This window comes from Cyprinus carpio, chromosome B14, assembly GCF_018340385.1.
Source record: "Cyprinus carpio isolate SPL01 chromosome B14, ASM1834038v1, whole genome shotgun sequence".
In the NCBI taxonomy this organism is placed as follows: Eukaryota; Metazoa; Chordata; class Actinopteri; order Cypriniformes; family Cyprinidae; genus Cyprinus; species Cyprinus carpio.
In genome coordinates, this window is record NC_056610.1 from 10,280,813 (window position 1) to 10,545,394 (window position 264,582).

General features: G+C 36.0%; 15 protein-coding genes, 1 long non-coding RNA gene and 1 pseudogene across 27 annotated transcripts in view; 8 read left to right on the forward strand and 9 right to left on the reverse strand.

The window, feature by feature from the left end:
* Window positions 1-38,719: 38,719 nt before the first annotated feature.
* Window positions 38,720-48,107, forward strand: bscl2l (BSCL2 lipid droplet biogenesis associated, seipin, like). 3 transcript variants are annotated; one of them, XM_042738013.1, is made up of 8 exons: window positions 38,720-39,852; window positions 44,484-44,568; window positions 45,347-45,490; window positions 45,973-46,074; window positions 46,215-46,312; window positions 46,470-46,599; window positions 47,001-47,082; window positions 47,519-48,107. In XM_042738013.1, the coding sequence occupies exons 1-8, from the start codon at window positions 39,593-39,595 to the stop codon at window positions 47,764-47,766; spliced, it is 1,149 nt and encodes a 382-aa protein (XP_042593947.1). In that variant the 5' UTR covers window positions 38,720-39,592; the 3' UTR covers window positions 47,767-48,107. The 3 variants fall into 3 exon arrangements, with proteins under 3 accessions (XP_042593947.1, XP_042593946.1, XP_018928640.1); XM_042738012.1 differs by having other exon boundaries at window positions 38,723-39,852; window positions 45,940-46,074; XM_019073095.2 differs by having other exon boundaries at window positions 38,726-39,852; window positions 44,487-44,568; window positions 45,940-46,074.
* LOC122139614 lies at window positions 47,502-56,195 on the reverse strand. The gene is made up of 3 exons (XR_006156422.1): window positions 56,077-56,195; window positions 55,723-55,822; window positions 47,502-47,638 (listed from the first exon to the last, which is right to left on the reverse strand). It is a non-coding gene; the product is annotated as an uncharacterized LOC122139614 (long non-coding RNA).
* LOC109066258 (inositol-trisphosphate 3-kinase B-like) lies at window positions 49,246-55,105 on the forward strand. 2 transcript variants are annotated; one of them, XM_019083261.2, is made up of 8 exons: window positions 49,246-49,373; window positions 49,676-50,559; window positions 51,069-51,153; window positions 51,307-51,520; window positions 52,092-52,296; window positions 53,609-53,710; window positions 54,364-54,435; window positions 54,719-55,105. In XM_019083261.2, exons 2-8 carry the CDS (start codon window positions 49,750-49,752, stop codon window positions 54,935-54,937), a joined length of 1,707 nt encoding a protein of 568 aa, XP_018938806.2. In that variant the 5' UTR covers window positions 49,246-49,373; window positions 49,676-49,749; the 3' UTR covers window positions 54,938-55,105. The 2 variants fall into 2 exon arrangements, with proteins under 2 accessions (XP_018938806.2, XP_042593945.1); XM_042738011.1 differs by lacking the exon at window positions 49,246-49,373 and having other exon boundaries at window positions 49,672-50,559.
* A 36-nt stretch (window positions 56,196-56,231) lies between the features above and the next one.
* nxf1a (nuclear RNA export factor 1a) lies at window positions 56,232-76,798 on the forward strand. Its single transcript, XM_042738016.1, is given in 22 exon segments — window positions 56,232-56,313; window positions 57,440-57,496; window positions 58,156-58,351; window positions 58,452-58,575; window positions 60,707-60,790; window positions 61,387-61,491; window positions 61,582-61,662; window positions 61,753-61,822; window positions 61,982-62,070; window positions 65,310-65,417; window positions 65,574-65,683; window positions 70,991-71,027; window positions 72,911-72,979; window positions 73,066-73,121; window positions 73,225-73,335; window positions 73,991-74,043; window positions 74,137-74,252; window positions 74,334-74,376; window positions 74,469-74,541; window positions 74,943-75,122; window positions 75,571-75,631; window positions 76,452-76,798. Coding segments are annotated over 22 exon segments (1,944 nt in total). The 3' UTR covers window positions 76,491-76,798.
* Window positions 76,799-77,210: 412 nt separating this feature from the next.
* On the forward strand, window positions 77,211-99,530 carry atg2a (autophagy related 2A). Its single transcript, XM_042738015.1, has 42 exons — window positions 77,211-77,736; window positions 78,310-78,472; window positions 78,576-78,725; window positions 78,830-78,932; window positions 79,963-80,101; window positions 80,370-80,573; window positions 80,756-80,858; window positions 82,282-82,461; window positions 83,871-84,013; window positions 84,362-84,437; window positions 84,555-84,807; window positions 84,891-85,032; window positions 86,722-86,820; window positions 86,896-87,063; window positions 87,191-87,455; window positions 87,992-88,079; window positions 88,201-88,369; window positions 88,442-88,584; window positions 88,777-88,931; window positions 89,319-89,473; window positions 89,597-89,747; window positions 89,875-90,059; window positions 90,162-90,242; window positions 91,546-91,652; window positions 91,735-91,827; window positions 91,910-91,980; window positions 92,072-92,148; window positions 92,552-92,722; window positions 92,806-92,926; window positions 93,488-93,714; window positions 93,888-94,117; window positions 94,324-94,459; window positions 94,532-94,744; window positions 94,824-94,925; window positions 95,017-95,099; window positions 95,433-95,588; window positions 95,679-95,748; window positions 95,920-96,002; window positions 96,082-96,203; window positions 96,406-96,560; window positions 97,399-97,551; window positions 97,684-99,530. The coding sequence occupies exons 1-42, from the start codon at window positions 77,566-77,568 to the stop codon at window positions 97,918-97,920; spliced, it is 6,093 nt and encodes a 2,030-aa protein (XP_042593949.1). The 5' UTR covers window positions 77,211-77,565; the 3' UTR covers window positions 97,921-99,530.
* Window positions 99,531-100,236: 706 nt separating this feature from the next.
* On the forward strand, window positions 100,237-101,745 carry trmt112 (tRNA methyltransferase activator subunit 11-2). The gene is made up of 4 exons (XM_019115046.2): window positions 100,237-100,445; window positions 100,752-100,853; window positions 100,979-101,071; window positions 101,396-101,745. Exons 1-4 carry the CDS (start codon window positions 100,371-100,373, stop codon window positions 101,492-101,494), a joined length of 369 nt encoding a protein of 122 aa, XP_018970591.1. The 5' UTR covers window positions 100,237-100,370; the 3' UTR covers window positions 101,495-101,745.
* Window positions 101,746-104,007: 2,262 nt separating this feature from the next.
* Window positions 104,008-111,072, forward strand: tgfb5 (transforming growth factor, beta 5). The gene is made up of 7 exons (XM_042738017.1): window positions 104,008-105,626; window positions 106,892-107,055; window positions 107,253-107,385; window positions 107,496-107,606; window positions 108,463-108,640; window positions 109,673-109,823; window positions 110,291-111,072. Exons 1-7 carry the CDS (start codon window positions 105,278-105,280, stop codon window positions 110,447-110,449), a joined length of 1,245 nt encoding a protein of 414 aa, XP_042593951.1. The 5' UTR covers window positions 104,008-105,277; the 3' UTR covers window positions 110,450-111,072.
* A 6,930-nt stretch (window positions 111,073-118,002) lies between these two features.
* LOC109064251 (potassium channel subfamily K member 4-like) lies at window positions 118,003-127,646 on the reverse strand. Of its 2 annotated transcripts, none has more exons than XM_042738020.1 (8): window positions 125,490-127,646; window positions 124,436-124,559; window positions 123,763-123,963; window positions 122,921-123,035; window positions 122,688-122,848; window positions 121,311-121,497; window positions 119,873-120,015; window positions 118,003-119,213 (listed from the first exon to the last, which is right to left on the reverse strand). In XM_042738020.1, exons 3-8 carry the CDS (start codon window positions 123,949-123,951, stop codon window positions 118,395-118,397), a joined length of 1,614 nt encoding a protein of 537 aa, XP_042593954.1. In that variant the 5' UTR covers window positions 123,952-123,963; window positions 124,436-124,559; window positions 125,490-127,646; the 3' UTR covers window positions 118,003-118,394. The 2 variants fall into 2 exon arrangements, with proteins under 2 accessions (XP_042593954.1, XP_018936792.1); XM_019081247.2 differs by having other exon boundaries at window positions 123,763-124,005.
* A 115-nt stretch (window positions 127,647-127,761) lies between these two features.
* si:dkeyp-115e12.6 (centromere protein F) lies at window positions 127,762-148,513 on the reverse strand. Of its 4 annotated transcripts, none has more exons than XM_019081238.2 (17): window positions 148,302-148,513; window positions 146,574-146,792; window positions 145,030-145,226; window positions 143,961-144,064; window positions 143,659-143,702; window positions 143,298-143,556; window positions 140,565-140,746; window positions 140,353-140,478; window positions 139,979-140,107; window positions 136,638-136,760; window positions 134,671-134,806; window positions 131,821-134,177; window positions 130,937-131,124; window positions 130,564-130,708; window positions 129,133-129,979; window positions 128,577-128,736; window positions 127,762-128,464 (listed from the first exon to the last, which is right to left on the reverse strand). In XM_019081238.2, the coding sequence occupies exons 2-16, from the start codon at window positions 146,733-146,735 to the stop codon at window positions 128,606-128,608; spliced, it is 5,130 nt and encodes a 1,709-aa protein (XP_018936783.2). In that variant the 5' UTR covers window positions 146,736-146,792; window positions 148,302-148,513; the 3' UTR covers window positions 127,762-128,464; window positions 128,577-128,605. The 4 variants fall into 4 exon arrangements, with proteins under 4 accessions (XP_018936783.2, XP_042593952.1, XP_018936784.2 ...); XM_042738018.1 differs by having other exon boundaries at window positions 128,581-128,736; window positions 143,298-143,562; XM_019081239.2 differs by having other exon boundaries at window positions 143,298-143,562.
* Window positions 148,514-151,621: 3,108 nt separating this feature from the next.
* LOC109062109 (protein RD3-like) lies at window positions 151,622-153,793 on the forward strand. Its single transcript, XM_042738021.1, has 3 exons — window positions 151,622-151,754; window positions 152,613-152,914; window positions 153,295-153,793. Exons 2-3 carry the CDS (start codon window positions 152,613-152,615, stop codon window positions 153,656-153,658), a joined length of 666 nt encoding a protein of 221 aa, XP_042593955.1. The 5' UTR covers window positions 151,622-151,754; the 3' UTR covers window positions 153,659-153,793.
* A 493-nt stretch (window positions 153,794-154,286) lies between these two features.
* On the reverse strand, window positions 154,287-161,399 carry stx5a (syntaxin 5A). The gene is made up of 11 exons (XM_042738022.1): window positions 161,244-161,399; window positions 160,095-160,352; window positions 159,247-159,314; window positions 159,076-159,131; window positions 158,815-158,885; window positions 158,513-158,629; window positions 158,263-158,319; window positions 157,909-157,990; window positions 156,851-156,957; window positions 156,599-156,720; window positions 154,287-156,392 (listed from the first exon to the last, which is right to left on the reverse strand). The coding sequence occupies exons 2-11, from the start codon at window positions 160,161-160,163 to the stop codon at window positions 156,233-156,235; spliced, it is 909 nt and encodes a 302-aa protein (XP_042593956.1). The 5' UTR covers window positions 160,164-160,352; window positions 161,244-161,399; the 3' UTR covers window positions 154,287-156,232.
* A 3,646-nt stretch (window positions 161,400-165,045) lies between these two features.
* Window positions 165,046-186,428, reverse strand: vegfba (vascular endothelial growth factor Ba). Its single transcript, XM_042738023.1, has 8 exons — window positions 185,424-186,428; window positions 180,126-180,168; window positions 178,445-178,641; window positions 177,307-177,380; window positions 172,218-172,251; window positions 170,533-170,612; window positions 168,730-168,933; window positions 165,046-167,978 (listed from the first exon to the last, which is right to left on the reverse strand). Exons 1-8 carry the CDS (start codon window positions 185,505-185,507, stop codon window positions 167,957-167,959), a joined length of 738 nt encoding a protein of 245 aa, XP_042593957.1. The 5' UTR covers window positions 185,508-186,428; the 3' UTR covers window positions 165,046-167,956.
* Window positions 186,429-189,427: 2,999 nt separating this feature from the next.
* Window positions 189,428-195,872, reverse strand: dnajc4 (DnaJ (Hsp40) homolog, subfamily C, member 4). 2 transcript variants are annotated; one of them, XM_019086972.2, is made up of 7 exons: window positions 195,843-195,872; window positions 195,344-195,474; window positions 194,483-194,573; window positions 193,258-193,433; window positions 192,568-192,735; window positions 191,926-192,012; window positions 189,428-190,386 (listed from the first exon to the last, which is right to left on the reverse strand). In XM_019086972.2, the coding sequence occupies exons 2-7, from the start codon at window positions 195,433-195,435 to the stop codon at window positions 190,290-190,292; spliced, it is 711 nt and encodes a 236-aa protein (XP_018942517.2). In that variant the 5' UTR covers window positions 195,436-195,474; window positions 195,843-195,872; the 3' UTR covers window positions 189,428-190,289. The 2 variants fall into 2 exon arrangements, with proteins under 2 accessions (XP_018942517.2, XP_018942518.2); XM_019086973.2 differs by having other exon boundaries at window positions 195,344-195,455; window positions 195,843-195,866.
* Window positions 195,873-197,305: 1,433 nt separating this feature from the next.
* Window positions 197,306-203,478, reverse strand: tmco6 (transmembrane and coiled-coil domains 6). Its single transcript, XM_042738025.1, has 13 exons — window positions 203,230-203,478; window positions 203,015-203,133; window positions 202,767-202,876; window positions 201,862-202,045; window positions 201,670-201,774; window positions 200,617-200,708; window positions 200,327-200,443; window positions 200,039-200,153; window positions 199,336-199,504; window positions 199,092-199,186; window positions 198,051-198,218; window positions 197,571-197,696; window positions 197,306-197,472 (listed from the first exon to the last, which is right to left on the reverse strand). Exons 1-13 carry the CDS (start codon window positions 203,318-203,320, stop codon window positions 197,452-197,454), a joined length of 1,512 nt encoding a protein of 503 aa, XP_042593959.1. The 5' UTR covers window positions 203,321-203,478; the 3' UTR covers window positions 197,306-197,451.
* A 219-nt stretch (window positions 203,479-203,697) lies between these two features.
* LOC109070404 lies at window positions 203,698-205,556 on the forward strand (annotated as a pseudogene).
* A 269-nt stretch (window positions 205,557-205,825) lies between these two features.
* LOC109070406 (N-acetyllactosaminide beta-1,3-N-acetylglucosaminyltransferase 2-like) lies at window positions 205,826-208,942 on the reverse strand. Of its 2 annotated transcripts, none has more exons than XM_019086971.2 (2): window positions 208,670-208,942; window positions 205,826-207,777 (listed from the first exon to the last, which is right to left on the reverse strand). In XM_019086971.2, exon 2 carries the CDS (start codon window positions 207,772-207,774, stop codon window positions 206,416-206,418), a length of 1,359 nt encoding a protein of 452 aa, XP_018942516.1. In that variant the 5' UTR covers window positions 207,775-207,777; window positions 208,670-208,942; the 3' UTR covers window positions 205,826-206,415. The 2 variants fall into 2 exon arrangements, with proteins under 2 accessions (XP_018942516.1, XP_042593960.1); XM_042738026.1 differs by lacking the exon at window positions 208,670-208,942 and adding an exon at window positions 208,048-208,067.
* Window positions 208,943-211,753: 2,811 nt separating this feature from the next.
* LOC109070412 (pro-neuregulin-2, membrane-bound isoform-like) overlaps window positions 211,754-264,582 on the reverse strand; it is a 69,603-nt gene continuing 16,774 nt past the window's right edge. The window contains exons 1-11 of one of the 3 annotated variants that reach the window (XM_042738029.1): window positions 261,598-262,175; window positions 250,322-250,484; window positions 246,883-247,001; window positions 232,275-232,395; window positions 227,831-227,889; window positions 225,655-225,678; window positions 216,682-216,784; window positions 216,356-216,479; window positions 215,826-215,959; window positions 214,559-214,768; window positions 211,754-213,300 (exon numbers count right to left, since the gene is read on the reverse strand). In XM_042738029.1, the coding sequence (XP_042593963.1) occupies window positions 212,658-213,300; window positions 214,559-214,768; window positions 215,826-215,959; window positions 216,356-216,479; window positions 216,682-216,784; window positions 225,655-225,678; window positions 227,831-227,889; window positions 232,275-232,395; window positions 246,883-247,001; window positions 250,322-250,484; window positions 261,598-261,706 (1,809 nt within the window). In that variant the 5' untranslated portion in view covers window positions 261,707-262,175 and the 3' untranslated portion in view covers window positions 211,754-212,657. Of the gene's footprint in view, window positions 213,301-214,558; window positions 214,769-215,825; window positions 215,960-216,355; window positions 216,480-216,681; window positions 216,785-225,654; window positions 225,679-227,830; window positions 227,890-232,274; window positions 232,396-246,882; window positions 247,002-250,321; window positions 250,485-261,597; window positions 262,176-264,582 lie in introns of those variants that run through there. The other 2 variants (XM_042738027.1, XM_042738028.1) reach the window with 2 other exon arrangements.

Genomic DNA, 264,582 nt, shown 5'->3' on the forward strand with positions numbered 1-264,582 from the left:
CATCTTTTTGAAGCAGAAACATGAGCATTATGGTTGCAGTGATGCAGAGATGTGCGATGCGCCCACACCTGGACCACAGCATCCTCTTCACTTGATTAGTGCTGCTGATGGTGGGATTGGTGTGAAAAGAATCATTGTGCCATTTTGCATCCATTGAACTGATGTGTGAAAATACGCCCCTACAAATGTGAACATTTGGTTATCACAGTGATCCCCCACACTGATGTGCATTCTGCCACCAGAAAAGAGAAAGAGGTTCGTTAGGCCTGTTTCACACGTACTGTGTCCACAGGGCCGCAAGCATAACAGCGCAAATAGTTCCTGTTTTAATATATTTTAAAACATAATATATGACCCTGGACCACAAAACCAGTCTTAAGTTGCTCGTGTATATTTGTAGCAATAGCCAAAAGTACATATGGGTCAAAATCATTAGTGTATTAAGTAACGATCATGTTCCATGAAGATATTTAGTACATTTCCTTCTGTAAATATATCAAAAAGTCTGTACTGTTATTTCTGGTCAATTCAATGCATCCTTGCTTTAAAGTAGGAAATTTATAAATAATATACTTGGTAATTGCAAGTCAGGTAAAGCTAAGGTAATTGCAACTTTTTATCTCATAATTCAGACTTATTTCTTAATTCTGACATTACTTTTTATCTCAGAATTGCAATGTTATATCATAATTCAGACTTCTCAGAATTGCAAATTGTGAGATATAAACTAACATTTGTAAGTCAGAATTCAATCCTGAGGGAAAAAAAAACATAATTACAAACAAAAAGTCAGAATTGAGAGTGTGAAAAAAAGTCACAATAGAAAGTTTTTTTTTAAATTCCATGACAGAAAAAGACTATCGTTATACACGTAAATATTGGATAAATTCTTTTTAAATTAAATGTAGGGATGTAATGATAACTCATGATGCAATACAATTCACAATACTGATTTCACAATACGAGTTTTTAACAAAATGAGAATTTACACAAATTATAAGTGAAAAGGTATCCTATTATTATGTCTTTTAGACAAAATGCTGCCCATTTCTTTGTGAAATTGAAATATGTCTAATAACAAAGCAAAATTTAAATTTGAAAACAAATCAAAATCAAATATATAAATAAAACAAATAAAAGAAATCTCTTCATATAAACAAAACACCTCTAAATGAAACAAAAACAGCAGAAGAGCTGAACAAAAATGCACATTCACTCTCTGACAGCAGATGGCGCTTATGGAACAGCAGCAATAGAACGTTTCCTTGGTTACCGCTGTTAACAAAGCAGTGCTGCCACGTATAATTACTATTTGAATACACATTATACGGAGGCAAGATAAGAAAGAAAATACCATTTAAACATCTGAAGACAGTCAGTTCCCCTCAGAGATACACTCATATAAATTCCTATCCCTAATTGTATTGTGACTCGTTGAACATCTCAACTGACAAGAACTGTAACGTATATTTATCAATTTTTAATCGACTCAAGGTGAATTGTTACATCCCTAATTAAATGCATTATAAAGTAATTAGATGTTTTTTACTCCATGGATAAAAGAAAGCCATACAGAAATTTTGGAACAAAAGGATGAGTAAAAAATGCTGAACTTTTATATTTTAAGTGAACTGTTCCTTTAAATTATTCTTATTTTTGGAAATAATCAGTGTAAAGCTGGTATTTATTTTTGGCATAAACATACTGGGTATATGACGTCAGCATTACCCATGACACCCTGCTTGTAATACTATTTCAGTGAAGAAAGATGACAAGATATTAGGCCCATCTATACTGCAGGTAAACAACAACATGACATAAACACTAATAGAGAAGATCATAAATCATGAGACATGAGTATTTTCAGGTCATTCACTGCAGTGGTTTGAAAACAGCATGACATGATGGATGCTTTTCAGTTATTGCCTCAAGCACACAAGCACACAAACCCCCACACACAGCTTCCTATTCCCTCCCCATTTCACTTCCTCTGTTTTATATCAGTCTACATTATTTCTTTACGCCTTGTGCCTTGAGAAAATCCCTCGCATGCAAACTGCAGAACATCCACCATGTGGAATGGCATCCAGAGACACAGCGAGAGTCAAACATCTGCTGTAGCGTTCAGCTTCTCTTCTCAGTGTGAGCCTGTGGCGTCTTGAGTAATGACTGTACTGCTATCGTTGTCTGACAGAGCGACGTATACCCTCAAACTGCTTCCCCTGCTTCTGCAGAAGAGATACAGAAACATACCTAACACACAAACAGGTGTGTGAGTCCTTCATTTACATTCCACAACTGATTTGTATTAACACGTGTTTTTGTTAATATACACACAAACAAGACAAATACAGTAAAAACATCACAATGTTTTAGGAAACATTGGTGAGGAATACAGGTGTGTCTTAAGTAACGACTTAAAACTTCCAACAGTCTGAGCAGTTCTTATGTGAACAGGTAAACTATTCCACAAAGTAGGTGCCACCACTGAAAAAGCTCGGTCACCTTTATTTTTTAACCTGGCTCTTGGAACATCGAGGAGCACCTGATTGGACGACCTCAATGCCTTATCAGGAGTGTGGACATGTAAAAGCTCTGATAAATTAGCAGGCGCCAACCCATTTAAAATCTTAAAAACAGAACAGAAAATCTTGAATTCAACCCTGAAGCGGATAGGAAGCCAGCCAGTGTAGTGAAGCTAAGACCGGGGTAATGTGCTCATACTTTTTAGTCCCAGTTAAAAGCCGAGCTGCTGCATTATGGACTAACTGTAAGCGTTAAAGAGATGACTTATCCAAACCAACTTACAGAGCTACAGTAGTCTAGTCTAGATGTTATAAAAGCATGAATTACGCTTTCAAACTCCTTACATGGCAGGTAGGGCTTGACTCTAGCCAACAGTCTCAGTTGAAAGAAACTGGCTTTTACAACAGAACTTATCTGTTTTTCAAATTTAAAAGCACTGTCAAAAATCACACAGAGATTCTTGGTAAATGGATGAACATACAAACCTAAATTACTAAGTGCATCTGCACAAGCACTCAAATCCCCAGGCTGACCAAACACAACAATCTCAGTCTTATTTTTATTAAGATGATGAAAGTTCTGATCCAGCCATATTTTTAAATCTCTCAGGCAATTAAGTAATGACAGAAATGAAGCTTTGTAATTTGTTTTGACAGGCAAATAAATTTGCATATCATCTGCATAACAGTGGAAGGGGATATTATGTTTTCTAAAAATATACCCCAAGGGCAGCATATACAAAGAAAACAATATAGGGCCCAATACTGACCCTTGGGGGATAACATAAAAAGAGAGGCAGCATATGAAGAAAGTTAACCAAGGTGAACAGAAAAACTTCTGTCCGTCAAATACGATATGTGATGTGATGTGATACAATAATGTGATTTATTCTTGTGACCCCAAAGCTGAATTCTCAGCATCATTACTCTTCACGTATCACATGATCCTTCAGAAATCATTCTAATATGCTGATTTGCTGCTCAAGAAACATTTCTTATTATTATCAATATTGAAAAGAGCTGTTACTTAATATTTTGTGAAATACAGTTTTTTTTTTTTTGTTTGTTTTTTTTGCAATATTATACATTTATTTTACTGTTACTTTTGATCAATTTTATGCATCCTTGCTGAGTGTAAGTATTATTTTAAATGAATGACTGAACAAATGGTTTGGGGAAAAAGTATCATTTTCTACCAAACTGTTTTCAACATTATTCCCATACATGTATTTTTTTAAATAATTATTTGAAGTTGTACTCCCCTACATTAGTATATATGTATATATATATATATATATATATATATATATATATATATATATATATATATATATATATATATATATATATATATATATATATTTTTTTTTTTTTTTATATTATATAAAAATTATATATTAATTTTATAGTATTTTAGCAGTGATTTTATAGTATTCCTTTTATAGTAAATTTATATCGTATATACAAATAATGTTATATATTATATTTTTTAATACATTTTGCTTATAGAAAAGGTACCACATAAATGCAGACCATGTTTTTGTGAATTCAGCTGTCAGTCCAGCCCCTACAGCTAAAGGAAACATGTTTTATCAAACCACCAAGAGCAGACGGAGCCGTTCACACATGATGTGTTCATGGATTCAAAAAAAGAAATAAATAAATAAAGAAATTCTGGACAGAATGCAACAGACTGGAACCGAAAGCAAGATGCATTCTTCAGAGTTGAACAACTTATAGCTTGACATGGCATCTTACAAACACGCCGTTTATGATGCAAGAAGCTAAATAAACAGCCAAGCGTGACGCAACAACCAAAGATGTCCATCTGGTGCATGTGCACAAAGGCAAACTATTATAAAAATAGCCCAGACAGAAAGCAAGAACAAGTGCTGTGTGAATAGCCCATAAATCTGCTTTGGACAGACTGACAAATGTGATTGTAAATAGACTTTCAAGTGTGCTTTTTCTTTGAATATCAGTGATTGCTTGTGGCCAAATCACAGCCATATATATTCAGTCAGTGCAACGTGATATTTTAATAGCTTTATTTAAATCTCAGTTTGTTTTCTTCTATTTGTGTTTGCTTGTTTGTTTGTTTGTGTGTTTGCTAGAATTCCACACACTGCCATCCTGTCTTCTGTGATCGTATGAGCTGAATCATAAATATGTCTAACAAGTTAAATTACATTCCCTAAGCGGCTCAGGTGAGAGACTGAAGCTTTTTTGACTCACTGCTACAGAACATTGGATGAAACCACAGTTTGTTTGTTTGTTTGTTTTTTTCACAAAATAAGCTGCTTAGCTTTTTATTTGAAAATATTTCTCAAGGAGAATCATTGGATTAGTGTGTGATTTGTATGTATTGATTATAGTGATCAGGCTCACACTAGAACAACAAAAAACATTTTAAGAAACAAATGCCTTTTTAAGAATGCACTTGATTTGGAACAGGCAATTTTAATACTTTTGGCAGCTTGCTCAAGAGTGTGATTATTAAGCTTGTGCTACAAACTATATAGCCTATACGAAAAATGAAAAAGACCATTAAAATTTTTATAGAACAGCTATTATTGCAGTAAAATTGTACACTGCCCTTTCTATTTTTTTAATCACTATATGTAAAAAAATAAAAAACAAAATATCTTTTGACCATTTATTGCTTTTTTAGTAAATGAGCACAAAATTGAAAATCATATTTAGCCTACTTAAAAATGAATATAGAAATATTACAAATATTATACAAAAAAAAAAAAACTATACAAAGCTGTCTAAAGCTATGGTTATTGCTACATATTTTTTTACAGTTACACATTGTTATTTACAATGAAAGAATCTGCAACTGTGTATTAAATGAAAGCTTGTGTGCTTTAGGACGTGCCACTAACAAACACAATGTTAAACATGTTGTACTTTAAAAAAAAAAACAACACTTTGTAAACTAAAACCAACGCTGTTAAACATGTTGTACTTTAAAAAGTAAATTAACATGTTGTAAATTAAAGCCTGTGAAGCTCTTAATAGAGGCTCACACAAATACACACCACGCGGGAGAGTTTGAAAGCTGCACCTGTCGGCTGACATAGTGAGACGTCAGTGAAAATGGCTGGCCTTACTTTTTTTAAACTAAATTTAGGATGACCACATTATTTCTAGGTTTGGAATGCATTCGTTTTTAAGTACTCTGGATTACGTCAAGCAGAAACTCCTGACGCATAGTGTTTCTAATAGCACTTTGGGGTTTAGCCAAAACACTGACTCCATTAGTCATGAGCATCATTGACTGGATTTATTAACCAGAGCTTAGACTTAGCTTATGGCACGCTGAGTTTTGAAGAGAGAATCTCTGTTTAGCAATGCTGAAGAACCAAAGCTTTGAAGGCAAAGTCTCACTGAAGGGCAAAGAGTCGGTATAGATCTGTTGTTTCTGACGCCTGGGAGTTTGAAGTCTCTCACAATAATTGGTTAATGATCTCTTAAATAAAGTGAGCATGAAGAATTTTAATCATTTTTTGGGCAATTAAGGCTCAAATGATTTATTGATCTATATTGTGTCAATACTTTGAGACAACAAACAAATGAGATGACACCTTAATGCCATGTGGCTAATGCCTTGTTCACACATACAGCACCCCTAGCGATTAAATATTCATTCTGGAAGGCATTTTTATAAAAATAAAAAAAAAACTGCAGCAGCAGATAATATATCAGGAACAAGATGATTGATTTTCAATGCATGAATCAAACTCATTTGTTTTCCATGCATCATTGTCAGACATTATGTCCCTGTAGGCTATGCATTATTTAGAACAGTAGAATCCCTCACAGTAACTTCTCCATCACAAGACAGATCACATGTTATAAAGTGTCTTCACTACCTTTGGTAGTGGCAGTAATGATGCCATTCATTTGCATAAAAATAATCCTTTATTAAGTTTTTCGTATTGGACATATCATTGGACATTGGCTTATGTCAACAGAAATTGCACAGAATCAACAAACCCAGCTTTATTTCATGTATAGACGTATTTCCTATTAAAACAGCAAATCTGAAATGAAATATTTTTCAAAGCAATACCTTGCTTCTTGTTAGTCATTGCAGGTATGAGGGGGCAGATCATTCTTATTCTAAAGAGCATGATTGGACAAAATCTGTCAAAGTCATTGTTCTGTTTCCTGCAAGACAACGTCTGTAAAAAGTAATTTTAAATGTTTTTCTCTGTTTAAAATTGATTTTGTCAACATTTAGGAGTACTACTGTTGAAATTATTTTTAAAGCGTTTGAAAGAGGATTCTTATGCTCACTATGGCTACATATACTTGAACAAAAGTAATTTTGTCAAATATTATTACAATTTAAAGTGGCTGTTTTCTGTTTGAGTGTATTTTCAAATGTAATTTATTCCTGCGATGCAAAGCTGAATTTTCAGCATCATTACTCCAGTCTTCAGTGTCACATGATCCTTCAGAAATCATTCTAATATGCTGATATGAATATAATGCTTAATATATTTCTGGAAGCTCACTTTCTTTGATTAGTAGATTTATTTGAAATAGAAATCTTTTGTACCATTATAAATGTCTTTACTGACACTTTTGATCAATTTAATGCATCCTTGCTGAATAGAAGCATTAATTTTGTTCAAAACAAATCTTACTGACCTCAAACTTTTCAATGCTTGTGTATAAATGAATGTCTTTAAGAAAGATTATATGAATGTTGGCTCAGCAAAACTGATTAGTATCAAATTAACATCAGTTCTGCGATAGGGTTCATATACAGTTCAAAGATATGAAAAGTTAATTAGCTACACATTCAAGCAGAAATGATCCCATCACTGCCTTCAATCAACCCAAAAACCCTAACCGCAATTCACTTTGAAAAAACACACACCATGACCTGTAATTTACAAAGATTGTTAACGTCAACAGAGCTCTTCATTTCTAAACTATCATATAGAGGAGGCTCTTCTAAAGTCTTGCTCAAACTCTCTGAATTTTAAGCATTCATCTTTACATGGCAGTGCATTTCATTTTGACTTTCTCACAGGATGCTCAGACGCGGATGCTCTTGTGTTCTCCAGTGCTTGGACGGCATGCTGAAATCCTGCAAAGTATTAGTGTCACATGGGCTGCTCAGGATGCAGAGCGTGTTGGCATAATCTGACGGTGAGTAGTGTTCTCTCTCTGGAGACAAGCACACTCATCCCACTGAACCACACAAGCAAACAGCAAGAGTTTCACCTGCATTAATCACGTCCTCTTTTAAACCCACACGTGTTTGTGTTTGATGACAAACAGTGAGAAGTGATGAGGTCCAAAATACTCAATTCACTTCATTATCTGTAAAATCCCTGCAGTACAGTGATCCATGGCAACACCATATTAGAATGATTGATTAACAAATTAATATACTGTATGTATATATGCTATTTACACATTTTTATGTGTGACCCAGGTGACAAATGTTTTTAAATGTTACTAAAACATTCAAATGTCCAATTTTTCGTATTGCAATCCGAACATTATTTAAATGTTACTAAAACGTTTTTTTTTTTTTTTTTACAAAATATGTTTTTAAAACATTTATTGGTAATCTTCTAATAACATTAAAATGTCCAGTTTTCTAATGTAATTAGAATGTCATTTAAAGGTGCCTAAAACGTTACTTACATTTCTTATTTTCATATAAAATATTACATTTAAATGTATTTTTTAACATTATAACAATGTTTTCAGACTTATAGACTTATTGTTTTTACCCAGTGGGGAAAAGATACTGTTGGAAGTCAGCAAAATGGCTAAATGGCTTACAACACTTTTAAAGTCTTTCTCTCACTTACTCAAATTTTGCATCTCTCGCAAAAGTTCATGATTAGCAGATGATTCATTGCTTTCATTGACCCTTCACCAAACTCAGCCAACATGACTGAAGGGAGAACAAATGAAAAGTTTATCGTCACTAGCCAGTCATCCCTCCTTCCAAACAAGACCTCAAGAACATTTTTGAGAAAACGTCTCACTGAGTCAGTCAGTCCTTAGCCTGATGTAGACTGGACCTTCAGAACTGAAATTTAAGATTTTAGATTTAAAGGGATAGTCCACCCAAAATTTTTCTGAGAAACACGTCAGATCGACACGGAAGAGAAGAAATGAAAATAAAGTCATCATTTTTGTTTTCCTCATAGCTTCATGAACCACTGTAGGTCACATGGACTGTTTTAGTGATGACTACCTTTCTGTCTAGTTTTTGTTGCTGTCTATGCAGGGTCAGAAAGCTTTTGGATTTCATCAAAAATGTTAATTTTAAGGATTTATGGGTACTGTATATAAATCTGAGAACACATTGGAAATATACATATAATTTTTTGTTTTGTTTAAACCTATTTTTGTTTACATCCTATTATAGTATTTATCAATATTTTGTGTTAGCTTTTATTTTTTTATTTTCAGTAATTTATTATTTTTATATTATTCAGTTATTTTAATTTTAGTTAAAATTTTTGTAATTTTGTGCTCTTGTGATTTTATTTTTTAAATGTTTCTATATAACTCTAATTTTTTTAATAGTTCTATATCTTTATAACTAATTTCATTTCAGTTTCAGTCATTTTAGTGCTTCTACTTATTTATTACACCTCTAATTTTCTAAGCTTTTTAAAAGTTTGTTTTCATGTTTTATTGTAATTTATGTATACTTTATTTCATTTGCAAAAACAAAATTTAATAGTTTTAGTTTATAACAACACTTGTTTTAAACTGTAGGGAACACATAAAAATTTTAAATAAATTATTAAATCATATTAAAATGAATAATAAATATTCAACATTCTGCACTATAATCATAGGTCACTATTTAAACAAAAGAAAATTAAAAAAAACTTATCAAAATAAAACGCTACTCTCACAAAACAAAAAATTTTCAATTTGAATGCTTGAACAAAAAACAAAAGCAAATCCTAAAACAAAAAATCATCAGCCTTTCACATAAGCATTTCACTAAAAATAATACAATTTCAATTCAAGATGAACAAATATTAAATGCAAATCTGTCATCTATTTAATACAATGTAAAATGCTAACGTAATAGGATTTACGTCATCTATTTACATTTTTGGTTCAAAATCATAATAATGTCTAAGAAACAAGCCTTTTAAACCAAGAATGGGTTTAAGTGCTTTTATACAATTTTATGCTTTACATTTCTGCATAATACTCCAAGAATGGCCCCCATTTACTTTCATTGTAAGTGTGTCACTGTGACCTTGATTTTTGCAGGTATTATTTAATAAACTGAATAACGAGTCAAAATTATCTTTACCTAGTATTCGACAGTATGCCACAAATGCTGTTGACTGAGCATCGAATGTAGCATTTGTTTTATTTATCTTAATATAAAGGAATTTTCTGTATGGTTTTTTTAAAGTTCAATAGCCTCTCTGTGCATAAGGATAAATAACAAATAACAAAAACACCAAAAATAGAGATTCAATAGCCTCTCTGTGCATAAGGATAAATAACAAATAACAAATCCTCCAAAAGTTTCCTTTAATGCTAATCGGAAACTGGCTGAACAAGAACCGGCTGAAGAAGACCTTTAACATTTAGCATACAAACAAAATTAAGTTAGCTACACAAAGTAGTCAGAGAACAATTGCTGAGAGAACTCAGTGCATGGTGTTGCATGTGATATTTTACGTTTTCACAATTTTGGACAGTGTCAGGTTGCTGTCCCCTTCCTCCACATAGCATAACGCACCACATCCATCATTAGTATTCTTTTCAGACCCAGAACAAGGTGAGACAACTTGCCATTATTATGAACCTTTTTAACACATTTTGGCAGGCTGCTCTTGGCAAATGTGTGTTGAATTACAAATAGTCCTAATTATGCACATCACAAGTTTACAAGCCACTACACACGCGCTCATTTAAACAGATAAGCACTCTGTGGCTATATAATCACTTTAATTATATTACAGCTATTTTTTTTTCTCCATTGTTATCAGTAATCTGGGCACAGATATATCTCAGACCAGGCCAGTAATACTATAATAGGTTTCACCATGCTTTATGTAACAGGAGCCAGTGATTAAATATTTGATATGGCTGCTGTGCTAACATCCATATCCCCATCTTCACCACAGGGGAACAAGACGACTCTGGGAATCAGTACTTCTGAAGGGCATGACGGGAATTAGTCACGAAACACCTGCTCTGCCTTGATAACACTTTACCTTTGTCTGTCAGAATAACATCCTGGAACACGTTGTGATGTCACAATTGAACACCAAATGTTCCTCACCAACACAAATGTATAATTAGAATGAGCAGAAGGGGCATATCGCACGGTTATGACTTTATTTACTGTAGATACTGTATGTCACTGTAAATGCATTTAAGTACCAGTTGTGGTCTAAAGGGTCTAAAGTGTGCTGTGTGTAAGACTTAGCTACATGAAGGACGATCGACACAGGCTCACAAATGTGTGGCTTTTGCAAAACTAACCCTATGGCAAAAAAAAATTTATTTTCTATATATATAAGCATTTAAAAAGATATTTTTCTTTTCATATTTTTCAGTCTAAGAAAATACATTCACGTGTCACATATGAATAAAAGCAAAGAGCAGGCTGCTTCAAGATTGACAATTTCTTTTCCCTCTGAAATATATATTGAAATATTTTTTGGTTTACGAAGGTTAAAAGTATATTTGCAGTTACAGTATATATATATATATATATATATATATATATATATATATATATATATATATATATATATATATATATATATATATAATTGACCTTCACTGACTGAAACATATTTAGCATTTATTTAATATATATTTTAGCTGTAAAAAATATATATATATTTTTGGGTAGTGGCAGTAAAACATTTTTTACACAAATGATGATATAGATTAATAAATACTTATTTATACACTGTTTCTTGCACATACTGTACTTTATGACATCAAAACACTTTTACCAGTGTATGATTTATAAATGAATACATTTTAACATTTGCATCGCATAATCTGCTACATATAGGGCTTTTCTAAGATAGTAAACTTGCTTGGTAGCTCATCTGACAGTGTGTTGCACTTACTTACAATGTGGAGTGCTCTGGTATGAGTTTTGTAACGCACAAGTCACATGTCAATCAATAAAAGAGCTCAAATTAATGTAGCAAGAAAAAATGGCATGTTGCTTCAACAAATGTGTTTTTATCTCAAGTTTGCTTTGTTAACATTTCATTTCTGAACTGCCATGATGAGTAAAACATTGCCTTAACTGTTTCAGAGAAAACTGAACATGCCATTTAGTGTCAGAAACTGGATATTTTGCTTTGAAACCGCCTTGAAACATGCCACAATAATCAATATGCCAAGGCAGGGTGTTGCTATGTGAAATTTCTGACTAGCAATACTTCTGCAATGCAATAAAATGTTATAACATTTTGGACATTAATGAAGTTCTTGAAGACGTCACCTTACAAACTAGTAATTTTGTACGTAGCTTATTAAAGTTTATGCATGTTGTGATAATAAAGAACAGGCTAGTCTGGCATTTGTGTCAAACTGCTGTGCTAATTGTTTCCTCTTTACCAAACTCATTTATATTGATAAAGCCCCTTGAAAGAGCATTGCTGTGTTCACGCTCAAATTACTTTGCTACATTTGGAAATGTTCAGAATTAACAGACGTTCCAATATTCAGAAGTTGTCAGGGTTATTATAGTTAATTGAAACTGCAATAAACCATTTTTGTTAAATTAAAAAATTCAATAAAATACAAAAAGCTCCTTTTATTTCAGTTAGTCACCAACATTTCTCCTTTCATTTAGTTTAGCTTGATGTGCTAAAATGACTAAAACTGAAATCAAATTTAATAAAAAACAACAACAACCACTTGACAGAAACATCAAAATATTAAAATATTAACTAAAATTAAAATTGAAATGCAAAATATAAAAATCAAAACTAATTCAAAATATTAATAAAAAATATATTAGTATTTCAGTGATTCTAAATTCCTCATAAATGCCTGAAGCAGCCTGAAAAGTTACAGTATATACATGATAATACAGTTTAGATGAAGAATGTTAATGTTCAAAGTTAAAAGCAAATCAAGCCTAAAAAAAAAATGGAACAAACCTTAGTGATAGATAAAATAGACTGAACATTATATCCAATATTAGTCAATATTGATCAATTAATCAATTAGTCAATATTGATCAATGTCATTTTGTGGACATAAGCAAAAGTGGTTTTGTTTTGTTTTGTTTTGTTTTGTTTTTAACAGTCCAAAATGATTTTGATGGAAAATGACAGGTCACAGTGTTTGTTATTAATTTCACATTCTTTTGTTTGTGACATCATAATTGAGCTGTGAACCCATTCAGGTATAAATAGAGCGCATGGAGTGAAAAATTATCTTTTTTTTCCTGATGACACGTTTCAGTAGTTGAACTGAACCCTATGGAGAGGCTTTGAGCACTCAATGTTGTCAGCAGTGCAGATTGAGATAGTGTTGAGATCTTATCTGAAGCTCTGGAGACACACTTGAGACTCTGATTGCTGTCTAATTATTCCTATATTACAGTCATTCATATTGTGATATTTATTGTGACAAACTGTCCTCCAAGTAATTGTAGGTTTTGTTGTTTTTGGGTTTGTGATCTAGAAAGTTTATATTACTTTCATTTCATGTTACTAGTTTTAATGTTTTCCGTTTGACAATCAAATCAAGAATATTATAGTTAAATGTACAAATTGTCATATTGTCGTATGCTTGACTACCTAAGAAATTTTTAAAACCTTCTGAACTTTTAACCTTGTCACATACTAAAACACTTATCTTGCTCTTCTCAAAACTCTCACTCTCTCCCGACTCTCTTTCTCAGGGAGTTTTGACCCAGCAAGGGGTGAGTAAGTACATGTATTCCCAAAGTGATTTCACAGGCCTGTGGTCCAAAGAGAGCTCAGTCTGTGCTCGGGATTAGGAATTCATGATTGACAGCGGCTTGAGTGCTGGACTACACGATTGGCAAGAAAGTGAGGATATCTCAGAATGTGCCAAGACTTTCTTATTTTTTACTCTTTCTCCTACTTCCTCTTCCTTTCATCTCATTTACTGGTTCTTTGCTTTTGCCTTTTATCCTTCCTTCATAAAGATTCAAGTTTTCTCTTTTTAATAGCTTTTTAAATTTTAAATGTTATAATTTTACTAGAAAAAGGTGAAAATTTCAGACTATATATTTTTACTATTTAATTGTGTAAAATTATATTTTTTAGAAAAAAATATAAAGTATCATATCATTTATGACGGAAATCTATAATACATTCAACAAGGCAAAACGTACTATAAAACAGTCACATTTTATTAAAACAAAATTAAAATTAAAATGAGTCAATTTTGATTTTCAGACTATCCCGTATTGGTTGATTATCATCTCTATTCTTCATGGAACCATCAATGCCAATAAAGAGCCTTTATTTTTAAGAGTGTATTGTCTGTAAATACAACTTTATTTTTTACAGTGTATATTTCTTCTTTCCCTCTTTGTTGACTGGACAGACTGTTGCATTATTTTCTCTGAAATCTATAATTTTTTTCCAGAGAGTCGGTTTTTCCTGTACTTGATGCTCATGTTGCAGATAATTCATTTATAGCTCAGTGTGTGACTGCTGCATTAAAGCAAAATTATATCTGAGTCTAAAACAAACTTTACTGCAAAAAATGGCCATATTTTACCACACTACCACACAAGTTGTGACAGTTACAGACTGTTACAATATGTTGAGAAAACTGTGCAGAAAATAAAAAATAGATCTTCTGCACTCAGCAGCCTGACTATTCTTGCTTCACAAAGACAACTAGATGCTTTCTGCCATCTATAACTCTATTTTCTCTCTCTCTTCTTTTTTTGTTCTATCTCTCCTGAGTCTCATTGATCAATGTGCAAACAGAGCAATTTCTCACCATCCATCATTTTATGGTCAATAACAGCAGAACACAAGGCGGCGAAATGGAAAATGGTGTCTCAAAATCACTTCTACTGCATGACCCGATGCATACTGTAATAACTCAGTCAATCATTAACTCCTCATAAACATAACACACGCTGACACACATGCACATACACGTCACTGGTTGGCCCTGTATCAGCATCGCAGCGCTCAACCATCATACACATTTGTGCTTTAAATAATATGAGACGCCCACTCTTCTGCACTGGTTTCCTGTCACTCCGTGTTTCATTCAGTTCTGTCATGGCCCCTGGGAGAGCTTAAATCTTTGTTTTTGTTTAATTAATTTTGTTTAAAAAGCATATAAAAGGAATATTAAACAATTATTGTTTTCTTTTACTAGTATCGCTACTGGTGAAGATGAGTAAATGATCAAAGAAGGTGGGACACAGTTAAACTGACTTCGGCCACACCAAAACATTTTTTCTAACAACAGTTGTATGTATATTGTGGAAAAAACAAATGAGTGTGAAATAAAGTTTAAAAGTTATTTTAAATAATAAAAATATTTGACAATATTACAGTTCAGGTTTTACTGTATTTTTCATCAAATAAATGTAAATAAATAAATAAAAAAATTTTTTTTCCTTATTAACTTTTGACCTGTAGTGTGTGTGTGCATGCGTGCGTGTGTGTGTGTGTATTGTAATTTATTTCTTTATTATTTTGGTGTACCATGAACAAGTACCTTTATATTTACTTTTATGGTATGTACTTGGTAATTCATTTGTTTTACTTCCAGAAACCATCATTTTATATAACAGTATTTATTAATATGTATATTTCATTTTATTATTTTTATAAGTATTTTATTTTATTAATATTACTTATATTTCTGGTTGAAGATGCATTCAGTATCAGCTTGCTCCCTCAGTTTAAATGAATGTGAATCGGCTTTTGGTTTTAATATGTTTAAATGCGGAAACAATTATGATACATTGCAGATTACGCTTAACATGTTCACAAATGAGAACTTAGATCTCTTTCTGAACTTCTCCTGTTAGGGCTAACATCTCAGTCTTTCATCTTGAGAGCAGAGAGATACGGACACAGCTTCATTTCCAATACAGGCACGCTGCCATTCCTGCTCTGGCCTGACTCCAGCGCAAGAGCGAGTGAGTAAGGGAGGACACTGCTGAGTGTTCAAGGGCACTAGCAGAGATGCGCTTCTTTCACCTGTATATATAGATACCTCAGCTCAGCTAAAAAATAAGGTATAATAAAGGTTCATGACTTTAGCTTTGTACTAAAGCCAAGTGATCTGCTTTGCTGCCTATGGACACCATAGGCTGCTGCATTCTGTGACAACATGATAAATGTTTAAGAACCCTTTTCAAATATTCAGATTAAATTTTTTTATTTTTTTTTTACATTCAGTTTCTTTCTTTTCAGTATTGAATGAATTTTAAGTATATTTTGAATGTCTCTTACATTGTCTGCTTGTTGCACTGCATTATGGGAGTCAAAAAAGGCATCTTAATTAAAGCAGCATAATTAAAGGTGCTGTATGTAGGTTTGACACCGAGTGGTTGAACTAGGTATTGCAGTCCAAATTCAAAATATTGGAGAGGGCTTTTTCACCCGGCCCCTCCTCCTCAGACTTGAGCACATGCAGGTTGCCAGCTTGATGACACAAACAGGAACGAGCACACTTGACGATGAATGAAATGAAATACGCTGTGTTTTCCGCCAACTGGCAACTACCGAAATACAACCGAGTAAACTGGCAGTGGGTGGGTTTAACAAACCAAAACAAGACAGACATCCCAGCCTGAACACATATTTTCAAATTTCTTTTTAAGGAGAATAACTGACTGTAGCATTGTTTTTCAGATAAACAAGTATGTTAGCATGTTTCTTAAATATCTGCAAACATATTATGGTATTTTTATGCTTTAGTAGAGTCAAAAAGTTACATACAGCACCTTTAAGTGGGATGCTTTAAAGGAACAGTTCACCCAAAAATGAAAATTTGCTTAAGATTAACTCACCCATAGACCATCCAAGATGTAGATAAGTTTGTTATTCATCTGAAGAGGTTTGGAGAAATCCTCTGCAGTAAATGGGTGCTGTCAAAATGAGAGTTCAAACAGCTGATACATGTGTCACAATAATCCACAAGACTCCTTTAAACTGTTGCTTTAAAATAAAATTCATAATTCATAATAATGCTTTCTCCAGTGAAAATGTCCATCCACTGTTGTCCTCTCACATGAAAATCCACAAACATATTTGTTTAGAATTGTTCTGGACCTAAATTCAATTCCGGTCCTTTGCCACTCCTGCTCCTATCTCTCTCCATTTGATACTTTCCTCTGTTGTTCTATCCCATAAAGCATAAAGCCCATATAAAAATACATATAAAAAGGACTACTTTGGCTTATAAATGGTGCTTGATCTGTCCATATTTCTCTCCTGATTCAGACATTTTCAATTAAAAAAAGCAATATTACAGAGGACTTGTAGAGGACAGAGACGATCATTTGAAGTTAAAAAATGATGGATTTGTTTATAACAAACACACAGCTTTTCACCTCACAAGACATTAATTGATGAACTGGATTCATGTGGATTACTTATGGATTATTGTGATGTTTTTATCAGCTGTTTTTTGTTTTTGTTTTTTTTTTGACTCTCATCCTGACGGCACCCATTCACTGCGGAGGATCCACTGGTGAGCTAAATCTGTTCTGATGAAGAAACAACTTGGATGGCCTGAGGATGAATAGATTTTCAGGAAATTTTCATTTTGGGTTAACCTTTTCCTTTTATATCTGCCTACAGTGTGTGTGTGTGTGTGTGAGTATGTGTGAACTGTGTTTCCCTAACCTTGAAGTCAACAATAGGCCCACATCAAATTTTACACCGTAAGCAAACATGGAATCAATTAACGGCACGGTTTGCATGTTTCACCCTGTTCTTTTGAGGTGTTGTGTCTCGGAGCGACATGCCAGCAGAGGCTTTTCCATTCATCCCGGGCTCTGAAAGAGTAAATAAACATGCACACGGGCCTTTCACCGTCTGCCGTCTCTGTAATCTCTGCTCCCCAAACTCTCTGCCCTTTAACATTTTTACAGTGCTTAGAGGGGCTGCACACTGTGCGTGAAAATGTTAAGTATCGACTGGTGGGGGGACTACAAAGGGCCCGGCAGCTGGGATAGCAGGATGCTTGAAAACCCTTCCTAATGAAGCTGGCATTTGGAGTCTACAGCAGGACACATGGGCCGCCCGGCCAGCGTTTGTCATTCTGTTTAGAGCCCCCTCAGGCTTTTTGGATGGAAAATGTGTGACAAATGCAGAAAGTAACCTTTTAGCATCGTAGGTGGAGATAAACTGTCTCTGATAAGTTATTAGCAGTGCTTCCTGACTAAATAGTCACTATTGATGCAGAATGTAACTATGTTGCTCTTCAGAGTCCAAAGACACAGATTCAGTTCTTATATACTGTGGGATTCATTCCATGTTTAGGAAGATGAATTTCATAAACATTGAAATAAATGAATTCAGCTTAAATGAATTTTAGGCTTTTGAATTCCCCTAAATGTTGTCAAATATGTTGTGCCTGTTCGTGCTCATCACAGACCACAAACACAGGTAGAAATCTTCTCATATAAATCTAACTCTGAGACAGTAGAGTGATTGAGCAAGATGAATATGAACATGCTCGGAGTGCTATAATTGCACACTCTTGAGTTGATTGTGACCTGTGATTACAGGAACTGAGCGAGTGCCTTCTTTTCTGATTTGGGGGCCGTTTCATGGTCATTAAGGAGCATTCAGCTAATTAGCAGGATGTTTCTGCACTTGCCTGGAGAATCAGCTGAAGAGTATTTGCATCAGATTGGGACATGAGTGGGTCCACCCTGTCTGACTTGTGCTTTATAACAGTCTCTTTTAGTGTCATAAACTGCTAAACAAACAATCCAAACAGTGCAGGAAAAAAATAAATAAAAAATAACTTAAGTTCCAGTTCTTAAGCTTAAATGATTGCAGTTTATGAACACTAACATTTATACTGCTCTTTTTCCATCTGTAAATATTTCTGGATGATTACAGATGTTTTAAAAACAACTTTCATACAGTTAGACTAAGGAAGAGCTTTTGACAACTTTCTAGATAATGTGTCTTGTGGTGCTGTCATATGCTGCCATTTCTGGGTGCAAAAATGTGTTGGTGGGGAAAAAGTTTATTACAAATCTCAATTTCAAAATTGTTCTATTATATACTGTTTATAGTTTCATACAAACAATTCATTCTTAAAAATTCATGCTTAATTCTTGTCTCTATTTCTCCATAGAGAAACAGATTTTTAATATTAAACTTTCCTGACAGACCTCTGATCTGAGCTTAATATATGATATGGACCACAAAACCAGCCATAAGGGTAAATTTTTTGAAATTGAGATTTAGAAATAATCATTTTCATTAATGTGGTTTCTTTGGATAGGTCAATATTTGGCTGAGATATAACTATTTGAAAATCTGAGGGTGCAAAAAAAAAATCTGAATATTGAGAAAATCATCTTTAAAGTCCAAATTAAGTCCTTAGCAATGCATATTATTAATCAAAAATCTTTACTTAATATCCTAATGATTTTTTGGCATAAAAAGAAAAATCAATAATTTTGACCCATACAATGAATTGTTGGCTATTGCTTCAAATATACCTGTGCAGCTTATGACTGGTTTTGTGGTCTAGCTAGGGTCACATATGCTTCTATAGAAACCACAAGTAAATGTGAATTCAGCTTCATTTCCAAAATCAGCACAGTAGTTGTTACAATGGAAATGAGAGCTGCACCAGAAAAGCTCCAATGGCAGCTGTCCACAAGTAGCATTGTGAATGATGTATGTAATTTACTACTCTGAAACTATTATTTATTTATAATTTTAAATTTAAATATGTTGCATTACATTTATGAATGATTGTGAATTAATAGTTTTATAATGTACCATGATTTTTGATGTGATTATTGTATCATGAGTAAAAGTGAACGTATACAGTCTTTTTTGTTCTTTTCTACTGAAACACGTTTGTAAACTTGTGATTCATCTCAGAGCTGGTTGGTTTTGTTCTTATAATTCTTTATTGAAGAATATTTTGAAATCACTATGAAGAAAATGAATGGAGAAAAATACTTCCGGAACCAAGACCAGGCGCTCAGTGTTGCACTCTATTTGCAGTCGTCTTTTTGAAGATAAAACTCAGTGTGACAGACTCTCTAATGTGTTTCTTATGGGTAGGTAATGTCTGGGTAAATGTTTTTCCACTTCCATTCAAATGAACACATTGTACTGCAGATATAGTAATGCCGACACAATGAGCTGACTATGGTTAATCTGATTAGGAGAACCAATTTTCCACACTTCAATGCTGTTCCTGAAAAAAAAAATCATAAAAGAGGGAACTCAATTATGTACATTTTAATATTCCACGCTGTAATTAATTAAAATAGAAAGAGAGACTGGGAAAGAGAGAGAGAGAGAGAGAACAAATAGTTAGAGATTAATCTAAAATAATTCTGTTTCCATTCACAGATTGTTTTTTCTGGGGAAAATATAATAAATATAATATTTAGTGCAATAAAAGTGCAACTGTTCTGTCATATTTTTTCATAGTATTACACTGCAAATGAATATTACAGATTTTTTTTTAACCTTGATGGCAGTTTTTATACTCATATTTACTTTTGTCAGCATGAGAGTAAAAAATCATTACCAAACAGAACTTCTCTTAGAATTGATATTCTTGCAGTTTTCTGTGGAGTTTTCTGTTGAGTAAAGAGAATCACAGAGATTGGATCTTTTAAAATACAAAAGTAAGATGATGAAATATTCTGAGACATACTGACATATTTTATCTGATATTTAAGATGTGAGGCTTTCTTGCTCACTTTAACATATTCATGAATGATGGCAGATCTTTTGAAGTTGTGGTCACACTGAACATCATTAAGAAAAACTTTCTATAGGTCACAGATCCCAAAGGTCACAAATACATCCAGAATAGCAGCATGAATATTAAGCTGTATCTGATTAAAGGAATAGTAAACCCCAAAATAAAAATTTGCTGTAAATGTAGTCACCTTCAGACGATCCAAGATGATGGTTAATTTGTTTTTCATTAGAACAGTGGGTCCTCTGCAGTGAATGGGTGCCATCAGAATGAGAGTCCAAACAGCTGATAAAAACATAATAATCCAAAAGTAATCCACACGACTCTAGTCCATCAAGCAAAAAGCTGTGTTTGTATAATAAACAAATCCATAGAGACTGTTGCTTCCAGTAAAATATGAGTCCTCTATAATATTTCATATAAAGTCTTGTCTGAATCAGGAGAGAAATCTGCACCGATCAAGCACCGTTTCATAAGTGAAAATAGCTAAAACAGTTATTTTTAAAAACAAGGATTTTTTTACACAACTGGGGATGGACTTTTCCACCGTTATTATGGATTACCAGACTCTTATTTTTGGTAAGAAGCAAAGATTTTAAGTTGGACTGGAGTCTTGTGAATTATTGTGGTGTTTTTATCAGCTGTTTGGACTCTCATTCTGACGGCACCCATTCACTGCAGAGGATCCATTGCTGAGCAAGTGATGTAATGCTAAATTTCTCCAAATCTGTTCTGAAGAAGAAACAAACTCATCTACATCTCGAATGTCCTGATGACTAAACATTTTTGGGTGAACTATTCCTTTAATGTCTTTTGTGCCTATGGATCTCCATAGAATCGTTTTAAGAAGCTGTCGGTGATTTGTGATTTCTCCTTGCTTCCTGACAGCATGAGAAAAAAACCCTGGATTCTACATGTATGTATGCATGCACATGCTTTCTCCTTCCTGCTTTCCATCAGGCACCTTCACAGAACACAAATACACCCAAGTAGTCTTATATCTGTACAGAAACACTCACACATAGTCTTATCTCCTTCTAGACAGACCTCCTCATTTCCTAGTGGATAGTGCAAGACCTCCACTGCTGAGGATTAGATCTTTTAAGAGTGTTGCGTTCTGATGCAGTTCCTGTCTTAGGTTAGCCATCCTCTGGGATACGGGAACACTTTCACGCTGTGCTCACAGTTGCACCATTGCGAGGTTAAAATGTTAAGAGAGCATCTGCTGTTGAGGGGAATCTTTGGCATTAAGCCCATGGGACCACTGTGAAGATGGACAGCAGATAAAGATGGATCAATCTAATCTCACCTGTTATGTCACTCTTCTTCTTCTGGAAATGGATCCTTGGAACAATTGGGCTTGAACATTTTCTGAGAAATTTGTAGAGGTTCACAGTCTTTTAAAAATGTCCTTTTAGATCCTGCAGGAAATGAATGGTTATGATGGGATGCCCCACAAGATAATCTTGTCCAATTGCGAAGGAGTGCAGCTGAACGATTTAATTACTTGCCAGTGCTTATCAGCACAGTCCATCTTTTATCACTCCTTTGTTCATTTCAGCTACCTCATTTCATTTATTGGAGTATCTTGTATAAATTGGAACTCCAATTATTCAGACCAATTGTGTGATTACTTAAAAGAAATGTGAGGTTTTATTAGAAGATATGGGGAGTAAAAACTAAATTAAGACTTGAATAATCTCAATCTCATATTTTTCCTCAGTACAGACCAGGATGGTCAAAATTGTTAGAAAATTAACATTGATGAAGTGTTACATGACGGGACAAACAATACTGATACGATCCATCCATCACAATAAAGGTTTAAAGCTTCTGGAACTCATTACTTAGCTAATATACATAAAAGTAATGTTTACTAATGTATATAATGTACTGTATTCAAATTAAATGTATTTATTTATGATATTAGAAATTTGACAGAAAACAAATACAATTAGGCGTGTTACATCCAGCATATGGCGACAATAGACAACTCTTCATGGGTGAGTCATTTATTCAATAGATTCGTTCAGAATGAGAATCATGTTAACTGTTTTGATGTCATTGAATCATTTATTCAACTGATTTGCTCACCAATACTGATTTATTTAGGACCAAAACACCTACTGTGAGGAGTTACAAGCCTTGATCCTGCTTTGACTTCGTTTGGAGTTTTTGTTGCTGGTTGAGCAAAAAAGCTAAATAACTTGCTATATAGTGTCTTAAATGTAAGTTACTCAATATTAGCTTCTTTTTTATTGAACTGTTGGGTAAAAACAAGCATTCACAATCGTGCCATTGATTACATATGTTTGTGTGATATTGCTTTATGAGAAACAGATTTAAATTACTTAAAAATGACATTAATGTAAAGCCACTGATTGAATTGTGCTATATAACAATAATAATACATAAACAATAATATCAGAAAAAAAATTGTCTGTATGTTTGTACATTTTTCTGGAGTGAAATGGACATTTTAGAATTCATTACACGCACAGAAGTTATAAGAATGTTTTTTTAATGTATTAGATTTTAATTCTGCTTGCTTAAAACCAATTTATTAAATAAAAATGACATAGAGGCTAACTCTTGATTGCATTTTAAGTTGCTTTGGATGAAAGCATCTGTTAAATGCATAAACATAAATGCGTCCTTTTGGATACTTCAGATCAAATTCAAGAACTGAAATTGAATTGGATTTAAATTTAATTAGCATTTGGTTCAATTCTCAATGGCCTAGAACATACACATCATACAAAACATACACATCTACTTCCTATTTGACGGGACTAAAATGAAGACTTTCTCCTGTGACTGAGAGAAGGTTACAAATTATGATTGATCAACCTCAAAGCCCTCCATTTTCTAACCTATTGAGGTTGATTTGCATCGCCCAGCTTTCATTCACAGCTGTGACCTATGTGGAAATGAGGGGATCAGCGATTAGCCAAGCGTCCACGGGATGTGTCCAGCAGGCAACGCAGAGAGGATGCTACGGGTAAGCTTTTTGGGTTTGTTCAATGCATTGCCATTCATCACCTCTCATTACAGAGCCTAGCGACTGGTGACCCGGCGATTCAGTGCCACAGATACAGAACTCTTCATCCACCCCCATCTGTTCCAGTCCATTAGCTTGGGAGATGGGCCTGAGTCTGTGGTAAATGCTTTCCAGAACATTCTAATTCCACTCATCTCTGTGTCTCTCGTTGCAACGTACCAGCTACACCACAGAGATCCATTCCATCCCCATGACAACAGTGACAACATCCCCACTTCCCGGTTCCAGATTCGGGTCTGTTTGCACATACTGTCATGAATGGGGTGTTTAAAAAGATGTGAAAATGGTAACTTGAAAGCTGCGCACAAAATAGCACTAATTCATAATTATTCTGAAAAAGAGCATGACACGATAAGTGACACTGTAGCTAAATCACTGCAGACTAATAAGTGGGATTTTCTAAGGGGTGCATTGCTATTTCTGTTGCTCATACTTATGTTAGGGGTCTAAGTATTACAATTTGGCAAATAATTCATCCTGCACCATTTTTTTGCAACAGACTTAAAAAGGTATTAGCAACTATAAAAAAATATTGTAATAATTTATAGTGCTGTCAAATGATTAATCGAGATTAATTGCATCCAATATAAAAGTTTTTGTTTACATAATATGTGTATACTGTGTACATTAATTATGTTTATATAAATACAAACACATCCATGTATATATTTAAGAAAAATTTAAGGTTTATATATTAAATATATTTATATATAATATAAAATTTAAGAATCTAAATATATAAATGTATATACATGTAAATATTTTCAAAATAAATACTGTATGTATTTATGTATACAAAATAAATACACACAGTACACATACATACAGTATGTAAACAAAAACTTTTATTTTGGATGTGATTAATCACGATTAATCATTTGACAGCACTAATAATTTAACACAATATTAAAAAAAATCTATTCATAATTTAAAACCAATATATTTTAATTTAGGTTTTTTTTAAATATAACAATGATATAAGACATTGTCCAAAGAATTATACATTGTCTAATACTATAAGAAATCTATTAATAATTGAACACCATATAATAATTACTTTTAAATTCAAATATTTAATTAGATTTTTAATATAAAAAATGACATTCCCAAAGAGTTGTATGCTGTAATAAATGTATAAAAGAAAATAAATTAAAAAAATACAGAATATTTTTCAATAAAACAATAGAATACAAATAAATATATTATATTATATATTATGACTTAAATAAATGATGTTGTATATACTGTGAAGATAATTATTGTATATTAATTGTTCAGTTATTTAGTCAATAACTATTTAAGATGAACAAGTACATTTTACAGCTGGGATTAGGCATTGTTTTATATTTGTTTTATCTTTAATTTTGTCTGGCTCTGTCCTCAGTTGCCTCTGTACGGATACATTTTGTCGTCCTCTGAGGAACATCCTGATGATTCATCTCCCCTCATGTAAGGCAAAACTCCTCAAATACATTCACACGCTTTTATCTATTAACAGAGAGCAGGTTTGGCATTTTCAATAGGCTGTGGCCGTTAATCACACCATTAAGACAGCAAATCTGCTCAGCCCACACTAATTTATTCATGAGCACACCAGGAACTCATCCTTTGAAATGTGCAATTGACCTTTCCACTGGCTTTTAGTACTAAAACAGCCGTTGTTCGACCATGGTCAGGCTTATTACATGTTTTAACACATTGGCTGCTGTTGTTTGGTAAGTGTTCATTCATTATGTGACTGAACCCTCACCAGGACCATGACTAGCTTGGGAAGGGAGTGGAAAAGAATATTATCTGACTGCAGGCTTACAGATGAACTTTTTGAACAATGAACAGATGAACAAAGCAGCATCTGCCCTAATGATGTTTTTAGATTGTGTTTGTCACCAGAATACTTCCACTCAGCTGCCCTCTCTCTTCCTGTTTAATCAGGGAGCCAATTGAGGTGTGCACTTCCCTTTTAAATCTGCTTTCTACCCCAGATAACTCATTTGACTCTCTGCAGACCTTGTGTAGTTTTAGTATGAGCACTGAGAGTAGATTGAGCCCAGCTGGGTAAATGTGTTTTGGCTTCTGTTTAAATAGTGTATTGATCATTTAGAGGCAGCTTCCCTTCCCTTTTTTTTAATCTAGGCACTGTTTTAAATCACTCTTCCAAAAGTAATTAGAAAAATATGGAAAAATGTTAATGTTAAAACATAATAACTTTAGAGTTATTAGAGTTAATTTAAAACATAATAACTTTAGAGTACATTTAGGTAGTGTGTAATGGTGCATTGCATTTGTTTAAGATTATAGTTGTAGTTTATATCACTAAATATAGATAACAGTGACTGCTTCATTTTATGCTCAGTTTATTCAGGTCAATGTGAGTGTGTACAATGTACGCATTGTTTTAAAGTAAAAAAACCTTAGAAGGGAAGGTTTATTAAAGAAAACATGAAATCTGTATTGATCCCATTTACTTTCTAAATGCATGTGTCTTGTCTTATTCCAAAGAAAAATAAACTGTGTGTCATTGGTGGTTTTTAAAGGAATAGTTCACTGACAAATGAAAATTTGCTGAAAATGTACCCTCAGGCTATCTAAGATGTAGATGAGTTTAAGCATTACATCACTTGCTCACCAATGGATCCTCTGCAGTGAATGGGTGCCATCAGAATGAGAGACCAAACAGCTGATAAAAAAATCACAATAATCCACAAGTAATCCACACAACTCCAGTGCATCTGTTAATGTTTTGTGAAGTGAAAAGCTATGTTTATAAGAAACTGATTTATCAGATACATCTAAAGATCATTTAAACTGTTGCGTCTGGCCATAATCTATAATAACGTTTTCTCCAGTAAAAAAGAAAGTCCATCCCCTATTCTCTTACATCAAAATCCTCAGACATATTTGTTAAAACTCTTTTTGATGATTTATGCTTGTAAGTGTTGCATATTTCTCTGCATATTGATCTGTGCATAGTTCTCTCCTGATTCAGGCAAAATGACTTTTTCACTGGAGGAAAAAGTATTTTGGATAGAGGCTTGTATTTAAACTGAAAGCAACTGTTTGAGGTTAAAACATCCCAATCTATTTGTGATCTAATGTTAAATTTCTCCAAAATTATTTTTGAAATTAATGATGAGAAACAAACTCATCTTGGATGGCCTGAGGGTGATTACATTTTCAGGACATTTGCTTTTTTGGGTGATTTATTGCTTTTATCAAAAACGTCTTACTTCCTCTAAAATGACTTTCCTTATAGTCCAATAGTCCAAAATGTTTCAGGCACTCCTCTCCAGCCACCTGTCTGCTACACGGAGCATTGACCGCCACATGGAGGTATAAATATCTGATAATTAAACATTATAGAGGTATAATTATCAGAGAGGTTTCAGTTGTGTGTGAGGTATTTTGAATGACAAAAAATCAAATAAAACAACTTAAACAGCACAATCCACATCTTAATGATAATCCAAATAGGAACATCTTATTGTGCATGATTCACTGGTGCATGATATTCCAAAAAGGAAAACTGTATCATTTTCATCTTTTTTCAAAATACAATAACAATATAAAAACTTGCTCTTAAAAGATATATGCCATAGGATTTTTATGTTGGATTTTACATTGACATTATATTTTTACATTTTTAAACATAGACTATAAACAATATATGTGCAATGCATATGCACATTTTTATTGTAAATTTAAAATATCTCATTAAAGATCTTTTTTAAAAAACACAAGCTATTGTGAAAGGTGTTTATTTGAATTTTTGAAAAAATACACCACAGCGGTCAACACAGTTTATAATCAATATTGTATAATTTCAGCAAAAACATTTTCTGTCATAATTCATTTTTAAAGCTCTGCCTTTTCTCTATCAATCAAAATTTCACCATATTAGACAGTGTAATCAAGCAACAAATTTCATATTAGAAATTATACTGAATTCCATTTGTGTGAAGAGAGCAAAAGGGATTAGCATGTGCTAATGAGAGTTTGATGAGCCAAACAGGAAGAATTCAGGCCAAATTATTTGTGCTTGGCATTGGACACGGGCGCCAAGCACTAAAACCCACATGCATATCATTTTAAAACAAGTACAAATGGCCAGTTAGGCTATCAGAACTCCTAAAGAGAGCAGAAGAGACAGACTCAGAGGACCCTATAAAATAATAAGTGCTACATCAGTACAGTACATGCCGCTAAATAATATCAGCATCTCCTCTTCAAGGTTGTAATGCTACTTTGAAGGAGCCCAAATCACTCACTCGCTCAGACTGCAACATCAGCTCGTCTATAGGACGACTTCTGAAGGATCAGATGAGAGACAGTCCTTCAGGGTTTGAATGAAGAGAGCGAGAGAGAGTGCAATCTGCCCCACCGCTGGTATCAAATGACCTTCACTTTGCAAACATATCCATCTGTTGTGTCTGCAAAGACGATGACAGACAGCCAAATAGTGCCTTATAATTAAGTAAAAATGAAGCCGACATCAAACTTAACGATCCATCTCCATTAATGTCTGTGCAGGCATTTACAGGATTTTATTAGCAAAAGCTCCTGAAGGACAGACACCCAGCCAAACATCTATGAAGATTAATAATGTATTGATTGTTTTTTAAATCTAGGCAACGTACAGTGTTATGTTTATAATGATATATTTGCCATATTTACTATCACAAATTATGAATACAGTAATTATTTAACGTTTCAGCTGGCACTCATAAGAGACTCTTTTTGAATAAAAGAGTTTGACAGACAATTTCTGTAAACAGAAATTCAACCGAATTACAATTTCTCAGTTCAGCAGAGCTGTCCATCAAAGTTTAATACAAAGTGAATTGTCTTGGCAAGCTTGAAAAGTCTTTTTTGCTTTCACTAATTAGCCAAAAAATATTTTTGCGACGTGCTTTTGCTGATTGAAGTATTTTGATGCTTTTACACAATGATAAAATCACCGAAGAACAAGAACAATTGGCAGTAATTGCCAGGAAAATGAAAGCCATGCTCATCTAAATGCGGTCTTGAAAGGTTTCGCTGTCATTAGGCGGACATGATGGACACTCCAGTCAAAGTTGGCAGGGCATTTTATGAAACATGACATATGACCTTTAAACTGGAGCTTGTATTAATCAGAGGCTGAATGAATGCATGTAAGTTCATTAACAACATTTGGCATTAGCTACATATCTGATCCCTAAGCATTTTTCTACCAGCCTACAGGTAGAAACTCAAATCTGCTAAACCTGTAGTAAGAACGTTAAGGAGATGGACTGTTGAAGCAGAGCGGGATTTACAGGCCTGCTTTGAACTTACTGATTGGAGTGTTTTTGGGGCTGTGGCTACTGATCTGGATGAGCTTGCTAACACTGTGACGTCCTCCATCAGTTTCTGTGAGGACATGTGTGTTCCCACCAGGACTTATTTAACATTTAACAACAACAAACCTTGGTTTAATGCAAAACTCAAACAGCTTCGCCAGGCCAAAGGGGACGCCTACAGGAGTGGGAGGACCTCACAGACCCCTCTCACCCTGGATACAACCTGTTTGCACTTCTCCACTCAGGAAGACGATACAGATCTCTGTGCACTAGAACATCTAGGCATAAAAACAGTTTTTTCCCCATGCTATCTCCAGCTTAAACAGCTAACATATGAATCATCACATGTGTTCTGGAATTCATTTCTGTGATTCCTTCTCTATCTTTAATTATTTCCTCTTTCTCAAATATTATGTAAACGCATATGCATATCTCTTTATTTGTATCTCTGTATATAGTGTAAATAATGCACAAATCTGTACATAAATCTACTGTTTCAGATTCATACACATTATTATTATTTATTGTAAAGTCTTACTATTTAAATGTTTTTCTGTTCTCACGTCAGATATGTATGTATGTACTAGAAGCACCTTAAAAAAAACACAACAAATTCCTTGTGTGTTTGCGCACACCTGGCGAATAAAGCTAATTCTGATTCTGATTCTGATTTTTCTCATATCCATAGGGGTGACTAAAACATTAGAAGAATAAATTTGTATAGTTAATACAAATGCAAGAACAGATTTTAAAGTAAATTAAAGAGTGCAAAACTGCATGATTCTAGAATGGTTTTTCTGTTGCTAAGGTTTTCTGAGTTTTATTCCTAAGTGGTTGCTAGGGTGTTTGCCTATAAAATTAAAAGAGCCCACCCATGTCTCAATGTTATTCTGACTCTTGGGTCAATTTAAGTCTATGGCTCAGGGGCCCTCAACAAACTTCGAGGGGGGGGGCTTTTATTTAAAGAGAACGCTCACCCAAAAATGAAAATTACCCCATGATTTACTCACCCTCAAACCATCCTATGTGTATATGTTTTTTTTTTTTCGTTCAGACAAATACAACATAGTTATTTCAGACAAAGTTATTTAAAAAATGTCCTTGTTCTTCCAAGCTACAGTATATACTATAATTGCAGTGAATGGGTGTTGAGATTTTAAAGTCCAATAAAGCGCATCCATCCATCATGAAAAGTACTCCACACAGTTCTGGGGGGATAATAAAGGACTCCTGAAGTGAATCGATGCATTTGTGTAAGAAACACATCTGTATATAACTGTAATCTCATCCGCTGAAACGCCACTCTCTCGTGAATGCGCATACGACAGTTTGCAGAAGCTAGAGATTACCATTTAAACAGTAAATATGGATATTTTTCTTACACAAACGCATCATAAGGCCTTCAGAAGGCCTTTATTAAACCACCAGAGCTATGTGGAGCATTTTTATGATGGATAGATGCACTTTATTGGACTTCAGAATCTCAACACCCATTCACTGCCATTACAAGGCTTGGAAGAACCAGGACATGTAATGTAACTCAGATTGTATTTGTCTGAAAGAAAAAAGTCATATGCACCTAGGATGGCTTGAGGGTGAGTAAATCATGGGGTAATTTTCATTTTTGAATGAACTATCCCTTTAAGAACCAACACCTGGTTAATTCAAGAGGTCATTTAAAGTGTATTTTTTAGACCTGGAGTCAAGTTAACTTTAATGATTGTAACTTTTTTTCTAGTTACATCAAGCTAACCGCACTATTTGAGCTACAGTATCATTCAGTTTGAGATATGGATTCCAAACAACAATGAACCCTATTCACTTTCATTGTATGGACAAAAAAATCCACTGAGATACTGTTTTTAAAACTATATTCTTTTGTCTTTTCACCTTCTTTTGTAACAGAAGGATGTCATATGGGTTTGGAACAAAATGAGGGTGAGTAAATGGTGAATTTTCAGTTCTGAGTCAATTATCACTTTAATATTGTGACCACTTATAAATCAGTCCTGCTATTATTAGATCAGATCAAATCTGGCAGCCCGTAATTTAGTAGGTAAAACTACAGGTTGATTTTTCATACCTGGAATGTTCTTCCTCATGCTTTGCACGAGATGTATTTGGTTTTAATGTAGACTGAGCTGCTGGGCTCAACACTGATCCAGAATGATTGACAGGAATATTAGCACTGCCCACACGTCATTTACATTTATTCACTCCCATTATGCATGCCTGTCACTATGCATCAGGCTACAATCAATGCTGTGTGTGTGTGTGTGTGTGTGTGTGTGTGTTTGCATGCAGTGTGTGTGTGTGTGTGTGTGTGTGTTTGTGAGTGAGATTATTTTGTGCAAGCATGCATGCATGCATTTGTGTGTGTGTTTGTGAGTGTGTGCACACATAGACACTACTTTATCATCGCACAAAAGAGCAACAGATGACTACTTCATTCAGTGGGAATGACCCAAGACTCAGTATGATGTCATCCACCTGCAGGTGGGCGGCATTGCATCGTTTTTGAGAGCTGTAGATTCACGTCTTCTCCTATTATTGTCATTAATCCAGCACTGTGCACCGAGCCAAGCTTGCAAAGGCAGAAAACGTGTGTGTGTCTTTGTCTGAACGTGTGAGTCAGAGCATGTGAGTGTATGGACACCATTCTAGCCGGCAGATGGCCACCCGGAAGGGCTTCATCTCTGGTCTCACTGGCTGCTCACATCACAGGCGTGCTGGGATATAAACACACCTAAGCCAAGTTTCTCTCCTCCTGACTGCAGTGAGAACAATTGTTGTTCTGCAAACTACGTTTTATATGTCAGTATTAGTATTTCTAATGCATGTGCTTTGTAGAATAACAACAAATAAACCCAGTAATCCAGTTAGATTTCTCGTCTGAGGTCCATGTGCGTAATAAACTCTAATTACAGATCAGTAGGATAAATAAAAAACCTAGAAATACCCAGGCATATGGTGTTTGCCCCATCTTTATTAGACTGGATCTGCTTGCCTATAATTCTCCTGGAGTTTACAGCACCTTGTTTTGCCTCCCAGACTTATTGTTGAGTACGGAAATCCTGGTGACACCTGGTCTGGGTGTTTGCTTGCTGGGGCAGAAATAATCAGCATGTTGTCAAGCTGAAGCAGGACTCAGCAGAAAGATCAACATCTTTGGTGTCAGACGGGCGACGAGACACATGCTGTTCCCTTTAATTTCCTTTGTCTAGGGATCTTCTGGGTCTGAAAACCCCACTAAAAAGGATAAATTAATCATATTTAATATTTTAAATTGTAATTTATTTATTTATTTAGGGACAGTACACATTAATAATACATAACAAAATGTAAAATATGTCAGCTTAAGCCAAATTGGCTAATTTTCATGTTTTTCTGTCTATATACATTTAATATATTTACATTTTTTTGTTTGGTTAGCACATTAATTCTGGTTGGATGCTGCTAAATTAATTAATGTACAATTAATTTGTAGTCTCATACAGTATATGTATTTATTTAAAGGAAAATAAACATTATTAGACAGTGTATCTCAGAAATACATAAATTAATTTTGTGCACTACTGTGTTTTATAATGTTTTTGAGAGAAGTGTCTTATGATTTATTTAATCAAAATGCAGTAAAATAAAGTAATATTGTGAAATAGCATTGCAATGGTTAGTATTTGATTCTGTTTTAAAATGTAATTCATTCCTATAATGCAAAGCTGAATTATTAGCATCATTACTCCAGTGTCACATGATCCTTCGGAAATCATTATAATATGCTGATTTGCTGCTCAAGAAACATGTTGAAAACAGTTGTGCTGCCTAATATATTTTTGTGCAAACGAATCATTTTTTGATTCTTTAATAAATAAAAGGTTCAAAAGAACAGCATTTATTTGAAATTTTTTACTGTAACTTTTGATCAATTTAATGCGTTCTCGCGGAATAAAAGTGTATTGGCACCACAACTGTAAAGAGTAGTGTGCCTTAAATTATTTTAATTTTTTAGTAAATTAAGAGTTAACCCTAAATAATCTAAGCTTTAGGTTTCCATTTAATTCTTTATGAATTAAATGCCCTGGTGAACCTGTTCTGCGTGAATAGAACTTAAATACGTAGTAGTAAATATGATTTTAATTGCACTTTTAAAGTGTCCAAACAAACCTGCTAATGGTGTGAGTTTTGGGGCGGGAATGTTTGTTTGGCTGACCAACAGCAGACTGGAGTGAGTGTTGAAATCATTATTTTTGGAAATCCATTTGGAGCCACTAATGGCAGAAACACTAAACACACTTCATCTTTACAGAAGACTCCTGTTGAAAGTCCTACGGTAACGAGAGCAACTGAAGGTTTTGAAAGCCCAGGTAAGGTCTTATGTAAATGACCTAGCAAGAAATTGCCACCTTGATTCAAATTGATCCGAAATGGCAAAATTATCTCTTTAGGCCCGAAACATACTCTATGCAAGTATGTGAGCGCAAATGCTTCTAGCTATGCAAGCTCAATTTCATGCACCATTGAGTTCTGTAATGTGTCAGAATGCAGTTTATAATGCAACACAAGTACACTTGCATTCACAGCTTTGCCTCAAAGGGTGCTACTGTGGCGTTTAGCATTTGCGTAAACCGTCTCGGTCAGATTTTTTCTTTCAAGAACAAACATAAAGTACGTACACTGGATCTGCGAGCTGGTAATACTTTGGTCATGCAATCACGTCTATGTATGCTTGAGTGCTTCCTTGTATTTGTGAGCCTTCAGATAGCGTTCCCTTCATACAGTGTCCTTCAAGTGCAAAAATTGACAAAGATACTGGGATTTTGAAATGCAGTGCATTCAGAACTGTATTTGAGCAGATAAAATGACAAAATAACAATGTTACCCATTTTCCCTAGTGTCACAATAGTGCAACTGTCAGACAAGGGCTGGTTAATATAGAGCAAGGACAGGAGAGAGAGGCGGATAGAGAGAGATTATGAGGCGTGGTAAAGAGAGTAGAGGTCACTGATGGCTTTATTACTGTAGTGTAATAAGAAATCATCCGGATGGAAAGAGGACACCTGCCATGGTCTCGTATAAAACCTTCATACAAGCTCCCAAAATAAAATAGTGGATTAAGCCCATCTAGATCCAATACAATGTTTCTGGAAAGAACTTTTGAAAACATTATTTACTTTTTGGCCATTGAAAATGGAGTTTATCTGCACTTGACTCTATACTATAACCTTAAATTAAATAAATTCGTCTTAAAATTCAATTAAAATTTATATAACAAGTTTCCAAAAAACTTCACTATAAATAAATTGTCAATCACTTAGTTAGCTCCTTAAATTATATACGAATGCCATGCAATTTTATTTTTACATGAAAATTACTTTAATGAAGTTTGTGGATCTTTTGGGGGAAACAAGATTTCAATCACTGAAATTCACGGCAATTCGTATATTTTACGAGGTGGCTAATTCGTACGAATTCGTACGACCACACTCGTACAAATTCATACGATTTTTGTAAAATCGTACGTATTTTACGAGTTGGACATTCGTATTAATTTGTACGAATGACCTACACCAAACCCCGCCCCTAAACCTACCCGTTAGGGGTCTAGCCAAATCGTACGAAATTACGAGTGAGGTCGTACAAATTCGTCGAATTAGCCACCTCGTAAAATTACGAATTGGTTCACATACTTCACTTTTTAGCTCCTTAAATTATATACTGTCATATTCATAATTACATTCTTCAATCACATACTTCACTTTATCTGCTTCCAGTTTTTTTTAGCACAAACTCAACATCTCACAATCCATTCAACATTCATGCAAAGAACCATGGCTTTTTCGATAAACCATTCACATATACGGAAGAAAAGATCTGTCGCTACTTATATTTTATTGTGACTTTGAGAATATTTAAATGTATCTTGTTAAATTTTTATTTCAAATTTACATTCTTTTTCTTGCAGAAAGAAGACAAATAACACTGCATTTGTCATTACCTGTGTTTTTTAAAATTTCACTGAAATTATTGGGTGTAACAGTGATCTCTACAGGTCAAAAGAAGTACAACACATCTGCTCAGTTTTAATGACTTTCAAATGAATAGAGACTGATGCCTATTTTTAACATCTGAGTGCATCAAGGGTGAGATCAAACAGGAGGTACGTTTTGGGTCAAAAGAGTTAGCTAAGACCGATAACGGTGCAGACACCTGTCAATCAAAGGGTCAGATCCACATGTGCAGAGAATACCTCTCCAAAACCTAGTGAGCTGCCTTGCTAAGGCTTATAGACAACTTAGACCCCTTAATCGCCTACGTCACTGTGACGTCACCGCTCTAGCTGGAGGCAAAATATAAGGAAGAACTCATAGCAGGCGCGCTAAAAGTTTGAGGTTTTGACTTTAAATGTCTCCTTGTTGTGTTTTTGGCTGCCAGAATAGAAGGAACAGCACTTTTGGTTCAAAACTAAAGTTTCACCGGATCCCGGCCGACATTCCTTCACAGAAATCAAGAAGACAATTGTGGTTGAATGCAATACGGCGTACAGACTAGACAGAGACGATCATAAATAATGCTCGTGTTTGGCAGTGCACACTTCATATTAGGTAAAATAATCTATGCATATGTACTGGTGGTGTTGGTTTTATCTAGTACAAATCAGCAAGTTTATGTTTTATAGGTGAAAAGTCGCCAACCTTCAGCGCACTAGCTAGCTTAAATGTTAAACAAGCATACAGCGATAGATGTGTGTGCCATCCTTTGAATGGTCTCTTAAAATAATCCACATTGCTAATCATAGTTAACCCAGCGATAGGTTACATTAGACAATAAGCCTTGACAAAATTCCTCAAACCACCCGAAAGTAATTCATATGTTGTCTAGGAAATATCCAAAACCTGGTTAAAATGTTTCCAATGAGAACAAGATACAAGAACTAGACCAGGCTTAGCTAAAAATACCTACTGTAATGTTATCCACTCGTCATTATATTTTGGTCAGATAACCAGTTTGTCAGTGAACTGAGTGATCAAACTGAATTAATTGATAAATGTATGCTAACTCCCACTTTTCTTATTATATATTTTTTTTGTCACGGTCCCGCAGAGTCAGTGACTGTACTATTCGGACAGTTCCGAACCTTCTTCTGCATCCATGTTTAATAAATCCCTCCTAAAACGTGCTAGTTTACGCTTGTCACGTCCGCGCCTCCTTTTTGCCTCCAAAGGCTTATAGACAACTACTTTATAAGACAGCATCCTGAACAGCATGGTTTTAACATTCCAAAACCTAGTGAGCTGCCTTGCTAAGGCTTATAGACAACTACTTTATAAGACAGCATCCTGAACAGCATGGTTTTAACATGTTGCTAAGATAACAATGCACTCTAATAGACATTTTTAAAGTCAAAATGAAATTGAAAATGCAGTAACCTCTCAATCACTATCATTGGGATTATCGAACTTCTCAAACGAGAAAAAATGTAAGACAGGACTTGGTTCAAACTGTAGAAAGGTAATATGAAAATGTAATTACTTTACTTAATTTTTACTGATAACAAAGTATTGACTGAACTAGTTGTAATAGAGGTTTCTCTCTTTATTTATTTTTTATTATGATGATTTCTCCTATTTTTTTCACCAAGCTTGTTGCATTGTATAATGGGATTGGCTTTTCCATAAAAGATACATGCAGGGCTACCTTAAAATTTGTCTAAATGGCTTCTGGAACAGCCTGTGCATTAAAAGCTTGCTTATGATGCCTTAAAATGGTGCCTATGAAGACAGCTCACTGTGTTTTGGAGGACTGTGTTTTTCTTCCTTTGAGAGTCTGTTTTATGTGATACTAAGAGAACGTTTTGGATCAGAAATATGCTGTGAGATTCCATCAATTTTCCATCAGTGGGAAGGTTTTTGACATTTTACTGTTACTTTGGCATTTGAGATCTTTGTTCACCCCCAAGACCTTTTTTTTTTCACTGTTCTTTCATATAAACGCTTTTCACTTCACAAGATGTTAATTGATGGACTGGAGTCGTGTGGAATATTTGTAATTCTGTCATGACTACTCTCGGAGGGATTGGCATGATAATGTACATGACAATGTTAATGTATTTGGTCTTGGCGGAATAGATCAGCTACAATGCTGCTGCTGCTTTGGCAAAGCAAGTACCGAGACTTGCTACTACCAATACATCCACAACATGCTGCTGTGAGCATGTAGGAATACTGCTGCTGCACATATAACACATATGAATAACCCCTATAGCATACATGAATCACCTTGTAGCAGTTCTATACAGGTGGAGCTGGGGATAGTGGAGGGTTTCTGAAATGTGCTGCAGACTGCTACAGCAAACAAAAGCCAGGAATTTGAATACTGAGCAGTGAGCTCATTGGCTACTGATACAGGAGAAAACCAATCAGCTGTGCCAAGTGATAATGATGTCATTAGGTCAGATTGAGTTAGACTTATCAGACTGTGCCATCTAGAGTTTCATTCCAGTACTCTGTATTTATTTTTTTTTTTTTATAAGCTGTTTGTCTCTCATTCTGGAGGCACCCATTCACTGAAGAGGATCCACTGGTGAGTAAGTGATGTGAAAGCAAGTGAAATCTGTTCCTTTGAAGAAACAAAATCATCTACATCTTTGATAACCTAAGAATTTTCAGTGAATGTTTATATTTGGGTGAACTATTCCTTTAAGGAAGTCATTCAACCAGCTTTGTCCTTTTTGAAGCTTTTTTGTACAAATACAAGTGACCTTATATTATATTGTAAAGTGCAGCATGAACAATCTTTCTGGCATCTTCTGTTGTGGTGTAATTCACATTTAAAATTTAATATTTATGATGCAGTGACTGACCAATCAGAATCAAGTAAGAATGATAGAAAGATAGTGATAGAACAAAGTAATAGAACAACATATTTCTGTGGTGTTGACAGCCACAGTGCAGCTGCATACTATAGCTTTACATAGCTTTAGCACAGAGTATGATTTGCAAATGAGTCATACCAGCATGAGGGGAGGAGGAGGGGAAGAAGAAGAACTCTCATCTGCAGTCCGGTTCAGCTACACCTCTCTTCATTTTTACAAATTTAATTCCGTCTCCATTTTAGTTTCATGGAGTCATGCTTTAAATTTTCACTTTATCTCCGTTTATCATTCAATCAGAACAAAAGCACTATTCCACTTGGTGAAACAATTTGATTCAACTGCAAGATCCTTTTTTAAATATGTATGTAGGCCAGCAGTCTCTCTTTGGCAGGTCATTTGAAATCATCCACAAAATTCCTATCATCTCTCGCTCTTTCTCTGGCATGTGAAAAATCAATCCAAACGTGGCACCTTTTCAAGTGCTGCTCATTTTAGAGAAAAATACTTGCTTTAGGGGAAAAAAATAAAGGAATACATTCAGACATTTGATACCGGTGTTCATGTTACTGATGATTATGTAAACTACTAGATTTTTGTGTTTTCTAAAGGAAATGTAAGTGCCCTTTGCCATGCAAAACTCACTGCCACAATGCTAGAATGTTGTGAGAGGTTGCTATGGCATTGTGTTGCAGTCTCTAAGGTGTCTTGCTTTGTTGCTAGGTAGTTATTTACTGTTCCCAAGTCAAAAAAAATAGGTCTCAATGATACAGCTTGAGTCCTTCCTTCAAAAGCAAACATCACTAACGTATTGCATTTGCCATGATAGCAACAGCATTTTTACTAATACAAAAAATACACGCTAATTTAAATAATCATTTACAATAAAATATTTCACCATAATCTCTTAATGAACCTGCTTTACTGTATTACAGTTTGAGTTTGCTCACAAATGCTACTGAAAGGGTGTGTATTGCCATCTAGTGGAAAGAGATTCACATTACAAAAACATTTAATGGCGACACAATACTAAACACACAAGAGGGCTGTAAACAAAATCTCCTTTATACTTTGTGTGCAAAGCTTGTTACATTCATGTAGGAGTATTTATGTGGGATATGTTCAACCGAGCTGGAGACTCCAGTGTCATAATAACAGGGTGCACGTGTGTCCTCAAACAGCTAATTGCCTGTAATTTGAGCATTTATTGAAACCTTGCATTGACCTGAGCTACTGTGCTTTTCTGCTGTAAAGTCGCATGTGTCTTGTGTGCATCCAATGGATTTGTGATTGCATGGTAAACTTGAAATGGTTATTGCATATCTGGCCTTTCAAACCAGTTACATGCATGTGATTCTCACAAAATGATAAATGTTTCTTCTTGGTTTAATAGCTGTTACTAATTGTGTTTAAGGTCATCCAGATTGAAGATAGAAGGATTTGCCTTGGATATTTCATACCGTTTGTATTTCCTAACAGCATTCCTTGTCCTGTTGCCTCACATGCTGGTCATGAGTCCCAGCGTTGTCCCACTGGGATCCAGCTGTTCTTCGGACTGTCCGTTTTTTTCCAGGAACTGACAGTGTCACAGTCCATTACTGCAGGAACATTCATTAAAAAGGGCTTGTTCATTGATTCAGAACATTTTAGATGAATCAAAGTCAGACGTCAGAGCTTCAAGGGCAGAGGAAGAATCTCACAGGAACTCAAAAACGGAAACATGAGGTGGTGAGAAATTGGCGTTTTCATGAGGAATAAGGCAGGTTTGAGCCTTTGGTATATAAACCAAAGACGCCATCAAGAGCTGAAATCGAAAGAGTAGAGGAAGTCGTGAAGGACTTTTCTGAGATAGCAGCACAACAACACTGGACTGTAATAAATCTCAGTAAACATGCAGCCCACTATGGAGGAGTTCGACTCGGAGGATTCTGGTGTTCAAGATGTGGGACCTCAAATAAACGTGCTGGTGGTCCAGATCCTGGAGACGATGTCAGTGCTGCTGTTGCGGATCAGACAGAAGCTTCTGGAAATTTCTATTCTGATCTGTGTGATTCTGCTGGTGTTCTGGGTGGCTTTATTCCTCTATGGCAGTTTCTATTATTCCTTTATGCCCACAGCCAATTTCATCACACCTGTCTACTTCTTCTACAGGTGAGGTCTTTACAGGTACCCAGCAGAGTAAACTACTTTAAATAATTTTCCTAATCAGGTTTTCATCTCGTTTTTCAGTGAACAAGCTTTCTTGAAAAGCACATTTTTAAGCTTATGCCTAAATTATTAAATATCTTCTTAAAAGAAGAAAACGTTTACATTTTTCTTGTCCCATTCACAAAATCATTATTCATGATTTAAGCATTAACCTCACAAAAATGCATTAAACATACAAAAATATATCGTTTTAAAGCAGGTCTTTTGTGAGTCACTTTATATAAAAGTGTCTGCTAAATGAATAAATGTTAATGTTATAATTTATGAAATTATGTTTCAAAAAAGACAATGTATCGAACTGTGCTCAGCTAAGATGCCCATATCTGTAAGACCAGTTCATCTGAACTATGCTATCTACATTTTATAATTTAACAGGTTTATATTCTCAACAATTGTCTCAACAATTATCTTATGTGTGTCTTATTTTTATTGCTATTTTTATTTGAAGGTGCAGTAGGAGATTAACTTTAGCCTGATAGCACTGAAAACGAACCAAGCAGCAACCTTCTGGTCTCTCACTTGAAACCAACATGGAAGTGACTTAAACTGCAATTCATCGACTGGCCGCTAGTCCCATAGACTCCCCATGTTAAAATGGCCAACTTTACAGCAGAAAAAAATGTTTTTACAGCCTGGTAAAAAAAAAGTGGTTTTGGTCTATATAGCTAATTTTGCTCTTTATGACAACTGTGTGAGGAGTGAATTTTTTTGTGAGGGTTTGAATTTTAAACTCATCCGTTTAAATTATATCAAGCCTTAAAGTTCTGCATAGGTAAGGGCATGGCCACTTGAGTGACAGGTGGATTGCTGCTGCTGTCACCACCGTTGTGCAAGGCAGGCGTGGTTTCAGCAACCAGCTCCACCCACGTCCTGTCTTTTTGACTATTTTCGATTATCCGGGAGTGACGTGCAGCCAAGATGGCGATGGCCATCTCAATGAACTTTGAGCTTCAAAAATGCTCTTCAGAAACACTAGTTTACTTGCGTAACCCCGGTTCTCTGATAGCATTAAGTGAGGTGTCTCACTATGGGATGTCTCCCTTCCGTGTTTTCCTCAGAAGCCCAATTCCATTACGCCAGCCTCAATTGGCTGGCAGACATGACATTGTGTCAGGGAGTGGCTCCCTCCCCTCGGTATAAAAGGAGCGATGCGATGTCATTACGACATTCAAAACAAGCACACCTCTTCCTCGCTTCACATAGCAGGGAAGGTGTTCTGGTGAGACACCTCACTAAATGCTATCAGAGAACCGGGGTTATGCAAGTAACCTATTGTTCTCTTTCAAGCATATGTTTCGGTGTCTCACTATGGGATATCCTATCTCCCTTATTGCCAGATACCCTGTCTCAAAGTCTCCTACGAACCAAAGAAACTATTATAGGGCTGGTAAAGTCAACACTCAAGATCCAGCGCTCAATATGGCATGTGGAAATGTTTGAGTTGTAACATCCAGTTTATAGAACCTTGCAAATGTGTGTGGTGAGGACCAACTTGCCGCTTGACAGATATCTTGTATCGTGACCCCTTTAAAGAGAGCCCATGACGTAGACATTCCTCTCGTTGACTGAACAGGAGGCATAAGACCCTTACTGGAATATGCAAGAGAAATTACCTCCACTATCCAGTGGGATAAACTATGTATAGTAATTGGCTTCCCCGTACATGGCTTCGCTCAAGACACAAACAGCTGATCACTCTCTCTGAACCCTTTAGTTCTCTCCATATAAATACGTAAAGCACGTACCGGACGTAACATATTCAGCCTTTGCTGTTCTGCTGAAACAAAAGGCGGTGGGTTAAAGGCTCTTAACTCGAAAGGAATAATATAATCGACCACCTTGGGCATAAAAGCAGGATTAGGTTTCAAAAGTACCCCTGTGTCCACTGGCATAAATTGCATACATGCTGAATGCACAGAGAGTGTGTGAATTTTACTTACGCGCTTCACTGAAACCAAAGCTAACAGCAGCGCCATCTGAAACCTTGAAACCTTGAGCCTTGTCCAGTGGCTTAAATGGAGTCACAGAAAGTGCATCAAGCACCAGAAACAGATCTCATGAGGGAGAAATCGGTTTTGAGACTGGTAAAGCATGACACGCACCCTTCATAAACCGGCATAAGAAAGGATGCTGCCCAACAGTTTTGTTATCAAAACCTACATGACAGGCAGATATTGTGGCCAGAAACACATTTATGGTTGAGAACGCTTTAACCTGATCTATCAGATCCTGCAGAAAAGATAGAATAACTGCCACGAACACTGAAAGGGGATTACGTGTCTAGCCGCGCACCGACATTTAAACACCCCATTTACATTCATAGAGTGACCGAGTGGACAGGGCCCTAGAATTCTGTATAGTTCTGATAACACAGTCTGGCAGACCAGCCACATTCATATTTAGCCACGTATTTTAGCCCACAGTGCCAGGCGTTCTGGATGAGGATGAAAAATCTCCCCCCTGCCTGTGACAGCAGATCTCTGTGCAGCGGCGGGGACCATGGCTCTGCGTACAGCATATGATTTCCACCAGCCAATATTTCCCAATATTTCGCTTTCTGCTGAATGCTGAACAACTGAGAGTTGGGGACTAGCGAACGGGAGGGCTGTGAGTCCCCTTCCCTCAATAAGACCACCTCAAACGGCCTTTTTCTTCCTCCTCATCACCTGGGTAGGATGAGGAGCTGGCTGGTCAGTCTAAACTGTCACGGGTGGATAATTTTTCCTGGGCCAGGTGAGTTTCTGCTCTGGTGCACCACTCTGACCTGCTGCTGCATTCACACTTGGTCTCTGTCGTCTAAGAATGCAAAAGCTGGGGGGTGGGCAAGCTGTAGCCTGTGCAAAGGTCTGCCGAGGAGGTGGAGGGAGTGCAGTCTGCGTCTTCCTTGGCATGCTGAGCTGCAAGGCCTCATCATCCCTTTTTTTCTCTTAGCATCTCTTCTGCATATGTATCAGTGCTGAGCCGAACATGCCTTCTGCGACGACTGGTGCATCTAAAATGGCTTTTCTCTGATGGAGAGATTAGCCAAATTAAGCCAGCGTCATCTATCTTGAATGACCATTGTGGCCATGGCCTTGTTTGCAGCCTGAACGGCACTTCTGAAGACGGAACGAGAGATCTGTGATGACATAGATTTCTTCCCACTGTGTCTGACTTGGCATGAAGGAAGGAACACTGAGTTGTTGATGTTTGTCTGCCATTCTTGCTCTGTCTGCACGGTGTACGTGAATGTGCTGATGACGTATCCTATCTGCACGAACAGGGCATGCAGAGGTATGCTAATGCATACATTGACAGGCAGGTAGGATAGCCAATTAAAACGCTTGGACCGAGCATTTTGATTGGACGAACATTTCTTGGTCCTACGCCTTCCACAGAATATATAAATACAGGTAAATACATTTAGACTGTGTGGGATGTGAAGAGACTTTCAACCAGCATAAAAAATGTTTCTGAAGACAATCACCTATTGCACCTTTAAACCTGTAAATCTGACATATAAAATAATAGTCAGAAAAAATATATTTTTAATGGATTAGTTTATTTAACGTTTAGACAAAATAAAAAAGTTTGCATATGTTTTTTTGTTGAGTATTTATTTTAAACATAAGAATTTTTTGGCTCATATAGTGTGGTGTAGTATAATATGGAGCTTATACTCGAGGAGGATAAAAAACACCTCAGTTTTATTCAGAGGCCTAACTGTGCCCAAAATATGAATATTAGTTGAGTTGCTGATATTTATATGGCCAAAAAGTAAGAGCTTGGTTTAATAGTTGTTATACTAATTGTGTTGCATTCTGTTTGATGTAGTCCAGACTGAAGATAGGAGTTGTCTTGGATGTTTCCTTGGATTTCCTAACAGCATTCATTCTCATAGCTTGTAATGTAAATCAATGAGATCTTTATAACAGTGAAGCAGACTACTTACATAGATATCATTTGTAACTCTATATCTCAACAATGTCTCATTAAGATGCTTAGTTTTATGATCAAAGCTCTGTAGTTTTTAATGTGGGGAAAACATATAATGTAATGCAACATAACGATGATTGAAAAAATTAACAAAAAATATCCACAAAAGCCTGATGGATCATATTTGATAAACACATTTGATTTAAATTTTAACATGACCTTTCTTTAAAAATATATATATATATGTTTGGATAATTAAGTAAAGAAGTTGCTTTAGTCTAGTAAGTGTTCATCTTGAAATATTGCTAATAATATAAATGTTGTTCTTATGTAACTTTAGAAATATCAGTAAAGATTTCATAGCAAAAAGCATTTATACTAAAAGGCATTTTACTTGATAAAAATGTATAAACTATCAACTACAGAAGGCATGTAGTAGATTGTGTACAATAGTTTTTCAGCAATGTTTTAATCATGATGATAATTCAGATATCGAAATGAGAATAATTTTTTAAAAGACACCACCTTGTCAGATGGTAACAGGCTGTAGAATATTTGGACTAATTTCACGGAATCAGCCTAAATTCATCAGAGGCTTGACTGTGGTAGTTCTTGATGGTTGTCATCTGCTTGTTCATGTCAAATGTGTTTCTGATCAGCAGGACTGATTGTCCATCTCCTCATCACTCTGTGTGTTCTTTCCCTGTGGCTAATGTCTCTTTACTGAAAAATGGAAAACATCAGGTAATCATCCTTGATCTCATCCTTGCATAGTTTCTTAATTTTAACCAAACTTTATTTTAAAGTTCTTTTTCTTTTTTGATTATCTTTTATTGCTAAGTTTAGTCAAAGACTATAGAAGGGACTTTGAACTGTGTATAGTATGCGATAAATGTATCAAATACTAGCATGCTACATTGTTGTCAAATGTTGCCACTATGGCATATTATTTCCATTTACGTTCAGTTATGTTAGTGATAAATACATATTTATTTTGCATCTATCCACTTTTTTGCAAAAATTACTTTTTGGCAGTCTGATCAAATAAATCAGGGGGAAAATTTTGTTAAAAATAAAGGTTGACATCACTTTACTTAGTATTATGAACTGAGCTCAGGTTGCATGCTGCACATATTGTGCAGTCAGAATATTTGTGGAGAAAGAATATTTGCATACTATGCACAGTGGACATATTTAAAAAAAATGTTTTAGTAGTATATTATCCTAGTGGAATATACATACACTAAAAACACTTATTTCATCTTAAGTCAACTATATGCATGTTCTTAATAAAAATACCCTGCAATTGAACTTTTAGTATCTTAAACTGGTATACTTAATGTTTTGCACAAGTAGTTCTCCAAATAAAGTTTAATTATAATTATTATATCAGCAAGTCTTGAGCAAAATGTCAGTAAATATGTTACTAGATTTGAACTATACTTAGTATGAAATAAATGTATTTATACTACTTTTTTACTAGGAATTGCAATGCTGTTTTTCTCTTTCCTGCCTACTACAGGTAATGACATACGGTCAGCCTTATCGCATCACACTAGAGCTGGAAATGCCTGAGTCTCCAGCCAATCAGGAGCTGGGAATGTTCCTAGTAAAAATGACTCCCTATTCTAAAGCTGGTCACATTGTTGACATATCTGCACGTTCTGTAAGTATGCAAACGAGGAGACATGTACACACACACACAAAAAAAGCATTTTAAGTTTAAAGTGTACATCAAATATTTGCTTCTTTATAGATTACACTCAGTATCCAAAATGTAAATTATTCAACCAGTCAAATTCATTTAATGCTTAAAAGGAATTGTTCACCCAAAAATGACATTTCTATAAGCATTCACTCACCTGTACTCACATTTTTCATGTCAAATGGCTTCAAGAGACTTCAAATATAGCACACAAGTCATTTTATGGTGCTTTTCCATAACAGAATTGTAATTTTCACATGACATTTCCTATTAAGTAACTGTTGCAAAATGTAGGTTCACCAGGCCGAGTCTTGTTATCTTTCTGAACCCGTTTAGAACATTTTGTTTTCACAATGCATCTATGGTATCTTGTCAGATCGACTCCCATTCTCTCTCTCTCTGTGTCTCAGGCAATGCTCCATTATCGCTCCTCTCTTCTTCAGGCTCTGGGCACAGTGGTCTTCTCCCCCATGCTGCTAACAGGAGCGTCGGAGCAGAAGCAGTCAGTCATAGTGGAGCTGTATTCTGAATTCAAAGATAATTCCGTGAGTCATGGAGTCATAGCAACAACATAGAAACTCTACAAAAAAAACTTAGAACACCTTTAGCAGCTTATCTATATGAGAAGTGGAACTAAATTTTAGAGCTCATTTAGTATATTTGTCTCTTTCTTTTCTCTGTTCAGTACAACCCCACTGTTGGAGCCATCATTGAGATCCATTCCCAGCATATTCAGATCTACAGAGCTCATCTCTACATCTTCGCTCACTTTACAGGCATCAGGTTTGTATATTCCTGTCTTTTTGCTGGGTTGCTTAAAAAGTCCTCACATTTTTCCATATTTTGTTACTTTATATAATGTGCTCTGTGTTTGAAATAATCAGCCCAACATTCATCAAACAGATGATGAGGTCTTTATGAATCTCTCTGATCTGCACAGGTACCTGCTGTATCACTTCCCCCTGATATCAGCGCTGATCGGGGTGATGAGTAACTTTACTTTCCTCAGTTTGATCATCGTTCTCAGCTTCCTGCAGTTTAATCTGGGTGGTCGCAGGACTCGTGGAAAGGTACGCTTCTCTAAAATTGAGCATTTAATGTTCAATATACAAGACACCGGCCAAGGGCATACGCTACAAAAGTATGCAAATGCAGATATGAATGCTTGTAAATATGTGACGTGTTAATCATTAATGAGGCTTTTCAAACCATACTCACACAAGAAAAAACTGACCATTACATTCTAATGGCGCACTGATCAACACTGATGAAATGTAACACGCATTTACTTAGTCTTACGAATAACACTTCAACACATTTTTGGATTGCAGTGTGTGGTGTGAAATCTAGCTTGCATACTTGATTTCACATACTTGTATACAGTATGCAATGGGCAGTCTTGAAATAGTGACTTTGTGTTCCTTCTGCGAACGTCTGTTAACATTTTCATACAGTGTTTTCGTTGCTTCAGGCTGTTATGCAACAAGAGGAAAATAATGAGCCAGATGACCTGAATGATCAGTCTGAACCCCAGGATGAAGGAAAGGCAGCAGGTAAAGTCTGGTTTATTCATTGAAATTTTAAAACCAATTGCATCCCATGTAGCAATTAAAAGTAATGAAAATTTACTTCACACTGGAAGTAATATACAGAAATGTTAAATTAATAGTGAAAATGATCAGATTAAAATCAAGAAAAAAAAAATGCCTGTATGACTTTGTTTCTTCTGTAGAGCACAAAAGAAGATATTCTGACCCCACTGACTTTATTGTATGAATAAATGGAAACATTTTTCAAAATACAGTATCTTGTTTTGTGTTCCACAAACAAGATGGGGAGAAAATTAAAGAATTTTAAAATTAAAGAATTATCCCTTAACTTATTTGCTAAACTAGCTTTTCCTATCTTGTTGCTTTTTTGATGTGCATTGATCATATTTCTTAATACAGCCACTACAACACATTTGTTGGATTTCCCCCATTATTATAGAAAGTTTCGATGACAGAGGGTACAATTCAGTGGAGGTGGAAGAATCCATTCCAGATGTAGGGGTGGAGGAGAGTGACGATGACTCCAGAGAACTCGCTGAAGATGAACCCACCTGTGAGGCTGGGGATGGAGAAATGATTTTGAGGCACAGGAATTTGTCACAGAACATGTTACAGTCATCTCAAGCGTTAACAGACACCACAGATAAAACTTATCAAAACAGTTTTGGTGTCTGTTCAAGCTGCTAGAGAGCAAATGGAGCGGTCTACTAAATGAGGATAAAGGTTATGAAAAGCAAAGGCCAAAGGATTTCATAGATTTGGTAACAATGCCCTTGTTTTTAAAAATGTGGACTTGATGCTAGCCCTAATCACTTGTATCATTGTAAAAAAAATTATCAAGACAACCACGAATATTCAGTATAGTAACCACTTATTGTCTACCAAATATTGACATAACTGGTACTGTATATCCAAAACTGACCTTTCTAGACATATCCTTTGTTGTTGTTGTTCTTATTATTATTATATTCCACAACACTGAAAACAGTGAGACTGTGCCAATAAATACCCAAAGAGGGAGAATGTCATTTGTTTGTGTTTTTTGTCTGGAAAATAACAGTATTAATTTGCATTCATTTACATATATTCCACTTTTAAAAATGCAGAGACAATTACAGAAATATATAACTAAAGGATATTACTTTACTGAAATGTATTTATGGACATTTATAATCATAATTTTGTGGACATTTATAATAACATGATAAAAAAATTAATTTGAAAATGAACATAAAGTTGTAAAATATAGGCTACGTCATAATATTGGCTGTACTGTTTTTATACTGATTTTATAAATAAAAATACTGCATAGTTGCAGAGGGAATCTAATTAGACTCGAAATTAAATGACAATTTGTGGCAAGATGTATATCCACCAAGAAACAATTTATTTATTTATATATACATATATATATATATATATATATATATATATATATATATATATATATATATATATATATATTTATATATACACATACATACATACACACACACACACACACACACACATATATATACACATACATATATAGCCCCTCAGAGGACCTCAGATGATGCTAACCCAGAGACAACATACAGAAACACCACATTTTGCTATAAGTTTGATTGCATAATTGCTGTTAATAGTGTTAGTCATCTGTTTGTTTACATCTTTAATTGATTTTTCTGAACATTTCTGCCGTATGCACATAAACTGACAGTCACCACTGATGAGCTACTCCTAAATGTTGTAGAAACTTCATTTTCTGTAAAGTTGCTTTGCAATGATTTGTATCGTAAAAAGCGCTATACAAATAAACTTGAATTGAATATATTATATATATATACACAAACACACACACACACACACACACACACACACCCACATACATATTATATATAGACACACATATACACACACGTTATTATAATTTTTTTTATTTTTATCTAAATCTATAGTTTACTGTAAATGGCATCGCAAGTCACTAGGTTTAATTCCTGGGAAATCTGCATGCTGTGCTGATAAAATTAATTCATCACAGCCGAAACCATCTACCACATGGAAACACAAACTGTATATGACGCGTTTGCCGGAGTCTGCTGAGCAGCTCTCACATTAGAGATAGCGTGCACCAGCCCAACCTCAAAAGAGCTCATTGTCAGATATGTAGTGGAAAACCATGATGTCACATTATGCAAAGCACTGCTGGAAAACGCTGACAGCAAGACTTTAAACTGGTGTCAAGTCGTTGGCGCTGAACTACTGGTGGGTTCAGTTTAACACACAGGAGTGATGAAAGATTGGCAACTCAGGTATGTGGGAGTATGTGCTTTTTCCCCCTACAATATAAACGTTGTGCCACTTAGCATATGTGGGCTATTTCCTGGACAAAATAATGCTTATTTTTATCTATTTCTATAGGAAACCACAAGTGACGGCAATATTTTTTAAACCGAGGCTTTGTATATGTCCAGGAAATTCCATACATAATGTGCCGTCTTTTAATAACAATATTATTAAGATATTGAATATTGTATTATGTTGTTAATATGTCATCTATCTATTCATCTGTCATCTTTAGGTATGGTTTATCAAATTTTGTTTATCCTATCAGATTCTCTTCTAGAGCTCAAAATAACAAAACAGGAGTTTTGTCCATTTCTGGAAAATTTCCCTCCAAGCGGCTTCATGAAAGACTTGGATTCTCCTCCAGGAAGAATGAGCACATTGTCAGAAAAGAGGAACAATGGAAGTGATGGGGAGAGCATGAGAGATGCCATAGAAGAAAGGATTTTTGATTTCTCCCCATCCTCAATCAATCAAAGTAATCATATCAAGAAGACTGGCTTCAGAGCCAGACCTAAACTGGCTTCTGCTCATGCAGTCCTTTCATCCAAGCTAGAAGATCCAGTAAATATGCAGACAAATGCATATGAGGAAGCAGAGGATATGAAACCAGAACCTCTGGAGCACTTTTGCATGGATCCTCTACCAATACCTGCAGGAGAAACGACCAAGGACAAAGACATAGAAGAGCAGAAAGTGAAAGAGAGGGTGACGGCAAGTGAAAATCTTGTTGAAGAGGGTTCAAAAGTGGTGTTGAATGCCGCAACTAGGAAAAGTCTGTGGAGAAGCAAGATCGAACTGAGGGAAAGACTGAAGGAAGGGATGCGGGGAAGGCTGGAAGCAAGTCTGGAGAGTATTGATGAGGGTAACGAGGGAGATTTCAGCAACAAACGACTGCACAGGAAGAAGAGTTGGGGTTCAAGACAGAGAAACACACAACCGCTTGGGTCATCACGGGATGGAGAACATTATGTGGAGGAAAGTATGGAGAAAGATGGTGAGGAAGAATTAGTTCCACACCCTGTTCTCTCTCGGGTTCTCTTTCACTCCTCAACTTCGTCCTCTTCTTCCTTCAACAACTCCTCAGCAGAAAGCGATGAGGTTTTCAGTGAAAATGAGGACACTGTTGCCAGGAGGCAGACCATGAGAAAGGTGAGTGGAATTTTGGGAAGGCTTGGAAAGCACAAAGCAGTTTATCTAGGTTCTGCAGAATCTCCCAGGAACAGTGAACTGGTGTCAGGTTCAGTCTGACCTGTGGACTAACTGAAATGTTCTGTATTTTTTCAGTGCACTGAAATGTATCAGACAATTTGCATGATTATGAAAGTGTACCCATAACCTTGCGTATTTGAATAAGCCATTTGCATAGTACTGTAGACTGAGACAGGGCTAAAGTAGCATGTCACACTGTCACATTTGCAATATTCCCAAAACAAATTAAACTTATCTTCAAATATCATGCTTGATAAACATGCAATATACCCCATAATGGACAAGCAGTGGGCAATGTCTATGGGTCTGAACAGTTTCACAATGGGTAGAGTATAACTGTAAAGCATGCTATTTTATGAACAAATTTGGAAAATGAAACCCAAAAAATTGTTTTTAAGGTAGGCTACTGTTAGCTCTCTGTCACTAAATGACTCCCATTTCTTTCCCAGTGTCGATCTTGGAGAACGTTTTTGACCATGATGCAGTGGTCCAAATGTACACCAAGCTCATGGATCCAGCTAGCAGGACACCAAGGTATTCAGGATTTTGACCCTGACCATACCTTCACTTTCTATCAAAATCCATCAGGTTATAGATGTAAAATAGATTTGTGCATTTATTTTGTATCTGCCTTGTCCATGACCAGTATTTTGAAGACAGAAAACGAGTTTTATATGTTCTGTCTAGGTAACGTGAGGCTGAGTGAGGGCGGCGAGGTGCTGAAGAGGTTTTGTGAGGTGGAGGCCATCTGTCTACAGGCCCTCATGTCTGATGCGCTCTGTCAGTTTGTGCCTCATTATTTCGGGCACATCAGTCAGGACGGAGAGAGATACATCCGACTAAAAGATCTGCTTAGCGGGCTCAAAAATCCTGTCATCATGGACTGCAAAATGGGTGTCCGGTAGGAAGGAAGGAACCCAACAGCTTACTTCAAATGCTGATTAATTTTTTTACTTAATATATTTAGTTTAGACTATATTTGTTCTCTTAAGCCACAATGTTTAGCTGAGTACCACAAAGTGAGAGACAATACTTTAAAGGAATTTGTGGGTATGCTTTATAAAATCATGATACATTTGCCTGCAAGATAGAATATTTGTGTTGCACAAATTTTCTAATAATTGATACAGTACACAAGAATTTTGGGAACTGAATTTTTTTTTTTTTTTGGCTTTGGTCAAAATAATTTTGTAGGGCCAAAATCATTGACAGTTACTTTTCAATTAGTGCTTCTCCAATTATGCATTTTGACCATGTGAGTGACTATTTTGTGCACTCAACATTTTTGTTTTTCGTCTAAATTAAAACTTCAAAACTTCAGTGTTTCTGTAAAAATTCATTTCAGTGCATTTCTAGTTATGATCACCTCCAAATACCATTTTAGTTTGCTACTCTATGCTTCATTGATCTTATAAATGCACAAGATTTGAACAATAATGCAAAACCATCTGAACCTATTGCATTACTTGCAGGACATACCAAGAGGAAGAGATCATTAAGGCCAGGAGCAATGCCAGTATACGCTCTGATATGTATCAAAAGATGGTGAAGGTAGATCCGGCAGCTCCCACTGCAGAAGAACATGCACAAAAAGGAGTGACGAAGCTGCGTTACCTGCAATGGAGGGATGACAGCAGTTCCACCTCCTCACTGGGATTCCGCATAGAAGGCATAGTGGTACGAAACAAGAGGCTAAAGGCCTGGTCACATGATAACTATAACAAGGGTGCATTTTGTGGGTGGGGGGGGGGGGGGTGTTTGGGGGTTGTGGGGGATGGGGGATAAAAACCCCGCGAACCTGCTCTGATTGACGTCCCGATCTGAATCAAATGATTTGAGATACGTGCTTTGAAGTCCCGATCTGAATCAAATGAATCGCGATATGTGATCCATTTGGTACGGTAGCCCGTTTCCACCACTAAATAAAAAATAAAACAAGGTAATTGGGACTTTTCATCTCACAATTGGGACTTTTTAACTCACAATTCTGAAAAAAACAAAACAAAAAAAAAACAATTGCGAGATATAAACTCAATTGTGAGAAAAAAAAGTCAGAATTGCGAGATATAGGGTGCTTTCACACTTGGTTCAATGGCCTGGTCTGAACCCGAGTTCGATTACCCCTCAAAATTGCATGTTATAAAATCAGAATTGCAAGATATGAACTCGCAATTCGGAGAAAAAACAAGTCAGAATTGTGAGATAAAGTGTCACAATTACCTTGTTTTATTTTTTATTCAGTGGCGAAAATAGGCTTCAATAGATTGGAGCGCTTCGAAACAGTGAATTATATTGATTGGAACGCTTCAAAACATTTAATTTAAAAGTGACTTTGTGCTTTTTTGGGATGGCACAATCAAGCAACGTTCACTTGCAGAACTCTAGCTTCTAGAGGGCATATAACGTGAATCATTTTGCAACACAATGGTTTAACTGATTCGGAGTTTCAAAAAGCTCTGTTGTGTTCTTTGCTTGCTTTCTCTATACAATTTATTCGTTGTTTGAATAACCGTGGAAATTAAATCATTACAATTAATAGGTACAATGTTTTTACTAAACTGTGATCACGTTAAAAAAAAAAATGTTTCCGTAGAATTAAAAACATTTCATAAAACGTTTTCAAAAGCATAAAAGCATCCCCCCTCTGTTTTTTTTTTTTCTTCACAAATCGCACCCTGACTATAACGATAATATGAGCATGTGCTGTAGTTCTGTTGTCCGCCGCTTTAAATGCTCAAGATCTTTAAAGCAGGATGAATTCTGATTGGCTGCCAATGCTTTGCCAATGTCATTCATCGGTTGGGAAAAAAATGTTGTGAAAGTGATTCCAGCGATTTTTCTCCTCCATGCTATTATCATTATTGGTGTGTTGTGGACTATTCTTTTAAAACTATATCATAGTCACTGTCTTTGGTGTGAATGGACCTTGAAAGACTAACTGGCCATTTATATTGATTTTTAACCTTTTTCTCAATTTTTTTTTTTCTAGATGGGGAACGGTAAAGTATTACGAGAATTTTACAAGACACGCACAGAAGCTCAAGTAACAGAAACACTGTTAAACTTCACCAGGAGGCAGGTTCACATTCTAGTGAGTGCACACCATTTCATACTTAAAGGCCCGGTTTCACAAATGGGGCTTAGCTTAAACCAGGACTAGACCCTAGTTAAATTAGGATATTTAAGCTTTTACAAAAATGCCTTAGAAGAAAACATTGCAGGTGTGCATCCTGACACAGAACAATTACACTGACATATTTTAAGATATGTCAGAGCAAGATATTTTCAGTTGAGACAGTTCAAACATGCATTTTAGTCTGGGACTAGCTTGAGCCTTGTCTGTGAAACCGGGGAAAAGTTTACTAATTATTTTAGTCTCAAACACTCACACAGATATAAATAAATAAATAAATAAAATCATCTGGCGATTCAGTTAGTTCCTAGTTGATAAAATTAAACCCACTCAGCCCATGTTTGCATATGTTACATATTTGCATATATTTGTTGAAGTAAATTGGGTCATGAATGGGGATTCTTGTTGACTTTAAACAGTATATTTTTAGCATGCTATTATTCTACACAAAATATGCCTGGTTGACAATATAATTGGAAGACAGTAGTCAACATTTGAAGTGGATCAAAAAAAGTTTTGATCCACTTCAAATGTTGACTACTATATATCAAAATTGCAGTTCATCTCAAATAGATCAAAATAACCTAAATTTATCACTTTGTGTATCTCAGGAGGCCTACGAATCCAGATTACAGGCACTGAATGAAGCACTCAAGGAGTCAAGCTTTTTCAACAGACATGAGGTTAGTGTGAAACTTTAAACTTGTCACCATTATCTGATGTTTTCGTTTTTCTTCTATACTACATTACGTTCAGTTTGAAGCCTTAAAAATCAGAAGAGAATTACCTTTTGAGCTGTGGAATTTCTCAAGAGACTTTACATGTTTGTTCTACAATATAAATTATGCCATTTATCTCAAACATTAAATTTAAAGCCGCAGGGCTCTGTTTTAATCTCAAAACACAGTTTATGGGAATGTTGTTTCTGCTCTGCCTCTGAATTTACATCATCTCAACTTCTCACAGATCATAGGCAGCTCTTTACTTTTCGTCCACGATTGCAGCAGCAAAGCAAACATATGGATGATCGATTTTGGAAAGACCATCCCAACCCCAGTGGATGTCCAGCTAAGGCATGATGTTCCATGGGTGGAGGGAAACAGGGAGGATGGGTACCTCATCGGACTGACCTCCCTCATCACTTTGCTGGGTGAAGCCATCAAGCAAGCAGGGGAGCAAAGCTGAGAGTGACCTCATATATACTCGCATATGATTTCATGTTGGAAATATCAATAGACAATCAAACAGTCTTTTGGGCATCACACATCTTTAAAGGTCTATAAAGCTTTACAGTTAACAGTATTAATTAAGCACTCATGTTGCTGTTTTTCTTGCAGATGTTCTCGTGGAATTAGTCACCAGTTTTTTTACATAAAATATTTTCTATTAAATGTTGGATATTATAAAAGTATTGTTTGTGTATTCTTTCCATTAGATACCCAGCTAAAGATCATCCAAAGGGACAGTTCACCCAAAAATGTCAATTATATAATCATTTACTCACCCTTAAGTTATTCCAAACTTGTATGTGTATCTTTCTTCTGTTGAACACAACTTGAGATATTATTCATGTCTGTAGCATAATATGTGCAATAGGGAGATGCTTATTAAAGGGAAAGATATTTTGAAGAATGTTGGTAACTAACAGTTGACGGTAGCCATTGACTTGCATAGCATTTTTTTTTTTTAACAACTGTTTGGTTACCAACATTCTTCAAAATATCTTTCCCTTTAATAAGCATCTCCCTATTGCACATATTATGCTACAGACATGAATAATATCTCAAGTTGTGTAGCTTCTTAAGGGGAGATGAGTTATTAATTTTGTAAGCAATTACACTGATTTTCACTTAGCAGAACACTACATAGATTTGCTTTGCACTTATTAAAGGTAACCACACAGTTGGGAAAAATACTATGCAAGTCAATGGCTACCATCAACTGCTAGTTACCAACATTCTTCAAAATACCTTCATTTGCACACCAATCCACATCTAGTGACCAGAGTAGCATTTACACCTGAAAGCAGGCTCTTTTGACTTGGATAAGTTGGCAACCACCTACAACACACTATTGCATATCAACTTACTAAAACACTCAAAACACATTAGCAACCATGGCAATGCCCTACCAACTGACCACAACACTAACAAATCACATTTTCTTTCAAAAATCTAAAAATCTAGTTTTAAAATGGACCACTTTGTAAATGTCAGTGCTTAAAAAATATGGTTAGTTTAACCCAGCTGAATAAATGATGCATACAGTATTGTATATTTAAAAAATGTCTAATTTATAGAAAGGTTAGTTAAAAATGCAACTACCTTGTATGCTTGTGTTTTCTAACGTATCCATGCAAGACTTTGCTCTTCGTGACTGAGACTTGCGCACGCTCGTGTTTTCAACGCAAGATGAAGCACATTTTCACGTGCGTCAGTAAGAGCACGTGCACGCGGTCGCGCGCAATTATCCAAAATTGATGAGTCGGTGCAAGATGACTCGATACCGGGAATGGTACCCCAACCTGTCTGTGATAACACGGGTCTGCGAGAGTTCTGCAGGTACAAATGTTGTCATGATTTATGTCCGAATATCAACATGTGGTTTAGTGTCTTGCGAAACAGTAACGTTGCAGAAAACAAAAGTTGCACGGCATGATATTGATTAAGGCGTACTTATTGACAGATTTGATTGTGGTCAGCTGCTCATCTTTACATTTTCATTATATCGTTGTTTTTATATTACTAATAAACCTTTTGCACGTCAACATTATTCGGTGCAAAAAGTAAAGCATGTGATGATGATGATGATGAGTGATGTCTCCCCCCTTTTAGTGTTCAATGCAAATGCTTATAATGCATGGTAAATTGGGTAAAATTAAACCTTAAATTTTTTAAACAGTATAAACGTGCAGATAAAACTGTTGGAATTCATTTCAAGGTTGCGATAACGTTACGTGGATGTGCATGTGTTTCTGGGCATGTAACGTTAGTTGTGATATTTTACGCCACTGTGCACCAGAGATGAGAAAAATATGTAATATTTTAATGTTATATGTTGCTATCATCGAATTTTTTATCATTTACATAATGCATTTAGCAAACGTTTTTATCCAAAGCGAATTACAAAAGATGAACAAAAGCAGCTCGCTACGTTGCTAGCAATATTTGTCCAGTTTAGTGTACAAATGAAATATAGGCTCACTTAGAGCCAGAAGCATGCCATAGAAAAGGAGAAATGTAGAAAAGTCGGGAAAACCATTCCCTGATTATCTGCAAAGGCGACATTCTACTAACAAAAAGTAATGTTTACACAGCTAAATATAATTAATCCGTATTTAAATACGTAGTAGGAAAGTAACGTTAGGAATTAACTTACATTTATTTTTTGGCGCCGAGAAACCCGAATGTTTTCATTAACTTAATGCTTGTTGATGCATTATGGGTATTGTATTTCAGTATGTTGTTTTAAGAACTGCGCAGTTGAAGATATGACCCTGAAAGCAGTTCATCATATTCTACTATTCATTTTAAACTCTTAGCATATTCCCTAAAAATTCCCGTATTCCCCATTTCCTTAAAATAATTTTATTGTAGTTAACGAAATAAGAACTCAGTAGTTTTGTAGTCTATGAACAGCAACAATCTGTGATGCTTGAATCTTTTCCTCCCCTTCCTTTACCTTTAGATCAGAGTGGCTCTGCTGTAGTTAGAGAGGTGTGGAGCACTGAAAGCTCTTTCACAGGTAAACCTGCACCTTGCTGCTATCAGACCTCAACTAAATATATTACACATATACCCTTTGTATTGTATTTGGACAATTTGAGTTTAATTTAAAACAATTACATGTCTGTCCATGTAAACAGAGACATGGCTAGATTACTATTCCATTCCTCTTGATTTGTTTGGTGTGGTTGGACTGTGACTGGACTGTGGATTTCATGTCTTCTGTATGTAGTAGTTCTGCAGAAGATTGTTTAGGATGACGAGCACCTAAAAATATCCTAAATATAAATAGCAAGCAATTGTAATATTTGTAATAAATGTAAAAGTGCATGACCTTCATTGTTAATGTTTTGCATGACTTCTCATTTAAATATTAACATGGGAAACATTGATTGTAACTTCACATATCTGTTGTATTTATAATTTCATTAAACAAAAAATTAAATAGACTTATTAAAAATATTAGATGGTGTGCTGCATTCAAGAAATTTTTCATTTGTGTTATCAAAACCCGTTTCAACAGCCTGTGCTAGAGGTGTTTTTATTATTATTATTTTTTAACAATTTGCAAGTTTTGTTTATTGAACACTAAAGTGTTAAGCACATCTCATCAAATGTACTGTGGCACATTGCCATTTATGGAAAACCTGATATTTGTGATGCATGTTTGTGTTTCAGATCATGACGGCCGCTGGTTGGGGGTGCGTCGAGGTTGGGGGTCCATCAAGGCTCGTCTACACAGTGATACAGTTCGCTTGCAGCATCGAGGTGCAGCCCCAGAGCCGTTCGGGCCGGTACCCCGCAGCAGGTTTCAGGGCGGCAGTGTTGATGTGTCTGTGATGGCTAGTCAGTATGGGAAGTCCCAACACAGATTGTAAGTGTTGTTGCAAATGATTCAGCTTCATAAATAAAGATAGTATCTATGTAAGGAACGTTTCATGTAATTCCCAATCCGTGTTATGCTTTTCCTGCAGTATTCCGTATGACCGTTCCAGTCAGAGAGGAGAGGGGTGGAAGGACAAGATTGGAGGGGGAAACGCGCACAGATTTGGAGCAGAAGATGCAGAGAGAGGAGGGAAAAATTGGTTTAAAATTACAGTAAGAGTTAAACTATCACTTGCTCACCAGTGGATCCTCTGCAGTAAATGGGTGCCGGTCCAAACAGCTGATAAAATCCACATGACTCCACTCCATCAATTAATGTCTTGTGAAGTACAAAGCTGTGTGTTTGTAATAAGTCCATCATTAAGGTATTTTAACTGTCGCTTCCAGCTAAAATACATGTCCGAATCCATAGTAAAATATGTAATTATATTTGCTTGGAATATAAAACACATTTGTTTAGAACTGTTTTAACTTGTAACTGGTGCTTGAACTGAGCATGTTCCTCTCCTAATTCAGATGAGATGACTTTTACACAGGAGAGAGCAATATAGAGAGAGTCTTCTATCCATATTATGGCCAGTTTACAGTTAAAACGCCTTAATGATGTGTTTGTTTGTTTCTTACAAACACGTAGCTTTTCGCTTCAAGACATTAATTGATGGACTGGAGTCGTGTGGAAAATTTTGATGTTTTATTCAGCTGTTTTGGGTACAGTGTAATTCAGTGGCTACCGTCGGTTGGTTGGTCACCAACATTCTTCACAATATCTTCTTTTGAGTTCAGCAGAAGATAGAAACTCTGAAATAAAAAAAATATATATATTTGGGTGCGGACTGATTAATACACAAGAAGATATTAAACTAGAAAAAGCTAGACTAACCTAATCTATGTCCTGATAATTGTTTGCTGTTTATACTGTAGCAGTGGTTCACAACCTTTTTTTGCCAGGGGACCCCTATTTTAGCAGTCTTTTTTTTTGTTTGTTTGTTTGTTTGTTTTTTTTAATGACCCCCGTAAAATAAAATAGTTTTTATTAAATGCAACCACAAAATAAAATGACATTAAAGGGGTCATTTGATGTTGCTTAAAAAGAACATTATTTTGTGTATTTGGTGTAATGCAATGTGTTTATGCGGTTTAAGTTTTAAAAAAAAAAACATCAACATAATGTACATTATTGTTTCTCCTCTATGCCCCGCCTTTCTGAAATGCGTTATTTTTTACAAAGCTCATTGTTTTGAAAAGCGTAACATGCTCTGATTGGCCAGCTATCCAGTGCTTTGTGATTGGCTGAATGCCTCAAGCGTGTGATGGTAGTGTTACGCCCCTCAACATACTGCGATGCCGTCTCCCAGCACGACGAGACAAAACCAATAAAACCCATTACAAATGAGGCATTTGCTGCATCCAGTGGGGACATAATTACTGATTATAATGAGTCTGCATTTGTGATCGGAGAAACAACAAACAACAAGCGATTTTCTAGTTGTGTCCTCTTTTTGCTACTCTAACACTGCTCAAAACTCGCGTTTGAATCATCAGTGGCAAATTCTTTATATATGAAATCATACTTACAGGTTGTGAGTCTATATTATATTATATTATATTATATTGTATTGTATTGTATTGTATTGTATTGTATTGTCAGAACACCACCATTGTATTCTACTCTCCCAGGATCAGGAAACAGTCCTCCATAAAATGCGTTGCACACGTCTGAATATTTGGGTTGAACTGTTCTGGAACAGTGTTGTAAATACAACTTAACCACTGATTTCTAGTTGTGTCCTCTTTTCGAAAACAAAAAAAATTACACCTTCTGTCTTTGCGTGAACATTTGGGCGGTGTTATGCAAATCCTCAAACGAACAATACTACAGCAAGAATAAAAGTTACACCTTCTGTCTTTGCGTGAACATTTGGGCGGCGTTATGCAAATCTTCACACACAGTGACGTAGATGTGGGGGTGTTTTAGAATGAGGCGTTTCAGGAGGTCGTGGACGAGTCTTAACTTTTATAAAGAATATATCTTTGGGTTTGAGACTTTAGTCTTTGCAACTTTATGGATCTTATCTATTCACAAACAGCTTTTAACAATCCAAAGAGAAAGGAAATCGCATCATATGACCCCTTTAACAACTGACTCTAAATGAACCAAAAAATGTTGGTTGGGTGATAACAATTCTGTTAAAATAAAGTTTTGAAAAAAAAAAACAACCTTTTTTTTAAATAAAATAATAAAATCTTACATTTCAGACTTTAAATTATTTTTAAGAAATGTATTTTAAAGAAGGTTGGGAACCACTGGTTTACTGCATCTGAAACGTTTACTTTTATTTCACAGATCCCACATGGAACAAAGTATGATAAGAAATGGCTTCTAACATCACTACAGAATCTCTGCCCCATTGCCTTTATTCCATTAAACGTAAGTGATCGCTCTGAATTGGTCAGTTTAGCTAAACTATATTGTTTGTCCACAAGGGATCAGTAGAGCTGTTTTATGTCAGTTATGTTTTTCAATTAGTGTATTTGTAATTGTTGATAATAAGGCTTTTTAATGATAAGTGATTATTAGTGATGATTGTGTGGTCATGTTCCCACATTTTATTATTTATTTTATTTCATTTTATTTATTTGTTTATTTAAGGGTAATCTCATAAACTGTCAAGAAACTCCCAAGCCGTATTTCAATCCAAAATGAAAATAAAATTTTAAAATATATTTCTAAATATTTTGTTGCAGAAAATGAAGTCTGTTTTAGGACTGCTATTATTTTCTGCTATTATAAAGCACATTTAACACAGAAAATGGGTTTATTTCTCCTTTTTTTTTCAAAATAAAATGTATTATTCTTTACTTTTTTATTTTGGGGTTATATATAAATACATAATCACAAAGAAATGAGTTAACCTTTTAACTAACCTGTCAGTAAAATGTTAAATCACTGAATTACCAGTGCATTATTTTCAGCTGATGTGTCTTATCTGTGTCTGGCGGCGTCTCTCTGTGTTTTTTGTGCAGTACTACACAGAGGGACATAAAGTTCATTTCTATCTGGAGGATGCTGCTGCTGCTAGCGCTCTGTGCAAACTCACACGCAGAGTCACGGACAGTGAAGGGAACAGGGTACAGCGCTGTCATCTATTGTAAAGCATTCATCTCGTTCTCATTACTGTGTTCTATCTTCAAACTGCTGAAATGTTTCTTGTTCTCCAGGTGGCCGTGCTTATGACCAGTTTTTCCTGTCCCCCTTTCCTTAAAAGCAAGCTGAAGCCACAAGATCTGGAGCGTTTAAAGGTTTGACCTACAGCTGCTTCTTGCTGCAGTAACACTTGTGGTCTGCAGGTGGCAGCGTTTGCATTTAACTGTTGTTGTTTTTTTGTGAAGCATTGCATGTCCAAACGCTTTGACGGTTCCCAGAAGTCTCTCGACCTGAACAGCATCCGCACTGATCCAGGTAAAACTGTACTGTTTGAATAACCAAAACCCTGACACTGCACAAAGTACCCTAGATTTCCGTAGTCAAGATTACCACAGTTACCTGTTTGTCAGAAGTTTAATTGAGAGCTTTTTCAAAATGTTTTTTTTTTAAATATATTTGACTCTTTTCCATCAGACCTGGTTTCCCATAATATTGAGATGATCTTAAATCAAGAAAACTGCATGCAAGCTGTGATCAAAATCATACAGGAGAATATCCCAGAGGTAAGACTTAAGGGTTTGTTCAAATCATTAACCTAAACATAAGTAATAGTGATTCTAACTTTAGTTGAATGAAATCCAGTAGTTGTTTATTACTAATTTTGGGTGCTGATTCCAAAAATAGTGTCTATAAGTATGGCACACTTTCTGACAAAATATGTGCATTTCATAGCATTTTTGCACTGTGACAATCATTTGTAAGTTGAGGAAGTCTTGTATTATCCCATAATTAGGGTTGGGAATCGTTTGGAAATTTTCTGGGTCCGCATAATGGTTCCGGTTCCATTAAAACCATTAAACAACTATTAAAAAAATAGTGGAAAGGAAAAATGCACAATACTCAACTACTCAGTGCTCAATACTGTTTATTTCTTACTGTCAACTTTATTTAAAGTTTGGAAATGTCAAAATTCAATATATATTGCAGTATACAAAAAATTTTCAGGTTCCAATTCCAGTTCCATTTAAATGGTCTATTATGATGTTTTTTACTATTTTACCTTCATTGAATGTAGTGTTGCTGGAAGGTAGCAAGTAATGTTGAGTAACGGTGGTCCATCAATCACATGTGCTTCAAAGTTGAAGGTTTTTACACTATCAATAACATTTTGCTTTTTAAGCAGGAATAAGCTGGTTGTCCAAATAGTCCCTTGAGGCCTAAGACACTCGTTCATTTCCCTAAATTAATGAAATATAAACTGTTATACTTATAACCATGTATACACACACTCCATAAAGCCCCTATTTTACAAATAATAATGCAGTCAGGAGATGGTGAGATGCAATGAGTGGTTTCCACATTTTTAAACATTTAAAATGCATGAAAATAATTTGTTTATCACTCTTGAAATGACCTGTACACTAAATAATCTAACCCTTATACTTACATAACAATAGCAGTCTATTTATTTAGTGGTCCAAGCTGAAGTCAGTATGTATATTAATGACAATATGGGACTAATGTAATTTAGTGGTGGCAGGTGCTGCACGCTGCCGGTACACATAGAGTAAGACAAAACAACGTGCACAGTTAATAAAGGCGCGAGTGCATGTACAGTCCTAGGAAACGTGTCAGCCCATTTTCACGTGCATTAATGACCAACCCTACTAATAATCACTAGAGAAATTGCCATAAATACATGATTCGTCCTGTCCTTTCCCTCTGAGCCGCATCACAACTATTTGTTCAGTTCTCAGCCCATTTTCACGTGCATTAATGATTCTAACACATTATTTTATGCTTAATCCTGATTTTAAAGTTAGGATTATTGCCAGTGACAGAAAAAAATGCAAACATGACCCAGATGTTTTTTTTCTACATCTGTGAGTGTTTTACTCAACAGCGACAGAAAATACAGATTTTGTGAAAAGGCTTATTATTATTTTTTTTATAAACTTGTTTATGTAAAGTTATTTGAGATTAATTTGAGTATTTGAACATACCTGTTCACTCCTTTGCAGACAAAGTTAATTGATACTCTTTGAAGAAATCTGAGTTCTATTATTTTTATAAGTACATTAAAGCTGATTCATACGATATATGTATATGATTTGAAAAATATAAATTCTTGTTTTGAGAAACAATCTCTACATGATAGAATGTATTTATTAATATTTTTGAACTCTGCATAATCAAATTGGGTAAAATTAGGCCTTTCTTTTTTGCTTATTTTTATTTTTATTATTATTAGGAATGTTTGAGATTTATTTTTTTCCCTCTAAGACACACGACTTCACATTCTCTTTGTATATCAGCTAAATAATGTTTATGACAGAGTAGCTTCAAGATCCATGAGTACATTTAAAGTGAGTGAGGTGACGTGACATACAGCCAAGTATGGTGACCCATACTCAGAATTCGTGCTCTGCTTTTAACCCATCCAAAGTGCACACACAGCAGTGAACACACACACACCGTGAACACACACCCGAAGCAGTGGGCAGCCATTTATGCTGCGGCGCCCGGAGAGCAGTTGGGGGTTCGGTGCCTTGCTCAAGGGCATCTCACTCGTGGTATTGACGGTGGAGATAGCACTGTACATTCACTCCCCCACACCTACAATTCCTGCCGGCACGAGACTCGAACTCGCAACCTTTGGATTGCGATCCCTACACAATAACCACAAAAGCCACAATTTCATTTACTATGTTCGTTTGAGAAGTGTGTCAAAGGCCAGGTTTTCATTGCTTCATGACCGGCTTCCTTCATCTGGCAGCACTGAAGAATAAATATAGTAACTTCATCTAATCCAGTAAAGTTCAGCCACAATGTCTGGACAAAAATAGGAAATCAAAACATCCAGCTGGTGAAAACATTAAACTATGCAGTTTTATTTCTAGGGTAAACAGCTGTGGGTAGGACATGCTCAGACACTGATTCCAGGAAACACATTATTTATCTTAACACTTTCATAATAGTAGATGAACAAATATAGTTGTTGATCAGCAATTGTGTCACATGTGATTCTATAATCAAGAAATCAGATGAAAGCAAAGGACAACTGTTAAGACACAAACAGAATTTTCAGATTCATGATTCTTTGATGGTTGTTTGATATTGCACAGAATATGGCATCAGTACATTCCTAATCAGGTTTCTGTTTGAATGTGGTGTTTAGAAATAAAATATTGTCTCATATTAAGTTTAGATATTTAAAAGTTTTGTTTTGTTTTTTTTTATTCTAATGTAATAAATGTATTCTAGTTGGAATGCTCATGATTCATTCCAAAATTGAATTCCTAAAATTCTGAAAGTTCAAAAATAATTTACTGTCATGTTTTTCAAATTGTTTTCTTTGTCTTTTTTGTGGAACGCAAAAAGAGATTATTGACAGAATATTGACAGTCTTTTCTATAAATGAAAGCAATAGTGACAAAAAAAAAAAAAAAAAAAAAGTCCCACAAAGGTGATTCATATGACTTGTGTCCTATATTCTATATTCCTAAGTCTTCTGAAGCCATACAATAACTTAGTATGAGGCAGGGATTCAGACTTTTTGGACAGTTAATTTAATGCTTTCTTTAAAAATGTCATAGTTATTTTCAAATAAGTTTATATAAGTTTTTATATAAAAGTTCATATAAATATTGATATTTTCATTTTGTATGGTTAAATTATTAGCATTTCATCAACTTCTCCAGTAGTTTATGTTCCTCATTTTGGAACATCCTTCTTTTTGAACAAATAATTAAGAGTTTGAAGTAATATTTCTCTCCGTCTCTCTTTCTTTGATCCTTCTTAGTTGTTGTGTTTGAATCTGAGTAACAACAAGCTGTGTAAGCTGACTGACATTGCAGAACTTGTGAACAAAGCCCCTCACCTGCAGTCCCTGAATCTGTCTCATAATGAGGTGAGAGTCGCTCAGACCCTGCTGTTATCATCTGTTATCGCTGTCGTCTCCCAGTCTTTAATTCTTCAGTTTCTATTTACTCGACTGCAAGCTCCACAGAATTTACTTTCCGTATCTGTTGTGTTGCTATATTGTCTTTTCATTCTGTGTTTGCAGCTGAAGTCAGAGCAAGAGCTGGATAAGGTGAAGGGGTTCAGGCTGGTGGAGCTCTGGTTGGACAGGAACCCTCTGTGTGATGTCTTCAAAGATCAGACCACATACATTAGGTCAGTGCCAGTGACACGGCAAGGGTAAAGGTCAAAGTTGGTATAATTAGCTGAAAGAATAGTTGAAATAATCACGGTTCCTCATAGACACGAATCCTAGATCAGTTGGTAAAGTAATTATAGTAAATCACTAGTTCTTTAAAAGCCTGAAGGTATAAGGTAGCCTAATTTTAAAAGTGATTTATAGACCTGGAATTGTAAATTTAAGAAAACAGGCATTTTGGATATCGTTGTGGACAATGGAAGGCCTTGAAGTCAGAAAGGTTGAGAACCACTGGCCTAAAAGAAGATGGACTATTTTCAGGTTATCTTAGTAGCATCCATGATGTTTCACCCTGACACAGTTACAGAGTCCAGTAGAGTCTTATAGTCCATAAAGTCTCATACAGTCTCATATAGTCCCATTCTGGCCCACACAGTCTTGTAGTACTTAATATACCTGGAATATCATCAAAAATAATCATCAAAACTTGGCATTGCAGATGTTAACACATGAACAGCCATTCATAATTCACTGCTTGTGGTTTATTTCATCTGCTTCAGAGTATCCATCAATTAGTTTCTGTGGTTCAGAACAAATTGTAAGTTGTCTGGCACTCTGTTCATTTGTTATAAGTGCCTTCACATGTGCAAGTGTGTGACGGACTGATTTGTCCAGAATTTCTTTTATTTCAGTTGGATTTTCTTTCTTTCTTCTCTCCAAATCACAGCAGCAGCTGCATCCTGTGTTGATTCTGGGGCTTTTTTCTCATTTCTTTTTTTATGCATGAAGTTGATCCCAACCTTCATAACAGGGAACTGAATAAATAATAATAATGTTTTTGAAAATGTTTTTCAGGATAGTTATAATAAGTTTAAATAAAAATAGAACTTTTTTTTAGTCCTTAAGACATCCATAGGAAATAGTATAGTGGCGTTTCAAGGGAAATCGGTCCACGTTTTTTTTGCTGCAAAATGTAGTAAATGTTTGCTCATGTTCATCTTTGCCCCGTCCCTGTATTCCTGCTCCAATCAGACTGCCATTTCTGGATAGCCAGTGACTGATAAGATCCCACTCTCGGTCTACTACAAAAAGCCTACAGTGATGACAATGAAGAAGGAAGTTGATGGAAGGAAGATGGCTCTTCCAAAACTCCATGTTGTTGTATAAAATGGTTTGGGGACAACTTTTAATGCTAGAGAGTGTGAGTTGGGAAATGCTTCTGAAAACAGGAATAAATTCATCCTCCTAATAAAAAAATAAAATAAAATAAAATGAGACTGTCTATGTGGCAAGTCAGTACTGGTGTACAGCGGACTCTGTTTTGGAGCTCCTGGGATCGGTTTCATTGTATTACTGTTTCTCTCATAGCTAACTTTATGTTCTTGGCTATTTTTAAGCTGTGGTTCATTTGCTGTTTCGCTAGAAGATACTTTTTGATGATTATCAGGGCATCAATGCCAAGACTACTTTAGGGCTATTCAGTGAGCTTCACTCGAGGGCCAGATTATCAGATTGAAGATTTGAGGTGGGTCAAGGGGGAATTGAAGTATTCTGACTACATGAATATGCATGGCTCCTTCTCACTAATATGGTTAAATGTAACTGATTTTGGTTAAGGTTTTAACAAAACTATATTTGGTTTAAAAACAATAGTTTAAACATTGGTAAAAAAAAAAACTATACACACAGACACACAAACTGCCATAGTTTTATAACAAAAAATAATTATATTCACTTACTCCCATAATAAATGTTATAAAAATGTTAACAAAAATATTGTGGCCTAGTGGTTAGAGAGTTTGACTCCTAACCCTAAGGTCGTGGGTTCGAATCTCGGGCCGGCAATACCACAACTGAGGTGCCCTTGAGCAAGGCCGCAGCATAAATGGCTGCCCACTGCTCCGGGTGTGTGTTCACGGTGTGTGTGTGGTCACTGCTGTGTGTGCACTTTGGATGGGTTAAATGCATAGCACGAATTCTGAGTATGGGTCACCATACTTGGCTGTATGTCACGTCAATTCAGTACATTCATGGTAAATGTTTGTAAGGGTGGTGATTTGGGGATTTAATTCTAATGTTATAATGTTTTCTGCTTTCTTCATCAATCATGTGAGCCTGTTTCATCTGATTTGAAAATAGTTTAATTATAGAGTAAATTGTGGCTTCTAACAGATATGTGTGTCAAACTTAAATCCCTGTCAATTGATTGTCGCATACCATTTAATGTTGGTGTCTGGAAGTAAACATTGCGTTTAGCTCAAAGTATATACAGGTGCTGGTCATATAATTAGAATATCATCAAAAAGTTGATTTATTTCACTAATTCCATTCAAAAAGTGAAACTTGTATATTATATTCATTCATTACACACAGACTGATATATTTCAAATGTTTATACCTTTTCATTTTGATGATTATAACTGACAAATAAGGAAAATCCCAAATTCAGTATCTCAGAAAATAAGAATATTACTTAAGACCAATACAAAGAAAGGAATTTTAGAAATCTTGGCCAACTGAAAAGTATGAACATGAAAAGTATGAGCATGTACAACACTCAATACTTAGTTGGGGCTCCTTTTTGCCTGAAATACTGCAGCAATGCGGCGTGGCATGCAGTCGATCAGTCTGTGGCACTGCTCAGGTGTTATGAGAGCCCAGGTTGCTCTGATAGTGGCCTTCAGCTCTTCTGCATTCTTGGGTCTGGCATATATCACATCTTCCTCTTCACAATACCCCATACGTTAAGGTCAGGCGAGTTTGCTGGCCAATTAAGAACAGGGATACCATGGTCCTTAAACCAGGTACTAGTAGCTTTGGCACTGTGTGCAGGTGCCAAGTCCTGTTGGAAAATGAAATCTGCATCTCCATAAAGTTGGTCAGCAGCTGGAAGCGTGAAGTGCTCTAAAACTTCCTGGTATACGGCTGCGTTGACTTTGGACCTCAGAAAACACAGTGGACCGACACCAGCAGATGACGTGGCACCCCAAACCATCACTGACTGTGGAAACTTTACACTGGACCTCAAGCAACGTGGATTGTATGCCTCTCCTGTCTTCCTCCAGACTCTGGGACCCTGATTTCCAAAGGAAATGCAAAATTTACTTTCACCAGAGAACATAACTTTGGACCACTCAGCAGCAGTCCAGTCCTTTTTGTCTTTAGCCCAGGCGAGACGCTTCATTCTGGCTTGAGACAAGGAATGCGACAGCTGAAACCCATGTCTTGTATACGTCTGTGCCTAGTGGTTCTTGAAGCACTGACTCCAGCTGCAGTCCACTCTTTGTGAATCTCCCCCACATTTTTTGAATGGGTTTTGTTTCACAATCCTCTCCAGGGTGCAGATATCTCTATTGCTTGTACACTCTTTTTCTACCACATCTTTTCCTTCCCTTCACCTCTCTATTAATGTGCTTGGACACAGAGCTCTGTGAACAGCCAGCCTCTTTTGCAATGACCTTTTGTGTCTTGCCCTCCTTGTCCAAGGTGTCAATGGTCGTCTTTTGGACAACTGTCAAGTCAGTCAGCAGTCTTCCCCATGATTGCGTAGCCTACAGAACCAGTCTGAGAGACCATTTAAAGGCCTTTGCAGAGTTAATTAGCTGATTAGAGTGTGGCACCAGGTGTCTTCAATATTGAACCTTTTCACAATATTCTAATTTTCTGAGCTACTGAATTTGGGATTTTTCCTTAGTTGTCAGTTATACTCATCAAAATTAAAAGAAATAAACATTTGAAATATATCAGTCTGTGTGTAATGAATGAATATAATATACAAGTTTCACATTTTGAATGGAATTAGTGAAATAAACTTTTTGATGATATTCTAATTATATGACCAGCACCTGTATAGGTTTTCACGGATACATTCAGCATAAGTGTACAGCTTAATGCCTCTTTTGAATGAAGATAAATGGTGGGTCAACAATTGAATAACCCTGCTTTTTCTGATAACCTATTGAGTCTGCCGTCATCAATTTTCCGTAAATACACTCCTGTGCATTCATAAATGTGTAATAATTTTTTTTTCACTGAGCTTGTTAACCAGAAAAATGTAAATACACAACAGAATTTCTGAGGGAAAAAAAAAACAAAACAAAAACATTTCATAGGGCTATTTTAAGAAAAAAAAAAAAGTTGTTTTTATGCATTTAATTAGAAATGCTAAAACCCAGAATTAGGTAACAATAAAACATAAAAATATATGGTGAAGAAAAAAATAATTTCATAGGGCCCTAAACATGTAATTTTTGTAAAACTTTTCATTATTTTAATTAATTAGACATGCTTTTTGATTAATAAAATTTAATTTAACCATTAAAAAGGAGTCGAGAAAAATTTATACAGAAAAAACGGAATTTGGAAAAAATAAAACGGAATTTAGGAAAAAATAAAACTGATTTCATAGGGCCCTACATAATAACCTCTCCTTTCTAAGTATGACCTGAACCATTTAAGTACCATCCCAGAAAGCCCGACCCAGTTTTCCAGTATCTCTAGAAAGTGTCTTTATGAAAATTTTAAGAAATCATTTGCTGTGTTTGCATAGACAAACAAATAAAAATCAGGAGAAATGGCTTGGGAGTGCACAGGTGATTGTGTTGTGTGTGTGTGTTAGAGGTCCTTAAATCTGTACCTGACCCAAATCATATGTTACCAGAACCCGACGTGCATAAATAAATTTTTTAAAAAGAAAAACCTGACTCGAGACAGACCCAATGTAATTAGACCCGAGTCCGACCCGACCTGTCTGCATTTAATTTCGAACCCGACTGGCCCCGAACGTAAACGGCATTGACTTGTGTACAGCCTGCAGCCCCACAGTCAGTCAGCAAAAATCCCAGTGTTCTGCTGACTGATTTGTCCGCTTCTCCATTACTTTGATTTATTTAACATTTATTCAATTTATTATTAGGCTATGTTATATAAGTGCCTGTCTGATGGAAACAAGTTATTACTGAGCTCGGCTTTCAATTGTGACCAGTGGATTTGAAAAATAAATGTGATAGTTTGATAAAAAATAAATCGATAGTCTTATAATTCATGGATAGCGTATAAGTGCTAGTGTTGTCTGCAACCTAATCTCCTGCAACCTAATCCTTTTCCAATCTCCTTTGGAAAAAACATGTTTATTTACCCGAGGCCACTAATACCGAACCCGAACCGTGTCCGAGGTACTCGTCTAAATTTTGGACCCAAACCTGCTCGGGTTGGACCTCGGGTTTTCGGATCCAAGTGGACCCGTGAAGACCTCTAGTGTGTGTGCCTGCTGGAATGATCAGGTGTGTCACTGTTTTCCTCTTGTCTTTCTTGTCTTGTGACAGTGCGGTTCGAGAGAGATTTCCCAGCCTTCTCAGATTGGTGAGGGTTTTTTATTTGTCAATAATGTTTTGAACTAACAGGACTCAATGTACGGTACAGTTATTAGTGTTTGTCAGAAATAAAGTCAGTCAATCATTAATCGGTCAAGGACAGGAAGCCTGATTCCAGGCTGGCTGCCAAAAGAACACATTGCTTGAAGGGGTCATATGATGCTATTTCAAGTTTTCCTTTCTCTTTGGAGTGTTACAAGCTCTTGGTGCATAAAGAAGATCTGTAAAGTCGCAAAGACTAAAGTCTCAAACCCAAAGAGATATTCTTTATAAAAGTTAAGACTTGTCCACGCCCTCCTAAAACGGCACATTTAAACACGCCCCCACATGTCTACTTCACGATGTGGGAAGATTTGCATAACGCCGCCCAAATGTTCACACAAAGAAGGAGCGCGTAAATTTTATTCTCGCTGTTGTTGCTGGCGCCATGTTGTATAGACGCTGTTTCGTTGTGAAAGCGAAAATACTTTGTTTGGCCTTCCAAAAGAGGACACAACTAGAAATCAGTGGTTAAGTTGTATTTGCAACACTGTTCCAGAACAGTTCAACCCAAATATTCAGATGAGTGCAACACATTTTATGGAGGACTGTTTCCTGATCCTGGGAGAATAGATTACAATGCCGGCTGTTCTGACTCACAGTCTGGAAGTATGTTTAAATATGTAAAGGATTTGCCATGAGTTTTGAGCAGTGTAAAGCAGCAGTTCTCAATTCCAGTCCTCACGCCCCCCTGCTCTGCACATTTTGTATGTTTCTCTTATGGCTTCAGACGTTTGTTCTATTTAAACGTAAGTACCCTGCAAAGTGGACATCACAGGATATTCCACCATGATTCCAGTTTGAAGCGAACCTATATGTTCCATTCAGAGTGCATTGAAGTGTGTGAGACATGAATTTAAATTGTATTTATTTACAGAGGTATATGATGTCACACTTGTCCGTGTGAAAACAAAAATCGAAGAGCAAATCCGTGAATGAATGTTCCGAAGTGAAGTAAACTTCAACAGATTTCCCCTGCTCCGGGAGCAGGGAGCAATGAACACTGTGTAGGGACCATGTCAGTGGGAATACAGTTCATGCACAGAGCTCATACACACCTGATTATCTGAATCAGGTGTATTAACAAAGAGAGACATGAAAAATATGCAGAGCTGGGAGGCACGAGGACTGGAATTGAGAACCACTGGGGTAGAGTAGTGCTTGTTTGTCGTTTCTCCGATCACAAATGCAGACATAGTTTTATGTTTACGCAGCACGATGCGATGCAATGCAACGCCCAAAAACACAGTGTAAGTCATTATAATCCGTAATTATGTCCCCACTGGATGCAACAAAAGGCTCATTTGTAATGGATTTTATTGTTATTGTCTTGTGGTACCGGTGTTCTGACCAGGACACGCATCACAGTATGTTTAGGGGCGTAAAATTTCAGTCACACGCTTGATCACAATCACGAAGCACTGGATAGCTGGCCAATCAGCGTACACCTCGCTTTTCAGACCGAAAAATTGGCCGCTTTGTGAAAATCGACGCGTTTCAGAAGGCGGGGCATAGAGGAGAGACAATAATGTACATTATGTGGAAAATAATGTGTTTTTGAACCTTAGACTGCATAAAGACATTTCATTATACCAATTACACACAATAATGTTCTTTTTAGCAACATCATATGACCCCTTTAAGTGTCATTGTACACTTTTCCAACTGTAATACAGAAATTTTAAGTCAATAAGAAATCAAAATTATTATTAAATGTGTATAATTAAGCAGGGCATGTTATTTTAGAAAAATAATCTTTGTATTTCTAATCTATCATCAAAATGTGATCACTAGCATTTGCAGGAGTGAATCGGATGTGTGTTATTTCTGTAGGACGGTCATGTGCTTCCACCTCCAATCTGCTTTGACGTGGAAACAAGCACAAACATTCCTGCTTGCAAGGTAACCCAAGAGTTTGCAGTGTTATATTGACTTGAGGAGTGTTAATGTGAAGTTTTTGACTGGATGTGTCTGTGTAACTAATTCAGGGCAGCCACTTTGTATCGAATGAAATCCAAGGACTCATTCAGCGTTTTCTGCAACAGTAAGTGCATGTGTGCAATTGTTTTCATGTAGGATGATCTTTAGTATTCTGTAAAGCGTGCTTTTGTCAGCAGTGATGTGTGTTTGTGTTTGTTTTGTGGCAGTTATTACTGTGTGTATGACTCTGGGGATAGACAGCCGCTGCTGGAGGCATATCACAATGATGCCTGCTTCTCTCTCAGCCTGCCATCCATGTCCTTTTCTATGCAATAAAAGTGAAATAACTGAACATATATACACATATATATATATATATATATATATATATATTATATATATATATATATATATTTACCTAGTAAAAACTATACAAAAAAAAAGAAAAAAAACAAAATAAAAAAAAAAAAGACATATGTTATAATAAAAAAAAAAAAATTACCAACTAAAAACAACAATATATATATATATATATATATATATATATATATATATATATATATATATATATATATATATAAGCCTATAATATATAACCTTCTAAAATAACAAAACACGAGAAAATGAAACAGAAAATATATAGAAATAAATACAGATTCAAAATATTATTAATAGTACTGTATAATGTTCCAATGTAAAAAAAAAATAATAATAATAATGCAAAAAAACAAACTTAATGGTCCTTAAAGTAGGCTTTATTTGTCTTTTCTATGTTACATAATTATTATATATTAAAACTATCATTTTTTAATAATTTTTTTAAAATGTGATCCAGATTTATGTAAAAAAAAATCATACTGCACAATTTTTTTATATATAAAATAAATTTAAATGTAAAAAATATTTTTAGTGTTTATAAATGTACAGAATTGTATATGATATACAAATTTATTTATGATCTTATTTCTTTTTCCTATAATTTTGCAGGTGCAGGTTAAAAAATTATCATGAACACAGCCGCAACATCAAGAACATCAAAGATCCCTGTATGTTTCACACATGAGAAACGAGCAAAGAATAAAGTAAAAAAAACAAAAAACAGATCAGTATGTAATGTTCAGTTATCTTCTTCTTTACAGCTGCTTGGTTCCACTTGCTAAAACGCTCCCGCCTGACTGTAGTCGCCTTCCTCAGTGAGCTCCCAAAGACTCAGCATGACATGAATTCAATCAATGTTGATGTCAACACATATTCAGTGAGTTCCTCAACGATTTTAGCTCTTGATTTATAATTTATAATTTTTTGATATTTTGTTATTCTTCTGCCTTCTCCGTAGAGGACCTTATTAGCGTTCACAGTGAGTGGAGTGTTCAAAGAAGGTGGGTCTTGCTTGAACACAGTTATATGTATCAGCATAACAGTGGATCAAATAGCGCTGTGTTCAACTCAATGTTTGTTTTCCTCTCTTCAGCTGATGACAAATTGAGAGACCGTGTCAAGGCTTTCTCCAGAGTCTTCATCACAGTTCCAGCTCGGAATTCTGGGTAGGAAAAGCCAGCAGCAAATCACAAGCATGAACAAATAAAAACACTCTCCTACACTCTTCTCACTTATTAGTGTGGGGTAAGACATGCCCAGGCCAATTTTCTTGTCCAAGTGGCCCTTATTTCCAGTATTTCGCAATATCTAGTCTTGAGTATGAGATCAACACATCTTGTTAGTTGAAGGAGCACTCAAGAGTTTTATGACTTGTGCAGAAAAGGCTACATCTTAGATCTTAATATGGTTATCTTCATTTACTGAATTTCCCAGTGTTCATTTATGTGCTTGTCTGACCTTTCAGCTGACAGTTAAAGAAGTCATCCTTAGTCACTTGGTCAAAATTAGCTCTTACTAACATAAAGCTGATTGGTGCATGTTTATTGGTATTTGTTGCATTCTGCAGTCTGTGTATCGTGAACGACGAGCTCTTTGTGAGGAACGCCACCAGCGAGGAGATACGCTGTGCATTTGCAGCACCAGCCCCCTCAAATAGCCCAGTGTTGCCCACCCTCATGGCATCCCAGCAGGAAATGCTCTCCGCTTTCTCCAAGATGTCTGAAATGAACCTGGAATGGTCTCAAAAGTGAGCAGAGAGCAAAAACCATGCCCTTATACTTGCAATTCTTAATTATAGAACTAGACATAAAAGTTTCTTTCTATGAATGATGTAAGAAATACTAGGGCTGGGCGATATAAGGCTTAATACAAAAGCAGCTATTTTGCTATTTGTTTTCTGTTCATTTACATCCAAAGAAGTAAGTTATACTGCATTAGCAAGACATTATTTACAAATGAGAGCCCCGAAAAAATTAAGTATTTTTCATTTGAAAAATGTTTAATTTTAAAATAGGCATTATCGCATTATTATTTAGAAAAGAAAAAAAAAACACTGAATTTCCAGTGAAGATGACTATATATTGTTACTTTTGATGTAAAGTTGACCTTACTTTGATGTAAGATTTTGGTAATACCGCCCACCCCTAGTCAATATCATCCCAACCCCGTTGGTAAGGCTTGTGTATTGCTGTCAGATGTCTGCAGGATAACGCATGGGATTTTCACCGAGCTGCTCAGATTTTCACAGAACTCAAGGTATGAATCTGATTGGCCAATTGATAGAAATGCAATTTCTTGTTCAGTTTGCTGCTAATAAATAATCAGAAGTTAAAAGTTATTGGCATTAAACCATTGAAACCCCCACTAGTTTAAATGTTTCAAAAGCTGATTAACCTTCTCAAAACTTTTTGCCAGTCTTTGACTGGATAAGCTGAAGAATTTATCTGAATCTCCTCAGAGATCAGGTGATTTGTGAACATGTTGTGAATCATTGTTGTTAAAGGGATACTCCACCCCAAAATGAAAATTTTGTCATTAATCACTCAGCTCCATGTCGTTCCAAACCCATAAAAGCTTCGTTTGTCTATGGAACACAATTTAAGATAATTTGGATGAAAACCGTGAGGCTTGTGACTGTCCCATAGACTGCCAAGTAAATTACACTGTCAATGTCCAGAAAAGTGTGAAAGACATAATCAGAATAGTCCATCTGCCATCAGTGGTTCAACCGTAACATTATGAAACAACGAGAATACGTTTTGTATGTGAAGAAAACAAAAATAACGACTTTATTCAACAACTGGTCTCCTCTGTCTCTCCCCACATCACAAGCCTCCCGGGTTTCATCCAAAGTATCTTAAATTGTGTTCCTAAGACGAACTAAGCTTTTACAGGTTTGGAACGACATGGAGCTGAGTGATTAATGACAAAAAAAAAATCATTTTGGGGCTTTAATTTATGTTGGTAAGTGTTCAGATCTGAGGTCCATGTGCTTTTGAATCGAATTGCATTCATTATGAGGCTTTGGGATTTGAAATTTATCATATGATTCATTGTAATATTTTGTCTCTTTTAGGCTCAAGGAAAGATCCCAAAAGCTGCTTTCATAAAATGAAAACAAACAAACATCCAGAAATGCATATGTATGTATATAGTTTTATTTTTTGTTTAGCAGGCATTTAATTATGATGTGTTAAACTGAAATGAAACAGAAACTTGTTTTATATTAATTATAGAGTTTATTTGTTTATTTTCTTAAAAGGGTTATACCTCAGGTTTATGCTTGAATAAATTACAGCACTGTTCCTGCATTAATTTTAAAAGCACTTTTTCTGTTTTAATTGTGATGTCTGAAGTATGTGCTGAGCTTTCGTTGGTGTTGTGTTAAATGTGATGTTTTCACGGCAATAAAGTTTGTTTACTCAGCAAGATCAAGGAATCAGTACCTTATCATGTTGTCGCTATATTAAAATAATCATTCTGATTATTGCTAAATGAAACGCTAAAATCATCACAACACTGGGGGAATGTTTGGCCCTTACCAGAAAAAATTCCAGGTAAACTTTTGGGCACATGTGACTAAAGTTGCTTTTGTATGAAACTACTAATCAATACAGAATTAATAATACAGAACGAGTTGGAATGTCTTACTCATTATTATATATCAGTAATTCTATGGAACTTAATCGAATCTTTATTACATAAGGCTCTACACAATTAAAAACAATATAAATCTACGTAAGTTTGGGTACAGTCATTTCTCTACATCTGGATGAAGCGTTCAAGTTGACCGTACCAACATGGCGAATTGACGCATCCAACTTCCGGTATCCTCAGCTACGTTGACGTCATGACGCACACTCGTTCAGTCCGAGTATGAAAACAATAAACAACCCGTTGGCCAGAGGACCTGTCGCATATTTCAGTGACATTTATTATTAAAAGTAGCAACACAAATATCCTCTTTTAAACGCTGCTTTGGACAACCTGACGTCCAAAAACGAAGAACCAGGCGATTTTGGTGTCAAAGGACAGGAAGTTAGACGGTTTAACTCCTTCTTGTCCATCGTCGTCTTGTATTATTGTATTCTAATTTTCACACACTACCGAGGGGGGTTTAGGTCTGTTATGCAGGACTGGTGTCTTGTTCCGCCGCCTCTCTGCTCCCTCTCCCCGTCTGCTCCGGCCCTATGTCTCGGTGGCTCTTCCCCTGGTCGGGCTCGATAAAGAAACGGGCCTGTCGGTACCTCCTGCAACACTACCTGGGACACTTCTTGGAGGAAAGACTCAGTTTGGACCAGCTGAGCTTGGACCTGTACAATGGCAGCGGTGTCATTAGAGAAATTAACCTGGATGTGTGGGTAAGTGTGGGAAGACATGCCCAGGCCAATTTCTTTGTCCAAGTGGCCCTTATTTCCAGTATTTCGCAATATCTAGCCTTGAATATGAGATCAACACATCTTGTTAGTTGAAGGAGCACTCAAGAATTTTATGACTTGTGCAGAAAAGGCTGCATCTCAGATCTTCTTCCTGGTCTTAAGTCACAGTGATCAAGGCTTACTAACTCTTGCTTTCACATTTTGAGTCTTTATTGTCTTTTTACATTTTTTTTAGTTGTCAGTTGTCAATCATTAAAATTTACATAAATCAAACAGTACAGCATTATATATAATAATACAAACACTTTTCAAATATTATTTTGCACTTCATTTTTTTTACAGTATAAATTGGGTCATTATACATACAAATATATATGGACACCTTTTCAGTTTTAGGATGGGGATGATTATATTCTGTAGCATCTAAAAGACTGGAAACCTCTGATCTAGCTCTACATCCTTCCCCTGTTTCACAGTCATTTTGACATCTGCTGTTCTTACATGTGATCACTTGACCTTCAGATTCTTTAACTATTCTCTGAATCCTCTTTTCAGGCAGTGAATGAGTTGTTGGACTCATTGGGAGCTCCGCTGGAGATTGTTGAAGGTTTCGTGAACAGCATCGCTGTGACCATTCCCTGGGCGGCACTTGTGACAGAACACTGCACCCTTGAAGTCACTGGATTGCAGATAACATGCAGACCCAAATACAGAACCAGTGAGTTCTGTGGAGCGTTCTTTGTGCACTCCTTTGGTTTAATACATAAAGCCATATTTTACACAGGACTGACTTATTGTTTAATTGCTCTGATCTCGTTTAGATGGAAACTGGGATTCCCAAGGGTGGTCGTCATGCATGACGTCCAGTATGCAGCTGGCCCAGGAGTGCCTGAAGGACCCACCCGAGGCGTCAGAAGACCCGCCTGCTCCACTGGAGGGGCTGGAAATGTTTGCACAGACCATCGAGACCGGTGTGTAGCAATTCTTGTGTCTAGGAGCGTGATTTTGTACATTTGAAGTGAAGTAAAACTGTTAGATGACTGTATATTGTCACATATTGTTTGTGTGTTTGCAGTCTTGCGGCGAATAAAAGTCACCTTTCTGGACACTATCGTGCGAGTAGAACACCATTCCCTGGACGCTGAGACTGGGGTCGCCTTAGAGATGCGCATTAAACGGTGAGGCCATGAATTACATCTTTGTGCACTTATGGATGCATTTTGTTGTTTTTATTATTTATTAATAAAGTATGGTGATGTGCCAGATATGGTTACCCAGGTAGATGTGCCATTGAAGAATGGCATGGATTTTTAAAACTTTGATTCTGGTTATTGAAAAAAAAACTAAAGTTCAAAAGTTTGGGTTCAGATTTTTTATGTTTTTTAAAAGTCTCTTATGCCGTTTTCTATTTTAATATATTCTAAACTGTGATTTATTCTTGTGATGCAAAGCTGAATTTTCAGCATCATTACACCAGTGTCACATAATCCTTCAGAAATCATTCTAATATGCTGATTCTTATTATTATATCAATGTTAAAAACTGTTGTGCTTCTTAATATTTTTACAGAAACTGTGATACTTTTTTTCTCAGTTCTTTTCTGAATAGAAGATTCAAAAGAACAAATTTTGAAATGGAGATCTTTTGTAAATAAATGTCTTTATTGTCACAATAGATTATTTTATATATACATTTATAGGCTAAATAAAAAAAAGAATTTCTAAATCGTAATGACCCTAAACCTTTAACATATTTTCCAAGTAAAAATACTTGAAAATCTTTGCATTCTTTTAGTCGATTCACAGGTTAAACTAAAAATACTCATTGACTCATAAGCATCAATCATATCCTTCAGAACAAACCTTGCATGCTTGAGTTTCTAGAGCATTGTTGCCAAGTTTGTGGGTTTTTTTCGTGGAATGTGGCTACTTTAACATTGTTGCCATGGGTTGTTTTTCATGTCTGCGGGTTGAAGTGACCCCAATATGTGATATTTATTTTACCAGGGGAACCCTGACAAAAAACATGTATTTTACCCTCCTGAACGCTGTTTTTACTGGGGGACCCCCTTGGGCTAGTTTTAGGCTAGCTTTGAGTAGCAATTGAATGGATTTTGTTGTGAAATCCTGGCAACCCTACTCTAGTTTGCATTCCATTGTTTGTGACCAATCTGTGTTCTGTCGCTGGTGATAACATGTGATACCGCAGAGTGGACTATTATGATGAGGCTGTAAGAGACTCAAGCCAGACAGTGCCTGTAGACATCCACCAGCCACCAGCCTTCCTGCACAAGATCCTTCAGCTCAACTCTGTACAGCTGCTCTATGAGACTCTCGGAGGGTCACAGGTCAGGGGAAATTATACAACCTGTTAGTTGCTTTGAACTTACTTTATTTATTTATTTTGATTTTTTTCTGCATTTCACTTACCTGCTAGCTTGTGTATTCATATTTAACACAGTGTACTACAAATATTGTTGCCTCTCATGATAAATTGTTGTGATGTTCCTTATTTGTAAGTGGCTTTGGTTAAAAGCATCTGCTAAATGAATAAATATAAATGTTGCTATGGCAAGCATAAAGTTATAATGGACTGATCTCAATTCATCAATTTAGGGGCTAGTTCATTCTGATGACATGGCGAGCAGCAGGGAGACGGATAAGATGGATGAAAATTATAAAAGTGATAATGCTTCTGACGCCCCTCAATCGTTACATCCCACCCCGAAGCCCCCTGAGCCTCTGCTGATTGGACAATGCTCTGGATTCATAGAGACGACAGTCAAAATCAAACAGAATGAAATGCTGCCTGGGCCCAAGGTTTGTGTGCACAATAAAATAAAGACTGAATGGAAATGTTTTAAGCATGATCATGAATCTTCTGAATCCGTGCGATCAAATGATCAAATAATTTGACTTCATCATGAATGAAGGGGTTTCATCAGTACAAAACAGGAGATTTATATTACTTTCCTTATTAACTGATTTGAATTTCCTCTTAGTTTGAGTTGGACGGTAAAGTCGGGTGTCTCCACCTGCTGCTGTCCCCCAGTCAGATCACACACCTGACGGACCTCATGTCCTCCCTCTGCATCAGGACTTCAGGTAACATGAGCACTCTGTTCTGTGTTTGCTCATCGCTTTTAATATGCTTTATGTCTCATATCTCAATTTTTTTCCCATTTTCAAATCATATGGCTGTTTGCAGCAGCTTTAAGGGATACTAAGGGTTACTCACTCTCATGTTGTTCCAAACCTGTATAAGTTTCTTTTTTTGTTGTTGAACACAAAAGAAGATATATATACAGTGGGGAAAATATTTATATGATCCCCTGCTGATTTTGTAAGTTTGCCCATTTACAAAAAAATGAAGGGTCTGAATAATCGCACCAACAGTTATCTCCTTCTCACCAAGCTTCTTGCTGATGGTCTTGTAGCCCATTCCAGCCTTGTGCAGATCTACAATCTTGTCTCTGACATCCTTTGACAGCTCTTTGGTCTTGCTCATGGTGGTGAGAGAAGTCAGAATGGAATATATAGATTGTGTGGACAGTTGTCTTATTCACCTAACAACCTGACATTAGGAGTAACTTCTTAAAGTGACAGGACTAATCTGTGTTCCACATGGGCACATAACCAATCTGTGGGAGCCAGAATTCTTGCTGGTTGGTAGAGGATCAAATACTTATTTCACGCACTGAAATGCAAATCAATCTCTAACCTTTATATAATGTGTTTTTTCTGGATTTTTTTTTTTGGTAGGTATTCCATCTCTATCCATTAAAATAAACCTACCATAGAAAATTACAGACCCTTGATTTATTTGTAAGTGGGCAAAGTTACAAAATCAGCAGGGGATCAAATAAATATTTCCCCCACTGTATATTGATGAATATGAGTACCCAAACAGTTGATGATCCCCATTGACTTCCATAGTAGTATGGAACTTTTTTCTCTTTCTTTCTTTCTTTTTTTCAAAATATCTTCTTTTGTGTTTAACAGAAGAAACAATTTTATTTATTGGTTGAAACAACTTGAGTAAATGATGACAGGATTTTCATATTTGGGTGAACTATCCCTTTTCAGAATCAGAATGTTCTCTATTTGCCAAGTGTGCAAAATGTGCAGGGGATTTGATATGCTTTCCAGGAGCTCAAGAGGATATAAAGAAAAATATAAAAATTTATACTACTTTGTTTTTCTACCTTATTTCTATTTTTTTTAGATGTGTCTAGATGTAGTAATTAGAACACATGCTGAACACATTTAATTTAATTATTGTATATAATATGTTTTACATGATAAATATTCTATTATTTAAATGATTGTTTCTATTACTATTTAAATGCTTAAATATATTGTACTGTCTAAACCCTAGGTTGCGTACTAGACAAGACTAGTAGTGGGTGTCCTAGCTGCTGTTCAAACGGAGGTCGCCTGTGGAAAAAACTGTTCTTATGCCTGGATGTACTTGTCTGATTGACAGTGTCCAGTGGAATGACTGTGCTCTTTCTCTCTCTGTTGTCAGATGGCAGCGGTGGTGGTGGTGGTGGTGGTGGTGTATCCGGTGGGGGTGTTTCTAGGCCTCTGGGTTCTGATGATCTGCGATTGATCGAAGAGGATCTTAGTAAGCAGCTGAACTCAGAAATGTATGACAGAGATCTGGAGCTGGAAGCAGAACCATATGTCACCAGCATGGAGCACGGAGGTGAGACGAGAATAGTCAATACTTTAAAAGGTTTGTTGTAGATGACTGATTGTAATTATGGGTGTGTTCAGATTGGCATAATTGGAATAATGGAATAATGTATTCCACAATGCAATATGCTCAACCTGACCTTCAGTTTCATATGTGACAGTAGCTATGTTTTCTTATATTATGTTTTGCAACTCACCTATTTGTGGATAAAGTATTTTGGAATGCATTGCATAAAAAACCTTCTGGATGGAAGTAGCCCAAGTTGCATCCACATAAATTCTAAAAATGCACATAAAAAACGTATGCGCACAATTGGGAAGGATAAACTTTTTATTCGATTAAGAAAAAATATGCATAAACTACAAAGGAAACACATTTACTGAATAAATTCCACCATGCGCATTGAAAAGTCATGTGACTTTGCGTTATGAGATGGGATAACTTGACTAACCAGTGAACCAATCTCGTTCACAGCATCTCTATGTTGTTTTGGTCGTTCTGAAATGCCTGAGGAAAGTCTGTCATCAAAGTATTTGTGTATAATTACTGTCTTACATGACTGCGTTCCCAAACAGCAGGCTTTCACCTCCAAAAGCAATGACTGCATTTATTGTGTTATGTCTGCTCGCTCTGAGGCACAAGTAATTTATTATATATGAAAATTATTATATTCAGTGGCTAGTTTTATTAGAGATATTTAGTGCTAGTTTATGCGACTGTGAATGTGACGGTTTTGTTCTCTTTGACTCGTTGGATGGAAACGGTGCTTTATTCGCAAATGTTTTATGCGATATTCCAGTTTAGCGCATAAGATAAATTCACATCTTTGGATGGAAACAGAGCTAGTATCAACATGCCAGGAAGCAGTAAGAGTTAGGGTGTTTAACTTCTCTTTATAGATTGTTTTCAGATAACTGGATGTCATTTGCTAAATAACACATTCATTCACATACTATTTTTTTTTTTAAATAGTAGGCAATATACAGCCATTTTCTCCAGTGGCCTCATTTATAAAGATGTATTATGATCATAAATGTGAATGAGCAACAGTTTTCAAAAATGTATAAAACATCCATATGTAAATATCCCTATTTATCTTTACATTTTCACATACAATGACGATTTAATTGTTTAACTTTTAGTTATATGAATGCCAGAAAGCTATTCAATTTGTGTATGCAATGCATAAGAACATTTTCACGTCAGTTTCTGTTCCTCACTTTGACACTGGATAAAACCCATGAAAATTAGGTTTAATTCTGATGATAAATACATTTTACAAGTTAGGATTCAGACTCTTGACAAAAATTGCATTGTCTAATTTCATTCTCTTTTTATTCTCCTAATTTAAATTTTCTGAAACTATTCATAGTTCAGTATTTTGCCAAAATGTCTTATTTTTGTCTCTTGTTTCTCAGAGATGTTTTATTCGATGGGTCTCGGCTGTATGACCAGCAGTGTGTTGTCAACACGCTCTGGGAGTGAACTGTCAGACAGCGATATGGAGTCGTCCATTCATAGCCAGAGCAGCCTGGTTCAAACAAACCCTCTGTCTCCACAGGTCAGCGCTGTTATGAACTCAAAGGTCTTCTCTAATGAAGTTCAGCATATTTTGTATTTCTAATGTTCATTCAGGTGTCCAAACATTTTTCAGAGAATGACAAAAAATTGATGCCAAACTTTTTTTCGTAAAGACGCATTAGATTTGCTGTATAGCATGTCACATCTATTTTGCTATTCTTTTACTCTTATTATTATTCATGCACTTTTTCTGACCACATTTTAATTGATAGGCTTAATTTTCAAAACTCACTTGCAGCAATGTTTAACTAAAAAAGTCCATCAGCCTGTTATACGTCAGCTATCTATGTACAGTGTATGATTGGCTTGCACTTTGTGTCTCTTTCAGGGAATGCTCAACTGTCCTCGTCGTTATCCTGTACCAGGATCCTTATCTAGTTTGCCTCAATGTAGCAGACCTCCCAGTATGTATCTAAACCTGTTTTAAACAACACATGTTGTGTGTGTCACTGCCTTCTATTAAAGTTTTCTCTTGCAATCCTTCATCAGTCTTTGTTTTTTTTTTTTTTTTTTTCCAATAGAACGGTCATCTCGAAGCAGTCAGTCAGAGCCGCTGAAACCAGACTCCTTTCTCCGCCTCTCTCTGGGCGGAGTCACACTTACTCTGTTAGAGCAGGACCCGCCTCCCGGGCCGGATGGGCTGTCCTCATTGGCTGAGGTGTCACAGTTGTTTTTCCGTGAGCTTGGGTTCTTTAAGGACAGCATGTTCAGTGAGAGAGACTTCCACAATCTGAGAGGAAACTTTGCTAAAGCATGTCCCCACTCCCACATCAGGTATGGCAGGAATTACCTGCTATGCTCACCTACAGTATATGCATGTACACTCCTTTTGACTCTCTCTGACCTCTGGTCGTTAGGGTGACCGGTGCAGCAGTGCAGCTGGCTTGTGAGATGCGTAGCGCAGGGCGCCACACCCAAGCCACGACCTCTGACCTCTCCTTCAGCAGGCTGGAACTGCTGGAGTGCCTGTGGGACTCGGGCGGTCCACAGTACACAGAGGTAATCATTTTAATTTTAATAATAATAATAATTTGATTGAGTCATCAATGTTTACCAAAATCTGATTTACAGTGCAGATTTTAAAACAATATTTTAGTTTAATTTTTTTTTATTTTAGCTAAAGTCCACTTATGTAAAATGGTAGTAAAAATTGTAAAAAAAAAAATGTACATTTTAAAATGGTAAAAAAAAAATATATATTTTAAATAAATACATGCATGTCAACAAAAGAGCTCTTCAGCTTCTCTGCAGCATTATTTCAAAATAAAAGCTGGATGGTTTGAACGTTTGAAAATTCAGAAATTTGGATGTTATTGATTTATTTCTTTATTTATTATTCAGCCCAACAAACAAGCACAGCAAACCTAAACACATTTGAAATTACAATCACAGTTGTTATCAGGAAAATCACAATTATGTTTTTCCTCAAATCACATCTAATCTAATGCATTTACTAATGTTAAGGGTTTGAACCTTATTGATAGTTCACCCAAAAATTAAAATTTTGTCATTAATTACTCACCCTAATGTTGTTTCAAACCTGTAAGACTTTCGTTCATCTTCAGAACACAAATGAAGATATTTTTGATGAAATCTAAGAGCTTTCTGGCCCTGCATAAATAGCAACACAACTGAAATGTTCAAGATCCAGAAATGTAGAAAGGACATCATTACAATAGTCCATGTGACATCAGTGCTTCAACCCTAATACTTTTTGAACGCAAAGGGAAAAAAAAACTGACTTAATTCAACAATTTATTCTCTTCTGTGTCAGAATTCAACACTCGTTCACAAGAGTACCAAGAAGCATGCATGCAGGTTCTGCGTCAGCAGCATCACATGCATGCTACTCTCGTAGCTTCATAAAATTAGGGTTGAACCACTGATGTCACATGGACTATTTTAACAATGTCCTTACTAAATTTCGGGACCTTGAACATGTCAGTTATGGTGCTGTTTATGAAGGGTCAGAAAGCTCTTAGATTTCATCAGAAATGTCTTCATTTGTGTTCTGAAGATGAACAAAGGGACTTATGTGTTTGAAACGACATAAAGACGAGTAATTAATTACAGAATTTTAAAATTTAGGTAAACTATCCCTTTTAAGTGTTACTAAAAGGGATTTTCTGATCATTTCCACCCTCTCTCTGACCCCTGAAAGTTAAAATAAGCTTGTAATTAAATAGATGGATCTTTAAGAATACATGCAAATGAAAACCACTTTGTTTGGCTGGCCTTCACATACTGCCCAAATACTGAATAACATTTTGAACTCTCTTATTTAAAGCAAAGAGCAAGTAAAGTTCAGTTTTTATTATTTTATTATACATTCTCTTAAAACACTTTTGTTGCATTACTTTGTAGAGTATTGTGTTTAATTTTTAATCGCTGTTGCCCTCTAGACCACAATCTGGACTGTCAAAACAGTCAAACGGCCATTTAAATCAGAAAATTACCAGTTGGTCACCAGATTATTACAGTGGTGTAATGGTGTAATACAGTCACACGTCCAAGGCTTTGCCAACTGCTCAGGGAGAATTTTAAACAGATGTGAACACAGTTTGAGTTACGACAAGTCAGTCGGCCAAACGTTTGCAAATCCAGCAGGAGACATCACACAGGCTGATGAAGGTTCTGGAAGAGTTCCTTTAAAATGAGTATGTGCGTCCACACGTTTTCTTTTCCCAGCTTTTGCAGTTCCAGTCAGCTGGTCTCTTTACGATGGGCACCACTGCCAGACCCTGTGCCCAGTTCCACCACAGTCTGTCTGAGAAGCACATGCGTAAGGTACTACAGTCCTTTTATACTTTTTTACTTTCAGTGATAGATCTATATGAAACAGTTTTTGCTGTTCTCCTATAGAGTGGAAGCAGGCGTCGTGTGATACGCAGGGACAGCTCTCTGCGAGTCGAGCTCGGTGAGCTCAGCTCTGAGTTGGACCTGGACATCATAGGCCGACTGGACGACATACTGCAGGCCCTGAGGCACAGTCCAGCTCCGTGTCAAAGAAACACTGCGCAGGCTGCAGAGGTCATAAAACTCTCCTAATTAAAAACAACAACATAATACCCCTGCCTCAGGAAAAAAAAAAATGGTTTATTTTTTAACCTTACACAGTAAAATTGTTTGTAATGCATGGTTTAATCTTTCTCTGCAGTCTCATTTGTTGGAGCTCCATTCTTCTCTCCTGCTTCAATCTCCTTATGCCGTGTTGAAGGTCCGTTTCCCCATCCCTGACCTTCGACCCCTGGGGCTGAGACGGCCCCTGAGCCAGCGTGCAGTGCGAAATGAGATCTTGAGCCTGCAGATCTCTAATCTGGAGCTGAAGTCTCAGCAGGGGCCAGACGTTCAGCAGGACGGCCCCTGCAGCCCAGGGGCCAAACTCACCAAACTACTGGAGGCCTGTTTCACTGATTTGCACGGTGAGGCGTCCATTTATTTTTTTCAGTTGTCATATACGCTAGGTCAGTAAGATTTTTTTTTTTTCTAAGCAGTTAATACAACAAGGACACATTAGATGAAACAATAGTGACAGTTTATAATGTTAAAATGCAACGGGATAGTTCACCCAAAAATGAAAAATTTGTTATAATTTATTCATTCTCATGAATCATTCTTTTGTTGAACACAAAAGAACATATTTTAACAAATGTTGGTAGCCAAACAGTTGCTGTTAGCTGTTGACTTCCATCCTATTTTTGTCCATGCTATGGAAGTCAGTAGCTACCTGCAGCTGTTTGGTTGTCAACATTCCTCAAAATATCTTTTTACTGTCCCTTTAATAATAACGATTTGATCAAATCCTGGTGGATAAAATCAAAATTATTTTCAGCTGTTTTTTTAATTTTTTTTATTCTGTTTCTGTTTCAGTCTGGTTGGAATCATTTTAAGGTCTAGTGTTCAGGATACAGTGGTATTTTCTCTCTAAACTCACCTGGAGTGTGTATGTGTGTTTTAGGAGTGTATGAGGGCTGGGAGGGAGAGGCATTTCCCTGTATCCTTGTGCAAAAGAGCCCAGATCCACAGAACCCTGATGGTATTCCCAGGTGAGTTAGAGAGTGTATGCATGTCTGAGATTGTGCTATGAGAACAATACAATGTGTCATACAAATCTTAGGAAAGCGTTTGTAGTTCCCTCTCTTAGTTTCCTCTCTTTTCCATCTATAGGATTCAGATACGAGTGAATGAAGGAGTGGGTTCTGACAGTACGGGTGTGTGTGAAGGGGTGAACAGGGATCTGGGGCTGGGCTCCATGTCTCTAGAGAACCCCTGTGAACTCCGAGAGAAGAACAGCTCTCCTTTCTCCTCAAACCGCACTATGTTTGAGACAGAAGAGGTACGTCCATCTGTCTGGCTGTCTGGCTTTCTTTCATTCCTGTACTTGACTCGTTCTCTGTCTCTGTCTCAGATGGTGATCCCAGCAGACCCAGAGGAGATGGATGAGTTTCAGACTCGGTGTATCTGTCAGTGTCAGTATGTGGTTGATATCACATTTCCTGTAGCCTACATTCTCCTTCCCAGTAAAGAGGCTTTTCTGAGCATCTATAACAGGTGAACTAATGAACTTTTGAAAAAATGATCTCTAAACATTGACTTTGAGATGCCCTTTTCAGAATTAATGTCCATTCAGATTATATGCATGTTGTGTTGGGTACAAATGAAATAAATAAAATAAAATAAATGCCATGTAAAAATAAAGCCATGTTTGACTAATGTCAACCTCCACTATCTCTTTCTCCCCAGGATTAATAATGATCTGTTGATGTGGGAACCTCCTCCACCTCCTCCGTCCCCTCCTCCTGCTCCTCCTTCTTCTTTTCAAAGTTCTCGTAGTCCCTCCCACCAGCACAGACCTGAGGAGGATGAATTTTACTTCTGTAAATCTGCCTTCAGGCTGGGTCAGTCATGCTCATTTGTTTCGTATGTTGAGTTATGAACATTTTGACTTGTTTTATATCCTATTTTTGCAATTATTAATATTAATATTAATTAATATTAATATTTCTACTTTTATATATTTTCAGTCTTAATTATAATTGTAGTTTTAAAAAAAAAAAATTGTGCTTTTGTTATTTTTATTAGTCTTTTCTTAGTATATTTCTATATAGCTTTAATAGATCTTTGTTTTAGTAATTTAATCTTAAATGTTATATTTAAATTGGTTGCTAAGGCAAGGTTTTACATCTTATTTATTTATTATTATTTTTCTTTTTCATTTAGTTAACAGCAACAACAACGTTTTGGCTTCAGTTAAAGATCATTCTTTTTTTCACTCATTATTCCAGAATCTGACTCTGAGGAGGAGGAGCCTCCATTCTTCTCAACCAACCAATCAAAACGAAGGAAACAGTTAGAGCCTCAGTCCAGCCACGCCCTCAGTCTGCTCTGTTTAACGGTGCTCATTGGCAAAGGTCGCCTCCAAGCCATGACAGACTGCAAGGTAAATGAAAAAAAACTGCATGATAAATTGTAGCTTTGTCACAATAGCAATATTATAGAAGTCGACACCAGTGGCAGTAAAATTTAACTTTCCTCGCATTAAATTCTGATACCATTCCTTTGGAATGAAGCTGGATGTAAAATGGACCTCTGTCATGGAGAACTCATTTTGGACTTGGAAGGAGGAAAGATTTTTAGTGTAACACAACACCAGAACAATCCCAATCTCAACTTCCTTACCATAGAAAGCAGAAGAGTAGAGCTGTACCATAAAGGTGAGCTGTTAAACCATTAAAAATGGCATCTAATCTCTTATACTCCTTTAGTTCTCGCATGGGAAAAAGTTATTATCCTGTTCTGAAATGTAAAAAGTTGTTTTTTTGTTTTTGGCTCTTTATATAGCCGAGGTCCCAGACACCCCTATTCCTGTGAAACTGGAAATGCCCAGATTCACATCCCCTGGTCATCTGGACCCTACCATTTACCCCACAGAGGTGGGGGTGAGCAGTGTTGGTGGCCGAGAAACCGATGTTCAGATGCTGTCGACTGCCATCAAGATCACATTAGATCTTGAGAGGAATGTGAAGGTCTGTGTTATCTCATCTTCTTGTCGCCTGTCAGTTGGGTTAATGATGGGACGATTGTTGTTTGTTGGTCATTTATAAGTATTCATCTCATTTTCTTTGCAGGAGTTTTTGGTCGCACTGAGACTCCATGGTGCTACTTTAAGACATCACATGGCGTTAACCAATCATAGCTGGCATGAGCAGGTACCTGTTGGTCACTAGATTAGATGTCAGCTAAAAATAGGTGTGTGGATCTGTCATGAATGTTTGGCTAATGTGGATTTTTAAAATATTTCTGCATTTCTGTATAGATTTAATCTGTTTTTATTTCCGTTTTAGTCATTTCAACAGAAATGTATTTCAATTAGTTTCCATGCCAAGTGTTTTTTTAAAAGTACTTAAAGGGATGCTCCACCCCAAAACGAAAATTTTGTCATTAATCACTTACCCCATGTCGTTCCAAACCCGTAAAAGATCTGTTTGTCTTCGGAACACAATTTAAGATATTTTGGATAAAAACCTGGAGGCTTGAGACTGTCCCATAGACTGCCAAGTAATTAACAGTGTCAAAGTCCATAAAAGGTATGAAAGTCGTCGTCAGAATACTCCATCAGACGTGCAACCTGGGTTATATCGACAGGAACGTGCAATCTGGGTTATATGAAGTGACGGTCTCTCAACACTTTTGCTGTAAGCTCGAATCCGAAAACAAAAATAATGACTTAGCTTTGATTCAATAATTCCTTTGTCAACCGTCTCCTCTGTGTCTCTCCATATCACCGTATGCTGCGTATTCTGACGACGACTTTCATACCTTTGATGGACCTTGACACTGTTATTTATTTGGCAGTCTTTGGGACAGTCTCAAGCCTCCTTGTTTTCATCCAAAATATCTTAAATTGTGTTCTGAAGACAAACAGAGCTTTTACGGGTTTGGAACAACATGGGGGTAAGTGATTATGAAAAAAAAAAACATTTTGGGGTGGAGTATCCCTTTAAAAGTCTTTTTTGGTTTTTCTTTTCTAATATTTATTCATCTAATATTTTCATCTAATTTTTTATTATTAATTTTATGTTGTAATGGTTTGTTTTAACATCACTGTTTTGACTTCAATTATGTGTTATTATTAGAAGTAGTAGTAATTATTTATTTCTGATATTTTTTCTGCATTCTCTATCAAAGATATTTTAGTAACATTGAGATACTTTTATAGATTTTATTAATGTTAAGTAGTTTTTTATATTTTCCATTTATATTTTAGTAATTTTGTGGGTGTTTGTTTTTTGTTTTCATTCATTTTTAATCCAGTTTTCCTTATTTTAGTACATCATGTTAAACTGAATTAAATGTGAAATGTTGCTATTATATTGCAACTAGCTGAAATAAAAATAATTGTTAGATTTCTATATTTTATTTTAGTCAACATTTTTTAATGCAAATAACTCAAATGTGTTGTTTTTACGGTTTTAGTTTCAGTTAATTATAATAACACTGTTCTCTATACAGATTGTTGATTTCCTTGATGTCATTGATGATGACATTTTGGGCTACACCCCACCTGCCGTCATCACGGTTCTTCACACTCACCTGGCCACCTGTGCAGTGGACTACAGGTATTGTAGTAACACTGAATGTTTGGTCTCACAAATGCTCTTAGTTCATTCTGTTAACGTTCTCTTTCATTTCTCCCTCCAGGCCGCTTTATCTTCCTCTGCGAGTTTTGTTTACAGCTGAATCCTTTTCTTTATCCAGCAACATCATTGTGGACACTGCAACCTTTCACCTCAGGTACTTGTCACTGTGGAGTGATCTTAAATGGTTGCGCTGAAATTATTTGATTGGACCTGACAGCTTTGAAATCTTCTTTTAGGTTTATCTTAGATGACTCTGCATTGTACCTGTCTGATAAATGTGAAAGTGATACTGTGGATTTGAGACGAGGTACAGAACAAACATAGCTTTTAAAATCTTGTTTTTGCATTAATGTCTATAGGTGGGCCACCTCTAATCATGCCATTTTTGTTTGTCTCAGACTATGTGTGTGTGTTGGACATTGATCTGCTGGAACTGGCCATAACAACTTGGAAAGGAACTGACTCGAGTAAACTGGTTAGTTTCATGCCAGCCTCCACTGGCTTGAAGATTACTTAGCATTTCAATTTATTATTCTGAGAATTTTTTTTTACAGCGTGCATTGTAAGTAAATAATAATATTAATAATAATGTTAATTATAATTATTATATTAATTATTATAAAAAATATTTATTTGTTATATTTTAATATAATAAATGTTATTTATTGACATGTTTATATTAATTATTAAATTAAATCTAAATTAACTAGTTAATTAGGTTAGCCCAATCTCAGGGTTTTGAGTTAAAAATGTATTATTTTTATTATTTAAAATTGTATAAACCTGTTAGCACTTTATTTCACATTTAATCTCGTTTTTGCAAATTTTTATCTTCCATTTTGTTAATACTATCTGTGTTTCTTTAATAATATTTGCAGACTCAGCCGTTGTTCGAGCTTCGTTGTTCTAATAATGTAGTTCACGTGCACACCTGTGCCGACTCGTGCGCTGCTCTGGTTAACATGCTGCAGTACCTGGTTTCCCAGGGCGATCTTCACCCTCCCCCTCGCCACACATCCCCCACAGAGATCGCCGGACAGAAACTTCTGGTATCATTTTTTTTTTTTTTTTTTACAGCTATAGTATAGCTTCTTTCTCCAGTTTGTATTCAACTCTAAAATTTCTCTTTTAGCTGTCAGAAAGTCCTGCCTCACTTCCGCCCTGCCCTCCAGCAGAGACAGCAGAGATTAACCAGTGTGACCTCACAGATGCCTTGATTGACACCGAGAGAATCCTACAGGAAGAGACCCAATGTCTATATAAAAAAGTAAATAGTTTGGGGTTGGTATAATTTTGAAAGAACTGCATTTATTTAATCTAAAATGACGTATAGTATCGTGAATTTGGGGTTGGTATAATTTTGAAAGAACTGCATTTATTTAATCTAAAATGACGTATAGTATCGTGAAGTATTATTATAATTTTAAATAAATGTTTTCTGTCTGAATATAGTGAAATCTGAATTAAAATGCTATTTATTCCTGTGCTTCCAAAGTTTAATTTTCAGCATCATTTCTGCAGTCTTCAGTGTCACATGATCCTTCAGAAATCATTCTAATATGCTGATCTCTGCACAGAAATATTTCTTATCTCAAAAACAGCTGTGCTGCTTAATATTTTTGTGGAAACTGTGGTACAGAAAGTATAAAAGAACAGAATTCATTTGAAATAGAAAACTTTTATAACATTATAAATGCATTTACTGTCACTTTTAATCGGTTTAATGCATCCTTGCTGAATAGAAGTATAACCAAAAAGACACTGAACTTGAGTGTTATAGATTAATGGTTATTTACTTCTGTGTATTTATGAAGCAGGTTCTCCCTCCATTCGCCGAGCCTCACCTGTCTCAGTCTATCTGTTCCCGGGAGAAGCCCCCAAGCTCCGCCCCTCTGTTCTAGAAGGGGAGGAGTCTGATATTGATGGATTGGTCAGCACAGCTATGGAAGCTAATGCAGATATGATGTCAGAGGAAGGATCAGAGAGTTCTACCGACAACGACGACTTCTGCATCCTAGAGGCTCCTGGGATGGGGATCCCAGTATGTACCCTCAATTTTCACTGGCAAAAAGCCTTTAATTAATACTGTCTGCAAAACATACTCCAATAAATCAAATCTTGAAGTAGACAGACTGCAAAACATACTCCAATAAATCTGTTTTGTTTAACTTTGAAAAATAATTTTTTACAGTGCAATTTCTCTCTCTCTGACAGCCTAGAGACGGGGAGCCTGTGGTGACTGTGCTCTCCCAGGGCCCTATAAAGGTGCGGGATGGTTACTACTCTCGGCCTCGGGGCAGTTCAGATCTGCTGCGTGCCCCGACCCGCTTCCCAGTGCCTCAGAACAGAGTGGTGCTCCGAGAGGTGTCTGTCGTCTGGCACTTGTATGGCGGCAAAGACTTCAATGTCAAACCCAGCTCGGCCCACACACCACACAGCCATAAGTGAGTACAGCAGAAGGTCTGAGAAGCCCGACTTTGAGGGTGTCCGTAGATCTTTGCTTTGTTGTGAAACTAGGACTTGTTACAGATTGTTACAATGTTGCATTGTCTTTGTTTTAGCTTGTTTTCACAAGGCAACAGGCTCTGAAACAAGCTCTCCAAACGATTTCAAGTTGAAATCACATGATATGTGTGTGTGTTTATCACAGAGTTCGCTCAGCTGCTCCCGGAGCCCGTGGTTCTCCCTCTCGTTCAGCGGGGCCCTCGCGGCCCCAGAACTCCTGGCGGTGGGTTGGAGGAAGTGGGCGGCAGCACACACTGCTCATGGAGATACAACTGACAAAGGTATAATGTATTTCAATCAGTGATTTGAAGATTCAGAAAGCCTTGTTCTATAACCTCTTTCTCTCTCTTCAGGTCAGTTTCCAGCATGAGACGTACCCAGTGGTGGCGCCCCCTGCTGCAGGACCAGATGCAGAAGGACCCGGCCTCGGAGAACAACCTATTTCTCGCCAAGTGTTTATCGTCCAGGAGCTGGAGGTGCGAGACCGACTGGCTTCCTCTCAAATCAACAAGTTCCTGTACCTGTACACCAGTGAGAGCATGCCGCGCAGAGCTCACTCCAACATGGTGAGATAGAGAGCGGGACACAAAGTGAGCAAGTTTCTGTTTGTGCTTGTGTTCTTACCCGGCTCAATTGTTGCTGTAGTTGACAGTGAAAGCGCTGCAGGTGATGCCTGAATCGGGTTTGGGCGGACCAGAGTGCTGTCTGAGAGTCAGTCTGTTACCTCTGCGACTCAATATCGACCAGGTACTCATTATGCGATAACCATTTTTCAACACAGAGCAAATAATGTTTCATATCAGGCTCCGTAAAAGTCCCATTCGTTTTCATTTCCTAGGATGCACTTTTCTTCTTGAAGGACTTTTTCAGTAACATGGCTGCAGGAGTTAATCCTTACCTATACATCTACCCAGAACATGACATTAAATCTTACCACATTAAATAATTAACTTATAATATAATTAATTTTCTTTAACATTGGTTTATTAATATTTTGAATTGGCTTTTATTTTTGTATTTTCAGTTTTCATTTTAAATTGTTTATTTTTAAATAATTTGTGATTTTTGACATTTTGTCTATTAGCCAAGGTTTTATATATATTGCTATTTTGGTTGTATTTTATTTTATTTCAGCTTTTTAAAATTTTATTAATAGTTTTTTTTTTATATATGTGAATTTAAATGTAAATTTTTAATTGTACACATTTATTTAGCCTATTTATTTGAACTGTAATTGTGTATGGGCATTCTTCCAGTGAGAAGTGACGTTCCTCAGAAGGCTTCAGACGACACAGAACCTGGCTCTGGACTGGGTCATGATCTGGCTGCTTCTGTAGAAACAACCTATAGTGAGCAGAGTTCCTCCTCCGCTGGCTCCTCCTCTTCCTCTGACCAGCCCATCTACTTCAGGTAGAAGATCTACCATCGAACCACAGGCCAATATCCAACAAAACAAATGTGTAAATCATAATCAATGTCCTTTTGCACTCTCTCTCTTTAAGAGTTTCGTTTTACTTCTGAAGTTCCCATCTGGCTGGACTATCACGGGAAGCATGTGGTTATTGATCAGGTTGGCGATCACTTATATAAAATAACTGATGCTCTGTTCATGTAATCATAGTCAGTTCATCTTTGTAGTTTGAGTGCTAAGCATAAACACAACAACAGCATTTTCAGAATAAGATCAGTTGTTTTAGTTCAACTTCTATTAGAGTAAAGTATATTATCTCTGGTTTCCTAGGGAACGTTTGCAGGCATCCTGATTGGTCTGGCCCAGCTGAACTGCTCTGAACTAAAGCTGAAGAGATTGTGCTGTAGACATGGGTAAACACTTCTTCATCTTAACTTGTTGCCTGCTTTAGCTTTGAGTCTAGATCTGAAGAGCGAGTTGGTTTTGTTTCAGGCTGCTGGGTGTTGATAAGGTGATTCAGTATGCTGTGAACGAATGGCTCACAGACATCAGGAAGAACCAGCTGCCGGGGATTCTGGGAGGTGTTGGTCCCATGCATTCTGTCGTACAACTCTGTGAGTATGACATGTAACATCTTAGTTAGGTGTATTGCTGTATTTCTTTTAACTGCTCGGGCTATTTAAAGGAATGGTTATTGGACTGATTTCAGTACTTTAATCTTTTTTCAGTGATGTTTCTCCAGTTATGTTGGAATTTACTGACCTTGAGGTTAATCTTGAATAGTCAGATTGCAATAAAGTTTTGTGTTCTCTGCAGTCCATGGTGTGCGTGATTTGTTCTGGATGCCGATAGAGCAGTACCGGAAGGATGGGCGTATTATCCGAGGCCTCCAGAGGGGGGCGGCATCATTCGGCACCTCTACAGCCTCTGCTGCTCTAGAGCTCAGCAACAGACTAGTGCAGGCAATTCAGGTATTACTGCACACTCACACATAGAACTACAATATTACTGAGCCATACTAGTCATTTTAATTTTTCAACATTTTATTATTAAACAGTTATTTTTGTATTGTGTTTTTATTTAGCATATTTGTATATTTTTCTTTATCATGTTATTTTTAATTAAATTGATTTTTATTATGCATAATTTTATGCTTGTAGCTTAATTATGAAATTATTGAAAGATGTATTCATTTTATTTTAATTATTATATTAATATTTAATTATTATAATTTATCTCATTTTTATACTTTTCTATTCTGTTACTTTATAAATTTTTATTATAAACATACATTTTTATATTTCTTAAATTTTAATTATATCTTAAATTATGTATTATTTTATTTGTTGTTTTTTTACCATGTTACTAAATATTTTGAATGTATAATTATCATAATTCATTTTTATTCTTAATCATTTTATTAAAATTATATCGAATTATATTTTTATTTATCATATTTTTTATATTTTTCTTTGTCATGTTATTTTAAATTATATTTATTATTCATAATTTTATGCTTACAGTTAGATTATTTTTTTTAATTGTTTATTATAATATTTGAACTTTTTACCATGTTCCTAGATATTTTAATTGTTTTACTCATAGACTTATCATTAATTTTATTTTACATTATAATTATATTTATCCTATTTGTATATCTATCTACTGTTATTTATATTTTTATCATATATATTCTTTATATATTGTATTTTATATTTCAATTATATATTATATTTGTTGGCTTAATGACAATTTTTAATTTGTAATTATATTTATTTAATATTTACTTTTTTTTATGTATATTTCCAGTCCACTGCGGAGACAGTGTATGACATCTTATCTCCGACTCCACCTCTGACACGTTACATCACTGAGGGACGTCCCACTCCCCGTCCCAGACGCACCCCTCAACCAGCTGACCTCAGAGAGGGTGTGGCTAAGGCCTATGATACCGTCAGAGAGGTACATCCCTGTATTATTAACAACATGTGTATCTCTGACTATTTAGATTAATAAATGTATAATATAAAATGTTTATGGCTAGTCCAACTCTCTTTATCACTGACGTCCTCATGCCATTTTCGCCTTTGCCAGGGAATGATTGACACCGCTCAGACCCTGTGTGATGTCGCGTCTCGTGGTCACGAGCAGAAAGGTCTTCCTGGAGCAGTGGGCGGGGTTTTGCGTCAGATCCCGCCCACTGTAGTCCGTCCACTTATAGTTGCCTCAGAGGCCACTTCAAACCTACTGGGAGGAATGCGGAACCAAATTAAACCAGATGCGCGGAAAGAGGACTACTTAAAATGGCGCACCGAAGATGGCCAAGAATGAGATTGACAGGTGTTAATGAAGTCTGATTTTTGTTTGTATGAATGTGAAAGTGTGAATGTGAGTATCAATGCAAAAACAAAGGACAACAAAAATGGAAACTGAACCATTTTTAAGTGGCTTCCACATAGTTGCACACATTGTTTCATGCAATGCATATGTTTTGGTCTTGCACTTTTGCTCTAGACAGCCAAGTGCAGCTCCGTCTCATCTTGTTGTATTGAAACATATTCAATCATATCAGTCTGTAACTCTGTTTACCTGTGAGCTCAAGACCAGATGTTTCTTTTCCCTCTCTGAAACACTCATTTAACATCTGATTGAATCGATTTTCTCCCTCTCAAGTATTTCAAACATAATGTTGAAGTTAATTACTCATTGAGGTAAGGTGAAACGCTTATTAAATGCGTTGAGGTGGCCTTACCTTACCTTTCATTTAACACTAGGAAAGAGATTCTCCTCTCATCCTGATGTCTTTGTGCCATAATTGTACTTCATTGACATTATTAAGACCTTGTTTTAAACTCTTAAAGCCTAAAATAATGCATTCATTCTTTGGGTGATGCAGTCTTTGTTTGGGAGGGATCATTTAATTTCCTCTTCATCTTCTCGTCTTTCAGAATTTAAATTTATTGTCTTCTTGTCCTTTTTGGGTGAATCTAGGAAAATGTCCAGGTCATATTTCACCCTAAAATCAAAAGATAAAAGTAAGTTATTAGATTTTGTATAAAGAAAATAAAGCCTATGTTAGGATTTCCTGCATTGCAACATAATTTTCTTGACAATTGCACATATTTGCATCTGTAATGCATATTGTACATTTAATTCTTTATTTCATTTTCATTTCTGTAATGCAGTATTTTTTAAATCAGCATAAAGTCAGTACAACACACATCCATATACCATCAGTATAAATAAATACTTTGCTATTTTATTATTTTTTCACATTGCAGTAGATTTTTCTTTCTTTACAGTAATGAGATTTGTGGATTGAAATGTGGTTAAATTGTCCAGAAAAATAATGCACAATGCAAACCTTATTTTCTTTTGGGTAGTATAGTTTTTCTTCTGTTTTTGTGGTGAAATATGACCCAGGCATGTTCTTGACTGATCCAGCCTTTTATCTGCCACTTACTCCTCAATCAAACATTCTTGCTTTCGTCTCATTAGTTGCCTTCCTACATGTTTTAAATATTTGATTTCATGTGTAATAATGGCTAGTGAAATGTAAAAACTGATAATGTTGAGCATTTGATGTCCTTGTGCAGGAAGAAGCGGTGGGGAGTGGGTTGGTTGACAAAGGGCTTATGGGGTAATGTTACATTCACGTTTTTGTTAATTGCATAACAGTGTGAGGGAAGTGAGTTTGTGGTGTTTTTATTTGTGTCTAAGTATGTACAGCGTGTGTTTGAGCGAGTGTGTCAGGACATGCATGTGTTGGTGTATTGATGGTTGGCTGGCTGGTTGTGTGATTCATAGCTATCAGTGTGCGTTTGTTTCTTCTGTAATTACAACTATATCACACGCTGTGAGAGTTACCTGTATAGTACCAAGACAATGTGTAAACCAATTAATACAAAAAAAAAGAAATAAAAATGTGCATTTGAAAAATATTTTAATTTACTGTTGTAAATGTTGCATCCAGAGGTAATAATAGTGTGATTTAATAAATAATTTTATATCTGTACTATCCTAGAAAATGACATTAATAGATCTAAACAAATATACTGTATGTTATGCTATGTGACTAGGTGTTTGTCCCACAGCAAACAGTCAGTTTTTTCCCCCTTGATATGCATATACTATTTGCATATCAGGAAATATACACATGTATAGCTTATAGTCTAAAACCATCAATTATTTGATAAAACTGAAAAATGTATAAATAAATAAACGGGGTAAAAGTTAGCAAAATAGCCTATTATAATTAGCAGAAATATCATGATACTAGAGGGTAAAGTTAAATCAAAGCCTTGTTTTACACGTCACATACTGTAATTTAAAATTTTAGCACGTCACAATGTGTGGCTTTATTGTGTTTAGTTGTTACCCAGCCGCTATTAAAATTTATTAGTTTGGAGGACATTATGATACTTTAGCACTTTTGTGAACAAGACGTTTGAAATCAATATTCAACATTTGTGTAATTATAATTTAGACTTGACTTAAATAAGTCACTGAGATTTAACCATAATTTTACATCTTAAATTGAAATTATTACATACAGTATATCCCACTTATAACGACATAATGCAGTTATTAGCCAGTTACTAACTGTAGCTCTGCGTGCGGAACCAAATACACCGCGCTTTGTTTCTCAGGGGGCTTGTTTTAGAGGTTGCATACAGTCAGTCATCGCCAAAACGCATGTGGTGGTTGTTGTTTTTAAAAAACGTAACGCTTTCATAATCATTAAACTTTGTTTCTGAAATAAATAGCCACGTACTGCGGAAATGAAGCTGTTAACGCATAACATGTTAACATCCCACGTGAAAGGTGTGACTAAAGGATACCCTCTTATTATCAAGGTGAGCTTGACGTAAAGTGTTTTCATTAATAAACAGTTTATTTGTGAGATACACATTAATTCAGCATGCAGCAGTCCAAACGGCTTCTAGCTTTTGCTCAAAAATCAAACATTCACATCAGATAGTTACATGGAAGCTGCATGACTATGAAACATTTTTGACCATCAAGATTTTAATTTCAGACTATGAAGTGTGTGTATATATATAATATATATATACACACACACACACATACATACACACACACACACACAATGCTTTTGAATGACAAATCTGCCTCTTGTTCTGTCTTGGCTCATGAATGAAGCAACAGAAGTGAAAGTGAATGAGCTGGAGTTCAATGCTCAGTTTGTGAGCCGGATGATTCCTAAGCTGGAGTGGAGTGCATTGATTCAGGCAGCAGAATGGGTGAGTGAAGATGATGTGTTTCATGTCATTTCACTGATATTTTATAAGGAGGGTGAGTTTGCATTAAAAAAAGACCATTGCATTAAACTGGTGGATTGAGGGATACTCATGAAGTGTTTTAACAGCTTGGACAGTCTCAAGACCTGCCCAGCGCTCTCATACCAGACTATGAAAATGATGAGGAGTTCCTGCGTAAAGTTCACAGAATTCTTCTGGAGGTGAGACACATCAGATGACTTATAGAAAGTATTTAATGTTTTTATATATACATATATAGTTTAGTCATTTCCTATGGACCCTTTTCACATGTCCGGGGTTCTCAGATGGAGAAGTCTATAAGAAAAATATTTTTTGAGTTCCTATTTGCCCTAAAAGCAAAAAAAATTAAAATAAAATAAGATCCAGTGTAGCGTTTCTGTGACTTTCCAAAAGAGGAAAAAATAATGAAAGATTTATTCCATTGGTCAGAAGCAAGTAAGATGTTAAATTTGAATTTTGTTGAAGTGAGTTAGTGCTAACAGCGGTGTTCTCTTTCCTCATAGGTTGAGGTTATAGAGGGATGTTTACAGTGTCCTGAATCTGGCAGAGAGTTCCCAATCTCCAAAGGTGTTCCCAACATGTTACTCAATGAAGGCGAGTAGATCAAGCTGCTACTCGTGTCCCAGAAGAAAAGATATTGAATATCAGACCCGCATTTTTGGGGTGGAGTTTTATTCAAAAGATAATGGAGAGAAACATAAGACCATAATTCAAAAGTTATGCTGATTTATACAGTCATGTCTCCAAACATGTGGTTGCTTTGAATTTGGTTGCTATGAGAATTTACTTTTTTGTTGTTTCTGCCATTGTATATTGTGCTTTGTAAAATATTAAATAAATTTGTATTGATTAAGTTGGGCTTTAGTAGATTTTTTTTTCTGTACAAATCGTCTTCTGTTACTTGTTGGTGCGACCTGCAAATAATGACTTTTTTTATAAAATAATGACACCTAATAATAATATGTGTGTGTGCAGATTTAAAGATTAACGATAAGATAAAGGTTAAAGATTAACTGCACACACACACACACACATATATTAGTGCTGTCAAACGATTAATTCCGATTAATTGCATCCAAAATAAAAGTTTTTGTTTACATAATATATGTATGTGTACTGTGTTTGTTTATTATGTATATATAAATACACACACATTCAGTATATATTTTGAAAATATTAACATGTGTATACATTTATATATAAATATATTTAATATATGAACAACAATATTTTTCTTAAATATATAATAATCATTTGACAGCACTTATATATATATAAATATATATATATATATAATATATATTATATTATATATATATATATATATATATATATATATATATATATATAAACACAATTTTATTGTTTTTATTACTAGTATTTAGGTTAATTTTATTTTTAGTTCAGTTTTAGTATTTATTTCAAGTTAGTAATTTTAGTTCTTTAACTTAACATACTTAAAATTTATAGCAGTTGTCAAGTTAACATTACAGTTTCACATTTACTCAGTTTTTCATCTTATATTTATAGTTTATTTTATTTAAGCTATATTTAATGAACAGTAAGGTTATTTACAATAATAAGCCAGTACCTAAGGTCATAAAGCAGCTGTAGTCTCATTATATTTGTCAGTGTAAGCATCTCTTCGTGTGGACAGTGCACTTGTCTGAGATTATCTAGGTCAGCTGTAGTAGTTTCATGGAACAAACTCTGCCAAGGACTTATTCATATCACACAGAAACCTCTGAGAGCAAGATGACGTGGCTAGGCTGCAACTATATTTAGTCTGAGGGAGGTTAAAAGGGAAAAAAACGGGATAAACTGTTTTCGAGCTCTCTATATTTAAATCTTATATTGCAATACCGCAACGAACCACCAGAGCGGCCCTCCTTTCATCCATCCGCGGCCGCCTGACGGCGCTCGAGGCTCCGCATCCACGTCAGATTATTCCACGTTTTCTCCGATTCAGAACCAGAGATCAAACGCTGAATTCATGTTTAAACAAGAAAATAGCCGTTCTTTGGAAATGATTTCAGCCCTTGAAAAATTCCAGCCCTCTGGTGTCTCTTTCTGGTTCCTAATATCTAATTTCTTCAAGGCTTTCGGTGTCGTTTACCTTCTGCCCTCTCTTGAAGTTCAATTACAGCCCTCTTGGCCGAACTATAATAACGTCATAATGGAGAGGTGAAGAAAGCTGCTATAAAGCTGTTTTTGAAAGATTAACGATCATGTAGATGGTGAACTGTAATTAACAATGAGAAGAAAGATAGGGAGTGGAAGTAAAGTAAGGAAGGTTGTACAAAATGAAAGGATGGGAAAGCTTAGATTGAGGCCTTGGATATCTATCCTTTCTCTCCAGGAAACAAAACGGAAGGTGAAATTAATATCCAGTAAATCTATTTTAAATGTGTCCGGTGGGTCTTTTTTTTAAAAAAAAAAAGGGTCTGTTAAATGCATGAGGGAAATATTGGATTAGAAAAGCACATTGTCTTATTTCCAAGGTAAACAAATTAAGAAGCAGTCAGTCAGTAACTTCAGCCTGCTGTGGTGGATATTTGACTGTTAGTAAAGATTTTTAAATATCAGGCTGCTGCTTGGAAACATGGTTGCAAAGGGAAGAATCCAAAGAAGTGTCACCATTGTTATGCAACGATGCCATCTGGAAAAGTCTGAGAAATACTAACATAACATTTAACAGGAAAACTGCTAAACAGACTTCTGCAGCTTTGTTCTGGTGACTTTTTATGATCTGATTAAAAGGCCGACTAAAATTTTTGCCGACCAAATCAAAGTAAGTTTGGCATAACCTACATGCACTGAAAAGGAAATTCCTGAAAATATTAAATTGATGATGAATTTGAAAGATGATGAAGACGTGCACATCTTAACTGTATTCAATGTGCAACATATTAAAGTTTTTCACTTAATGTTTAGAGCCCTTGACTTGAATCATTAAATAATCTTTGTGATAAATTTCCAAAAGAGTTCTCCTTTTTAGCATTGTATAGACATCCTATTTAGTCCTTGTATTTTTCTATGCTTCTCTTGTCCTTCCTTCTCCCTCTCTCTCTCTCTCCCTCCCTCCCTTTCTCCCACACACAGCTGCAACTTTAGGGACTTGTTTTGTTGAAGAGATGTTTTAGGTAGCTCTGAAAGCCAAGGAGGTTTGTGTTTTTAATTACAGCAGAGTAGTCAAGTTCACACCTTCAAAGACTTTCTTTGACGTCTGACGTTTCTCTTGACGGTCTTTTCATTTTTTCCCCCTCGCCTTTTAAATGGATTACTCTTCGCAAAAGATGTCTTCTGGTAGGCCAAGCCTAGACTAGCATTTTTTCATTTTGTTTATATTAAATCCAGTTCAACTCTACGCTGGAGACAGTCAGTCTTTGTCATGGGATAATTTTATTTTCCTAAGGCAACTTCAAGTGCTTGATTGAACATTTGGACGGCAGGTCTGCATCTTGACTCGAGGCTGTAAGAAAAGAGAATAAAATCTGACCCGATCTCTTATAGCTATCATGGGAAAGGAGCTGGAGAGTCACTAAAAGAAAGTACTAGCGGTCCTCACTAAAACTCCAAGACAAACCACAAGAATTCAGAGCAGCACTTGGAGTTTCTCTCTGAATCACTGGAAAGCCTACCAGACGAGCATGAGGCACTCTTCCATTTATTACCTTACCGGTAAATACTTAAAACCCGGGGAAGCGTGATGGAAAGGCTGTGTTTATAGATTCCATACGGATTCATATTATTAAGATGGTCTGTAATGACGGACTCTTGTATTACGCTTGTCATCACAACATACAAAGAAATCAGGCCAATATTTAACATTTGTTTTACCTTGAGTAACGTTAGCTCAGGCAGGGTGTGAATTACGGAGGGCTTTTGGCGAGGGTTTGAACCATAAAAAAAAGTACAAACCAACGGTTGGGGGTCTTAGAAAGTGCTTATACTTAACTGTTTAAAGTCAACATATTACATAATTACAAAATAGCCTACATAAGACGTAACGTTACCTTAAACGTTTGCGCCTCGAAAATTACCTTTAGGAAAAAAACTGATCTCCTTTAAGTTGCTTGGAATTCACACATCGAGCTCAACTCATGTCCTCTGCGCAATCTTCTTTGCTGACTCCTCACTTTTTTTTTAACCCTAAATATACTAAAGAGTACATGAATGTCAGTGTATGAGGAGGTAAAAGCTCGTATCTGACAGTAGAGCGGCTCATTCACCTGTGAACTCAGAGCGCCAGCAGCGCAGCCTACGCACTTTGGGTTTGTCCCATTACAAGAGACGCGCTCAGTGCGCGCCCTCCCCGAGGACATCATCCAGCGGACCGGGCGTTATAGAGGAGCGCACCCGAGCCTCTCATCTGTCAATCAACCATGTGGTTCATCAATCTAACTTTGCTCGTTCTCAAGCTGTCTGTGTCTGCGGAGGGATTCTCCACGTGCCAGTCCTACAGCTTGGACGACCACAAATCTAAAAGGATCGAGGCGGTGCGCGGTCAGATCTTGAGCAAGCTGCGCATCCGGAGTCCTCCGGAACCCGAAGCCAGTCCGTCACCGGAGTCGGTACCGGTGGAGGTGATGTTACTTTACAACAGCACGAAGGAGCTGCTGAAGGAGCGCGCGCGCCAGGCCGAAGTCGCGTGCGAGCGGGAGAGCAGCGAGGAGGACTATTACGCCAAAGAGGTGCAGCGGATCAATATGATGCCACTGCGCACAGATACGAGTGAGTGAGATTGAGTTTTATCTGATATGGTTACCCATTCGAAGAATTAATGCACGGTGAATCTGGATGTGTAGGCTAATTAAACCTAATTCTAGTGCAAAATATCAAAATTGGTTATGCGTGTGAGAAAAAAAAAATTATTAAAGAAGATGATAATACTTTTAAAAAACATGGCTGGGTTGTATTTCACCCACGAAATATTAGGAATTATATTTTGCTTAATGAAAAAATACATCAATTAATAAATATATATTTTTTATGAACGATATAACTGATATGCAATATTTTCCGGTTTTGTTTATTTCTGCTTTTTAACACAATTACATGATTCATACTGCATATTGTATCATTAAATTCTATTCACAGAAGTATTTATTAGACCCATATTGGCTTTTTATGAACGATAACCAATATGCAGTATTTTAATTTCTGCTTTTTGACACAATAATAAAAACATGATCATTAGACAACCACAACAAAAAATATAATGTATGAGCAATTGTACTGCCATTGTACTTCAGAAAAATAGTTTTGCAATATAAATGGTAACAAACTTATTTTCGTCTTTGTTGTTAATACATTTAGTTATTTTATTTATTTATTGAATACCCTTTTGGTGCATTTCTTTAGAGAAATATGTGCCCCGAAAAAGAAGAGTGTATTGTATGACTATCTCTATTATTTATTGTTTTGTATTATTGTAAAAAAAAAAAAAAACTATAATGCAATATTTCTTATCTGCATAAATCACGTATTGCTAAACTAATAAACTATGGAAAATAATGGCAATTACAAAAATAAAGTACATTGTTAGTAATAAGTCCAACGTGCTTAATTTACATTATGGAAATGTCACAATAAACAGCAGTTGTTGTTGCCCTAAAGTTTGCCTCATGCTAAAATAATTATGGGTTTTCTTTTGATTTTTGGGTGAAATATGACATGCTTCTGTGACATTCCCTTACATACATAGTTTATATACAATAAAAGTATCAGATTCGAAAAATGTACAGTGCTGAAAATATCCCTGAGGCATATATTTGATCTAACAACTATTATATATAGTGTACCTATAATATACAATTTTGTTGCTAATAATAAGGCAGCTTGAGTTCAGTGAGGCCTCTGAGAAGCTGAAAGGGGTTAGTCATTACATCTGCTGCTTTGGCACCAAGTTTTATTTCCTTGAGGTTGACCCTCTGAAAACCACGCACAGACCACAAAGTGCAAATAAGGCCAAAGTGAATCCTGCTTTTGTTCCACAGATTCAATCAGCCCGGTTCCTCAGAGCCCGTACTTCAGGATAGTGGGCTTCGACGTCACCAACGTGGAGCGAAATTCCAGTACTTTGGTCAAAGCAGAATTTCGCATCTTCAGAGCGCCAAACCCACAGGCGCGCACCACAGAGCAGCGCGTGGAAATATACCAGGTGAGACAATCGCATGTGGTTTTTCTAGACAAAAGGCTTTGGTCGTTCCAAAGATGAGCAGCGAGTGGCGGCAGCTGAGTCCTCAGGGTCTGATTCCTCACATATTTTTTAATGCTGTACAGTGCAAGAAATAGACCAGCAGATGAATGAATGGGTAAGTCAAAAAAGCTTGTGGTTTTTTCCCTTCACACCCACAGATTCTCAAATCTGACGACGTGACAGCACCGTCTCAGAGGTACATCGACTCCAGAACAGTTGAGCCTCGAGCCAAGGGGGCGTGGCTTTCTGTCGACATCACTGAGACTGTGAAGGAGTGGATGGCATTCAGAGGTCAGTGAGTTCATCTGGAGGTTTAAACATATATTTACTGCTCGATGAAGCAGAAGAGCAAGTCAAATGAGATTTCCTTCTCTAAGAAAAATAACCTTTTTCTCTTTTAGAGAGGAATCTCGGACTCAAGATCAGCGTTCACTGTCCCTGCTGTACATTCGTCCCTTCCACAAACAATATCGTCCCTAACAAGAGTGAAGAGTTGGAAGCCAGATTTGCAGGTCATTTTCTCATCGATCTAAATTTTAATGAAAACAAGAAAGGCAATCGAGTGGAAGAAAATTAAAAACATTTTAATAAATATGGGCTAAATCGTTAAAAAGGCAATGTTTTGACTTCTAACAGCCTTTCTCAGTATCCAAAACCATTGTGTGTGTAACAGTTTAGTACCTACAATTAATGCAAAAACGCTTTATTTTAAGGTGTCCTTGTTACATGTTACATGTACTTACTATTATAATTATGTATAAATGTATAATTACAATGTAACAAGGACACCTTAAAATAAAGTGTTTACCAGAAAAGTTGGTAAACAAGTGAGAATGGCTATAAACATTCAACTCAAACAACAATAAAGCATCCTTGTCAGAAAATAGTAAAAATAAATAAATAATTAATAAAATAATTTAAAAAATACAATATATATATACACACACACACACACACACACATATAAAGTTTGCTTTTTTCTACATGTATAGTGCCCCCCAAAAGTATCTGGATGCTTTAGTTACACTTTGAAAAGTATGAATATCATTGTATTAGATAATAAAATAGCAAACAAATGTATTTTAAAGGCAGCACAATCACATTTTCAAGCAAAATATTTAAATATGTTTATGGCAACACAACACTGCAAACATAGAGTTAACGTTAATACTTTTAAAACAGTGATGTTTTGGCCAACTACAATGCCTTCACCAGACATCCTAAAGACATTTTAAAACAGTACTGTTCCAAATGAAGACAAAAAGTGCACTTTCCTAGTTGTTAAATGTTAGTGGAACATTGTTAATGTCATAGGAAACTCATCGCATCATTTGTTGTCATTGATGTTTTGGATCGATTCTTTCCCAGGTATTGATGATGACATTATAAAGCAGAACAGAAGACCAGACGTGACTAAAGGTCAGATTGAATTCAGCACAAAAACTCCCCATTTGATACTCACCCTGCTGCCCACTGACCGTCTGGACAGTCCCGCCAAGAAAAACCGCAAGAAGAGATCAGCAGCAGACACATCCATATGCTCACGGTACAGAAACAGTGCTGGAGTGTGTGTGTGGGTGTGTGTAGCAAATCCAAATTCTGCTGTAAAGCAGCTCTAATAAGACAAAGTGTCATTATGCAGCTCAAGTCAGTTCATTGTTGATTCAGTTCAGTTCAATTACTGCATAAAGTTCATCAATTATAAAACAAGTCCAATTCAGCTGTAAAAAGCTCTATGGAATACAGTAGTGTCATTATTCAGCTCTCATCCGAGTCAGGGAGCTTAGGAGTCCCCAGTTAATGCAAGAAAACATTAACACTGCATGAAAAACCAATCAGGAACCAACAGAGACACTCAGAGCTGGATGAGATTGATCCCAATGCGTGTGCTTGCAAAATAGTAGTCTAGATTATATTGAATCACACACCCACAGAACGCATGCAGCGACTCGCCCAGGGAGTGTCACGTCTGATATGCAGTCTGCATCTTGTCTGTCCTGGGAGTAAATGCTCTTTTAAATTGTATTTGTTATGTGGAGTGGTTCCTCTGTGCTAAGCAACATAGAAAGGGTCAGATTTATGTCAAATCTGAATTTGTTGCTGGAGTCAAATCTGGACAACAGTTATATAAGGGTTAGTCCACCCCAAAATGAAAATTCTGTCATCATTTGTTCACATCATTTACATTGTTCTTCCAAACTGGCAGTATTTCTTCCATGGAGCACAAAGGGTGAATTATGTATTATTATTATTATTATTATTATTTTAAGAATATAAGAATATAGAATTCTAGAATTAAGGATATATAGTTGTTATTGTTAACTAAAACTAATTGTTAATTGAAATCAAGGTGAAATAAAACAAAATATAAATATTAGATCCAAAAGGTTTAGGTTAGTTTCGTTTAGTTGAAGCACTAAAATAACTGGAAATAAAATAAAACTGAAAAAAAAAAAAAAAAAACTAATAAAAATGACAAAAGCACACAGCACAATTAAATTTCAGTCACTCATTTGTAGGTAAACTACTTTTTAAACACAGCGTGATGCATTGAAACCAATCCTTTTCCCTCCTCCAGGACTGATCAGGGCTGCTGTCTGAGGTCTCTGTATATTGATTTTCGTCGGGACCTGAACTGGAAGTGGATCCACGAGCCAAAAGGGTACAAAGCTAATTTCTGTGCGGGGAACTGTCCTTACCTATGGAGCGCAGACAGCCACTACAACATGGTAAATATTGATCAGACTGAGCATGTTTGGATCAGGACTGCCAACTAAAAAATGACACCGCCCTGCATCATATTTGCTGAATGAAATCCAGTGCTGGTTTCTTACTAATTTAGGGTTGCTGGTTACAAAAATAGTGTCTGTTTTGCTTCAGCACATCACACTTTCTCACATAATCTTATATGCGTAGCATTTTTGCAGTCAGCACTCATTTGTAAGGTGAACAAGTCTCATATTACACCATAATCGCCAGAAAAACTGCAACAAAGACATGAGTCCTTACTTTCTCTAAACTAGATTACAATCCTCGGCTGTACGATTCTTCTCGATGCTTCTCTTCTCTCATTAACACTGAAAGGCATTGACATTTGTATGCTTGTATGTGTCTAGAGAGTTCACTCTAAAATGTTGCATTTAGATGTTGTTTTCTGTGTGTGCTTACAGTGTTTCTCTGTCTGTCTTCCTTTTAGATTCTCCCGCTGTATAATAAAATGAATCCAGAAGCATCAGCATCTCCGTGTTGTGTTCCTCAGGACCTGGAGCCCCTCACCATCGTTTATTTCCTAGGCCGAACCCCCCGCGTGGAACAGCTCTCCAACATGGTGGTCCGATCCTGCAAGTGCCGTTGATGCAGTGGAGAGAGAAGACATAGAGATCTCAGGCGGAGAACAGAAAACAGGTGGATCAGAGGAGAGCAAACTAACATCTCAGTGAATGGCATCTTAAAGGGATAGTACACATAAAAAAAATAAAACTGTCCTCATTTACTCACCCTCATCTCATTCCAAAACTGTATGCATTTCTTTCTTCTGACAAACACCAAATATTCTGAAGAATGGTGGGAACCAAACCATTGACTTCCATTGTGACACTGAGACATTTCACAAAATGTCATCTTTTATGGTCTACAGAAGAAAGAAATGCATCTTTATTTTGGGGTGAACTATAGCTACAAACATGTGGAATGAGGAATCACGTATAATCATACATCAAGCATCTTCAATACAGGAGCGATAACCGTCTCCTGCATTGGTAATAGTCTAATAAATAAGCTTTTTTTTTTTTTTTTACTAATATCTCCTCGCATTTTCAGTATCGTACACAAAACACACGCCAGCAGTACATCTTTTTTTTAGATTTTGTACGAAGTTTACTGTAGATCAGTTTATATTTTTGCAAGTGTAAATAGTTTTTGGTGATGTTTATATGTGTTTATTTGCTAAATCCAATAAATTTTGATTAGATAATAATATTTTGTGGCCTATTTATTCATTTTCGTTACATTTATAGAAGTAGATTATTGGCTGTGGCTTATGTTTATTCAGTATACGGCCCAGCGAGTGGCCTACTCTCAAGGTTTCCTTTTTTTCTTCAAACGATAACTGTGTGGTCTGCACTCGCTGAAAATGCAGATTTGACTAGTGGACTCAACAGCCAGATGCGGTTCGAGGTTAGAAAATCTCCGACGTAAACAGGATGTGAACAATTTCCAGACACCGACCACTCACGGAACGCCAAATTTAAACGCTTGGGGTTCAGGGTTTGTGGTGACATGGCAGAAAGAACAGTGGGCGAAAAGCGGGGACCCACTGAGTCAAAATCGCCTGTGGGACGCGTTTCAAACGCACCGTGTGATGGCTTTGATTTGTATAATCTGGCAGTGCCATTCACACCCTATAATGTGTGATATAATTTCGTCTGATCTGTGGGAAGTCGGAAGGAATGTTGGCCTACATATTGCCTGTGTGTTTTCTTTCTGCCTATAAAGTCTCGACGTGTCCTTTAAAAACCTATAGCTGCTGGCATGGTGTTAAAAGTATGTTTTTGAGTGAAAAACACCGCTTAAATGTTTATCTGTGGCCGGTGAGAATGATCTGTTGGGAATGACAGGGTTTCTGTGTTTGGCTGCCAGAGCTAAAACGAGCAAATTCTTCTGCCTCTTGCTCAGTGAAAACAACTTTTATAACTTGATAGGAAATGGGGGATGCAAAGGGAGAGAGGGAGAGCGTATTGTTACATAACAGTCCTTAAAATGAACCGACAGAAATACTTATTGTCGCTTACGCAACATTGACTCAGCGTCCTCCGCAAAAGGCTGATTGGTGGAGTGCAAATTCGAAACCTCGGGGCACGAAAGAGGACGATCAGCCGTCTGAGGGCCGTGTGGTTTGGGAAGAGCAGGCTGGGTGTGAGAGCAGCTTTGGGACATATGGTTTTGATGGGGTGTGAATGTGCACAAGTGTCGTGAGAGCTGCATAGCAGTCTAGACACAGCAGACTGTGATCTCAATTATCAGCCATTGGTTGAATCCTTGATCCTGTAGATCAACATTTTTAGGAAAATTTTAACTGTATTACAACAATTTTATTGCATTCCTGTAGCTCAAATCTGAATAGCAGTATAAGTCGCTTTGGACAGAAATGTCTGCAAAATATGTAAATGAAAAAAAAAAAAAAACAGTTCTACATAACAGAAGGGTTATTATTATCGGTTGAAATGAATATACCTGTGATGTAAATGCACATGCATACATTTTTTTAAAACTGTAGCAAGTTGTTAGAAGTCATTTAATATTCTCCAAAACCATTATGATCATCTCACCATCTAAGGCCAGTTCTTTTTTTTTTAGTATGACTGAGATACTATTACAGTTTTTAATGTTTTGAATCGATTTTTACTTTTATATTTTCTTTTTCATTTTAATTTTAGTGAAAAGGTTTTAGTATTTTTTTTGTAGTTGTTTTTATAGAGTATGTCTATATAGATTTTATTCATTTAATTTCTGTTTTAGTTAAGTACATCAAGTTAAAGCTAAATTAAATTAAAAATACTTATTTTTTTAAAGCATATTTTATTTTATTTCAGTTAATGTTGATTCATATATATACTTGCAAAGAAATAGTTTTTTTATTGGTTGTTTTTTAGGATAACTATAATAATCCTGCATGAAATTCTGATCGGTTTAGGAAAATAAGACACCAATATTGAATATTGCTTTGTAAATATGCAAACTGCGACACAAAATGTAGTCCAAAAAAGCCAGGATCCCAGATGTGATGTGGCATTTATGGGGCACCATGGCCACTTACCTTCATCAAGAACCCGGGACAATGACAGATTTTAAAATGGTAATAAATATTTATAATGTCTAAAAAAAAAGATACTTTTTTTCAAATGATCTCTTTGGCATTACTGATTGAGCCTTTGTATTTGTCTGAAGCAAAGTCTAGATGGAGAGACAAACCGATATTCTGGCAGTTCATGTCTATAAACAAGGAAGATTCTTGGCCATAGCGGAGTGTGTGAGTGCTAGTATAATAGACCTTAATATACACAACAATATCATAGAAAAGATTTCATGGAGAGGATGTCAAGCAAATTCTTCATGCAATCTTTCAATGACCAACCAATAATTATAAAAACATGCTAAAGATAAGCATCCACTGCAGAAGTTACAAAATGCCTTTTAACAAATAGAAAAAGCACTTATTTACAGTTTGTTTATATATTTATAGTGTTCAGAGGGGACGGCGAAATGTTGCTTCACACCTGCATGATATATAAAGCTAATGTACAGCTACAGCTCTCCACATATATGCCACAAAATAAGACCTGAAACTTTTTAAGTTTACTTTATTTTAATGTCAGCCCAGGATGCCAACTAATGCAAACTTATGCTTGATTCATTTTATGCTATATACCAGTTTATCAAATACATGCTGTAGTTTTCACCAAAAAATATTAGATTTGTGTATCTCACACTTTTAGAAGTTAAAGCACAGCGTGTTTGTTGAATGTGCAAACAATTTCTGCATTTGCCAATGAAAAAAAAAAAAAACTAGACAGAAAAGAACAGAGAAAGCATTTAGAGAAGCTATAACTGATTTGAATTAAAACATTATGTCATTTAGGGTGTATTTTGTTAGACTATCGGGTTCTTGACATCTCACGACATGAACAGCACTTGGTGTTATTGAAATGTTCGACCCATAATGCCCAGGAGCTAATCTTGTGGATAAGCGCTTCAGCCAAAAGTGAATCAGGTTTTTAAATGTAAACCGTAGCATGGAAACACCAATTAAGTGGTTAAGAAATGACTTGATGTCATCTCAGACAACTTCATAGTTAGATTTTGTTTTCGACTCATTACTGTTGATGGTGGAAATTTCATTTATTTCGACTTTTCTAGCCTCTGTCTATATAAATGTGGTTTTTAGCTAATCAAGAACAGCGATACTGACCCTTCAAAAGTACAAATGTCATGGTCTCACTCACTGTTTAAAAGCATAAACTTTCATTTGCCCATGTTGTGGTGTCATATATAGTAATGCGAATCATTCTAGAACGTTCTTCTAGATACAAACCAGCACACCACCTCACTGCCAAGGTTTTAGTGTTCTTTCAATTCAGAATGCAAAATCTCCAACCACACAAAGGGAAATGAACAAATCAGAAAAACAGTAATGGAATTTATGATCTGATGTCATGTTCATGCAGTGAAGCTGATGAGATGTGAAGTGTTGGATGTGTGGAGATTTTTAGAGGTTACTTGAACATGTCTTGCACCCTGTTTTTACATCATCAACTCCCAAGACAAAAAAGATATTTGAGAACATAATTATGCAGTTACTAAGAATTCTCTCTGCCAAATTATCTAAACAGTATCTGCTTCAACAAGCAACAGCTGTTATTAGTTAGAGTTGCACTGTAATAAGTGGAAAGTATAGAGTGAATGTACTAGAAGACTTTTCTGGGAAGTTATGTCTATGAGATAATCTGAACTTAATACTGTACATAATACATCTTTGCTTTAGTTGTTATAATTTATTTGATGGAATACCATAATCATCAATGCAGATCAAATGATTTGTGTTTTCGTCTCTATATCTGGCTTGATCCCTTAAATTAACCATGGTTTTTAGTAAAAGTGTAGTAACCATAACCACATTTATTTATTGTCAAAACCATAAACAAAATTTTTTGGTTAAAACCCTGGATAATATGTGGTTTCTTCACATTTGAATCACATTTTGAAGGCCTAAACATGCTGGAGAACTCAGGAAACTTTGCACACGTGCCAGAAGTGGTTACAATTTATATCTGATATGGGTTTTTAGGAGTGAGTGTGGCAAAATGGCTCAATATAGCGCCACCTATGAAATTTTCAATAAAGTGCCCCTCGAGCTATGTTTCACATAAAAATACGAAATTCGGTAGACACATGTAAAACACCAATACCTACAAAAAAGTCTCTTGGTATGAAGTTTGAAACCCAACAGGAAGTCTTATTTTGAAATTTTTTCTGCAAGTTTTGTGCCGTTTTCTGTCATTGTATTTAAATAAATTCCTCCTAGAGATTTATTCAGATCAGCACCAAATTTTGTGTGTAATCTAAAGCCCTTTGTGTTGATAAATTGCAAAGATCTTGAGTTTTCTTTGAAGGGTGTGTCCGTGGCAGCCTGACAAACTTTGATGTTTTGCCATGAAATAGGATCATGTTATAATTCAAGCAGTACAGTTTCCAATCTCCCCCAAACTTCACGTTTGATAAGAGTTCTGGCTTGAACACATGCCCATATTCAGTTATAGTCATAGCGCCACCTGCTGGCAACAGGAAGTGGCATGTTTTGTGCAATAACGAACTTCTCCTAGAGATTTTTATGATATCAACATTATATTTTATCAGTCTACTCTAAAGGCCTTTACAATGTTAAATTGTGAAGATCTAGAGTTTTCGTTGAAGGGTGTGTGTCCTTGAGGCAAATAGTAAGAGTCCTGGCCTGAACACATCTAAAGGCAAATTTCAATCATACAATCCTGGCCTGAACACATCCAAAGCCATAAGTAAGAGTCCTGGCCTGAACACATCTAAAGGCAAATATTCACTTATAGTCATAGCGCTACCAGCTGACAGTAGGAAGTTTGGCACATATAAATGACATATTTATGACATATTTCTCCAATATTTACCACTTTAAATGCATATTGCTCATCATTTGTTGTTTTCCTAAAGTCACCAGGTGGTGGTAAGCCGACACTGCTTGCAGCTTTAATGATGTTCGTAATTCAAAATCGAATCATTTTTCCAATCTGGTTTGAACTGTTTGGGAGTTTAGACAGGTTTCATTTAATTCATTCCATGATTATCTTACTCTGTACAAGATTGTGGAACAGGGGTTTTATTCACAAACTTTTTTATATATATATATGTATAACTTACAAAATGACATAGTTAAATGTTTACTTCCATTAGACTGCTATCCAAGTCCAGGTGCGTCAGCGACCACTTCTGAAACAGGACATTGCTAAACATTTTGGCTCAGTAAACCGTGACCTGTCTGAAGTCAAAGTCCAATTAAACAAATTACCATTAAACACATTAGTATTATGAGTGTAGAAGTTGTGTTAGGTGGGGCTGAAGTGCAGAGGTAGAATTTAAGGGTTCTTTGGAAGCCCTGCGGAAAAGCTCCTCTGTAAACCACCACCATGTGTTTGTCCTCTTCCCTCTAAATACCCCCTTCACTCTGCAACCGGCACTTATCCCCACAGCCAGGGCCTTACAAAAGCCATTCCTGGATCTGTCTCACGCTGGGACATACTCGCTCCCTCTCTCATTCGCCTCGTCTTCCCACACCAAGGGCATTTAAAAGCTCATCTAGCTCCTGCTGTGCAAATTCACTATCGAAATTGCTTCTTTTTGTAAACGTTCTGCTTGTGTACATGCTGTAAAATGTGTTTGGGTAAATGTATAGACACCGCTCTGGAAAGTGAGCAGTGTGTTCAGAGCGGATCTGTGTGTGTAAGCCGCAAACCTGCAGGGCAAATATAACATTTGTACAAACAACCGCCTATTTTATGCCCTGTTAAGCACTTTTTTAAATCAGGGATACAACTTGAGAAAACCTTGAGATTTTCCCAGTTCAGATGACCACAAGAGGGCGCTTAATAATGGGTACATAAGCAGTCAGTTAAAGCTTGATATGGAGCATGTTAGCCCCTGCTGGTAGATTCTGTGTCTACAACCTCCAGACAAAAACATACAGTATGCATGGACGTTCAAAAGAGGCCATGTAACAAGATTTCTCCATTTTCTCCAGGTTTATTTTTTTAAATCTCTGTCTGAAATAAGATGTGATGTGATTTAACATCAATCAACAACCAAACATTTGTATTCATGACAATAGTATTATAACCAATTTGGCACACAAATAAAATTACATTTCAATAAAAAATGTGCTTCTTACAACAAATTTTCTCAAAGTATATCATGCAAAATATAAACAGTATTTTTATATAACTAAAGCATATAATACTAAAAACTATTAGAGGAATATTAACAAGCAAGACGCTACAAATAAAATATCACTCCTAAAAACAACAGCATTTACCAATCACTTTTTTTGTGTGTGTGTGTGTGGTTACAAATCAGAACACTAACCTATTACCTATCACACTGACAGCATAAAAGTTGAATTATATTAAATATTATGATTAAAATATGACAATTGGTGGCAGTGACGAATTAAACATTAAAACAAACATCTGATTTGCTGATTTTTCACATTTCTGGCTATGTTCAGAATAGAAAACTACATTTATTAAATATGTGTAAGAGAACACACTATGCATCTAATTTTACATGGTGGGATACACTGCTGATACATGACTTCATGAAGCATGTTTAAATCAGCTTGTCCAGTTAATATTTTGAAAATAAAATATGGTTATTTTGCAAAAATCAGTTAAAAAGTGAAAATAATGGGGGAAAAGGATATGTTTAATGTGGATGATTATTTTCAGATTCATCTGGAAGGTAAGTAAACTGCATTGTGAGCACTTATAACAGTGTGCTCTATTATTTATTGAGCATTTCAGCAAATGGTGTTGGTCATCTGGACATCAGACCTTATGCACAGTTTGCACAGCTGTTTAAAAGTTTGGGGTCGGTAAAAAGTGTTTAAATGAATGTCAGTTTTATTTAACAAGGATGCATTCAATTGATTGATAGATCAATTGGTGACAATTAAGACATTTACAGAATAATATTACAAATAAATAAATGCTGTTATTTTGCGAAAAAAAAAAACTGTTACGTTTCCACAAGCAGCACAACTGTTTTTAACATTAATAACTGATCATTTATTATGCAGCAAATCAGCATATTAGAATGATTTCTGAAGGATCATGTGACACTGAAGAAGACTGGAGTAATGATTCAGCTTTGCATCACAGGAATAAATTACATTTTAAAATACATTACAATAGAAAAGTTATTCTGAATTGTTAAAATATTTCACAATATTGTTTTAACAGTATTTATGCAGCCTTGTACACTTAAAAAAAAAAAAAAAAAAAAAAGTCACCCCAAACTTTTGACAAAAGCACATACCTGTAGAAATGGTAGTATGCTATTCTGAACAAAACCACTTTGTTTGTCTGGGAGGCATCAAGTGTTTTTGTACAATGCACAAACCATTTTAATCGAAACTATCTTTACACACATATTTGTGATGGTCTGCATCAGTCAAACTGTGATGCTGAAAGCTAACAGCCCTTTGGTCAGATGTTTATTTGTCAGGTTTGAGGTGGAGGTGTTGGAGGGTGTGATGGAGGTTGTAGTTCACTAGTGATCTCCCTCTGCAGTCCCACAGGATACGAGTGGGGAATCTGTCTCGTCATGCTCCTCCTCCTCTTGGCTTTGCGTTGGCGGTTCTGTCCAGCAGGTTTGACCCGATCACTGAGAGTGTCTGAAGACTCGTCAATGTACGCTAGGTTCTCACCAAAGAAGTCCAGAAGGGAGGGATGAGGTGGACTGCAGCTGTCAACCACGACGACAGGAACATCCTTCCGACTCTCCAGTGATCTAAGAGTCCCTTCAGCTCCAGACTCCAGGTCCTCTGAGTTACGGGAATTTGACTCATATTCCGACCAGGATTCCGAAGGTGTCTCGGATCCCGTTCCAGATTCTGAAGGGGACCTGGATCCGGGTCTTGATGGTGGATTCAGCTCTAACCTTGAGACGGATCTTGACGCTGGTCCTACTGTCAGCCTCGATCCTGGTCTCACCTCATACGGCCCCTCTAACCTACACCACGACCTGGACCGGGACAGTGCTTCAGACCTGATATCAGACCCTGGGGTGTACTTGCACACAGGCCATCCGAGAATCAGGTGTCCGTTCTCTCGGATAACATCGGCATCGAGGGAGATCCCATGAGCCAATCCCACTGCGCTCAGTCTTGGGTGGCGATGATGGCGGTGACGCTTCCGTCGACGTCGCCGCTGGAGCTGAAAGGGGTCGTTGAGATCCAGTGGTACGGGAATACGGAAGTCCATGGACATGTTCTGGATGTTCTGAGTCCAGTCTGTTGCGTGGGCTCTCAGCTCCTCCATCTAAAAGAGAGTACCATTAAAAACAAGGAGAGAACTTATAAGAATTAACTTATGAGAAAGTGTTTTATCGCAATACAAGCAGTAAAAAGGTGGTTAATAAGAGCCTAAAAACATGAAAAAAAGGGACAAATCCTAATACTATACACTGTCATTGTTTCTTGTTTACCAAGGCTGCAGTAAAAACAGTAATATTGTTAAATATTTTTTACAATTTAAAATAACTGTTCTATTTTAATATGATTTAAAATGTAATTTATTCCTGTGATGCAAAGCTGGATTTTTAGCATCATTACTTCAGTTATCAGTGTCAAATGATCCTTCACAAATCATTCAAATCTGCAGATTTTTTGTTTAAGAAAAAAAATCTTATTAATATGTTGAAAACCTTTGCTGCTTTTTTTTTTTTTTGTTTTTATATAAATATACAAACTTATGATTCTTTGAAATATAATTCTTTTGTAGGACTATTAATGTCTTTGCTGTCACTTTTGGTCAATTTAATGGATCCTTGCTGAATAAAAATTTTTGAACAGTAGTGTATATCTATATACAAATTTGGTCCACTTTGCAGCTTTATTTTAAATAGTCCATACCACAATAGAAGTCCACTGTGGAAAAACTGAAGTGAATAAATCTGTTGTTTATTCTCTCTGTCTCACCTCTGCACGTGTTTTCTTTGACAGCACTCTAAGCCAGTTCCCAACCATAGTGAGGATAGATGCAAAATACGCCAGACCAAAGACTATCCACAACCACACCAACGGCTTGTACAGGGGCGTTGGCGTTCCATCTCTCCTATTCTCTGAAATAGAAGAAAGAGAAAGATAATGACACACGGTTCGTTCACGGGGTGATGTGGCCTGGTGGTTGAAAGCTCTGGGCTGGTATAATGGGAAGATTGCTGGTTTGAAGATTGTGCCATGGGCAAACACCATTGTTCAAATGAGCAAAGCACTTAAAGAAATATTCTGAGTTAAATACAAGTTAAGCTCTACCAAAAATACACACCACCACTCAAATGTTTTGGGTCGGTTTTTGGTGTTTTTGAAGTGTCTTATGCTTAACAAGGCTGCATTTAAAAATAAAATGCAATAAATACAGTAATACTGTGAAATAATTTAACATATTTAAAATTATTGTGTTCTATAATTTATTAAAAGTAATTTATTCCTACATTTTCAGCAACCATAACATGATACTTCAGAAATCATTCTAATATGCTGGTTTGATTATTATTTGAACAGTTGTGCTGAAATAATTATGGAAACTTTTTTTTAGGATTCTTTGAAGAACAGAAAGTCCAAAATATGAGCATTTACTTGAAATAGAATATCTTCTGTATCTCTGTGAATATAAATGTCTTGACTAACATTTGATTTAATGCATCCTCACTTAAAAGTATTTGTCATTTATTAAAAGATATTTTATATATATATATATATATATATATATATATATATATATATATATCTAATTACTACAAGCAAAACATATTACAGTTAAAAAATAATTTAAAAAGTTGTTAAATTTGGTCTGTTACAGTTCACAAAAAATACTAAAATAATGTAGTCAGTAAAATGGGAAATTGATTTAATGAATATGGCATAATAAAATATATTATATAAATTTAAAGCTCATTTTTTGGCAAAAGACAACAAGTATGACTAAAGCAAAACAAAACAAATATATAGGAAAAAAACCACTAGACTGAGTTTGGAGTTTGATTGTTGATTACATGAGATGAAAACACTGAGAAGACGGAGTCGATAAAACTGTTCCTTTATTAGGTCTACTGTAAGTCCCCTTTCGTCTGTTAAATGACTATAGATTAGAGATAAGTGCCTGCTCTGGTCTAAAATTGCAGCTATTACAATTAATTCTATTACAATTAGTGTCTATGGCTTAAAAACAGATAATTAGATGATGTAAATGTCTGCAACTTCATGGCTGTCTGGATCCAATGACCACAAAACATCCTGCAATTCCAGGCGTAATACAATATTGAGCTCCTTAACAGAATCATCATACGGTCACATGACACAGTAAACTAAATCATATGTAATGATTATTGTATGTAGACATCATATATCTGTGCACCTGCCACATAGTCCCCAAAGCCCACCGTGGTCAGGGTGATCACAACAAAGTACACCGCTTCCAGCAGGCTCCAGCTCTCCACTTCCTGAAACACCATGGTCGGCACGGCGATGAAGACTAAGCAGCCAATCAGGATGGAGAAGACAGCGGAGATGATACGGACACTGGTGGGCTTCACACCTTTACGCTGTTCAGCAGGGGGAAAAAATCAAGACGATTTTCAACACAATACAGTTATCTTTGTCATTTTGGAAAAAGATTTTGAAAGTGTAATTCTTAAGAGGTTCTCAGGTAATTTTTTAAGAATGTCTTTAGTGTGTTCTGATTGTAATGCAGTTTCCAGTAATAATCGTAATAAGGCAAGACACTACAGGCAAAAACATTGCTTTTTCATGCACTGGTCAGTTTTAAGATTTTGGGTTATTTGGCTTCTCGTGTGTTGTTTCAGAGTAGTAGAAAGAATACATTTAAAATACATATTTAAGTGTTTATTGTATTGCACTTTATCTATTTTGCGTCTGCACATTTCATTTACAATGCATATCATTGAAGAAATCTCCACTTCAGCAGCACTCACATACACCAGACTTTACTTTTTACTCCAATCTATATTGTTTTTATAGAAGGGTTTGTTCATAGGTAATTTGCCTGATGCTGTACATTCCTAAAATCACTCAGATTTTTCTCTTTTTTTTTTCTGGGAATTGACATTATTTTCTATAGAAGTTTATTTCCTCCATAGAAAAAAACAATGCAATTGTGACCTTTAATATTACAATTCAGATTTTGCAATATTTTTGAAAATTATTGTGAGATATAAACAAACAAACAAAAAACCCTCTTTTTTTCCAGCAATTCAGAATTTTCATATTGCAATTCTGCTTTTTCTTCTCTTAATTGCAAGTTTATATATCAAGGTTCTGATATTTTTTTCTCAGACTTGCAAGTTCATATTTCAGGCTTGAAAAAAAAAAACCTCATTTAATATCTAGAAACCTTTGACTTTGTCACCAAAATGAAACAAGAATTTTTAGGAAATTGCAGTAAAAATATTTGCAATTTCTAATGTAATCAATCAACTGCAGAAGTATGGTGATATCTATTTTTATTTTATTATTATTTGTAATGATCTCAGCACTCACCATGTACTTTAAACAAATGTTTTTAAAGGTTAAAGGTTATCCTTCGTTACTGTCTTTAGAACAATCTTCAGAAAAAGATTAGTTTTTTTTTAATTACATATCTGTATTAAAAGTTCATGTTGCAAATGCTCTTTACAATGAGTTGTTAATACAATAAGTCATCACTTACTGTTTTATCTGTTCATCCACATTATTATTCTAATTTTCTAATGGTCTGAATTAAGGAGACACCTACCAAGAATAGAGTCTCTATCTTTGCCACTGCTCTCCTCAGCAGGGTGCCCAGGTGGTCTCCAACCCCTGCTAACAGTATCCCAAACATGGGGATCCCCACCAGAGCATAAAATATACAGAACAACTGACCGCCTTTTGTCTTGGGTGAAATGTTTCCAAAGCCTAGAGAAGAGGAGAACATGTGAAATCAAGCTCCTAAAATGAAAATAACAACTCTAAAGTGAAAAATCTCACCGATAGTGGTTATGATGGTGCCACAGAAGAAGAAAGCATTGGATGGATCCCATCTGCTGGTATAATTTGATGTGCTTCTGGCATCCACACCTGCTTCAATGGCATCAACCACTTTCTGAAGTGAAAAGATGATAGATTTATCAACGATGCCCCAGTGTACATATATCTACAAACACATCTACACACATAGAATATTTATAAAAATACCTGTTTTTATTTTTAAAAATTTAAATGTTAATTAAAATAAAGCTCAAATAAAATCAAATATTAAAAATAAAGACTTAAACTTGAAAATATAACAATGAAATTTAGAAGTGTTGTCTTGGCAAATAATTGAAATAAAGTACTAACTAAAATTAAATATAAATATAAATTTTATATAAAACAACACCACAACAAAATTAAAAAGGACACATACTTGATAAAACTAAAATTTGCTATAGTATTTGAATATCATTGTAGTATTTATTAATATTTTCACTTGCCTTTTATTTTATATTTTGTTTCCAGTTTTATAATTTTAGTTTAAATTACTGTTATCTTTTTGTCATTTTATATCATAATTTTAATAAACATTTACATTAATAAAAATATACATACCTAAAAAATTACTGGTTACAATCAATATTCAAATAAACAATATTCAAAGAATTCACAGAGCTCTTATACATAAAATACTATTATAATTCCATGTTTAGTTCGGTGTGTTGTTTGTCATTTCTTTGTAATTATTGTGAAACTTGCTAGCAATTTCAGAATGTAAATTATTTCTACATCAACTCCCCAAGTTATAGATTGTAATTCCACTTCATTTTTTTTTACATTTACGTTTTCAAACAGACCTCTGTGAATGCGCTCAGACTGTAATGGGTGACGCAGCTGTGGTTCTGTAGGAAAGCCATTCGAGACGTCAGCAGCTCGCGGTGAGCCCATTCCTCCCTGGAGGACTCCAGCCAGCCGAACACCAGAGCCCCTAGCACCAAATACAGCAGCACGGCTGCCAGGATGGTCAACAGTGTTGTGTACCGCATGGCTACGAGGCGCTGATGACGTCAAACAAGATGTGGATGAATGTTTTGGAAACACTGATAATCATGTGTCCATCAGGTTAGGTGGAGCGAAGAGAAGAACGTCAAGGAAAACAAACACAATAATGAAATTATCTCTGCTTATCACGACAAATGAAGAAATGTTAGTGTGTTTTGACTATTTGGCAAAGAACAGTGGCCCTAAAAAGTATTTAGGATCACTTCAAAGTATGTATAACATTACACAGATTTACACAGAATATCATTGCAAAAAATAAATCACTTTTCACAATCAGTATCACTTCTTTTTGTGAAATGTTCTGCTTGAAAGTGTTTGTGCTCCCTCTATTTAAAGTAAATGGCAGCTTATTTGATATTTTGCTATCTATTGCAATGGCATTTATTTATTATTATGAGCAGCTAAGTAACGGAATATTTCATACGGGTTTATTGTATATGTAATAGAAAACAGAGATCAATTATTTACCTTATCAAAGTTGTTTTTCCAAATTCACTCTTTTCTCCATTTCCTCCATATCAGATGTTTGCTGTAGTCGTTAATACACTCTTCTTGTCTCTGCACGGCCTCTTCCACTGGCACACACAAAAACCTGTGAGACATAATGGTCAAAAAATGCTCTGAACACCCTGAAACTGACTCCAGATCAGCTTTGAGCTTCAGGAGCTTTGACCCAGTCCAGACACATAACAGACACATATGTAAACAAATTGTTCTACTGACAGAACCTTGATGCTCACCAGGGCTCTCTAGCACTTACTTTGTAGACGCATGGTTACCGTATATTATGGTATACATTATGTTGTCACTTTAAATATTTGCAATCATTTGTTTCACTTTACTGTGTTATGTTTTACATTGCATTTATTATGATCGTAAATATGCACAACTTGCGCGTGTGAAATTATTATTTTTTTTTGCAAAGAACATTAAATGGTTACAGATCTTACAAAATAGACAATTACAGATGGGTAAAGCACAAATAATAATAATAATAAAGTTGTGTTGCTCCCAAGATCAGATTAAAGCCTTACATTTATTAAATTAAAATTACTTTGACATTACACTGATAAAAAAAAAAATACTAATTTTTTTAAGGTAGCACAAGTGGTTGCAAACTATTTATTTTAGCTACATTTAAAAAAATAAAGTTAATAAGGAATAAGTACAAAAGCTGTCAGTGGGGTGGGTACCTTTTCAAAAAGGTACACCTCTGTACCTTGTTTACCCGTAAGAAGTGCAGTAGTCCCTCAAAGGTACACGTTAGTATCCAAAGGATACATATTTTGAAAAGGTTCTGCCTCAGAGACAGCTTTTGTACCTTCATTTCTGAGAGTATTCTACATGCAAAAGAAATTACTGTTATTGATTCCTTTTCGATTATTTGCATTGCAACAGCCAATAAAAGTAACTGTTCACATTAATATCTACTTTAAAATGTTAACTATTCGTTTAATCAGTGTAACGCTTCAAAAAACAGCATAAAAACAGGTGTAAAGTTTGTGAGGGAGCGTTATCCTACCTCCGCGCGCGGCTCGTGAGGAGTTCCCTCTCTGCTGAAGACCACTGTGAGGATACATGCACTCATCAGGACTTTCCCCATTCCCAAGTCTATGTGAACCTGCCAACATGAGAGAAGAAAAAGAGCAGGGACGAGACGGAGAGAGGAGGGGAGGAGGAGGACTGTCTGGCAGAGATACTAATGAAAGCTGACAGTTTAATTATCTGTTTCAGGTGTTTAAAACATTTTTGTTGAGCGCCGTTCTCTCGTCTCATTTTTTAATGTAAAGCACTGGGATTGTGTCATGAAATCCCAGCAAACACTCCGTTAGGTTATTTTATGGGAACCAATTATTAACGTTTTAAGTATCGATTAATAAAAGTCGCGTGGCAGCGCTGGCAAGTTTATGAGCTTCTGAATGTTACTTTTTGCTCAGTGCGATCTCAGTTTGTGTGCGCGCGCGCGCATCAATTAAAGCAGCTCATTAATATAGAACGGTGATTAAACTGAACTGTTTTAATGCATTGACCTTGTCACACGCAGCCAAAAGTTTTGACAGTGACAAATTTTGTGTTTTGCAAAGATTGCTGCTTCAGTATTTGTAGATTATTTTTTGGTATACTGAAATACAATAAGCATACAAATTTAAGGCTTTTATTGGGAAAAATTCTGGGCCAAATTCTGACTAATAGTGATCCATTCTTGCCTTAGTTCTCAGAGCTGCCTGGCCATGGATCCAAAGTTTCAATGTAGCCTAATGATCTTCAAGCCACTTTTTAATCACTCTTGCTTTGTGACATGGGGCTTCATCTGGCTGGAAAATGCACAGATCACCTAATTGCTCATGGAGCGTTGGAAGAAGTCGCTCTTGCAGGATGTTTTGATACCATTCTTTAATCATGGCAGTGTTTTTGGGCTGAATTATGAGAATGCCCACTCCCTTGGTTGAAAAGCAACCCCACACATGGATGGTCTCAGGATGCTTCACTGTTGGCACAACATAGGAATCATAGTAGCTTTCACCTTCTCTTCTCCAAACAATTGATTTTCCAGATGTCCCAACAAGGACACCTTAAAATAAGGTTTTTAAGGCTGTGCATTTCTGTGTATATATTTTTCACACTATAGCACAAACTTCATACCTAAAATAATGACATCATCTAGGACGATGACCTAGCACTAAATGGACTGGATGTCTGTGGACAGAAGTGCAATACTAAATCAACGTCAAACATTAAAGCTCAGAATTCAAAACATTCACTGTAAGCCAAAGCTCAGGAGAGAATAAACAGAACTCCCTGACCGAGCTGAAGCAAAGACCAAAATGGCCTTTAAATCTTTTAAAAGCTCTGATATGTGATATCACATCCCCGGACATGCCTTTGATTTCTGCTCCAACAATGACTAACATTTGGCTTTTGAAAACACAAGTGCATAACATCATGTTCACGAGTTATCTCAATCTATTATTACATTATTCCTCAAAACTGGTTGTACTTTAACTGTGGAAATTACTTGTGACCGAAGGAGGTTTGTGTAAAAGACATTATGCCAGAAGTACATTTCTTACAGATGAGTAGAAATGTTGTGAACCAGAGGAAAGCATCCACTGTGGACTAAACACAGACCCTTCGAACAACCTGTTCAGCCAAAAGACACAAACGGAGAGTCTTTAAAAATACAGAGAGCTGAAGTTTTTTACATTACTCTATTTAAATGGCTGTGTTCGAGGTTTGGATAACATTTGCTTACACTTAACTAAATGCTGAATCCACTTTGTTTTTAAGGCTGCATGGATCTGCTGCCCATGAATCTTACAAATTTGATTAAAAATATGATGTAATGTCACAAACATATGGTGTAAACGGAGCTTCAAATTCACAAAATGTATGGAAATTAAAGAAAGATCCACAAATAAATGATGTTTCAGAAGAAATTCAAAACTCACAAAAGAATAAAATGACATTTCGATGTGAGCACTATGTAATGGAAAATAATAGTAAAGCAAAGCGGACTTAATTTGAGAGTAATTTGCATTAATGACCGGCTGTCTGTATTGGATGGCTACTTAAATCAATAAAAGGACATGAAATATTGATGGAAGTTAAAATGATTTAAATATGATTTAATGTGCGCGTATCCATTATTATATAAAAATATTTAACAGAATGCTGCGATTGACCAATTAATATGAAATATCTTCAAATTGTTATGAAGTAAACTCCAAATTTAGCTGGTATAGACTTCTACAGTCCAAAAACACAAACACAAAAAAAAAAAAAAACACATGGACTTTTGGATTTCATTTGTTTAATGTAAACATTCCAAACTGAAAATCCTACAAACTATTTGACATTTACAAGAAACACATTCAAACAAATGTACACAAATACACAGATGACAGTGAATCAGATAAATAGATTAATCTAATCAAAAATGTATCCAAGCTTCTCAAATGCTTCATTACCAACGGAAAAGGATATAAATACTCCACTGTGCATTATAAAGCTGTTAGATGACAGAGAGAAAAAGAAACAGCCTGACAGTGAATCGCCATACAAGGATCGGAAACAGGCTCAGGTTGATCTGAGTCATACCACACACACACACGCACACACTCTCTCTCTCTCTCTCACAGTAGTGCACAAAGGCAAGTCTTCAAGACGTGTCTGTCAATAAATAAGGCTATTCACAAAATTCAAGTCTCTTAAAACAGGGCCTAACATCACCTCTACGCAAACAAAAATATACTACATTGGTATTTCGGAGCTTATTTATAAACGGCTCCAACAGTCAAAACTATACGACATCAATATGCATAATAAGGCATTGTCTGTCAGCTGACGATCAGGAAAAAAAGAGATCACAAAACTTCAACGTCTTCTACATCACATACCACAGGCAGCACTCAGATTCTGTCGATCGTCATGGTGAGCAGAAGACACCATTGATATGTACATTATGATTAAAGAGTGAAATTCCTTCAGAATGGAGACCTGAGAACATACACAGAAGATGCTGCTCTGAAATGTGGGTCATATTAGAATAACTAGTGAAAATGACTAGATGCATTACAAACGTGTGTTGCTAAGCATGCAGAGTCAGTACCTACGGGAAGTATCAGGTGTGTATGAGTACTACGGCTCGATGTCATCATCTTCCTCCTGGGGCGTGGCTTCTCTGCGTGGGAGGGGCACTGCATCAGTTCCCAGAAGCCCCCTACGCAGGACGTATGGACACGCCGGCCCGCTGGGAATATCAGCAAATCCCAGGAGATAAAAACACCATTAAAGGAATAGTTCTCGCATAAAAGAAAATTAGCTGGAAATTGACTCGCCCTCAGGCCATCCATGATGTACAGGAGTTAACAGATTTGATTTTGGAGAAATTTAACATTACATCACTTCATCAGCTGTGGATCATCTGCAGTGAATGGGTGCCGTCAGAATGAGAGTCCAAACAGCTGAAAAAAGTAATCCACATGACTCTAGTAAAAAGTAAAAATCTGCGTTTATAAGAAATAAATCCAACATTAAGGTATATTTAACTTCAAACTGTTGTTTCCAGCTAAATTTACAAACTCATCTTGGATGGCCAGAAGGGGAGTAAATTTATAGCAAGTTTTAATTTTGAAGAATGTTTGGTTTTTAATATATTGTCTAACCTTTCATGACAACCTCTGGCAGGCCATACGGTTCATATTCGGTCTCGTCGTAAGCGGCAGACATGCGGCTGCGGTTTTGCCGGATGCGTTCAGCAAGGTGAGCTGGGTTATTCATGGGGAACACGCTGGATAACAGCAGTTGGTTTGTAACAGACTGTGGGGTCGGAGAGAGGGGCGGCGAGTCTGCAGGGTGTTTATGGCCTTTATCTTCTACCATCTCCAGCTGTTCTCCATCTGTTTGGGTGCAGGTGTGGACGGGTGGCTGTTTGTCCCCCAAAATTAGCTCTCGGCTCTCCTCTGTCTGAGTGGATACACTCTTCACCTCTGTTCTGAGCTTGCTGACCTCTACCAATTTACACAGAGTAGATTCATTCTTGATTGGCTTTTCCGCATGTTTGTTCTGTTTAACTGTTGTTTCTCCATGACAATGTCTGAGTTTATCCGAATCAACAGTTTCCATGGTTTCAAGCTCATTATGCCCAGGGCATAACACACCAGGATTCTGGGAGTCTGCAGTCCCATAGGACTCTGTGATTGGATTTAAGTTGATTACCTCGGTCTGATATTTGGTTGAGGTGGAAACACTGATTAAGGCATCTTCCTGGCTGTTCGCACTAGCACCTGCTGCTTTGGTCTGATCCTCAGGAGACACTGAGGCAACCGTCTGAGAATCTGAATTACTGTAATCTGCTGGTTTGGTCTGTGGAGGTGACGGCTTGACTTTAGGGTTACTACTCATTATATCTGAGACACAGACAGGAGGACTTTTGTTGTTAACAGAGCTGCTTTCACATTTGTGTTGAGCATGTTCTTTGATCAGTACATTCTCATTTCCAGTCATAAGATCCTGAAAACAATAAAATGAATAGGTCTGTGATCATATTAATGGCATTTTATTGCAGACAAAAAGAAAGATCTGTCATTTACCAAATTTCAAATGCGTATGACTATATTAGTCCTGCATAATGTGGGGGGCGGAGTTAATTTCATTTCATAATATTGTGACATCAATACTAATATTTATGGCTTAATTTCTTAATTTGCACGTTAAACCATCAATCATATATTTTGTTTGTCTGAAAACCACAGAGAGCTCTTATGGATTTAGTTTGCCCTAGACTATATCTTTATTCAGTCTATATTTACAAGAGATCAGCAGAACGTTCATGCAGTCATTTTCTATACAATAAAAATGAATGAGGAGTTAATGCACTTTTGTTGTCACTTTCCCCAATCACACTCATTGAATAAAAAAAATGCAATCCATAATAAAAATAAAAATAAAGAAAATATACAAGTTTGTAGTGACATGAGGGAAAGTGAACGATCATAATTTTCATTCGTGGAAAAGTATCCTTAAAAAGAACACTTCCACACTTTCAACAGTTCAAAGTTTTTCCATATGTAAATAACGACATGCATGTTATTCACCTTATCAGGTCCTTGAGATTCTCTCACATTGTGTGTCGTTTGAGTTTCAGGTGGCACATGCTCCCTCAAGTTGGTTTGCTCATTCGTGGTGGCTAATCCGGATCGATTTGTCACATCTTTGACAGTGCACTGGTGCATCTTGGTTCTACAGCAGACAGAGCACAGACTGAAGGGTCTTGCATTAAAGGTCCTACATAAACATCGCTCATTCACTGAACCTGTGTTTACCTTCCTCATCTCAGGACTAACATACCCATAATTCACGTTAAGTACCTCAAACTGCCTTTAAAATTATTATCAACAAACACTGTTTACATTAGTATGTTGCTTATCACATATTTATCTTCAACAAATGCCATTCAAAGGATGTTACCTTGCCATTTGGGACTGTGTTTGCAGCTTTCTGGGACTGCAGGGGAGGAACAGCTCGAACTCTTTTAGCACGATGGAGGGCGAGTTGTTGCCCACGGTTTCTTCTGAGAGCTTCCAGAGTTCTAGTTCTTCAGCTTGTGTCTTGTTCTGCTCAGAGAGGTGCTGGATTTGCTCTTGTAATGCCTGGATCTGGAGGACACAGTGAATAGGAATTAAAAAAAAAAAAAAAAAAAAAAAAAAAAAAAGTTTTCCCAATTAGGTAATCCTGGGATTAACACTGAGGGTTAAGTGTTTGTTAAATGTGCAATAACAGTAGTGGAGCATTACTGGACTATGACATGCTGTGATATGACAGTACTTCATCTGCTATTCAAGTCATACTTTTAGTTTAATATATAGTCATGCGATTTTAGAATAATGAGATTTCATTGTGGGAGAAAAAAAAAGAAGAAAAAAATGTCTTGTGTTCGTAGCTAATTAGGACAAGATCACAGATTAACATGGAAGGGATTTATCACTTTCTGCTTTGTCACATTGCACCCTTGTTAGGGACTTTTCTTCTATATTGTCTTGTACATCAGAGTGAAACGGATTATTGAAAAAGAAAAAATTAGGGGTGGGGCTTGGTTCTATCCATTGGTTGTTGACTGAATGAAAGTATATCTGAATGTGAACTTGCAATCAAAATATTTAAAAAAGGGTCTGGATATGTTTTGGCATATAAGAGAGAATCCTGTCAATTTAAGATTGAGGTATAAAAAAAAAAAAACAACAACAAAAAAACAATTGAAACATGCATGTTCCCAATAACATCAAGATGCATTTAGAAAACTCAGAGATTTCCAATTCTTGCCAACAAAACATTTCCATCTTAATAAAACGTACCTGCTCCTGAAGAGACTGAACCTCTGCTTTGGAGTTTGCATGAAGAACAATCAACTCCTCCTGTCCTAATGGAGAGCCACTTTGTAACCCTTCCTTTGTGCTTGACAATTCTTCATTTTCAGTGTTCACTAAAAGTAAGCCACCATCTTGTTTAGCACAAGTGTCTTCAGCCAAGTGTTTCAATTTCAACTCTTCGTTCTCTTGTTTAACAGTCAGAAGCTCTTCCTTCATCACATCTCCCTGTAGAGCAAGCTCTGAATTCTGAATCTTCAACACATTCAGCTCAAGCTGAGCATCCTGTAATTCCTCTGTTACTCGTTCTAGCTCTTTGATATCACCTGTGGAAGGTTCTGGAATGTAATTTTGGAAGTTAAGAACATCCAACTGTTCATTTTGCAATAGAGAACTCATGTTCTCATCAGTTACCACAGAAAGTCTGGGTGCTTCTGAATCAGCACTAGAATTCGGAGCATTTCCACAATGTTCATGAGGCTTGGAAGCTTCAGTCACTTGTAGATTATCAGATATCTTACTAGTGTTGGTTTGGTCAATGTTTTGACTAACAGGAAGCTGTACAGTAGGCAGTGAGAACTTTTCCTTCAGAACCGGTTGTGTATCATCACTGAACATTTCATGGTCACTTAAGCTTGTATTGCTGAAGACCGAATCACAGCTTAGTTCTCTGGAGATCTCTGAAGACAGTTCAGGAGGCGTAGAGACCTCATTGGGGGCAATGGTCATCCTAGTGTGTTTTTCTTCTTCTTCAAGAAGACAGATTTTCTCTTGACATTTTTGCAATTCTTTGCTCTGCTTCTTGAAGGCGCAGTCTTTATCGTGCAACTCTTTCAGCAGGTTCTCAATGTGCTTGCTCTGACTTTCAAAAGCTTGGGTAAGGTTCTTGGTCTGAGTGGTCACTTGCTTCTGTAGGTCCTCCAGCTTCCCTTGAGCTAGTTTCGCCTTCTCTGACTCTCGGTCTCGTGCTGCCCTCAGGCGCTCCAGCTCTAAAACTAAAACGGTAGTGCTGTCCAAATCTGAGGCAACTTTGCTCAATGCTTGAGTCCTGCCTATATCTACAGCAGAGGTCTTGTCGTCTGTTGGTTTAGTTTGTGCTCCAAGATCCATAATCAGCTCCATTGTTCTGGTTTCATTGCAGACCATTGTGTTCTGAAGGTTCACAGAATCACAGATGGACTCTTGACTGTCATGAGAAGAAACCAAGTCTTTGTTTTCTGTAACAGCAGGATTCTTATCGGTGTTTGGATGGTGTTCTAGTTGTAAATATGTGAGGGGAAGATTGTCTTTTGATATCTTCTCTTCCAAACTTCTAAACTTTCGAAGATTGTCCAGCTCTTCTTGAAGCTGTGCAATCTTTAGTCCTTCCAATTCCTCTTTTGTGATCCGTTTCTTTTCCTCTTCTCTCTCCCGCTCTCTTTCCTCCCGTTCCTGTGCAAGCTTGAGCTGAAGGTCTTGCAACTCCTTTTTCATTCTTGTCATTTCTTCCTCCATGCAAGTCTCCTTTTGCTCCATTTCAGCCAAGACGTTCTTCAGCTGGGTACCTTCTTCCTGGTCTTGCTCTCGCTCTTCTAGCTTCTTCTCAGCTTCTCTTTCTAGCGCATCAAGAGTTTCTCTGAGTTTTGTGCTCTCTTTCTTCTCTTGCTCCAGCTGGGCTTCCAGTTTTGTCACGCTGTCTTTGAGTTCAAGAGCTTTGGCACGTTGCTGCTCTGTCTGTGTCGAGTGTTTCCGGCTCAACTGTTTCAGTTTGGTCCTAGCCTCGGTTTCAGCTTTTCTCTGGGTTTCGAGGTCTTCAAGTCGCTTCTGAAGCTCATATTTCACATCTCTAAGTTCATCACGAAGTTCTGCGTTCTCCTTCTTCAGATCTTTTAGAGGTGCAGAGTCCCGTTTTTCTGTTTTGCCTGATGTGTCATCTATCTGTAGGCTGCAAGAGATGGCCGATTCATTTTTAGGCATTGTGCCGCTGGTTGACTCAGACGTGAACGAGTCTGTGTCCACATCTTCAATACCCGTGTCTTGTTCTGTCACTGAGTTCTCTACATCAGTCTCACTCAGAGAATCACTTGGTTGTGTTCGGATTCCTCTTCCTTTAAATTTCTGTGATTCCTCAGACTCAAATTTTCCAATGTGCTCTGAGTCGATGCCCTCTCCTGGCTCTCTGCCGGAGGGGTACTTCATTCTCTCCTCTTCTCTTGTTCGTCCTGCTTTAGGGGCTTTCTTTCTCTGAGAGGAGTTGCTGTATGGAGGAGAGTGGTCATGATGAAGGGAAACGGAGGGAGAGAAGCCGTCTCCTGCAGAGCTGAAGTGAGGAGCGGCCACAGCTGGAGGAGGAGCAGCCAGTTGAGCTACAGGGAAAAAGAAGAATCAAGAAAATTTAAAAATGAGCAAATAATATGGTAAATATTGGCAATTATTTGTCAAAAACTAAGTTTTATATACATTTCATGTCATATAAATTATCACTTAATATTAATATTATTAAAAGCTCGGGCATTTGTTACTTAAAGTCAGAGTAATAGTTTAATATTATGACACTCAAGAACAGCAGTAATAAAGTATTCAACTAATGTCACATTATCTTATTCAGGTTTCTAAAATGTATGGTCTTATAAACCATAAATAATGAAAATAATAAAGGTTGGGAGGATTTGGGGGCCACTGCTTTGACTGGCTTGTCTAACCCATCACAAACTTTTTGTAATGCACAGTGATTTTTGAAGGTGTACTGTCAAGGTTTAGTCTGAAGAGGGAGGCAAACACAAGGGATGTGTGTAACAGGGCGGGTCCAAAACACAGAAAGGCAGTTCTCTGTGTGGAGCAGATTCCTTCCCGACTCACCCTGTAGTTCTTTAATGAGCCTGAGGGCCTCGGCAAGCTCTTCAGTCAAACGCTTTACTTCTTCCTGTAGAGCTTTCTCCTGTTTCTTCATCTGACCCAGAGACACAGTGAGACTCTCACAATCCCTCAGCGCCTCCTACAGGAGAAGATGAGAAGTGTGCATACAGAACAAAGAACAACAGGCTTGTCAAATGAGATTAATGATTAGAGACACGTATCACATTTGAACAGCCATAAAACTACATTATACAACTGTTGTTACAGCGAACAGAATTTTAATAGTGAAAGGTAAAGCAACCATAATCCTCAAAGTGTTTAGGGTGAGGCATGCTGGAAAAAGACACACCTAAATACACAAAATGAAAGCATTCAAGTGGACAAAGAGGTTATCTAACTGTAATCCTGATCTGCATATAACATCACAATGCTTTTAAACATAATAAAAGCTTTTGGTGGTTATAATACATGACTCTCATATTGTGCACATACTGTCTAAAAATAAAGCGCTTAAACCCAAGCCCCAGCGTGAAACAGAAGTCATAAGGAGATAATGGTGCTGTATCTGAGACTGCATTCAGCTGAGTCAGTAACGGCATTGTTGCACTGGGAGATCCATCTGTATGTGTGTGTGTCTCTTTGACTGGGTCTCTCTGACCAGTACGTGCTTGTGTTTCTAATCTAGCTATGCACTACAGTTCAAATGCCTGCGGCCAGTAAGATTCCTTTTTTAAAGAAATTAGTAAATTTCTCCAGCAAGGACACATTAATCAAAAGCAAGAGTAATTTTTTTTTTTACATTATTATAAAGGTTTTTGTGTCACATAAGTGCTGTTCTTTTGAACGTACATCAAGTAATACTGAAAAAAAAAAATCATCATGGTTTCCACAAAAATATTAATCAGTACAACCGTTTTCAATTTTGTAATTTACTTTTGGGGACATTCCCAAAGAGGAAATAAAGAAGTTATTTATGTATTGTAGTAATACCAAAATCTGTATATCACTATTAATTTAGTAGTCAAAATGACTCCATTTAAACATCTATGTATGCTGTCTGGTCTATGCTGTCTAGTTTGTCTCTCTTTTTTGACAGGATCTCTCTCTGATCAATTTGTTTTATGACAGGGGAGGAATTGGCAAAAAAACACCCTGTCATAACTGAAGACAGCCCTGCCTTATCTACCAGACATTGTGACGGGCAACTCGAACTGGACTTTGTGTTGTTGTTACTGAACAGCATTTGTTGTCACCCTTGGTGAGGTAACCTAACACACTTGTATTATATTTTGATGAATGTGAAAGAAAAAATGGCGAGGTATGGACTGTTTAAATAGCGTGTCAGATGGGTGAAAAGTCAGTGCATCTCTGTCCCATCATTCTTAATAAATGTATCTACTTACTCGACCTTAAAAATTAGCACACAATTTCTAAGTTCTTACTTAGAAACAATATCACAATTTCTAAGCACACAAAATTGCTGAAAAATAACCAAAGTCACCCAATTTCAAATTCCCTTGTCAGAAAGAGAAATGGTTCATTATGAAATTAAATGTTTTTACATTTTACAGTAAAAAGTAAGTGTTATTTAATGAAATATGTTATGCTCACCAAGGCTGCATTTACATAATTAAAAACACAGTACTATTTTGAAATATTATTACACAAAGATTTTCTTTATATATAATTTTTTTTTTTTTTTTTTTAACTTCAAACCATTATAAATTTTAAAGCAAAAAGTGAACAGGTTCAAAAGAACTGCATCTGTTTAAAAACAGAAACCTTTTGTAACATTACAAATGTCTTTACTGTGACAAGGAATCAAATGAATGCATCCGTGCTGCATAATACAAGTACTACTTTCTTAAAAAAAAAAAAAATCTCACTGACTTCAAACTTCTGAATAGTAGTCCAGCTAAACTTGTGTTGACTGAGTTTGTCAGATCAGTGTGATATGTATGTTGTTGTACCGTGAGTTTGGCCTCAGACTGTGTCTCTCTCTTCTGACTCTCTTTTAGATCAGACTCTGTGTTCTTCAATTTTCCTCTCACATCCTCTAGATCTCCCTCCAAACTCTGCTTCTGCAAACACACCTGAGAGAAAGACAAACAGTCAGCAGAAGGATTAGAGTGTGTGCCAAGAGAAAGAGCACGGACCTTCACCATGCTGTGTTTGTGGCAGACTAGGTACGTGTCACTCATTTTCATGCAGGATGCCACATAAACCAATGTTATGGGAACGTGTCAAACAAATGATGAGATTTTTTTATGGTATGTAAAATGTCCCTTTCATGTGCCTTGCAGTTTAACCAGATGTTGTACAAACCATGCAAATTTACAGAACTGAATCCAAAGGCCTATTCATGTAAATTAGACATTCATGCAAAGCACACATTTGAGATGTTTATGCTCACTTTGTTTTTATTTCTCTCTATACAAATAGAGAGAATGTGTTATTATTAAAAAAAAAAAAAAAAACATCCAAGAATGGCCGTAAGTAGAGTAATACAATCTGTAACTATCAGAATTTCAAAACAGCACATTCCATGACCTCAATTCAGGTCATGGTATCAGTTTTGTGTCCCATCAGCATAGAAACACCATTACTGATCTCTGTATTTACAGACATGCTTGCATCACGCGTCTCTTTTTTTAACACGCAGTATCTTATCAGCAAAACAGGGCTCAAACAAGACTTGTTTTATCTTGATGAAATATGAGTGAACTGTATGGGTTGAGAGTGATATTTTACTACAAACACACACACACACACACACCAAACCCCTGGGTCATATCCATATCTTCTTCCTGTACTCATGTCTCTGGAGAATATAAGCATTTCTGAAAAACCATGCTATGCATTTCAAACATACATCACACTGAGATTACAACACTGACCTTCGCTCTAGTGTCCTCTGAGGAGGAAAAACAGAAAGAGAAAAAAAGGAATAGCACTGTGTGAGAAAACATGAGCAGTGGGAGAGTGAGAGAAAGAGAGAGAGAGGGGTGACATTAGTGCATAGACCAGAGGACACCCATACTGGAGCTCCCATGAGACAAAGAACAAGAGCCAGAGAGAATAAAGAGAGACAGAGGAAAAGGACAGAAGCTACAGTTTAATAAAGAGTAGAGGTTAGATTTCTGGAAACATCTAGTTTCTGCAAATTACAAACAAAAATTAGCTGATTGGACCAAAGCTATTTAAGGAAACAGGAGAAGCGAGCAGAGACAAGTGGTGCTTGTCTAAACACTCAGCATTACATTATCCTACGTGTTCTAATTGGTTACCAGAGCAGTGCTATGTGGTTTCTAGAGGCCAAAGTATACTGCGTACACTAGGGTATGCATACATGGCATGTGACATTAATTAGACGCATGTTCTGTAAACGCAAAGTCAGATTTTTCTAATCAAGAATGGGCTTGGGCTATTATTTTACAGTCAGAAAAAAATGGAAGAGATTTAACAACAGAATACTGAAAACACAATAATATTGGTGCTTGGATGAGGGGGGTTTAAAGATACATGCACTAGTACAATATTTTTTTTAAACTAGTACAACATTTTTATTGATCGTATGGAGAGAAACAGCACTATGCGCAATTTCATTCTTTGGCATCAGGAGGCGCTTTTAGAGTGGGAGAAATAGAGGTTTCCTGGGTAACGGCTGTACACAAAGCAGCGCTCTGCTCCACCAAATTAATCAGGCATTACATGCAAGATGAAATAAAATTGATGTTGAACATTTTCTGAAGAGTCGGTTTCCTTAAGAAATACAGTGTTATAAAAACACCCCCGCAGTATTTTTTTTTAAACGTACAGTGCTCATGTTTATTCAACAAAGTCAAAGCATTTTGGAAAATCTATTTGTGGCTGTCAGTTTTGGTATCATGACGGGCCGACCACAAATAAATCCATGTAAGGTAAACACTGTCTCAGATTTCTAAGCCTGTCAGTTTAATCACAAAATGCAAACAATACATTTTGCATGGGGCGCACATGAACCGTTTTTCTTTACTACTGACTACAGCATGAAATAAATATGAATTAACATCAGAAGATTTCTTGAAAGATCAGTGTTTCAACCTGTGGAAAGATAAAACAGATTGCCACACTTATATCCTATGTAGTGATATGCCGATATCAAATTTTTATGTTGCGATTAATTGCTAATGCTTTTATCACAGTATACGGTTACAGTTTCATTCATCTGTATTACCACGGATATTGAACCATTCCAATTTTAAAAAAAAAAATACATACAGATAACAAATAATAAGATTTAGTTTGTCTCTAGTTTCATCTGTTTAAAACCCTTCATGTACTCACAGACAGATTCGATGATGGTTGAGATCAAGATCTCCCTTGTGGAGCATGCACAAGCTGTTGTGATCAGACTGCTCCTGTGCATTCAAAAATCTCACTAGATTATTATTAAAATTAATGGCAAAATGAATGTTTGGAAAATAGTAAATTGAAGATATTTTTCTTCTGACACTACTTTGTTTGTGTGTATGATGCAGCAAATTCGATATAAATAACTGGCTTTTGAAAACCCTTTTTTGGGGTGAAAATACTAACGTGCCTAAGACTTTTGCACACACTCTTCCAAGCGAGTACTGTCTATAGAATATAACGTTTTTCATTGGGGGGTTAGTTTTTTGTCCTCCATTTTGAATGAGTGTCTGAGCAGGTTGGACTTCATAAAACAAAATCCTATTACACAAAAACAAACTCCCCAAATGAAAGAAAATGACAATAAAAAAAAATCACATTCTGATTCTCAAAAACCAAAACCTACTCCCACAGGAAAAAAATGACACTTTTTTTTTGGACTTCAAAATCTTGACCCTATTCACTGCCATTATAAAGCTGAAAGAAGAAAGTCATATACACCTAGGATGGCTTGAGGGTGAGTAAATCATGAGGTCATTTTCGGGTGAACTATCCCTTTAAGTGGTTGTTAGTGTGTTGCTAAGCAGTTACAAGGGTATTCACGGGGTGATTGATAAAGCCCTACCAAGTTGTTAAAAGGTGGATCTGAATTGTAGAAATAACATCTATCTTTTTATGTATTTCCTACCAAATAAATCAATGCCTACATATATATGTGACCCACCCCCTAAATTAAATTTTATTTTTGCTTTACTGTATTTTTTTATTACCAGGGCAAACACAAAGTAATAGCAATAGCATAACTTCTAAATAACTTAAACTCAATACAAAGCTACACTATTTACATGAAGACAACGCCTACACTATTCTAGTTAATTCAGCAGGGTGGCTACATCTAGTTACTCTTCAGCCCTGGTACCTTGTCGTGCTGGGCCTGCAGCGTGTTGTGAAGCGTTCTGGCCTGCTGGATCTCCTGGTTGAGTCTGTTGCTCTCCTGCTGATGTTGTCTCTCCAGAGCCTGTCTCTCTCTCTGCAGCTCCAACAGCTCCTACAACAACACAAATCACAACCATCTCCAGTCACTGTGGGACTTTAAGGCACAATTTTCTGTACATCTGCAGTGAAATAACATACATTGTGAAAAGAGCTATTTTTAAGAAAACAAAATCAATTCCAAGACAGGAACCTTGCAACTCGAAGCTAAAAATAAAAGAGTGATGAGGCTGTGTATTTAGCAGCAGGGCAGTGCAGGAAACAATGAATCACAATCGTGTCCATGTTTCTCCGTCTCACCCTCTGATGTTCTCTCTCCATGTCTTTCCTGCGCTGCTCTGCGTTGCAGCGGGTGGTTTCAGCATTCTGCCTTTGACACTTCAGTTCCTCCTGAAGGTGCTTCACTTTCTGCTCAGAAGCTTGGGCCTACAGACACACACCGACATTTTATAAACATTCAATACACAGTACAGACAGTGATTGTGAACAAAAATTAATGATTAATTAATGACCCGGTCAGTCTCTTGTGTGATGCGGGTCTGTGCACGGGTCAGCTGGTCCTGCGTGCGTGTCAGGCTCTGTTCTTTGGTGCTGATCTCTCTGTTAGCCTGAGCCAGGCGAGACTCCATGTCCCTCAAGCGCTCCGACTCCAGCTGTGCCTCCCGCTGTAGATCTGACACACGCACACGCAGCTCTGAGAGAGACAGACGGTCACTAAATTATTTATGTTATCATTCTGACTGATATTTTTTGCTTTTTTGAAATAAGTGTTTGATGTATTTTGAATTAAAAGAGTAATATACAAAATTTAAAAAAATTATTAAAATATATTCATTATTTTCAGGACAATTCAGCATTTATTTTCCCACAAATTCTCATTCCTTACAATGTTTTTTTGTTAAAATATTCCCTAAAAATTGTTATGCTTCATTGTCTTCATGTGAAATGTACTTTAGCATCCTTTTCTTTTTGTAGCAAAAACAGCCTGTTTAAATCTTAGGATCACAGAGATGCATGAAATAGTCAGGTAAACAATAACTTTCAGTGAAAACCTTGGCTAACTTAGAATATTTAAGTCATGAAAAGTTTCAAAAGTGTTGGATACGACCCCTTTAAAACCCTTCTGAACCACCTGCCACAGTGACAGTTTATTACAGCCTCTCTTGAGGAATTTACATTCCAGAAAAGTTTACATTCTGGATCCAGAGGCCATTGGAAGGGAAGTGTTTATTGGGAAGAATCAGTGAGAGTGTGTTGAAGAGCTGCAGAGAGCTGTCTGTGGAGATGACCAACCCTGATGACCTCACTGATGACTCACCAGCACAAAGAGGCAAAACAAAGAACATTCATTCCACATACACACAGTGTAATACTGATCTCTCTTGCTCAACATACACACCCACTCTCTCACTAAACCATTCTAAACCATTCTGGCAACAGATAATACCAGCATGTGTCAGTGTGTACAATTCCCTCCTCTCATTTTATTCATTTTACACTGCATCAAAGGTCAATACCAGAAATCAGCCAATATTAGCATTTACACGAAGTTATGCTATTTATCAGCCCATCTACATAAATACTGGAAGATAAGACAAACGACGCTGAATGTTGACTGTTTACTTTTCAACTGAATTGAATTTGCAAAAGTACTAAAGAAATATAAATCTTATTCACTGTATATAATGATGTTTTGATGCTTGATAACACAGATTTAGAGTGAAAAAGGTAGAAATATATATATTATATACTACGATTTTTTTTATAAGCAAATATGCATTTCATTCAAAAGTAACAGTAAACAGTAATGAATGCTGTTCTTTTTACATTTTTAATCATCAAAGAAAAACTCTAAATGTTAAGCAGCACAACCTTTTTCTACAGTGAATAGATTGCAATAATATTTCATAAAAGTTATGCATTTTATTGCGTTTTTGATCAAATAATGAATCCTTGGGAAACATCTTTCAAATAAATCTTACTATGTAAATGTATGTAATGCACATATATGTATAATTATGTAGGTATATACAGTTTCTTTAAATATAAGAGTATATACAGGTATGATATATATGGTATATATTATTTGTATACATTATCAAAGTAATTTTATATATACATTTTTGCTTTTTATTTTTTCTCTTATGTTTATATATTCATGTATTTACAAAGTCACATACTCATGTAGTTTTTTTTTTTTTTTTTTTTGGAGTACAATCTGTATGACTTGTATTTATAACATCTACGTATGAGGGCAGTGGTGAGGTTTTGTTTCTGACACTTTTAATTGAACATATTGTGATTATTAATGTTTTCCTGTTTATGAAAAGCTAAATAAATAAATAAATAATCCTTGCTTAATAATAATAATAAATTTAAAAATAACTAATATAATAGTATCTGTGTGTATCATATATATATATATATATATATATATATATATATATATATATATATATATATATATATATATATATATATATATATATATATATATATATATATATCTTACTGCCCCAAAACATTTGAACAGTAGTTTATGTGCTTTTACTAATTATTAGCAATACTTCTATTATAGATCCCTGCTTTTAAATGCCACAGAAAACATACAATTCTATTTGGATTAGATTCTGTAGATGGGTTACTTTTGCGCCTCCTGTACTAGGATATTATTGGAAACCTGACTACGTCACTCACTAATAATCAGGATGCTTATGTAAATCCACCTGACATTCAATGAATAAACACGATACTCTCCATTGGTTAATGGGCAAACAGAGCTGCACAAAATAAATAAAACTACACTTTATTTCCTTAAACTACCTTAACCTTAAACAGACACATTCTTATGGCAAACGTAGGTATGCAACCTATTTATTTCCAGCACAGTCTGAAGCTACGACTGCTGTAAAAATCTCCTACCGCCTTAAACATGCAAATACTAACCAAATCTGCTCATGCCACTGATGAGGTTAATTTCATTGGCAGCCATGCCAACACATTGTTAATAGTGACTTCGGACTGCTTTCATTTATGATTATTACAGAGCAGACAAGCAAATGTGAGATGGAAGAGAGATGTAACTCAAACTGTAGTTCAGTATTTAAGAAATAAAGAGCATTGTCTGGGCTGGTTGCAAAAAGATTCCTTGTTTTGTTTTACTCCTCGATGCCTGTAAAACTGATTTAAATTCAGCTTTTCAGAGCAAAACTTCTGAAACCCCAATAGTGTGTGGAGAAGCTCACCATCTTTCTCTTTCCTCAAGGCTTCCTCCATCCCTGAGTCACTGTTCTTGATTACGTCATCACTGGATGAAACCGAGGAAGCTGGTCGTCCTTTGGGAGTGGACCACAAATCCTTACGTTCCCATGGAAACACAGAGCAGGGGGTGGACGGTTCCGATTGGCGGATGTTGCGCCGAAGGGGTGGGGATTTATGAGGTTGCTGTGGAAACGGGGAGGAATCCCCACCCACTGAGGGCTTGGGGACGTCTCCAAACTGCAGCTGCTGATACAACAGACCGAACACAGTGAAATGAGTCTGGAAGTATACTTATAAACAACATTTCTTATTACGAGGTTGCTCTTAAATGTATACGTGACTTACTCTGGCATGCTGTGTTTTGCTTTCACTCTCTGCTCTGAAACCACCTACAGAGATAGATAGGTTAAAACAACAGCAAAAGAATAAAGACGAATAGGTCTTTCTAGATGCATCATACAAAAGCTAAAATCAGGGAGAAAAAAATGCCATCACACATTGTGTACCACGCAATCAGTCCTTAGGGACCTTCAGAAAGATAAAACACTCCTTCCCCTACTTAATCACGGGATACATTTTGCAATCTTTGAAGTAGAGCTTGAGACAGAAAAGTGAAAAACAAATGCACTGAGTGTGAGGGGTGCTACCGTTGTTGTCCCAGGGAGAGCTCATGTTCCAACAAGGTGTGGAAAACAACATGGATTCCCCAGAGCCATTTCCCTTCTGCAGCTTTTCCAGCTCCGCCTCAAGCCTACATGCAGAGAAAGAAAAAGAGATGGAGCTTGTTATGGGACGATATAGACAACAGTGCAAAAAGGACTCTTAAAAACAAATTTTAAATTCAGTTTGGTGCTACTAGTAGTACAGAAATCACTCTAGCGTCTTAGGCCTGACCCATCACGAGTGCTACACCAGGGTTATTTGGGTATTATGTGTATAGCATTATCGTATTTATTAATATTTTGAATTAGCTTTTTTTTATTTTCAGTTCTATTTTTAACAAATTTTAGGTTCAGCAACTTTGTGATGTGCTTTTGCCATCTTTACTAGATTTTCTTTCTTTTTTTTATTTATTTCACTTTTGGTACTTCAAATTAAACATTTTATTTCATTTAGTTTAAGACAACATTTCTAATTTTTGTTTAATTATTTCTTATATTTCTTAAGTTTGTTATGTTTTATGTTTTCATCTAATTTTTTTTATTTCAGCCTCATTGCAATTAAAGAAAACATTTTTTTTTAAATAACAAATGTATTGAAATGATCTCTCTTTAGAAAACAGCAATAACCAGAAACTTAGTAAAAAATACAGGAAATTTCCACTTTAAAGGGATACTTTTCATTTTCAGGTGAAGCATTTCTTTAATGGACATTCATATAAACAGTGACATGCAGCAACAAAGCAACCAATGGTCATTCATTTTTAATGAGAGGGGGTGATGAGGCAAACCAAACACCTTTGGCTATGCAACATAAATTAGCCGAGTTATATTTTACTTTGATATGGGGTCCGCAAACAATTAGGGGTTATAAAACATTAGTTCAACAATTTGAACACTCTCATTTTCAAACATAGACAAATAAATACAGTAGTGATGCAAGGATCAATGCAAGAATAAAATGACATTTCAACTGCTAATCATTGTCATATGATTTGGTTCAGTTTGGTTTGTAAACAGACAGGATGATTTGTGTGTGTGTGTGTGTGTGTCTCACCGTTTAATCTCCTGTGTGAGGTTTTGTGTCAGCTTTTTGGCAGATTCGAGTTGTCCCTCCAGCGAGTTCACTTGACCTGTTTTGACCTGCAGGTCGTGAGACAGACGCTCTCTGGCCCGCACCTCCACCTGCACTGCTTCACGCACTCCTCCCAGCTCCCTCTGAACCGCGGCCAGCTCCACACGCACCTCCTCATACTGACAGAGAGGAAGATGCTACATAACACATCCCGCATTGCTTGTGCTACAGCTGTGCTGGAACTCTTAGCCAACTTTCCATTTGGTGTCCTTGCAGGCAGCTTTTCTGCATTGCTAGAGTACCTCTGTTAACACTATAAAAAAATCTTCTGTATCATACATGAATTGCTAAAGCCTCTAAATTATCAATATCATAAAAACTCTACTCAGAAATCTGCTGCACACAATCAATCACAGGCCTTCTGTTGTTTGATCGATAGTTCATATGTTTTTAGCAAGCAAAAGGCATTTTAGTATAATCATAAAAACATGCACCTTCATGTCGTGGTTCATGTTAATTTTTATAAAGTAAACAAAAACACATTTTATATTTTCAGTAAGATTTCAAAATGAACACTGGACTGAAACAACTTTACTTGATTATTCATTTTTTTTTTTAGAAAAATCATGTTTAAATGCAAGTATCAAATATGATCCATTAGGCTTTTGAGGAAAATTTTTTTTATATTTGTGAGTTTTTTTGTTGCACAGTGTATTGGACAAAGGCCAAATTGTCGAAAATCAACCCTGGTTTTGATCCATCTTGTGATCGGTGTCAACAAACTCCAGCTACTCTTTATCTTATGTTTTGACTTTGCCTAGCACTGACCTCTCACTGGGCAAACATTTTTTTTTAAGTCAATTTCTGAAGTTTTTCTTTCAGATATTGAACCATGCCCCATAGTAGCATTATTTGGACTTAGCCCCACAAATGTTTCCTTGTCACCCTCAAAATCAAATGTGCTTGCCTTCTGCTTGATAATTGCTAAAAGGCTTATATTACTGAACTGGAAATATCCTTCCCCACCCAGCTACTTTGCACGACCTGATGCAGCTTATTCAAATAGTTCTTTGAATGAACAGCATCAATAAAAAGTTAAACAAAAAAAAAAAACTGCACAACTTTAATCATGCAACTATGAATTTAAATAGCATCTCACTAATAAACATTTTTGGGAGATACAGAATTACTGTTAGAAATATATCATTGATTTACATTAGAATTTCTTCTTACTTTCTGGTAACTGAACTGAATTGCATATTTTTGCTCAGTTTGGGCAAAATGTTTTATTTTATTTTATTTATCAAGCTCCATATTCTCAGTATGTGTATATATATATATATATATATATATATATATATATATAATATATAAATCATGAAGCCCTGATGTATCAAACAACATGCTCAAAAAAGGTTCAATAAACTGACTCATTAAAAAAAAAAAAAAAACTGATTTTTTTTTTATATGTCAGGCTTTACAAGGTTAAAATGCTCATGTACATCAATTAAACCGCCATAACTCACCTTCTGCTTCTGTTTGTGCAGAGCTGCTTCCGAGTTGTCCAGCTGCAGGTGCCTCTGCTGCTTTTCCTTGTTCAGTTTCTCATTCTGAGCCTGAAGCTGCTGAACCTTCTGTAGGACGTGACCCGTCAGACCCACGGTCCAGTCGTCTCCGGCCCAGCTCATCGCCGCAGGTGCTTACAGACTAATGCTTCAGAAAGCTCGGCTGCTCATCTTCCAGTGCTGAGACAGAAGAGGGATAGAAAGATCTTAAAAAGTTGTTCACGAGGACCTGGTGTTCTGCCTCAGGGAAGACACTCTCAGCTGTCTGTACTTGTTTGAGACCAGAAATATCAGTTCACATACTTTTAACATTCACTAATGACAAAAAGGATAATTAATCCTTGTGTCCACATTTTAATATAAAGGAAAATCACAGCAATGGTGAGGGTGTTTGTGTCAGAATGTTTCATAGAAACACTCTTAAGGGACTTTTGCTGCCAAAACACCTCAAGTTCAACTAAAAACAGAAGATTCTGTTATGGTTTACTCTTCCAAACCTGTATGGCAAGTAACAAAAAAAAACACTGACAATTGTACTGGTTGTTTTCATCCACTGAATTACAAAGGACAGGGACTGCAGTTAAACTCAAAAACCAGATTAGTCTGATTCATGAATGAATCATTCAAACCGCCTTTTGTGTAACAGATCAATAAATTCAATGAAATTATTAGACTCAAAAGAACAATTCATTCACAGAATGAACACGCGAAGTTGAGTAAAGGCACATTTCTTTTTTTTTTTGTGCATAATGAGTTATTTTGGTCTGTTTTGTGAACAGTACTTTCATGAGATGTCAGAAGATTTGGATCATGCACCAATTTTATCATACTTGGTGATTTTATTTATTTATTTTTTGGGTAATTTTACAGCTTGACGGGTCTAATTCACTTTCATTACAACTGGATATATATCATACAAACACACACACAAACTACATACATACGTTTAGTCTGTTTGTTCAACAAATGAGGTAAATAAAGACATTTTCATTTTCGGGTGACCTATTCTTTGAAATGAACTTACATAATTTCCTGTCTGGACAGTCCCACAGGCACACACACACACACACACATAGTGAAAGTTTCTATTTACATTAACCCGCAGTCTCTTGTGTGTAGTTTCTCTTCTCATTCAGTCACTGACAGTGAGAACTGGATTGCCAAAAGAGAGGAATGAGGAAAATCCGGCCCATGAATCTGTGAACTGTGAAGATCCTGGTCAGATCTCTCCATGCACCCTTATTTCCATTACAAAGCATCAAAGACGGTGTTTTCAAACACAGCTGACGCTAGGCTCGGTTAATAACCGTGTTGGCTGCCGAGATGATTATACACCTTCAACAACAGGCTCGCCTTACGTTTACAGCATCCACAGTATATTTACGAAAATAAACCTCAGCGAATTTATGAATCCTACTATGTCGAAGTCCTAGCTCATGAATATCAATTAAGCTTCTTGAATGAAGGCTGCGAAAAAGACTAGACTTAATATTCATGAGCTACACATTCGCCATAGTAGCATTGGTAACTCTGCTGACGGGCTTTGAGCAAACTAAAACCTGAAGACTTTCAGCAGTGCGATAAAATAGTTGATTTATTGAGAATTACAAACTCAGAGCTAAACACTGTCTGATAAAACGAAATGCGAACTTACAGCGAAATCAAACAATGTGGCATCACTTAACTTACCGGGACTTCTGATGTGTTGATCTTTTTAAAACACAGCGACGCTGACGTCTTGAACCCCGTTTACGTGGCTGTTAATAAAGTGGATCCGCTCTGTTACATGTGAGGCGTCTGGTCGTTTACAGATTGTCGTTATTTTTAACAGTCAAAACTGAGCGCACGCGGTCGCTGTATCTCGTGTCCCGCCGAGCTTGATTTGACGAGAGGCGTGCGCGTGGGTGCGTGACGTTCATAAAGAGGCGGGGCCTTGAAGTGTAGTCAGCGACAAGAACATAGATATACTGTATAATACTCTATAATTGCAGGTACATTTGGTGTCCGAAGTCGTTATTTTTTCAAATGGTTATATTTTTAAATATTTTCATACTCGTTGTTATGAATTACAAGATGCTACAGTCCATAACAATATAATAGTTTTTGCAAAAAGTGTCTTAAATAACTGAAAATCATGATTTCTTGTTGTCCGAATTAGTCAGTGCATTTTTTCCATCATGTACCATTGTGTAATCAAAATATTTTATTGTACTTTTTTGTAATATTTTATTCATTTTATTTGTAAAAACCCTAAAGAGTGATTTACCTAATTCTACAACATTTCATATATATATTTATATATATATATATATAAATATATATATATATATATATATATATATATATATATATATATATATATATTTCTTATTTCTTATAAAATTTCTTATGCGTGTCCGTAAATCTTGCGTCAACTCTGTTACCGTACCATACTTTGCCTTTAAATTAGTGGAATTACCTCCCACAGCAATGTAAGATATAGGAAATGATGTCACTTTCCCTCACTGTTAAGATCTGAAGCACTGAAAAGACTATGTGCTCTCAATAAGAAAATATTTTAAACTAAAAAGTTCTTACACCAAGAGTTATTTAATAAAGTGTCAAATTGGTTACCGCAATATCAAAAGGAAAACAGATTTTTTTTCATTGATCACACTTTGTGTTGTTTAAAATCTTTTAATCATGATTTCAGTAGTGCCATGTGCTCTTAGCATTTATGCTAGCAAGTATGCTAGGAGTTTTTGGCAAAAAAATAAAGAAAATTGTCAATTCTGTTACCGTCAAACTCTCTTACCAAGGTAGAGTAACAATGCTCACAATGCAGTAACAGAATTGAATTCTGTTACTTTACAATTCTGTTACTTAAACGGTCAACTCTGTTTATGAACTATCACAAAAAAAAAAAAAAAAATTTTATTTAAAATCTAATACACATGATTTATTTTTGCACCCTCATAATATTTCAACAACAATTCTTTTTTTAAAATGGATATTGTATATAAAAAATTATCAGATGAAAAATATTTGCTCCAAGTTGACGATTCCGTGAAGACATGGATATTTATTTTTTGTTTTTAAGGTATGCATAGGTGAAATATTATCTCAGTTCCAAATGATGGAATGTAAGGACTGTTTGTCTAATGAAACAAGAAGGATTTTTCCTGTTATGATTTATTGTTATTTCTACACATTGGCTAATTTGTCCGTAACAGAGTTGACGAACAGTACCAAAAAGTAAAAAAAAAAAAAAGGAAGTAACTTGCTTGGCAAGCACTGAATTATTCAAATTAAATATGTTTTCAATAAGATACAGAAAAAAAAAATCTCAAATTTAAAACCAATTATATAAACCCTCCTCAATCACAAAAATAAAAACAACAACACAATCGCCCAAATACGTAGACGCCTCATTAGCGCTGTTTCTATGGGCCGCTATAAGCAAGCCGTCCGCTTATCTTAGGCCTATAAGGAGTGGGAACCCTAAATTTAATATGGGTTTAGTTTCAGCGTAAATACAGAGATCAGAGATATTTAGTCAAAAACATACAAATGTACCATTTATGATTTATTGTGATATGATTTTTTTTATGGATATTTATGGCTACTTTAGTATTGTATTTAATGGTAATTTCATGCGGAAATTAGTTAGAGAAACAAGATGCACTTACTTGTTCATCAGACATGTATTATGTAACATACTGGTCACTCTCACTGGTCTACACCAGCATAAACAGCACATAATCAGATTATGTCCATCGCCACAGCCCTTGTTTCTGAGGAACGTGTAGGAGTGCTTTGTAATCCATGATCACGCATATGCAGATTAAACCTCTGAAGTGCTGAGTGGTGCGGAAACCATCACAGCACCTACAGTTCTGTTCTCTCTCCCTCTTTCGGGCCGATCAGACACAGACAGCCTGGTACAGATACACAATGATTAAGGCAGCCTGTGTAAGGGGTTACACAATTCCTTAAGCACCTGTGAGTAACTGATGTTACCACCTGTTGGTGTCTAGCAGAACTTAAAGGAATAGTTCAGACAAAAATGAGCATTTGCTGAAAATCTACTCATCTTCAGGCCATCCAAGATGTAAATGAGTTTGTTTCTTTACCAAATCGGATTCATAGAAATTTAGCGTTACATCACTTGCTCACTAATGGATCCTGTGCAGTGAATGGGTACCGTCCGAACATCTGGTAAAAACATCACAATAATCCATCAAGCACTGTTTGCAATGAAAACCGCCTAAAACAGTTCTAAGCAAATATGATGGTGAATTTTGATTGAGAGAAGAGGGGATGGACTTTTTCACTTAAGGAAGCCTTATTATGGAGTGTGGACTGTTATTTTGGCAAGAAGTGTCTGTTTAAAGTTAAATAATCTTAATGATGGATTTGTTTATCACAAACACACAGCATTTTGCTTCACAAGATGTTAATTGAAGGACTGGAGTGGTGTGGATTACTTGTGATGTTTTTCTCAGCTGTTTGGACTCTCATTCTGACGGCACCCATTCACTGCAGAGGATCCATTTGTGAGCAAGTGATGTAATGCTGAATTTCACCAAATCTCTTCAGATGAAGAAACAACTCATTTACATCTTGGATAGCCTGAGGGTGAGTGAATTTTCAGTTAATTTATATTTTGGGTGAACTTTTTCTTTAATATATCTAATAGTCATAAATTATTCACCTCACTTTCATTGCATCATTTTGCATGAAACTTAAAAGTTGCTTGTTACTCTCCAAAAGTGCCACAAATTAATTAATTAGAAATTCCTTAATAATAGTCTAAAATGAACATGATGCAATAAATACAATTTCAGTGCATTAATTAATTTAATTAAAAAAATTCAGTGCATTAATTCTGTGCACACATGTTCTGCACGAGGAGATATTGTGCAATCAGCTCCTGCGGATGAGCAGGAGATCGCAACACATACCAGCTTGCGTATTTATATAGGATTACATACACACATTTACAGTGTCTGAAACAGCACAAAGGAGAGCTGTCTCCTCTGGAGTGCTTAGATTGGAAACCAAACCCTGGATTTTAATATTTTGGATCTACATTTACATCCTCGGGTCCAATTTGAAGACATTTCACATTAAAACAGGAATAAAACTCACATTATCTGAAAGGTAATATCCTTTTTTGCAACTTCAGTATATTAATTTGCAAATTAAAATTCAGCTGCTATAATATTAGAGTGTGGCTTTTTACATTGGTTCCCCTATTTTTGTTGCTTTGTGTTCTGCTCCTGCACTCAACTTTAGTTGAACATCCATACGTTATAATTCCAAATAATACTAGTAACACAATGTAGATATTTGCACCCTGAGATAATTTGCACTGGATAATTATCCGGTTGACTATATGAAATTAACAATTTTGATAATTATCCACGCACGAGTACAAGGGTGCAAAGAGAATAGAGCAGTATTTGCTTTATAGTACATTACTATACGGGATTCAAACTGTATATTAGTATTATATACAATACTATTTAGCAGTGAAAGAGGCCTTTAAATGTGGACCAAGCAGTCAGATAAATGCTAAATATGTCTATATAAAACATTAATAATCTGAGGGATCAAAAAGGTAAAAATTCTGTTTTCCAAATGATAATTATAATAAAAACATATACAAGAAATTATAATAATTATTAATCTATGACAACAATAGTAATAGTTAAATTGAATTATGATATTATAATTATAATAACTTATTAATTATCTAAAATTATAGAATAATTTAGAATAATTAAATATTACATTATCATATTAGAAAATTCACGTTTAAAATTAGTATATGTATATATACACATATAGATTGAAAGAAATACAGGCAACAGATACATAGATGGGAAGACAGACAGACAGACAGATAGACAGATAAGTCAAAATAAAATCTGCTGATCTGGCAATCACTTGTAAACAGTGCTCACTGTTAAAATCTGAAGGTTATAACTCAGATTTGAATGGTTGTTGCTCTCACAGATGTTTCCCTGGTCAGTAGTGTTTTCCCTCGAGCCGAAGGTTCCCGGCCAGCGCACTTCAGAGGAGCTGGTGTCCAACACTTTGATGCTGGAGCTGGGTGCCATGGTGAAAAGGACCGAGCGAATCCAGCTAGAGAAGGCAGCAGAGACTCGCAGACGCTGCAACTCTTCCTCTGCAGACTACAGCTGGCTGGCCGGCCCTCAGCCACACGTCCCCTACGAGCTCACACCAGGAGACGTGCTGGATCTGCAGGACCTCTGCGCACAGATCCCACCTCAACTGTGCGGCCCGCTCATCGTCAGGTGGGTATCACTGAGATAATATTATAATTTGTATTAATAGTTTAAATTAGGTTTTTATGATTTCCTTTTTTATTTTAAGATTTGTTAACACATTAAACATATTAACTTAAATAAAATATTACTAAATCTTGTTTTATTTAAGCTTAAGCTAGTTGCCAAGAAAACATTTCTTATTTTCATTTAGTTTTACTTGGGGTACTGAAAAACCTAAAACTTAATAAAAATTATATATATTTATATATATATATTGTATTTCAAGTAACAAAAATGTTTTATGCTGGTTTAGTTTTACGTAACCCTGGTAGGTATCGCCCAATAAGACTTATAGTGACAGAGGTGAATCATGCAATATCTCTAAGAGTTTGATATTTGTTTGAAAGGTTCAGGAAGCTAGTGTCAGAGTTTGAGCCGGAGGTGCCCGACGTCCCCAAACTGTTCCAGGGCGTCCTAAGAAACTGCCTGGATGAGCTTCAGGGAGACACAGAGCTTCAGAATCGGGTGAACCGTTGGGAAAAACAGCGCAGCAAGAGCCTCTCCTTCGTCACGTTTCGATCCAAGTTCCCCACCCTGAACCGCGGGAAGGGAAGCTTCGGTGGTTCCCGCAACAACCTGCAAGAGGAAAACACATGGTCTGATGAAGACGAGGAAGCAGTCGAACAGGTGACAACCGCCATGCGTACCAGGAAGGGACGGAGCCTCAGCATGCCAGAGATCACTCCTCTTCAGCAGGCGGCCCAGAGCTGACAAGATGAAGAGAAAAACAGAGGAAAGAAGGATTCGAAAAGCTTGAAGGAAATGTAGCCTTCAAGAAGTTGGCAATGGAGGAGGAAGAAAAGAAGTGGTGGCAAAGAGCAAGAGAAGGGAAGAAAATCAGATTCTAGGAGACATCCTGAAAGATTCAAGTTTATGCTTTCAGATTGCAAGACAAACATCGAACCAAAGAACACTGGCCTAGTCTTTTTTTTCCTTTTACTTTCTAATGAGTCCTTAAATATTTTGAATATTTGCATGTAAATATAAATCTGAATATTTGGCATAAATGTGTGTATTTTCACAGCTCAATTTTTCTGTAATAGTGAAGCTCACAAAACCTGTCAAGAATAAGTCCAGGTCACATTCTGGAAAAAAAAAAAAAAAAAATGAAATAAGGGAACAAAATAAGAAAAAAATATATATAAAATAATATTTATATTTTATCAGTTAATTGTACACTGTTTTTAAGTAATAAATAAATAAAAATTAACAAAACAATACTAAAACCCTCAAAAGGTAAAATGTGCTGCTGAATTAGCTTTCTTTTCATTTTGGTGCGACATCTTCCATGTTTTGTGAGATTCACTCCACAAAATCACAAAAGCAACATTAGCCATAATCAGTTTCTCAGATGTAGTTTAATATGTACTGTTTGTCCTTACATTACAACTGTGTTAAGTTTATACAAGAGATGCAGACCATTCAGCTAAAAAAAAAGCCTGGAAACGGGAGTCTTCATAAAAAGTGCTCATTAAATAATATACTGTACATCGTTCATGAGTTTGATTAGAGATAGTGTGGCATGTGTAGGAGAGAGAAAGTCTGTGATTTACCAAATTAGAGAGTTTGACCTTAAAATGCTGCTTCTAAGCAAAGAAGACATCATGTCTGCCAGTACCCTCTCCTGTTTCATTATTCACAGCATCACAGCATGAAGGAGCTGATCTTCAGTTCTTTGTGCAGGTGGCCAATATGTTCATCAGGCCAAAGCTGCTCCTCACAAATGAAGGAAACGCATCCAGCGTTCAGTTCTCAGAGTACCGATCGGTTTCATCACCAGATGTTCAGCTCTAGAACAACAAACACACGCAACTTCCTCTGCACTGGCCTGGAACAAAACATGTCTTGATGTAATGAATGAGCAGTTTATAGCTTTTGATCTATCTGGAGTCTCTTTGGGCCCTTTAAACCGCAGTGTGATCTTTTAAATTCTATAGTACTGTATAAAACACTGGTCTTCATTCGCACCTTGTTTACTCCTGCATGAAGCAAAATCATTAGACCAGGCAACTTCCTGTAACTCCTCCTTGTGTATTTGGCAGAATCAAACTCAAAAAAAAAAAAAAAGAAAAAAGAAAAGAAACTGAAAGTCTCTAAACAGTATATAATATTACAGACCCCATATTTACAGGGCCTGCAATCAGAAGGCCTTAAAGAAAGGAGAATCTCATGAAAATGCTCTGAAAATATCAGACTTATATTTCCCCACCCGCAAAAGAAAATGTCTATTTTTAGGACCATCGAGATATTTTTATTTTGTATATATATTTTTTTGCATTGTGGTATTATTTTAATGACAACTAAGCAAATTTCCCCTCAAATTCCCATGAATGTAATGTGAAAGAAAAATATTCCATTTATACATTTATTATAAGTACATCATAAAGTATATAACACGGTAGCATTTGTTGTACTAAATTTAAATTATACTATTATTAATCATTTAAAAAAATCATGCAAGAAATAGCCTAATAATCATCATTATTATACAGCATTTTTTTTTCACATTACATATGAGAACTTAGTTTTCATAAAAATAGTCATAATGGTCCAAAAACACATCACTTTTGTATTAAAATATAATTAATTATAAAAAATACAATTAATTATATTATTCATTATAAATAATTATTCCTATCAATTTTTTGGGGTAAAATATGACTGATATTTCTTTGTGAGATTCACCCATAAGTGGCAAATAATTGCCTGTATTTGATATAAATACAATAACAATATTAATAAACAATATTAATAAAGATTAATGGGAGAATTATTATTATAAGGTGTATTTTATAGGAGAATCTGTAATTTGGTGTAATTTACTGAGAAAAAAAAAAAAGTTATCACTGATTATGGATAACACTGAGAAAAACCAACAAAACCAGTTTGGAGAATCAAACCACTTGGGAAAAACGAAGGCTCAAATATTAATGCAGATGTAGATGAAGCTTAAAGAAAACAGAGTGAATCGGAACACCTCCTATCTCTCTTTTTTTAAATACACAGTAAATCTCAGTTCTACCTTCATCAGCATCAGCATCATCCTCCATCTCCCTCTAGTGTAAGAGAGTGAAAGTCGACAGTGACAGAATTAACATCTGACTCAAGTCACTCTGACTAAAATCATCCCACCCCCCCATGCCCTCCCCCAGGGAGCCAGAATCCCCTGTGGCACAGTCCACTTGTGTTTTTGCACATACGCCCATAAGTCCATAGTCTGTTCCTCCCTCCTTCAAACACTTTGGCTCTGTTTTCATCCCTCCTTACACTCAGGCTCGTTCCTTCTCAGGCGAGGAAGACCACAAAGATGATGAAGAAGATGATGAGAACGAGGAATATCTTAATCATGAGCCAGCGATTGGAGGAGACGGACTGGAAGTACTTCAGTATCTCAGTGTGGGCCATTTCCACATTCAGCTGGGTGTCCTCCACATTGGCGTCGATCCTGGTGTTCAACAGAAACAGACAATGAATATTTGCACACATCAACTTTAAGTCACAAATGCAAGTGAAACACTCACACTGCTGCTGCTGTAAGTGTTTGTGTGTGGTTTGTACAGCATGTATCTGAAGCATGTACTGTGCTGCTGAGTCTGTGGTTTTGGAGTATGTTATTCCTGTGGTGTGTATGTGTTTGTGTGGTTGTCTGACCTCTGAACCGTCTCTTCCTGCTCTTTGACCATGTGCGCCAGCTGCTGAAAGATGGAACCCAACTCCACAATGGTGCTCTCAATGTTCTGCATGGTATCTGCTCGGCTCTGGATATACGAATCCTACAAAAACATAACAAATGGACATTTAATGTTGAAATCAACCATTCAACATTTATCATACTCTCAAACCTTCAGCTATAAGCAGCGGCCTAGACTGCAATCCATTCCTAATTTCCTGTGAGACTGATACCTGCTCATCGATGAGCTGCAGCTGCAGAGGGTTTGCTCTAGAGTCCATGTCGATGGCCACCTCTCCTCCCAGACTCCTGGACTCATCCTGCATTAGAACTGAGCTGTCTGCGAGAGCCAAGAAATTGAAAACTATTAAATAAGAAATAAAGACACCAAGTGTGCAAACAAACACACAAATACTTAAAAGAATATGACTAGATGAAAAATTCTGTTTTTCAAGTAAAAAATTAAATAAATTATAAATAGAAATAGATATAAATTATCTATATAAAATTTACAAAAATGAAAATTGACATTAATTACTCACCTTACTGTCCTTGCAAACATGTAAGACCTTCGTTCATCTCTAGAATACAAATTAAGATATTTTTGATTAAATCCGAGAGCTTTCTGACCCTGCATAGACAGCAAGGGTACTAAAGGTATTCTTGTTGCTTCATAAAATTACAGCTGAACCACTGATGTCACACAGATTATTTTGTCTATGTTCTTGATACCCTTCTGGGCCTTGAATGTGGTAGTACCCTTGCTGTCTATGGAGGATCAGAAAGCTCTTGGATTTAATCAAAAATATCTTAATTTGTTTTCTGAAGATGAATGAAGGTCTTACAGGTTTGGAACGACATGAGGGTGAGTAATTAATGACAGAATTTTCATTTTTGCGAGAACTATCCCTTAAATACAAAAATTCTGCAAGAGAGAATCTCAAATACAAAGAAGTTTTAATTTGTTTACGATGTTTAGTCACTACATAACTACCATTATTTCATAGTTGTGTGTGATCAATTTACTATGAAGAAAATATTTAAACAGAATGAGTAAATGTGTCTATACGTTTTCTGCTGATGGCACTGGTAGTGAATGATTGCATTGGCACAGCCAAACACTATTTATTCCATAATATTAACTGGCACTAATTCATAATAGCTTGACTCATTACTAAGAACTAACTGAAATTAAAAAGCAAAAGCTGGAACCTAAAGGCATAAATGTTCAGATGTGTGAATCGCAAAATGAAAATAAAATTAAAATAGCAGTACTAAAGAGGTGACATACTGAAGTTATTGGCGAGCAGAGGAGAGGCTGAGACTGGGGCCTGGGAGAAATGCTCTCTTCTGCTGCGCTGCTGCTTCAGATTCTAAACACACGACAGGACAGATATGCCTCAGTTAAAACAATATTCACTCATTACAACTCAACTAAATGTCTTCTTGCACAACACAAGTTATTTAAACAAAAGAAAACTGACATGAAAATCAAAAGAAAGAGCAGGTGGTTTCATGGGACCATGGTGAACAGTAAACATACTTTGTGTGTTTTTGCTTTGCTAAGGATCTGATCAAATATTTAAAAGCCTAACAACAGCTTGGCATGAAATTGAGGCAATGATCATTAAAAATAAAAACTCACCTCTGTTCTCACTTCCAGGACCGACTTGAAATCGTTTGACATTGATGCCAGCTTGGACTACAACACAAACATTTACAGATAAGACTGTTCGGCAGCAGGAAAATGAAAGGTGTGGCAGTCAAGTCATCTCATGTCAATCAAAATGAGATCATCCTCCCCTACTGTCTACAGCAAGGGATTTTTGAGACAACACTTCCTGGAGAGTCTGGAATACCTGTACACTGCAGGAATATCAGATATAAGATTGTACCTGCAGGGAGACAACAATTGTGTTGGAATGTGTCTGGATGTGGCGGCCATTTTGCCCACTACGGGATCGTACGAGGTCTTGCAGCTGCGCTATCTGCTTGTTCAGACTGTTGATGTCCTGATGAGAGACACAGACGGCATATATCAGATCACTGCAAGAAGTTTGCTCCTACACAATATTGTAGATAGCTGAAAGATTCTGGTAAAAACAGATACCAACACACCTACAGGCTACTTCAAAGTCAATAGAGTGAAATAAGCAAGAACTGAGATATATGGAGAATGACAAGAGATGTCACTAACCTGTTTAATGATGTACGTTAGCTCCTCAATCTCCACTGCTTTATCATCAAACAAAGACTTTCTCTTGGCCACTAGGAGTGAGGGAAGAATAAAAGTTTATAATGACACCAGACCATACAGTGCAAGAAATCGATAACTCTAAGTCAATCATATTAGACCCCGAAGTAAACTAGGGGCCTGCCAAATAACCATGGACAGGCATCAGAACAATACTGTTAAAATACACATTCGTCCACCACCAATAAGAGTCTTGTTACTCACAAATTGTAAGCTTTTCAAGCTTGGCAAACGTGTTGCTCAAGTCTTTCCCAATTCTCCTGTTACGGAGAAAAAAAAAACAAGGTTTCAGTGGGGCAAAGACAAGGAACAGTTGCCCTGAAGCAAAACAACACTGGGCAAAGACTAAATAAAAACATAGATATGCACTCTTACTTGGCCATAAGAGTGAAGTCACTGCGCTGTTTAAGGGCATTAATGGCAGGTTTAGTGTGAGTCCCATTCTGAAAAGACAGAGGAATTGTTTTTTTTACCAAAAATATTAAATTGCTGTTATTATGCACTAAAAAATTAACAGCATCTCAAAGATATCAGTTCAGCCAAAAACATTTACTCAACCCCAGACCTTCCAAAATGTTAACTTTTTTTTTTTTTTTTAATCAGAACAGATTTGGAGAAATTTAGCATTACAAACAGCTGATAAAACATCATAACGGTGGGAATTGTGGATTACTGTGATGTTTTTATCAGCTGTTTGGACTCTCATTCTGACGGCACCCATTCACTGTAGAGGATCCATTGGTGAGCAAGTGATGTAATGCTAAATTTCTCCAAATCTGTTCCAATAAAACAAACAAACAACAACAACACCTCATCTACATCTTATATGGCCTGAAGGTGAATAAATTGAGTGAAGTGTAACATAAAAAAATCTAAAAATATAATGACAAATGTTTTACTTCCATGAAACAGCAAAGGAGATGAATACTGCTTTATATATCTTGCATAATGACTTTTTGGAGTTAAAAAGAAAAACTCACATTCTGCCTAGTATAAATTGTGTTTAATGACAGAAATAAATAGGTCAGTAAATCATGACCAGAATGCTCAGTTTTTGAGCAAACTATCCTTTTAAGAGTTTATGTAAAGTGTACTATTACTTTATCCTTTAAAATATGTAATATGCTACACATAGTTTTAAGCATTTGTGAAAACCACTGCACAGTTCACTGAAAATCCTTTGTATGACACTGTGTTTGCAGATGTATTTAATATTGTCATACCTGTAACTGTCTCCCCTGCAGTGACTTACAAGCCGACTGGAACTCAAGTGTGCGGTCCCGACACGTCATGATAATGTTGCAGAACCTCCTTCCCTAAACGATATCAGGATGTGTATGTGTGACAGTGAGTCTAAAGCAATCCGGCTGCTGTGAAACTCTCTGCTCGCGTCTTTATGAGGCCAAAGCAAACACTTCAGACTTCAGATGTTACTAAGAGCTTGGAAGAGCTGACTGTTCTCCAGCGACTCCGCACATCATCTGAGGATCACAGAATGATTTAATCAATCACCTGAACTTTGATTGCCGTTACCGAGAAGAGACTTAATGTTTTAGAAAGCATTTAGACACTTAAAGGGACAGTTCTCCCAAAAATGAAAATTCTGTCATTTACTCATCCTCAAGCTGCTCAAAACCAGAATGAGTTTCTTTCTTCATTGTTTATTGTTTGGTTTTGGTAAACAATGACAGAATTGTAATTTTTTGGGTGAACCATCCAAATACTCTTATACTTGATAACAAAACATCAAACCAAATGGCTACAAATGATGCATTATCTTTTCCTAGAACTGATTTTCAACCACTTGGCGTCAAATACTATTGTCTAGATACATGGCTGCTGTCTGTGAATCCAGATAAAATAAGCACTTTAAACACTCTTGTCCGGATGTCACTCTCACATCTGCTTATATACCGAACCTCAGCTTACCCTCCTTTATAATATCAATAAGGAAACCCACTCTAGACAATGTCTACAAGTAACCAGACCATCAGGCAGCTGAGCAGAGGTAAACTGAACACACGTTATCGGATTATAGGCCACCTAGAATATTCTGGCTTTACAGACAGACATTTAATAACACAAATCAATGAAGGACAACTCATTCTTCGCGAAGATAAATTACAAGCTTTTACTTAACTTAAATGTTCTAAACACTAATTCTGTCCTTCAAGGTGTTTACAGGTTTGTTTATGTTTGTATAGCGACTGAACCCGTCTTTAGTCCAGCAGTAACGTTACGCAGTTCTCTGGGCGCTAACTTAATTGGCTCAAAACTCGACAATGTCTGTCTTAATTTTAACTATAAACACTTCAGATGAACCTTAAGCACTAGCTAACACATTCCTGACATGGTTTGTAATGTTTACTCACGGTTACTGTATCATTTCGTCGTTTTTTCCAGTATTCCCGGCTTGTCGATGTTACGGAGGTCGGGGTTTCACTTCCAGTCCTTACTACTTCCGGTGTGCGTAACGTCACTGCCACGTCCACGATTGCGCACGCGCACTGCCACATTCCGAAAGCGTGACTTGTGACGCATATGATACATTTTGTGCGATATGCAGCAGGATTAGGGTCTTGAAACGTTAATTTCTAATTGCATATAATTTGAACATAATTAGAGTTTAGTTTTTACGTTTTCACAGTAGCCCTATACATTCATTTTTAGACTTTTTTTCTTGTTTAAAATTTTTATAGCATGTTTACTCTTTCATGTTAAATCTAGTTTTAATATTCTTAGGGCTGTCATTTAACACAATGACTGTTTTTTAAAGTAATTACTGGTAATTAATTAATGAGATTCATGGATCTAGCTATTGATGCTTTCAATACTCCCAACCAGGGGACATCTATTTAATAATTAACTGAAACTAAAATCATTTATATTTAAAATAGTGCTGGAGCCATGGAAATAAATGTCATTTTAGTTTTAGTTTGTCCTATTATTTTCATTGTTATCTTTATTTAAAAAAAAAAAATAATAATAAAGATTTTTAAATAAAACAAATAATTTTATAAATAAATACATTTTAAATAAAAAGGTTTTGGTTTTTGTTAAAGTGCATTTAAAAGTGCATTTTATGACGAATATTCGTGGTTTATAGACAATTATAAACAAAAGTTATTAGCAAATCTATTGACTGCAACATTTAAAGCACCAGCAGGTGTCGCCAAAAGAATTTAAAAAACAAGAAACTGATCTCGATGCCAATGAAACCACGAATTGAATCATTCTGAAGTGAATGTGATTTTAAAGATTAAAAGACTACTCATGCACACTGACTAAAACATGTACACACTAGTACACACATCAGCAAGCCAAATAAAACTGGGTGAAAGTGCTTTTATAACTGTGATCCTTTCAAATAACAGAACACACTCATTTTTGTTTTATGACTGGGACAAAACTACTCTTATTTTCTATTCCCTAACCCTACACCTAACATCAAACCTTAGATTTTCATCAAAACATTTAGCATGATTTCTAATCCATTTGTAACAACTGGCTGATTACCATTTTTTCAGATTTTACTACCCTTAAGTGAACACTTGGTCTCCACAGTATAGGAAAACATTGACCTACACACACATACATATTCTCAGCCATTCAACATGAAGCAGCATGTAACCTGTTTGATGTCCTCTCAAGCATAAGAGCTTTGTGTGCTCCTTATCTCCTTTGTGCCGATCAGCAAACTCACTTTGAATCCAGCAAACCCTTTAACTTATCTCAGGATCTGCATTATTTTGGACTGAGATCGATGAAACAGCTCTTTTCAGACAGGGTTCAATAGCATCAGTGTTCCCTCAGAGCAAAAAAACACATTAGAAAACCACTTTTAGTGGCCTAAATGTGAAGGCTTTTTTCTCTTACATGCTGACACATACACACACACACAGGCTGCGCTCAGACAACGTTGCCGTCTCTGCCAGATAACATCACAATGCACACATATTCATGTTGTCCAGATAGCATCCAGGCCTGCTAGAACACAGCTGCTTCAACAAAGAGACACAAGGAAAACATGACTGATGTTTTATCATTAGTGCCACTTTGGGCACCAACACACTCACACACGCAAGAGCAGGAAAACAACACGGGACTGTGTTTTTAGCTGGAAATGAAAAAAGAGGTGAGCCTGATAGAGGAAGAGGGCGGCCCTGGAAAATATCATTTCTATAATGCCTATAAGAAGACAGGGAGGAAGGGAGAGAAAGACAGAAAGTGGCACAGAAATGTATTCCATCTTCTGGACGGATGAGTCACTCTGCATATTCTCTCTCTCCCGATTTTTGTAATCTTGCGGGCGGGCTGCTAAATTTAGTCCTGGCGCTGAGCCCTGACAGACAGGTAGGCCAGCATCAGCCTCAAAATGAGCCTACACACACTCTGAGCAAACACACACACATTTGGAAATGGCCAAGCACTGAATTTGGACATAAATCCATACAGGCAGACTGCTGCACACACACACACACACGACCTCGCTGCATGAAGCACAGTCATCAAACATGCTGTGAAATATTTACATGAGAACTCGGCTCTCCAGCGTCTCGCTGCAGGTGATGCGCTGGAGAGGATGTTCTATTTTGATAATGTCACTGGAATCAGATGTCTGGCTCTCTATTAATACAAAATCCCATTTGAGAGTGTGATGAGGGGACCAGATAGTGAATAAAAGCACCGCTGCCGCTCAGCATGATAAAATATGACCTTTACAAAACTCTCAGCAAGCACAGGCCAACAAAAACCCTTGTTTGAGTCTGTAATATGGCAGAACATGTTTAGATTTAGTCTAGATTAATGAAAGGAGTCATATAAAAACTTTAGTTGTAAAATGTATTTATAAATGAAGCCTTTTAGGATTAATTTTGGTTAATTGTCATCAAATTTAAAGAAATAATAATATTAATATTAAATAAAATGTAAAATTTTATTGGTCAAAAAATAGGCCTCGTTTTCTACAGCAAATTATATTGAATTTATTTATTATTAATATTAATTTGATAATATTCATTATTACTGCAAAATTAAAAGACTATATATCAAAATTAGAAAAATTAAGCCTATTTTAGGATTTGGTTAACTGTCATAAAATATAAAGAAAATGGAATAAGAATAACTTATATTTAACATATTAACTTATTAACTTATAGACAGAATGAAACAAGTATCAGTGAATCATCAGACGGGAGATATCAGGTTAGGTTTGTGCTGTTCCACAGGCACTAGGCAGGTGGCATTAGCATTAAGCACTGTGTGTGTGTGTGTGTGTGTGTGTGTGAGAGAGAGCCAGTCTGACTCAGCAGCAGTCAAGCGAGAGGAGGGAGAGAGATAATATTATTTCTCACATCATTACGGTGCTGGCGGCCCTCTGCCTGAGACTCCCAGACCCAGGTGATAATTATCACAATGTTTGTCTTTCATTACCGTTAAACGGCAGGAAAAGAGAAGGGAGGGGGTGGACGACACAAAACAGGGAGGTTGAATTGTGAATAAAACAAAGACTAAAGCAAATATGTGCTTTCCCTACAGGAAACTACTGTTACATTATCATGGTACAGTGATGCTATCAGATACTAATACTACAGTACTTCGATATGTGTATAGTATGGTGCTAAATGATTACTATTCACATGTACCATGTTATTTATATCCAAGGTCAAGGTCTTCTTCAAATCATGTTAAATGTCCAGTTATAGACCATATTTCCACAATAGATCCAATCTCACAACAACATGTCCAGGTCACATTTCATCACAAAAATGAAGTCTGTTTTTAGGACCATTAAGATTTTTTGCATTGTAAACTATTTTCATTACAAGTTCTATATTTCCTAACCAGATACTAAATACCTTAATGGATATTACTTTTGAGTTTCACCCCTGTAATACAACGATTTCTGTTCTTAAACTACAAAAATTAAATTACAAAAGACAATACAATAAACACTTCTATAATGCATTTATTTCATATGTAGCCCAATAAACATTCTATGTATATAGAAATCTATATCTTTGTTTGCAATACATTAATGAGATGCATAATAAAAATAATGCAAAAACGATTTGAAATCTGACCTAGACATGTTTTAACAAGTTTTATGAGACTCACCCAATACTGTGGTAATTTTGCAAGTGACACTTCAGAATTACCAAATCATCACAAATCTATCTCAAAAATAAGACATTTCACTTTATTTATATTAATATATAGCACATTGCTTTATGGCTGTTGTGTTTTGTATATACTATATGTGTGATCAGACTTACGTTTGAATTTATACACATTGTAGACAGAAAGCAGAGCAGGTTATGTCTCTCTGTAACAAATATTATACACATGTTCACACACAGGAGAATTGGGCACAGATGGTATAGCAGCAATAACCATTATTAATTACGCTCAAACAAACACTCAAAGCTTATATCGTGTAAAGACTGTGGTGCAGACTGGGTTCTGTTGGGTCCTGATCTACTTGGATACATATCGGACAGATAGGGTTCTACGCACAAAATCTCGGAACAAAGCGACAGGATTCTGGAATTATCTTTACACAGAAGAGATCGGAAACACTGAAGTTCTGTCGGTAGGTACATTCATATGGTATGCATTTTGTGTATGTGTTTTATATATTTTCACGCTTCTATAATCTTACTGTGATAGTTACGTTAACTGTACAGACACAGAGGTAGTTGATACATGTTATTGTGGAGAGAGAGAAAACGCTACGTTTATAGCATAGGATATTTCACACGGAACATTTCACAGCGGCAATAGATTTGAAGGAAAGCCAGTCATCACAGACGAGGAAACAGGACAACATATTGACCAGTTCACACAGAGAAGACCTTAAAAGTCAACATCAACTCAAAATCAACCCTATTTACTTTCATTTACACATTCCTGGTCTTATAGTACATGCATATCATTCTAAGGAAAACAATATCTGCATTTGCATCATACATTAAAAATAATTTTCCTTTCCTTTCCCGCTGATGTCACTTAGACAACATGGGCTATTGGAGTAGTAAATAAAAATCATCGGCATATGTTTTACAAGAAAATACTACTTCAGGCTTTCTACTTCAAAATACTTACCATTTGTAAAATTTACGAGGAATTTTGAGTGAAAACTGTAGTAAATCCTGCAACATTTTTTTTTTTTTTTTTAGTGCACCATTAAATGAACTGCCAATGCATACAATTAAATGCCATCCTACATATTTTTTCTCACTGAAGACCAGTTTCACTAAAACTATATAATATACTGCAGTAAAATGGGTTGCTAATGAAATTTCATGTTGACTTTAACAAAGATCAGTAGTTTGGGAATGCTGATAACTTGTGGATATCTGCGTAGTATGAACAGTGAAAGGGTGCTGAGGGATCCTAATAATTTACATTATTGCAGATAATGGCTAAACAAATAATCTGAGAAATCACTTAAAGTGAGGTCAGCCTTGCTTTTGAAATTCATATTTCATTCAATAATGCTACATATATGGTGGGAAGAAGTGTTTGGTTAAATGACCACCATTAAAAAAAAAAGCGATTCTTTCATGTTCGCGGCTGATGGATACTAAAAATCCTCAACATCGACTGACAGCTACATTATCCGAGCTGTGTGATTCTGAGGAAACCAAAAATACTGAATATTCTCGACTCATCAGTCGCAGCAGATAATTGTCCCAAAAGAAACAAGGCAAAGCATAATACAAAATGCATTTCAATATAAAAATAAATACATACAAGACACAAAACACAAGCAGAATGAGCATTTCCCTTTTCCTAAAGACTTTCAGAGCTTTTTACTCAAATTCAGCACACGGTCGGCCACCCAGCCTGACTCTATAGGTTGGATTAACAGAGATACACAAAAGAAACATTCTTTAAAACAAAATGGACTACAATAACATTAGTATTCTTTACAAAATGAATAAGATAGATAAAATAAATTCTTCTTTCAATATCAACACAGAAAAGCTTATATTTACCTGTTTGCATTTGTATGTGTACGCATGACTGTGTGTGTGTGAGGGAGAAAGAATGAAAATGCGACAAATGAAGTGAAAAGGGATAAAGAAAGAGACGAAAAATGAGTGTGATCGGGGGTGTGGGAGAGAGAGACTTGTGTTTGGTGAGCACCAATGGAATATAGCCAGGTTTCTATATGATTGGCATTCCTCTCACTGGCTAGCCAGTGGGAAAAAGCTTTCAATTCCCAAAGGAAGGAACCGAACAAAAAGCAAATCAAACAAACACAAAAAAGACTCATTGATACAGTCTGTGAAGCCACATTATGGACTTAAAGAGGCCAGGAATAAATTAGGATAAACGCCCAGATCCTTATTATGCACAATTCAGACCACACAGACACCCGTCGATCCGTCTAATCGACCCATCCATCCATTTATCACATGAGGAGGGTCAGAGGAGACGTCGGGGATGTTCTCAGGATGAGATACTCTGTTTGTGTAGCGAAACACTTGAGTTCTCTCAACACTGAAGGTCTGTCAACATCCATCTCATCAAAAACTCTCCACTTTAAGTAGTTTGATAGAAAAAAGGACTCCTTCCTTATTCAGTTTTCCTTTTGAAAGTTCTCAGCACACTCGTCATCCTTAGCATCACACTAGCTGTGTGTCCGTGCCTATATAAGGATCCACTGAAGCTGAACAAAATCCCAAAACTGGTTTTGGATAAAGCTCAATGAGAACACTATAGTTCACTTTTAGCGCATTGAATATTCCAGCGATACGCTTGACCCACTGAATGTCCCTAATACAGTGTCAAATGGTTAAAGGTGGTCTGAAGTTTGGATCATAAACAGTAGGATCTGGTGATATTCCGTACACACACATTACAGAATGAATGAATATGGTTCTAATACTGTCGTAATAGTGTGTGGGACATAGGCAGATGGGCCAGGGGGTGGGTCTGTGGTTTGTTCCCGAACGCAAACTCTGTTTCTGCGTGAGACCCAAACTTCAGAGTCCATGACAAAAGAATAAGCAAACCTTTGACCTCCTCAAAGCTGTGCAAAGTTTGAGCGGTGGATTATACGGGTGGTTTGATTTCACTATTCGCTTTGGGTTTCACATCTGAAAGAGAATGAGAGGAGGAAAGAGATTACTCATGTTAAAAATAACGAGCAGCACTTTACTTCACGCCTTTCATAAACAATTGTAACCACAATGGTAAAGAATTAAAATCGTTAAACTACCGTTCAAAAGTTCGGGACTGGTAATGTTTTAAATGTTTTTGAAAGAAGTCTCTTATATTCACAGATGTTGCATTTATTTGATCAAAAACACAGTAAAAATAGTGATATATATCTATATCTATATATCTATATGTATGAATGTATATTTGAATACATATATATTTGAAACAGAAATATTTTGTAACATTATAAATGTCTTTACTATCATTTTTGATCAATTTAATGCCTTCTTGTTGAATAAAAACATGAATTTATAATATTGCATTATATAATTGAAAGTCACTAAGAAATGGCTTGACTCTCATTTTAAACAGAATTTGACTCTGTGTATATATATATATACATACATAGAACTGTGTGTGTCAGATGCTATCAAATATGTTTTGTCATTTTTAGTCTGTTTATGAATAAAGAACTGTGTGTGTGTGTGTGTGTGTGTGTGTGTGTATCAAATGCTATCAAATGCTTTTTCTTTTCTGCAGGTCACTAATGGAGAAACATTTCCTTGTGCAATAAACTCCCAAATGGAGGTTATGCCATTGTGTGTGAGGGTCTATTTTTAGCACAATAAGCTACATTTGAATAAGTTGTATATGTGTGTGTGTGTGCGTGTGTGTGTGTGTGTTTACCGGCAGCTGTGGTGGTTAAGTGTCTTCCCTCTCTTTGTACAGCTCACCTCCCTCAAACTACACCTGCATTCACAAGAGGGAGGCTGTGATGTCATCCTGCGGGTGGGGCACGGTGGACACGCCTCTCTGGCAGGTGGTGGAGGTGCGGAGCTAGGTGGTAGAGTGGGAGGGGGAGGGGGAGGGGGTGTAGTTGGCACGAGAGTCCTGTTGGCACAAGAAGAGAAAAAAAATCAGCTGTTGGTGTGAAATAAAGAGTCATGCGACCTTCATATGCCTTAAAGGAACAGTAGAACCAAACATTTTGTTATTATTTATTTTACATTAAAAAGCTACAAAAGCTTTTAAAAGGCATGAATACGTACTAAAATGTACTAATATGCATCTTTTAGGAGTAAATACGGTACAAAGGTGAAAGTTTTGAAAAGGTACCACCCCAGTGACAGCTTTTGCACATTTATTTCTGAGAGTGCAGTATGAGAATAAGTAAAATATGACACAATGTCATTTTTGGCAAACTATTCTTTGATTTCATTTTCAAGTTGTGAAAACTGTAAAGAGGTCCTAAAGTCAGGAGGAATTTTAAAATAGTAAGAAAAGACTCCAAGTAATTGAGTAACACAATTCTGATTATAATACTGGTTCTGACAAAACCGGCTCCAAGAGAATTATGTAAAACCGCTACAATGGACAAAGAGCACGTCGGTTCTTGCAATCATTAACTTTGCAAAACCAGACCCAAGCCTGAATCTCCACATTAGGCTTAAAATTAAATTCAGTAGCAAGCACAAAAAGACACATAATGCATTCTGATCATGCACAGCCCTGATCTTCTTTTTGGACGGCACCACAGATATACTCTGGATTGTGTCTGAGGCTGTCAGTTCTTTGATGTCTCAGTTGTGACATCTCTGATGGGATGGTGGGCTGATGGGGCTGTTTTTTCCCTCTTCCCTTATTTTAACTAAACCAAAACTGGAGAGCAGTGTATGGGTAAGAGTTAATTAAGGAAGAAAATCAGTCTTTGTGTGGAAGTGGTTTGAGAGGCTGAAGGGAGGCCAAGGAAAAGGGAGGGGCGTTCTGGCTGCCAAATTAGCCTGATTTCACACTTGCCACTGACTCCATCCATGGAGGAGTAGATGATGGATAGCAGGGAGGAAAGACGGTCCAAAAGAAGCGCCCTCCACTTGCCCTCCTCAAAAACCAATGACGAAAAAGCAAAAGTAGAAAAGGAAGTCTTTCCCTGACCAGAATTAATTAATTGTTGTCTGAGTAGAAGTCAATGTTGCATGCGTAAACGTGCAATACGGCACGTATGAAAAAAAGGAATTTCAAGGAAAATCTTCAGCTCTCATTGCCCAGAAACTCATCTATGGGAGTCATGTACATTGTTGCCTCGAAATAGATTTTAATATTTAATAATATTGATGGTACTACATAAATAAAGGCAAAACAAAGATTAATTGCTAAGCATATCGCTAAACTGCTTCTAAATGTCTATCATTTGTAATGTCAACGATGACAAAAATGTACCAAAATGTACCATGGTATTCTTTGAAGTAATTTAAAGTGGAAATATAAATACCATGGTAAATGAATATGGTATTCCATACTGAAGTACATCTTAAAATTCAGGGGAAAAAAACATTTTATTAATCAGTATTTTTTCCTTGTTTTCCAGTAAAAATATCTAAACAGTCTGAAAATAAGATTCATTTGAAAAGTAAAACTGAGTACAATATTAATATCATCTCTAATTTTTGTAACATGTCAGCATTTTTTTGTAATAGGAAACGATGAACTTACGGCTTTTTCCCCATGTGTTTCTTTCGCTTTGGTTTCCCCCTTTGCCGCTTTTTACCTTTTCTTGCTGTCTGTGGGCCTTGTTAAAAATACCAAAAATAATAAATATTAAAAATAAATAGATAAATAATATACAATATGATCATGTGTTTACACAAACATCTTATGTCAACATAAAAAGTAATAACTGTATTTAACATTTTTAATTCAGAGATTTCATTCAGAGAGTCCTGAGATGACTTTATCAAGTCTTAATTCTTGTGACTTTTTAGCCCTGGTCTCGGTGAGGCTCCTTAGGGGCCAGTGGCCTAATTAAGCAATAAAATGAATGTTCTGTTCCGTTTCCCAACAAAGGAGGGTTCTAGGTTCTGACTCCCTTCCAACAGTGTAAGACGCACGCCAGCTGGACACACACACACACACACACACACACACACACACACACACACACACACACACACACACACACACACACACACACACACACACACACACACACACACACACACACACACACACACACACACACACACACACAACAAAGCAACTGATTAAGTCTTTAAGAAGTCAGAGATTTTCTGCAAATTACAAATGCAGTGTTTTATGCCCTCTACAGACAGTCTTATGAGATCGTTTCAAACCACATGTGCGACATAGATCTTAATAAAACTTGGGTGCGTCATGTAGAATGTTTGATGATGACACATATTGAGTCACAATGAAAGAAATCGCCATGATTGTTTCATGTTGGTTGTCTTTTGTCTGGGACAGCCCAAAATCATACAGTGTATCCCAGGCATTACTAAGGTATCTTTGTCTACATAAACATATTCTATTGACATGAACTCACTGGAAATTTAAACAACTTCTTTATTTTATCCCATGCCAATCTTACTCTGATTCTTTATTTTGTCATATGCCAATAATTTTTTTCTCTTTCTTTTATTATTTAAAAGTAACTTTTCCAAGAAATCTAAGTTGTACCGAAAAAAATCCACATTAAATGAACAGACTGGCTGTCCATTGGCAAATAAAGGGGAGAATTACTTGCAAAAAATGATTTCACAGCAAAGAGAAGTGTGAACATGAGGACCAGTTCCAAGTTCACACACATTTTTTATTAATTACCGCCTGCTCTCATCACAGTTCTAATACCACTATTGTTTTTTAATTAGCATATATTATTATCAGCATACACACTTGAATGTGGCTCAATCATGAAATGAAATGGTCAGAAACAGTGGTGTAAAAGTATCATTAGTTTGAAAAATCTAAATATAAAACATCATCCCACACGGTTTGTGCAACAGACGAATGATGCCTCAAATCGTGTGGCTCCCCGAGGAGTGTGCAATTACTTTTCTAAGCAATCAGATTTGTGTTTTTTTGTCTAGAGTCTTGGACAGGACTGTGAAAAAGATATTTGGAAAAAGTAGTAGCTATTTTCTTTAACATTAGGGACAGCGTAAACTAGTATCAGAGCAGAACAGACTGAACCACTTCTGCCTTTCACACACAATTAACTCACCATGCAACCATCTCCATGGAGTTGTGTGTGTGTGTGTGTGTGTGTGAGTGTGTTTGCAGTGTGGCAAAGGGAAAAGAGGGCAAATGGTGTTCATACTGCTTGTGAACCTTCACATCTCTCTCTCTCGCACACACACAAACAAACACAAATGAACAATTTACCTGGTTGGCTCTGCATAAAGATTTGCTTTTAGCCTGTAGGGAAAACAAAATAATGAAATTTACAATTAAAAGAAAGATCAAATATTATCACAGCATACACACAGGGATATACAAATACTGTTATTATTGCTCATATTTTATCATTTTAAATAAACCCCTAACAATAAGTGTTAAACTCTGGGGGCTAAACTTGTTCTGTGCTGCTAAAAAAAAAGTGAGCATCAATTATTTTCACTCTGAGTGCAAGTGAGTGCAACAAAACTACATGCATACATTAATCAAGTTATTTTAAGCACTTATAGTGAGAACAAAATATAGTTTTGCTGTGCTGCAAATCACATTGAATTGGGTGAGTAATAAGATTATTTTATAAAAGGTTTTGCAATTTATCAAGTCTTATTATTAATTAATAATTGTGAAGCAAAACATCTGGATATTCTAATACAATCATCACTGATTGGTGCATAAAAAGATGCTGCTTGTTATACATTCAAACTAGTGCCTTCTATTAACTATAGCAACACAAATCAGGCCACCCAGGATGAAGATGTGTTTGTTTCTTCATTGGAACAGATTTGGAGAAATGTAGCATTTGAGAAATTTAGCACTTGGTCACCAGTACATCCCCTGCAGTGAATGGGTGCCGTCACAATGAGAGTCATAAGTTATAAACACAGCTTTTCATTTCATAAGGATTACTTGTGGATTATTGTGATGTGTTTATCAGCTGTTTGGACTCTCATACTGATGGCACCTATGTGGACTCATTGGTGAGCAATTGATCAGATGTAATGCCAAATTCCTCCAAATCTGTTGCGAGGCAGAAACAAATCCATCTACATCTTTGTTTACCTGAGCATAAGTACATTTTCAACAAATTCCATCTTCAGGTGAACTACTCCTTTAAGATATGACTTCGGTCAGTAAGCAACCACCCAGAACATCCTGGCTTCCATCCAAAATGCTTAAGCAACCACATAACAACCATCCACAACATCTAAATTAGTATTTATTACTCTGCATACTTCCGTATGAGATAATGTAGATCAGAATTGTGTTAATGTTAGTAGTACTTGATTGTGCATGTTAAAAAGGACCACCGTACAGCTGTGAAAACTTATTTGCTTTTTGAGTGTTGTAAGAATATCATGATAAAGGAATGTTTTCATTTTTAGGAAACACTGTTTTTACACCGCGATGTAAAGCGCGGCGTTTCCCTAGTGCCTTTGAATGCGCATTTTGAATGCTATTTTAGCGTCACTGCTTATAGTATAATGTTACCGTCAAAGAAGGGCACTAATGTTAACGTTAGCCGGTATTTTTCAGTAAACGCAGTCCTAACGTGCGTTTTGAATGTCGCTGCTGTTAACCACAATGTTTAGGGCTGAGTTTGTCAAAAGCATCGTGAGCTAACGTTAAGTCGATTGTTGTGACCATTTGGTGGCAAATGTTTCTACGATCATCTTAGCCTTAGTTTTTAAACAACTAGCAGCTAAGAGTATTAATCCTAAACTGTGTTAAAGCTAATACACAGACATGAATTTTGGAATATATTAAATGTACAAAAGCAGTCTACAAACTTGTAGTAAACCTTTACAAACTTTCTTTAATTGCAGGCTGAGCTGGATGCTGAATACAAAAGAGTGAGCCTCAACACTTAAGGTAACTTATATTGAGTTGAAGAGCAACTCGTGTGATGTGTCCCCACAGGTAGCTGGTGATGGACTAAGAAAACTATACATTCTGTGGTCTGACTAATACTGCACATTTGTCTATACCTGATCCAAGCAAATTTCTGACCTTTTGAGAGTTATTTGCTGTCACTGCAGAATCTCTCAGGGAAAATGGGTATCATCTGAAGTTTTTCAACAATCAGTCGATGCATCCTTTTGTCCTTGATCCCCAACATCCAGTCACTACCCTTCTCATTAAGGACTATGATACAAAACTACTCCACCCAGGTCCTGAGCGAATACTGGCAGAGATAGGTAGGAAATACTGGATCCTTCAGGGTAGGAAAGCAATTTTACGCTATCAGCACAAAGATTGTCCAGTGTGTCAGAAGTTTCAAAAGAACCCAAAGATCCCTGAAGAAATCTTCACACTGTGACTGAGACTGAAGGGATCCTAAATCCAAAAACCCCTGGGGTATACACCCTCTAATGCCTCTCATACAGATCCTATTACTCCTAATTCGCTCCTTATGGGGCGGCCTGATTCATACCTTCCTCAAGTGATGATATACCCTCAAAGTGAACTATTGAGTCGATGTCTTTGGTGTCATAGCCAAATCATAGCAGATCACTTTTGGAAGTGGTTTATCAAGTTCTGTTTGCCTGGTCTTCAGACTTGCAGTAAGTGGCAGCAAGAGTCAAGAGATGTTAAGGTGGTAACTACTGTAATGATTGTGGACCCATTATTTTCCCAGGGCCCTATGGCCTATTGGTCAGATTTCTCAAGTATTCCATGGGGTGGACAATAGAATCAGGACTGCTGAAGTGAAAGTTAAAGACAAGTCTTATGTGCGACCTGTGGCAAAGGTTGTACATCTACCTGTGATACCAGACTGAAATTTTGACTGTGGCCTTTTCATAATGTACAGATTTCCTCATTCTTTAAGCCCGGGACACACCAAGCCGACAATCAACCATTTGCCATCGTCGGGCTGATGGCGAGCGACGGTCGGGCTAGTTTGTTTGGTGTGTTCCATTCGTCGGCTCTCATCGGGCTCACATAAATGTTTTATCGCATGATAGCGTGAGTCTCAGACCGGACACAGTTAATGTTGGCTGGTTGACTGTGTGGTTAGCGTGTGGTTTAAGTAACTTCGGGTTGGTTAACAGTGCTAAGTCAGTTTGTACGGGGCATATCAGTATTACAAAGAGAGGACAGAGAGGCGAGCGCATGTAAATGCTCTTACCAAATGCTTGGCTCCACCCCTGGCCTTAATCCGAACCCCACAACCTCTGAAAAGGCTTTTGAGCAGAACCTCACAATGAGCTGATAAAGAGCTGATGTTGACAGCTCGGCTACACGCCAACAGAAGAGTGTTTTGGGGGTGACGACTTTCTGTGACTGGGTTCAGGAATAGTCCGTGGGGAGATGGGATCATTCCCCATGTGACAAACAGGGTGGAAGTGCATTTGTGTGTGTGTGTGTGTGAGGGGTGATCTGAAAGTCAGATAGGCTTTGGATTGGGGTGTGTGGGTGGGTGGGTTTGCTTAGCTATTCTTAGGGGAAAAAATTCCCCTTACAAGCTAGCAAAATGTGACAAAACCATTCATTCTGAAAGTTTTCAAGTATAAAATTATATTACATTACATTTTAAAAGGACGTGTAAAGAAATTACATTGCAGAGGTATAATGAAACAGAGTGTTAAAAATTAACATGAGTTTATATGGAATAACTTGTAGAAGGTCTATAAATTGTTGTGTATGTGTAACGTGTATAGATCTTTTGAATGCTTATTTCCATAGATTATTGATTTACAAATGAAGTAGAGTAGGAGATTTAAGGGGTAGGAGTATATAAGTTTTACTTCTTCCTACTCCTTTTTGTACATGTAAATCGTTTTTCTTTTTTTTTTTTTTTTTTTTTTTTTTTGTATTTTAATTGTATTTACATGTTCAAAATAAAGAAAGAAAGAAAGAAAGAAAATGTTTCATAAATATAGTAAATCTTCTAATACCATTCAAAATTTGGGGTCAGTAAGATTTTCTAAAATGTTTCTGAAAGAATTCTCCAAGGCAGCATGGAACAGTAAAAACGGTAATATTAAGAAATTTTATTACATTTCAAAATAATGGTTTTCTATATGTTTTAAAATGTCATTTATTCCTGTTATGCAACGCTGAATTTTCTGCATCATTACTCCAGTATTTAGTGTCACAAGAAATCATTATAATATGCTGATTTGCTGCTCAAGCAACATTTCTTGTTATTATCAATGTTTAAAACTGTGTTGTGCTGTTTAATAATACTTATTTTTCAGGATCTTTGATAAACAGGCTGTGATTAACATTTCTTAACCATAATAAAAAATTATTTACTCTCACACTTAATCAGTTTAATGCATCCTTGCTGAATAAAAGTATTAATCTATTTAAAATTTAAAATGATCAATTTCAGTCTTTTTTTCTTAATTTTTCAGGATTTTATAATGATCTTATTTTTAGTAATTATAAGGATTTCCATATAATTGATTTTATTATTCTACAAATGCAGAATAATTGTGTTTAGTTAGGGTTAAGGGCCTTTCACTCAGAACATGTTCTCCTGTTCTTTGCCTTTTTTAAATTTCTGTTCAAATGCATAGTTTTTTAGTGTTTGGCACCACAAGCACAGCGATTTTAGGGTGGTGCATCAAATTAAAAGTAGTTCAGCTTTTACCATTCCATTTCATAGTGCTTTGTCTAGACTTTTCTAAACACAAGAGCATGTCATGTGAACTGCCCCTTAGGGTCTGTGATTCATATTAATTAGCTTTGTATTAAACAACCCTAGTATAAAATAAATATAATTAAATGTATTTAAAGTACATTTATTTCATGCAATGTGTTTAAATACATTTCCATATTTATGTATTTAATAAAAATACCCTGCAATTGTACATTAAGTATACACAACTGGTGTACTCAAATCTGCTAAATTAAAACAGCTAATTTTCTACTTAATGCACTTTAATTGGACTAAAAGTCCAACTAAAGATACACTGAGGTATATTTGATTGTGCTAAAGTGAAACTACTGCAAGTATACTTAAGGTACACTTTAAATATCATGCATTTAAAGACCAATATTATGTAAGGTCATACAATCCTCATAAATAGTGATATTAAAACACATTTTAGGATTAATATTAAGAAATGTGCATTGTGCACAAGTGATACTCACAGTTGAATAATACTTTTTATATCAGTAAGTCTCGAGTGATATATCAGTAAATATGTTAATAGACTTGAACTATACTTAGAATGAAGTAAATGTATTTTAAATTACTTTTTACTAGGGAATATAAGTCTATGATATGTTGCCTTTACTGACATTGCTAGGTCAGTTTGTGTGTATGTGTGTGAGCATGTATCTCACCTGCACTCACACTGGTTATGTTCAATAAAAGGCAGCTGCACAAGTTCATGCTTCATGTATGAGGTCCTCATGAGCTGTGGAGTTCAACAGAGCAGGAGTCAGCATTTAAATGCACACACACACACACGCACACACACAGATGCACAATCTGTTCTGCATAGTAATGACTCCATATTTTATCCCTCAATCTGTCTATACAGTACGTGACCAGGATCCAACCTGATCCATTACACTAGAGACTTCATCTTCCCACACTGAATATGTATGACTAACTCATGCTGTGAGTCCTCTGTGTGTGTCTTTCTGGATGTTTTATTCACCATACTAAGCCGTGTGGTTTGAGATCTTGCATTATATGGGGTGTGTTTGTGTGTGGAGGTACTTTGCCCCTAAAAATCTGTCATTATTGACATATACATGTAAGTGAGTGTGTAATATGAGTGTTGCATACCACCACATTAAGCATGTGAATGTAAAATAGTGCATGTATGTGTGAAAGGTTTCTATGAGTGTTTCTGTGAGTGGTGAAATGGAGAGAATTTGACTGTACATTAACGTTTTAAAGGTTTGGTTTCAGTAAGATTTTAGAGAGGACATTACTTTTAAAATATTAAGCAGCTCAACTGTTTTTAAAATTGATAATAAGAAATGTTTTTTAAGCAGCAAATCAACATATCAGAATGATTCTGAAGTATCATGTGACACTTGGAGTAAAGGCTGCAGAATATTCAGATTTGCATCACAGGTATAAATTCTATTTTACGTTAAAGTTATATTCAAATAGAAAAGAGTTATTTTAAATTGTAATAATACTTCTTAATGGTAGTGTTTTTTGTCTATTTTTGATCAAATAAATGCAGCCTCTGTGAACATAAGAGATTTCAAAAACATAATAAAAATTCTTACCAACCCCAAACTTTTGAAAAATGGTGTATGTAATGATATACGGATGTCCCTAAAATGTATCTGGACAATTCAGTCACATTTTTACCAATGCGTGATAACTAAATATCAAAACAAATGGCATTTATTAATAAAAAAGATACTGGATGGCAAATGTTCATGGAGCATAATTAATGTGAGGAACTGCACCTGTGTGAATTTTGCATTAAGTGTACTGGTTTGTGTGTGTATGTACCTCCATTACAAGTGTGTGTGTTTGTGACGGCACACACTCCAGTGCCTCATCGGAGCAGCAGCCTCCACAGCGCCGCAGCGTTACACACGACGGCAGGAAGAGGTGATGTGTCTCCCACGGAAACTCCCGCCAAACTTCCACCAGCGTCTCTCTGGGATGACATCCGCTTTTCTGATACACATCCAACCACCTCACCACTGAGAGAGAGAATAAATGAATAACACTGAGAAAGAAAACCCTTCTCTCTTTATAGAACGTTCCGGGTTCAGCACAGAATCTGTGACATGCTTTTGTATAAATTTTACATTGATGCATTCTGGAAGGTTGATTAGACAACCTGCCTCATCATTAATTGATAACAACATTATACATGTACATACATAGATTATACATTACACATAAATTTATATAGACATAAATATTGATGCAAGGATCTAAATTATTGACGCAATATCTGTTAGATGTGTTATCAACAGAATTTCTGTTGGTTGATTTTTCTCAGTGTAAACAATCTGTACCTGGTTGTGTGTAAAACATTACATGGTGCAAAATGTTTGTAAGTGATTCTCTTGCACCAGTCTCGTATGAACATAAGGTTTAAGCTGTACTTTCAAAAAAGTATGCATTTTTAACATTTATCTTAGTGTAATACCATCAAATGTACAGTGTGTGCATTGTCATTGAAATTTCTTTGCTTTTACAAACTAAAGTATTAAAATGATTTCCTGCGGCAATTGACAACATGTCACAGATGCTGTTTATAGAGTGTAGCCTAATTTATATTTAACCTAGAACATTCCTTCAAATAGCACCAATATACTGGTACTAAAAGAAACCAATTCACTGATCTCAAGCACCTATAATGTACCAAAAAAAAACTTTTTTAAACTTTTTTAAGCATTGCTTAAGTACATTATTGCTTCATAGACAATTTTTATTAAATTGTAACATGTTGATTCTTTCAGTGGACTTGCAATAAAATACATTTTTGCTGAAATCAAGGTTAACATTTACATTTAGTCATTTAGCAGACGCTTTTATCCAAAGCGACTTACAATGTAGAAGCAATCAGACCAATCAGGTTAACATTTTTTTTTTTTATAAATTAGACCAAAACGAACAGAATAGAATCTCAGCTGCTCAGGTTAACATGCACAAGTAATATTGTGACATACTTTAATTAAAAATAACTTTTTTATTATTATTTGAGTATATTTTAAAATGTAATTTATACTGTGATGCAAAGTGGAATTGTCTCTAGTCTTCAGTGTCACATGATCCTTCAGAAATCATTCTAATATGCTGATTTGCTGCACAAAAAACATTTCTTATTATTATCAATGTTAAAAATAGCTGTGCTGCTGCTTTAATATATTTCATGAAATATTTTTTTTTTTTTTCAGCATTCTTCTTCTGATTTCTTGATTTAATCAGATTTAATGCATCCTTGCTGAATTAAAGTATTTCTTTAAAACAAAAGACAATTTCCCAAACTTTTACTGTAGGTGGCTTTTATGGGTGCAATGTAATGACATGCTGCCAAAGAGGTATTCTGCCATGGGCACTGAGGACTAAAATGAGTCATTTTATTATACTCTGTTTTATCATAAATTATATAACGTCACTAAATCAGTAATGCACCTATGAGAATAAGATAAGAAAAGAAAGCAAGGCTCAATACCTTCTCCAGATTTATGGCTCTCTGTTGGCATCCAGTGGTCTGACTAGAGGAAAGGACACAGACAAAGTGTCAGACACAACATACAGCAAAGAAAATAACAAAAGCACACACTCTTTATGGTGCCAAGAAGTGCTGATTCCAGTCAACATAATGCTGAAAACATTTTCTTATAATGCATTTCTAGTGTTTATTTGTGGCAGAGCAGCATAAAGGTAGATGTTAGCACACGTTCACACAAACACGCCCCTCATTCTGGAACAAGGTCACCGCCGAGGGAGAAAGCAGACTTTGCACTGCAGCGCAAACAACACACACATACATGACTTCCTTGCACCATGTCTGACTGCTTACTGTGTAGGTAGTTTTTCTAAGCATGTGTGACAATCATATTATAAGCGATTTACACTGATATAGGCCAGCACATTCAGTTTATACCCTTTGTTTCTGTGCATTTATTCTGTAATGATGACATCAAATAAAGGTTTAATGTAATTAAGTGCAATAATAATCAGAAAACAGGCAGATCATTGCACAGCAGTGACGTGTGGAGAGGCGTCTGCTGATTCTGTGTTGCAATATGAGGGTTGAGTCAGTCAATTCCTCATCTAACTCCTGCCTCAGTGCCATTGTGAAATACAACAGCCAGCTCAGAGCTGGCAAGGCGACTGGCACACACACACACTTTCACACACATATTAACATTCACTTTCTCTCTCTGAAATGCACACACACTAAAAATCACAGCACTGCCAGGCTTTTTTTTGCAGCAGCAGTTGGCTGGATTTGCCTGCGTCAGCCCTCTCTTTCTAAGAGCCCTTGAGTTTGAGCACCAATCATCAGCTCAGCTGTCTCGCTCTCCCAAAATCCCCTCCACCTGCGGCCCGTGGGTCAGTCTGGCATCTGTGAATGGAGCTTTAAGAACTGAGGTTTTCAAAATGAACAGCGGGTATCAGGCACTGCTATAGCTGATCCAAGTCTGAGATCACATGGAAAATTTATTTTTATTATTTTTTTTCATTTAAACCTGAAAACAACAGAACGTTTTAGAAATGCAAGAATTAAAACTACAGAAAAATTATGATGTAAAATTCTGGACCTCACTGAAAAAAAAAAAAAATTGGTGTAGTTTTGTTACTTTGAAACAATTTTCACCCAGAAATTGCTAGTAAATGATTACACATTAATAGAAAGAAACACGCTGAATTGAATGTGAAATTCTAAAGTAGACTGAGATTTTAATACATACTCCAGTAATCCTTGTTTATTTTACTTCAAATTAACTTAATTGTCTTCCAGAAAACATTTTTTACAATGTGTTTCTATGTCATACAACACTAAGCATGAGAAATTCTTTCTACAAAAGTTTTTTTCTTCTATTGAAACACAAGATGCTCTTTGAATGATCTCAAATCATGCTGGAGAACACCAACATCAGGTTTTGTGATCATCATGTCAGTTATAGTACTGCAGTCATTAAAGCAAAAAGAGACAAACCAAATACTAAGATGTTCTGAATTTCACCTATATTGTTTAATATCCACTCAAAAAAAGCAAGCAGATGTATTTCTCTAGTGGTCTCAGACTGCACTGCACATGCTGGATTGCAAACAGAAAATGCTAGACATCACCATCAGTGTTGTGGTTTTCCCGCACATTTGCGCTATTTTGAAAATGCAGTTGCGGGAAAGTTTTTTGGCCTAGTCTTTTATAAACCACAGCTGCAAAATGTTTTTCTGTAGACAAAGAACAATGAAGATAGATCTTTTTCGTATATACTATGTTTTACTATCTTTACTTCATGTGTTTTGATCCTTTAAATGAATATCTGGCAACCTAAGGACCTCAAGTAAAAGGAGAAATTATGGGGGGCATGTTTGATGTCACCTCACAATCTAGAGATTATGTGAGTTTCGCCCACATCAGGAATTGGATTTTAAGGTGGGTAAACTGAGTTTGGCATTTTAAATGCAGATTAATTGCACAATGATGCACGTGTAACAATAAAACAAGAGGAGTTGGAAAGAAGAGTGAATGAAAAGAAAACAGTACGTGGGCTATTAATAATGGTCCTGAGTTTAGAAGAAAATATTGAGTTTATTGTATGTGTACAAACTACAATGTGTTAAAATAGTTGGGAAAGTAAAAGAACAGCATGTAAAAACTAATTTACTGACACAGCATTTTATGGATGTCTATGTCAGTGTATCACATTGTGACAGTGTTATTAATTTGTCACATTTTAAAGGGGTCATATGATGCGATTTAAATTTATCCTCTCTCTTTGGAGTGTTACAAGCTCTTGGTGCATAAAGAAGATCTGTAAAGTTGCAAAGACTAAAGTCTCAAACCCAAAGAGATATTCTTTATCAAAGTTAAGAGTCAACCACACCCCCCTAAAACAGCTCGTTCTAACACGCCCCCACATCTCTGCGTCAGTATGTGGGAAGATTTGCATTATGCTGCCCAAATGTTCATGCAAAGAAAGAAGGCGTAACTGTTGCTGTTTATTCTCTCTGTTGCAGCAGCTGCCATGTTGTGGAGTCGCTGTGTGTTTCGTTGAAGTGAAACTGTGTTTGTTCTTCCAAAAGAGGACATGACTAGAAATCAGTGGTTAAGTTGAATTTCAACACTGTTCCAGAACAGTTCAACCCAAATATTCAGATGTGTGCTGCGCATTTTATGGAGGATGAGGACTGTTTCCTGAACCAGTAGCCTGCAATGTGTCTGTGGCACAACGGCTGTTTCTATAAAGTGGGGCAGTTCAAACTTTAGAAGTCTGCCGCTTCTAACTCACAGCCTGTAAGTACGTTTTTTATATTTAAATAATCGATGATGATTCAAACCCGAGTTTTGAGTAGTAGAGTAGGCTTGTTGTTTGTTGATTCTCAGATCACAAATGCAGACAAGGTTTTATGTTTATGCAGCGAGATACGCAACGCAACATGTACAAAGACATTATAAGTCATTATATTCAGTAATTATGTCCCCACTGGATGCAACAAATGCCTCGTTTGTAATGGGTTTTATTTGTTTTGTCTCGTCTAGTGATGTCTGGATCGCGAACAAATCTTTCTACTTAACCGAATCTTCTTAGTGAACCGGTCAAACCAGTTCACCAAATCTATCTGAATCGTTTGAAACGGTTCACGTCTCCAATACGCACTAATCTACAAATAACTTGTTATTCGGTTTATAAACGTGCCTTACACTCCCTCTGACATGAAATAAACCAATATCCTGATTTATTCAGTTTCCCCTAACAGTACATTGACTGAACTGCTAAAAGAAAGCGATGACGGGATGTGCACAAGCAGAGCATCTGGACTGAGTCTCGTGCTGCTGTCCTGGGAGACGGCATCACAGTATGTTAAGGGGCGTAACATTACCATCACACGCTTGAGGCATTCAGCCAATCACAAAGCACTGTATAGCTGGCCAATCAGAGCACACCTCGCTTTTCAGACCGATGAGCTTTGTAAAAATTGATGAGTTTCAGAAGGCGGGGCATAGAGGAGAAACTATAATGTACATTTTATGGAAAATAATGTGTTTTTTGAACCTTACACCACATAAACACATTTCAGTAAACCAAATACACAAAATAATGTTTTTTTAGCAACATCATATGACCCCTTTAAGGAATAAGAAGAAAAAAACAGCTGAAAATTAAAAATCAACAAAAAAGCAAAGGATGAATTAAAAGTACCAAAATAGGAGAGGAATAAAATGCTAATTTTTTTTCAAAGTTGCAAACTAAGAATATTGGAGTGTTTTACAAAAAAATATATTTCGGTCTTTATATTTCAAAATTGAATGCTTAATAGTTATTGGCTACTCTTTGTAGGTACTTGTGAAAATTACTAGTAATTTCTGAGTGAAAACTATTGAAGTCAAATTTTCCAGTGTAGTTATCATTCCTTTTGGGTGGGTTTAAATTGACTTTGGGCAGAACATTTGTCTGGGACATGGCAACCCTGATCACTTCCCACCTGGCTGTGCAAGTGACACAGAGAAACCTAAAGGTCACAAGGTTAGAATTCTGAAGACCATGCCATACCTTACCATGAATTTGAGCGGCACTTACACCAAGACTGGCAGCATGCAATGTAATGCAATGCAACATTCGGAAGGTTTACATTTCACAGCATCTTCAGCATCATCAAATTAAATATGCTAGAGCCAAACTGCAGTCTAAAATAAATAAACCAAGTTTCGGCTAAACACGACAGGACAAACGATGAGTGGAGCTGCATCATTACGAAGACTTATGATATGCATCCATAAAGCAGAGCTCCGGTCACACGTACACCGGACCACATACCGCTGCGCTTGCGAATAACGGAGATGCGCAAATTCAGTGCATTCTGCCATCCTGCCTTCATAGGCTACTATATCATCTCGCAACGCTATTGGTGCTAACAATAGGTGTCGTATACTGGCCTGATGGCTGCAATGTTGACAAAAGCTTGTTTAAGTGAAGATAAAGAAAAGATGTGCGTCACTGTCTATCCCTCTGAGACCCAGCCAAAAAAAAAAAGGTAGTTAGGACAAAAATACTACAATATATGAATATTAATTACATTTTTTAGCCTGTTAAAATGATTGAAAACGATTAAAATGATTTTTAATAAGCACATATTATTTACACCCCAAAACAAAATAAAATACATAAAAATAAGCATATTAAAAAATGTATTAAATTAATATATAGCTATATATTTAAAATAATCTTTAAATATTCTAGCATTATATTATATTGATATACTATTAATGCACTATTAATTTTATAATACAGGCCACACCCCCACGATGTGCTCTTTGACACCCTCAGCTCACTTTAATGTGTTCTCAGACAACACTAAACACGAAACATATGTCTACTGATAACTTAATAGGTGGCTTTTATCAAAGCATTACATCTTTTAAAAGCAGCACCTTTCCCATCCTGCCAAACGTCAATGACCGTCAGGTTATTTCAACACATAAAATGCCCAGAAGAGTGTTGTGCATTAACTCAGCTCTATAAAGTGCATTTTACAAGCAATAGTGAGGAATTAAAAGATAGGCTACTTATCAAGTGTGTGATAAAAGACAGCCAGACCAGAGTAGTTTAATAAAGATAAAGATTTTTATATATTATATTATAGGCTATATATAATGAAGACTACACGCTTTAAAAAAGGTTAAGTATAGACTACTGTAGTGCTGCATAGACTACTGTAGCACTGCAATGCTACTGTCTTAAATAAAACAAATATATTATAATTATTATAATTATAATTAAAAACATGTTCTTACCGGTGTTTTGGCACATTGTGTTGGTATTCTGGTTAGTGAGACGAACTGAAACATTCCCAGAATAACTCTCAGCTTGATCCCCATTGTTTGAGTTCACCGAGAAAAGTCAGAAATAGTTGTGTAAATAATATACAGCAGGTCCAACGTCCAGTCCTTACAGTCGTTAATTCTCTATGAATGATTATTCCACTTTCACATCCGAATCCAGCATCTTTAATCCAAGCAATGACAATTTACTCAGTAGATTCTCAAAAAACAAGGCAATTGTCATCCCTGTCATGGCTTAACGAGAAAAAAAAAGAATAAAAATCTTAAGTTTTAAAGTAGGTAAATGAACAAATAGACAACACGGACTCCTTGAGTATAAAATCGGGCTTTTGGGAGGCTCAAGATGGTCGTAGGGCGTATTTATTATAAATAGCTAGCTACAATAAATCCCAATATATGTTAATTTACAGGAGAGTTTTCCATGCATTTGTACCGGCTCCCTCTCAGCAGAATTCCCGGTGGCACTAGAGTACGTCCTTATGGTCCAGAGAAATATATCCGGTAACAAATAAATATATCCTCAAGAATCGATGTTATGAGGCTCCTGAAGGTCTCTGTGTCTCCTGTCTGGCATTTCAGACACGCTTTGTGCGGCGCATCCCGTGCTACTGTTGGTCACCAGAGAAAACGTGCCCACCAAAACCCATGATGACGCTTTGCTTGTCAGACACAAGATCTTATAATTAAAATGTTCGACATATAAATAATCTACACTGTCAACACGCGCAATGCAAAGCACATGCGCCTATATGGAATAAGAATGAGAGAAATAAACCTTGATATGGTTAAGGTCGTTTTCTCCAGTCTCTTATTTGCCCTTCAGGACTCACACGCTCCGCAACTCTCGGCGCGCGTCACCGTCGCGCTCGTGGAACTTTTCATTTTTTTTTCCTCCTGACGCGCAGACTTTGCTCGCGCGCAGAACCGCACAGGTGTAATGCTCGCGCATCGCGAGGTGGACAATTATTAACCGACTGCCCCTGTCTATTTTTGAGTGCTTTTCCCTGTCAGGGTGTTTTGGGTTCTTTTTTAAAGGAAGCATGCATTTGGCAAATAATTTATCCTTTACAAACAGACAAGATGGTAATTATAAAACGGTTAGTTTCGTTTCTGGATGTGGCTTGATTGATATATAGCGGCGGCAAACAAAGCGAAAGCGTTAAAAGCGTTTTTTTTCCCTAAAGGAGTTAAATCTGTCTCTCCTGAGTAGGTCTATAGCTACCTAGGGTAGTTCGGTTGATTCCGTCATATTTAATAATCACTTGAATAAAATCAGTTACCACTTCAATCACATTATAAGGTTTCTAAAACATTTTTAGTGTAGAAACGTCTATGACACGAAACACCTGTTCACCTAGCTACTATATCACTGCGCAGCACCATAGAGACTATCAACCGGGACTATATTTTCCTGCGGAAGAATGAAACTTAAAGGGACAGTTCCTATGCCCTCATTTATATACTTTGTCGTTTCGAATCTTTCTTACGTAAAATTTTAAAAAATAACAGATTAGTAAAATTTTGGAGCTGTTTTTATAGTATAAAAGTAAATGGAAACAGGAAATTGTAAGCTCCAAATAAATAAATAAATAAAAATCTAAATATTGTGAAAAAAAAAACCCCACATAGGTTTGACTGAAATTTTAGATTTTTTTTTTTTTTACCCTGACAATCTCGACAGCCATGGCATTTGCTTCAAAGTATGGAAAAGAGCAGTTAATTAACATGCTTCCATTAATTAAATGGAAGCATGTTTTAAAACCAGAAAACCTGTTTTAAACCCATGCTTAACTATGGCCTATAGCCAAACTATATAAATAAAATAAATACAATTTAGGAAAATTTGTTTTAAAACCCTTTTCTAAAGCAATTAATAAAAACGTTTCTGTGCATCAACAGCAATGACTATATTATAAACAACACATCCTTAGAAGTCACTACTGTGACTTTATTTTCATGTGTAAATTTGAAATAATTAGGTTGAACAGCATCTGAACTGATTGATTTAACAAACTAACAAACCTGAACCCACTCGACTTTGCTTGCATGTGAAGACCCTCAACATCACCCACAGGTATGTTTGGGTTATACCGAGCAAAAAAAAAAATTCATGTGGGCTGCAGGAATGCAGGCTGTTCTATCTCTCCTGGACTGCTTACAGCATTAAAGCTGACAACCGCAAAGAGTATAACTATCTAAAGGCCTTCTGGAAAACCCAGAGTGGTCCAGAGAGAAGGTCCAGCCATCACATATCCAAATAAACAAACCAAGCCAAGGTCACAAGATTTCACTATTGATACTGCTGAACTGTGGGCAATGTTGTATTTCTGTGAAGTCTCTCCAGATGGTGCCCTAAAAGAGTTTAGTTTCAAAACGTCAAAATGATAGGTGCTCTTGTAGAGACAGACGAGCAGAAAAAACATCAAAACTGTCCCTGTCTCATTCCTGAAAGCTGGTATCTCCAAGATCAGACCTGAGCAGAGAGGAGCACCTGCATATGGGCCCATGCCATATCAGAAAACCACATCAGACTGAGTCCGAGGCTGAGGAGTCACAGAACAGCCCAGATCGTCAACATCTACACATGCTTTGGGAATGTGAGGCTTCTGTGACATTTCTCTGCTGTAGTGGATTCTAGAATGTCAGGAAAGGACATCGCAAATTGGGAATGATGTAGCAGAGGTTTTTGTTTGCTAAGAGGAGTTAAAAAGTAGGGCAATAAACAACAAACAAAGCAAGTCTATGGGAAGTTTTAGCCTGTTTTATCGTCCACAATGTGAAAAAAGAGTCAAATCAAATATGCAATAGCAAAAGTGTTGCTTAACTTAAAAAATATCACTAATAATGCTTTTGGAAGTATATGCTATGGATCAAAATTTTGGGGTTATTTATTTATTAAAGAGAAGAACATTTTTATTCAGCAAGAATGCATTAAATTGATCAAAATTGACAGTAAAGACATTTATGTGCTACAAAATATTCAATTTCAAATAAATGCTGTTATTTTCAGCTTTCTATTCCTCAAAGGATTGTGAAGAAATTGTATCACGGTTTCCAAAATAATTGACATTTTCAACACTGACAATAATAATGAAGTTTTTAAGCAGCAAATAAGTTTATGATTTATTTTAGTGTTTCTGAACAGTGAAGACTGGAGTAATGACTGCTGAATATTAAGCTTTGCCATGAATAAATTACATTTTAAAATGCATTCAAATGAAAACAGCTACTTTAAACTGTAATGTTATTAAAACGTTTTTAATGTCTAGTTTTGTCATGAAACTCTAGATAGCACAGGCTTATGGTTCATTAATGCAAACTGATGATATTCACAGCATTAAACTATATGGCCCAAGCTGATTGGTTCATGTTGCATACACAGCCAATAAGCTTGCTGCTTTACATTTGAATGGTTGATTAACATCCGCTAGAGCATTTCGTAGCACACTTTCAGAGTTCCTCTGAAACCCTCCACCTTCCCCAGCTCCACCTGTACAGATCTGCTATGGGTTATTATATATGCTACTTGTGCAGCAGCAGTATACTCACAGCACCATATATGCGCATGTAATGGCAGTATCAAGTTCCTGTACTTGCGTTGCTGCAGTAATCTACAACAATAGCAATAACCAACAGCAGCAGCAATTCAGCAGCAGCATAGCAGATCTATTCCACCAAGACCAAATACATTAGCACTGTCATGATACAACTGCATTTTTAATCAAATAAATGCAGCCTTGGTGTGCATTAAAGACTTCTTTCAAAAACATTAAAAAATCTTAACAACACCAAACATTTGAATGGTTGTGTATTAGAACAGTGAAGAAGTTTGCAAAAAAAATCTATAGAACCACACAAATATATATGCAGATGAAAAACATTACATAACTGAGATCCATATCATCTTCAGTTATTGATCACTTCAAACCCCAATGACATTAAGGCTTGCATTAGAGTGATTTCACACAAAATCAATATTTTATTTATAAAGATGAAGGCGTTCTGGTGAATGTCTAATGCAGAATTTACATTCAATGTCAAACCCTGAAATTCTTTTCCATTCTTCAAAAAAGGCGATGACTTGGATATCTAAAAAGACTTCATTTTTGGGATCTATGCCTTGTGACAGCAGGGGTCTGAGAAGAGTTTGGATCCAGAATAAGGGTCTTGTTTAATATAATCTTGCTGTTAAATAACTTGTAGGAAATGCATTTGATATGCAGCCTAGATCTATTACACGGGTAAAAGAAACTTCTCATTACTTGCCAAAGACCCATTCACTTCCTGTTTAAGATAAGATTATTTGATATTGCATTCAAAATAGTTGGGAAATAGCCAGCACCTGAAATAAAATGCACTGGACAGCACTGATCTGCTCATCTGTATAACATTCTTCCATGAGAAACTCTCTCCCACACATACATACACACATTGAGCTTAACAAAGTGCACAATGTACAGTGTTTTGATGAACTACTTTATCAGGAATGCAATGTTTCCATAACACCCTTTCCAGGTGCAGTTACAATGTCACCTGCAAATGCAAGAAATACAGAAAGAGTACAGTTGTTTAAAACACCTCATGAGAAGCAATGTTGGCCTATAATCAGCCTGATTTGCCTTGCATCCCGTGTGACCTTAATTTGTCAGAGTTGGGTGAAAGTACAAGGGCTGAAATATTGCTGTTTGTGTGATGCTAGAAAATTTGATAAAAACTACGAACACAAAATACAATAAACTCTTCAACGTTCATCCACAACCTGCACTCTCTCCATAACCCTGTGTAATAAGCTTCTTCTAGATCTGTCTTTTCCTTGCTTTATTTCTCTTCTCCATTACTGCGGAACTTGTATCTCTCCAGGAACTCTGCGTGCTTCTGTCTCAAGATCTCCTGCTGCTTCTTGAAGCCGTTCACTCTGAGGAAAATCCGAAAGCAGCATGATCAAATACAATTTAAAAAATTTCTGAAGAATATATGAATGTGCTATCCCATGCAAAACTTACTGTCGTTATGCAAGATCAAGATCTTGAGGGAACTGCAGGAGGTTGATGAAAAGCTAATAATTATATATCAAATGTAAAATTTAAATAAACAGGGCTGCACGATAATCATGATCTAGCTTAGTGCAATTATGAATCAAAGGTTGTAGTCTGATGTGCTGCGTGTTTCACAGTGAAGCGCAGCACTGTGTTCAGTGCACATACGAGCAATTAATTATCCAGTGTTTTCAGCATCTCAGAGCATTTCAGCATTTCTTCACTCCATCTCTGCATGTTCTGAGAGTTTAACATTCATCTGGAAAGGCAACGTGCAATAGGTTTCCTTTATTTACACATTTGCAAGAATGTAATCAAATGCACTGCTAGCCATGGGTTATCCCTTACAATGAGAATGTAATATTAACTAACTTGACTTGATTTAAAATTATTGCCACATCAGCTTCACAGGCTATTTCATGGCAAACAAAGATTATACATTCGATAAACAAAACAGTAGGCGGTATGGTTCTGTTCTGGGCAAAAACTCCCTGCCCAACAACGCAGCCTGTCATGAACGAGCAGGGAGAGCAGCAATAACCCCCTTAGGGTAAACAGAACAGACCAAAGTTATTAATGTTCTTAATGATATTTAAGTGTAACAACATTACTCAAGATAAAAGGAGTCTGATTCAACAAAGAATATCAGAAAGCCAAGTCCTTACTGTGGCAAAAGGAGGAGCTGGGGATGGAGGAGGGTAATTTGCCCCTGAGCAAGTGAAAAAGCTGCTGAATGATACTGAATAGGTCTTTCATAGGAATGCTGTCATAGGCATCATATTTCTATAGGTAGATGTGGATCAGCTGAGAATCAGCCAATGAAAGCTTGACTCACATGACCTGTCAGAACTAACGCTATACACTTGATTTTTGAATCTTTTTAAAGTCCAGCTACAAAGTCAAAATAAAACAGTAAAAAATTAATAACTAATCTATTTACTTGCACGTCACATGACCATTAACTGAAATATTAACTTAAAATATCAGGGAGTACACCTAAGGGGATTTGGCTGACAAAAAAATTTGGGGGTTCTTGTTACTTACTTGTCCAAAATCTGATTTATAATATTCCAGTCCCACAATACAGTGCCATTATGCAATTTAGCATTATTCTAAATACCATTTTTATTTTGCCTCAAAATGTTCTGCCTTTATCCAAAGCAGATGCTTTTTTATCCAAAGTGACTTACAAATTACATTTACCTTACTTAAACCTCATTAGGGGGCTGACTGAGAATAAAGAACAAATCCATAAAGGCTGTCAAATAACATGAGATGAGTCTATAATCATCTTACTTTATCTCTCCTTTACATGTTAACAATTCATCCTCTAATGGTTTCAAACGCTACAGCTTTTGTATTCAAAACCTCTGATGTGCCTCCTGAGGCGACACGTGTAACTTCAAAGTGTTCCCCACCTGGCTCTTTCTTTGGATGTGTTGTAGATCTCAGTGATGACTCTATCCTTCTCATCCATGAAGTTATTATGGACCTCTTCCAGTTTCCTGCATGACAGACCAGCCCAGGGGTCAAAGGTGAACAGATTTACTGCCAACATATATATTTGTAGGGGTGAACAGACATCCACGACGTGGCCACATAACTTTAGGGTCGCATTTAAAAGGGCACACGGGCACTGACAGGCAATAAAACATTTGGTCATTTTTCAAAACATTTTAAGTGCACTTCTGTTACACGTCAAGCGAGCATTGTCTGTTTATAGAAGATACTTAATCTCAGTCGCCTGAATTCAAGGTGAAAAAACATTTAGCTGATACAGGAAAGAATAACTAAACATCAGGGATTATGGGAAACCAGTGAACATGCTCTACTGGGGTTTGTCTGGCTCTGGGACAGACGAAATGCGTTTCAAAAACAAAACATTATCACATACTCATCAGAAAACCGACGCAGGAACAAAAGAAAACATTTTGCACTGTGTTTCATACAAACAGTTGCAAAACACTCACTTATCAGCGCAGCATCATACAGAGTGTGTTGAAAAATATTAGGATGGAACGCTGTACATGTTGATGTCAATACTATGAATTAAAGCTTACCTGAACCCAAAGTAATGTACGGAGAGACTGAGTAGCATGGTTAGCATGCAGTAGCCCACCAAACGCATGTTACGTTTCTTGCTCTTTTCCCGCTCCTCAGCCGTGTTCTCCTGAGGCTGGGCCTGTCTGAACTGCTCCCAGTAACGCATGCTCTCTGCAGCCTCCGCACTGACCAAAACAGGGAGACACAACACTGGTATTTCAGCCACTGAACCATAATCTTTTATAACTATGGATGTTAAAGGTTCTTCTTCATGGAACCAATAACGCCAATAAAGAAGCTTTATTTTCAAGTGTGTAACACATATACCCAAAATGATCACTGTCAACATTACATGTCTCTTAAAAAAATATTTCTGTGTATTACTCAACAAAAATTGTCTTTGTATTATTACCTCAAACTGTACAAACATTCCTTTAAAATGGCAGAATATTAATATCAACCAGATAGATTAATACACATTCTGAAAAAATCTGACTAGTGCTTATCTGTGCAAATCTTGTAACCATGATGATAGAATGCTCTGAGTGGTTGCTAGGTCAGTTTTAGTTAGTTTCTGCCGATTTGTTCCTCATTTTTGACACAGGGATCAAATAACCTTCATGTTAGTATAAGACGCCCACTTCTACTACTTCAGTAAAATCCCATTTATTAACATCAGGTTGGTTGATTATGGAGTTAACAGTCACCTGGGTCTGTTGGTGGAGCTGGAGGATCTGAAGGCTGGACCTGCAGTGTACTGGTACCTCAGCCTGAGGTCATAATCTTGCCTTGACCCTTCTCTGCTCAGCACCCTGTACGCCTCATTCAGCTGCACAAACTGACTGTGCAGACCGGGATTGGATGGGTCACTGTCAGGGTGCAACTGAAGATGAGAAGATGCACATTTTTGTTCATATCAAACCAACGACATTACACTTGTATATACATTTATCAATTTAAACAATTCAAAGAACATGAACTGCACCTGCATAAAAATATTTAGTATCCTTAATGAATTGAATTCATAAAAACATCAGATTAATGCATGTCTCATATTTAGTGAACGGAACACAAGCCTCATCTTTATGACCTTTTCACCTTTCCACTCTCACTTGTTCTGTAAGTCACATCACTCATAAAGCTTTTATCTGCTTCTGACTCAGAAACAAAGCGCCCATATCCTCGGATTGTACCCTCATCTCCTGTCACACACACAAGCATGCAGTGGTTCTATCTTGCCGTCACTCTGCCTCCTTCATCCGTAAACAGATGTTTCTCACTCTCTTTCTCTCTGCATAATTGTCTCACGACTTTCGTGTTACCCTTAAAGCTTTCTCACCAACATATTTAATGGCTTCAATTTGTGACGTTGACAAATTATTCAACAAAACAAACGTGCCTAGTAAAACTCAACAACTAAACAAATAGGATAAAATTCAAGAATAAGTGGCAAAAATGAAGACTATGGAAACAGACAACAGTCTGCCACAATCGAACAGTGCCCTCTAGGGGTGAGGAGGTGTATAGCTAGGAATAATTTTTGCACAACCATACAATATTGTTGGAATGCATCAGGCTACCTTTTTTTTTTTTCCACTAAGGATAAACTATGCATTAGAGAAGAAATTCTGAGGATCTGCCTCAATTTTTGACAAATTAAACTAATGCAAATTGCAAAATGCTTTGATCCCATCCATATTATTAACTGCTCTTCCATTGTCAAAGCATATACATGACGCAATAAAAATAAAAATAATTAAAAAAGCAATAAAAATAAAAAAAATAAAAAAAACATTAAAATAGCTATAAATGATAACTATTATAGTGTCTAAACTGGTGGATTATAATGTTATGGTTAATATAAGTGATTATAAAACTAGACCATATAACCAAAATCACTCTAAAATAACAGAAAAATACCTAGACATTAACCTTTTTGGATTTGTCAAAAAATGCATTCTTAATTTGCTCCAACGTAGCATCTGGTTTCACCCCGAGAAGTTCATAGTAATTGGTTGATGATCTATAAACAGAAAAAAAGAGGCAATGAAAACAAATTTCTCAACGCTGTCTTCATGAACTATGAAACTACAATAATAGTCACTCTACAAAAATAATATCTGCAGCCAAATCTCATGGACTTGATAATTTACAAAATAATGTTACCTAATATAACAGCCTGATTAGAACAATAAGTATATATATATATATATATATAGCTACTACTTAACCAACCACCAAGAATTTCCAGAGTGACTAGCACCACTCACGCTTTTGTTAGAAAATATATAAAAATAAAATCAATTTTTATATATATAAATTTATTTTTATTTATATATTTTCTAACAAAAGCGTGAGTGGTGCTAGTCACTCTGGAAATTCTTGGTGGTTGGTTAAGTAGTAGCTAGGATGTTTCTGAGCCAACAATTATGCCTCTATAATATTCTGGTCTAGAGATTACAAGGTGAGCTCTGAAGGATGCATTTACATAACTGTTCAAATAAAGATTTACAAAAAAAAATAAAAAAAATGTTTTTCAGTACAAAAGAAAAAATGTCAGACTTATGAGGAGTAAACATATGTTGCAAATGTCTTTTTTATATATTTTATTCTGTGGCAAAAATGGGCTTTCATAACGTATAGTATTGTTATACTAGATAACACAGAGAGTCAAATTTGTTTTAAGCATTTGAGCTAAACCACTTTGGTTTTGGAAGCTCCATGTATTGTTATTGCTGAAATGAAAATGTTTCATCTGTATTCAAGAGATAAATAAAATTTGGTCATTCATACCTGTGCGCAGTACAGAGTGAGAACATCCGCTGAGAACTTTTACAGAACCACAAACATCTATGACAGAGACGAAGATAAGCCTCCAACTGCATGATGCTCCCATAGAAATAAACTATAACATAGATGAGAATCTAAAGAACGGTTGAGATAAAGGGGATTATTATGGGAATAAACATTAGTTTTCTGGATGTTTTGTTTTAGATTTTGTTGCAGTTTCAGCATGTTGAATGTGTACTGTCTGGGTCAGGCTTTATCGTGTTGTGTTTAAGTTTTAGCGCGCTGAATACATGTTGTATTTAGATTTAACTTTATCACGCTGAATGCAATGCTGTGATCGGATGAAGCTTTATCGTGTTCCATGCATGTTGTTTTAGCTTAAAACTTTATCATGCTGAATGCACATTTTGTTTGAGTGAGGTTTTATCATGATGAATGCTTGTTTTGTTTGAGTGAAGCTTTACATGTCGAATGCATGTTGTGTTTTGGTGCGACTACATACCGCTCAGCAGGATCCCATTGAAATGCAATCTGAAACAAACACACAAACACACACACACACACACTGTGTTACATATAATAGTTTAGGTCACTCTTTGACATCTGGCACACACAAACACACACACACACACACACACACACACACACACACACTGTGTTACATATAATAGTTTAGGTCACTCTTTGACATCTGAAGTTCTTGAATTGATCTAAATATTAATCTAATCACTACAATCTAAATTATTGTGTGTATACATTATTAATCAACGTAGATTTATCAGGATCTTACTGTCATTGTATGAACAAAAAAGGAGCACATCAAACCAATTCAGTGAATACATGTGTTACCTATCCAAACATTAACTAGACATCATAAACCTGGACAACTGTCCAACTGGAATCTATGACCAATAAACCTGGCAGCTGACAAAATCTGAAGAGATGCGAACTAGACAGTACTTTTAGGCGCAAAACACGGATGTCTCGGACAACCGAGCCCAAAAAATGCTGTCTGTGTAGTCAGCTCACTAGGTTTGAGACACAGCCAGTGAAACAAATTAGACGATAGCTAATGTTGTTGTTCATTAATAATCTAAAGTGCTTTTCCATGCCAAATAGGACACGCCTGATAAGTTAAATGTAATATAGAATACCCTAAAAATTGACTTTGGTAGCGTTTTTATCAGTTTATGTGACACAATACACTTTCCAGTCGACTGCTATTAGCTTAGCTGCAATGCTAAAAACAACAACAACGACAACAAAGTTAAAGGAAGCGTGTAGCTTAGCACACAAACATTGCTCAAACGCGCTGTAAATCTCATTAGTGAGACATAAATCAGCGGATTAAACACAAATAACCGCGTCACCTTCATTCACGGACACGCGCAGGGCTGCTCTCATGTTCTGCTGCTTTCATAACGCTTCACCGGCGCTGTTACATAAAAGGACAAAGTGTTTCATATCAGACATACAGCAGCTGCTCACCTGTTTTCAATGGGTAACCCTTTATTTACATTAATGATATAATGATATTGCTACAATACAACTGTACATTTTGGAGAGAACTAGATGCATTATTAATTAATTAAATTAATTAATATATAATTTTAATCCAGTTGGACTTTTTGACAGCATAAAATAAAATAAGGACTTTTTTTGGACCTTTATGTATTTAAGAGAAATAGTGGAGTAACTTCAGAATAAATAGCATCTTAAATAAACTTTCACTGTTTTAGTATTGCACACAAATGTGAAATGTTTGCATGGTTTTGTGTTGTTGTCTCTTTAATGTGAGGATTGTGTAACCCCTGTAGTGATTTATTTATTTTATTTTTTTTGAAGAAATGTCAACATTCATATACTGTATATATTCACTATACTTATAAAACCATTAAAATGCTGTTCTGTGCATGCACTGGTCAGTCGGATCAGCAGCAGAAATACAGGAACATGCTTCATATGTGCAGTAAAAAAGGCATTTATTTTCTGTACAATTCAGAAAACAAGAATGAAAGGATAACTAAGTGCTAAAAGGTCCATACAGTTTGCTTTGAAGAAAATCGAAAATCTTCTAAAGACTAATCTTTGCAATTCTGTCATCGGATGTGCTATGATGAAAGGCTCTCCACCTTTAAACAAAAAAAAAAAAACAAGTAAATGGTCATGGTGATTCATCACATACTGTATAATCTATCCATAAATAATAGCAGGTAAATGCAGTATTGACCTCAGAGAAAGAAGGGAAGTGATGATCGAGAATGTAGGCGGCTCTGACACGTTGCTCTCCTTCACTGTTATACTGAATAGCTTCCAGCAGAGGAACACCATTTAACCTCGTAAACTCCTCCACCACCTGACACAAAAAGAAGTACTTACATTAAATTTGCTTGTTGAGTCATTCTAAGTAAGCCTGTCATTAAGTTTCTTACATAGATCAATATAAAATGATTTTAAGTGCTATAAGAGTTATTATTGTTAACTACAATTAAAACAAAACATTTTTGTTTTTAAGTAAAACTTATTAAAAATGTAAAATAAAATTTTTGGGCTCTTAAGTAAAATGAAAACTGAAAAAATGTTAATAAAAAATATAATAGTATCACAATACTATTTGAAGGGAGAAAAACTGAAAAAATGTTAATAAAAAATATAATAGTATCACAATACTATCTGAAACGAGAATGGATTCTTAAATGATTTCATTCACCTGTGGGCTGCTGGACACCAGCATGTACAGCACGTCCAGGCTCAGGGTGACCACCTCTGGCTCGGACATCTTGAGTGTGGCACAGAGGGCGGTCAGCAGCCCCGCTCGTGTCAAACCAACACAGTATCCTGTGCCATGATGGGCGATATTACCCAGAACTCTCAGTGCTGTACAAACAACAATAATTGTGTGAGAAACTATTTTTATCTGTGTATGTTATCACAATGTACATGTTGATATGAAGTGAGTGAATATGATTACAGTAGAATTACTGCAGCAGGAATATAAAACTTTTATTTTTTAAATACAGTAAATTCAAGTAATCTATCAGCAGTGATTTACTATGACAGAGACACCATAATTTTAAGTAAATACAGTCAAACAAGTATTAAAAAAAATATTTCTACTAATGACAAAAATATCAAATATATATATATATATATATCTATATAATATATATAGTATTATATATGTTTATATAATATATATATTTACAGTTTATAAATAAAATAAGAATTAAAAAAAGTTTTCTATTTAAATATATTTTAAAATGTATATTTATTCCTGTGATGCAAGAAAATCTTCAGTGTCACATGATCCTTCAGAAATCATTCTAATATTCTGATTTGTTGTTCAATTAACTTTTATTATTATTATTATTATTATTATTATTATTACTATTATTATCAATGTTGAAAACAGTTGTGCTGCTTAATATTTATGTGGAAACTGTGATTTTTTCAGGACGCTTTGATGAATACGTTTAAAAGAGCAGCATTTATTTAAAATAAAATCTTTTAGAACATTATAAATGTCTTTACTGTCACTTTTAGTCGATTTAAAATATTATTTTGTTTTACAAAAATCATAAAACCCCAAAATTTTGAACAGGAGAGTAAACTATTCTCAAATATATTTCAGGTATGTTTTTGTTTAAGTACTTTAATATGGGTCAGTGTAAGATCATACACCTCATAGTGGGTCATAGCCCAAAAATGTAGATATGTTAGACTGATGTATATATGCATGCTGGTTCCTCACCATTGAGTTCATTCCTTTAGAGAAAGACAGAAACTGGATTAATAGGGGAGCCATATTAAGAAGCAGCAGGCCAGAGCAGAACCCACTGGAGCCAGCTGAAAAGATATAAGACAGTGCATCACAGTCATAATTTTGAGAAAGTTGTTCTCTCCAATAAACATGTTAATGTCCTTTGAGTTTTAATTAGGATGAATAATAGGGGTGCTAATCAATTTGAGGACGTGCATGCTAACGTCCTGCTCACCGGTGAGGTTGTTGAGTGCCCACAGGCTCTCTCTGGACAGAGCAGGATGAGGGTGAAGGTAAGCCTGACTAAAAACACAGAGTGCGGCGAGGAGACGAGTGTCCTCTGGCATTACATCACCTCCACTGACCAGCAGGTTACCAAGGCAACGCAGAAGAGGCCAAATGAGCTGCACAGCAAAAACAAAAGTCACAGTCCAGAGGACAGCAGGTAAAAGCAGCTTTCAGAGGATGAGAGAACCATAATAACCACATGATCATTAGTATAAGTTATTCAAATTCTATATCAATTCTCTCTCTCTCTGTTAATTAATGTATTATAGATTTTTTCATAATTTATATGCAACATTTTCTATTAAATTCTTAGATTAAATATTACTTATTTTGTGAAATTCATAAAATAATATACTTACACACACACACACTCATAAAATAATATACTTACACACACACACACACACACACTACATACATTATCTTATATTTTTCTGTGTTCAATTTTAAGATTAAAATATGACTTGTTTTTGTGAAATTCATAAAATTATGTAATAGTAAACACTGATTATAAAAGCATTGATAATTGAATTATATATAGGTGGTGTTTCTATTCAGTGAACACAGTAATTTAACATGACTCTCATCTTAACCCAGATGTGCAGTATGTACGTGATGTGGGTGTGAAATGTTGTGCTGTAATGACTTACCAACTCTAGTCCACCCTCCAGGTTTCCTTGAGCAACAGCGCCTCCTAGTGTTATCAAAACAGCACTGCACTGTGAGAGGACGCCTTGAGCGATCAGCATCGAGTTATCCAAATTACTGCAAACCACAACATCATGTCACAGTTCAGCTGATGTTTTACTCACTAGCCTCTTTCTGTTCCAGATAGAGATTGAAAGAGAATTCATGCCATCCGGAGGAACTGGCACTACTCTCCATTACTCTTAGTCATTTTGTTTAGTAAGTTTTTATGAAAGGAGAAAAGACCACACCTGCTGACTAAATAGTGCAAACACCACGTACACTCAATCGCTGGCCCATAACCAAACTCAGCATCTGGAGTCAACGCTGAGATCACATGAGGGACTATTCCTGAAGCCATGACTGCTCTGGAGTTTCAAATATAAAACAAGGACAGAAACATTTGTGATGAATATCTTAATACTTTTCATTAGCATTAACTATTAATAGTAAACTATAGCAATTTCAATGTGCCAAGACCTTAGTTCATTTGTCACAAATACTTCAAATAAACATAAATAAACAAGTTGTGGTCACTTACGGGATGATTTTTTCAGTTGCGTCTTTTGCCTGTAGCAGCTGAGACAAAGTGAAGCCAACTGCCTCCACAACAGCCAGATTATACCTCTGATTCTAGAACCGAAAAACAATCTCACTATTTCATGATCTCAAGAACATGTACAAGTTACATTTCAACCCAAATTAAAAAGAAAGAAAAAATAAGAAATAATATTTTGCTAAAAAAAAAAATGCATTATGACATTATTAATATTAGATTAGATAAAAATAAAAAAGGAAAATATTACTCTTACAGTAATGAGAATCACCACTGAGAATAATAAAAAAAATCAAACAAAAAATCCAAAAAAGTTATATGTGTGGATGTGTCATGGTATTTAAATTAAAAAGAAAGAAAAAATTAAGAAATAAGATTTTGCTTAAAGATTTTTTATTTATTTTATTTTGTTTAATTTATTTCCTTTTTTTTGCATTGTGACATTATTATTATTTTTATTTTTTGCATTACATGACAGTTAAACACACTACCCCCCCCCACACACACAAATTCCAATTACTGTAATATGAAAAATAAAATAAAATCATGTGAAATTTTACTCCTACAGTTATGAGAATAACCACTGATAAAAAAGAAAAAAAAATGCATTTTTGCATTATTGCATTGTGACATTATTATTTATTTAATTGTTTTTTTTTTAGAAAAAATAAATTTGCTTAAAGATTTTTGTTGTTATTGTTGCATTGTGACATTATTATTTTTTGTCATTTTTTTTTTAGTTTTTTTTTTGCATTACATGACAGTTAAACATACTCAACCCCCCCAAATTCCCATTATTGTGATATGAAAAATAAAATAAAATAATTAAAAATGTTACTCTTACAGTACTGAGAATCACCACTGATATAATTATTTTTGTCTCTTTTCTTTTGATTTAGGATGAAATATAACCCAGAATTATTTTTTGTGAGACTCAGCCTATGAGAATGCATTCAGAGATGCAATAACATTATCAGTATACATGCTAAGACTTGATTTAAAGTCAATTATAATTATTCGTAACCTAGATGGTCTTACGTGAATGCAGTTTGCAAGTGCAGGAACTATTCCCTGAACGAGAAGCTTCTCTCTAACCACAGCGCTGTCAGGACACAGATTTCCCAGAGTGTATAAAGAAAGCTCCTAAAGGAAAAGACAAAAGAGACAAATTCATGAGGAATGATCAATTCCATGCCTTTGACACTGACTTCAAAGTGGTAACCCACTGACCGTTAGCTTGGTGCTCTGACCGGAAAGGTAAGTGAGGAGGTAGGGGCCGGCAGGCAGACAGGCCGGACCTACACTGGGGTGAGTGGAGTGAGACAGCTCATGCAGACAGCGTGCCGCTTCCAGCTGACACTGAGCATTATGAGAGCTGAGCTGTCCGATCAACATGTGCATGCTGTTCTCTGATCTGAAGAAAAACACAGGCAATGCAATCTTATCTATATATCTGTGGAGTAATATATTTTAATGTTTTTGAAAGACGCGTCTAATGCTGTGCATGCATTTGATTAAAAACAAATACAAATATTATTATAATTTAAAATAAGTTAATATATATGATAAAAATATATGTTAAATGGGAATAAATAATATAAATTATATATAACTATATAATCTTTACAATATAAGATAATTAATAAGGATTATAAATATAGTTCTTATAATTCAATGTTAATGAAAAATGAGCAAATGTGACATTATTTTCATGACAATTAAGCACAATTGCAAAATAAATAAATAATAATAATTAATGTTCCTAAAAGAAGCTTGCAACATGTTTAGTTTAGGGCTGAAATATGACTTGTTTTGAGAAATTTACTCCTACACATTAAAATATAAGTTGTAGACCTCCTAAAATAAGGCAAGGCGAGTTAATTGATATAGCATATATCATACCCAATGGTAATTCAAGGTGCTTTGCATAAAAATTATCTTAAAAAAAAAAAAATAATAATCATAAACGATGACTAAGAAATAAAACTAACAATAAAAATTTTATACTAAAAATTCAATTAAAAATTTATTTAAAAATGTATTCATTTAAAACAAATGAGAAGAAAAGAGATGTATAAACAACATGATGCAGTGCATCAAATAATATAAACCGTGTGTTGGATTTGAAGTCCTACTTAATGAAAGTGAGCTGGCTCTCTGGGTTTCTTAGTGCTTTTCGTAGAGATGCGAGACGAGCTGCTTTCTCCTCACCCCCAGACTGGACTCCACGTATCATCTCTCTGACCTGATGTTATACAGCACACATGCTTCATAAGACATATAAGCAATATTTGTGGTTTGCTAAGAATGGGATCCTTCCTTTCCCCATATATACAGTACATAGTACAGAAATAAACCTCAGCATTTCTCTCTGGAGACGGACCTGTTCAGGTGACAGAGGGATGGAGCCAGTCTCCATGGAGTCTTCCTCCTCCTCCTCTTCCTCATCCTGCAGGAGTCTCTTACTGATGAGCTGTCTGTCTCTCCGTGCCTGTCTAAGAGCTATCAATACATACATAATAAATACTATGTTGCCTACATTAATACATTACAAACGTATGTAAAATCAACAAAATATTACTGAGAGATGAAACACACTTTTCTCAAACTCTCTTCTCTTGTGTTTGAACTCCTCCAAATTATTGGCAGGTCCACTTGCTTTGTGACGGAGGCTTTTCAATCTCCACATCTTTAAGATGACTGTTCACTGCATCCAAAGGAAAACTTGCGCCCTGATTATCGTATTTTTGAAAAAAATGTCCATCTGTTTCTATCATCACATTTTCTAACGTGTTTTATTTTCTTGGCTTGCTGTGGTTGTTTTAAAAACGTGAACCGTGAAAATACATTTCAAAATAAATCCTGCTAAATAGACCTAACGTTATAGACCTGCTAAAGATATCCTATAATAATAATAATAATAATAATAATAATTATTATTATTATTATTGTAATTCTTCTTCTTCTTATTATTATTATTAAATTATTTAAACAATTCATTTATAGACATTTTATTGTTAACAATCCTCTCACCCTCATCTGTGTTCGTGTGGCTTTTATTTTGTAATTTTCAAATCCAGTTGCATCCCTCGCGTTTCACTTCACACTTCTTTGAGTAAACGCTGGCAATTCATCTCGATGCCGTTAGTAAATAAACTCAGAGTACACCCAGAGTTTCATATACAGTTTAAAGATAGGTGACTATGAAAAATTTACGCTTTTACTATTTAAATAAATCTAGCCATTCAGGGTTTTTATTTGTCCAGACCAACACAGCAGGAAGGCCACGTGTTTCTATGCCATGCTGTAATATTGTAAACAGTACAGCTACGTAGTCGTATGTCAAATTACTTTTTGAATATATTATCTTATAGCGTTTATAATGATCTTGCTGTACTGGCCACTATGTATGTTATAGCAAGGTGCCAAGATGTGGTTTGTGTGCATGTTGATGTATTTAAAAGCGCAGCTGTGTTGCCCTGAGAGCCGCTTCACACATGCTCGCCTCTTAACTACATTTCTCAAACAAAAGTATTTTTCTTTATTCAGGTGACAGAATCGCCAGAGCTTTATATCCACCATGTCAAAGGCAACCAAACGCAAGCACGTAGTCAAAGAGGTTCTGGAGGACTCTGTCACACCCACTGAAGACCAGCATATCATGAGGGTAGGGTACGGTCACAGTTTTTGGGATCTGTAAGGCTTTGAGAACAACGTATTCTCATTATACCATGATACTAATAATCCTACACCTCCTTCCCATCACAGATCTTGGGAAGTGATGGCTATAACCTCCATGAAGCTGTGACTGGCAGCGGCGAGCGCTTCCTCGTCAGTATGCCTGCTAAATTCAGCTAGAACATCTGGATCAAATGAGGTGAGATTGTTTGACCTTTCATGGATATATAACGATTCTGTTCTTAAAGACACTAAAAGGTTTTCATGGTCTTTCTGTTTGTTAGGAGACTTTGTCATTGTTGATCCCATTAAAGGAGAAAATAGAGAAATAAGAGACATAAAGGAGAAATAAGCTTCATACTTCACAGAGACCATATTCAGTACCTGAGAAAACTTGGTTTGTGGTAAGATCATGTCTTTTTTTTAATATCTGAATTGAATATTTGACACCCCCAAGTTGTTCCAAACCTGTATGAGTTTCTTTCTTCCTTTGAACACAAAAGAAGATATTTTGAAGTATAAAAAAAAATACTGTGGAAGAAGTCCATGGGGACCAGAAACATTTTGGTTACCAGCATTCTTCAAAATACCCTTTAATGTTCCACAGAAGAAAGAAACAGGTTGAGGATGAGTAAATGATACAATTTTTGTGTAAACTATCCCATTAAACCTAATCCTGAAATAGTTTCAATTTTAATTTAAAATTCTTTGATTGTTTTTCAAGAAAACAAAATTGAAATGTGTTTAGTAAACAGCATTTTCACACTTCACACAGGCCTGAAGGATTCCAGGAGGATCGCACATCCAGTGAGAGGAACACCGAAAGAAAAACAGAGGAGGGTGACAGTAACTCTGAGGATGATGACAGCAATCTTTTTGTAAACACCAATCATGCCACTGTTCTCTACAGTGAGAGTGAGGAAGAGACTGATGAAGGTGACGATAATAAAGAGGAGAAAGAAGATGAAGGAAGAGTATGAAATTGCAAATGATACCGGAAGGTGCTCCCAACACAGCATGACCAAGAACAGTTTTATATGAATCTTAATTGGGCTTAAAAACCTGGAAAACCACACCGATGCCTGACTGAACTAACTTTGCATTGAATGATTTCTCTCTGATGGCTGTCAGAAGTTTCTGCTTTAGTTTAATTTATTTCAAATCTCAAACACATTTTCTTTCATTAAAAGATGTATATTAGAATTCTTGTAAATACGGTGTTGTAATAAACTTTGTTTTGTACACTTGTAGTTTTTCCACAAGTTTTAACTGGTTTAATACTCAGTTGTACATTTACATGAACTCACTGAACGTCAAATTTAAAGTCATAAAGTCAGCATGAAATTCATTTTTCTCATTTTCATTGTTATAAGGGTTTCTGTGGGTCTTTAAGAGTCTTAATTCACACTTCCACAAATCAAATTAAGGCCCTAAAAGGGTCATCATTTGAAACAAAGTCTTAAAAGCATAAAGTTAGGGCATCAAATGTTGCATTCACCGCAAAGAAAAACAGTAATATCTTTATCAGTGACTTTATTTTTTATTTTTTTTACACCAATGCAAATATCTAAACATACTTAAATGGAGATTATTCTACCTGAGGTGCAAAATGAAGATATAAAATTTTGTTTTCTGAAAATTTTAGACAAGGTGTAGATTTAGATTTTGAGACATTTGTACTTGAAAACAAGACAAAAGCTGAGGAAGAACATCACTTTTTTTTTGCAGGTACAACAAAAGTTATGACTTTAAATACTCTGGTTATTGGGAGCAGCGGTAGTTGTAGATCAGTTGTATCTTAAATGTTCAAGTGTTTCTTATACAACTCATTGTGTGCTCCATATTGACACAGTGTTCCCTTCAATTTATTCCTTAAATTGTCTTTACTTGGTCTTAAAAGGGTCTTTAAAACGTCTTACATTTACCATCACAAAACCTGCAGAAACCCCATTTATAAAACCTTCAGGCAGTTATTGCAGCAAAATGTGAAAGTAAAGAATATCCAAAACAAATTTTTACAAAATACCTTGCAATGCATAACACCAGTTTTCAAGTGTTCGGTAAGAATGAGAACTTGCTTTAACTAAGAAGAAGTTCAGCCTAAACTCAATCAGGTCTAAGTTTGACATATCTGCATTCAGGGCTGGGTGTCGACGTTTCATTCCAAAGTTGGAACATCTCAGCAGGACTTCGCTTGTGCACCAGGAGAATGGTGTGATTCGCACAGGGTTCCTTGGGCTCATCTTTAGGGAAGTCAAAGGTGAGGAAGGCAGGGTGGCTCATAGGGTAAACACCAAGTCTCTGAAGACACATGCCAAGGTAGACATCATCAATGGGGAACAGATGAACCCTTTGTGACACCTCCAAAAGCTTATGTGCCAGAGAACCAGAGTAAAGCATCCCTCCTCCACCAGGGTATGATGGGTACAGCCCTTTATAGAAACTCTCTGGGATGTAGTACTTAGTTCCATTAGAGCGTATAGGTGCTGCATTGCTTATCACGTCCCCCACAACAAACGTCTCCATTTTATTTGTCTGCCTGGATCCATTTGAGGAGTTTCCGTCTGCCTCCTCAGCCAGCAGATAGTCTAGGACAGCAGGTGTCCGCACAAATACATCATCATCACCCTTAAAAATGAAGTGAGCATGCGGGCATCGCCTTGAGAACCAATCCCAGAACAGCACGTCCTTCAAGGTGAGGTTAAAGAAGGTGTCCATGAAGTCCCACTGGATGATATCCCCATATTTTTCACTCTCTAAATGCAATTTCTCTTCAATATGCAAGTCTTCGGACTTCCCCAGAAGGAAGACCCTGCGGACGAGCCTTTGCTGTCCACCTAGTGTTATTATATTTCCTGAACGCCCCCATGTTTCACGTATTGCTTCCCTGTTCTCAAAGTTTGCAGTTTGAGTTTTGATGGCCATGAGCAATGATGGTGCCCCTTTCTTTGCTTGAGCATCACAAACATCTAAAGGATCTATGATCAGCAGATGGTCTCGACAGTGCATGGTGGTCACAAAATTCTTCATCTGGATTGGTAGTTTGGCGTAATCTGGCATTGTATTGTTAATCTCATAATTTGGAGAACATCTATCTCCAGTCCTTCTGGACATTTCTGTTTTGTAAGAAAGACTGGATGGGTTTTCAGCCAGATGGGGCCTTAGGATGGGGTTATACTGGCGATCCGTCTTGTGCTGGATGATGTTCCACAGAGCGCCACTGTCTAGCTCGCTTTTCCAGAAGGATTTCGCAGGATGAGGAGCCAGATCTCTGGAGTGTTTGAGCCCGCAGGAGGTAAAGTGTGTCGGCAGCACAGAATGAACAACACGTGCACCATAGGGCGCCCCATGTTTCATGATATAGTACAAAGCAACTGAGACATAGATGTAAACTGGGAGCAGCAATATGCACGGTGAACAGAAGAACAAAATCCGCCGGCGGTATCGACACAGACATGAAGCCATAAACTGAGGAAAGAAAGATTAAGATTGTTTTTTTCCTCAATCACTTAGACCAGGGGTCACCACCCTGGAGGCCCTGTGTCCTGCAGAGTTTAGCTCCAACCCTAATCAAACACACCTGAACCAGTTAATCAAGGTCTTACTGGGTATTCTTGAAACTTCTGGGCAGGTGTGTTGAGGCAAGTTGGAACAAAACTCTGCAGGACACCGGCCCTCCAGGACTGAGTTTGGTGACCCCTGACTTAGACTATTACACCAGTGACAGGCGTCACTCACTGGAGTAGTTACAGATTATTTAGACCAGGGATCCTCAAATCTAGCCCACGAGATCCACTTTCCTGCAGAGTTTAGTTCTAACCCTAATCAAACACACCTGGACATACTGGTCTTCAGGATCATTAGAAAATCTGAGGTAGGTGAGTTTGATTAGGGTTGGAGCTAAACTCTGCAGTGTATTGGCCCTCCAGGGCAAGATTTGAAGAACCCTGATTTAGACAAAGACAAAATTCTTCAAAAATTCTCCTAACGTAACCATAGTTTTCACCAAAATGGAATGGTACGTTTTTTTAGAGCATTTTATTATATTCATTTACATAAAATCATATAGCAGAAAATGTAATATAGCTGGCCTACTTAAATAATAATAATAATAAAGTTTATTATAAAAGTATAAGTTTTAAAATTATTTAAATAAATAAAAAACACTTTAATTTAAAACTATAGTAACGAAACAACTCATAAGGTGGTGAGACTAGCCTACTCTAAAAAGCTAAACACAGCAGAAAAAAAAAAAACCCAGCAGATATCGCTTTTTCCTCTTTCTGATTATTTTATTGTTCCAGCAACGAAATGAAAAGAAAACTGCTATTACTAAACTACTAAATCGCTTTAAACTTACCACGTTTTCCTGGTTTTGTATTTTATGAAGAATTTCGCGTCATTCACATGGTCATTACCACAATGTACGCACGGAAGCTTAAAGACAAAGATGTTACGTGGAAACGACTTGTAACAAAACAAACCAACAAATATGTTTTTAACAGTAAATTCACATTCCCTCATTGCTCGTTCGCTGTGGAGCGCGAGAAGTGACTTCAGGTGTGCGTGCGTGAGGCCTCGCCCACGATACTCGCTTGTGAAAGACGTAATAGAGCAGGGGTGCAAACTCGGTCCTGGAGGGCCAGTGTCCTGCAGAGTTTAGATCCAACCCCAATTAGACAATACACCTGAACCAGCTAATCAAGCTCTTACTAGGAATAAACTTCCCGGCAGGTGTGTTGAGGCAAGTTGGAGCTAAACTCTGCAAGACACCGGCCCTCCAGGACCTCCACATGCAACACCAAGCTCTGTTGTCCCCTATTTACTCTAAGAATATACATATACACACATCTATTTTTGTATGTTGTGGTTTCATTCACTTAGACTTCTTGTTTGACAAGCATGGTGTGTTGTCACCATTGCATTGCCATATGAAAGCCCCACAGATAACATCACTCTCCTCAGGGAATAAAATCAGATGATCTGCTTTACAAAACAATATCAGCATCACTGTTGATGTTGATTAGTATCTAGAATTTAGAATCAAATATTTTCATCAGTGTGATGATGATGATGATGATATTATGAGCTCACCAGACCTTTTGTATGGAATCAATCACGGGTAAAACACTCTCATCTTCTCCCCAGGCAGCTTGCCCACAAACTCATTGTCTTCAGGCTGCTTGTTGATAAATGTGTTCCATACCAAGGATTTTTGAAGATTCTGTCACCATTAGAAGAACTAATCCTTGACAGAGTCTTGGTGAGACAAGTCAAGCCGGTTAAGTAGGGGTTACAGAACTTTGAGTTCCTCTCTTGCTTTATTTTATATATGTTTTTACCATTTAAACAGTAATATTACTATTGAAAGTTGCACTAAAAGTACACACACACACACACACACACACACAAAAACTGTGTAAAACAATTTTCATTCAGAAATTGCTAGAAAATTTCACAATCATTTACAAAGAAAAAGTAAGTAACACTGAAATAAAGTTAAATTCGGAAGTAGAAAAACATGTAGAAAACATGTTAAGTAGTGTTTTCTTGTAAAATGTACTTCAGTAATCATTGTTTTATTTACTACTTCAAAAATTCAAAGTGAAATATTTAATGCTTTATATGTTGGAAAAAAATTATTTTTTTTAAATATATATATTTCGGTAACGCTTTACTTCAGTATTAAGTTCACATTAATTGCCATTTAGTTAACCTCATTATAGTTAACATGAACTAACAATGAAAAATACTTCTAAAGTTTTTATTAACCTTACTTAATGTTAATTTCAACATTTACTAATACATTATTAAAATCAAAAGTTGTATCTGCTAACATTATAACTCCAACAAATGTTTTGCTCATTGATAGATAATTTTAGTTAATGCAGTAACTAATGTGGCCTTAATGTAAAGTGTTACCCATACTTTTCCTCTAAAATGTCTTATTGTCATCAGTAACTTCATGTAAGTGTATTCTTTGCAGTCTTTGCAAGTGTATTCTTTGATGTGCATTCATCTGATGTGAAATGTCTTTGCAAATTAGTTTCAATAAATGCTCATTTTGAAATGAGGACTTCACAGTTCTTTTCAAGCACTTTTATCTCTAAAATTCATGGAAAATTTGATTCCTCAAAATATTATCCAGACCTGTACCCACCATAGAGACAGAGGAGAACATGTATCGTCTAATATTAAAATGAAGTTTTCCAAAGGCCAGTTGTCAAGTTTTTACCTTCAGTCCACACTAAAATCGAACATTTGGTTGTATCCTTGATAAAACTCAAAGTTCTGTTAAAAAAAAAAAAAACTGAAAACATTTTCTTATTATCAAGACATATATCACTCCAAAAAAACAGACATACATCGGGATGAATATTGTTTTAAAATGGTAGGAATTAAGATTTATTTTTTCCCATATGAACAAGTGGTTTGATTTTATTTTATTTTTTTTACAAGTACTATTTTTTTTTTGAGAAAACTTGCAAAAATTTCTAGCATATTCCAAGTCAAGAATGAACATGAAAAAAGGGGACTTATTGCTGAATGTCAAATGAAAACTACACTTTCACCGTGTGAATACGACTCAGTTGCTGCGGTTACCATGCACCCATCTATCTGAACCACTAGAACATGCAGAGGGAGGGACGCCTTCAGAGGCAGAGAGGAAGAACAGAAGCAACAGAGAGAGAAAGACAGGAAGAAAATCAATCGGTGAGACGAGCGGTGCTTTAAACGACTGTGCACACAGAATGAATCTTGAGCTTATGTGTCTGTGTGTGTTTGTGTGTTCGTGTAAGTGTGTGCATCTGCATGTGTGTCTAAGTGTAAGTGTGCGGTTGGCGGGTTTGTCTTTTCAAATGCAGTTGTAGGTTGCTTGGGTCTGGAAGTAGGGGTTTACACTTTAGAATCCACCAAGTAGCACGTCTAGTAGCCGAACACGCATTGCTTCGAGCAAGTCTCCAACTTGCATACAGATGTGTCAAAAAAAAAAGAGCAGGGACTGGGAACGACCCCACTGAAACAAAACCAAGGAAAGCCAACAAAACATGGCCATAACATTCGCAGATAAACACATCTGGTCGTAACGGTCTTCGTAACGTCCCAGCATGACGCAGACACGATGGGCAGTAATGGATCTGTTTTATGGGCAATGCAGTTTTTGATGAAAAGTCCTGAGACACAGTGCGGCTTAAAGCTGCTGGCATAGGAATGGGAACATGTGGGAGAGAGATGTAGGTCCGTGTAGGCTAGAATCAGGCTGGATTGGTTCCTCCGCAGGCCAATGACTACACAAGGAAGGAAGGTTACAGTGCAATGAGCTTGTGTCACCACTAGGGGGTTTAACCCTTTAGCGTTAACCCAGAGCCAAATCCAAAAAAATAAAAAAACCAAAAAAATACAACAACAAAAAAAGTACAAACACAAAACCAACAACAAACACACAACACGCACACACGCTCGAAACGCTAACCTGAAGACGAACACAACGCTAACTCACAAACGAAACGCGTTCTCACACGAAATTGCGTACACAAATACACGTATGTATACACTGAGGTTCAATGATATTCTCACGCACACGGACAGAAGTGTAAACGCATTCATTGGACGCACAGACCACCGTTTCAAAAACCCTGAACACCAGGGCCGATACTGCGACCCAGCGTCATGCCCTGTGAACTCCTGCGTACCTTTGTTTCAATGGAAACAATATGCGACAACCAGTTGAGAGAAAGGAAAACGTCAAACGTAGAAACCAAAGACGAACGCAAACGGCGCTCAGATGCGCGGACGGATTGGCATCCGATGCAATTTAACGTCGGTTATGTGTGCACGTGAATCCTAGTCATGTAAACAAACACCTTACACAGAAGTGATTCGATATTGCATGGTGTCTGAATAATATCACAGTTCAAATGGGGAGATCCTGAACAAACGAAACAAACGAACGAAGAAAAAACAGAAAAACATGTCTATAAAACCCAAGAGTCTGTTTTTAAGAAAGGCTACAAAAATTCAACTGAACCTCCCTCGTCGGCAAACAGCAAAAGGCACCACAATATTATTCTATTTCTAACTCGTGAAAAAATTGGCACGTAATTCTTCTTCGTAATGCTGTAAATCAAAAAAAGGAATTACATATAAATAGTTTTCCCCCTATAAAAAAAGTCTTTGCTGCTAGCTAGTAGACAATTTTTGCTGAAATGAAAATAAATATTTCATTTGTTTAGAATATCTGTCTGTTATATAAAATAAAAAATATTTCTCATAGGTGCAGGTCTATAGCATATCATTTGTTTTCGCGCCTACGCAAGTTCGTTCGTCCTTGCTCTCGTCATTCTTTTTTAAAGGGGTGCATTGTCCGGTCTGGACCGTGACTGCGACAGTTTGTTGGCCTGCACATTCCCCCGGGAGCCTGAGCGTCCCGTGTTGGTGAAAGTCCGCGTGTCGTTGGGTCGGTAGATGGTGGCCGGTTCGGTAGCGTTCATGTTCTGCATACTAAGAAACGGCGTGCTCTCGCCGTGGGCGAGGTCTCCGACCTCATCGTCCTCCCACTCGCTGTCCGAAAGGCAGCTTTGAGAGCTGTAGTTCCTGGGGCCCGGGGTGTGCTGCGACACGTGGCCATTGAACCGTGACCTCCTGCGCCAACGGCGGCCGCTGCTGCTCTTCTTCGGCTGCTCTCGGGAGGACATGTATTCCTGTGTGGTCTCATAATCCTCGTCATCCACGAAGCGGTACGGGCTGGACGGAAGGGAGCCCGTGCTCTCTGCCGCGTAATACGGGTGTCGGGATCGTCGGTAGCGGTGCAGGAGGGGCTGGTCGTCTTCGGGTGAGTAGGCCATGGCGATGGCCGAAGCGGCGGGTGGCAGGGAAAGAGCGTGGCTGGCGTTGGGTGTGGTGATCTGAAAGGTAGGCACCTGCGGGGGCAGTGAGGAGTGAAAGTCTACAGGAGATAGACGCGCCGGTGTGGTCAGAGCAGACACGTACCTGCGAAGATGCAGAAAAACATGGGGTGAGAGACGGAATGGAAAAATATTTTAAATACACACTACTTTTAAAAAAACTTTGGGGTCAGTGAGAAGTCTGATCAAAATTATTCCAGTGAAATCAGAAATTATTCTTATATGCTGATTTGCTGTTTAAGAAATATTTCTTATAATTAAAGTTGAAAACAACTGTGTTGCTTAATATGTGATAAACATGATTTTTTAATACTTTGATAAAAGTTTTGTAATTTGAAATTTCAAAATTTGAAATATAAATATGTGAAAAACATGAATTTTTTAAATACTTTTAAAATAAAGTTTAAAATTTTGAAATAGAAATCTTTTGTATTTCTTGTTATTATCAATGTTGAAAAAGCTGTGCTGCTTGGTATTTTTGGAAACGGTGAAACATTTATTCAGGATTCTTTGATGAATATAATGTTCAAAAGAACTGTCTTTTTTTAAATAGAAATCTTTTATAACATTACAAGTGTATTTACTGTCATTTTCGATAAATGTAATGCATTCTTGCTAAAAAAAAGTATTAATTTCTTTAAAAAAATCTTATTGACCTCAAACATTTGAACGGTAGTGCATGTCTGCTGCATGGTATAATTTATATGAATTATATATTTGCGCATTCAGAGCAATATTTATTGAGAACAAAAATAGTATTTGAATCATTGATTTATGATGATTCGACCAATTATTATGACATTAAATCTAAATTACACTAAATACAAAAAAATCCTAGAAAACAGTTGAAAAAAAAGAAAATAATGCAATAATGCATTATTTTATATTGCAAAAGCATTTAACTAAATATTTTCCTACAAAAATAAAATTGCAATCTGTGAGCAATTTACTTAATCAGCCTGTTTACGTCAACCATTCAACCAAAACAATTCATGAAAATGAAGCTGACTTCTACTTTAGAGAGAGAAGACAAGTGTAGAAAAAGCAGAGCAGTGGTGTTTTGTTACACTACGCTGCTACCTGTTGGAAAAAAAATAGGAAAAATGTTTTGAAATGAGGTACATTTAATCATTTAGCAGATGCTTTTATCCAAAGCAACAAACAGTTCAGCTACTGTCAACGCTACTGAACATATTTGATATCTGCTTCTACTGTGCTTTGGTTCAACACCAAATAAAAAACTTATTTAACCAACAGTACAATCAGCATGCATTCATTTGTCCATAAATATACTCCGTGTCTTTTATTTGTGAAGGTGAACTGTCATTTCCTCTTTCACTCACCTGTCACTGTGAGGTGAGTCCCGCAGGGAGTCGTAAGAGTCTCCGTACTGTAGGGGGCACTGTGTAGTGTTAGGATACCCACAGTATGCTGCTCGGCGGGCACGAGCCTCCATACACGCCGGGCTGCTGCATTTACTGGTGCCAACAGAGGAAGAGAGTGCCCCCGACTGACTGTCCGTCCGCTCCATACTCCAAGTGCGCTCCTCGTGCCTAACAGGCGGGAACAACACAAAGGGAAGTAGAAAATATGTGAGAAAAATGAAAAAATAAAAATATTCATTTAAAAGTTATATATACAATAAGTATATAAAAAGATAGTTTTTATTTAAAAGAGATTTACACCTTTATTCAGGAAGCAATAAATTGGTAAAAATTGGCAGTAAAGACATTTTAATAAAATAAAAGTATAATATCTCTATTTTTGAACTCTTTTATCAAAGTATATGAAAAAAAAAATAGTTCTTCTACAAATGTTTTCACAAATATATTAAGCAACTGTTTTTAACATTAATAAAAATAAGAAATAACTTTTCTATTAGCAAATCAACATATTACAATAATTTCTGAAGGATCATGTGAAAATTCAGCTATGTAACAAATGGAAAAAATAAATTTTGATAAATATATATATATATATATATATATATATATATATATATATATATAGTTATACTAATATATTGTTGAATTGTATATGAGAGACTATTTTTAGTGTATTTTTTGAACAAATAAATGCACCTATATATATATATATTATATATATATATATATATATATATATATATATATATATATATATATATATATATATATATATATAAGTGCTGGGCAACTATTAATTGTGATTAATCACTTCCAAAATAAAAGTTTTTTTGTATATAACATATGTGTGTATACTGTGTATATTTATTATGTATATATAAATACACACATGCATGTATATATAGATAGATAGATAGATAGATAGATAGATAGATAGATAGATAGAAATATATATATATATATAGATAGATAGATAGATAGATAGATAGATAGATAGATAGATAGATAGATAGACAGACAGATAGATAGATAGATGTAAATATGTGTATATATGAGACTGGAAAAATATTTGGGGTCTGATGGAAAAATAAATACATGTAAATAGTTTTGGCTAGTTAGGTCAGTAAATGAAGAGCTAAATAGACAGATGGACAGAGGATATATCAAGGTAAGGATCTATATATGGATATATTGGCAGATGAATCAGTCAGGGAAGAGTCAGTACCGGTGACTGGAAGGGTGAGAAGCTGTGGAGGTGTGGTGGGATCGTGACGACATTCTGCTGCCCGAGAAATTGCCTGATGTCTCTGTTCCGTGTCGTACTACTCGCTCAGTTGCTGGGACATTCTTAGATATATACTGCAATATAAAGAGTAGCATGAGATTGTGTCGTTTTCACACTTGAGTCCTAACCTAAGTTTAATTACATTTAAAGAATGCTTAGTCATCAATGTGTGCACCACAGGAAGCAGTTTATCACAATAATGTAATCAATTGCAATTTACTTCTGAATTGCTGTAACATTCAGAAGAAACCACACTGCAGTTCACATAATCTGGACTTTAAGAACTTTTAATCTAATCAAACAAACAAACCCAAAACTATGTTTTACATCAAAAGTACCAAAAGCAATATTAAATGCTTTCTAAGGCAATCTGCCTGTGAAAACTTATTTAACTTGTATGCTTGATCATGCCTTCAATGACTAAATCTTCAGAATATGCAAAAGATATATCAGCATACAGGAAAACTCACATCCACCATGGGGATTTCCTCAGGCCCGGGGCCGGGATGATTGGGACCGTTGGCCAGCATGCGGTTCGGATGCTCCGCACACATGTTCTGGTGCAGGTGGTTATGCATCTTTTTCCTTTGTTTCCTGAAAAAACATCCAATATCAAATCTGATCTGTGATTTATACAATGACAGCAAATACTCTAATATTTAAAACAGGAAAGTAATGTTACATTTGATCAGTGTAATGCAGTGTTCAGTGTTTTTTTTTTTTTGCTATGCTTTTTAATTTAATGTGCGAATGTGCACAGCTCTTTCTGGCGATCGCTAGATTTCCCGGAGCTTACTTGGTTTTGCAGTATGCCACCACACACACGATGCCAACCACCAGCAGTGCCACGCAGATGCCCGTTATCGTCAGCACACGTTTTTGGTACAACTCCTCAGCCTCTGAATGAACGAGAGCCATGGACAAGCACACACATATGCACAGACGTACACACAGAGACAAACACACATGTACACGACGACCATTGAACACATAGACACACATACATACAAAACACACAACCGCTGCATCAGTGGCAGCCTTTAAACCATGTCAAAACTAACTCATTCAACCTAAAACATTTCCTAACTTCAGTCTACATTTTATGTTATAGTTGTAAACAGTCATGTTTGTCACTTCTAAACAGCTTTATTTAGTTAAAGGGACAGTACACCTAAAAATGTATATTCCATCATTATGTACCAACCCTCATGTTCCTGCAAACCTGAATGATTTTATTTCTCCTATGGAACCAAAAAGGAGATGTTTAAAGCTTTAAGTCCAAGCTACAAGTTCCAAATAATGAAAATGAATGGGGACTGGGACTGTCAAGCTTGATTTTCAGTGAATAATAACATCTGAAGCTATCGTAAAATATTGCACAAGACATATGAATGACTTCTATGATGCTTTCATGGTGCTTTTTTGTCCTTTTTATAGCTTGACAGCCCCAGTCACCATTCACTTCCAGAAAGCAGCTTGGACCCCAGTATGCAAATAGCCTAAAATATATGTACATATATTAAAGGGGTCATATGATGTTGCTAAAAAGAACATTATGTTGTGTATTTGGTGTAATGCAATGTGTTTATGCGGTTTAAGTTAAAAAAAAACATTTTTTTCCACATAATGTACATTATTGTTTCTCCTCTATGCCCCGCCTTTCTGAAACTCGTCGATTTTTACAAAGCTCATTGTTCTGAAAAGCGAGGTATGCTCTGATTGGCCAGCTATCCAGTGTTTTGTGATTGGCCGAACACCTCAAGCATGTGACTTAACTGTTAAGACTAAAACAATAAAACCCATTATAAATGAGGCATTTGTTGCATCCAATGGGGACATAATTACTGATTATAATGACTTATACAGTCTTTTTTACGTGTTGCATTGCGCATCGTGCTGCATGAACATAAAAACGACAAACAACAAGCGCTACTCTACACTGCTCAAAATTTGTATTTGAATCATCAGTGGCAAATTCTTTAAATATGAAATCGTACTTTTAGGCTGTGAGTCAGAAGCGCGAGACTGTCCTTGCAAAGTTGGAACTGCCCCACTTTATAGAAACAGACACCGGCATTGTAGGCTTCTCTTCCAGGAAACAGTCCTCGTTCTCCGTAAAATGCGCTGCACACATCTAAATATTTAGGTTGAACTGTTCCAGAATAGTTGTGTCCTCTTTTGGAAGGCCAAACAAAGCAGTTTCGCTTTCACAACTATACACATAGCGTCCCTACGACATGGCGACGGTGGCAACAGCGAGAATAAAAGTCACACCTTCTTTCTTTGTGTGAACATTTGGGTGGCGTTATGCACATCTTCCCACATCGTGACATAGACATGTGGGGGCGTGTTAGAACGAGGCGTTTTAGGAGGTCGCGGACGAGTCTTAACTTTGATAAAAAAATATCTCTTTGGGTTTGAGACTTTAGTCTTTGCAACTTTACAGATTTTCTCCATGCACCAAGAGCTTGTAACACTCCAAAGAGAAAGGAAAAATTGAAATCGCATCATATGACCCCTTTAAACTTCCATATATGAAATATATTATAATATGTAACAATTTCATATATTCACATATATATCTAGCCCATATGAATATGCATGTTTATGTATATGTAATAAATTTTTGGACATATATGTCACTTACATGTATATTCATCCTAAAACCTGTCAATGTGCGTCAATGCAAGTAAATATAGAAGACAGAAGACAGATGTATTCTACAGATTTTTTTTTTTTTTTTTTTTTTTGCATATATAAATAAAATGTTCTGTTCACATATATGGTTGCTGCATAATATACCAAATAAAAAAAATTGTCATATAGTATTAACATATGGACATATACAAATTCCACTATGGGGATTTTATATATGTTATAAACATACATCACGTGTGAGAAATTATAAATCACTTTACCGGTAACATAGCAATATCATAATATCATATATCTTGATACATGGCAATATATGTCATATATTCATTTTCAGACATTCTGTTAAACATCTCCTTTTGTGTTTCACGGAAAAAAAAGTCAAACAGGTTTAGAATGACATGAGGGTGAGTAAAAAATGATTGTCATTTTTTTGGGTGAACTCTTCCTTTAAATCTAAAATCTTTATTTTTAATAGGCACTGAGTTGCATCAGATGTCATTTTAAAAACACATTTCAGATGGCTGATATCAGGTGCTCGGCAGCATGGGAAGGGCACAGCTGTGGTGCTTTCTCTGTCTGCCAGGGTTTCACATAAAGCACATTATGCTGAAACAGTGGGAGAACTTTTGGCTACCTCCAGGACTGAAATCATACTGTGCAACTCTGGAAACTCACATTTTTGGGCTAGAAGTGTTTATAAAATGAAATCTCCGCCCCTCTGAAAGCCCATTACATGCATTATTCTATATATAAAATCCTATGACGTCTGAAGACAGAGCAGTCTGAGCTTATAAGTCTTGCGTAAAGCATGCCTAGAGTTAAAACACACAAACTGCATTATAAGAGCTCTTTAGAGAGGGTTGTTCATAAAACCTGATTAAACTTCCCAAGCATTTTGGGATATTCGTTATTACAACTAAATGTGTTTTAAAATCAACATGAAATCAACACTAACCCAATTACTTTCTTAATGCACATTCCTGGACTTTTTGTGAATGATTCATCAGTGTACATTATTGTGAAGTAATAAATGTTTGTTTTATTTCTTCATATTTTTTACAATAAATAAATCAATATATTTATAATGTAAAATATTTCAATAAAAAGTGAATACATTTATCTTAATTTCACTAAAACTTTTAAAGTTCACATTTAATTTCTTTATATATATATATTTATATATATATATATATATATATATATATATATATATATATTTAATGAATATATTTTAAATGATTCTAAATGAATATATATATATATATATATTAGTTATATTATTATAAGTTCACATTTACTTTTTTTGTTTCACTGAAATATTACAGTACTAATTAAGAAGGGTTGCTAACACTATTTCATGATGACTTTAGATCTGATTGGAGGGTAAAAAACATACATTTTGGCAAACAGCAAACCAAGACTTTGATGAGCAGGTTTTATGAACACCGTCTATACAGATTCCTTGAAAACATATTTTTATATCTGGGTCTGATTTTTGAAAACGAGAATATTCGAAACATCCTCTGGGGTGCTGAACGTGGGCAGCAACAGAGGAAGCATACAGAACATGAAGGGAGAGAATGAGAAAACGGACGGGAGGAAGGAGAGAAGAGAATTGAGGGCCAAACAGTAGGGGGATGAGTGTGTAATAAAGAGAAATGCAGAGGGGAGGGAGGGGGGCGGTTAAGTCAGACACTGATATTGCATTGCATGCTTGTTACAGGAAACAGAGATCAGAGTACACAAAGAGAGAGAAAACGGAGAGCGAGATGTACCCAGACCATCAGCTAATGTACTCTAGTGGTGCAGACAAGAAGACAGGAGAAGAGATGGGCAACACTCATTTTACCCCTCACTCGGCTCCCTGACACATATGTTGTTTGTAAATAAAAGTTTTATTATTTTTTTAATGCACTGCAAAATTTTTTTTAAAATAAATAAATAAAATAAATAAGGTTCTTAATTAGTATATTTAAGCTGTTTTCCAGGAAAAAAAAATAGCTTACATTACATTATATTTTCATTATTATAAAAGGAAAAATTATGAAAAAAATATCCTTAAAACAAGATAAATGTACTTGAGAAAACAAAATTGCATTAGATATACACTACCTATCAAACTCAGTTTTTAATAACAGTTTTTTTTTTCTTTGGATAGAATTCTCGTATATGCTCTTTAATTCTCTTTAATGCTAAATTAAATTAAATACTGTTTTTTAACGTTCTATTCCTGGACAACAAAAAAGTTGTATATTATCATATAATTCATAGTTTTAAGAACCATTCTAAAATATTTTAACATATTCAAATATATTCAAATAAAAGTAACTCTAAATTATAATTATATTTTACAATATTACTGTTTTTACCGTTTTTTTTTTTTTTTTTTTTTTTTTTTTAAGAAATAAATGCAGGTTTGATTGGTATAGCAGACTTTTGACTGGTATTGTAAAAGTTGTTTTCAGGAAATATATTGTAGTTTACCCTATTGAAAATACACAGTCATGTGAAAAAGTTAGGACACACTACTGAATTCCATGGTTTTCTGTATGGACATAATAAAAAAATAATATCCTTTCCATGTCATGAAAAAAAATAAGTAAAAAAAAAACACAAACAAAAAAAAACAAAAAACAAAACACACCATTTCAATAATAAAGAACTAAACAAAAATAAATGCAAAATGGAAAAGCCATATGTGACAAACTCAGGACACCGTATGATTCAATTGCCTGTAGATCCACTTTTAGCAGAAAGCATTCTGGAGGAATTTTGATGATTTGCTCTAGTTTTATTGAGGTTTGTGAGAATTTATTTATGCACTGCTCTCGCCACAGCATTTCAGTCGGGATGAGGTCTGGACTTTGACTGGACTTCTGCAACACTTTGATACTTTTCTTTTTCGGACGTTCTGTTGTGGATTATTTGCTGGTGTGCTTAGGATCATTGTTCTGTTGCATCACCTAATCTTGGCCAAGCTTTTACTGTCGGACACATGGCATCACATTTGACTCTACAATACTTTGGTATACAGAGGAGTTCACGGTCGACTCGATGACTGTGAGGTGCCCAGGTCCTCTGGCTACAAAACAAACCCAAAATCATCAGCCCTCTACCAGCATGTTTGACTGAGGTGTTTGTGCTGATATGCTCTTTAGGTTTTTACAAAGGTTTGTTAGGATAGGACAATATTTGGTTGAGATACAACTATTTGATAATCTGGAATCTGAGGATGCAAAAAAATCTAAATATTGAGAAAATCATCTTTAAAGGAACACTCCGACTTTTTGGGACTTTAGCTTATTCACAGTATCACCCAGAGTTAGATAAGTCCATACATACCTTTTTCATATACAATACCTTTTTGCATTTCTGTGCGTTCTGTATTGTATTTGACGCACCCACCGCTAGCCTAGCACCAATTACTGGATGTAATATGGATAATGGTAGCATAGTAATCCCAATAAATATGACAAAATAATGCAAACATTTTCACCTATTTACATGTTGTGATCTGTATAGTCACAGCGTGTAAGGTCAAACTAACAAGGCTATATGAGACAGAGACCATGTATTAAAATATACGGATACTATATTCTCACTAGGCGTAGGAGCACAGTTAAGTTACTATGCGGCGGACTAGTGGGTACTGACTTGGGCGGAGTGATTAGCGGCAGCACTCGTAGACCGCCCAGCCGTGGTGAGGAGCAGAGAGTTCGCTCAGAGTTGGAGTCATAGAGAGCCAGCAAATTATAGATAGTAAATTATTTGTGTCAAATCATGGGTGTTCGCTGTATTTTTAAAGAGCTTGCTAAACAGGGAGACCAGGTAATTATGATGTTTCATAGAATTCCTGCTGACCTGATGAATCGATGGCTACTTGTTCTGGGTATTTCCAAACAAACCTGTAAACACCATCACGAAGTTTTTCTTTTTTCTCTGAACATTTTTGACTGTAGACGACTATTTTGAAAAAATGCAAGTTTGCCCACACAATCGACCATGAACGTGTGTCCTAACAGGATACAGCCATCCCAATAAAGACAGGACAAATGGATCACCTGTTGCTGCGGTTAAGTGTTCCGTTATGTTTTGAGATGACTAACCATTAGCCATACTGTAACAGTGCCATGCTAATGTACTATAACCTTAGTAGTGACCACTATTACGTGAATAGGGGCTGTGTATCCCCTTATTGTTATTTATGTGTTGTCATGAAACACACGGAAATGTATCGCTCAATAACATATGAGCGGCGCTAAATGTAACTCTCATCTCACTATTACATTCAACTTGCTAATGAAATTGGAGGGGGTATGGCAGTTTTCTTTTTTGGCGATTCAAATGTTTTGTGAAATAGTAGGCTAACGTTACTTTGTCTGTGGTTCATTGTGCAAAAAATTATTGTCCTTGTGCTATTACTTTCCCCATATATCTTGGCTATTGTAATGCGAATTATCTAACATTACTGTATTATATGACTGTTGAATGTATTTGGTCAGCCTGTAATAAATTGCATTTCATAATAGTATCAATCACTGTAGTAATAATTCTTTATACATTTTCTGTGAAAATTATTAATCAGGATGAGATGAGATGAGTGGTATTACGGCACTTTGTACCCCCCTCCCCCCCCATCGTCTGTTACTTACAGATTTGTAAATCTCCTCGTCTGTGTATTCCTTGGGCTCAAAACTATATGGTTCTGGATCTTGGTTGATACACAGTAAAATTCCTCTGAGTCTGACAATTCCCTCAAGTCAGCCCCATGATCACGAGTCACGTCTAGCTAGTTAGTCACGTTTTGTTTTGTTTACGGAACCATCAACAGGGCGTCTCGTGTGCTGCGCTAATCCACTCCGCCCCAAGTAGCCCCTGATCGTCCTCCCCCCCCCCCCCCCGCCCCCCCCCCCCCCCCCCCCCCCCCCCCCCCCCCCCCCCCCCCCCCCCCCCCCCCCCCCCCCCCCCCCCCCCCCCCCCCCCCCCTCCCCCCCCCCCCCCCCCCCCCCCCCCCCCCCCCCCCCCCCCCCCCCCCCCCCCCCCCGCCCAGGGTGAGTCTCTCACTGGGGAACAGAGTAGTAACGTTAGCTGTGCTCCTACGCCTAGTGAGAAACCCCCCCCCCCCCCCCCCCCCCCCCCCCCCCCCCCCCCCCCCCCCCCCCCCCCCCCCCCACCCCCCCCCCCATAGTTTCCCAGTATTTACCACGATTAAAAATGGTCTCTGCTGTCTCATATAGCCTTGTTATTTGTACACGCTGTGACTATACAGATCACAACATGTAAATAGGAAAATGTTTGCATTATTTTGTCACTTATTGGGATTACTATGCTACCATTATCCATTTACATCCAGTCTTTGTGCTAAGCTAGGCTAGCGGTGGGTGGGCGTCAAATAAACACTTACAGAACGCACAGAACGCACAGAAATGAAAAAGGTATGTATGGACTTATCTAACTCTGGGGATACTGTGAATAAGCTATCCCAAAAGGTTCGAGTAAAAATTGTCCAAACGAAGTCCTTAGCAATGCATATTACTAATCAAAAATTAAGTTTTGATACATTTATGGTAGGAAATTTACAAAATATCTGCAAAAAACATGATCTTTACTTAATATCCTAATTATTTTTGCCGTAAAAGAAAAATCTATAATTTTGACCTAGACAATGTATTGTTGGCTATTACCTCTTAACTCCTATGTTAACCGTAAGGGTGTCCTAACTTTATCAGCTACTTATGACTGGTTTTGTGGTCCACGGTAACATCTACCCTCTTAACTCCTATGTTAACCGTAAGGGTGTCCTAACTTTGTCACACATGGCTTTTCCATTTTGGCTTTATTTCTTTAAATAAATAATGACATGGTGTAATATGTCCTGAGTTGTTGTTCATCTAAGGATTTATTTTCCAAATTTTGAGACCCGCCAAGGTACAGATATTTTTTTATGTCCTGGTGCAGAAAACCATGGAATTAAATAAGGTGTCCCTAACTATTTCACATGACTATATATATATATATATACATATATATATATATATATATATATATATATATATATCTATATATATATATATATATATATATATATACAGTACTGTGCAAAAGTCTTAGGCCATTAGTATTTTTGTTCAACCAAAAAAAAAAAAAAAAAAAAAAAAATACTACTTGTATACACAAGTAGTCTGACAACACACCAATGCTCCACCCGGAGATCCTCTCATCATCATCAGTCCTGTCTAGGATTACATGAAGAACCAGGAAAAACTGAGACAGACTAAATCCAGAAAAACTGTGGCAAATTACCTATAGATAGTCTCGCGCTTATTATATATATATATATATATATATATATTATATATAATACTTATTATTTTGAAAAACTACAATACCTATATTTTTAATAAAACTTTAATAAACCCAAAAATAGTTTTTCTTAATGTTCCCCCCATAAAAATAGTAGTCCAATAAGAATAATAATTGTTAATTCATTCAAGATATATTCTCTAAAAGGAGAACTAGCCTTATTATCCTACACACAATTTTTCTTCTCAAGTATTTTCTTTTAAATTAGTTTTATGTTTGGATATTTTACTGGAAAACATGTAAAAAACACTGGTTAAGACTGTTTTTTTTGTTTTTTTTTGCAGTGTGAAGAATTACAAGCTATTCTAGACATCTTATTTCTCTAACTAGTTTAATCGCATTAGGATAATGTGTTTAAATTGAATTTATTATAGCAATAAACCATAGAAGGCTGTGGTAAAATCACTGTAACGCCTGGCCTTAAGTGGTTTATCACTTTTATAAAATGGTGTTTTGACAAAATACATAAGTTGCGACATTTCTAACAATAGCACTATTTGGCATATAATTCTAGAATTCAACCTATTATAAATACTGATCTACCTGACTGATGTGTTTCCTATATTTCTAAAAATGAGTGTCGCTTTGTCACAGCTGAAAAATCAGAAGCTGGGAATGTATTTGCTTGTTCAAATATAGGACAGAGAAAATAGAACAAGACGAGTCCTTATGTGAATATGCTTAATCTATGTCATCAAATTATGTCATGAACCTTAAAAACTAAAGAATCAAACAAATAATAACTTCATACCCATGATTTCAATTCCAAGATGCTCTGCCAATGCAGAAAGTTGACAATGTAAAAAACAAAAACAAAAACAAAAAAAAACAAAAACAAGAAAACAGGTTTCAGGTAAAAATGTCCATTTGTGGTTCACTAAAATGTGATCAGTAGTGTTGTTTGGTTGGTTTTGTTTGAGACATTGAGGTGAGTGACTGTACGTTCCAGTAACAGACAGACAATGCAGACACACACTGGTCAACTCCATATTCCCCATAAAACAGAAACGAAACCAACGGAAATACCAGTAAACAAACAAACAACACGCCTTTCTTGTTCATTGCATATAAGCAAGCGTACAAAAATGCATGCAGACATAGACAGCCACACTTACTGCCATATTTACTAGACCTCATTTCTGGTTTAAGGTTAAGAAAACAAAAACAAAGAAACAAACAAAACCATTAAACAGAAAAGCACAATGTACAACACAAAAAGACACAAGTACAGATGAATGTAGGCAGACATCTAATGATTCATATGCAAAACGACAATCAGATGGCTTTGGTTTAGTCACAGTATTACATTTTCATGTATGTTTTTAAACTTCCAATGCAAATGTGCAGATGTATAAACACATCTTGTGCTCCGGCACATCGGCATGCATGATACTGGCAATAATGAGGGCTCCTCTAGCCAACTACCGCTGTTTGGAAAGCAGCGGTTCTAGAGGTCAAAGGTTAGAGGTTAAGGGTCATGCATCATGCCTCAGGCTCAGAACGCTGTTAGAGATCATACAAAACAACAGCATCAATATTACTTAACAACCAGAACTTGATAGAAATGTTCCAGGTTCAATACAACCAACAGTATCTGTGGATTTTCTCATCGTTAAAATGAGCTGAAATTACGCTTGCAGTAACGCACTTATAATGCTATTGTGGAGGATTTGAGAGCAGATATATGTGCAGAACCACTGAATAGATTACATATAAAACATACAATTTCGTATGCGGAATAATCATACATTTTTGTTTTGTCTGCAGAACAATCAATGTCAAGATACACAGTAGTGAGAAAATCTACCGAACAGTCTATATTGTACATCTTCCATACAAAATATATGACAGAAAGTTTGTATGATGTAATATATATATATATATATATATATATATATATATATATATATATATATATATATATATATACTATATATATATATATATAACATTATATATATATATATATATATATATATACATATATACATATATATATATATATATATATCAAATAAATGCTGCTTTTTAATCTTTCTATTCATCAAAGACTCATGAAGAAACTGTATCATGATTTCTACAAAAATATTAAACAGCACTGTTTTCTTTCTTGAGCAGCAAATCATCACATTAATTAATTAGTCACAGGATCATGTGACACTGAAAACTGGAGTAATGTTGCCGGAAACTCAAGAATAAATTAAGATTTTAAAAATAGAAAACACATTTAAAATTTTAATAATATTTCATAATATTACTGTTTTCCTGTGTTTATTTATTTATTTATTTTTACAAATAATTCCAGCCTTGCTGAGCATTACTGACTTTCAAATATATTAAAACATCTTACCAACATCAAACATTTGAATGGGAGTCTATTGTGTGTATATATATATATATATAATATAACACAGTATTATTGTTTAGTCTTGTTTTTTTAAACACAAGTGCAGTATTTTCAGTATTTTTATAGTCCATGCAATTTTTGGCCTAACATAAATATCTGTGGACACAGATGCTATCATTGAGCTTAACTTGTATTGAACCCAGAACAATCCTTTAAATGATATAAATGAATGCCTGTCAAACATGTCATGAATCCAATGGACTAATTCATTTATTAATCTAACTCTGTTCTATGGGAACATAATCTATATGTTAACATGCTTTATAGTCTAATGTATCATTTGCACTATATTTAAACTCTTCTCCAGTTTCCATTATACTTTGGGGGAAAAAAATCTCTTTTTAATAATATATCAATACACACAGTTCACATCCATGAATTTCTACTTAAAAAAAAACAATATAAAAACTCTGAATGGACAAACAGAGGCAGACATGTACATGCACGCGCACATCATAGCCAGCATGCAGCTTCAGAGCAGACAGACAGACAAACAGACAGGAAGAAGAAATGGACATACTGTAGAAACCGGCCATAACGGAGGTTTGACAGCGTTCACCGGTATAGTCATTTGGACACCTGATGGAGGGAAACAAACCCGCAGAGGGAGAAGGAAGGAACGAGAGGGAAGGGGTAGTGGAGAGAGAGACATGAGGAGGAAAAGAGAGAGAGAGAGAGAGAGACGAGAGCAGAGAAACATGCGGTTAGAACAACAGAGAACAACCCAGCGAGCTGTTCCACCTGATGATGTCATCGCTGTGATGTCACAGCCTGCGGTCATGTTGGATGCGTTTGAACCTGAGGAAAGAGGGTCCATGTCATTTCATGCCATTTTTAGGATGGGTCTAAAAAAATATAGGCATTGTGGGGAGCCCGATTCATTTTAATGATACAGAACTGATTCATTCAGACGGTTCAATTAGATGGAAATTCCTCAAGGGGGCGCTTACCCGCCTCAAAAACTCCATTGTCCTCCATTGGACCACAATCAAATATTAAGACCTTTTTTTTTTTTTTTTTTTTTTTTTGTCTTACTGGAGACATTTGTACACACAAAAGTATGCTTGTTTAAATCTGAATAAAAATTACTTATTTTTTTACTTCTTTATTATTTTAAATCTATTTCTTAGATTTATATTTAATTTAAAAAAATTCAATATTTGAAGTCTTTGAAGTATTTAAATATATATATTTTTTAATTTGAAGTTGTAAATAAAACAGATTATTTCAGTCTTCCTATGAAATTTCATGTTAAATGTTACTTGCTATTCCTTTGTAATTATTTGTAAAAATTTACTGGTACACTCTTAAAAATAAAGGTGCTTCACGATGCCATAGAAGAACCTTTTTTTTGCCTAAATGGTTACATAAAGAAGCTTTAACATCTGAAGAACCTTTCTGTTTCACAAAAGAAGAAGAAGGTTCTTGAGATTATAAAAAGGGAAGAAAGAGATGGTTCTTTAAAGAACCTTTGACTGAATGGTCCTTTGTGGAACCAAAAATGGTTCTTCTATGGCATCGCTGTGAAGAACCTTTTAAGCACCTTTATTTTTAAGAGTGTAGTTTTTGAGTGATTTTTTTTCAGTGTATGAAATCTGAAATCTTTTGAAATCTATTAAATTATCATATTTATTGTCATCACAAATTATTGGTCAAATCAGTCCATTCCTTTCAAGTTATGCCTGGATAATAGGCATTGAATTCTCAATAATATGATGATATGATAATATGTGACATGCACTTTCATATTTTTATATTTCTCATACTCAATAGGTGTGTTTGACTTCAGTCGGATTTAACGGTTTGGTGAAATTTGCCACTTACAATCAGGAGGAGTTGAAACGAGAGACATGAAGTCAGACACTTTCTGCTTCTCCTGTATTTGCATATTTTTTCACAAATGAAGTGGATTAGCTGCAACATTTGACAAATAGATGTTTATAAGTAACACCAAAGACAATAACTATAATTATGACAATAATAATGTTTTACAAAAACCCTTCAGAATGTAAAAGAACCACCACAACTATAAGATAACAGCACAGAGGAACAATATTATTGGAATCACTTTTAAAGGTACTGTTTTCCAGCTGATGAATGATAAAAACAATGAAAACCAATCAGAATCCATCCTGCTTTAAAGAGCTCAAGCATTTAAAGTTTGACAGAAAACAAAACTGCAGCATGTTCTTATAATAAACAAAACAATATTGCGTATTGGTGCTCACGCTAAAATAGCTATCATTAAAGTTATCTTTATAGTTATCCTTCTTTCTCAACATGAGCCTATACTATATAAATACAGTGGGGTTTATATTTTTAATCATTTTAATTGGTTTCATTATGTTTGATCTACAGTGGCCCCAGAGTATTTGGACCTAGGTGTACATAATGAAACCTAATCTGAAGCTTTACATCTTTACTTCCCCATAAAATGCCAATCAGTTCCACTTCTGTGATCATCTATAAGACCTCACGTTAATGAGGAGAATGTCCTAGGACAAACAGGAGCAAAATAAAGTCCCTAAAAGCTTCATAATGGTGCCAAAAGCTTTCGTCTAGTCACAGGTTTTCATTATTTATATACTGAGGGTATTTTAGAGTTCAGATTTGCAGGGGAATTCACCGTTCAGTCTGTCTGCAGAATTTACTGTAGAGGTCATTGGGACAGGCTGCATTTCATTTGCCTCAGGAGCTACAGTAACACACACACACACACACACACACACACAAACTGAGATGACATGTTAGAGTAATGTCTCTGAAATAGAGCTGGGAGGTATGATATATATTCTGTACAATGGTAAAAATGTGCCAAACGGTAGAGATTTTGCTAAACATTTTATACTGTGGTCGATATATATTTGTGCTAAATTTGTTAATGAAAACATTCCTTGTTTAAAACCTTTATTTGATGTGGGAAAATGCACTTTTTGACTTCACTATTAATCCAAAGAAAGGTTAATCCATTTAAACAATTATAATCCTGCCCTCATGTCATATTCATAATTCATAATTCATTCATTTACTAATAAAAAAAAAATCAAACTTTATAAAATATCAAATAATACCAGTTTATATTAAAATCAGGCTGTATAATAACAGTATTCAACACACTTGAAATAAAAAAGAGACTTTAAAGATATACCAGCTTTATAAATCAATTAAATTAAATCTAGACTAAGAAATATCTTTTGTACATTTTTGTTTTGTTTTCTATATCATCAATGCCATACAGAATTTTTCCCTTTCTGTTATTTTTGTTTTTAAGTCATATACCTTATGATGTTTACTGTTTATATTTTATGCATATATAATTAAAATATTCAATATATTTAACTGAAATATAAAAAAATATAAAAACACACAAACACACACAATACTATATATATATATATATATATATATTATATACACACACAAAAACACACACACACACAGTATACGTCACACACAATAACAAAACACACATACAATCAAATGAGATGAAGTATTATTCATTATTAAAGTATTTTACATACTGAATTTCCACCATGAAATACTGTTACCATGATATAAAACATCTTATACTGTGCTAAAGGATTTTGGTCATACCGCCCACCTGTACTGTGAAGTAAAGCTTCAGTGCTGTTGAAGATAAACTCTCAGGCATATAAGTGAATCACTGTGTCAAGAAAGCCAAGAGCAACACACACTATTTTCAAATCAGTCCATGCTTCCCTGAGGGCTATTAACCCTTATAGCCGCTTCAGACGCTCTGTTCTGTAAATTAAAGAGATTGACTCGACAAGTCACCGTTAAAAGATGACATCTCCCCAAAGGATTTGAGCTTTAAACAGCTTTAATGGGTTTGTTTCTCTTCCTTTAAAAAATTGGCGCATACACCGTAAATCTGCACTGCCCTGTCCAAAATGGCTGATAAGAACAGAGCATTGTGTCCGTGGTATCACAGGGGAGCAGTAAGTCAGCGTACTATTGATAACGCGGCTGTATACATCGACAGAGCTGACAGGCGACACGGCAAACCCTGTCCCCTTCCTCCAGACCCTCAGACACACTGTCATTTCTCTGGCAATTAAAGCTCAAGAGTCCAAGCTCACTTTTTTTCCCAGCAAAGTCCCAACAAAACTGAACTTACACAGTTTCATGAGCCAATACATTGTAGCACTGGATGCCCTTTAAAAATGAATGGAATTTCTTTTAAATTCCCAAATTTGAACTGAAGCAACAAATAAAATGCATAACTTTATGCTGAATTTGAATGGAAAGGAAGCAAAATGAAAATGGAATAAAATTCTAATGAATTCACATAACAGCACTAACTGTAATTATATATTTTATTTATCAGCATGGATTACTCATAAACATGTTAACAGCCACAACTACAGAATCTGGTAACTGATTTGCTCTGATGCAGTTTTCTGTAACTGAAGCAAAGCTAAATTAAAATAAAATATAAATATGATATGAAAATCTAGAAATGCTGGATTTGGAAATTAATTTAAATAAATATGTTTAAAATGAAGTAGGCCTACTAAAATGACTACAACTGAAATAAAGATAAGTTAAAGCTACGCTATAAATAAATAAATAAATACAATTATAAAAGTACATAACAACTTAAACTAAAATTAAAATAATTACAAATATAAAAAAGAAAACTAATTAAAAATATTAATAAGTAATAGTATATAAGCAATATTAAAATAGGACTGCGTCGATGGTAGGAAGAAACCTTATGCAACTGTAAAAGGTGAACTGTGTTTAATTTTTTTCATTATTTTAAATATGAATTTATATAGATTAATACAGTATGTTAATTTGACAGCTCTATTTGGAGTCTGATGATGTCAAACCAATGTATAGTAAAAATAAGCCCATAAACAATGACATGAATATAAGGTTAAGGTATTGTAAAAGTGAGATAAGATAAAATGAATGCATTCTGAATGTGTTTAACTTACTTGCAAGACAGCTGATTTATACCATGTATGAAATAACAGTCTCCACCGTTAACGCAGTATGTCTTCTCGGTTTCATTGCACTTCCTGGCATGACTTGAGCCCGGAGACAATGTAGTGGTTACTATAGAAACATACGGACAAACACACAAACACACACAGAAGTCAGAGATGAGCATCATACACATTGTGAAAAACGTCTCAAAGGCTGTGTTCAGAATGCTAGCATATAAGTATACTGCACAGTACACGCTATAGAAAAAAGGAAACCAACTGTCACCGTGGTGGTACTCTAAGGTACAAAATTACTTTATTTAACCCTAAATGGTATGTATTAGTATCTTAAAGGTACATACAAGTACTTTGAAAGCACATATTAGTACCTTACGAAAGGGCACCACACTAGCAACAATTTTGAACCTTTTTTCTGAGTGATACTGTACACTGCCCACTATTTTTCAAAAATAGCATGTGAAACAGAATGCAGCATGATAAACACTTCAGCTGTAGTATGCTACATTACTGTCACATGACATCAATACTATGTTTAATTCAATGTGTTGCAGCCAGTTTACATTTGACAAAAACATCCTGATTTCTTAAAAACCAGCCTACAGTCTTTCATAGACAACCCAGGAAGTCAGTTAAGGTCTCATTTTTTAAGTTTCATTACAAGCTGCTTACACTGGAAATAAAAACACAATTAATGCATGGAAATTCTTATATATAGTCTCTTTAAAATCACAGTACACATGGAATGTTGAGTGCATTGCATTTTAGAATATAATATTACACGTAGTGTGCTGCAAAAACTCTTAAAATTTAAATAAGAATAAATAAAATGAGAAAATAAATATTAGATGAAAAACTAAAATGTAAAAACTTTAAACTGAAGTACTAAAATTATTAAAATTAAAATTAAATTACAATTAAATGCTAAATAGAAATACATAAAGCAACAATTAATTTAAAAAAATCAACAAAAACTAATAAATTGAATAAAATTATGTTAAGAAAATTAAGACAGAAAACAAAAAATCTAATTAAAAAAATAACAAAAAAAAACTAGTATAGAAATATATGGTATAAAGGTATTTCATATATAAAGAAAAAAGTGTAAAATCATGTACAAACTGCAATGTACCTTCTTCACAAAAAAGTAGATTATGTACCATTCTGAGAACATCCAACATATATATATATATATATATATATATATATATATATATATATATATATATATATATATATATATATATATATATATATATATATATATATAAAGAAGAATAAACTAGATTGGAAAAGTGGAGCACAGGCAAATCAAACAATCAATTTACCAACCTGGACAACAGAATTTTGTTAAACATTCAAAAGTTATTAAATATATATTTCAAACTTCAGAGTAACTGTTTCTGTCATCATTTATTCACCCTCATGTTGTTCCAAACACGTATGACTTTCTTTCGTCCATAGACACTTAAGGATTAAAGCATCATAATAGAAATGTGGATGAACTCCTCGTTTAACATCAGGGGATCAGAATTATTCCTGTTTCTATCTGTACGCAGCACTGCTAAATATTTCTCCAATATGGCAACAGAACTGAAACTGCAGACACACACACACACACACACACACACACACACACACACACACACACACACACACACACACACACACACACACACACACACACACACAAACACACAAACACACCTGCAAATCCACAAAACACTGTATCATTCTGTATATAAACCAGAGTGAGACACACGCTGCCAAATACACATGGCAGATGGGAGGATTTTCTCGCAGGCATCGCTGGCTCACAGCCACACTGAGGGTTCAGATATTCTGCAGTGTGTCAGAGTCACGCAGAATCAAGCTGCGTACTGCAAACACCAGCACATCCCATCAGGATCTCTGCAGCCAGAGACACTGGGAATCCATGATCCAATCGTCTGCCCGGACAAAGAGCCAGACAGAGATAGACAGAGAGAAACAGTTAAGAGTGTCAGATATAAAAAGAGAGAGGGAGAACAGCATGCTTCACAGAAATGCTATCTTTAACAACAGTATGTGAAGCTGCATGCAGTATGCAATAAATATTAAGGTACAATGTTGTCACATCACATCACGTACATGATTAAAACTGGTTAATTCAAGATTGCATTCTGCTTTTGATTATAATATAGTATATAGTATAAGAATGTGTCCAATTATAATCAAATAATAAAGTCAAGAATGGTTTACAAATGGCTCAAAAATGAAAATTCATCATTCATCGCTTGTAAACGGCACTTGATCGATGGTTTGAAGTAAAAAAACACAACAATGATAGAATCAATTCCATAAAAAAAAAACAAACATATTAAAGACTCATATTTTAGTTTGAAGCAACAATTTGTTAGCAAATTAAAAACATCTGAATTTGTTTCTTACAAACTAACAACAATGCAGTTTTTACTTCACAAGTTGTTAATTGACGGACTGGAGTGGTGTGGATTATTTGTGGATTACTGTGATGTTTTTATCAGCTGTTTGGACTCTCATTCTGACGGCACCCATTCACTGCAGAGGATCCACTTGTGAGCAAGTGATGTAATGTTAAATTTCTGAGGGTGAATATTTTTTCAGATTTTCTTCTTATATTTGTGTGAAACTGAAAGGTATCCTGTCATGGAAATAAGCATAGTTATTTTGCATTTAAATACAATTTTGAGAAATTTGTAAGTTTGATTAAAAATGAGTCAAAGAAGAGATGTTAAACATTGAATCTCTGTAATATAATCAAGCACACTGCATTGTGGCACAGGTTCTCAAACTTGAACTGACGTCATGTTTTGTGCACTTTATGAGCAGATATTGGCAGACGGTCACGATCACAACAACTCCCCTCACGAGTCACAGATCAAGAGAGCAGCCAGCAACGCTCATGTCCGTGGAGAATGGACCAATTCTGATGAAATCCATGGCAACCGACCAAAACAATGTTATTGTTACAGTAAAGTCTTTAAATAATTATGGAAATCGGAATTATACATTCCGAACACATTTGCTGATATGCTGTGTAAGTATTTACCGTCGCTTTTCCCTAATGACAATAAATAATTTCACACCCATAAAAAATCCACACCCCTCTTCCAATGTCTCTGCTTCCCTTAGTTTGAGAAGCTCGGCATTGTGGGATGCGGTATTGAACACAGTATGGACTGAATACCACACAGATAGACAGATAGATAGATAGATAGATAGATAGATAGATAGATAGATATATAACTTACACCAACAAAACCTCAGTATTTCTTAGCACAATTACTAATCTCAAATCCGTATTTTTACTATTCTCAAATCCATAAATAATGCCTGAGTTTGTGTTTGTGTGTGTATTAGTCTCAAAGCCGTAGTGTTTCTTTCCTCTTGTGTACTAATTAGTGACGTCAAAGTGAGCCAACAAAGTGTTCTAGTGCCATAAAGTTACTCCAGTTACACGTCTTATCTGATGTGTAGTTTTAACTTCAATCCACAGTAAACCTGGCTCCTCACAGCGCAGAAAAATGCACCTGACAGGATTCTGCTTTAGTTATTATTATAACATGTCATGCATTCATGTCGAAAAATAAATACACCTTCAGAAAAAGGTACAAAGGTTATCACTGTGCTGGTATCCTTTCAAAAGGTACACTTTTGTACCTTATTTACCCCTAAAGGGTGGATATCAGTACCTTAAAAATACATGTTTTTATGTTCTTTTTGTGACAGCTTTTGTACCATTTTTTTTTTATTTCCTGACAATGTTTGGAAGTCGACAAAATATTTGGTTTGTATACACTAGTCAACATTTGAAGTGGATCAAAACCTTTCATCAATTTTGTCCTAAAACCTAAAAGCAAAATGTGTTCTTGTCTTAGGACAACTTTGATAACCTTTTTTGATCCATTACTGTAGTATCTTACAAATAATTAATTTGCATGACATATACTGGTCAAACATTAGTCATTGGCTTTGCATTAGAAGACAATAAGCTTTGTTGCATAAAATATCTTAATATTACTAATATGCAGCACTTTAAATAAAAATAACTTCAAAAAACACCACTTAAGAGATTTCAACCATCTTAAACATCACAACAACCCGGGTATCATAGTTTCTCAACGGTTAATATAAGTTTGCTTGGTCATTAATGTGCACATAACCCAAAAATATGATAATTCCTCTTCCTTGGAAGTTCCTACTGCTTCAGCACATCTATTTTTAAGCCCTACTGCAACAAATTTAAAAGCAAAGGAAGTACATTAGGCGCTTACCCTTGAGAATCATGGGTAATGTAGTTTTGTTGCATAAGCCTGTCTGTTCAAAAACCAGCAAGCTTTTGCAACGGTATACACTATGCACACAAACTTAACTCTACATACAATATTCATCATGATGAAAACGTATTATAAACAATTAGGCCTAATGCTATTCCCAGGATCTAGAGCATAAAAAGTAACCAGGAAGTGACTCAGTTGTTCGTCAGTTCTACATGCATTATTTTCATCTCAGTTATTAACCCTTATGTCCGATTCATTATATGAATTCAATTAAAACATTCAAAAAAAAAACATAAACAACTTTGGTGACACCGGATAGACCGATATAGAACTATACAGCAAAACACAACAAACCACCTGAGCCTGCCATTTCATAACCAGCTAATTAACTAATTAACATGCACACACAAACGCCCAGGCTACATCCGAAAACTTAGGCAGCGTTTTTGCACGAAGGCACCTCATGAAGCTGATTTCGGACAGGCTTCTGAGGAAGAGTAACGGTTTAATGATCTACAGCAGAATATAGAGAGCTTTGGTGATAACTAAGTGAATACTTTATTACTGCAATATTAATTTCTTGTTAGAGATTACATCAAAAGTGGAAAACGTTGATCAAAAACATTTGATCACAAAATTTACACACAAACTGACCACCAACCACAACTTTCAGATGCCACCTTTATTTTTTAGCTTAACTGTCATGGAATGGAACGCACAGGATTGTGGGATATCAAAAGCAGCGAAGGATACATTTATGTTGCTTTCAAAAATCGGCCAGATGAAGGCATTTCAGGAGACAGGAACTGAAGCTAACAATGAATTCGGACATGCCTACCTTGGAAATCATCCTCCGAAGGCAGCATTTTTCAGTTTTTGGATGCAGCCACAGCACAGCAAAGAGAGAGAGAACAGAGGGGCATAAAGAGAGAACGAGAGATGTCTCAGAGCACAATAGCCTATCTCTAAAGGTCACACATCACTCCAGCAGGAAATGGAGGAAAGCAGAACGATATAACATTCAACCTTACATCTGTCTCAAGCATATGCCCTCTTCTCTGCAGTGACAGTGTTTGTGCTATCGAGCTGCTAGCCTATAACTGTTTCCTGTGAGACACACAAAGTGGTCCATTCCCCCTTTGCACCTCAGTCAATTCTGAGGATGAAGTTTGTAATATTGGAGAAGTTTGTTCGCTAGAAAGAAATTTAGTTTGAATCTATTAATTCTAAGCATTGGGGAACACACAATGTAGGATAATGTTTAAATATAAAGGGATAGTTCACCCAAAAAAAGAAAATTACCCCAGGATATTTTCTTACACAAGCGCATCGCTTCACTTCAGAAATCATTTATTAAAAATTAAAAACAACACAACAAAATGACCCAACAAGCTGAACCCAGCATTTGTAGTGTAATAATGATTTCTTAAGAATTCAGACTAAAAAACTTAGACTGAATGTGCACAGTGAAGCGTTACAAAAAGAAAAATAGATAGCTTGTGTGCCACTCAGAATTGGAATTCAAAATCTTAAATTCAATCAATGTTAATTTCAATTGAATTCGAATTGAGGTAGCAATTGGGAGATAAAACTGCAATTTGAAGATAGATAGATAGATAGATAGATAGATAGATAGATAGACAGATAGATAGATAGATAGATAGATAGATAGATAGACCACATTTACTTGAGTTTTCATGCCAAACATAAACAGGCATGCAGACAAGACATGAAAAAGTGGCAAAATCTACATACACCTTTGTTTTCTAATACATTTTTTGAACAGTCCAATGTTTTCTGCAGTGTTGCGGCTGTGTGTTTGTTCGTGGACCATAACAGCATATGTCTTCCTCCACAGGGGGGAGATTGTGAATTTATCCAATCATGGCTGAAAGACAATAATGTTGATCAGGTGCTACACTGGCAGTGCATCTGTTCTCCGCTTTAAATAGATCCAGAGAGAGGCTTTTAAAGACTGCACATATTTCCCTCTGTCCCGTAGTCCATCCTGGTGTGGCAGGATATTAGCTCCATTAGCCTTGGCTCTGAGCCGATGGATGGATGCGGACAGGCAGGAGAACATGATTCACGCCCCAGCGAGGGGGGTCGCGGGGAAGGCCGTAAGTCACACGGGGCCTGTACGGGGCATACGATGCACTCTACTCAACCAGGTGCCGATCAATGACATCGAACCACTTACAGGCACTCCCTATTCAGACACCACACACACAAAAGTCCACACCGAGAGAGATAACACACGCACACAAACAAACACACACACACTCAAAAACTGCAAAATGCATGTGGGGGAGGAGGTAAAGGGGAAGCAGGACGGATGGAGAGACAGGCTAATGAAAAGAGGAGTGAATAGAAGCAGTATAGAGGAATGAAGGACTTGAAGGAGACAGATTATTAGGAAGGAGAGCCACTGACGGGAACAAGAGAGAAGGGGGGGGGGGGGTTAAAAAAGACGGTATGTTCATACTACAAAGTCTTTCTGAAAGAAAGTGCAGTATGTACTGTATACCTTACATTTGCATATGTATAAACAACACATTTGCATTAACATTAATTTAGCTGGGGTTTTTTAATACAATGCAATGTCCAAAATAAGGAAATTATCAGAAAAAGGGACAACAAATATTAGAATATACTGTATATAATGTGTGTGCATATAAATATATACAGTTAGGTCTGTATATATTTAGACACTGACACAATTTTCGTAATTATGGCTCAGTATTCCACCAGAATAGAATTAAAATGAAACAATCAAGATGAAACTAAAGTGCAGACTTTAAGCTTTAAATCAAAGGGTTGAACAAAAATATAACATAAAAAGCTTAGGAATTATAACCATTTTTATACACAGTAACTCCAATTTCAGGGCTCAAATATAATTGGACAAATAAATATAATTATAAATAAAATGGTCATTTTTTTTAAATTTTGTTGAGAATCCTTTGCAGGCAATGACTTCCCTAAGTCTGGAACTCATGGACATCACCAGAGACTGGGATTACTCCTTTGTGATGCTTTGCCAGACCTTTACTGCAGCTGACTGCAGCTGTTGTTTGTTTGTTTGTGGATCTTTCTGCCTTTAGTTTTGTCTTCAGCAAGTGAAATGCATGCTCAATCAGACTGAGATCAGGAGATTGACTAGGCAATTGCAGAATATTCCACTTTTCTACCTTCAAAAACTCCTGGGTTGCTTTTGCAGTATGTTTTGGGTCATCGTTCATTTGTACTATGAAGCGCAATTAACTTTGGTGCCTTTGTCTGAATCTGGTCAGAGAGTATATCCCTGTACACTTCAGAATTCATCCGGCTGCTTCTGTCTTCTGTCACGTCATCAATAAACACCAGTAACCCAGTGCCACTGGAAGCCATGCATGCTCATGCCATCACACTGCTCCAACATGTTTCACAGATAATGTTGTATGCTTTGAATCATGAGCTGTTCCAAGCCTTCGCCGTACTTTTTCTTCCCGTCATTCTGGTACAAGTAGATCTTAATTTCAGGATTTCACCGCCGTCCAAAGAAGTTTTCCAGAAGTGGTCTGGCTTTTTTAGATGTTTTTTTGACAAAGTCTAATCAGGCCTTGTTTGCACCTTGTGGTGAACCCTCTGTATCTGCTCTCATGAATCTTCTCTTGATTGTAGACTCTGACAGTGACACGTCTACCTCCTGGAGAGTGTTCTTCTCTTGGCTGGATGTTGTGAAAGTGTTTTTCTTTACAATGGAGAGGATTCTCCGATCATCCACCACTGTTGTTCTCCGTGGACATCCAGGCCTTTTTTTTGTTGCTGAGCTCACCAGTGTGTTATTTTTTTCTCAGAATGTACCAAACTGTTAATCTGGCCACTCTGAATGTTCCTGCTATCTCTCTGATGGATTTGTTTTGTTTATGAAGCCTAACAATTGTCTGTTTCACCTGCACGGAGAAATCCTTTGACCGCATGATGTCGGTTCAGAGCAACAGCTTCCAAATGTGAATGGAAAACTTAAAATTAACTCCAGACCTTTTACCTGCTTAATTGATATAGAAATAATGAAGGAATAGACCACATCATGTAGGTAATCACAGCGTGGCGAATATACAGCCTTATCTCATGTCTACGAGTGTGAAATTGCTTTTATACAACAGTTAGATGGCATGAGTGTGTAAATACATAAAAAACAAAAGTCCTCTTTTGTGCAGAACTACTTTCTTCCACCACTTTTTCAAATCTAAAATTGACAGTTTAACAGCTGAGCCCAAGCCTCTGTTACTAATTGTCACTTTAGAACTAGTAACGAAGGAATGGTTATTTGCTTCATTAAAAGCTTATTGCATTACTGTATTAAAAGCTGTGTAGACTATTATGAGAGAGAGATAGAATCAGCAATCGTGATTACCTGCATTTGATCCAGTATTCTTTTTTCAGATCAATCTCATAATCACAATAAAACATTAGTTTGAATGTCTGATAGGCTCGTACTATCCTTTCATCTGTTAAAGGTGATTCATGATGACAGTGCTGCTCAGTGCATTTGTTGGCTGTACAAGCTGATTTTGAAAGTAAAATTAACTTCATTGTTCAAAACTGTGCTTTAGTATTTTTCAATTTAAAAGTCTTTACTGCTGACTCGTAAAAACATTCTCTTGTCGCCATCTATTGTCGGAACAATGTAACAAATCACCATCACAAATACACACACACACACCGTTTACCAATACTAAATACTACTATTATTTATATAAACTATTATTTATTGAATAATAATATTTAGTAAACAACAACAGCTGCCATAAAAGTTGCTAGGCAATTCAATCAAAAGTACAAAGGCGGTGCTCTGATATACAACATTGAAGTTACATAAACATGATGAGATTTTGCCAAAACTATTTGCTCTGGAACAAAAAATAGATTAATGAGACCAAAGACTGCCCGTTAGTTTTACCCAAAACTAAATATATCTCATGTTTAACCACTATAGAGACATCAGAGCCAGCGGTAAATTTCTAGTAGAGATCTGGCCAAGGTGAGGTGCTCTCTTCACGGGTTTATGAGCGCAAAACAGCTGCTGGAGCACAAGTCTCTGAAAACGTTAAAGCAAATTTTCAAAGCGACGTGAGATTTATTAACAAATCACATATCTGAAGTCCAAACAAGTACATTCTCACCTAAAAAATCTCTTAAAATTACATTTTGTGACACAAAAACAGTATTCTTAAATTATAGTGGATTAGGGTGGCCATGACACTCGCTGTGAGAAATACGGCAAAAAGAAAAAAAGAAGAAAAAAAATGTTCAACTAAATACTAAAAAAATGTAAAAAAAAAACAAAAACAAAAAAAACAGCATATACATATATACATAAAATGACAGGGATATTTTTTTTAAAACAAAATATAAAAAAAAAACAAAAAAACAACAATAGCAAACCTATACTTATTAGCTGGAAAACTCAAGGGCTTTTGTGAAAACTATAGCTCATACTTCTGCATTTCTGTATTCCCACACTATTTGTTTATACCGCAAAGACAGCCAACATTTATTACAAGTGGTGAATTACCCCTTTAAACATGTGCACTGGGGTCATGTGACAATGTAGCATACAGCTTGCACCATTTAACATACATTGTGTATAGCATGCTATTTCATGACTATTTGTGAGCAGCAGACAGTAAACAGTACATACTGTGCAGCTGGAGTAAGCAGCACACTAGTACTTCACTGTGAACACAGGCAGAAGTTGACAGACGCTGGGCAGGGTTGGAGGCAGAGCAGCATGCGCAGGAGTGTGTTTTATGTCTGTGTTTGCGTCAGACTCATTAAGATGAAGGCAGCAGTGCTGAGCTCTGGACGGAGGACTCATTCCTCATTTATCTCAACAGTAACACTGGATCCAGAATCATCAATTTAACATGACCTGTGTCCATGTGCCTTTGTGAGATGCGCTCATTCATACAAATGTGAGGCAGCACGATACAAAATCTGCAATGCACTTTTATTTCCCTTATATGTTTTTCTGAGTTAAAATAATTATTGCAGAATAACAGAGACTGAGATTTGATTGGATAGTGACTGATAGTTTGTCATATTGTTAGTTTATAAAACTCTCTGACTGTCTATTATTTCAGAGACAGAAAATGTTATTGTATTGTGATAAGATTATGATTAAGATTATGAAAACTTCATCTCTTTAAAATAATGTGCTCTGATGAATCATGCAAAATAAGGCCATTTGCTAAAATAATAGTTCACCCTAAAATTAAATGTAATTTACTTGCCCTCATCACTCCAAACCTGTATGATTTTTGTGGAAGAAAAAAATTGAATGTTATTGTTTTCCCCTTACAAATAAAGTATCTAAAAATCTTACTGACCCCAAAACTTTTGGACTGTAGTGTAGTGGTTTTATTTTTATGAGAGAGAGAGAACTATGGAGAGGACAGAATTATCAGTGAACAACAACTTAAATTTGTGCACAAAATTATTTAAAGATTTGGAATATAGCATATGACCCATATGGACCATTTATAGCACATTCTGCCTCACATCTCCAAATGTGTTCCTCAGAAGAATGAAAGGCTTTGAAACAACATGATGATGAGTAAATAATGACAGAACTTTTAATTTATGGGTGCACTGTTCTTTTAATTGCACAAACAGGGTCAACTGTGGTGTGTGTATTTTGCGTTAAGTATACTTGGCTCTTGTATCTGACAGGCTCTTGGCATTGCAGCTGAAGAATTCAGCGGCCAGAGTCCAGCTGGGTCTCACATCACACACAAAAATATACACAAAGATGTAAACACACTCCTCCTAAATGACCCATCGTCAAGGACGTTCTGCTTTAGCCATCGCAGTTGTTTTAAGACTGTTTTAAGACTCACACAAGCACACACATTTACTCTATGCTCTCAAATACTGCAGAGCTTTACCCTGGTGACCCCCCATATGTCCACTAGAGCATCTCTCTCTTTCTCTTTTTCTCTCGGTTGTCTGTGCTGTTATATATAGCTGATATCTGTGCACTTATGGACTGAAATGCTTGCTGTTCCTGGAATGCAGAATCTGCCAAAATGACACAGTTTATCTTCATTAAGCACAGAGAGTTATCTGCAGACTTCCACCGAACACACACACACACACACACACACACACACACACACACACACACACACACACACACACACACACACACACACACACACACACACACACTCACAGACACAGAACATTTCCTCATTGACTCACAAACTCTCTAGACTTGCCTACAGCACATGTAAACACACCCTTTCTCTTTATCTCTCACACATACATCCTGAATGGACCTTTTTACCTTTCACAGTGACTTGACCCTTCGCAAAGACCCGCCCCCTTCGTTATTGTTGCTATGTCCGACAAGCCATGCCGCTCTCACACTACACATTATGTTCTCAAGCAGTGAAAAATACATCGTGCAGCAAAGTGGAAACTGACAGTGTACCTTTAGGTAGGAAACAAAGTCTACGTTTTTAAATTTGGTAATTGTTTTTTAGAAATTCAAACAATTAACTGTTTTTTGGCTCTTCAGTGTCCCCTGATAGATCACTGTAGCACCTCAGTTCAAGCTGCACATGAACCAATCATCTATTCCTCTTTACTAGTTATAGCATGAAATAAACATAAATGAACATCAGAAGGTATCTTTTTTCAGCAGCAGAAAGATGTCAATACACAAATTTTCCTGTCTGATTTGTCTGCTGGACAGAAATGGCAGATTTGGCATTATGATTGGCCAGATCGCCTGTCAATCAAACTCCATGTGTAAACTTTGTGAGAATTCTGACTTTTTCTTTGAATTCTGAGTTTATAGCTTGCAATTCAGATTTTTTTCTCAGAATTGTGAGGAAAAAAAGTCCAAGTTGTGTGATAAAAAGTTGCAAATACAGTTTTTCTTTATTTTTTGTTCAATTGCGGAAATTGGCTTCTATAATTTATTCATTCACTTGATCAATAATTTTAAAAATAAATTTAAGAGTTTGCACTTCCTTGTTCAAATCAATCTATGGATTTCCATACTTTTTTGTTAGCTGAACCCCTTTGAACTCATTTTTTTCATGACATGTTTTAGCAAGTGTTTTCTATTGATATTTTTTTTTTTTTTTTTCATTTAATATTTTTATGGTTTATTAATTTTTAGCATCAAATCAAAAATCAAATCATAGAAAAGCCAAAATCCTAAACAAATCAACCAATCCCCAATTCACTCTCATTTGTGACCCTGGACCACAAAACCAGTCTTAAGTCGCTGGGGTATATTTGTAGCAATAGCCAACAATACATTGTACAGGTCAAAATTGCAGATTTTTCTTTTGTGTCAAAAATCATTAGGATATTAAGTAAAGATCATGTAACCATGAAGATATTTGTCATTTCCTACCGTAAATATATCAAACCTTAATTTTTGGATTAGTAATATGCATCGCTAAGGACTTCATTTGGACAACTTTAAAGGCGATTTTCTCAATATTTAGATTTTTTTGCACCCTCAGATTCCAGATATTCAAATAGTTGTATCTCAACCAAATATTGTCCTATTGACCTAACAAACCATACATCGATGGAATCCTTATTTATTCAGTTTTCAGATGATGTATAAATTTCAATTTTGACACTAAAGACTAGTTTTGTGGTCAAGGGTCACATTTATTCATTGGTTTGTTTCAATCATTTATTCAACTCGTCTCACTGTAACAAAAAAAAGCCTGAACTTTGATCACTTATTTAATTAATTTATACATTTATTCACTCATTCATTCAGTCATTCATTCAAATACTGTTGATTTACCTTGTTGTACAATCACAATAAGGAACTTAAATCTTTCATTGATTGTTCATTTATTATCCTGTCCACTAAATCTTCATTTACATACATATTCATTCAGAATTCATTAGCTGCACATTTTGGGGGAAAAAATCTAATTGCTCATAAAAAAAAAAAAAAAAAAAAAAAAAAAAAAAGGAAATTCACAATAAAAATAAAAAAAAAACATAGTTTTTATAAGCTGTGCTTGTTTGTAGGGCTTCACAATTTGGCTAAAAATGTATTTGTATTTTATTTATATATATATATATGCGTGTATACACAAACACACATACATACAATCCCTAATTTATTCTATCGATTCCTTTACTCATTCTTTTGTTCATTTATTCTTTTATCATATATTCATTCTCTCAGTCATTCGTTCATTCTTTGTGTCCATGAAACTCTGCTGACACATCAGATAATGGAGGGATTTGGTGGAGAGCTAGAGGACAAAGTTGAGAGAGAGAGAAAGACCCTATATCTCAAACCACTCAACCATTACTACCCTTAAGATGGGCTGGATGGAGCTCACATCAGTTACACACACACACACACACACACACACACACACACACACACACACACACACACACACACACCACACACACACACACACACGCACACGCACACACACACACACACACACACACACACACACACACACACACACACACACACACTAACGGCACATCAAACGCCTCCGGCTGATGTGATATACTCCAGAGACTGAAGCATGTGGGGAGATCAGTGAGTAAAGCAGCAGATGAGAGAGGTGTGTTCTCCACAATAACACCCAAACTCACAAAACAGACATGAATGCTGCCTGAAATCCTCACATCCAAATAGCTGTGTGCTGTTACATTTCTACAGCCTAAAGGCCAATAAAACAGGCAAAACAATCCTATAGACTTACTGTCCATTGAAGGATGGATCCAAGCCATATTATAGAGGGTTGGACTCTTTTGACTTGAAACCAACTAGCAGTTACCCAAAAAGAAATGCTGTTCTTATTGCATTTATTGCCCTCAGTAGTGTGCTTTTAAATGAAGGTATCAGATCTTATCAGAGTAGATAAAACAAATCTGAAATAGTTGTGTAACATAATGCTTGTAAAAAGCATGTTTGCACAGACAAACTTTTCACTGATTTTTTTAGAGTCATAAATGCAATCCAATACTTAGGCCAAATGATAAATTAAATAATAATCATTAGGTTCAATTTTTTTTAAATGAATTAAGTTCTGAATAGAACACCACTCACATATTTCTTCAGAATCTGCAACAGTCTAGTTTATCTGACCAGAGCCGTGTGCTTTCGCAGTACAGACATCTTACAAAGCACATCTGCTGTAAATATAAAGTACACACAGAAAAATCGGCCCCGTGATGAGCAGGTGCGCTGGTCCCCTGTCACTCTCAGCCATTTGCAAAGAGGGAAATAAAGGAGCTCTTACTGCTTTGGACGCTGACATAGCTGGTGGCGTTTTCTCTGCCCAGTGAGTTCTCCGCCACACAGGTGTAGTTCCCAGAATCCTCCAATCTCACTCTGCTGATGTGAAGCTTTGAGTTTTTCCTGCACAAAGCAACCAAGACACAAAGAAAGAAGAAATTGAGAAAAACGCCAGGGTATATGAGGGCAGAAATTTAAAGAGAGACAAAAAAGTCAGATGAGAAAGGGGAAGAAAAAAAACACATTGGTAGAGACTTTGTAGAGAGTAGAGAATTTGTGTATGTGCAAATGTAGAAGAACATTGCTATCAAGCAATCAGACTGTAGGATCATATGCTGCGTTCCAACTTTAAAGTCAGAATTTCCAACACTCTATTCGGAAAAGTGCAATGAAATGGCACTTGCACTTTGGAAACTGTTGCAGAAATCTCAACAATTTTGCCAAGATGAGCTCACATAATCATCCCAGCACAGAAAACCATTTAATAATAAGCACAGTTGTGACATCACATGACATAAAACTTGTAAAACATGTAACAAGCAAAGGTTTGAATAGACAATTGTATAAAATATGATAAATTGTTGTCGCTGCGTGCCAAATGTATCATTAACATTTTTTGTCAGAGCATTGGACAATAAAATATCTTTACATTTTCATTTCCATTCAAAAGAATTCATTTTTAAGAATTAAATATCTTTAATAAGAATTAAATATCTTTACATTTTCATTTCTATTCAAAACCATTCATTTTTAAGAATTAATTTTTTATTCAGCAAGGATGCATTACATTGATACATTACATGACAGTAAATACATTTATAATGTTAAAAAAAGTAACAACATAAAAAAAAAAAGCTGTTTTTAACAACCTTACTATTCAAAAAATAATAAAAAAAAAAAAGTCCTCATTCAATAATAAAAAAAAAAAATAAATCTTCCTTCAGCATATAAGAACGATTTCTGAAGGATCATGTGACACTGAAGACATGAGTAATGATGCTGAAAATTCAGCTTTGGCATCACAGGAATAAATTACATTTTAAAATATATTCAAATACAAAACAATTCTTTTAAATTGTAATATTACTGTTTTGTTGTTGTTGTTGTTTTTTTACTGTGTTTTGCTTAAATGCAGCCTCGATGAGCATAAGACGTTTTTTTTTTTAAACATTAAAAAATCTTACAAACATCAAACTCAAAGGTCTGTATGGCTGGAATCAGAGATACAGAGTCTGACTTTGGGCTAGGATTAGACTTAGACCTGATTTTTGATAGGAATGTTGTTCCAGGACCAACAAAGGATGTCGGTCCAGGAATATGTCCTACTTGGCTTCATCATATCATGCGTGGGGTCTCTTGTGGTGTCAATTTGATACTTGCATTGTCTCTCTGGCCTTCTTCTCAGGTCAGCATGTGGACAGCTCATTAGAGGAGCAAAGCTCTTGAAGGATCTCGCTCTGGAGCTGAACGCAGAGAAAATGGCAGCTGCACGTATCATCATCTGTCCTTACTTTACCTCCATCATTATTAAACCATCCCTGTCCATGTTGTCAGCTCTTTCACTCACAGTTCATCGGCGTAAGTGTGTGTACGGATGTGAGCGCATGTCTCCGTGACTGTGAATCTGCAGTTTCAGCACACACACATTTGCAAAATTACACAAGGGGCCAGTGAACAGGCAATCTTGTTAGAGTGATCTGCTTTCTGTGGAAACGTGCACCTCAGCACTTTTTCTCAGAGAACAGAAGAGGACTGTCGCGTTACGGAATGCCCTGAATTCTCCCGTATGTTTCTTTCCCTGCGGTCCCGGCATACTGAGCAGCTACATACGGACTGACTGTGACATACGGACTGAATATACAGCTCCATGTGCACTATTGATTTGTGTTACAAATGGCTGAATGACATTGATGCAATGTTACTGCAACATGTACAGCTCAGCAGCTTTTTATTAGATCGTTAATCCCGTTTTAAGAAACGCAGCTTTCCCATATATTAAGATATTTGCATGATTATGCAATTCTCACTGAAGACTAATTTATTTAGACCCCAAGCGTATATAAACTTAGTCTTATGGTTTTTTTTTTTTATTCCTTTCTCCTCCTACAGACGCCACTGAGGGAGAAAGTATTGCGTGTTTGGGCCCACACACTCTCCCCTCAGATGCGCCGACAACCCACGGTCCCATTGCCAGAGTAAAGCAATGAAGGGGAAGTTACTCACAATTCATTTATGGAGCTTCCTTAAGATAGTTGACCAGAGCTTGGAGTTCCACATTACTTATTCTGACCGAAGAGGAATAGTTCAGCCAAAAATATAAATTTTAATATCATTTACTCAATATCTTTCAAACCCGTATGACTTTTTTTCTCTCGACATAAACATAAAATTACAGCCTCCAAGTTACACTAGTGTTCAATAGTTTTGATTTAAAAAAAAAAAAACTTCTATTCAGCAAGGAAATGTTACGCTGATGAAAAATGATAGTAAAGACATTTATTATGTTACTCATTATGTTACAGCTTTTAATAAAGTCTGTTCTTTTAAACTTTTTATTTATCAAAGAATCCTGATAAAATATTAGGCAACACAATTGTTTTCAACACTGATAACAATAAGAAATATTTCTTAAAGCACCAAGTCAGGATATTAAAATGATTTCTGAAGGATCATGTGACACTGAAGACTGGAGTAATGATGCTGAAAATACAGCTTTACATCACATGAATAAATTACATTTTAATATATATTCAAATAGAAAACACTTCTTTTTGATTGTAATATTATTTTAGAAAATTACTGTTTTGACTGTTTTTTTTTTAATTTCTTTCAAAAATGTAAGAAAATCTTAATCACAAACAAACATGTGAGTTCTTTTCAAATTTATGTGAATTTACATATTCAATAATTTTGTACTTTCCCGTGAATATGACATGATGAAATATTGACTAAATGAAAGAATATTTGTATATTACAATATGAGAAACTGCAAATGAGATTTGAGCACTGTAACAGAAGGGTCAAAATATATCTTACATTTCTGTCTGTTTCTCATACAAATCTATCAAATATCTTCTGAAGATTTAGACATTTGGACCATTTTTTGGAAAGATTCAGATGTTTTTTTGGTACTGCTTTCATTATATCAGAAAGAGCAGCATGAAATTTCTTCATAATTTCATAAAGAAACAAAAATCTTCCAACATGAGAGCGAGTAAATGATGAAAGAGTTTTCATTTTGTGTGAACTTCTCCTTTAACAAGATGACTGCATCTCTCTCCCCTCTGAAAATCTCTGAGTCTATTTACAAACTGGGACAATCTTCTGCTTGAGTTGATGGGAGATGTATTTTTAATACCTCTGATGCCAAGAATAGTTCTGCCAACGTATGAGTAGTGTGTGTGTTTGCTTGTGTGTGTGTGTGTGTGTTTGGTGAGTCTTACTTGTTGGATTTGATTTTGACGTCTTTCCTCTTGCGGAGCTGGCTGCCATCTTTGTACCAGTTGAAGGAGGGGCTTGGGTTGCCCACAGCTTCACACTTGAGTGTCAACTTTTTACCTTCCAGGAGCCACTGAGAATCCATGGGCTTCACCTTCGGAGCTGATGCTACAGATGGAGAAAACAGACAGAGAGTGAGTGAGCAGATAAGAAAAGCAGGTTTGGCCAAAGGACAGAGAAAGCACACATTTTCTTCTCTTTAATACCTCAGTTGTTTCTCGTAGACAGCAATGAGCAATGCTTTCACTTTGATTTCCATTGATTTAAATAAAAACAACAGAACATATGATGTTGCAAAACATATTTGCTTGTTATTTTGGGGTGGTTATTCCTTACACCTTCAATTTACATGTTGCACACTCATCCCTTTTGCTGCTCTTTTTATTTATCCTAAGGAATTTTAGGAGAAACATTTGAGACGAAAAAAAGAAAAGAAATGAAACATAACTGGAGCAAACTAAGAGCAATACAGATTTCTTGGGGTGGAGGTGGGATTGACTGAGGTGACAAGTGGAGAAAAAAAGAGAGGTTACTGTAGAAAAAAGAGGGACAGATGGAGGGAGGAATGGATTTTGTCAAAGGAGGAAAGGAGAGAAAGAAGAAGGCATGACGGCTGAAAATGCAAGAAAGCTTGTTGAGAGACAGACGCAGATGGGAGGATGAAGAGAAGCAAATAGAAGAGTGGGAAAGCAGAAAGAAGTGAGAAACGAAAGAGTGTGTGAGAGATTAATGGGGCTCATCTTTCTGCAGTTTACCTCGCTAAAGTAATCCATCTAGCAATGAGAAACAAGCCCAATATTGTGAACTATGAGCAGTAATAAAAATACAGTACATTTAGTGCAACAAATAATGATTACAGTTCACACACACACACACACACACACACACACACACACACACACACACACACACACACACACACACACACACACACACACACACACAATAATAATGCTGCTACTACAGAGAGTTTGTTTTAATTTATACACCTCAAGGTTCATGTAAAAACCCTGACAAACCAAAAAGGACACCGAATTCAAAAGGAAACTTATGAAAATTATATTTGAAATCACAAACATAAAGCCAATTTTAATTTTTTTACATTTACGATATATATATATATTTTTACAATTTCCTGTCAAGTTTCCATTACTGTAATGCATTTGAATGTTTTACTTTTTTTGAAATTCTTATTTCTCCTAACACTCATTACTAAAATAACTTTTTTTATGCTTTTTATTTAAACCATCTTAAATTGTATTTTATTTAAACCAGTTTTAATGCTTTTTAGCTTAAATTAAAGACAATTAAAATATATAAACTATAAAAATATTATTATGTATAAATGCATACGATTTGAATAATATATTTTTTATTATTTACAATTTACATTTAAAATATTACAATATTATTTTTTTATAATTCAAGGATATATATTATTTATTATATATTATATTATATATTATTATATATATTATATACACTCATATGAAAAAGTTAGGACACCCAATTGAATTCCATGGTTTTCCTTATCAGGACATAATAAAAAAATAACTGGTTCTTTCCAGGTCTTAAAATTTGGAAAATAAAACCTCAGATGAACAACAACACACTGCACAGTGTCATTGTTTTTTTTTTACAAAAATAAAGCCAAAATGGAAAAGCCATGGGTGACACAACTAGGACACCCTTACTATAAACATAAGAATTAAGAGTGTAAGTAGCAATCAGGCACTGCTAATCGAATGCCTTTGATTAACTGATCATCAGCAAGTGTGAGCACCTCTATAAAAGCAGATGTTTTGGAAGTTTGCTGGTCTAGAGCCTTCAGGTGTGTGTTAATACAATGCCAAGGAGGTAAGACATCAGCAATGATCGTAGAGAAGCAATTGTTGCTGCCATCAATCTGGGAAGAATAATTTGGCCATTTCCAAACAATTTAAAGTTCATCATTCTACAGTGAGGGCAATTATTCATTCACAGATGGAAGACATTCAAAACAGACACCAATCCTCCCAGGAGCGGACGCCTCAGCAAATTCACCCCAAGATCAGACCGTGTAACGCTCAACAAGCATATCAGCACAAACAGCTCATACCAGAAGTCACACATGCTGGTGGAGGGCTGATGATTTTGGGCTTGTTTTGTAGCCACAGGACCTGGGCACTTCAGTCATCGAGTCGACTGTGAACTCCTCTGTATACCAAAGTATTCTGTCAAATGTGAGAACATCCATCCGACAGCTAAAGCTTGGCCAAGATTGGGTGATGCAACAGAACAATGATCCTAAGCACACCAGCAAATCCACAACAGAATGACTGAAAAGAAAAGAATCAAGGTTCTGCGAAAGCCCAGTTAAAGTCCAGACCTCATCCCGACTGAAATCATGTGGTGAGAGCTGTGCATAAACAAATACCCACAAACCTCGATAAACTGGAGCAATGTTGTAAAGAAGACTGGGCCAGAATTCTTCCAGAACGATGCGAGACTGATAAAGTCATACGATTACTTCAAGTTATTGCTGCTAAAAGTGGATCTACAGGCAACTGAATCATAGGGTGTCCTAACTCTGACACACACATAGCTTTTCCATCTTGGCTTTGTTTTTGTTAATAAAATAATGGCACAGTGTGATATGCCATGTGATATTGTTCATCTGAGGTTTTATTTCCAAATTTTAAGACTTTCCAAGGACCAGATAATTTTTTAATATCTCCTGATACAGAAAACCATGGAATTCAATAGGGTGTACAAACTTTTTCACATGACTGTACATTATAATATACAAGAAATACCTTATATATTATTTAAAGTTATATAATTTAAAACATTAAATAAAATATAAATGTAAAGTTTCATAAAAATATATGTCATTTTTATTTTAATCTTAATTGTCCTAAAATTGGCTTTCACTGTTTTATGCAAAATATGTTTTAACATTTCTTTCCTTTGATTTTGAGGTGAAATTCCAAAAATCTAATAATAATATTCCTGTAAGTGGAATCCTCATGAAACAAAGGACTTCAGGTACAGATTTGGATTGAACACAACGTTATAACAACGTTATAACGTTATAGCCGATTGTTCACTGTTTAACTGAGAGTGGCTCCATCTGTGGTTTTCTCCTTCTCTCTCTCTCTCTCTCTCTCTCTCTCTCTCTCTCTCTCTCTTCACAACAACAATACACTCCTTAAAAACAAACAAAAACACACACACACACTCTCTCTCTCTCTCTCTCTCTCTCGCTCACCCACTCTCTTTCAACACACACACACACAACACACACACACACACACACACACACACACACACACACTCTCTCTCTCTCTCTCTCTCTCTCTCTCGCTCACCCACTCTCTTTCATAGACACATACACTCCAAATGTTTAATACACACTTACACCTCTTGACTAAAACACACATACAGTCCTTATACAATTAATGCACATGTACGTACAGAAGCACTCACACACACATTTCACTTCTTATCACATGCTTGCACGTTGTAATTCTGCTCACGTGGATTCAGGAGCACAAGAGGAAACCTTTACATGTCCAAGAGAGACTTGCAGCTGATTGCTCTGTTAACAGAAACCCCAGAACACCCGCTCACAAACAGCAGAGTGAAAAACCTCATTCTGAGTGCATCCCATCAGTTTCACTCATCAATACCAGCCAATCTGCTGCCTCTGCAACTTTACCATGAATCTACCACCACTTTAGATCACTTCATTTGACCAGAGAGTGAAACCACTGTCGGAAATTTGATAACAGATAAAGACATACACACATTCTAAAGGATGTGGGTCATTTTTTCAATATTAAAACATAAAATAAAAAATAAATTAAGGCCACACTGAAATATATTTTTAAAAATTAATAAAAATAAAAGAATATAACAAAATGACTAAAACATAAACTTTAAATTAACTGAAAAAATAAAAATACAAGCTTTCAGTTCAAACAAATAATAAATACAACAGTAGATAAATACATCTAAAATAACACTGAGGTGATACCAATTTTTTTTGTATGTGTATCCCAATATGTTACATTAAGTACTTTACATTGCATGAAATGATTTAAATTTAAATAATATATAATACAAGTTGCATTAATTCGATGCACATTATTTTAAATAAATGATGTACTTGTTAACCTTCATCAAAATTAAAACTTGCTCTGCCTCTGAAACCATGCTTGTTTTTGAAAGACATCATCAAGTCCACTTATTTTTCAACCTCATACCATACAAACGACACTTTTCATCAATTCCAGATGGGAAAAAAATCATGTCCTTACATTTTTTCTCAAATGAATACCTTGTTTCCATCACATTACGTAGAAAAAAATGCTTGATTCTATGTTAACTTTGACGAAAATCTGCAGAAAAGATCTGGATATTCTCTCATTTTTATTTGTGATTTTTCCACTTTTTATTGAGAGGACCCCAACCAGACTCAAACAAACACGTGCACTACCCTTTACACCCCATCTACTACAGTTAGATTGTATATCAGGAGTTTCTTTTGTATAAATCACTAAACTATCAGCAACACAAAAAGTGGAAGTATTGGGGACAGGAGTCCAGAGGACGAAAGAATAGCAGGCGTCTCATGTTCATCATCGAGTTGATTTCTGCTTGATCAGTAAATCCAAGTATAAACACACTGGCACAAACGCACACACTGATAATAGTGACAGTGCACATGAAAGATGTCTTTTCTTCTTTCTGCTCAACGCTCCTTCCACTCGCTTTGATAGTCCTGGAAGTCTTTTATTAGAAATAGTATTTCTGTCCCTGTATCTTCTATGTCTTCCTTCTTTCACAGAAACAAGGCCTATGAGATGAAACTGACTGTTGCAGACTGGTTTCTGCAAATATTAAAGGAAAAGAGCTGTCTGTCCCTTTTAAAACTAGTTTAACTTCTTATCAAGCATGTGGACAAATAATCAAGATCTAAAACTGCATATGAAGCAGTTAACATTCATAAAACTGCAACATGTACACTACTGTTGAAAATGATAAGGTTGGTAAGTTTTTCTACTGAAAGAGGTCTCTTATGCACACCAGGGCTGCATTTAGTTGATCAAAAATACAGTAAAAACAGCTATATTCTGAAATAATATAACAATTTTGAAGAACAGTTTTCTATGTTAATATATTTTAAAATGTAATTTATTCCTGTTATAGCAAAGCTGAATTTTCAGCATCATTACTCCAGTCTTCAGTGTCACATAATCCTTCAGAAATCATTTTAATATGCTGATTTACTGCTGAAGAAACATTTCTGATTATCATCAATATATATATATATATATATATATATATATATATATGATTATTTTATTACAGTAATATAAAGCTAAAAAGAACATTTATTTCAAATAGATTGTATGACAATATAAAAGTTTTTACTGTTACTTTTGATCCATTTCTGAAACCTTGCTGAATAAAAGTATTGTCTTTGAAAAAAAAAATGAACTAAAACTTTTGAACAGTAGTATATTTAAACTAAAGAAAAAATTTTTTTTTTGTTTTTTTTTTTTGATATCTATTAAGTTTCAGTGAATGAAAGATTCCAATACCCCACTAAAGAAAAGGTTTTTTATTAGTCAATCAATCAATATATCAATATTTTCAATGACCAGTCTGAAATATTTAACATCCTTGTTGTCATATATCTCAACTTTTATTTTAGTTGAAAATCAGACATTGATAATGGTGGTAGAAAAATGGCTGGTACAAGGTTATTGTAAGAGTCTCTGACATCACCCAAGACAGAAGAGAGTGTGTGTGTGTGTGTGTGTTTGTTTGTGTGTATGTAAAGCTCCACAAGGTTGCAGTTGTGCATGAATGCTTTTGCTCAAATCAGCATTTTCTGATGGCACTGTAAAAAAAAATTTTTTTTTTTAAATTTTGGAAACTGACAATTAAATATTGACTCAAGAAATTGCTTTCAAATAATTATCCCCAAACAAAAAGATGCATTGGGGTAATTTTAGCGTATGGTCTAAAGGTAAAATAAAAAAAAATAGATTCACTGAACATATTAAATTGTGTTCAGCCAATTCATCAAGTAAAAGTGAAATATCTGTGTTTGCCGAACAAGCCTTGCGGAGAAAAAAAACCGCATGCGCATGCCAGACAGGCGCATGCACCTGAGAGAAACCGTTGGTATAGTGGATTCAAATGTATCTGCGCGGGAGAGTGAGGAGGACTGAGGAGTCGATGCTGAAGTACGACGACAGAAGTTCAGACATAATTTCCAAACAGATTTTTCTTCATTTAAGTTATGGTGAGTACTGAAAGATGTATTTATTAAGTCTTTGTTTACGTTAAACCGAGTGCAGGTCTCAATGTTTCAGCATAAAACCGTAAAACATGGGCATTAATGTTACACTACCGCGGCCATTACACTAGCATTGGGTAAGGTTAAACGAATTAACGACTCTCCGAATGTTTTAGGGACGGACTGGGGCTAAAAAATGGCCCTGGACTTTGACTAGGCCGAAGCTCTATTTCCGAACTTTTAATCAGAACGAAGACAGTCTATGAGATAAACACTGTCCCGAACTATGGCCCTCCGAACCATGCTCGGAACTTACTTTGTTAACCCCATCACTGCCGGTGCAAAACAAACAGCAATTTCACAACTATGAAGAGTCTGTGCGCTACAATATTTTCCATAGCCTACATAACATTGTATTTTGCAGAATAACAGTGAATTCACGCCTTGGTTTCATGATAGCCTTTTATAAACTAATTTAGCCCGATACTAATATCTCATTTACTATTTATTGAACTAAATAATTTGTCAAACTATATTGTGATTATGTTAAATGTATGAGACACTAGGTATTAGTTGTTTCTGTTATAACTTTTTTTTTCTCTCAATGTAGCCAAACATCGTAGGTCTGAGTTCAGGCTGCATAATTTACAAAGTGGTTGGCCATTTTGTGTTAACACCCGTTTGACACATACTCCGTCTGCAGTGCTTATGTGCGTGTTGCAGTACATGTATGGCAAGCTAAAAGGCTCAGAATTACGTAATGTTAATTAAATCACTATTTATTAATAGCAATCTGTTAATTAATAATTAAATACTGTTGGGTTTCTCACACAAACCGATCATTTCGTGTCAGATATCAATGTGTCAGTGACAGTATATCACATTTTACCTCAAATCAGCCGTCCCCACACCATCACTTCTGGTAAGTGAGGTCAAATTACACGATATGGCATAGAGATACGCACGAGAGATCACTTCCGCCGCTTGCATCCCATTGAGATACGCCATATTGTGTACATGACTTTGGAACAGAGTAGAGTTATAAATTATATTCAAATTAAATGCATATGTGGTGAAATTACTAGATTTACTAGAAATCAGATACATTTTAAATTAAAACTTACAACAGGCTTGAAAAAAAAACAGCCGATTCTCATCTTTTCTTTTGTTTTAAAATCTTTTTTACAAGAAATTCTGCAGGTCATAAAGAAATTAGTTTTTCCACCTCCAAGAAAGGATGAGTGCTAACCATTATGTCACTTTTTTTTTTACCAAAATGCCAGGTATAGTGTCGTTTTCCTTGCTTTATCCAAGGAAAAAAGCCATGTGTTGACTTTGAAACAGAGTAGAATAGACTTTAAATTATGTGGCATCTGTGGTGAAATTACTAGATGATTTCACGTCAATACATGTTTATTTTAATGCGAACAATGTGCTGTCACTTTAATTCAGTGGGTCCAGCACAGCAAAAAAATAGACTCAATGCGGAAGCGCCGCACTGCTGCAGACATACCGCACCTGGAACACACTGCCGGACCGCATCCGCTTGCAGTGTGAAAGCTCTAACCGGTTAACATACGCACTGCAAATGGAGTATGTGTGAAACGGGCATTAGTCTGGGAACCAGTTTTGCCAAACCCCTCCCTCAGAAAATCTCTACAAACTTGAACAAATTTTATTTTATATAATTTTACATCTAATTAATTTTTTCTCAAGATTTCTAACTCTTTTTTTTAAGATGTAACAGTAATTGATCAATATTACTCTGGTCTCTTTTGCCCTTTCAGCAGTGTGGACTTGACTATCACCAGCATGCTGCGTCACACAGTCCACAGTTTGCTATATTTTCCATTAGTTGCTGTACAGACTGCCTGACAACTTTTTCCCCATTTAGGTCTATCTTTAGAAAGCCTTTTTTATGCAAAAGTATCATCTTTCAGCTTTGTCATTTATTTATTTTGCAGGTTTAGAAGAAGTCCATGCAGTGCCGCTTCTGCAAGTTTTCATCACCTCACCAAGACCTAATTTTTCAAGCACTACAGAACTTGCCATTGGTCAGTTAACGCAACTTCCTTTCCATGTTTACACCTAGAATGTGTTTGCATTTTCAAGAAAATTGGAGCATTAAAAACACATTTGTGGAGGGTACATCCAAAGACTGGCAACAAGGGGAATACCACATTTTCTTGTGACAACTGTGATTTTAGGGACATGTTTTTAAAATAATTGTGGTTTTGTTAATGTAAGATCTAAGGTCTAATGAGTTTTTGTGTATCTTGGAATCCTGAATTGAAATGCATGATTTTTATCTACTAAGGTCTACTGTGCACAAATGTTCAATGTATTTACCATTTAAGGTATTTTCACAATACGTTGTAGATTTAATAAAATTGTATTAAATAAAATGTGGCAGTATGGCTTGAGTGTTTAATATATATATATTTTTTTTTTTTTGGGGCAACAGGGAATAAATCAATACAGTGAAGTTGCTTTACTAATATAAATTTACCAAAAAATACATTTTTAGTTTAGGTTAAACTAAAAGGAATGCTACTACACAATTTAAAATGTATAATTGGGCCAATAACATGGGTTGGTAAACTAATTTCTTTTCAATGTTTTAACAAATTATTTCTCATTGAGCCAATGTTAACAGACTATTAAAACAATTAAAAAAATAACAATTAGATTACCTCACTTGGGCCAATTGAAACAGAACAGCAGAATATGAATGCAGTGCGCAGTCTCTCCTTAAGCGTTTCATTTCCTCCCGTAGAAGCATTTTCTGATGGAGTTTTATCACCGACCACCCCTCTCTCTTTCTCCTTCAAGGTTCAAATGTACATCTGTCCAGTGGAGCACACACACACACACACACACACACACCCTGTCACACACACACATTATAAAGATGAAAACTGTGAAAATAAGCTGAATGAAGCCCAGACACTCATATGACACGGCACAGAAAACCATTGACACTCATTAACACCTGCATGCAAGAGCATTTACCATGAGCTTCACACACACATGAACCGGACAACTAACCGACTTTTTCTAAGCTATCGCTGGTAACCGTCACATAACCGCATCTCTCTTCCAGACGGCCCTCAGCTGGAATGAAACCAGAAAAGACACTTCAGGTTTTTATTAAAAACAAACCCATGGAGGCGAAACAGGGACTGTTAAACTTGTCCAGCAGTGGAGAGGAAATCTGAATCTGAAAACAAACCTGATGTTGCAAAACAAAAAAAAATATAAAAAAAACAACTATCCACCGGGACACTCGAAAGAAAGAAAACAAACACATACAAATAAATAAATCCTCACACACACAAAAAAAAATAAACAAACTAAAAAAATAAATAAAGCAAAATACAGTTTCTGGTTTGAGAAATATTTATTGAAATTTCCCATAATTTCCACTCCGAAATTTGATTGGATTAGCCAAATCTGATGTTGCAATATGAGTTTGCAACAGCTCTGTCCATAATCTGAAGAAAGAAGCATTTTGATGCCTACATCAACTTTTGACCTATACACATCCATGAAAAAGAATAGTTCACTTATATCCAAAACAACACTTTGAGATTACATAAACAAACTCTCATCACACACCCACAAAAATAAACCAAAAACATCCAAAAATAGTCAGTGTATAATCAACGGCTCATCCTGCACTCTCAGAAATAAAGGTACAACAGCTGTCACTAGGGTGGTACCTTTTCAAAATGTACATATTTGTACCTAAAGTGTTCATTTTGGTACCTTAAAGGTACATATTAGTACAAAAGTGTACCTTTTGAAAAGGTACTGCCCCAGTGACAGCATTTGTACCTTTATTTCTGAGAGTGTTTCTGAGCAAATACAATAATTTTTGTTCATGTTTTTCATGTTTATTTTGCCATAATAATCGTCTGACTGTACATTATCCCTTAAGTATATCAACAATTACTTCATTTGCACCCTTTTTTAAGTTAAATAAATGAATACTTTTATTCAGAAATTAAATTGATAAAAAATGCTGTTCCTTTTAACTTTATCTTTATTATAAAAGTTCAAAAGAAAAAAGTTAAACAACAACAACAAGAAGAAGATTTTTGTAGGATCATGTGACACTGAAGACTGGCATAATGATGATGAAAATTCAGCTTTGCATCACAGGAATAAATCACATTTTAACATCGAATAAAATAGGAAATGGTTATTTTAAATTGTTATAATATTTCAGAATATTTCTGTTTTTACTGTATTTTTAATCAAATAAATTTAGCCTTGGTGAGCACAAGAGTCTTTCAAAACCTTTAAAAAAATCTTCCAAAAAACTTCCAAACATTACTTCACATAAAACAGAAATTAATTAATCCAAGTTGCAAGAAAAATTTCTAAAGATAACTTTTCCCTAACAACAAATCTTACAGTGCGAAACGGCAGAATGTGACAGCGAATGCAGAGCTTGTGATCGAAAGTTTCCATAATTCTCTGGAAACAAGGTCAAATTTAGCATGCTTTAGACGGCTTGCAGTTCTCACTTCAGCTTCACGCCAGAGCTCAGATATCACACATCTTTACTCTTTCCTTCACACACACAAACACACTCCACTCATTCTCCACAGCTTGATGACAGTACTTGCACAGAGCAAAAAAAAAATCGGTATTTCTGTTGTGTTTTCCAGTAAAAATATCTAAACACTCTTAAAATGAGATAAATTGACTGGAGAAGCAAAGCTGCGCAATAAGACTTTCAAAGAATAAATCTTGAATGCCATCTTTGTCTTATTCCAAGCATAAATCTAACAAAATGTATGCTAAAAATATGAAAAAAAACAAGTATTGCATTGCTTCTCAAGTTTAGATATGTTAACTGTAAATCAAAACAGAACTACTGATTAATAAAATGATTTTTTTGCAGTGCACATGACATCTCACCACTCTTTTTTCCCTCTCGTGGTCCATCTTTCCTTCTCCTGTCACTCTTTCTCCTTTGCTGCTCTCTCTCTCTCATCCTCCTGCAGTTGTGGTAGCTGATCTCTCTCATGCTGAGACCGGATTATGAAGAGTAAGCTATGAAGACGGGACGCGAGCGTGTGTGTGTGTTTCCACATTATAACTGTGTAGGACAGTCCCACCCCTCATCACACTCAGCAGGGATACACCTACTGATGGGTGGGGAGTGTTGTGAGATTGTTGGAAAGAAGAGAAACAAGTTACAAGCTCACAAGAGAGGACAGAGTACTGAGAGTCAAACAGAGAAAGAGCGAGAAACAATAGAGCCAAGCTGCAGAGAGAATGAGAGTATGATAAGTAGACAAGGGAACATGGATGATAAGAGATAATTAGAGGGTCCATTAGATGTTTTTGTGCCTCAAGGGAAAGGAGCAGCCGAAACACCCTGTAGATGGATCTGAATCAGAGTCAAAACTAAATAACACACAAAATTGGGCTGGTAAAACTCACCGGTTCAGTAATTGAAGCTGGTAAGCAGGTTGCAGGTTTGAGCTGCTTAAGCATTGACCATGTAGGACGATAAGCTTAACTAGCTAAGAATTGTTGGTGCATAGTTATATTGGTTCAACCTTGCTAAAAGAAATATGAACAAATGACCTTGTACCAGCTTCAGGTGGTTAACAGATATTTCGGTTTGCAAAAACAAAAGGAAAAACTTAGGACAAATGTACAGCACCATGAAGAAACATTTAAAATGAAACATTTTTAAAGTTATTTCTTAAAAACTTCTAAATGACGTAAAACCAAAAAGAGACAAAATTTTTTGTTCAGCAAGGACAAATTTAATTGATCAAAAGTAACTGTAAAGACATACTGACCCCAAACCTTTGAATAATAACAACTCTCTAAAGCAATTTGTAATGGTTGAAACTTAGTTATGCATACGTTAATCCACATACTGTAAAACATTAGTCTCACTTTAAACTGACAATCCACACAACATTAAAGACTAAATAATAAACATTTTCTGCTGAATAATTCATGCAAGTTGTCACATTTCTACATTTAAACCCTATGCTGCATTTAACCTAAAGACTTCCATTACTGTGTCACTGTAGAATCACCATTCTATGTTATGAATAGAGATTAATCTGTATTCAACTCAAAACATTCCTTTAATTGGGTTTCGTTTAGACCAGCTACAATAAATAACCAAATTCATCTACTTAAAGGGGTCATGAACTGCCTCTTTTTGTACTGTTCTCCGAGGTCCACTTATAATTTTATCAAGATTTTTATATAAAAAAGCAATATTTTATAAGTAATAGGCTATTTTCTGTCCTGTTTTTGACCCCCCTCATCAGAACGCTCTATTTGAATAGACGTGGCGTATTGTTGAATTGGAAGTAAATGCCCGCTGCTATGATTGGCTAACAGTTGTGTATATTTGACAAATCCAACGGTAAACGAATCGGTAAAATGAAATGCACAAAGGACCAAGTTCTTACTGACGCGCGGTCTGGAACTTTCCTAATGTTGAGATCTGAAGAAAGGCAATGCAAAGACTATTTTTTCTACAACTTGGCACTGGACAGCGTTTTGTCTTTGGAGCATCTTTATCATTTGCGTAGACCTGCATTTGTCTCTCTCGTTATTTACACTACATGCGTGTAGTTTATATTTGTTCAGTACCTTTATATTATATGTTGGAAATCAATAAAAAAAAGTACACTACATGCGCGAATCGTTGGATGGGGCTAAGCAGGTAGTGATGTAGAAGCAGACGTTGATCTTCTTCTGTGGAGGCGGAGTTTATCCGCACTATTACTTTAAAGAGTGGCACATTCCACGATTTTAGAGTAACAACAATGTTTTCAGTTCTGAAACTAACAGGATGTTTTTATAGCACAGTGACATCTTGCATATCAAAATATCAAGGGAATTTTGATTCTCAGTCCATGACCCCTTTAAAAACCACATAGAACCAGCTACCAGATACCAAACCAGCTACCAATGCAACTGGATTTACAAGCAGGGACCAATACAAAACCATTAAAAGAGCTCTGTAGATCCTCACATGGTTTACAGTGTAGGTGTTGGTGTATCTGGCAGTACATCTGATCCTAACAGGCACACGGGCAGCAGGAAAGGCAGAGCGGCAGGACAGTGCTGCTTTAACCTAGAGACTGTGCGGAGGTCACCCTCATACATCTGTTACAAAAGCGGCCTATCCTCTGTAACCCTTAAACGACCTTGCAGAGACACATCTGTGATCTCATCTCCACTGCAGTCCTCATTACGTTCTGCAATTTAGCTATCAATTTCCATTAGTGTCTCATTGATCATCTCTCTCGCTCTTTTCCACAAAAGATGCAAACTACGGGTGGGAGAAGTAAACTAGCTGTCCAAAAAGGTCAACTAGTGAGTTTATCAAGATATTTTCATATTTTCTTCAACTTTAACATTTAGCGATGGTGCTTAAAATGGGATGTTATTTAAACATACAACTTTTCAGGGAAGGGTTTAAGTGTCCTGCACATCAATAATGCTACAGTACTTGGTAAGATGGTACAGGTCAAAATGTAACTGAATATCGCTGAACAAAACAAACATCACATTAAGGATTTGTGATAATTCAGACTGTTTTTCATCTTAGAAATTTGAGAAACACACAGTGATGTAGCAGCCAAGTGTGATCTGTTTACATATTTGATACAGTGAGTTGTTTAGATTTCCACACTTCTATCACCAGAAAAGTTTCTGTCTCCTGAGATCCTCTTTCTCTCTTCTTCCTTCAGTCTAGGAAGAAAAGACCTGGGCCATACTGACACTAATACTTTGGATGAAGTGAAACTCACCCAAGTGTGCATGCAAGTGTGCACACACACACACACACACACACACACGGTTGCTTACACACATACACAATTGATGTACACACTCGTTCTCTCAGAGGAAACAGAAAGA

What these genes read in the sequence shown, in the direction of transcription:
- bscl2l (XM_042738012.1), top strand. Translation starts at nt 39,593, where the DNA reads ATGCAGCCCACTATGGAGGAGTTCGACTCGGAGGATTCTGGTGTTCAA. An exon ending in TTGACATATCTGCACGTTCT is followed by an intron (nt 45,491 to 45,939) that starts GTAAGTATGCAA and finishes TCTGTGTCTCAG; the next exon opens with GCAATGCTCCATTATCGCTC. An exon ending in GCTCACTTTACAGGCATCAG is followed by an intron (nt 46,313 to 46,469) that starts GTTTGTATATTC and finishes TGATCTGCACAG; the next exon opens with GTACCTGCTGTATCACTTCC.
- LOC109066258 (XM_019083261.2), top strand. Translation starts at nt 49,750, where the DNA reads ATGAAAGACTTGGATTCTCCTCCAGGAAGAATGAGCACATTGTCAGAA. An exon ending in GGAGGCAGACCATGAGAAAG is followed by an intron (nt 50,560 to 51,068) that starts GTGAGTGGAATT and finishes TTTCTTTCCCAG; the next exon opens with TGTCGATCTTGGAGAACGTT. An exon ending in GGAGGCAGGTTCACATTCTA is followed by an intron (nt 53,711 to 54,363) that starts GTGAGTGCACAC and finishes TGTGTATCTCAG; the next exon opens with GAGGCCTACGAATCCAGATT.
- atg2a (XM_042738015.1), top strand. Translation starts at nt 77,566, where the DNA reads ATGTCTCGGTGGCTCTTCCCCTGGTCGGGCTCGATAAAGAAACGGGCC. An exon ending in CTGTTTCACTGATTTGCACG is followed by an intron (nt 87,456 to 87,991) that starts GTGAGGCGTCCA and finishes TGTGTGTTTTAG; the next exon opens with GAGTGTATGAGGGCTGGGAG. An exon ending in GAACTGACTCGAGTAAACTG is followed by an intron (nt 92,149 to 92,551) that starts GTTAGTTTCATG and finishes TAATATTTGCAG; the next exon opens with ACTCAGCCGTTGTTCGAGCT.
- trmt112 (XM_019115046.2), top strand. Translation starts at nt 100,371, where the DNA reads ATGAAGCTGTTAACGCATAACATGTTAACATCCCACGTGAAAGGTGTG. An exon ending in GATACCCTCTTATTATCAAG is followed by an intron (nt 100,446 to 100,751) that starts GTGAGCTTGACG and finishes CTCATGAATGAA; the next exon opens with GCAACAGAAGTGAAAGTGAA. An exon ending in TTCACAGAATTCTTCTGGAG is followed by an intron (nt 101,072 to 101,395) that starts GTGAGACACATC and finishes CTTTCCTCATAG; the next exon opens with GTTGAGGTTATAGAGGGATG.
- tgfb5 (XM_042738017.1), top strand. Translation starts at nt 105,278, where the DNA reads ATGTGGTTCATCAATCTAACTTTGCTCGTTCTCAAGCTGTCTGTGTCT. An exon ending in GGAGTGGATGGCATTCAGAG is followed by an intron (nt 107,386 to 107,495) that starts GTCAGTGAGTTC and finishes TTTCTCTTTTAG; the next exon opens with AGAGGAATCTCGGACTCAAG. An exon ending in CAGACAGCCACTACAACATG is followed by an intron (nt 109,824 to 110,290) that starts GTAAATATTGAT and finishes TCTTCCTTTTAG; the next exon opens with ATTCTCCCGCTGTATAATAA.
- LOC109064251 (XM_042738020.1), bottom strand. Translation starts at nt 123,951, where the DNA reads ATGCGGTACACAACACTGTTGACCATCCTGGCAGCCGTGCTGCTGTAT. An exon ending in AGATAGAGACTCTATTCTTG is followed by an intron (nt 121,498 to 122,687) that starts GTAGGTGTCTCC and finishes CCTGCTGAACAG; the next exon opens with CGTAAAGGTGTGAAGCCCAC. An exon ending in CTTTGGGGACTATGTGGCAG is followed by an intron (nt 120,016 to 121,310) that starts GTGCACAGATAT and finishes CTTCTATTTCAG; the next exon opens with AGAATAGGAGAGATGGAACG.
- si:dkeyp-115e12.6 (XM_042738018.1), bottom strand. Translation starts at nt 146,735, where the DNA reads ATGAGCTGGGCCGGAGACGACTGGACCGTGGGTCTGACGGGTCACGTC. An exon ending in CTTGAGGAAAGAGAAAGATG is followed by an intron (nt 140,747 to 143,297) that starts GTGAGCTTCTCC and finishes TGTCTCTCTCAG; the next exon opens with AGCTGCGTGTGCGTGTGTCA. An exon ending in AGTCTGAGGCCAAACTCACG is followed by an intron (nt 134,807 to 136,637) that starts GTACAACAACAT and finishes CTTCTCCTGTAG; the next exon opens with GAGGCGCTGAGGGATTGTGA.
- LOC109062109 (XM_042738021.1), top strand. Translation starts at nt 152,613, where the DNA reads ATGTTTCCCTGGTCAGTAGTGTTTTCCCTCGAGCCGAAGGTTCCCGGC. An exon ending in TGCGGCCCGCTCATCGTCAG is followed by an intron (nt 152,915 to 153,294) that starts GTGGGTATCACT and finishes TTTGTTTGAAAG; the next exon opens with GTTCAGGAAGCTAGTGTCAG.
- stx5a (XM_042738022.1), bottom strand. Translation starts at nt 160,163, where the DNA reads ATGACGTGTCGGGACCGCACACTTGAGTTCCAGTCGGCTTGTAAGTCA. An exon ending in TGCAGGGGAGACAGTTACAG is followed by an intron (nt 159,315 to 160,094) that starts GTATGACAATAT and finishes CTGTCTTTTCAG; the next exon opens with AATGGGACTCACACTAAACC. An exon ending in TGCAGCTCATCGATGAGCAG is followed by an intron (nt 156,721 to 156,850) that starts GTATCAGTCTCA and finishes ATGTTTTTGTAG; the next exon opens with GATTCGTATATCCAGAGCCG.
- vegfba (XM_042738023.1), bottom strand. Translation starts at nt 185,507, where the DNA reads ATGGGGATCAAGCTGAGAGTTATTCTGGGAATGTTTCAGTTCGTCTCA. An exon ending in CACACACACTTGTAATGGAG is followed by an intron (nt 177,381 to 178,444) that starts GTACATACACAC and finishes TGAACTCCACAG; the next exon opens with CTCATGAGGACCTCATACAT. An exon ending in CTTAACCACCACAGCTGCCG is followed by an intron (nt 167,979 to 168,729) that starts GTAAACACACAC and finishes ATTCTCTTTCAG; the next exon opens with ATGTGAAACCCAAAGCGAAT.
- dnajc4 (XM_019086972.2), bottom strand. Translation starts at nt 195,435, where the DNA reads ATGCAGTTGGAGGCTTATCTTCGTCTCTGTCATAGATGTTTGTGGTTC. An exon ending in TTTTTGACAAATCCAAAAAG is followed by an intron (nt 193,434 to 194,482) that starts GTTAATGTCTAG and finishes TCTCATCTTCAG; the next exon opens with TTGCACCCTGACAGTGACCC. An exon ending in AGCTCCACCAACAGACCCAG is followed by an intron (nt 192,736 to 193,257) that starts GTGACTGTTAAC and finishes TGTTTTGGTCAG; the next exon opens with TGCGGAGGCTGCAGAGAGCA.
- tmco6 (XM_042738025.1), bottom strand. Translation starts at nt 203,320, where the DNA reads ATGTGGAGATTGAAAAGCCTCCGTCACAAAGCAAGTGGACCTGCCAAT. An exon ending in AGCCAGCTCACTTTCATTAA is followed by an intron (nt 202,046 to 202,766) that starts GTAGGACTTCAA and finishes GTTTTTCTTCAG; the next exon opens with ATCAGAGAACAGCATGCACA. An exon ending in GCAACTGAAAAAATCATCCC is followed by an intron (nt 200,444 to 200,616) that starts GTAAGTGACCAC and finishes TTGAAACTCCAG; the next exon opens with AGCAGTCATGGCTTCAGGAA.
- LOC109070406 (XM_019086971.2), bottom strand. Translation starts at nt 207,774, where the DNA reads ATGGCTTCATGTCTGTGTCGATACCGCCGGCGGATTTTGTTCTTCTGT.